At 43.6% G+C, this 255,995-nt stretch overlaps 2 protein-coding genes, 1 long non-coding RNA gene and 1 other non-coding gene across 12 annotated transcripts; 3 read left to right on the forward strand and 1 right to left on the reverse strand.

Moving 5' to 3' along the window:
• The first annotated feature begins 33,023 nt into the window (after positions 1–33,023).
• EIF5 (eukaryotic translation initiation factor 5) lies at positions 33,024–44,452 on the forward strand. 2 transcript variants are annotated; one of them, XM_074956295.1, is made up of 12 exons: positions 33,024–33,161; positions 33,285–33,468; positions 36,317–36,596; positions 36,950–37,031; positions 37,437–37,609; positions 38,040–38,151; positions 40,172–40,311; positions 40,936–41,091; positions 41,461–41,622; positions 42,036–42,200; positions 42,525–42,659; positions 43,485–44,452. In XM_074956295.1, exons 3-12 carry the CDS (start codon positions 36,525–36,527, stop codon positions 43,575–43,577), a joined length of 1,290 nt encoding a protein of 429 aa, XP_074812396.1. In that variant the 5' UTR covers positions 33,024–33,161; positions 33,285–33,468; positions 36,317–36,524; the 3' UTR covers positions 43,578–44,452. The 2 variants fall into 2 exon arrangements, with proteins under 2 accessions (XP_074812396.1, XP_074812397.1); XM_074956296.1 differs by lacking the exon at positions 33,024–33,161 and having other exon boundaries at positions 33,269–33,468.
• Positions 38,343–38,468, forward strand: LOC141990270 (small nucleolar RNA SNORA28). The gene has a single exon (XR_012640138.1). It is a non-coding gene; the product is annotated as a small nucleolar RNA SNORA28 (small nucleolar RNA).
• A 63,803-nt stretch (positions 44,453–108,255) lies between the features above and the next one.
• Positions 108,256–216,149, forward strand: MARK3 (microtubule affinity regulating kinase 3). Of its 8 annotated transcripts, none has more exons than XM_074956305.1 (19): positions 108,458–108,573; positions 123,169–123,207; positions 132,252–132,443; positions 143,737–143,790; positions 149,419–149,467; positions 152,903–152,968; positions 157,385–157,455; positions 168,065–168,121; positions 169,012–169,248; positions 169,344–169,463; positions 170,830–170,929; positions 171,187–171,299; positions 176,625–176,778; positions 185,984–186,201; positions 193,833–193,936; positions 200,222–200,386; positions 201,146–201,403; positions 211,944–211,988; positions 215,131–216,149. In XM_074956305.1, exons 1-19 carry the CDS (start codon positions 108,523–108,525, stop codon positions 215,474–215,476), a joined length of 2,439 nt encoding a protein of 812 aa, XP_074812406.1. In that variant the 5' UTR covers positions 108,458–108,522; the 3' UTR covers positions 215,477–216,149. The 8 variants fall into 8 exon arrangements, with proteins under 8 accessions (XP_074812400.1, XP_074812406.1, XP_074812398.1 ...); XM_074956297.1 differs by lacking the exon at positions 200,222–200,386 and adding an exon at positions 205,443–205,469 and having other exon boundaries at positions 108,459–108,573; positions 215,131–216,141; XM_074956299.1 differs by lacking the exons at positions 123,169–123,207; positions 200,222–200,386 and adding an exon at positions 205,443–205,469 and having other exon boundaries at positions 108,256–108,573; positions 215,131–216,140.
• Positions 216,150–228,082: 11,933 nt separating this feature from the next.
• Positions 228,083–239,722, reverse strand: LOC141990197 (uncharacterized). The gene is made up of 3 exons (XR_012640104.1): positions 238,254–239,722; positions 228,646–228,792; positions 228,083–228,535 (listed from the first exon to the last, which is right to left on the reverse strand). It is a non-coding gene; the product is annotated as an uncharacterized LOC141990197 (long non-coding RNA).
• Between the last annotated feature and the right edge of the window lie 16,273 nt (positions 239,723–255,995).

The following is a 255,995-nucleotide window of genomic DNA, read 5'->3' on the forward strand; positions in this document are numbered from 1 at the left end:
TTTGTTAGTCTCTAAGGTGCCACAAGTACTCCTGTTCTTCTTGTCTGAGAAAAAGTGCACCTACATTTTTTTAATATCCCTTTAGAATCCCTGGGTCACCAGGAACAGGTATTTCAGGAAGCTCAAACTGAAACTTAGCTGTATACAAATCATGTGGCCTAACAGATGTGCAGACATCTGCAGATCAAGCAACAGTATTTACTAGTCATGTATGTAGTAGACGTGCCTCCCCATGAACATTTATGTTCGCATTGTTTTACGAAAATAAACAAGGGCTTTTGGAACATACGGTGTACAGGTCCTGATTTTTAAAACCTGCCTCCATTTTGAGCCCCAAGTGCAATTAATTTCAGGTATTGATGGCAGCATGTAGAAGATGATTATATACCTAATTTACAAGCACAATTAGGTAGTTATCTGCCATAGGTACATGCAGTTATTTGTGGGTGAAAAACGAGAGGCTGAACTGAAGTCCCTTTACACATCACACCCCTACATATAGTCAAATGAATTAGACCTTGTGCAGCACATTACAGTATTTCCCTGCTTGAAATGAACATGCTGACTTTGCTATGCATGTATAAATCCACAGTTAACACTGCATTATATCACTGATTTTCTGTTGTGGTGCATTGAGTCTGTAATGCCTAAGTCCATCCTGTTCATAGAGAGCAATAGCTGCATGCCACAAATTAGTTGTCAAATTTATGTGCTCATAATGAGCAAAACAAAACAAAAATCCCATAGTGTGCTGAAGGCCTGTACATTTTGTTCAATGTTCTATTCTTATGAGCAGCTGACCTAGATTCTCTGCCTGAATGAGAATGTTTCCTAGCAATTGAGGCTGCTCAGAGAGTCAGGAATTCAAGTATTGCCTGAAAGCTTATCATAGAAAGAAAATGAGGCTATAGTTTTAAGAGAAAACAACACTATTCATTCGTCATGTAACAGGTTCTCAAATATCCACATAAAGTGCAACACTGACTGCACTAGCTTTCACTTCAGAGTCTGACAAAGACTGTATTTGCATTTTGTCTCCACTAGGCAAACAAGGCAGTTTCCAGCACTATGCCTCCTTGGAATAAACACAGTGTGAAAAACTTTGCCATATGGCAAATTGGATTTTCTGTAAATGGTCTGGCAGTTGACTAGGAGTCAGGACTCCTTGGTTCTCTTGCTGTTTCTGCCACTGAATCATTCTATGGTCCTGGGCAAATCAGTTCCTCTTTGTGCTTCGGTTCACCCATCTGTAAGATGAGTACTATAACCATTTATTATTAACCAGTAATACTTAACTCTCATGCATGTGGGTTGTGAGGCTTAATTCATATTTGTAAAGCACTTTGATTTCCTGAAATGAAAGGCACTACAGAATAGCAAAGTTCCTCTGTTCTTACTCTGTGGACCGTACACTTTTTTAATATTGTAACTTACCCATTTTAAAGTACAATAAACTATGATGGAATAAGATTTCTTTCTTTATCAGTAACTCTAGCCCCCACTACACCAGCAGTTTCCTCCCTAAGGGCTAGATCCTGGATCTATATGAGTAGGGTTACCATATTTGAACATTCAAAAAAGAGGACACTCCACGAGGGGGAGGGGGTATTTGCTCATGCCCCCCAACCCTGGCCCCACCCCAACTCCACCCCTTCCCTGCTCCTTCCCCACCTCCATTCCAACTTCTTCCCCAAAGTCCCTGCCCCAACTCTGCCTTCTCCCCGCCCCAGCCCCACCTCCTCCCTGAGTGCACTGCGTTCCCCCTCCCACCCATCCCTCCCAGCTGCGCAAAACAGCTGTTTTGTGGCGCAAGTGCTGGGAGCTAGGGGGGAAAAATGGGCACTCTCTCGAGTGATCAACATTCATGCTCTTTCTTGAATGATCAACTCTTCTTTGAGGAAAAATAATAATGGCTAAATCCCAGACATTTTTAGATATTTAAAAATTCCTCCTGGACAGCAATTTAAGAACCAAAAAGCCGGACATGTCCGGGAAAATACAGACATATGGTAACCCTATATATGAGAGGACTCTGGCCATTGCAGACCCCCACTGATTTCAGCACTCAAGCTGCACTTGCACATACGAATGTTCAGGATCAGGGCCAGTGATAAGACACGTACCCAGTGTGTTCATTTGGAAAGACATTATTCTTCACGGTCTTATCACTGAGCTTTAGCCACTTCTCTGCTTGCTAAAACTTCCAGCAAGGCACCGATGGTGTTAAAATCCAATTAGCTGCTTCGAAACTCAGATTTGGTTGACTGGATTCAAACACCACATCAGACAAATGGGTTTTCCCTCATAAGCTCCTTTATTGTGTGTGGGTAGCACACAAACTAGGTCTTTCATTTTTCTGTAAACACTTGCCACAGCTGTTATTTTTAGAAAGCTGTGTGATGGTCTGACTTTTGTTTATGAGCAAAAAAAAAGAATGCTGAATATTTTACTGTCTGTGTTGTTAGTGTTTTTTAGTTTCACATTTCATTACTGAGACCCCTTACTCTTCTGCCAGGAGACTGAATGAAGAAACCTTGCTGACAAGAAGCTTCGGCCCTCTGACAAAGCAGAGTAAAGGTGCAGGTGAGCAAATAAAACTAGTCAGGGACACTGAGAGGAAGTAAAAAGGCAGGAGTAAGGATGTAGGTGGTGAGGAACCAGGAAGCAGCATGTGATGGATCTATGACAAAAGTATGCCAGAGGACACTTTGAGACTGCAGAACCCACACTCAGATCTTGTAGACCTGCTGCGCAAGGCAGAAGCAGGGGTTCTGCAGCTGAATGAAACTCAGCAGGAGTTCCAAGTTTAGCAACAAAAACCCTGTTTATGGTTTCAGGTTTATTTTCAGAAGGCTTTGGTTTTTGTCCCCCACAACCCACCCACCCACTGCAACCAAAATAACACAAGGCAGTAAAATCTCTATATTCCCATCCTACGATACAACCGCATTTGCTCCAACCCCTCAGACAGAGACAAACACCTACAAGATCTCTATCAAGCATTCTTAAAACTACAATACCCACCTGCTGAAGTGAAAAAACAGATGGACAGAGCCAGAAGAGTACCCAGAAGTCACCTATTACAGGACCGGCCCAACAAAGAAAATAACAGAACGCCACTAGCCGTCACCTTCAGCCCCCAACTAAAACCTCTCCAGCACATCATCAAGGATCTACAGCCTATCCTGAAGGACGACCCATCACTCTCACAGATCTTGGGAGACAGACCAGTCCTTGCTTACAAACAGCCCCCCCACCTGAAGCAAATACTCTCCAGCAACCACACAACAAAAACATTAACCTAGGAACCTATCCTTGCAACAAAGCCCATTGCCAACTGTGCCCACATATCTATTCAGGGGACACCATCATAAGGCCTAATCACATCAGCCACACTATTAGAGGCTCGTTCACCTGCACATCTACCAATGTGATATATGCCATCATGTGCCAGCAGTGTCCCTCTGCCATGTACATTGGCCAAACCAGACAGTCTCTATGCAAAAGAATAAATGGACACAAATCTGACATCAGGAATCATAACATTCAAAAACCAGTAGGAGAACACTTCAACCACTCTGGCCACTCAGTAAAAGATTTAAGGGTGGCAATTTTGCAACAGAAAAACTTCAAAAACAGACTCCAATGAGAAACTGCTGAGCTTGAATTAATATGCACACTAGATACCATTAATTTGGGTTTGAATAGAGACTGGGAGTGGCTGGGTCATTACACATATTGAATCTATTTCCCTAAGTTAAGTATCCTCACACCTTCTTGTCAACTGTCTAAATGGGCCATCTTGATTATCACTACAAAAGGTTTTTTTTTCTCTCCTGCTGGCAATAGCTCACCTTAACTGATCACTCTCGTTATCATGTGTATGATAACACCCATTATCTCATGTTCTCTGTGTATATATATATATACTTCCTACTGTATTTTCCACTGCATGTATCCGATGAAATGGGTTTTAGCCCACGAAAACTTATGCCCAAATAAATTTGTTAGTCTCTAAGGTGCCACAAGGACTCCTTGTTGTTTTTGCTGATACAGACTAACACGGCTACCACTCTGAAACCTGTCACCATGCAAGATTTTACTAAATTACTCAAAATGGTTAAGTCCAAAGCTGGCTGCGAAGAGTTACAAAGGGATCTCACAAAACTTGGTGATTGGGCAACAAAAATGCAAATGAAATTCAATGTTGATAAGTGTGAAGTAATGCACATTGGAAAACATAATCTCAACCATACGTACAAAATGACGGGGTCTAAATTATCTGTTACCACTCAGGAAAGAGGTCTTGGAGTCATTGTGGATAGTTGTCTGAAAACATTTGCTCAATGTGCAGTGGCAATCAAAAAAGCTAAACAGAAGGTTAGGAAACATTATGAAAGGGATTGATAAGACAGAAAATATCATAATGCCACTATATTAAATCCAAGATACACCCACACCTTGAGTACTGCATGTATTTATGGTCACCCACTCCTCAAAAAATAGCCAAAAAGAAAAGGAGACTTGTGGCACCTTAGAGACTAACAAAAACTGCTTATTCATGTTTATTTGATCTACTCACACAGGAAAGGACCTTGGTAGGTATCTGGTATCTCAGAGTAAACATCTGCAATTATGCATAAGCACATAGCTTATGTACTGGATATTTGAAGGTATTGTACACAGAACACTATACTTGAGTGTTACTAACATTCTTTCTCACACCCAGAAGTCAAAGAAATAGGAAAAATATCATAGGGAAAAAATCTGAAAGAAAAAAACTTGCATCTCTTGAATGTAAAAGTAATAATTCACGGCTACCTAAGCCATAGATACATGAGGTGAGCTGAGCAACTGCAACTCCCATTCAACTTCTCATTTAATTCTTTATGTCTATTAACATTTTATGTGTCTAGTTTTAGTTTTTGCTTCATTTTGCGCATACCAGAACTCCATATGCAGCCTTTGGTGGACTGGGGACTTATTTACATGCATCCCAAGTCAGAGGCTTACCAGTATATCATGAGCACATGCAGCCACAGCCCCAGATCACACAACTCATTTTGCTGCCTTCTGAATGCTACGATAATGCACTCACTCCAGTTTTCAGGACATCAGACACAGCCTGTTAAATTGATAAGATATAAGTGAGCTGTGCTCATGTTTGGAGAGCAAGACCAGAGAAATAAATACAACTACCTAGTTTCCAAACAGCACTTGTACTTATCTTAGGGAGGAGGAGGAGAAGCAGGAATGAGAAAAAGGAAACAACAGCATGGTAGCAAGGGTAAAAAAGTAGACCCTGAAGAGAAGAGTCTCATTAGTTTATTTTCATGGGAAAACTATAGTGAAGAAAAGATAATTCCTAGTCACAGTAACTCTGGTAGATAGGGTTGCCTGGTGTCTGGGTTTTGACAGGAAAGTTCAGTCGAAAGGGGACCTGTACAGTGTCCGGTCAGAAGTACTGACTGGACACCAAAAGTCTGGTTACTGCCTGCAGGGGTGCCAGAACAGGGGGGGCCAAGGCAGCGCCCTCCGCAGCGTGTGTGACCACAGCGGGGCACTTGCAGACAGCTGGGGGCAGCATGGCTGTGAGCCAGGTTGGTGCCCATCCACTCAGTGGGATTGTGTTTGGATCACATCCCATTTTCCACCCTCCTCTCTGCTCCCCACCTGCTGCAGAAACACCCCTACCTGCGTGGGAAGCCACTCCAGGGTTCCGAGACACGTGTGACTGGCACAGGTATCCGCAACCTGAGCTGGGGATCCCGTGTGGGGAGGCCGCTTATCCCCAGGGCAGAGGTGACTTTGCAGCACCAGCTCCCACTTTGCCTCCCTCCCCATGCCACTTGAATGGGAGCTCAGCCAGGCCTGAGAGGGTGGGGGAGCAGCACCCTTAAAACTCAGGGCATGTGGCTCATTGTGGAGCCTGACCTCCAGCTTGCATACACAGCGTGGGGAGGGAAGGGCATTTCTCCCAGCCCGGTGCAACCCGCCCAAATATACAAACAGACAACACACACACACCCCATAATCGCTGCCTGCAAACACCACTGCCAGCCTAGTCCAAGGCGCGGGGACCAGGGGCATCAGGTCATCAACCTGCGCCAGCCCCTTCTCAGTCAGAGCTGACTCCTACCCAGCTCTGCAGGTGGCGGGTGAGACCTGGGGGGAGGGGAAGCGAGCGAGCGGCGCTGTAGTGTCCGGTTTTAAGAAATTGGAAAGTTGACAACCCTAGACAAAAGTTGTCAGCACTTTTGAAGCTCCACAATTAAGATCAATGGAAAATTGGGAAGGATTTGATTAAGACACAGGACTGCTGAAGCCAGGATAGGTAGTTTTTTTTTTTTTCCCTGTGTTCTGTCACCTTAGGCAACCCACTTAGGCCCAAATTTTCAAAAGTGACCACAGCTAGTGTAATGGCTGTACACTGCCCCTCATAGCCACTGGCATAGTGGGTGTGGCCAAGGGAAAAGGGGCACAGCCAGGCGACATCTGCATTCCAACTATTCTCCAGTACCAGAACAGCCTCTTGGAGCCATAAGCAGATGGGCATCACTTAGAACTGCTAAAGGGACTAACACACCAGGAACCAAACTAGTTCTGCTGAGCCCAGAAGCCATAAATGTGGTATAAAGCCACCACTCCCCCACTAAAGGTCCAACACCAAAAGCAGCTCAGACAGACCCAACACAGCCTCTAACTGCAGAAGTTACCATACCACATTACAAACAATTAGTAGAGATGGGCTAAAGCCACAAATCGAGATCTTGATTTCTAATGCTGTCACAGTTCGGGGTGTTCAGATCAGGCCCATCTTTAATGTTCAGTCTTAAACCTTCAAACCACACAATACAGAACAATCATTTTGACCAAAGAAGTAATTGCTAGGAATGGCTTAGGTATAAAACAAAACAATGCAATAGGAAGGCAGAGTCTATTTGATTAAGGCATCTGTAACCCACAGATACGTTATTTTTAATATAGTGGGGCAGGGTAGTTAGAACAAGAAAGGATTCTGCACTGCTATGCCAAGTTCGCAGACTTTTATAGTACATTTTACTGTAAAATAGAAAAGTAAATATAAGGAACGTCCTACCCCTTGAAGGCCCAAATTGGACACAATAGGGATTTTTTCGGCCAAGTCCAAGGAAAGGCTAGGCGGCATGGCCCACATCAGCCAAGTTCAAAAAAAGGTCTAATTATGTAGGTCACTTCAGCGAAGCTCTGAAGGAGAGGAGGGGAAACATAAAGCCTAGTTCTTCACCCCTCTTCCCAGCCAGCCTTCCTCCTTTTTTCTCTCAGACTCAACCCTCAGCTCCCCCTTACAACTGGAGGGGATTGACTAATGCCCCACAGCTGCAAGGCCCTGCACTCAGAGAAAGGCCCTTAGTCCTTCCTGGTCCCAGGGGAAGGGATTTAACTAGGGTGACCATACATCCCGTTTTGGCCGGAACAGTCCCTTTTTTAAGCCCTGTCCCGGCCTTGATCAGTTGGCAAGAACAAACGGGACAAATGCCCACTCTTGTCAAAAAACTGGGGTGTGGAGGAACGTGAGGGGGGCGAGCACTGATGCCAGCCCCGCGCAGGGTGGGTGAGATAGGGCTTGGGCGGGGAGCAGGCAGGGCTTGGGCGAGCAGTGACACCACCCCAGCCTCGTGAGGGGGGCAGGCAAGGCTCAAGCGAGGAGTGATGCCAGCCCCAGCCTCATGAGGGGGCCAAGCAGTAAGGCCAGCCCCACGCGGGGGAAGGAGGGGCAGGGCTAGGGCTAGCCCAGCCTGTCCCGTTTTCCCTTTGGGAAATATGGTCACCCTAGATTTAACCCTTCTCTTCCAGCTTCCAGATGGGTCTTCACAGCCTATCACACCAAGATGAAGTGAACTGTAATCTGTTATTGAAAACACGATAGGGAATGCCCCACAGCAGTGAAACTGTATTCAAGTACTCTGCCTTCTTCACCAGCCTGCATGTCATTGAGATAGTATCTGCAAAGCCAGCTATACAAATAGTTAGCTTGGCTGGGGGAGAAGTGTACATAATACAGAGCATTCAAGGCCACTTGAGTACAGCAGACCAATGCCAAGAAGTGGAGCAATATTCTCAAGGGCATGTAGGCGGCATCTGCATTTCATATCCTGGTCAAAGTACAGAGACTTTAGAGCACCGTCCCCTTTGCTCTGAATTGCAATATCTTCTAGCTTAGAAATGCCTTTCTCATCGCTCTGAATTATGCAAGTCAGAGTTCAACTTGCTCCCTGATTTACTGAAGCACGAATGACTGGGGTCTGAGAAATGTCACAGAGAAGAGGACAGAAATAAAAATAGGTCATTAATGAGAACGTTCAAACTGTTCTGTGTTTGTACAGTGCCTAGCACAATGGGATTCTGGGGCTCGTAGGGACTACCACAATATAAATAATAAGAAATGAGTGTTCCTCCCCAATTATCTATAGAGGGGTGGCAAACATGCCTGAGGGATTTAGGAGCACAACCCCACTTATTTATTAAAAGGCTGAGGACCTTAATCAGTCCTGAGTAAAGAGGTAAGGATTTGGCCCATTGTCAGTTATTTATTAAGAAGTAACAGCATACTCAGTGCAATACAGAACACAAATGAGTTTGCGGTAGGCGATATATAACTATAACATCTCTTCTTTCATTAACGTGAGCAGGCTGGTACCCTCTTGTGCTGTAAAGTCATAGTCCCATGTGTATCTAAATATGCACCGAGACTAAAGTTCGACCTTGATCAGATTTTCCACAGATCTCTCAACAGTAATGGAAGCGTTACTATGGTACACACAACTCTGTTTGCATATTGAGAGAACAATGAGGAGTAAACGGACAGAGATCAGGTAAACATTCCACAGCCTGCATTAAATTACAGAACAGCCTTTGGAAACATTTCCTAAGGAAGGGATCAAATTGTCAGTGTGCAGTCCAGCCCAAAGCAAGGGCAGTGTGGTTTTCCACTGACTCTGGAGGGTCCCAGAGCTCAGGCTGCAGCCCAGCCCAAGTGTGTACACCCCATTTAAACAGCCCCTTAGCCAAAGCTCCATGAGTCCGAGTCAGCTGGCATGGGCCAGCTGCAGGTGTCTACCTGCAGTGCAGATATACCCTCTGACAAGTCTATCCACATCACCGCACACACTCCCCAACACGCCAACATTAATGCGCCACTGGATGTGTTGAGAGGCCCTACCCAAGGCTTCCCCATCCCTTACCACCTGCCCAATGGGGGGAAAGTAGCAGTTCTGCAGAGCCTATTTCCCCCTGCATGCAGAAAGCAGTGGTATGGGTCACTGGGGCAAGGAAGAAGGTGGGCACCCCTCCCACTACTCCATTGCACCAACTCACCGGACGGGCCAAAATGTGTTATTCTGAGCAGAGAAGGGCTTTGAATCTCTTCATTCTGCATGGTTCAGATGTTTAGCAGACCTCTATGATAGCAGCAATAGCTGTAATACTCAAAGCTGGTTGTCTTCAAAAACACAGGAACATTTATCACATTTTTATTATTAAATATTATTCTGTAAGACCTGGGATGCAAACCCAAATGTTATCCTCAGGGCAGATGAACACCACCACGGAGCCTTCCCAATCACAGAGCTCACCCATGGTATTTACTGGTGACTTGAGACAGCCCACACTACAGTGAAATAAGCAGTCTTCACAATCACAAACATTCAAAAATCATGAGTCAGACCCCCAAAATTCATGAGATTGGCCCAGGAGTGAAAGTAATTTAAAGGACTTACCGGTATGCCGGAGTCCTGAAAAGGGGCATGGCCTTGACCGGAAGAGGGGGTGCCTTTAAATTTTCAGGCCCTTTAAATCAAGATTTAAAGGGCCCAGGGCTCCAGCTACGGTAGCGGGGCTCAGGCGGCGATTTAAAGGGCCTGGGGCTCTGACCGCTGGTACCGCCCCAGGCCCTTTAAATAACCGCCGGAGCCCCCGGCTGCCCCCCACTACCCCGGGACTCCGGCAGCGGGGCTCCAGTGGCAATTTAAAGGGTCCGGGGCTCCCAGACCAGAGCCTTACTGGCAGTGGCCGGAGCCCTGGGCCCTTTAAATCGCTGCCTGAGCCCCACTGTCGGAGCCTCTGGGGTAGCAGCGGCAGCTGGGGGCTCCAGCCGTGATTTAAAGGGCCATTTAACTCACCGCCCGAGCCGCCTCTGCTACCCAGGGGCTCTGGCAGCAGGACTCTGGTGGCAATTTAAAGGGCCCGGGGCTCCGGCCACTGCCAGGAAGGCACGGTGAACCGGCTCTTGCCGGTATGCCATACAGTACCTTACCAGCTTACTTTCACCTCTGGATTGGCCCCAAAAACATTAGATTTAAAAATATATATATTATATTGTGGTTTTTGATCTGCCTGTTGATTTTTGAACTCCCCCTGTTTACTCCCTGTGTGTGTATTTGCACATACTTATGTGTGTGCATGTGTGATGAATGTTGCCAATACAAAAACTCCTCTGGCTACTGGCTGCAGGGTTTGGGGTGGGGAGAGCCCTGCCAGTCTCCTGAAGCAGCCCCAATTAATGGCTCTTCCCGAGGAGGTGGGCAAGTGAGAAAGGCAGCCACTCAGAGAGGGTTTTTCTGAGCAGAAATTCGGGAGAGAGCTGGAGTTTCTGGAATCACAGCCAGACTGGCTCCGCCCTAATCATGTGACTAGCAAAGAGCTGACAACACGGCATAAGGAATCACATTCAACTAACCATATTCTTTCCCGGTGACCAGGAAAGGATTACTTTAAAATGGGATTGTACTTCCCCGCCCCTCTTCTTTATGGTATGTACTAAATCGCTGCTTCTCAAACCTTTCCATACTGGGACCCTCTTTCCCCCAGCAGGAGCCCCCAGAACCCATCTCCCATTTAGCAATATGTGAACAACAGAGTAGTAGGTTGAGAAGGCATGTATAAATGACACTAATGACCCTATTTCAGGATCTGTACTTTTTAAATGTTTGGGTTGGGGGGTGGAGTAGCCTGTGTTTGTACCTTAGAAATATCAGGAATATCCATGGGAGGCTGAGCCTCCCCAAAAGAGACTGGCCATGCGGGAGGGCAACTGCTGCAGCACGGGTCACCTCCCTTCGGAGGCACACTGGCCCCCTGCTTTTGGAGTGCCAGAAGCGAAGCTCCCTAGAAGTGGGAGGGCCTCCAGTGCCCAGATCGTGGCCCTTTCTGTTGCTCAACCTGAGGCCCACCCCCACACTCAGCCTCTATCCCTTAGACCTCCCCCTGACCCGCCATTCACTCCGCCACAGAGAAGTGCGAATGGCAGGTGAGCAGGCCTCAGGGGAAGAGGCAGAGAGGAGCAAGCAGCGGGTGGGTGGCCTTATCAAGTCTGGTCAAGTCATATTTTGCTAGTGGACCTGCTGAATGCATCAAAATATGTTCCATGAGAACTCTTACATTTGAACTGAAAGATCCGTTATCCAAGTAGTAATTAGTAACTGAAGTTATAGGTGTTAACAAAACCAGATAAAAACACAGTTTTAAACAGTCTGACTAAAAAAGTCCCTTCTTTCTACTAATGTCATTGTCTCACTAGTCGCACTGTCATCTAGAGCAAGCAAGATCTGAATTTCTAATGTAAAAAGAAAAATAAAACACATCCTTGCCCTACAAAATAAAAATGTGTAATTTTTTCAGAAGCACCTATGTGCAGGTGCTTTCAAAAATATTACGCAAGCCCTTGTAGGCATGAAGAAAAAAGGCACAAACCAATTTTACCCTCATTGCAGGTCACCTTTAAAGTCCTGATCCTGCAAATATTTATGCATAGGCTTGTATGTGAGTAATCACATTGACTTCATGCACTCAGGTGCTTAAAGTAAAGCATGTGTATAAGTGTTCATAGGATTGGGGCCTAACAACTCCGGGAAATGATGAAACAAATGTGGATATCAAGGGTATCTAGAAGATACTGATTCTAGTAACTTTGAAACAATATTCTGTTATTGAACATTTTTTTATCTGAAGGAGATGGCAAGTGTGAATCCCAATAGGGTCAGGCTTGCCTTTCATGCTTCTAAGGAGATACATTTATTGGCATGCAGTTTTGGCATTAGGGGTGCAATTTTTAAAAGCACTCACCATTGGCCTACCTCTGCCCCAGTGAAGCCTATACAGAGCAGAGTTAAGCTCACACAGCGCTTTGGAAAATCTCGCCTAAAGTTCTCATGGAGGTATTACCCCTCTGCCCTTCATCAAAATATCCCTTCCCCAAAGTATTGTGCATGCCCTGAGGTAGCTGCATTTGAATGGTGAATTAGTATGTATATCATTAGAAACATTTCAGGATGAAAGGTACTGTATATGTGAACATGCACAATATGATACGTAAAGTTAAATGAGGTAATTCATATAAAAATCAAACAGAAACAACACAAAATAATCCCTAATATAAATCCACTATTGTCACTGAAGATGAATTTGGCTAAGTGTCTTATTATATTTTACCACAGAACAAGGAAATTGATAGTACCCCTTTTATAGCAATGGCGCAGGGCAAGCCTTAAGAGTTCATCAAAACTAAAGAACTGGATATGTATAAATGAAGGGATGTCATAACAGTCTACAAATGTCAGGAGGGTGTGAACTCCAAGGAGCAGTGAGGAATTATTTAGGGTGGACGTGGAGTGATATAACCAGGAATAATGGGGTAAACTATCTTGAGTATTAGGAAAAACTTCCTGACAGTGAGATATCTGATTTAAACAGTCAAATTCTCTGCTGGTATAAATGGGTACAACTCCATTTATGTCAGTGGAGTTCTCAGCACTGACACCAGCAGAGAATTTGACCCAAGAGGTCTTTCTCAAGTCTGTTTTCTGTGTGTTTATGTTTTAGCAAATGTTTGTAATGGAAAATACGCTGTTACCTATTCATCAGGTTTAATACAAAACTCTTGGCTATAGCTATAGTACTGCAGGAATGTTTGGAAAAGACAAGAGTGAAAATGATTTTGTATTTATTACATGTCTTTTAATATACCACTCTGTAGCCAAATGTACCCCCTACACACTATTGTAATAATTCACACCCTACACACTATTGTAATAATCTGTGTACAAAATATGCCATGTGAGGTATCATTTGAATACTCACTGGTCAATAATATCATGGTGAAATGTGTGTAGCAACATTATATGTAAAATTATTAATGTAAGCTGAAATTATGACTGAAATGTGTTTATCAGACAAGGCGGGGAAGGGGATAAACCTGTTTCTCAAAGACAAAGGACAAGCCGACACCTCTAGCCAGGAGTCATCAACGTTGCAATCACCTGTCAGGTTGTCATTCTTTGTCAACAAAGGGGTGGAGGAACAGAAGAATCTACATTTTAGCAAGCAACACCTGGAACCTCTTTTACCATGAGACTCCATGTCACCATCCACAGCGGGAAGGAACTTTATCAAGGGGTAACCCTCAGGAAAATGGATTTCAAAGGGTGACTGGACTATAAAAATAAGAGGCAAAAATAGCCCAGGTTCTCTCTGTCTTTCACCTAAGAAGACAAAGGAAGCAGCCTTTGGACTATGGGAGGGGTTCTGACGTGAAAATTTGGTCAGTCCTGTTGCTGGGAAAATGTGGTAAGGATTTTACCTTGAACCAAGTCTAGTTTGTTAAGTTTTAGTTACTAGAAAGCATTTTATCTTTATTTCTCTTGTAGCCATTTCTGACTTTAAAGCCTTATTCTTGTACTCACTTAAAATCTCTCTCATTATAGTTAAATAAACTTGGTTTATTTTTAATCAAAACTAATCCAGTGTTGTGTTTAAACTGGGCTGTTCAGTCATTTAAAGTAGCAGGCTGTTGGATACTGACCCCTTACAGCGGCAACTGACTTATAATATCTAAACTGTCCAGGAGAGAGTGGACAGTGCAGAACACATATTTTGGGGAAAATTTGGGATTGGGAATATCTTGGGGTCATACTGCGGGTGGCAACAGGCTGCTGGAAGCCAGAATGTGACTGGTGTGTTGCTGATAGGCTGCTGGTGTCAGAATTGCTGGATCAGGACTGCAGCTATAAACAGACACTCAGGGTGTGACCTGCATGTTGTTTGGCTGTTTGTGAGCCACCCAGGTTGGGTGCTACAACAGCAAAGCATTGTGAGGCACCTACGTTTGCAGGGCACGTGGTTACACAACCACTCACTGATCTGGATTGCATCCTGGAATGTGATGTATTCCCAATATTCAAGGCGAAGTGGCACATTAAACTAGAAGAAACTCTTTGACAAAACCCTGTTGGGTATAACCATGAAGAGTAACAGAAGGCAAAGCAGATAACAATTATGTGACCACAGAAATGCTAAACACTTTAATAAGATACTAAAACTCAAGATGTAGGAGAGGTGCAATAAAATAAAACTGAAAACAATTCATGCATTCTTCTACAATATCCCTTCACTTACAAGGAAGAGTGATTGTATGATTGTAAAATGGGTGAAAAAATAGGAGTAGCTTGTGTTCATTTGTACAGGGAGGAAAACAATACCAGACTGTCTGCTGAAAGAAACAACCTAATGCAGATCAGAGAAGGGTTGCTAGTTTTAGGTACAAAAACTTGCGTAAACTGCAAAAATGCAGGATTCCTCACATCACCCCCACCCGGGGTTTGGACTCATGTGGCTAGATCAGTGTGACTACAACAGTGGCAAAAAATCCCAGTATAGACAAGGCTTAAGTGACATATAAAAGATTCAAGTGAAAAGAGGATAATCTACAAACATGCAGGGGGGCTGATGCTGATCTCACTTATACCAGTTTTTCTACATCACTGTAACTCTGTTGACTTCCATGGTTACTCCTGATTTACACCACTGCATATAAGATCAGGTCCAGAAAGAGTAATAGCACCAGGACTTTGCTAGTTATCATCTGGTTTAACACAGTTGTTAGCATAGTTTCTCTGAACCATAGTATAAAAATTTACTGTAGGTCCTGTCAGCACTACAAAAATGTCTGTTTCTGGAAATTTCCAGATTGTTTCTTCAGATCATTTCAGGTAGAAAGCATATGGCAGCCAATATGGACAGAAAAAATGTTTTAATGATTTTTAAAAAACATCCCTTGGGTTTCAACCATTGGTTTTAAAAAGTTTTACCCTAACCATGCAGACCAGCATCAGCTGGCAAAACTATGTTTCTTAAGATGCTTTTCAAGAAAATCACTTTAGGACACAGACATTTTTGCAGTGAAGATGGAGCCCTAGAATGTCTACAGGGCTATTCGCAGGAAAAAAAAACTTACGTGTCGTTCGTGAAATCATGCTAGAATTCTACTAGCAATACAGTGTTTGAACACATTTGCAGCAGGCAAGGTTCTGAACCCAGTGTGGAGTGATCTTTATGAACTCTGAGTGTTTATTATTCGTTTTTATTAATTTATATAATATTGTAAATGAACTTGGTACTTAACGTGCAAAACAAAGAAAAAAATCCTTGCCTCTATATTTTATTTCAAGTACCATTCGCTGTTTTACTTTGGCAAATTATTTACTATAGTAATATAAATATTTGAGCTACAAACCACTGAAGCATTCAAAGACTTTGGCACCCTGTTATAGCCACATGACACTTGCCTCATTACCAAAGGCAATCCTGCATTTCCATTATCTAGCCTCTAGGGGTGAGGCAAAACACAGAGTGGCAAAGACAGAAGAGAGGCACAGAATGACCACAGAAAATTAAACCTAAGGGTCCCACCAAAAAGTCTCAAAAGAGCCAAAAATTATGAGTTAAACAGGATTTAAAAAAATATAAATCAATAGAATAGAAAAAGAAAAAAAAGAAAGCTAACGTTTGACAGCTCCTGGAATGCTGGACTGAGCCTCTAGAGGACTTATCCTATCAACAACAATAATAATGACTACCAGAGTCCTCTGACACCATTTCCCAGCATGCTTAGAGTCTGGAGTGGGGAAAGAATAGACTGGAAACTCTGCAGAAGCCAACAGGGCTTCAGATTTCTAACACAGTGATTTATAGAGGCAGTTTTCTGGGCCAATGATGAGTCAGGACTGCTCAGCCCCTCAGTAGGAGGGGACAGCTTGACTCAGGCCTTGTCTACACTCGTGATGTAAGTCAATCTAAGTTACGCTAGTTAAGTCACGTAACTTATGTAACTTAAGTTGACATAACTTACATTGATTTAACACAGTGTCTACACCATGCTATGTCTACGAGAGACGGTCTCCCGTCAACTTACTGCATCTTCACCAGACCTGCTAAATCAATGCCCACTTCATCGATCACAGTGGCGCCAATTTAGCCCGTACTGAAGCTGTCATAAATATAAAGGGAAGGGTAACCACCTTTCTGTATACAGTGCGATAAAATCCCTCCTGGCCAGAGGCAAAACCCTTTCACCTGTAAAGGGTTAAGAAGCTAAGATAACCTCGCTGGCACATGACCCAAAATGACCAATGAGGGGACAAGATACTTTCAAATCTGGAGGGGGGAGGGAACATACGGTTTCCTGAGTGATGATGTTGCAGAACACTGTTGATTTTACTAATGTTACTAAAAATTGAACTGCAGCTGACCTTGACCAGCATTTGAAACTGTGTGCCAGAAGTTTAAATTTGGTGACAGGATGGTAGCTCAGACATATGATGATGCAGCAGTAATGGCAGGCAATGTATGTGGGCTTCCGAAGGTATTTGTGAAAAGTTCCCCTGTGCACTTTTTGTTCATTGCTACACTCACGTTTTAAATCTTGTCCTCAGTTTTGCAGCAAACAATATCAGAGAATGCTGGATTTTCTTCAGAAATTTAGAAGGAACAGCTACGTTTTTCTCTCAGTTTCTCTCCAGGGCTGAACTTCTTCAAAACACAGTTAAATGGAGACTGTCTTCTATTTGTATCACAAGGTTGAATTTTCATTCGAGGCTTGTACAAACCATAAAGCAGAGTGTAGAACCTCTGACTGAATTCTTCAAAAGTGTGGTACAAAATCCTCAACCAAGGGTTTTCTGACCATGCTTGACAATTTTCAGTTTGTGTTTCCAAGAGTTCTGAAGGAACTCAAATGTGAAATTGCAGAACTACTAACTGTCTGTAACTTATCATTTAAATCAGCTTCTGTACCAAATTACTGGAGGATAGCTAATGTGATGCCAATTTTTAAAAAGGGCTCCAGAGATGATCCTGGCAATTACAGGCCGTAAGCTTGATTTCAGTATCGGGCAAACTGGTTGAAACTATAGTAAAAAACAAAATTGTCAGACACATAGATGAACATAATTTGTTGGGGAAGAGTCAACATGGATTTTGTAAAGGGAAATCATGCCTCACCAAGCTACTAGAATTCTTTAAGGGGGTCAACAAGCATGTGGACAAGGCAGATCCAGTGGATATAGTATACTTAGATTTTCAGAAAGCCTTTGACAAGGTCCCTCACCAAAGGCTCTTAAACAAAGTAAGCTGTCATGGGATAAGAGGGAAGGTCATCTCGTGGATCAGTAACTGGTTAAAATTTAAGAAACAAAGGGTAGGAATAAATGGTCAGTTTTCAGAATGGAGAGAGGTAAATAGTGGTGTCCACCAGGGGTCTGTACTCGGACCTATTCAACATATTCATAAATGATCTGGGAAAAGGGGTAAACAGTGAGGTGGCAAAATTTGAAGATGATACAAAACTACTCAAGATAGTTAAGTCCCAGGTAGACTGTGAAGAGCTGCAAAAGGATCTCTCAAAACTGGGTGACTGGGCAATAAAATGGCAGATTAAATTCAATGTTGATAAATGCAAAGTAATGCACATTGGAAAACATAATCCCAACTATACATATAAAATAATGGGATCTAAATTAACTGTTACCACTTGTGACAGACCCAGACCAGTGGGGTACAGGAGTCTGGTAGAAGGCAAATATACTGGGCACTGGATGAATAGTTTTCTGTTCCCTGAGTGACCAGAGCAGGGGCTGCACTAGGGCAATCAGGAACCTGTTAGAACCAATTAAGACAGGCAAGCTAATTAAGACACCTGGAGCCAATTAAGAACATATTAGAATCAAGTATGGCAGGCAGACTAATCAGGACACCTAGTCTAAAAAAGACCTCCCATCAGTTGGGGGGGGCGTGCAAGGAGCAGGGAGTGAGAAGGAGTGCTGCTGGAGGACTGAGGAGTACAAGCGTGATCAGGATTCAGGAGGAAGATCCTGCAGTGAGGATAAAGAAGGTGCTGGGGGGAAGCCATGGGGAAGTAGCCCAGGGAGTTGTAGCTGTCACGCAGCTGATACAGGAGACGTAGACAGCTGCTATCCACAGGGCCCTGGGCTGGAACCCGGTGTAGAGGGCAGGCCCGGGTTCCCCCCATGCCCCCAACTCCTGATCGGACACAGGAGGAGTTGACCGGGTCTGTGAGCAACACCAGAAGGGAAGGCCTAATTTGGAAAGGGATCTGGCCTGTTCCCAACTCACTAGGTGAGACAACAGAAACTGCAGAGATTGTTCTCCATTTCCCCCATGCTGGCCAGTGATGAGATTAGCTCAGTGAATGGAAGGTTTGAGCCTCTAGCAGAAGCAGCCAAACTGTGGGCTGCCGTGAACCTCTGAGGCGAGCAAATCCGCCAAAAAGCACAGGACCCACCAAGGCAGAGGAGGAACTTTGTCACACATTCAAAAAAGAGATCTTGGAATCACTGTGGATAGTTCTCTGAAAACATCCACTCAATGTGCAACGACAGTCAAAAAGGGGAACAGAATATTGGGAATCATTAAGAAAGGGATAGATAATAAGACAAAAAATATCATATTGCCTCTATATAAATCCATGGCACGCCCACATCTTGAATACTGCATGCAGATGTGGTTTCTGCATCTCAAGAAAGACATATTGGAATTGGAAACAGTTCAGAAAATGGCAACCAAAATGATTAGGGGTATGGAACGGCTTCCGTATGATGAGAGATTAATAAGACTGGAACTTTTCACCTTGGAAAAGGGATGACTAAGGGGGGATATGATTGAGGTCTATAAAATCATGACTGGTGTGGAGAAAGTAAATAAGGAAGTGTTATTTACTCCTTCTCATAACACAAGAACTAGGTGGCACCAAATGAAATTAACAGGCAGCAGGTTTAAAACAAACAAAAGGAAGTATTTCTTCACACAACGCACAGTCAACCTGTGGAACTCTTTGCCAGAAGATGTTGTGAAGGCCAAGACTATAACAGGGTTCAAAAAAGAACTAGATAAATTCATGGAGGATAGGACAATCAATGGCTATTAGACAGAACTAGATAAATTCATGGAGGATAGGACAATGGGTAGGGATGGTGTCCCTAGCATCTGTTTGCCAGAAGCTGGGAATGGGCAACAGGGAATGGATCACTTGATTACCTGTTCCATTCATTCCCTCTGGGACACCTGGCATTGGCCACTGTTGGAAGGCAGGATACTAGGCTAGATGGACCTTTGATCTGACTCAGTATGGCCGTTCTTATGTTCTTTTCCTCTACAGCAACATGACTGAAGTGACAGCGGTGTTGTTTGACATTCTTCAAACCAAGATGTACAATAATGGAGTTTATATTCAGCAGATTCATGAGACAATAGCGCAGATCTGCCAAAAGCAACAAACTTTTGATAAGTTTTAGAAAGAGGGGTTGAAGGTAGATTCACATGAACCTTGGGAAAAAAGAGCAAGAGAAGGCCAAACAAGATATAAGCATCTCTTCTGTGATGTTAGTGACAATATCAACAAACAGCTATTGGTACACAGGTAATTTACTCTGAAGACCAGCCTATGCACAACCAGAATGTGTGCAAGGTCCTAGAAAGACTCCGCCAACACAGGCTCTATGCTAAGCCAGAGAATTGCATCCACCATGGAACTGTTAGGCTAAATTCTATTCACTGAGGGGTCTGCATGGACCCCCGGAGGGTGGAAGTGGTTTGTGATTCAGCAACACCAAAAAGCATTTAAGAAATTCAGCCCTTTATTGGGTTTGAGAATTTCTACAGATGTTTTATAGGGGACTGGTCCCAAATCCTGACCCCCACCCCCCATAACCTCTCTGCTGTGAAAACCCTTCAATCACCTGATGGCAGTGTTCACCTCTGCGCCCATCCTCGCACATCCCAACCCAGGTCAGCCATTCTTCCTGGAAACCAGTGCTTCCAACGTCACCCTCAGGGCAGTGCTGTCCCAGAAACAGGGCCTCGACCAAGAAGTTCATCCCTGTGTGCCAAGCACAGTTATAAAATTTCGGATAAGGAGCTACTTGCCATCAAAGCGGCTTTTAGAACTTGGAGGCATTAAGGAGCTAGACATCCAGTTCAGGTGTTTACTGACCACAAAAATCTAGAATACCTGTGCTCTGATAAAGCCCTAATGCAACCACAGCATTGCTGGGATCTCTTTTTTTCTAGGTTTAATTTTACTATCACCTGGCTTCCACAATGGTAAGGCAGATGCTTTGTCCTGCAAAGGAGAATATGCCAATGATCTTAAGGGACCTGAAGAGGAACCTCCCTACATCCTGAAATGCAATCACTTCCTTGGAGGATCATCACTATCCAATTTGTTCATGAGCATACATTCCACCCTATCAAATGACCCCTTCACCCAGACTCTCCAAATTTCCAACACTGAATCACAGGGTAAGTTCACACAAAAGTCAGCCTGTGGGATTGTGGGATACTTTGACAGACACCCAGAGCATGAGGCCAGTGGGGTCTCCATCTACACAGCAAAGCAATAGGGCTTGAACCCTGGGTCTGAGTTGTGGGTTAGTATGATTTGTGTGTAGACAGAAGGGGGATTAGGCTTGAGCCTTAGTTTGAACCCTGGGTTTACACTGCAGTGTAGACAAAGCCCTAGATATGAAGAAGGAAGATATGGAACCTCATTGACTGGGAAAGGTACAGGCTGGAAGAGTGGTCCTGGGAACTACCAGCCCATTATATGCGTGCTTCCAAAGTAGTCAGAGCCTTTAATAGACTCCATCTGGACAAGTCCAAAACTTCAGCCCCCTAAGGAAGTGGTGGGGAGATCTCAGGACCCCAGCATTGAACCCAGATCTGCAAGGTCTTTTGGTGGCACCCTTAACCATTGCACCACAGTGGTGCCCTCAGTCATGACACCTGACCTACAAACCCACAGCAGCCACACCCCAAGCGCCTGATTGGACAGGTAGGCAGCAGTCTTATTGGATACCTGGACTATATAAAGGCCCCAACAGGAAGCAGACGCTGTCTGAGTGACAGACCATTGCCCGCTGGTTGCTGCCTAGACTGCCTTGCCTGACCCTATCTTGCTAGCCTGCTGTTTTGCCTGACCCTGCCTTGTTGCCTTGCTGCCTCCCTCCCTAACCCACTGACTTGGCCCTGTGGATTGGATCTTCCCGCTACTGACCCCTGGGAGAACTCCAATCATTGCCCTAGACTCCCTCTGAAACTGATCGACCTCCAGGCTACCCGACCACCCACGCAAACTTGACAACTGCTCTGGACTGCTCCCAGGCCTGCCTTTGCCACCAGACAATCCAGCATCACAACAAAGAACCAGGACCGAACCCATGTGAGTGGGGATGGGGAGAGAAAAGCCACTCCAAGAGCTCAGGGTCCAGCCCGAGCCCAAACATCTACACAGTGATTTTTCATCCCCGGAGCTCAAGCCGAAGTCAGCTGACCTGGGCCAGCTGCGGGATTTTTATCCCTGTGTAGACATACCTTTAGATGCCTTTAATGTGTAGATTGGGTAGTATACCTTTAAAAAGTTTGAGAGCCCGCTAGTGGGCCTCCCTGTCTTCCTAGTGCAGTAACCACCAGAACCCTGCTAGAGCAACAGTATTTCTGTGTAGTTAGGCCCTGTATATTTGTATAGCGTTAATACGCATTGTTATTTGGAATCTGTGTCCCTGGGGCTTTCTCATATTGTTAACGTTGTGTACAGAGCAAAGACACAACAAGGCCATTGTAAATGGGTGTGCCTATTCTGGAGCGCTGCCTTCTGGTCTCAGGTGGCTTTGCAGCACCCTGCCTCAGTTTCCCTTCACCCAGGAGCTGATCAATTAGTCCACCGATGACTGAGTCATATAACAACACATCTTCTTGAGGATTATTATTAATCTTAATCTTATTAATATACAGTAGCTTCAAGGAGCACAGTCCCTTTTACACCAGTCTCATTCCCTCCTCTTTGAGGTCTATCTTTCTCCTCTGACCTCTGACTTCAAAAGTACGCAACTAAATACAGGATTTCTACCCTCCCTGGCTGCTCCTCACTCTTTCCCCCTTAGTCACAGTAATTACCCAAGTCCCTCTTCATGGGCCTGTGGTCTCTGGACTTTCAGGCCACTACCTTCTGAAGGCTTCCCCAAATACTTCTCTCAGGAGCTTGGCCCCAATTACTCAGCTGCTTCCTTCAGCCTCTCAGGAGCTCCTCCCATACCTTAAGCCACTCCCCTGCTGCTTCTCTGTCTCCAGCAGCACTTTCCTGCTGCTCCTGACTGTCTTTTCCCAGGAAACTCTCATTCTCCTGTCCTCTCTTCCTTGCCTTATAAAGCCCAGGTACCTTCCTTTTCAATCAATCAGTAACAGACAATCGGTCACAGCCATACTGAGAAATCTATCTTAAAATATTCACAATCTTCCTCTCCCCTGCCATGGACTACAGTATAGATCTAAAAGTCCTGCATCAAAAAAATCTGTCTCCTGTTTCTTCTCCTTGTCAGGTCTTGATCAGGTCTTGTCTGCTCTACAAGGCATAACTATTTTTGGACTGTAGTATAGCAACACTATGTTGTAAACAGGTCCTCCACCATGATTAATATTGTCGCATAGATGAGCCCTAAGTGTCTCTGAACTAGTGTCAACTCTACCATGAAGGTCGAACACAGCTTGGGGCAACAGCCAGTTCCTTAAAACCTTGCATTCCTTTCTGAAGAACTACGCACAAATCTTCTCTGGGCTGGTAATCGTTGCATATGAAAGTCACACATATGTTCTACAGATGGCTGTGGTCATTTGTTCATTAAGAGATACTTTGAGCTTTTTGGTCACATTTTATAATAAGGGTACTGTAATTATAGTACTTATTATTATTGCAATTAATTAATAATTGCAATTCTAGTGCAGTTACCTTGTGGGTTTGCTTTTCAAGATGTAATTACCACTGATTCGTATAACCTGAAGGTTAACTGATCATTGCCAAAGATTTAACATTCTTGCCCCTTCAGTTAAGATGTGAGAACATAAGAACATAAGAACGGCCATCCTGGGTCAGACCAGAGGTCTATCTATCCCAGGATCATGTCTTCTGACAGTGGCCAATGCCAGGTGCCCCAAAGGGAATGAACACAACAGGTAATCATCAAGTGATCCATTCCCTGTCGCTCATTCCCAGCTTCTGGCAACAGAGGCTAGGGACACCATCCCTGCCCATCCTGGCTAATAGCCGTTGATGGACCTACTATCCTCCATTAATTTATCTAGTTCTTTTTTGAACTCTGTTATAGTCTTGGCCTTCACAACATCCTCTGGTAAAGAGTTCCACAGGTGGACTGTACGTTGTGTGAAGAAATATTTCCTTTTGTTTGTTTTAAACCTGCTGCCTATTAATTGCATTTGGTGGCCCCTAGTTCTTGTGTTATGCGAAGGAGTAAATAACACTTTCTTATTTACTTTCTCCACACCAGTCATGATTTTATAGACCTCTACCATATCACCCCTTAGTCATCTCTTTTCCAAGCTGAGAAACTTCTCAGTATACAGAGGAGCCCTTCAAGAAGACATCCAGCTAAACAAAGAAAGTCCAGACTTGAGCCCCGGATATTTCTAAGGTGAAAAAATAAGCAGAAAAAAATGTAACAGAAAGTTCCGATCTTCTCTATGTATCATACAAGAAAGCAAAAACCTTTATGCAGAGGTGGATTAAGATTTATTGGGGCCATGGGCGCAAAGAACTTTTGGGCCCCCACACACCTCTCTCCACAGGACCCTGCTCCCTCTGCTGCATCCTGGCTTCTATGTATGCATGTCGCCTTCCAGACCTTCTCTCTATATTTTTGCTTGCAAAGAGATTCTTTGGTCCCCCAGTATTCTACCAAAGGATCCATTAAAAGTTAGCAGAGGATTATATTATCAGGCAGTTTTTGTGAAATTGTGTTGGTGAGTAGATGTACTTAATTATCAGGTGATGAAATATTGAAAGCGCTTTAGCTTTTCACAATTTTCCCATCAAATCAATGTCTGCTTAACCAGTTCCTCCTATATTAGCCTTTCTTCCCTGCAAGCAGACTACTCAGGTTGGTATAACTTGGAGAAAGAGAAGAAATAGGACATATACAGGTCTTGGTTTTTTCCATAGATGAGTTACTGTACAGTAAGCAGAGAACAGGCAGTCAGATCATTTAGCTAACAGTTCAAAATAAAAACTCAAAACATGAATGATGACGATGATGAGGGGCATTCGAACAGTGGCACAGTGGAAAAGAAAAAGTATTTTTGCTGTTTTAATGATGAATGGTGCAAAGAAAATGCATTCAAAAACTGGCTTCGCAAAATCAACACAGTTACAGCAGAATGCATTCTATGTCATCAAGGGGTTTTGGTGAAATACGAGGGAAGACAAGCGCTGACCAGCCATGCAGAGAACACAAAACACAAGGAATCAGAGAAACAACAGAAAAGAACACCACAAATCAATGGGTTTTTTTTTACCAAAAGAGGTTTATCCCAAGAAAATCTGCTGACCATGGCTGAAGTGGGGTAAGTTTACCACAGTATTTCGCACCATTTAAGTTATGCAAGCCAAGACTGTGCAAACAAAATGCTTCCAAGATTTTTACTTGATTCTGAAATTGTGAGAAAAATGTCTTCTGGACGGATGAAAGCAATCAGCATAACAGACCGTGTTTGGGCACCAAAATCACAAGAACTTTTGCTTAAGGACTTGGATGGTGCACATATTTTTTCAGTTGGATCCAACAAGGGAAATAAGACATTCTCACTGTATTTTCCACTGAATGCATCTGATGAAGTGAGCTGTAGCTCACGAAAGCTTATGCTCAAATAAATTGGTTAGTCTCTAAGGTGCCACTAGTACTCCTTTTCTTTCTGGTAACTGTGTGTTATTTCTTTGTGACAGAGGGAATTAAGCATGGCTTGCTTGATTTTTATAATGACAATGACGGGACAAGTGAGGCAATTGCGACAGGGGTCTCCAGTATTCTATAGGAGAATGGTCTCAGAATTAACAATGTGTCTTCTTATGTGGCTGACGATGCCTCTGTGAAGTTTGGGAAACACAGGTCAGTGTATCAGAAACTCAAACAACTTAATGACCAACTGATACAAAGTGGGGTGCAAATGTCATGTAATCCACAATTGCCTCAAAAATGGGATGTGAGGGCATTGAGTTTTGATGTAGAAACACTCATCCTCAAAGTATACAGCTCGTTTTCCTCCTCAGCCAAGAAGACAGAGTCTCTTATGTCATTTTTCGAGTTTGTTGAAATGGAATACAAAGATGTGCATAGGCACGTACCAACAAGGTGGCTGTCACTTCTGCCCGCTATTGAATGAGTACTACAAAGCTGACCAGCATTGAGGGAATACTTCTTGTCAGAGGGGGAAGAAGAATGTATCAAGATTGTGTGGGAAGCATTCAGTGAGGAAGAACATGAGTCTCTTCCTCTTTATGTTTACTTTCTGCACAACTAAAGAGAAGAAGAGAGGACAAATGCTATGGAAGATCAGCCCAAGGCATTTTGGGCATCATCTCTCCATCTGACAACATAAAATTCAGAGAGGAAGCAGATAAGACATTGACATAGTGCACTGAATACCTGGAGAAATGGCAGTGCTCTCACTCAACAATGAAATGAAATGGTCCGATTTTGAGACTCTTGCTACAGCACTCTGCATCGAGATTGACATTGACTTACTGTTTGATAACTACTGTGTTTTACAGCAGTCAAGAGAAGAGATTGTCTCAAAGGGACAGAAAACAGATCAGAGAGTGATTGAGGTTTTCAGACAAATGCCATAGAGCGGTGACAGCCAAATGTTAAAATTGCTCTCTTTTGCACTGTCCATTCCTGTATCCAATGCCTACTGCGAGAGAGTTTGATGGCACAACAAGGACAGAAACAGACTGAGTGATAGCAACATGAAAGCAGAGCTGCAGGTGCAACTGAACGTCAATATCCTGTGCAGACTTTCATGAGTTCTTAAAAAAGAACCTGGAGTTGCTTAGAGAAGCAAGAGGCCAGCTGAAATACAGATTTAAAAGAAAGGAAGCCAAGAGCAACAACATTCTGCAGGTGACCCAGCTTTACGGTAAAAACATAACATTTAATTATAATTAATTAAGTATTTAAGTATGAAGGTTTAAAGTTTAAAGCTATTCATTGTTGTTGCTCTGTAGCTAGCAAACTAATACTCAAAATAATGGGTAAACATGTAGAAATGTAAAATCGCTTTGAAATAAAATTATCATATTGAGAGTAACATTAGCTAACTAATACATTATTGAGATAACCTAACCCCCCAACCCAGAGCCTGCACCCCCTCCCGCATTCCAATCCCCTGCCCCAGCCTGGTGAAAGTGAGTGAGGGTGGGGGAGAACGAGCAACAGAGGATGGGGGGATGGAGTGAGCGAGGGTGGGGCCTTGGAGAAGGGGTGGGGCCTCAGGGAAGGGGTAGGGCAGGGCAAGGGTGTTTAGGTTTATGTGATTAGACAGTTGGCAACCCTAGTGGGGAGCCCTGGGCCCTCCACCTGGCCTGGGTGGCATGCCCGGGGGCAGGAACACGGGCCGGTGGCTGCTCTTGGGCCTCCCCACCCCCTGCCAAGGGCAAGTGGAGACTCCAGGGCTCCTCACAGCAACCCAGGCTCCCTGGGAGGCTCTTACCATGGGCCGGCTCTGGCTTCTGGCCTGGCTGGGGGGCCTAAGTGGGAAGAGGAGGAGCAGGGGGCAGGGCCACAGTTCTGGCATATGTGCCCCCCACACTTCTACCCAGGTTCCAGTGCTCCTGCGAGGTCCCCCAAATTGTCCGGGGCCCCATGGGCCCATGTATTAATCCACCACTGCCTTTATGACACAAACACATGGTTTTTTTACATCTTCCACCACCTTTATCTCAGCACTGCAGAAAATTGTGACTAGCTAGATAACAGCAATGGCCATGGAGTGAACTCTGTCCTTAATGAGAAGTTAACTTCAAAGCCTAGTTGGAACTATTCAAATGCTAACATTATTTTGGAATGACACGGAGAAGACCTCTGTATAAGCTCGAAAGCTTGTCTCTTTCACCAGCAGAAGTTGGTCCACTAAAAGATATTACCTCATCTACCTTGTCTCTGTGGCTGACACAGCTACAACAACACTATAAACATTATTTTGGAATGGCACTCTAGAAACAAACACTTGAGTGAAGCTGAGTGGCTTTAAAAATAGTCTTTATCCCTGCCCCCTTGGAAGTGAAATGCCTATTTTAGACATGGGTTTACCAAACTCATTAGACTCTTTTTAGTGTTTTGTCAGGCCACAGCCCAGAAGAGCATCACACCTCTATTTAAGAAATCACCAGGAGTTGTATTGATCTTTCTTGCTGTATACTGATCTGAGAGATTGGCATATAATATTTACACATTTTCCTCACTGTTTGCATTTGGCAGGGCTGGCTCCAGCGTTTTTGCCGCCTCAAGCAGCAAAAAAAACCAAAAAACAAAAAACCTTGCCGCCGAACACGGAGGCGGAGTGATGGTGTGGCCGCCGAATTGCCACCAGCGACCGAAGAAGAGTCCCCTCCCCACCGCCGAATTGCCACCGAGCACGAATCGTGCTCTGACGGAGCAGCCGCCGAATTCCCGCCACCGCCGACGGCGGATTGCCCGACATCCTGCCACCCCTGTATATTTGCCGCCCCAGGCACCTGCTTGGTTCGCTGGTGTCTGGAGCCAGCCCTGGCAGTTGGCAAAAAATGGGCATACTCTAACCTTCTGAAAAAGGAAGTCGCTTCTCCTTGTTCTGCCTTTGTTTTCTCTCTCAACCTCTTAATGTCTTGTCTATTTAGATTGTAATATAATAAGAGACAGTCCCTGTCCCAAATATGTGTCTGAACAGTTAGCACAATGTTTGATGTGGCGTGCCCTCTAAGCACTACCATAATAAGTAGTAATAACTAGAAAATTATGCATTTACTGACTATACACATACCTTCTACTACACTCTTGTTCTCCTGTTCCTTTTTAATTTTGTTTATTTTTTAATTAAATAACAAAACTAGCTTACATTTATAAAGCACAAATACCAAGGCATTTTACAAACCAAATCCACTCAACAAGATGAACAGCAAGCTGCACAATAGTGGGGGATGTGGAGATTCTGGTCAAGTATAGCAGAGTAGACCTCTGTTCTGAGTGCTGCAGGATCTTTAATGTCAATGCAGAACAGACATCCAAAAGACCCCTGCACAGTAAACTGCATGATTTTCAAGACTGTGTTAACCCAGCTGGAAGCTGGACTTGTGCTTCCCAAGAGTTTACATATTCAGACCTGACACCTACATAATTAAGCTATCCTATTGCCAAGGTGTGAAGGAGAATAGTGACCCTCTCAGCTGACCTGATTACTACAGACAAAGCTCAGCTGTGTCCACACAGTAATTTTTCTCACAACACAAGCATGAATCAGCCATATTTGCGCATCTACTGCCACACTCCCCAACATGTTTGCGTCAGTGCATTCTGGGAAAATCTGAACAGCTATCAGAGGAACAGAGTGCCCAGAGGATATGCAGGCAAAACCACACACAAGGCAATGCACTCTGGGATGCCCTACAGCACAGAGAGCTGGGAAGAAGGCAGACTGACCAAACCAGTTATACCAGCATAGTTAGGAATCCTGCCCACAGTGCAAAAAACAGTCACCAAACCAGTCACAGGAAGACAGTGTGAATAAATTTGTTAGTCTCTAAGGTGCCACAAGTACTCCTTTTCTTTTTGCGGATACAGACTAACATGGCTGCTACTCTGAAAAGTGTGAAGCTTAACACTCTGGCATGGTCAAAATGCTTTTCACAGCCATGATTGGTTATAACTGACTACTAATCATGTGGCATTGTTAGCGCCAACTATGTTACTAACTGATTACAAACTTGCTTAAAAGTTGCAGTATAGACATGGCCTAACAATGGATATCCCACTTTATAGCCATTTCAGATTATTAGAATTTCCATGCTTTTGTGGGTTTGGATCTTAATATAAATATCAATTAAATTCTTGTTTTTTAAAAATTAGCTGTGTCATATGTAGCAGGTATTCACTTTTTGGGAGGGGGAGGAGATGGATTCTTTGACAAAACCTGATCAGACAACAAAACAAATTTGAATTATTCAAAGCTGAACTGAACCATCATAAAGCAGTTCTGCTATAAGGGAACGCTTACTCTAGGGAAATGATTCATTGCTGACAATTTCCTACTGTCAGTAATTAAATCACCATTAAATAAAAAAGAAACCCAGGCAGCTGGGTTAATAATGTCTTAACAACAAACGTGGAGTATAGTTATAAATTGTTTAGTCTATAGCAGTGAAATGCAAAGCTCACAAGTGGCCTGTACTTTGAAGATTTCACCAGCAATTTGAACTATGAACTCTGTGACTCATTAAGACATGACTTTAGAGAAGGGGAAAGGTGATTTCTGTCTTTTCAGAGCCCGTAGTTTCTAAGTGTACAAAATTAAAATGACTTTCAGTCAGTAAAAGTACTTGAGATCTAAAATCAAATTTAAAAAGATTGTTTTGATCAGATGAAATGAAAAACTAGGCTCCACCAAATAGCAAAGAATCCACAATTTTTGTATATTTTGTATAAAGATTGCTAACAATAATGTCCTCTGACATCACCCATATTGGATTAATTCCTGCAATATGCATTAGGACTAACATTTTAAAACAGACCTATTAAATTAATTATGTCACTTTTTATACTATAAAATATAGATCTAATCTGCATCTCAAGACCATGAAATCAGACCTCACTAGCGTCATTCATTATGTCAAAATGCTGCAAATTCAAGGTCTCTGTTGCTCCTTTGCCATACCATGAAGTGGTGTTGGCAGCAGCACATTTTTAGTACTGTAATTTATTAACCTCAGATGTGTTGTACCATGAAAGGAAAGTCACAGAAAGGAGGCATTGAGAAAGTTATAGGTCCACGCATAGTGTCACAGCAGAGAAGTTTCCTGTTGTACTTTTCTTGCATCCCACATTCTGATTATTTTTTTCCTCCTGATAATTGCCAAGTCTGACATATTTTGGAGATACGTTTCCTTGTTTGGGGTTTACATTTTAAGGCAGTTTTTAAAACCTCTCCCTCTTGTGGGGAATGATTTTATTGTGCACATTTCAAAGAGACATTTAAAATTTCCCTCAGGATTTATTGTACCTCTCCCTAATTCAGTCAGAGCTCAACATAGGCCTGAATACACAGCTTATAGGCCAGTGTCCTGCCCTGAACACTTGCTATTCAGTAGACTGAGAACTTGTATAACTAGGGCAGCAGCCATGATGTAGGAGGATCTTGTTAGAACGCAGCACTAAGCACTGAGAAAAACACACACTCATTCTCTGGTAACTGTACTCCAGCTCTGCTGCTGCTGAAATAACCTGTTTTTCATTGTAATGTGTCACTGATCATGTCCTTAATAATGGCCTGACTTTTCCTTTGTGTCTTCTAGGAAAATCACATTTATAAGCCACCTTTGCGTTTGACTGTTGTTCTTTTTTCTGCCAGACCAAAAAGAGCATTCCAGAGTCACAAAAGGTCTAACAAGAGTCCTCTGTCTGTGACAACTTGGTACCAGTGATGGCCTAATTTAAAGATGGCTTGGAAACCTAATTTTGTAAGTATTTTATTAGCTATTGTTATTAATCATTTTATTTTTGAAGTGGTCCACTCCAGCCTATTTTCCTCTGCTCCTCTAGACAGCCCTCAAAATACTGTACAATATTATCATTAAAACATGCCAAATGACAAGGACTGAGGTTTCTTCTGCTGTTGTCTGAGTTGCATTTATAAGGAAGCAGAGAACAGTAAGACAGAAAAGTGATTTGTATATTTAATTGCCATGATAATATCTCAGAAATGCCCATTTAATGACTTTCTGCTTTAACATTATTTGTATTATACAATAACAAAAATATTAAATTCCTACTTTATTAGGAGCCTTCAAAAATCCTAATGCTGGCCCTGCTTGGTGCCATTTAGGAGGAGTGGAAGAGAACATGGCATTAGTAGTAGCAGATAGCAATTGAGATACTTGGTTAGAGGGAGTGGAGGATGGGAAAATGGGTAGAATTTCATGCCCTTTACAAGACTAATATTTTTTAAAATGAGCCCCCAACTCCTAAAGCTGGACCCATTCAATGCCTCTGTCCAGTCAGGAAGAGAGCTAGCAGTATTGGTGACAGGAATAGTAACTGTCTGCAAGAAACAGGGGTTGTATCTTTTCCTGGGCTTTGCTTTTATCAAAATCAAGACCCCGTACCCTGAAGACAGCTCTAATAGTTTGTCAAGTAAGGAGGAAAGTTAGTGGTAATGGAGACTGTATATGTGGCAGGGAGAATTGGAAATTCATGCCCTTTTGTGGGGTCGGGCCCTGCTCAGTGCCACATTCCTATCAGAATGAATTGGCAGCAAAAAGGAAAATAACTATGTGTGTGACAGGGAGAACTGGGTGTTCATGTCTCCTTCTTGGGGAGCGGCAAAGGTAGGAGGCTGTGTGCCTGTTTTGGGGGTTAGCATTTTAAACCCCACTCTAGATGGATTCCTTATTGGCTGAGCAAAATGAGGCCTGACATTGAACTTGATAACATTTCTCTGTCGGTATGGAATGCAATAACTTTTGGACACTGCATTCAAACAATTCCAAAATGTCAGGGAATGTTATAGGCATCAATGGCCAAAATCCTATTGATTTTGAGGAAAACTGGAAAGGGGGACATGCAGAGCTCCTTCTGTATGATTAGCAAACCCAGCAGTTTCATTCACATTTGTGACAGGTTTCAGAGTGGTTGCCATGTTAGTCTGTATCAGCAAAAACAATGAGGAGTCCTTGTGGCACCTTATGGACTAAGAAATTTATTTGGGCATAAGCTTTCATGGGCTAGAAGCCACTTCATCTTATGCATCTGATGAATTGGGTGCTAGCCCAAGGAAGCTTATGCCCAAATAAATTTGTTAGTCTCTAAGGTGCCACATGGACTCCTCGTTGTATTCACCTTTGTAACTTTCTAGAGATCAGAGAACTGGTTGACAGCAGCCATCAACACCTTCCAGCATAACAACAGCAACTGTGTTCATCATCGCAATAGTTTAAAATGTTAACAGTCTGATTTATCTCCCAGACAAAAAGGGGTAGGGGGAAAAGGAGGGCAGAGGAACAGGGGGCACATGGGAATCCCTGGCACAGGGAGAGAATGAGGTTGGTATGGGGAAGGAGAGGAGAGCCCTTGGCATTAGAGGGAAGGTGGGCCATAGTGCCCTGGCATTTGGCAAAGAGGCGGATGGGGGGGGGAGACACAGAGCCTCTGTCATCATAGGGAAAGGAGAATAGGAGGCATGGGAGAGGGGGCACAAGGAGCTCTTGCCGCGGGGGGCAGGCAAAGGAATGGGCGGGGCACAGAGCCCTTGGCATAAGGGCTGGGGCAGGGATTGCAGGGAGAGGTATTAGAGGCGAGCACACAGGACTTAGGGGGATGAAAGGAGCCCCTGGCGGGTGCAGTAGCGCAGCCTACAGAAGCAAGGAAGGGGACAGCCCTCTAGTACGTATATGGCGGTGACCAGCACCATTTCTGTGCCCTCGGCCACACCAGGGGCCAAAGAGGCCAGCCACCCTGCTCCTCCCCCACTCGACGCACAACCCGGCCCGGCTGTTTCAATGACTCATTCTTTTCTCTCCCGTCCTTACCCCCTTGCTCTACTTCTCGCGAGCTTTGGCCACTATAGACGCGATGTCCTTTAGGGTGCTGGGGGGAGGGGGGATTGATTGACTGGAGCGGCAGCCAATAACATAGGCGGATGGCGAGCGGCGAGCTAATGGTGGGGCGAGGGAGGCGCGGCCCGCCGCTGGCTGATTGATCCCAGCCGTGGCGTCGCTCAGTTGGAGCGAGAACATTCTAGAGGTGAGTACGCGGTGCCCATCGCAGGGGCAACCGGCAACCGCCCCCTTCGGCTTCAGTTGCGCCCGCCCCTTTCCCTTCCCAGGTGCCGCCGTTAACGGTGCCCTGATTGTATCTCCCCCACAGATTGACTGGCGCCGCCGCTGCTGCTGATTCCGCCCGCCCCAGGACGCTCGGACCCGGCGGCTGCGGCGCCCGCCTTCCCTCCGCCGGATATAAGCGCCCCTCGGCCCCGTTCTCCTTACACACTCGGCTTCGTCGCAGCCCGGGGCGAGCAGCGTTGGGTTTATGTCTTTATTGGACGAAAACGGTGAGTGGCTGCCAAGGGGGTGGCGAGGCGCGATGTGAGGAGAGCGCCTCTGGGGACGTGGGGGAGGGTCCACGGGCCGGGGTACCCGGGGTGGGGGCGGCTGACTGGGGTCCGTGCAGCCTCGACGGGAGTGGCTGAGGTACTCCCGTGCGGGGGGAACAGACGGCGCTGGCTATCCCAGTCGGGTGGTCCCCGTGCGACGAGGCAAAATGGCGACGGCTGGGGCTGCGCCTCGTGATGGGGGGTGGAGGGGAAGCTGTGTGGCGCAGTTAGAAATCCGCAGCGCGGGGGGGGGGCTGCATTCCAGGGGTTACATCGGGAGGGGCGAGTTGTGGGGGGGGGGCTGCCTGAGAAGCCGCGGAGGCCCCCGCATGCGCAATTGGAGGGGGTGCCCCCCTCCCCCCGTTCTGTGAAAGGCTGACTCAGTGCTTAATCGCTGCATTTATGAGTCATCCCAGAGCGGAGTGGGGCGGTTCGGCGGGAGGGAGGCTGGCTGCTCGCTCAGCGCGACGGACTCGGGGGCGGTGTCGGGAGGTGGGTGGGGGCTTCGGTCGCCAGCAGACAAAAGCAGCGATGTGGATGAGGCCACACTTCTGTCTTCCTTCCCCTGAGGTACCTGGTTCTTCCGTTCCTCTGCAGCCCCGTGTGTAGGCCACATGATGGCTGCTTTTAGACTTGCTGTGGAAAGCACTGCCACGTCTGATGTGTGTTTGTGTGGTGGCTTTTTATTTTTTTTCCCCTTGATAAAGGGCTCTTTCTAGCTGCTCTGGGGCAAAACTAAGCCTGAGTGCTATCGATCAGGTCCTGTAGATCAAGTAGTGTAAGCTGATCCTTGCAATTTACAATACAAAGGACTTGTAAAGATATTAGTTGGTTTTCACTCCAGGGATTTTACAGGCATCCCAGGGGAGAAGAGCTGCTTGTTATATTGGAAAGTGAACACCTAACTGCCCACATCTCCCTAACTCTCTGAGGAAAACAAAGGTAGAGAAACAAAGGGAGCATTATTTATGTCAAAACAAGCTAATACAGGGGTTCTCAAACTTTTGTCCTGGTGACCCCTTTCACACAGCAAGCCTCTGAATGTGACACCCCCCCCCCCCCCAATAAATTAAACACATTTAGAAGCATTATAAATACTGGAGGCAAAGCGGGGTTTGGGGTGGAGGCTGACAGCTCATGATCCCCCCCCCCCCATGTAACAATCTTGTGACCCTCTGAGGGGTTCTGACCCCCAGTTTGAGAACCCCTGAGCTAATACCTTTGATCTGTCCCCTGCTACACCTCAGGGTTCACACATAGCTGCTTTTTTTTGGTCAGCAACTGTAAATTGCTTCCAGTTACTGCTACTGACTAAATGTTGGGGAAACAGTGTGTTGTTCAGTATTGAAAAATACATTCTTGTGTTTTATTGCTGTTATAGATTGAAGTATTTTGTACATTTCTATCAAAATAAGTTACCTAAACACCTCCACTTGAAGTAGAGGTGTGGTAGCATGTACAGCCATTCTAAAGAACTGGCAAGAATAAACTTGTCTCAAATGTGGCATTTACCTAAATGGTCAGTCAATATTTAATCACAGTACAGCTTAGAAACTGAATTGTAAATGTGTAGCAGAAATGATGCAATAGTAAGGTGCTTCTGAGAAATCAGGGAAGCATTGTGTAAGTTAATGTACATCTATGTACCACAGAAGTAGGAAGCCTAGAAATGCAAAACATCTTAAATATTTGGGGGTGGGGAGGTGGATGTTTTGGTGGTACTATGCTGAATCAAAGGTGCAGAAGGAAGTTTCTATAGAAACAAGATGGGGCTGCTACACTTATGAGTGGAAGGAAGCACTGGTTAGTTTAGCCGCTTAAGTCCAGGAGAAAAGCAAGCTGTTGGCAAACCACAACACTTTAGCAAACTATACTGTCACTTCTGTATTACTATAAACACTGCTTATTCATGTTGAAGTTTGGTATTTCACAGCATTCTGGGTGACTAAATACAAATAAGCCCCACACTTCACTTTAAAATGAGTCTATTCAGTTACACCATAACCAAGGATTTGAGGGCTGTTTTTTCCTTGCCTCCTCCTTCCAGAGCAGTCAAACTTTCACCCCATGTGACTCTCAATAGCAAGGCTGTTCTGTGACCCGTGACAGGGTACTGTGCAAAGGATTGCAGATTCAGCCCTCTGTCATGCCCACTCATTAGGGGAACAAATTAGAGTGGGCTGGAGGTAACCTGGCCCTAATTGGGGAGACAGACAGCTGCTACCTAATTAGCCTGGGGCTCCATAAAAACCTCAGGGGAAAGCAGAAGGAAAGGAAAATGGCAGGGAATAGAAGCAGGGAGGTAGTTCTCCCCTCCCACCTGCCTGCAGAGGGTGAATGGTAATTTGTATGTGGTGGAAACAAGCCTGAGAATAAAGTGCACCTGTGGTTACAAAGCCCAGGGTCTCAGACTGACTTTGAGCCTAGCAAAAGCCAAAGGGGCTCTGCTGCTCATTCCCGTCCATCTCATAATATAACATTTCTCTGGTAACCTTTTACATGGAAAACTCATTCTTTAGCTGTGTCTGTGTGCTCTAGTAGGCGAAAATGGGGGAAACTTGTACTATAACACAAATCGGCATTCTACAGGACAGCAGATGTTGACAATCTACAGCTGAGGAACTGCTGCTGTAATGATACAAACTGAGACTACATCATGCATAGGAAATGCTTTTATGTCCAGCAGAAATAAGACTTAGAGAACATAACTAAAATTTCAGATCCAGTAACTATTAAACAGTGTCTTTCAGCATGAATATACTTCATGAAAAGTTTTAGGCTGAACTTTTTTTTTAAACACTTGCAGAGCTGTTGCGCAGCCATTGGTACCTGTATTGGGGGAACATAGCATACAAGCAAGAACCTTACAGCCTCAGTGGCGAAAACTTTTTCATGTCAGAGACCGAGAACTCTTGCAGTCGTTTATGTCATCCCGTCTTCTCCAGACAGAAGATACCAAAAAGCTGCAATCAAAGATCTCTTCATCTTATTGATAAAGCTACTAATAAGACAAAATGTCTGTCAATGTCAACCGCAGTGTTTCGGATCAGTTCTATCGCTACAAAATGCCCCGTCTGATTGCAAAGGTAACTCTTCGTAAACTCTGGTAATCAGAATATAAGCACTATTTATATAGAGCTTTTCATCAGTATGTCTCTTGTAAAGCATTTTGAGAGAGAGGAGACCAAGGCAAAATTAAGTGACTTGCCCAAGGTCACTCAGCAGGCCAGTGACAGAGTCAGGAATAGAATCCCGGTTTCCTGTGTTCTGGTCCACTGCTTTATCCACTATACCACACTACCCCTCTTCCATAAATGATACTGCTTTAAGCAGTGTTTGTTTAACTTTGTGAGCATTTCTTAAATGACTTAGACAGTGGTGTGGCATTGACCTTCACATGTATACCTAATGGTGTGAATTTGATTTTTTTTTCCTCTAGGTTGAGGGCAAAGGAAATGGAATAAAGACAGTTATAGTCAACATGGTTGACGTTGCAAAGGCGCTTAATCGGCCTCCAACGTGTAAGTAACTCTTAAAGTAACATGAAATTCCCTCATGGCTCTTTTGGTCCCTAAGGACTGCTTGGATAACATCATATGGTGAAAGCAGGGGGCGGCACTTCTTTAGAGGTAAAATATGCATATGAAACTAGTGCAGCACTGACACAGGCTCCATGGGCCTTAAAGTTTAATAAAGGGAAATATATTATTTCTAGGGCAAAACACTACTTGGGTTGAACTTGTCTCTTAGCTGTACTGGGTCATGTCTTTCTAAGAACCATAAGAGACATGACCTATTAGTTGAGAGTACTGCCAAGCATTGTTAGTGAATTATATTTGAGAGATGAGCACTAGTATACAGGCTAGGCCTGGCTGTCAGTATCTTATTGGCAGGCTTTTAATGTGCCAATTTCTGTCTTTTGAAAGATCCCACCAAATTTTTTGGTTGTGAGCTGGGGGCACAGACCCAGTTTGATGTTAAGAATGACCGTTACATTGTCAATGGATCTCATGAGGCGAATAAGCTGCAAGACATGTTGGATGGATTCATTAAAAAATTTGTTCTCTGTCCTGAGTGTGAGAATCCTGAAACTGATCTGGTGAGCGTGCTTAACTTTTTCCTATAACTAAACAGGCTTTTCTGGTATTAAAAACACACACGACTGTCTTATTCTTAGATATTAATGGGCACACAAGTGCTAATGCATGCAAGATTGACTACTTCAAGTCAATTTCATGCTGATGCTAGTGTGTAGGTGAAACTTCATTGTAATATAATTCAACTTCTGAAGTGTTGGTCTGGAAATGTTTCCAGTATCAAACCCTAAAACTTCAGGATTGAGAAATTTAAAGAATAATCTGTTATGTAAAAGTTAGCATAACTTCCTTATACAAGCTATGATAAACAGCTTGACATGAAAAGTTTATCTGAAATCTCAATATTGGCCTCTTTGGATGTTTAAGTTGTGGCATAAAGAAGTAATATCAGAGTTGGAAATAAGGTTTTAATTTTGACTTTCCCTTTGGCAGCATGTCAATCCCAAGAAACAAACTATAGGTAACTCTTGCAAAGCCTGTGGCTATCGAGGCATGCTTGACACAAACCACAAACTCTGCACATTCATTCTCAAAAACCCACCTGGTAAGTGTTGCATATTTTTGACTCTCATAAAGGAAGCAATCCACATGCTAAAACATCCTTGTAGCTGAAATAGGCTCCAACTTCTACCTCTATGTTGGAGGGGTTAGGCAGTGGGATATGAGGTTGGGTGGAGTTACAGGCAAGTTACTTTTTGTCCTTCACTGAGAAGGACTTAACTGGCTACTCTATGCAAGCAACACTCTGTGGCAGATATCCGGTTGCCTGTCTCAATTTAAGCTTGCTATAATAAAAAAAAGTCTAATCTATTCCAGTGGTCTCTACTAAATGAGGTCATGTGTTATATAGACTCTAACAACCTATTTGAACTTGCAGATCAGGAAAGTAATATTTGTGTTACCACACACTAGCCAACTTTGTGGGCCAGACTGCTTCTCAGTCCCTCCCAATGCTTATAAACAGCACACTGAGGTACATCTCCTGGAGAACAATTGTAGGTTAATCTTGCAGGCACCAGCTTGATAGATTGATGGGAGGCAAAGTCAAAATGAGTAATTTTTAGCTCTGCATGCTAACTGCTGCTTGTAAATGCCCTACACAGGGCTGTAGTGCTTAGTACCAGAACCCTTACATGATGGCAGAATGTCTCCATGTCACACCTTCCGAAATTAAGCTTTTTTTTCCCCCTCTCCTCTGGAAGTCTTACAGAGAGCACTAAAAACAAAGTATGGCTCAGTCTCCCCTTTAAGTGAGAACTGCAGCTTGGATTTCAGCATTCTGAGGATGCAAAGAACCAAGAAAACATCACTGTTTCTGCTAATAAGATTAGTAATGGGTATAGGGGTCTTGGGCTATTTCTAATCTGTGAAAGTGGCTTGACTCAAGTTTTATGACTTAATATGTACATTCATATCTCAATAAGTTTGAGCTAACTGCTTCTGCAACTTCGAAACTGGTGACTTACTATAGTAATTTTGAGGCCATAACTGGTTGGCCATGGCCAGCCAGTTACGGAGACATCTGATAGAGCTCTTGCTAAGCAGACAAAAGCATAACTAGACTAATGGCTGGAAACAAAGCTTGAAAAGCTGCCCTCAACAGAGGGTGACAAACTACTGAATTAGCTTACCAATGACCTCAAGTCCGCTATTTCAGGTATTTAAATCAAGCTTGGATTTAGTCAACTGTGAGGTAGTGACTCTAGTTCAGGATTTACTAGGTGAAATTCTGTGGCCCATACCAGTGGTTCTCAACCAGGCATATGAATCTCTGGGGGGTACCTTCCAGAAGGTACATCAGCTCATCTAGATAGTTTGCCTAATTTTATAACAGGCTCCATTGGAAGAAAGCACTTGCAAAAAGCCATTATATGGTGCTCTAAAATGTCATACATACAATGACTAGTATAGTTGCTATCAATGTTTCTCAACCTGGAAATTGTAATTTTCAGTAATGTGTTGTGACGCTTTCTTGTAAAGTACTTTAAGTGGGATGAAACCTGGGGTACATAAGACAAATCTGCCTCCTGAAAAGGGTACAGTAACCTGGAAAGGTTGAGAACTGTTGGCCTATGCTATGGAGGATGTTGGACAAGAGGAGCATTGTGATCCCTTCTGGCCTTAAACTCTCACCAGGCCCATCCACTAGAGACATTGTAGATGTGATATGCACACTTCACCAAATCATGGCTCTGATATTTAAAACAGGGAACGGGGGAGGAGGAATAGTACTTAATGTGTAAACCTTAAACTAGGTCTCCAATATCTGTCAAATTGTGGCTTTTGGCTTCCAGCCTTGTTGGACACAAGGGATGTTGCTTTATTTGTCTTAAGACTGACTTCATCCCATGTTATGTGGGGTCTGCAGTGGTGGCACAACCTTCACATTGAGGAGAGGTGGCACTATGAAAAGGAGCCTTGGAATACTGAATTAAACTAAAACTTCAAACTAGGTTCTGTAGGAATCTGATACGCTTGAAATAGTGCTGACAAATTGTCTCACTAAGTGGAGGTCTTGTTCCTACTTGGAAACAAATTAAAGTATCAAGTCTATTTATTTCCAGAGAACAGTGACGCTAGTACAGGGAAGAAAGAAAAGGAAAAGAAGAACAGAAAAGGCAAGGATAAAGAGAATGGCTCTGTGTCTAGCAATGAGACACCATTGCCACCGCCACCAGACGAACTTGATGCTCCACGTGCAGTGGTAAGTAGACTTTCCAGAGACTTGTAAAGAACAGTGAGGTTGGCTTATAAATTAGATTTCAAAATTAGTGTCAGGTAACACTTCCACTTATAACTGCTTTCTGAAATGGTGGTGGTTCCCTTTCAGAGCTGCACTGAAAATGAGCTGTATAGGTAGCCCAAGCCATTTATGCTGGCTTTAGTGATGGTAGGTCCTTACCATCCCATGATACTGAAGCACTTCTTCCTTCCTGTTTGCTTGGATCTCCTTAAACTGTTGGGGGTGGGAGGGAGCCTCATATCCCATCCCCAGCTCTGCAGTTTAATCCATGAAGTGGTTAATGGAATTAGTCCACCACTAGACCTACTTTCTGTGGGGTGGGGGCAAGCTGGAAATACGACTAAAATACTAAGCTCAGTATTAGCCTTTTCTGTAGCTAACTGCTATAGCGCCATAGGGTTGCCCCTCACTGTAAGTTATTCATAAGGCATCCCTATGAATTTGAGTACTCCCCATCCCCCACACACATCAAAAGTACAGATTCACAGTAGAATACCTTGGAATGGCATTAGTATTTAATATGCCCATAAGCAGAGCATCACTTGCCCTTAAGAGCTCATTAACTGTGTGAATGCTCTTCTTCAGGAGGATGATGACGATGACTGGGGTGAAGACACAACTGAAGAAGCCCAGAGGCGCAGAATGGATGAAATCAGTGATCATGCAAAGAACCTCACACTTAGTGATGACCTAGAAAGAACAGTAGAAGAGCGAGTCAACATATTATTTGACTTTGTTAAGGTAAAACTGCAGTTCCTCTTCTAAAGAAACAGTAGCTCAAAACAATACTTGATGTCATTATAGTAAACAGTCTAAGGTGCCCCAAGTACTCCTTTTTTCACCTTAGAACCAACAAATGTATTTGAGCATGCATCCAGTGAAGTGAGCTGTAGCTCACGAAAGCTTATCGGATGCATGCTCAAATAAATTTTAGTCTAAGGTGCCACAAGTACTCCTTTCTTTTTGCAGATACAGACTAACATGGCTGCTATTCTGAAACCTGTTCTAAGGTGGTGTAGCTTTCTAACTGTAACCTGGTGGGGGGAGGAGAGAGTGAGTAGAAGTACAGGCTTGTTAGTATCTGAGTTGTGACTAATTTTTCACCTGCAGAAAAAGAAGGAAGAAGGTGTCATTGAGACTTCTGACAAAGATATTGTAGCAGAAGCGGAGAGACTGGATGTAAAGGCTATGGGCCCTCTAGTTTTGACTGAAGTCCTCTTTGATGAGAAGATTCGAGAACAGATAAAGAGATATAGACGCCATTTCCTACGTGTAAGCTTTTTAATCTCCAACAGTTTTACTGGCCTCTGTATATAAAGTCTGACACTTTAGTGGCTTTTAGGAGCAGCAACTACTTAGATGAAGTTCTGAAAACTGTGGTAGAACAAAAGTGTACAACAGAGAACTCATTCTCTTGTCCCTAAACTCTGCAAACCAGTGGTTCTCAAACTGCGTTAAGACCCCAAAGGGGTTGTGACCCTGTTTTTAATGTGGTTGCCAAGGCTGATAGACTTAGTGGGGTTCGGGGATGATCTCCAAGCCCTGCCACCCTGGGCAGCAGGGCTCAGGTTACAGCACCCTGACCTTGGCTGAAGTATATTGTACAGAAGGCTTAAACTTAGAAGACCAGCGTCTTACCTGCCCACAAAGAAACTAATATTGACAATTGTATGGCTTTATTACAGTTCTGCCACAACAACAAGAAAGCTCAGAGATACCTTCTTCATGGCTTGGAGTGTGTGGTAGCCATGCATCAATCTCAGCTTATTTCTAAAATTCCACATATCCTGAAGGAAATGTATGATGCTGATCTTCTGGAAGAAGAGGTCATCCTTAGCTGGGCAGAAAAGGTACTTGATAGTTTCACTATTAGGTGGACACGGTACTATATCACAGTTTCTGAGGTTTGCCGGGGGGGGGGGAGGGGGGGGAAGCATGGTGCGATGTGGTCTTTTCATATAGTGTTGAACAGTGCATGTCTCCTGGAAAGTGTAGACTGATTAAGGTGGTGGTTTTTGTGGGGTGTTTTGTTCAAGGTGGTTGGGCTTGGCTTTGAGTTCCTGAGAAGTCCTTTATAGGACCCGTATCACTCCTCTGGCTAATATGTAACTTTTTTTAGTTCTCATAGCAGCTTCTGCACTAGAGGTTTTTAAAACACTCTTCCTTTCTTGTAGGCCTCTAAGAAGTATGTCTCAAAAGAGCTTGCTAAAGAAATCCGCATCAAAGCAGAACCCTTTATCAAATGGCTGAAGGAAGCTGAGGAAGAGTCCTCTGGTAACGAAGAAGAGGATGAAGATGAAAATATTGAGGTAAGAAGATTGGTTTGTGTGTCCATCCATTGTTCTTCTCTTCTCCCCCGCTCATTCTTCCTGGGCCTGCATGCCTAGGTGTGGCCTAAGACTAGCTTTTCCTCTGAGGCATATGGCTAAAACTCCACTATTTGTGGGGGAGTTCCCCAGTCCACATAATCATCCTTTCCCTCTGTACACCCTTGGATTCCTCCACAGGCTCCTGTCTTCCCCTAATAAAGACAGGATAAAAACTTCACCAGCTAGGACAATGAGTAGTCTTTTCCATTTTAAGCTTTCAAGGTCTAGATGGTTACCTTGTGGGCAACACAGGATGCTCATAGTGTCAGCCTTTTAAAATAAGGACTTCTAGTACAAGTAATGAAGGCTAAATTTAAAGAGCAAATTGTCTAGCCTCTGCTGAGGATGCAAACCGCTGTTAATATATGGTGCACCATTGCAGAAACAAGGTAAAATGTCTTGTGAGCTGGTAAAATAACAGGACAGTTCTTAAGTTCTTTGCAAGTCGCATTTAGCATTTCTCCCTACGTCAGTAAGACAAACTTAACTACCTTTTGAGTAATGGGGGTGTGGTGACTGGTAGAACCGAACAATTGGGAATAGCTTTTAGAAGAGGATTCCTGACAGTGTTCTGACTATGGCTTCAGATATGCTGTTACGCCACAAGGAGACTGCAGTCTCCCTAAAATGAATTGCCTCATACAGGCTGTGTACACATCTTATACCTTAGCTGAACTTACTTCATTAAGTAGATGGAGGGTGTCAACATCATTATGGAAGATTGTCAATGGATGTCCTTAAACACTAAATATCTTGTCTCACTAGGTGGTGTATTCCAAGACTGCCAGTGTACCTAAAGTTGAAACTGTGAAGCCTGTAAACAAGAAAGATGATGACATAGATATCGATGCCATTTAAGTGATGTGACCTAGCTTCCAGTGTAATACTGAAAACTGCTCTGCATTTTTCTTCCAGAAGTGCAACATGTACATGCACAAGCTGAAATGGCTTAATATTATGCTAATTAATACTCAAATGTCTTTTACTGTGACTGGTCTTGTGTAACTATAAGCCAAACACCAAGGAGTCTACACATGAGTGAACTGATCTAGTTTGTTAATGGCATGTTTCTTTTTAAAGTTGTGTTGGACACACATACTTGGAACACATTTATACAGCTGTGGGAATAAAGGATTTGGTTTTGGTCAGCCTAAAGAGTTATGTTCACCTTGGAGTGAGACCAGCTTAACAGGTGTCTGTTTGCTGGCAGTGGTATTCTGCTCCTGTCTAGGAGGGAACAGAAAGCTGCTATGAGGAAAATATAGATCCCTGGTAGAGAAACCAATATGCAATTTTTCTAAACTTGAGTCTCCAGCAAGCTCAAAGAGCAGCAAGAGACACTAGTGACTGGGTTTCAACTGGCAGACAAAGCTAGTCTAGCATTCATATGGTCATAGGGCTAAAATTTGTGTGATTAAAAAATATCTCTCCATCTAGCATCCATATTTGGCTGACAGGTGCTGACTGTTTCAGACTGCCTTTGATAAACAGCTCTAAAATTGCAAAAGGGAGATCAAGACTTGCTCCAAAAGTCATCTTTATTCCATTCTAGTGTCTAGAGTTGATTGTAAATGATCACACTTATTTTAAGTGAGGTGTCATTCTTACTACCACTGTGACAAAATAGCCAAATCAAAATCTGATTGAAGTAGAAGAAATATCTAAATTCCTACTCTAGCTATAATTCAAATGTATGTATTGCTCTTGGCACAAGACTTTTTTTTTTTTTCTTACAAGTTTAAAAATCAACTGAGGGAAAACTGGTTGAAGATTAACTTAAAATTGGGGTGAGGAAAGGAGTGGTCCAAGCAAAAACAACTTTGGAGACTAATTTTTGTTTCATGCAGTGTAAAGACTAAAGTAACTTAATTATTTCTCTAAACATACCCAGCCTTTGCTGTAGTAAACTTCAAGGTTGATCTCAGACAAAAGGCCAAAACTTCAACAAAAGCAGTTTTCTTAAGCTAGGAAAACAGTGGTTTTCAACATGTGGTCTGTAGAGTGACATAAGGGATCTGTGAAAAGTGACTTATGGAAATAAAGTTTCAGATGCTAGAGAAGGCTGTTTTTTCTGATGAGTCAAAAGTATGTGACTGTCCCCATCTACAGTTCACAATTCAGTGTTCATCTTTATAGAAGCCTACAAGTTTAATACCCTTCTCATGCTGTGTCAAATGCTGAGCTGAACATCTTAAACACTAATAGTTGAACTCTATACTCGGTTTTCAGTCTAACTTCTAGACTAGGTGACATACTGAATTCCCAAAGGAGTCCACACCTCCATTTGAAATTTTGTAGGGGTCTGGGAGTGAGAGGCTAAAACAAGAACCATCCCCCACCTCAAGTATATGGTTTTTTCCTATTATCAAAGGCTAAGTTAAGCTTTCATTTAATTACATCTATACGTAGGTGTTGCTCAGCTCTTTGTGTGTCTTTTAGGTTTGCATAGAACAAAGTTAAAGGAGTAAGTCTAAAGCTATTGATGAGAAATTGAAAAGCCCTGACCCCTTTGGAGGAATTCTATATCTGATTCTTCAGTAGAGGTGGCCTTGTCCAAGTTCCTGTTTTAGTCACTAGTGGTGTATGCAAAAGGTCAGATAAGTAGCATGGCTTCTGGGTTATGTCTCACCAATATTGGGGTTCTTAGCACCTGTTACATAGACAGGCTATTAAAAATTCTACTGGCTTTGGAATGGAGAAAAGTCTGGATTTTAAATCTCTCTAGTTTTGGTTTTAATATAATGTGTGGCTGAGATTTGTAGGGATGCCCTTGTGGAAGAAAAAGTCTTCACTCTTAGGTTGTTTGCAACAAGTCAGAGACCGTTTTATTCTCAAGCAGTTGCAAAGGGGAGAGTGCACAAACAGGGATTCCCCTTTCCTAGGCAGGTTGCTGCCAGATATAAATGCTTGCCCTAACTGTTTACCTTTTGTTGCATACAATAACCAACAGCCCTGTCTTTATTTTAATACATATTCCTTCCTGAGCTCTGTCTCTTCTAAGGAGTTCCTCCTAGTCTGCATTCCATTCTTATCTGACACAAGCTCAAAACAGCATCTCTTACAGTTTTCCCACTCGCCCAGGCTATGCTTCAAAGTCTGGCATTATTAGAGTTAGTTAGCCTGACTCTTGCTCTATTCCTAAGATGTCTGCATTCAAGTTCCCTTTTTCCACTTCCACACTCCCCCCTTCTGTGCTTCCAGCACAACTATCAGTCTTAAACCTCCATTTTCATCAAACCTTATATTGCTGATTCTAGATCAAATGGTTCAGCCTCATGGGTTTTGGTTGGATGCAACGACAATGCATGGTTAGTATGAACATAAAAGGTGGTGTTTTTACATCCTTTATAACATCAACTAACCTAATCCTAAACAGAACAACCATGAAAGCATTAACATTCCCTTTGTAATATGATGGGGTTGTTATAGCCTTAGTCACAAAACACAATACATAGACACTCTATAGGCTGTATGAAAGGCATACTTTTCAATTTGATATATATTTTGAAGCATATGAATTTGACCTTGTAATTCAGAGATTTCTCAGACCTCTGGTAGGAGTGAAAGCAAATTTTGGAACCAGTCAGGTACTAAGGGCAGTCCAATTAAAAGATATCTGAAACCTAAGGGCTGATTGTAGGATTCTATCCACAGGCCCATAAATAATGTTTGCCTGCAGCAGTGGTGAGATTAAAATGTATGTCTTGCAAAGTGGTGGGCTTAATATACAGCTGTCGTCAGCTTGGAAAAGCAACTGTCCTGTCAGGAAGTTCCTTGTCCCATACCCTCCCTACAAACATAATGAACAGTGACAACTTCCCCTGGTTTCAGTTTTCATACACACTGAAGCTGTGTGGGTTCTGAAGGCCAGAGTGTCTATTGACTCCCTATCCAAATGTCAGGTGTTATTCTAGGAGCACTGACTATAAATCAGGCATACCAGGTAGTTTAATTTCCCAAATGTCTCGGTGAATTATCCAATCCCACATCCATCCCCCCCATAGAAGTGGCAGGATTCGGTATGTGGGAGCCTACATCCCTCCAATTGGTCCATATGCTTGGAAGGAGCACTGTGAACATCTGCACTTCCACCCAGAAAATCTTCAAGTATGTCTCCATAGCCACAGATCAGATGATACTCCTGAAGTATCTGTAAGGGAAGTGGGCCAAGGCTGATGCACAAGATCACTCTGAATGGCCATGAGCTGGTCATTCAGGAAATCCTGAATTTCTGAACAAGCTGGATCCCACTGTAATGCCTTCGCCGCCTCAGTGATATTTAATACCATCGTCAGAAGTTTCTGGGCCACTGAACTAAGGGCAGAGATAACACGTAATTCATCAACTCCAGCCTGTACCTCGGTTAACTGTGCTCCAGTAATAAGACCTGTGGCTTTTTCCAACTGTCCTAATGTTTCTTCATGTTGTTGGCCTTATAAATATTCCAAATTGCAGCTGCACTATTAGCACCATCCCATAGGTGTCCAGCCAAGTCCCTCTTCTTTCTAGAGGAAACCCAGGCCTTTTGCTGTGCTACCTTAATGGCAGCCCCTTTCGAGCAATTAGGATATGTAAAGGTGACCTGAAAACTGGATACAGGCAGCAGGAACTTTATAGTCCCTAGTGTAGTATTAATCACAGTCCATCAATAGCCTAACACATCTCTCTTTGATGAAGTACCATACCACATCTGTTGGCTTAACACTTTCATTTATTTCCAAGAGGCATTAGCATTAATAGCATAGGAAGGGGTATACTGCAATATGGTGCAGGTTAAATTATTAGTTACTGGGATTATTTCAATGCAGGTAAAATTTCCAGTGGCAGAACAGACTCTTTGGGTGTACATTTGATTATTCACTAATTGGGTGACCAAATAACAGTAAGGGCCTCTTTCATCTAACATACTGCAGACTCCAGGAACGGCCGTCATATCTACCTCACTATAGAATCCATTAATCTCAATTTCCAATTCTTGGGGCTCATTTGTAGTGATATATATTTCTATCATCACCAACCCATTTGTTTTCCACTCAATTATTCGCTCATATGACTTATTCTGAACTTTAAAAAATACATTTTCTGAACAAAATTTCAGTAAATTACTAAGATATGAAAGTCTTGGCCATTGGGTTTCATTAGAATATACAGTATTGTCTGTATTTGGGTAAATTACAGGGGTGGTGGCAAAGGTGGAGGGGATGGTGGGGCTAATGTTCGTGGCAGCAAGGCATCTTTAGTATTTGTCATCAGGAAGCCATTTAGGGAGGGCAGTACGTTCTGATGGTACTTGTCCATAAGCACAAAGCCCAGACCCTGGGAAAAAAATCCAAACCACCACTCAACTCCAAATTCCCAAGAATGGTCCTCGCAGTTCCCTCCCTGCCAATACACAATACTCTGTTTCCTCCACCAGGGCCAATTGTTAATGTCCTTTGTCATCAGGAATTCCTGGACCTCGGTGGTTTCAGCAGAGCAAGTGTTCCTTCTCTCTTGGAACAGTTGTGGTTTAGCATTATGCAGGGGAGAGGTTACTAGCACATCACCCTGTAATGATTTGGTTCTAGTGAAATCCTAATGCATGGTAGTTCTGTCAGTGGACATGGGAGAGGTTACTAGCACTTCACCTTGTCCTTTTCTCCTGCTGTCCAGAAGGAACAGCAGCACCAGAAGGAGAGAGAGACCGATCATCAGTCGGAGAGTCATCTCGAGGTGGAGGGGCCTTTTTGCAGTGAGAAGCATGGGTCCAGGCAATCAGTCCTTGGCATTTCACAGCGGTGTTGGTAGTTAACAGGATTTGGCAAGGGCCTTTCAAGTGCAGGGTCAGGGCCGTCTTTAGCTGATGAACCTTTATGTAGACCCAGTCTCCTGCTTCCAATTAGTGGCAGGGTTACTCAAGATCCTTGGGTAGTGCTTCTTTCACCTGTGTATAAAGAGACCTAACGCATTTCATTAGAGCCTAACAATAATTAAGCAGTGTCATCCATTAAATGAATATCCATCTGGGCGAGGGTCAGTGAAGGTACACGAGCAAAGGGGGGATGATTGCTGTAGTTAAATGAGACTAGTTTGCACTGGATTTTTCCTCTGTGGCCCAGCACTACTGCCAACAATGTACGAGCTGCCAGCAGCACAATGTTGGTAAGGCTGTTAAAGTTAGGCAGTCAGTGCATCCCCCTCCCTGGGGACCTTTTGTAAATATTCAGATTGATTTTATTCAAATGTCTAAATGTTGTAATTATGAGTATGTGTTATTTTAGTTGATGTATTTTCAAACTAGGTTGAGGCCTTCCCTTACAGAAGGGCAGATGCCAAGACTGTTGTGAAAATTTTGCTTAAGGATTTTATACCAAGGTTTGACATACCTGTTGGTATCAACTCATTTTACTGGAGATATAAAAGAATTATGTGCAGCCTTGCAGATCCAACACAACCCCATTGTCCCCACCACACGCAGTCTGCTGGGATAGTGGAACATCAGAATGGGATCCTGAAAAATAAACTGGCTAAGATCTGTGCGGAGACAAACTTAAATTGGCCAGATACCTTTCCACAAGACAAAACACCACAAGGACATAGAACACAAAACACGTCTATTGTGCCAGTAAATGCATGGTATGTTGGATTGCTCTTTAGCTGGCATCAGCTTTCTCTGATTTTCTGAAAAACTGCCAGAAGTCACATTGGGTGCCCTGTCAGGATCTCAAGAGGGCTGAAAAACGAAAGAACATATTTCTACCCCTTCTGGGGCAATCAGTCATTGCTTAAAATATTACTTTCTTATACAAATACCCTTGCAGATTGCAGGCAAAACACAGGAATTACCCCCATATTTTCTGTGTTTGTTTCATAGGCAGGCCAGGTTTCAGTGGCTTTTATCTTTATCAGTTAAGTACTTTGCATTAACACAGATGTTTCTGGCTTGCTTTTGGATCCAGAGCCAGTCACAGATTAAAACTTTTACTTAAAAGGGACACAGTTAACTTTTACCAGAGTTCTGATTGCCTTTTACTTATAACTCCTGCTTTCAAAACACACAGCGATCTGAAAAGGAAACACCACCTATTGTAGCCCCTTGGAGCCTAATAGGATTTTAATTAAGTAGCATTGTGTATTTACATTCCTTTCACCCCTTCTACCATATACACTGCACATGTTCTTGTCCTTAACATCCCCTTTATACATTTTGGGCGGTTAAATTCCAACAGACACCCCTTATGTTCTTTTAGCTAATCTGACTAAAATTTTTCCTTCAGAATGGCTGCAAAGAAACCAAGAATTATTTTCTTTTTAGCGTTTTTACAAAATCCAACTGATAATTCCCTCCAACAACTACAGAGTTAACTTTTCACTCTCGTTCCTTAAATCACTTGCTTATTCTCCCAAAACGATACTCTATCAACTCAGATTTTTACCATTCAAATTATTGTTCTAGGGGTTTAAATTTCCCATGCCTATATTTACTGCTTTCCCTTAGTCCTTCCACCATGCCCCTCAGGGCTTCCAACCAGTTTTCCATTTTTTTTCCCTCTGCCTGCCTGTCTGCTTGTCTGGGCCCGATCCTTTTTTCCTTGCTGCACCATCCCTTTCCCTGGGCACAGGCTTTGTTCCACTACCAATTTAGCAAGGTGGGTAGGCTCCTCAACCAGCCCTCAACCCTCCTGGTCTCTCTCCTTAAACATTCTCACTCACAAGGGCTACCCGAATCCTCCCCCGTAAGGCTTGCCACCTGGACAGAACGCACAGCCAATTGGTGTTTTAACTGTTCAATTTTTTCTAGCTGTCAGGTACACATCTCTTCCCTTTTCCCCAACTCCTCTTATTGCCCAGTCCTGCTACGACGGGGCAATAAGAGGAGACCCACCCTGCACCCACCTGCACCCTTTCCCCGTAGACCAGGGTGGAGAGAGGAATGCTAAACCTCTCTGGTTCTCAAGCATACTACGACTGAGAGTGGGGCTCACCTTTAATTATGCAATCCTCAACATAAAATACCACCAGTGCTAGGCAAACTAACGTGAAATGTCAAGGGCAAAACAGAGAGCTGGTGTGCACTCTGCGGCGCTCCTGTCTCCCCCCCCCCCCCCACGCACAATTCTCCACCAAAACTGTGACAGATTTCCGTTACCAATCTACTTGTGCCTCAGCTGATCAGGCTAAGACCACAGGATCGTAGGGGTGGAGATGAAGAGAACACACCATATCACTAAATTTTAAAGCTTCATTATAAAATAATAAAAAACAGTGGTGAGTGCGGGAACTGCTTTCACGTCACTCAAAGGAAGGAAGAAGCATTAGTGCTCAAACCGTGACCCACTTTCATACTCACAAACATGCTACCTGGGCTGGCCAGGCCCGGGGGTAGGAGAAACAGAGAGAGAGGTGGACGGGAGGTTATCCTGTGCACAGGTTGTCCAGAGATACACTGCAAAAATCTCCAACTTGCTTCCGCTCTTGGGAGGGGTTTTTTACGCCCTGGGGTCTCTTGGGGCATCCCTTTCAGAGACCTTTGCTTGGTATTCCAGTCCAGGCTGGCTGCCAGTGCCTTCTTCAGCATCCCCAAACCACACCAGCTCCAGGGTCGCAAAGGCAGACTGTTGGGTCTCACTGGGTGGCCAACCTTTGCAAATGTAATCTCAGTCGTGCAACTTGTTTTGCCTTTCTTTTGCCTCTGTTTATATTTTTCACAGCCAGCTGAGGCTGAAAGCGGTTTGTGTGTGTGTGTGTGTGTGTGCTTGGCATGGTCTATGTTGATTCTTGACCTTGAACGCAGAGCAGCTTTCTCTTTATCTCTAGGTCAAGCTGACTTTTCAAATTATTGTTCCACGGGTTTAAATTAATATAATGCGTGGCTGAGATTTGTAGGGATGCCCTCAATTCTAGATCTTCCCCGATTTTGAGATAAGATCTAGTTCAGTATGAAAAACTATCTCCCCCTGCATTTGAGACTCCTTGGTCATCTGGAGTAATTCCAAATTTGAGACACCCTGTCTCCCCACCAAGGCTCATGCCCCAGAATACCACTCTCCCAATTTCAGATGTACATGCATACACACAAGCATCTTCCCTCTGAGGTATCAATCCCTACTATTGTCTGTTAAGCATTTAAGTGGTTTCATTCATCCTAGCACAGAAACTATGTAATGGTATGGCTATGGTAATTTGTTGGAGTTCCATGAAATATCCTTCATTCCAATGAGCACACAACTATGGATCATATTCAAAGATATGCAGTAGCAAATAGGATAAATGTTGGTATTTCAGAAAAATGTCAAATAGCTGCACAATCACAGAGCATTGCATGCAATGACTGGGGCAGCTCAGACCTGTCGGAACCATTGTTTCAGGTTGTTCATGGACTCAGATGAACAAGTTTACATTGGTTTGCAAGGTTATCTTTATAACAATAAGGCAGGGGTAGGGAACCTACGGCCCCCAGGCCAGATCCGGCCTGTTGCTTAATTTCATCTGGCCCACAGTAAGTATTTCTAAAAACACAGACCTATGACAGTAGCCTATGGTGTCTGGAGACAGCGGAGGAGATGAGGAGGGAGGTGAGCTGCAGGCAGTGGCTGTAACTGCAACACTGGGGCAAGGCAGAGCCTCCAGCCACTCTCGTGTGTTATGACCTCACAACGGCTGGCACTGGAGCCCAGCAGCGTGTTCCTCAGCCCGTGCGTGCTTCCGGCGCTCTAGTGCGGAGCAGCCAGTAGCATCCCCAAGCCGCGCACGTGCGCATGCCTATGGTGGTGGTTGAGTTGCAAGAGTTGTGTGAAAAACTGCTATCTGACTTAATTTGCAACCTCCACCATCACACTAAAAAAGCGGGCGAGTTGAACGTTTTATATTTCTCTCTCAAAAAACCTTAAATTAAGTTGCTTTTTACTTGTGTGTGGCCCGCGATTGATTTTTTCTGTGGGTCACTGACCCGTGATAGAAAAAAGGTTCCCCACCCCTGCCATAAGGGGTAAAAACTTCCTTGGTTAAAGAAAAAAAAAAAAGAGAGATTGAGTACAACTCCACAGTCAATTCTGTAGTTGCAACTACAAAGGTGCTGGCAGTCAACCTACTATGTTCAAGTTTATATGATGCAAGAGATCCTAAGGTTATGCGCTTAAAATGGTAGTGGATGGTAGTGGAAAACAGCTGAACTCATTGCCCTCTGTGCTTCAGAAGCAGGACACATCCCTCCCAACCTCTTGTGGCCCTATGCTTGCTGGAGAAGGTGCTTGACTAGAAGAGCTTGAAAATCCACCTCTTGTTTATTCTCTCTGCCCACTCAGCCTGTTACGTGGCCGCCCATCTCCCTGGAGCACAATCATCTCCTTCCCCTCCAATCTTCTGCCCTGCAAAGATACGAGGCAGTCATTCTATACTGGCAACCCTGGTAAATAGGGTTTAGGAGGGAAAGCAAAGAGAAAAGTAGATAGAAAGTAAAATTGAGATGATGAATACAGGAAGGAAAGAAGGTGGGATTATTTCATCTTTAATCACAGATCATTGTACTGGAATGACAGCAATACACAAGACAACTATATTGCTAAATTACAACATATCTGATTAGGTTCAGATTTATTATTCACCAAGCAAACCACTGTTCAGCCCTTCTGCTCATTTGTCTCAGTATTTCCTCATTTCTTATAGACCTTTTGTCTATTAAGGATTGAGTCTTTTAAGTAAGATATACAAATTTTGTGCAGGCAATCTCACTAAATAGCCTAGAAAATGTAGCTTAACTTCCATTGATCCTTTCAAAGAGTGCCACTTCTTCTATGCGTGAGCACGTGCTCTCTCTCTCTCAGAGCACTATCTGTTATCACATTAATGAGCATTTCACAATAGGGATTCTCTCTGGCTGGCTGGAATGCAGTTTGGAAAATCAAAGTTCACAGACAATACAGGCCTCTTGTTGCAGTGGCAGAGGAGCTGTTGTGGAGCTGATTACTTCTGCAGGTCTCTGTCTCTGCCACCATGTAGACTGCTGTAATCTATGCTGGCTGGCCATGATTCCCAAAGGGACCATATGCCAACTGGAGATAGCCAGAGCCAGCTGGGGACAGGAGCTGGCAATGTCCACTGGGGAGAGGAGGGCAGTCTCTGCCCATTTTGCACTGCCTGAGCACTAGAATAAGCCAGAGCGTCCCACCCAACATCCAGTATACCACTATACCATATACATTTCATGTCAGAGAGCAAGACTGGGACCAATCATAATACATAATAAAACAAAGAAATCAGTGATAATTAATCCCTAGCCACAAAAGTGTCACAGCCACAGGAGATCCCTCGTGCAGTCCGTAATTGTTTTACATAGGAGTTGTACACGTTGGGAGTGATGGGGTCACTTCTTCCTGTGACAGACTCCTTGGATGGGACATTGGTGGGGAAGATAAAAACCCTGCAGTTTCCCACCGATCGTCTCACCAGGATGGCGGGTTCAGCTTCATTGTCCTCCAAAACAGGCAATGTTCAGCGTCCAAACCCCTGTGGATCTCGGAGATCTGCTGGCGGTGCAGGAGCCATTGTGCCTTCTACACAGTTCTTCCAGCTCACTGGCAGCATGGCCTCAATGGAGCAATGAAACCAGGGCTTCCCTGCCACTGCACCTCTACCCCAACATTGCAGGAGGAGTTTATACAAAAGCTAGAGCACCCTCAGTCTGTATTACTTTCTTAGTGGATTTTCTGCTGTGGATAGAATGATGAACTGAGCCTCAGACTCACGCTGGGTCCTTCACCAGGGTGCGGGGCTGAAAACGTAGGCACTAAGTCTATCTGCACAATAAGGGCGAGAGCTGTATGCAGAGGATCCCCGCTGCTTGTGGGTCCCCGAGGAATCTGTTGCTCTTGGAGGGTCCAGATTCTCAATAGCCATAATTTGATGTGGTTTCACAGAAACCAGTGAAGCTATATTGAGGATCTGGCACTAGGAATTCATTAGGAGGTTTCTGTTTGAAGCAAGTTTACCTGTTGTTTGTCAGAGCCCTGTGATGTGATAAATATTCAGCTGTCGTATTTTTGTTTTCTTTGAATACTGAAGTCCTTGTCATCTTCCGAATCACTCTGTGACTGGATTAGACTCATTAAATCTTTACAAAAATGGGGTACAACTGATTTACAGTCAAGTTATCCTGTCCTCTTATTTCCTGGCCCCCAATAAGTGACACGTATGCATCTTTTCATGTAGGCACTGGTGTTTCCATCCCCGAGTCTATCTCATAGAATGATCTGGGGGTGCCAATGCCACCTCCCTATTGATTTGAGCTGCCACTTTGTTCTTGTATCTTCAGGGAAGGTGGAAATCTGAGATTTAAAAGATTCCTCAAGTCTTTGAAATTTATCACTACTGCATAATAAACTAATGAATAAATCTTCAAAAGACAACTCAGCATTTAGATGCTGTATGTGCCCAAAGCTTCAAAGAAACTTCTGACAACTGGAAAGGAAATACTGGCTGTGCAATGATTTCCTTCATTTCTGAGCCAGCATAGTCTCTCTGGTTTAATACCCAGGATGAATGCTTTCATTTTGCTGGTGGACAGGTCTTTCTGCAGCTCCCACATCCATTAATCTTGGCTTTATAAATCTTGAACATCTTCCTGCAGTCTGGAGCTTTAATTCACCTTGACAACTTCCATCAGTGGCCTCCTTGTCATCCAACAAGACAGGGAGCTTCTCAGGTGACAGGTTTGCCTGGTACTGTGTGACAGCAGCGTGAACAGCTGAAAAAGACTGACAAGTTTGTGCTGGGGCTTGAAATCCTTTCTGTTGTTTAATATTTAATAAGTAAGGACAACAAAGCAGTGTTGTTATTACTGAGTGCCCAGAGGCCCCCAAAAGGGATCAGGACTCCATTTTGCTAGGTATGGTACACATACATCACATGAAGAGACAGGCCTTGCCCCAAAGCTCTTAATCTACATCTAGGATGAGACAACAGGTGGACATATGTAAGCAGGGACAATGACAAGGTGACAGTGAAATTATTATATTAGGTATTTAAAGCATAAGTATCAAGTTCTTTGTAACTTAGTCTCTGTATTAGTGCTGATTTCATGTGCCAACATATAGCCAAAACCTGAGACTTCTCTAGAGGTCATCTCAGCCCATCCTCTTCTGAACAGACTGTCATGCAGTTTACTGCAGGGCGTCTTTCACAAGAGACCTGACAAATGTAGAGCCTGTCTTCTTCATTTGCACTGTATAATAGTAATAGTAATTAATAATACTCACCTCTACAGTTCCTTCCATCCAACGATCTCCATGTGCTTTCCAAACATAGCCCTTGGGAGGTAGGTAAGTATTGTTATCTCTGTTTTACAGATGGGGAACTGAAGCCCAAATTAGTTAGCCACCTTGCCCTGAGTCAGTGGTTCTCAAAGCCAGTCCGCTGCTTGTTCAAGGAAAGCCCCTGGCGCGCCGGACCTGTTTGTTTACTTGCCGTGTCTGCAGGTTCAGCCGATCGTGCCTCTCACTGGCCACGGTTCACCGCTCCAAGCCAATGGGGGCTGCAGGAAGCCTAACCTGAGGATGCAGCAGGTAAACAAACCAGTCCAGCCCACCAGGGGCTTTCCCTGAACAAGCGGCGGACCGGCTTTGAGAACCACTGCCCTAAGTCACACAAGAAGCATATGGCAGAACCAGGGATGGAATTCCTGTCTCCTAGCACTGTGCCTTAAGAGCAAGACTATCATTCCTCCCCTTTCAGATCCCAGGTCTTTTCATAAGAAAGTAATGTCCAAAGTGCAGATGCTCCCACCATTGGATGTAATGGGCCACAGTGTCCTGGGCCCTGCACATTGCAGAGTTGGCTGCCCTTTGTGAGGAAACTCTCTAGGGGAAGTTTGTGAAGTACTTTGTTATCATTTGGTTGACAGTACAATATTGTTATTATTCTCCTCTTACAGCTGAGTAGATAAAATACCCCTGGAATACTCCAGTACAAAGCAAGTTTTTACCCTTGATGTTGAGAAGGAGTCATGAATGAGAATCAATCAGTAAAGTGATTCCATACCAAAGCTGCACTCTCTCTTTATGCCTGTCACACAGTAATGGCAGCTATTCTGTGCCCCCAAAGTAACTTGATTTCAAAGGACAGATAGAATAAAAGTATTCCATTTGCCACTTAGACGCCAAAATTGCAGCAGGTGTTTTGTTCTCAAACTAATCTCTCAAAAAGAACTGTTTCAAAGTAACAGCCGTGTTAGTCTGTATTCGCAAAAAGAAAAGGAGTACTTGTGGCACCTGAGAGACTAACCAATTTATTTGAGCATAAGCTTTCGTGAGCTACCTGGTTAGTCTCTCAGGTGCCACAAGTACTCAAAAAGAACTGGGTACAGTTGTACCAAGTGACAAGGCTAGACTATGAAGATAATGAGCAGAAACTCCAGAAGGAAAAACAATCAAAGGAGAGGCTGTGTGAAAACAATGCTCCTTAAGGCCTTGATCCAGCAAACATTTGCTCACATGTTTGTCAGTCTGTGGATAGTCTTACTCAAGTCAATGGGATTACCTGCATGCTTAAAGTTCAAGTGTTCTGAAGGAGTATAGTCTGATTGTGCTGTCATTGTTTTCTCTAAAAAGAAAAAAGAAAAGGAGTACTTGTGGCACCTTAGAGACTAACCAGTTTATTTGAGCATGAGCTTTCGTGAGCTACAGCTCACTTCATCGGATGCATAGCATATCGTGGAAACTGCAGAAGACATTATATACACACAGAGACCATGAAACAAAACTTCCTCCCACCCCACTGTCCTGCTGGTAACAGCTTATCTAAAGTGATCATCAAGGAGGGCCATTTCCAGCACAAATCCAGGTTTTCTCACCCTTCCCCCCCCCCCCCCCACAGACACACATACAAACTCACTCTCCTGCTGGTAATAGCCCATCCCTCTTTGAAACCTCTCTTTATAATGCGCATGATAATCAAGGTGGGTCATTTCCAGCACTAATCCAGGTTTTCTCACCACCACCACCCCCCCACACACACACACCCCCCTCCAAAAACCACACACACAAACTCACTCTCCTGCTGGCAATAGCTCATCTTACAATGTGCACAGCAATAATCCAAGTTTAACCAGAACGTCTTGGGGGGGGGGGGTTTGTAGGAAAAAAACAAGGGGAGATAGGCTACCTTGCATAATGACTTAGCCACTCCCAGTCTCTATTCAAGCCCAAATTAATAGTATCCAATTTGCAAATGAATTCCAATTCAGCAGTTTCTCGCTGGAGTCTGGATTTGAAGTTTTTTTGCTTTAAGATAGCGACCCTCATGTCTGTGATTGCGTGACCAGAGAGATTGAAGTGTTCTCCGACTGGTTTATGAATGTTATAATTCTTAACATCTGATTTGTGTCCATTTATTCTTTTACGTAGAGACTGTCCAGTTTGACCAATGTACATGGCAGAGGGGCATTGCTGGCACATGATGGCATATATCACATTGGTGGATGTGCAGGTGAACGAGCCTCTGATAGTGTGGCTGATGTTGTTAGGCCCTGTGATGGTGTTCCCTGAATAGATATGTGGGCACAGTTGGCAACGGGCTTTGTTGCAAGGATAGGTTCCTGGGTTAGTGGTTCTGTTGTGTGGTATGTGGTTGTTGGTGAGTATTCGCTTCAGGTTGGGGGGCTGTCTGTAGGGAAGGACTGGCCTTTCTCCCAAGATTTGTGAGAGTGTTGGGTCATCCTTCAGGATAGGTTGTAGATCCTTAGTAATGCGTTGGAGGGGTTTTAGTTGGGGGCTGAAGGTGACGGCTAGTGGCGTTCTGTTATTTTCTTTGTTAGGCCTGTCCTGTAGTAGGTGACTTCTGGGAACTCTTCTGGCTCTATCAATCTGTTTCTTCACTTCCGCAGGTGGGTATTGTAGTTGTAAGAATGCTTGATAGAGATCTTGTAAGTGTTTGTCTCTGTCTGAGGGGTTGGAGCAAATGCGGTTGTATCGCAGAGCTTGGCTGTAGACGATGGATCGTGTGGTGTGGTCAGGGTGAAAGCTGGAGGCATGTAGGTAGGAATAGCGGTCAGTAGGTTTCCGGTAGAGGGTGGTGTTGATGTGACCATCGTTTATTAGCACTGTAGTGTCCAGGAAGTGGATCTCTTGTGTGGACTGGACCAGGCTGAGGTTGATGGTGGGATGGAAATTGTTGAAATCATGGTGGAATTCCTCAAGGGCTTCTTTTCCATGGGTCCAGATGATGAAGATGTCATCAATATAGCGCAAGTAAAGTAGGGGCGTTAGGGGACGAGAGCTGAGGAAGCGTTGTTCTAAATCAGCCATAAAAATGTTGGCATACTGTGGGGCCATGCGGGTACCCATAGCAGTGCCGCTGATCTGAAGGTATACATTCTCCCCAAATGTAAAATAGTTATGGGTAAGGACAAAGTCACAAAGTTCAGCCACCAGGTTAGCCGTGACATTATCGGGGATAGTGTTCTTGATGGCTTGTAGTCCATCTTTGTGTGGAATGTTGGTGTAGAGGGTTTCTACATCCATAGTGGCCAGGATGGTGTTATCAGGAAGATCACCAATGGATTGTAGTTTCCTCAGGAAGTCAGTGGTGTCTCGAAGGTAGCTGGGAGTGCTGGTAGCGTAGGGCCTGAGGAGTGAGTCTACATAGCCGGACAATCCTGCCGTCAGGGTGCCAATGCCTGAGATGATGGGGCGCCCAGGATTTCCAGGTTTATGGATCTTGGGTAGAATATCCCAGGTCGGGGTTCCAGGGATGTGTCTGTGCGGATTTGATCTTGTGCTTTTTCAGGAAGTTTCTTGAGCAAATGCTGTAGATGCTTTTGGTAACTCTCAGTGGGATCAGAGGGTAATGGCTTGTAGAAAGTGGTGTTGGAGAGCTGCCGAGCAGCCTCTTGTTCATATTCTGACCTATTCATGATGACAACAGCACCTCCTTTGTCAGCCTTTTTGATTATGATGTCAGAGTTGTTTCTGAGGCTGTGGATGGCATTGTATTCTGCATGGCTGAGGTTATGGGGCAAGTGATGCTGCTTTTCCACAATTTCAGCCCGTGCACGTCGGCGGAAGCACTCTATGTAGAAGTCCAGTCTGCTGTTTCGACCTTCAGGAGGAGTCCACCTAGAATCCTTCTTTTTGTAATGTTGGTAGGCAGGCCTCTGTGGATCATTATGTTGTTCAGAGGTATTTTGGAAATATTCCTTGAGTCGGAGACGTCGAAAATAGGATTCTAGGTCACCACAGAACTGTATCATGTTCGAGGGGGTGGAGGGGCAGAAGGAGAGACCCCAAGATAGGACAGCTGCTTCTGCTGGGCTGAGAGTATAGTTGGATAGGTTAACAATATTGCTGGGTGGGTTGAGGGAACCATTGCTGTGGCCCCTTGTAGCCTGTAGTAGTTTAGAAAGTTTAGTGTCCTTTTTCTTTTGTAGAGAAGTAAAGTGTGCGTTGTAAATGGCTTGTCTAGTTTTAGTAAAATCCAGCCACGAGGAAGTTTGTGTGGAAGGTTGGTTTTTTATGAGAGTATCCATTTTTGAGAGCTCATTCTTAATCTTTCCCTGTTTGCTGTAGAGGATGTTGATCAGGTGATTCCGCAGTTTCTTTGAGAGCGTGTGGCACAAGCTGTCAGCATAGTCTGTGTGGTATGTAGATTGAATACAGTGCCCCTTGCAGCCCATGCAAGTGGGAGCTGGGAGGCATCAGCTTCTCTACTCCCATCCAGAGCTAGATGAGAAATTGTTTTGGTGCTAAAGAGCTGGCCATGAATATGTTTGCACTCAGTGGGCCTGATTCTCCTCTAGTTCACACCAGCATAAAACAGGAATAGCCAGTCTGAGAGAGGAGAATCATGCTCACACAAGGGGCCGGTATCCCAGCTGGTGTAAATCAGTTGTAGCTCCAGGGCTTTTGTGGAGCTGCTCTGAGTTACAGCAGATGAGGATCAGCCCAAGAGATCAGCTGAAGCTCCCTTTGAAGTCAGGGTGAGTTGCAGATCCTTAAAGTCTCTGAAAATCAGGCCTTCAGTGTCCCAGGTTGGGAACCCAAAAACTGAGGCTCACAAAATCATTAGCCAATTTTGAAAATATCTCAGTTAACGTCTTTGTTCCTCAGCGTTCCTATCTGTAAAATAAGGATAACAACTCCTCCATCCTGGGGTGGTGCAAGAATTATTTTGTTGATGTTTGTGAGAGGCTGTGACTGGGGTCCCACTGGGGGCCAGCTGAGGTCACTCAATTAGGGTAAACTGCAAAGAATGGGGCAGATAATCTCCAAAGCTGGTGGATATTTTCCATACTTAGATTTACCAAGCCAGCATAAAACAGCTTCTTTATTACCTCACTGGTTGTCCGGAAACCAACAACACAATTCCCTTAAAGTAACCCAGCCTCCGGCCTCCATCCAGGTACCCAAGTCAAATATGATGAAGATTTTGAATATCTTTTCATCATATAAAATAAAAGGTTCTACCAATTCGAAAGGATCATATACATTGCCTCCCAGGTTATTAAATATTCCAGATCTTACCCAAATACACACATACAGCCAACTCTTACTAACTAAACTAAAGAGAGAGAGTACGGTTAAAAGATCAATATACATACAGACATGAGTTCAATTCTTGAGGTTCAGATTCATAGCAGATGGTGAACTTTGTAGTTGCAAAGAGTTCTTTTAGAATTTAGTTCATAGGTTATAGTCAAATGTCCAATATCAGATCCAGTTTAACTGGGATCTCATCTTGTGACCCAAACTGCGCCTGATGAAGCTTAAGCAGAACTGAGAGAAAAAGAATCAGGATCCAAGGATCTTTTATACAATTTCAGGTCTTCTTTGAGAAGTTGGAGTCCCTCGGGGAACAACAGGTAATTAGGGCGACTTTCAAGGGGATCCATCACCGGTATTTTAGCTGTATGAATTAACACAAGACAATCCCCTGTTCCTCCACCATTCACTGATCATTTGCTATAAATTTCAAAGAGAGATGAATACAGAGATATCCCGTGTTTACACTTCATTTAAATGCTAGGATGTTCTTTTGATCTTTGAATTAACAGAATACAGCATAGACAGGGACAGTTGATTACATTGTTGACCCTACTCATATATATGTAAATACACAAAAACACAAACATCTCCCCACATGTCTTTAAAGGTTGAATTTGAGTCATTTATTTTGCAAGATGTTTAACCCTTTCTGGCCATGCATCACAGAGGCACATTGATGTTTGTGACCCAGAAAAAAACAATAAATAAGCAACTCTTTTCTGTGAAGGTTAGCAAGGATTCCTCTGCCTACAAGTGCTTCAAAATTAGGGTCTGTTTGGTGTCTCATCTTCAGATATTGATGCTGTTAAATAACTTAACCATGGCAACAAGCTCTGTTGCGAGTTTCTGTGAAGCCTGGAGACCATTCTTATGAACCTTACTAGACAGCCCAGCATGTACTGCAAAAATGATTCTTTCATGTTTCTAACACCACCTCATGACCCCAGTGTTAGGTGTACTGTGGAAGTGGAGAAGGTAGAAACTAGATTGGTGTGAAGGGAGAGAATTTTCTGTTGTATTTTATACACAATATTTTTCCTGAAGGAGAGAGGAGTAGGTAATGCACAATGGGGTCCTGGGCTATGACTCAGGCTTCTTAGCACTACTGCAGTACGAATAATGAATAATTAAAATGTAAATCAAAGGGAACCCCCAATGTGAGATTTAAGATGGTGTTGCACATATTTGGCCATATTTTGATTTACTAGTGGAAATCCAGACTAACTCCCCTGAAACCAGTTGAGCTACTCTGGATTCTGAGATCAGAATCTGGCCTCCAAAAGAAACTCAGGAGAAAGCAGGTATTGTACTACACAGTAGTACTGCATACATTTTATTTCAAGAGGAATTATATGTTTATGATGTGTAAGAGACATACTTATGAACAAAGTTGCAGGTTTTAAATTGTTACTTGGATAGCTAATTTATTTTAAAAAAATTAAATAGAGACTTGGGCTTGTAGCTCAAATCTGTGATGGTGAGGAATATAATTTTACAAAGACTTTTGTCTCCAGCCTTAGCATGTGTAACATTCAAATTCTTGGTCACTACTGAAAATCAGTGCGGTGATCTCAGCCATTTGTGTACAATATAAAACCACCCCACAGTTTGGTACAATTATACACAATTGATAGTCTAAACCTCAAGAGAAACCTAGGAGTAGAATATCAGGCAGTGTTGTGGGTCGAAATGGAGGGGCAATACAGATCCGTGGGCGGAAGTTTGCAGCGTCTCCAATATCTATGTTGTGAAGCAGCCTCTGGTCTCTCTTACACCAGTATAAATCAGGAGTACCTAATTTGGAGTCAACAGTGTTATCAACCCCAAACATTCAAAAATCTTGAGTCAAAGTCATGGAAAATCAAGAGACTTGGTTAAAAATCATGAGATTTTAAAGACTAATACATTTTAGACTCTTATTTGCTTTTCCATCTTTGATCCTTTAGGGTTTGCATTTTCCAGCTTTTCTATGCAACCCAGAGGGCTAAGCACTTTTTTTTTAAATGAAAGCTGAGATTCTTGTGTAATCACTTGAACCCAGAAGATGAGGCTTTAAGAAAAACACCAAATATCACAAGACTTGTGATAAAATCATGAAAGTTGGCAATATTGAGTCAGTGGTGTAAAAGTGAGATCCTTGAGATAAGAATCAGGCCCTGACTGTGCCTGGCTCAGGACAGCACTGAAATTCCCTCTTAACTGGCAAGTAAATCTGGAGTAGTCCAAAGTAAAGAGGAAACCTTTGTTTAAAAAGAAGCAGACTGGACCCTAACAGGTGTCCACTATCAAGAGCTCCTTTATAGTCCATTTAGTTGTAAGTGCTGGAGGTTTCCAGCTGCTGTGTTGTTTTGGGGAGAATACACCTAACAGGGGTGACATTAACTGGAACCAAGCATCCAGAAAAGGGAAAGAATAACATTAAAACACTGACAGAAACAAGCAAAGCTAATTGATGTATATTCTCTACAGTAACTAAAATAAACATGGGGAGGGAGCTCACTGAATCACTGAGCTGGATGCTGATCTTGCTTATGCTAAGGTAAGTCCACTGACTGGCAGGATTACTCCTGCTTTACACCTGCGTAAGTGAGATCAGAATCTGACCGGTTGGTCATAGAAATAACTGACAACAGAGACCAAGCAATGTAATTAGCTAGAGAAAAGATAGACTAGAGGTGGGCAAACTATGGCCCGCTGGCCACATCCAGCCCGCGGGACCCTCCTGCCCAGCTCCTGAGCTCCTGGCCAGGGAGGCTAGTCCCTGGCCCCTCCCTCATTGTCCCCCCTCCCCCTCAGCCTCACCTCGCTGCTGGCGCAATGCTCTGGATGGCAGGGCTGTGAGCTCCTGGGACAGCGCAGCTGCAGCGCCCAGCCTGACCCCGTGCTCTGTGCTGCGTGGTGGTGGCGGCGGCGTGGCTGGTGCTGGTGCTCCAGGCAGCGTGGTAAGGGGGGTTGGATAGAGGGCAGGGGAGTTCGGGGTGGTGGTCAGAGGGTGGGGTGTGGATAGGGGTTGGAGTGAGAACAGGGGGTTGAATGGGGGTAGGAGTCCCAGGGGGGCAGTCGGGGAGAGAGAGAAGGGGTGGTTGGGTGGGGCAGGGGTCCTGGGGGGGCAGTCAGGAAGGAGAGGGAGGATTGGATGGGGGGGGTCGGGGTGGTCAGGGGATAGGGAGCAGGGGTGTGTGGATGGGGCAGGGGTCCTGGGGCGGGACAGTCAGGAAGGAGAGGGGGGTTGGATGGGGGGGGGTCAGGGTGGTCAGGGGCAAGGGTTCTGGGGGCAGTCAGGGGACAGGGAGCGGGGTGTGTGGATGGGGTAGGGGTCTCTGGTGGGCCATCAGGGAACTGGGGGGGTTGGATGGGGCAGGAGTCCCGGGGGGGGGCAGATAGGAGGTGGGGGCCAGGCCACGACCCCCTCCCCTAACCGGCCCTCCATACAATTTCCGAAACCCGCTGCGGCCCTCAGTACAAAAAGTTTGCCCGCCCCAAGATAGAAGATGCTCTTTAAAATTGCTTTTCTCTAGCTCTCTGTTCCTAGGAAACATCCTCACTTTCATTAATTACAGGGGGAATGTCACTGGCTGAGCTGGCCCTGGAAGGGAGTTTGGGCCCAATTCCACCTGCATCTGGTTTTCTCCTGACTTGGGGCTGAGGAGCCTTCAGGTGAAGCCCCTGATCTGAGGGATCATGTGGTCAGGAAAGCTCACTGGACCAGGGTCAGGTGACTACAGGCAGGAAGCAGTACCTACTACATAAGGAGCTGCCCTTGCCTTAGCCAGGAACAGCCCAGGGCTTGGAAAGGGCGTAGGACAGGGGCAGGCAAACTTTTTGGCTTGAGGCCTGCATTGGGTTTCGGAAATTGTATGGAGGGCCGGTTAGGGGAGGGGATTGTGGCCATGTCCCAGCAGGCAGTACTGTAACTTGAGCCCAGTGTTATAGCAGCTCAGCTCAAGACTGGAATATAGCATGCTGATACCTGTAATCTCTGCTACCCGCATCTTTGCATTAAAGATGAGAGCAATTAGGTACGGTGTTCAGGCTTTTGGCAAGCTGTCAGTGTTGCTCTGAGATGGGCAAACTTTGGGCATCCTGGGCTTAATGGTGGCAGTGGTATTAAAAAAAAAAAAAAAAAAAAAAAAACCACCACATTAGTAAGTAAATACTAAGAGTGCCAGAAGACCTGTTAGCACCTATGTGGACACCTATGTTTGGCTTGTTTTCTTAGTTCTTAAACACAAGCTGAGCTTTGTGTTCCTCAAAAGCAACATCTTCTGGCCAGGGCAGGGCATTAATAAGAGAGGAAGAACGGTCCACCCCTCCAAGCAAGAGGAAAGCTGAGCTACCATGCTCTTAATGGAAATCTCTGGTGGTAGTGCTCTCTGCTGCTACATGGAGCTGCTACAATGAAGAGGTAAGGAGACAGACCTTCATAAAGGTAGTGAGGCATGATTAAAGTGCCCTGTTACCTAAAACTTAGGTTCTCACAACTCCTCCCAGCTGGAAGGACCCTGAATCCCAAAGGCAAGTTAAGGCAATTTGGTGTCAATTTGTGGCTAGTCTGAAAAAGTTGTCAAAACAATGACTAAAGTTATGGATTAATATTTACAGTTATGCAGACACTTTTCAGTTGAAAATTGTTTGCCCGTGCAATTCCTTTTCTATGCACAACTTGTATACGTGTGTCATACTGTCATGTAGATAATCACTGGGGATTGACCCTCGGCCCTCCAGACTTGAAAGCATGAGTCTCTACAGCTTGAGCTGAGAAACTATTTCATGTAAGTGGAAGCTGTAGCAGACTCTCCTCCACAGTGGATGAGACACGGAGGGAGACATGCAACCCATGGAAGAGTGGGTTACATGTGTTATGTACTCTTAGTTTTACTCTTAGTAGTGGAGGGGAGAGTTCTTTGTGGAGGGGTGGGGGGGACTCAAAAGAGGAGGTATTCACTCATCATGAGGGAGGCTTTGGTGTCAAAGTGAGTGGGAGCTGCTGGTTTTGAGAAGTCTTGTTGACTTGTAATCGGGAGCTGTGGTGCCTCATTAGGAAAAACAATGGTGCTAATTCTCATGGTTGGTTTGGTTTTTGTTTTTAAAATCATGAGTCTTGTGATATCTGGTGGGTTTTTTCTTAGTCCCAGCTCCTGGAGTCAGGTGATTATGTGAGAATCTCAGCTTTCATTTTAAACAAAAAGCTAATCTCTAGTCCTCCTGAGTGCAGAGAAAAACTTGAGAGCGTGACACTACTGTAACGGTAAAGGCTCAGAAACCAGAATGCAAAGATGCATATGACTGAGGTTTAGGAGCTGTGACTTCTAGTTCTTGTTTTCCTAGTCTGTCTTTGTGCCTGTGGGAAGTCATTTCACTCATCTGCACCTTGGTTTTCCATCTATAAAATGGGGATAAATTCCATGCAAATATACCAGGGGTGGCCAAATTTACTGAGCCTCTGAGCCACATACGACAATCTTCAGAAGTTCAAGAGCCAAGGCAAACCTGCCAGGGCACAGGGCTTCTAAGCCCCAGCAGGTGCACCCCACTGGGCTGAAGCCCCTACCCCACTGCAAGGCAGAGGTCCTGAACTCTCCCCCCCCTCCCCCCAACCCACCCACTGAAATATACTATAGAGAGCAAACAACAGCATAGAAAAGAACAAATCCTGTCAGATTGAATTCATATAGTGCTCAACTGCTGAACAACCACAAGGGGGCATATCTGTAGACATAATGCTGACAATAATCTTCCTAAAAAAGAAAAGGAGTACTTGTGACACCTTAGAGACTAATACATTTATTAGAGCATAAGCTTTCGTGAGCTACAGCGTACTTGTGACACCTTAGAGACTAACAGTCCTTTGTCTGCAGGTCAAGATTCAACATACACATCAGAGGACTATGATGTGACTGTGTCCCATTAGTTAAGAGAATGGAACTGTAGAACTCAAGAAACTTGCATTCAGCATTTAAAATAGGGAATTGTATACCCCTCCCCTTCTAGCATATGAAAGAGGAATGGACCTGATTAGACACTCTGGGAAGTTCCTATATGCAAAAAGCAACCAGTTCCAGTAACTGAGGAATCGTTAAACATTCATAGTAGTCTATGATGAGAGGTTATGTTAAAAAAAAAAAAAACAAAAAAACAAAAAACCAACCCCACAACAGAAAACCAGATGCATTTTTTGTTAATTAGGAGCCATTCTGCATGAAAATTAAGACTCGGTATGAACATTTAGCTAAAATTTTGCTTAGACAGTTAACAGGAAGATTATTTTCAGAGTAGCAGCCGTGTTAGTCTGTATCTGTAAAAAGAAAAGGAGTACTTGTGACACCTTAGAGACTAACAAATTTATTGGAGCATAAGCTTTCGTGAGCTACAGCTCACTTCATCTTGACCTGCAGACAAAGGACTGAGGTTTTCTAGCCTCATTCAATTACCTCCCCAAAATTGCCAGGCCATAGGCAAAGAATGCAATATCAAAAAGACAAAAAATTAATTGAACCCTCAAGAGGGCACATGGCTCACAAAGTATCCTTGAGATCTTTCTGTCTCCTTTATCCTTCCTCCCTTTTTATGACCCTTCCTTGTTGTGTCATAGAAGGTTAAGGGGTGACTTGATAATGGTCTATCGGTACCTATGGGGGAGAATGTCTCTAAGGGTATGTCTACACTATGAAATTAGGTCGAATTTATAGAAGTCGGTTTTGTAGAAAGCGTTTTCTATACAGTTGATTGTGTGTGTCCCCACACAAATGCTCTAAGTGCATGTAGTCGGCGGAGTGCGTCAAGGCAACCGTCGACTTCCGGAGCGTTGCATTGTGGGTGGCTATCCCACAATTCCCACAGTCTCCACCACCCATTTGAATTCTGGGTGGAAATCCCAGTGCCTGATGGGGCTAAAACATTGTCACAGGTGGTTCTGGGTACATATCGTCAGGCCCCCCTTCCCTCCCTCCCTCCGTGAAAGCAAGGGCAGACAATCGTTTTGCGCCTTTTTTCTTGAGTTACCTGGGCAGACGCCATACCACGACAAGCAAGGAGCCTGCTCAGCTCACTGTCACTGTACGTCTCCTGGGTGCTGGCAGACATGGTACTGCATTGCTACACAGCAGCAGTTTATTGCCTTTTGGCAGCAGACAGTAGAGTATGACTGGTAGCTGTCATCGATGTAGTCCTGGGTGCTCTTTTAACTGGGTGCTGGGCAAACATGGGAGTGACTCAGCCAGGTCATTTCCCCTGTTTCGTCTCGTGGCAATTCAGTCCCGCACTGTCTTTTAATCTGCAGCTAGCAGAAGATGACGGCCAGGAGTCATACTGCACCGTCTTCTGCCGAGCACCCAGGTGTTGACGATGGCTAGCAGTCGTACTGCACAGTCTGCTGCCAGCAAGATGTATAAAGATGAAGTGGCTCAAAACAAGAAATAGACCAGATTTGTTTTGTATTCATTTTCTCCTCCCTCTGTGAAATCAACAGCCTGCTAAACCCTGTTTCAGAAGCTGCAGGAAGGGACTTTATTCCCAGACCAGAAAATAACCTTTGGGGATGTTGAAATGCCAGTAGTTATCCTTGGGGACCCAGACTACCCCTTAATGCCATGGCTCATGAAGCCATACACAGGCAGCCTGGACAGTAGTCAGGAGCTGTTCAACTACAGGCTGAGCAAGTGCAGAATGGTGGTAGAATGTGCATTTGGATGTTTAAAAGCGCACTGGCGCAGTTTACTGACTCGCTTAGACCTCAGCGAAACCAATATTCCCACTGTTATTACTGCTTGCTGTGCGCTCCACAATATCTGTGAGAGTAAGGGGGAGACGTTTATGGCAGGGTGGGAGGTTGAGGCAAATCGCCTGGCTGCTGGTTACGCACAGCCGGACACCAGGGCGGTTAGAAGAGCACAGGAGGGTGCGGTGTGCATCAGAGAAGCTTTGAAAACCAGTTTCATGACTGGACAGACTATGGTATGAAAGTTCTGTTTGTTTCTCCTTGATGAAACCCCCCGCCTCTTGGTTCACTCTACTTCCCTGTAAGCTAACCACCCTCCCCACCTCCCTTCGATCACCACTTGCAGAGGCAATAGAGTCATTGTTGCTTCACATTCATGCATTCTTTATTCATTCATCACACAAATAGGGGGATAACTACCAAGGAAGCCTGGGAGGGGTGGTGGAGGAGAGAAGCACCAGGAGGGGTGGTGGAGGAGGGAAGGACAAGGCCACACAGCACTTTAAAAGTTTAAAACTTATTGAATGCCAGCCTTCTGTTGCTTGGGCAATCCTCTGGGGTGGAGTGGCTGGGTGGCCGGAGGCCCCCCCACCGCGTTCTTGGGCGTCTGGGTGAGGAGGCTATGGAACTTGGGGAGGAGGGCGGTTGGTTACACAGGGGCTGTAGCGGCGGTCTGTACTCCAGCTGCCTTTCCTGCAGCTCAACCATACGCTGGAGCATATTGGTTTGATCCTCCAGCAGCCTCAGCATTGAATCCTGCCTCCTCTCATCACGCTGCCGCCACCTTTCAGCTTCAGCCCTCTCTTCAGCCTGCCACCTCTCCTCCCGGTCATTTTGTGCTTTCCTGCACTCTGACATTGTCTGCCTCCACGCATGCGTCTGTGCTCTGTCGGTGTGGGAGGACAGTATGAACTCAGAGAACATTTCATCACGAGTGGTCTTTTTTCGCCTTCTAATCTTCACTAGCCTCTGGGAAGGAGAAGATCCTGTGATCCTTGAAACACATGCAGCTGGTGGAGGAAAAAAAAAAAGGGACAGTGGTATTAAAAAGACACATTTTATAGAACAATGGGTACACTCTTTCACAGTAAACCTTGCTGTTAATATTACATACATAGCACATGTGCTTTCATTACAAGGTCGCATTTTGCCTCCCCCCAGCACGTGGCTAGCCCCTCCACCCACCCCACCCCCGGCTAACAGCGGGGAACATTTCTGTTCAGCCATAGGCAAACAGCCCAGCAGGAACAGGCACCTCTGAGTGTCCCCTTAAGAAAAGCACCCTATTTCAACCAGGTGACCATGAATGATATCACTCTCCTGAGGATAACACAGAGAGATAAAGAACGGATGTTGTTTGAACGCCAGCAAACATACACTGCAATGCTTTGTTCTATAATGATTCCCCAGTACGTGCTACTGGCCTGGAGTGGTAAAGTGTCCTACCATTGTGGACAGAATAAGGCTGCCCTCCCCAGAAACCTTTTGCAAAGGCTTTGGGAGTACATCCAGGAGAGCCGCAAATGCCAGGGCAAATTAATCATTAAACATGCTTGCTTTTAAACCATGTATAGTATTTTAAAAGGTACACTCACCAGAGGTCCCTCCTCCACCTGGCGGGTCTAGGAGGCAGCGTTGGGTGGGTTCGGGGGGGTATTGGCTCCAGGTCCAGGGTGAGAAACAGTTCCTGGCTGTCGGGGGGGGAAAAATGGTTTCTCCGCTTGCTTGCAGTGAGCTATCTACAACCTCATCATCATCACCAAAACCTGCTTCCTTGTTGCCTCCATCTCCATTGAAGGAGTCAAACAACACGGCTGGGGTAGTGGTGGCTGAACCCCCTAAAATGGCATGCAGCTCATCGTAGAAGTGGCATGTTTGGGGCTCGGACCCGGAGCGGCCGTTCGCCTCTCTAGTTTTCTTGTAGGCTTGCCTCAGCTCCTTAAGTTTCACGCGGCACTGCTTCGGGTCCCTGTTACGGCCTCTGTCCTTCATGCCCTGGGAGATTTTGACAAATGTTTTGGCATTTCGAAAACTGGAACAGAGTTCTGATAGCACTGATTCCTCTCCCCATACAGCGATCAGATCCCGTACCTCCCGTTCGGTCCATGCTGGAGCTCTTTTGCGATTCTGGGACTCCATCATGGTCACCTCTGCTGATGAGCTCTGCATGGTCACCTGCAGCTTGCCACGCTGGCCAAACAGGAAATTGAAATTCAAAAGTTTGCGGGCCTTTTCCTGTCTACCTGGCCAGTGCATCTGAGTTGAGAGTCCTGTCCAGAGCGGTCACAATGGAGCACTCTGGGATAGCTCCCGGAGGCCAATATGGTCTGATTGCGTCCACAGTACCCCAAATTCGACCTGGCAAGGCCAATTTCAGTGCTAATCCCCTTGTTGGGTGTGGAGTAAGGAAATCGATTTCAAGAGCCCTTTAAGTCGGAAAACAAGGGCTTCGTTGTGTGGATGGGTGCAGGGTTAAATCGATATAACGCTGCTAAATTCGACGTCAACTTCTAGTGTAAACCAGGGCTAAGAGTAGAGGGGTCTTCATTCTAGCTGGCAAAGCATAGCAATGGCTGGAAGTTGAACCTGGACAAATTCAGGCTGCAAATAAAGCCTGGTTGTTTCTTAACAGTGAGGGTAACTGACCACTGGAACAACTTACCAAGGGATGTGGTGAATTCTCCATCATGGGAAGTCTTTAAATCAAGATTGAACTAGAGCATGTGTTTTAGAATGACATCCAGTCACAGGCTGTTAGACTCAATGCAGAAGTTACTGAGTGAAATTCTATGGCCTGTGTTATGCAGGAGGTCAGAGTGTATGATCATAATGGTCCCTTCTGGCCTTAAAATCCTTGAGTATGTTCTTTGGGGCAGGAACTGTGTCTTTACTTTGTGGGACCCTTCTGGGCACTATATTAAAGTATATTAACTGTATGTGGGAGCCACACTCACAAGAGCAATTACAAAATCTGTGCACAAAATAAATTCACTGTCATTTTTAAGATCCCATCCTGCAAACATGTCTGAGTAAAGTTACTCATGTACAAATCATCCTGTTAATTTCAATTGTGTGACTCATATGAATAAAATTTCTTGCCTAAGCTGTAGTGTGTACATAACCTTAAGTCGGTATAAGTTATGGCGCTCAGGGGTGTAAGTCGACAGGCGAGCTCTCTCCCATTGCCTGAGAGCGTCCACACTAGTTGCGCTACAGCAGTGCAGCTGCGAGCTCTGTAGGCTAGCCATGGGCGGTAGGTCTGAGGGACTGGATCCTGTGGTTATATGCCTTGTCATGTACATTTCCTGAATGTAATTTCAGAATTCCACAACGCGCTGTGAGCACCGTGGAAATGAAACACACACTTTAGTTGATTTACCTCCCTTTCAACCAACTGGTGCTCTTAGGTGGATTTTGTTGTTTTCCAGAATTGGATCCATGGCTTTAAATGCCAGGCCTATTTAAGTGCACATCAAGCTTTCTTTGTTTTGTTTTTTTTTTTCTTTTTAAAGAGAGTAAAGCTAATGACTGACAAATAATACAATGAAATGGCGTGGGAGAGGGCGTGGGGGGGACCCCAAAGAATAGGAGAAGAATGAAAATTGAGCAATTAAAATCACAGGAACGGAATGTGCTGCTCAAACACCTTGCCTGTCTCTAGTACTGTGCAATGCAAAAATCTCTCTTTAGAAAAGAAGCCATCCTGTTTATCTACAGAACAGAGGTAACAGCAGATAATGCATGTTAAATTACTAAATGCCCCTTTACTGTTTGAGTGATCAAAAGAAATTGAATGCACAATCCTAAAGAGAAAACACAAAGTAGCAGCCCCTGCCAGAAAAGCTGCAGTGTAACAAAAAGAAAAATGCACAGCAGGGAAAATGGCACAGTGTTCAAAACACTCACACAAGGCTCCCTGGCCCACGCACAGGCAACTTGTTAAGAACAGCTCTGCAGCCTGATGGCAAAGGTTTAGACTTCACTTACATTCAGAATATTTCTGCTAGCTATAATTAAACTCCCAGAAGAACTACTGCACTACATATTAATTAATGTGAGGGATACATGAGGCTGGAGGGGGAGCCTAAGAGAAAGCAAATGTTTGCTTCCAAAATATAGTCAGGCTCTCAGCCTGCTTGTCTGTAGAAAAATAATTAACTGTCCTGCCCTTACGTTGATTTCTGAGTGTGGGGATCATTATTTCACTGTAAATGCATTCAGCTCTTAACTGAGCGAGCACGATGCTGAGTGCAGTATACCGGCGTAGACAGGCTGATGAGCTATGAATATTTAAGGTGACAGCCCGAGGAAAGAGAGCTCCCTACAAGCGTAGAAAGTCTCTTGGCTGACAATGGGCCAGATCCACCCCTGATGTATCTGCAGTGGAGTTCCAAGAAGGGTTGAATTTTGGCCCAGTGATTTCAGGGGGGAGTTATTTTTGTCCTTGAAGGGAAGCAACATACAAACCCTACAGAAACCACTGCTTTAGTCTGGACATATTGTACACTATGTTTATGCACAGTGGTCCTGTCCTGAGGGGTGCTGGGTGCTCTCCACTCCCTTTGAGGCTGATGGGAGTTAGAGGCGCTTGCACCCACTCAGGAGGCTCTTGAAGGATCAGGGCCCAGGAGTGAAATTAGCTGTTTCTGAGCCTGCCACTGGTGTTGGAGAATGAAACAGGGTGAAATCCTGCTTGTCTTATTCATGCTATTAGTCCCATTACTCCCAATTAAGCTAATCTTGTGAGTAAAGGGAGCAGTATTCAACCCATAAAGATATGAAAGTCTGGTGTCATAAGAACGGCCATACTGGGTCAGACCAATGGTCCATCTAGCCCAGTATCCTGTCTTCTGACAGTGTCCAGTGTCAGATACTTCAAAGGGAATGAACAGGACAGGGCAATTATCAAGTGATCCATCCCCTGTTGTCCAACCCCAGGTTCTGGCAGTTTAGACACACGCAGAGCATGAGGTGGCGTCCCTGACCATCTTGGCTAGTAACCTTTGATTACCCTAATTCTTTTTTGAACCCAGTGTCAGAACTTCTAAACCAGATTCCATTCTGCTGCTTTCATAGTGCTTTAATGGTTAGAGAAGTAACTGAGAAACTACACATTCTTCTTCGAGTGATTGCTCATGCGTATTCCACAATAGGTGTGCGTGCTCACCACGTGCACAGGTGCTGGAAGTTTTTCCCCTAGCAGTACCTGTAGGGGGAGCACCCCAGCGACCCCTGGAGTGGCGCCTCCTTGGCACGGTATAAAGGGAGCTCTGCGCTCTCCCCACCCTCAGTTCCTTCTTGCCGCCCATGAAGGTGCATTCAGAACTGGTCTGCTCCAGCTTTGCTGTAGCTCGTCCCCAGAATTTTTTGTTCGTTCAGTGCTACTACCTGTAGTTAGTCAGCTGTTACAATTAGTTCATTTAGTTAGAGTACCCAGGCCAGGGCATGCCCGCGCCCCAGGTTTTAAGGCGTGCAACACTTTTGTAGGTGTTCTATGCCAAGGAGCGATCCACACGCAGACTGTCTATGAAGGCCAAAGGGGGACTCAGGCCCATCCTGGACCTGCAGGATCTGAACCGGTTTATGGTCAAACTCAAATTCCGCATGGTCTCCCTGGCCTGCATCATCCCCTCCCTGGATCTAGAGGATTGGTACGCCGCCCTGGATCTGCAGGACACGTATTTCCACATCCACATATTCGAGGGGCACAGATGCTTCCTCCGTTTCCTGGTAGGACAGAATCGCTACCAATTTACGGTCCTCCTGTTTGGCCTATCCACTGCCCCAAGGGTGTTCACAAAATGTATGTCAGGGGTAGCAGCCTACCTCAGGCACTGGGGGGTCCAGATCTTTCCTTACTTGGACGATTGGCTGGTCAAAGGCAGCTCCCGATCACAGGTGCGGGATCACGTGATGCTTCTACTGTCCATGTGTGCTGGGTTGAGCCTGTTAGTAAACGACACCAAGTCCACGTTAGTCCCGGTCCAGCGCATAGAGTTTATCGGGGCGCTCCTGCATGCCTCATCGGTCACGGCTTTCCTCCCACCTGACAGATTCGAGATCCTAAAAGGGCTCAGCGACACGGTCACAAAGTTCCCTGTGACAACAGCCAGAGCGTGCCTCCAGCTCCTGGGTCACATGTCAGCGTGCACGTATGTGGTCCGCCACACCAGGCTCCGAATGAGCTTTGGCTGGCCTTGGAGTTCTCCCAGGCCCGGGACAGAATGGACAAGGTCCTCACTGTGCCTGACCTGGTGATTGCCTCCCTTCGGTGGTGGTCCACCCCGAGCAACATGCTCCGAGGGGTCCCTTTTCGAGACAGGGCCCCATCGTTGGAGCTGGTGTCCGATGCGTCGGACCTGGGTTGGGGGGCCCATGTGGGGCCCATTCAGACCCAAGGGCTGTGGTTGGCCCCAGAACTATTCCTACACGTAAGTGTCAAGGAACTCAGGGTGGTGCGTCTGGCGTGCGTGGCCTTCCACTTGCACTTACAGGGCAAGGTGGTCAGGGTCCTCACGGACAATACGGCCTTGATGTTCTATATCAACAGGGAAGGCGGAACCTGATCATCCGCCCTCTGCCACGAAGCCCTCAGACTGTGGGACTTCTGCATAGCCCACGACATCTCTCTGAGGGCCTTCCACCTGCTGGGTATCTGCAACACGTGGTCAGATCGCTTGAGCAGGGACTTCTCCTCCCAGCACGAGTGGTCGCTCCACCTGGAAGTGGTTCACCAGCTCTTCTAAGTGTGGGGAACTCCCCAGGTGGACCTGTTCGCGACGAGACAGAACCGGCGCTGCTTCCGGTTCTGCTCCAGGGCAGGTCTGGGAAAGGGCGCTATCTCCAATGCCTTCCTCCTGTCCTGGTCGGACCAGTGTCTCTATGCCTTCCCCCCCCGTTCCCTCTCATCAGCAGGATCCTGGAGAAAGTAAAAATGGACAAGGCACGGGTTCTCCTGATTGCCCCGGCAGCATTGGTACGGGACCCTCATGGGCCTGGCAGCGGCTCTTCCACAGCCGTTGCCGCTCTGCCCGGACCTGATCTCCCAGGACCAGGGCTGCCTGCTCCATCCCAACCTAGCGGGTCTCCACCTCACGGTGTGGCTGCTCAATGGCTAGGCGGGGAGGAACGGACGTGTTCAGAGGAGGTCCAGCATGTCCTTCTGGAAAGTGGGTGGCCCTCCACACGTCGTTCCTACTTGGCAAAGTGGTCCCGGTTCTCCAGATGGGCTGCCAAGCAGGGTGTTTCCCCGGTGGCCACCCCGATCCAGCTTATCCTGGACTACCTCCTTCACCTTAGAGCCCAGGGCCTGGCGCCCTTGTCGGTCAGGGTGCACCTGGCGGTCATATCGGCCTTCCATCCCCCAGTGTAGGGACACACGGTGTTCTCCCATGCTATGACTGGACCATTCCTTAAGGGAATGGACTGTCTTTTTCCATATGCTAGGCCCCCGTCCCGCCGTGGGACCTGAACTTGGTGTTATCCCGTCTCACAGGGCCCCCGTTTGAACCTCTGGCCATGTGCTCCTGGTCTCACCTCTCATGGAAGGTGGCCTTCCTGGTTGCTATCACGTCGGCCAGGCGGAGCTCGGAGGACATTTTCCTGCCTGTCCTCTGCCCCAAGCCACACGCGTCCAGTGAGGAACGCCACCTCCACACGCTCGACGTGCGTAAGGCACTGGCCTTCTACCTGGAATGGACTAAGCCGTTCAGGAAGTCCTCTCAACTGTTTGTTGCCTCAGCTGAACGCATGCGGCGTAGGTCGATTTCCACCCAGTGCTTCTCCCACTGGATCACCTCATGCATTCGCACCTGTTATAATCTGGTGGGTGTTCCCCCGCCACCAACTGTAAAGGCACACATTCAACTCAGGCCCAGGCCTCGTCGGCTGCCTTTGTGGCCCATGTCCCTATCCAGGATATTTGTAGGGCTGCCACTTGATCTTCGGTTCATACGTTTACCTCACACTATGCAATTGTCTCCCAAACCAGGGATGACGCCAGGTTTGGCAGAACCGTACTCCATCCCAGGGATCTGTGAACTCCTCCCACCTCCAACAGATATAGCTTGGAATCACCTATTGTGGAATACACGGGAGCAATCACTCGAAGAAGAAAAGACAGTTACCTTTTCCGTAACTGGTGTTCTTCGAGATGTGTTGCTCATGTCTATTCCACATCCCACCCTCCTTCCCCTCTGTTGGAGTAGTCTGGCAAGAAGGAACTGGGGGTGGGGGGAGCACGCAGCTCCCCTTATACCGCGCCATGGAGGCGCCACTCCAGGGATCGCTGGGGTGCTCCCCCTACTGGTACTGCTAGAGGAAAACATCCCGGCATCGGTGCACGTGGCAAGCACGTACACCTATTGTGGAATAGACATGAGCAACACATCTTGAAGAACACCAGTTCCGGAAAAGGTAACTGTCTTTTTTGAATATTCAATAGCAAGTCTCTGCTAAGCCAGCCTGAAATGAAGATAGAGAATTGATGACAAAGTTGGGCACACAAACAGCATTGTCAATATCACTCTTGGCAAAAGGCTGACCTCAGGTAAGAAGCTCAGATATGCTGATTTTTATCAAATATTTTAATCCCAAACACAATTGATGGTTTATTAATGGAATTGGCTGGAAGAGCATTTGATTTTAGTTGGTGTCTTTCATAAGGCACCTCAAAGTGTTTTACAAAGTACTATGTTAAATACTCCCTGCAATGGAATTCCAGAGACAGCTTCATGGCGGTCAATGCTGCACACCACGGCTATTGCTCAGAATTTAGAGGTGATGACAACAGCAGTAGAATGTAGAACATCCTGCTTCAAAACACCAGCTCCTACCCCGGCCGCTAAAGGAGAATCCCCATTAGCTGTTAGCAGTAAAAAGCCTGACACACAACTGACCAGTTCTGAATTCCAGTCAATAAAGGACAACGTATCTCGCTCATGCACATGCTACATCATTTGATACCCTTGGTTTAACAAATCTCATCCTGAAACTTCAGGGGTTCACAGGACTTTACATCTCACTGTAGCCAAGTGTGTAATAAATTAATGGCATGTAGGAACTTCCTGGTTATCAAAATGCTGCACAACATGGTAACTCAACGGCAAGATGAGGGACTAAACTGACATCCTCCAGTTCCAGAAACTTGATTGAATGTACTCCGAGCACTCTAGCTGTTGGCAACAGAAGGCTTATGATGCAAAGCTAAGCAGTTCTTATTCAGTTCAGGAGAAGGCAGCGGTTCCCATATACACCAGCTTCTTCATCATACTGTGTATATATTACTCCCACACTAGATATCCTTATGGTAATATAAAGAACAGCAATACAAAATGAACTACAAGCTGGGTAGTAATTAACCAGTGTTACTTTAACAGATTAAATGTGGCCCTCTACTTACATATTTTACCAAACATGGCAGAAATTGTTGTTTGTGTTTGAGCTGAGTGGCTGCTGTTCACCTTTATGTGGTGCCCCTGTGAGAACCAAGTGTGAATTATTGCTTTGGAACTTTCCATGAAGCTCACAGAAAGTCACGGCGTTGGTGCTTTAGTTAGTTTGATTCTTCACACTCCTAGCAAGGGGTGAGGTATTGATTGTTTTCTTGTTACAAAGAGGAGATGTTTTCATAAACCTCCTGTGTGTTCAAGAGTGACTTCTGGAGGGAGGAAAATGTGGGCCTTGTGCCCTCTCTCACTTCTTTACAATGGATAAAGGAGGCCTAAAAGGGTTGCTGGGTGTCCGTTTTTGTTTTTGTTTGTTACAGTTTTCCTCAATTTTCTGCCTGTCGTTTACATTACAACTTCAGATGTGGCCCTGATTTTCTGGGCAGACTCTATGGATGACTGGAGAACTAGTGGGCTTGTGATCTCACAGCCGCCAATGAAGTGTCACCTGCCTGACTGGATTTTATTCAGATTTTATTAACACCTGGGGGGAGGGGAGGGAAGGGGAGGGTCTGTTTAACATCTGGTTAACTCGAACGTGAGAAATGGAGTATCTACACTAAGCTTTTTTTGCCTCATATTTCCAATCTTTTACTACCCCCTGTAGCGGGGCAGTTACCCCGCTCCTAGAAAAAAGGCTAGGCTGATTGGGGAAGCAGCCACCGCTAGGGCCACGCCCCAATCAGGCCACAGCTGGCCCTATAAAAGGGCTCTGGAGTGCCAAGGACCTGGCTGCTTGGGAGCTCAGGGTACCTGAGGTAGAGCAGGGCTGGGGAAAGGCAAGAGGGGTTGAGGAGCTCCAGCCTGGCAAATCCCCAGGCCTTGCTCAGGGCCAAAGCAGGTACTGGGGTTGCAGCAGTGCAGCCTGGAGTTAGGCAGAGGCAGCTGGTCTGACCCCCCTTGCCAATGATGAGTGGCCTTTACAGACTGCAGTTTGCCCCAGTGAGGGGGGCTTGATGATGACTGGCAGTAGCCACTGAGGCAAGGTCGGGGTAGAGGGTTCCCCTGGGAAGGTAGACCGAGCATGTGGGGGTACTGTGGTGGGGCAGCACCCCAAGGTATGGGGCACTGGGGTCTGGGAGGAACACGGGGCCTAAGGCAGTTGAGACACTGGCCTGCAGGGGCACTTCAGGCTGGACAGCAGCTAATTCCCAAGATGACCAGCAGGAGGTGCCATGCCAATGAGTCATCACTTTGCTACACCCTCAATTCAGCTCCAGTGATGATATAAACAATGAGAGTACTAATGCCGATAGGCCTTCTGCCAGTCATTACATTTTATGCACCATTGCATCTCACCGTGCTCAGAGAGAGTCTACATGGCACAATGCTTTACAATGCCAGCAGATTGCTGGAGCCCTGTCTATATGAGCATGCCCATCCTTGCTACCACCAGCAGAGGTAAACAATGCTAGATCGAGTGAGAAATCTTGAGCCAAAAAGCCTAGGATAGAAAAGTTCAGACTAGAATATCCCTCTCTTAAACCTTTAACACTATGCCCCTCAAAGCAAGCCTTGAGAGCTCCCAATCCACTTCGCAGGGTATGTCTACACTGCAAAAAAAAAAAAAAAAAAAAAAAACCCCAAACCCTACAGCAGTGAATCTCAGAGCCCAGGTCAACTGACTCAGGATTGCAGGACTTATGCTATGGGGCTAAAAATAGCAGTGTAGCTGTTCCCATTCAGGCTGGAGCCTGGGATCTAAAATCCAGTGAGAGGAGTGGGTCTCAAAGCCTGGACTCGAGCCTGAGCAGGAACATTTTCCTTGCTACTTGTGGCCCCACAGCATAAGCCCAAGGCAGTTGACCCATGGTCTGAGAATCACTACAACAGGGGATTTTTGCAGGATAGACCTCCCCTCAATCCTCCGAGGGGACCTCCAGCAAAAACAGGGAACACAAGGCTTGATATTCTGCTTTGAACAAGGTAAAAAGCCATCTGAAAAACAATACTCCTCGTTCTGTACTAAAATCCAGTTGCTAACTGCAACCAATACAAACCAATGGAAAATTCAACTGGAATTCCCCATGAAGGCATCTCTGCTGGCTTTATCTGTGTCTCTGCCTGGGTGGTTGTTATCTGGGAGGGACATGCTAGCCTATGAGAGATAGGGATGGCTCAGCAGACAAATAGGCTGCAGCTTTTAACTACATTTAAATGTACTGGTCACAGAGGGCTTTGGGAAAAAGGCCAATATATGTTGCTTACAAAAACAGGGGCTGTCCCCCCTGAAAAAGGGATGGTTGGGCTGATTCTGTATCTAGGACAAGTCTCTGCATGGATATACTAATCTATCCCCGCAGAATCAGAGACGATAGCTCTCTTTGGATTGTCCAGCACTTGGCAAAGGTGCTGTCAGGCATTCTGGAGCAGCAAGCCAGCCTCCCCCAGTAAAAGTCTGTGGCTCAGCCACACATCCTTCTGGGGGCTCCCAGGAAACCCACACCACTATGCTCACTATAGTGCTATTGAAAGAGGGTGCAGCTTTGCTGGTCAGTGTATGGGAGAAGGGGAACATTACACTCACCCTGCTCTTCCCTGCCCTAGGCACCATGGATCTCAGCAGGGATGCCAGGAGGGAGCCAGGGCTCTGCTTCCCACCAGGATTCTCTCCTGCCCTGTGCAGCAGGTGTGCGAAGCTCCCCGTGCAATGGTTGGCCTGAGTCTGTCCATTATCGGCCATCTTTTCACCACATTTTGTGGCGTTTTTCCTTGGAGGAGCTAGAAGGAGGAGTCAGGTGAGCTCTCAGCCCTTCACTGAAGAAGTGGAGGCGTGAATCTTTGCCAGAAGAGTTTTTCATCCAATGGTGTGTCCGACATTTGAGTTAAATAGGTGCTAACAAAAGCAGATGAGCCAACTCCTCAGCTGGTGTAAATCAAAATAACTCCAGTGGGATCAGCTGAAGTCAACGGAGTTTCCCTGATTTACTACACTTGCTAAGGCTCCAGCCCAATGAGTTAAGGCTCCCTGAATAAAGGTTACTTCCCCACTCAGTTGATCAGATTTCACTCCCATTAGTATTATTTTTATTTATGTGGTGGTTATGCCCAGAGGCCTGAGCAGCAATTGTCCTTGGTGCCATACTAACACACAACCAGGCCTTGGAAATGGCCAGTATGTGTCCATTTGTCATACTAGCACTTCTGTGAACTTGTCACCATCTTGTCCCACCACCATCAGCTCCCTTGGCCAAATCAGAACTGCTCTGTCTGCTGATGGACAGCATATTTCTCAGAACGTGGAGCAGCTAGTGCTCCGTCTCCCGCCCTCTCAAAGCACAAGGCAGGAGCTTGCAACCTCGGAGCAGGATGAAAAGCAGCAGCTCCTATCCCCTTCACTCCCCACCTAGTCTGGGAGTTAAAGGTCCACCAGTGGTGGTATCCCCCACAGGCCAGGGAGGGGAATGAAGATCTCCCAAGGCCTATAGGAGGAATATCAAGTGGGGGTGGAGGGCTAGTTGGGGAGGGATGGTGGAGGGAGTTTATACATTTTTGGGGTGTGGGGGGGTTCTGTATCAATTGGGGGACTCTGCCATGTTGACTGTCAATTGTGGGAGGCTGTGGTGGGGAAGGTTCTGTATCAATTTTGAGGGGCACTGTTCAGGGGTCTATAATGTGCGTTGAGTCTCAGATGTTGAAGGTTTCAGAGTAACAGCCATGTTAGTCTGTATTCGCAAAAAGAAAAGGAGTACTTGTGGCACCTTAGAGACTAACCAATTTATCTGAGCATAAGCTTTCGTGAGCTACAGCTCACTTCATCGGATGCATACTGTTGAAGGGTCTATGTCAATTGTGTGTGTGCTCCTGTGCATGCCAGGGTCTGTATCAACTGTGGTGAGGATTTGCACTGTGTGGAGATCTGTGTCGTTGGGAGGTACATGTATGGTGTGTGGGTGGGTGTTATGTATCGACTGCGGGAGGCAGAATTAAATTCTGTCTAGCTTATGTTTTGTAGTTGGAGGGCAGAATTCAATGGTCTGTGTTGTGGGGAGCAGCACAGTTAATTGGTGTTGGGTGAAAGAATCACATTGTCTGTTTTCTGCAAAGGGTGGCCCCTCGGTGGTGGACAGGACTTCATCAGTGGGTAGGGCTTTAGCGAGTATCACCACCTATTTTTCCTGATCTGACACGTGCAGCAATGACCTTAAAATCTAAGCAACGGAGACGTGAGGTGGATGCAACAGGCAGACCAGGGGAGCACATGGTAACAATAAGCTTGTGATCATCAAGAGAGGCTGTGACCACTGCTTATCAGCTGCCTAGCCATAGTAGAGTGTTTTATCTGCACCATGCAGAGGAAAGGTTTTAAGGAGAGAGTTGAAGGAGGACAATGATGTGGCTTTGTAGAATTTCACAGGATGCTCCTACTAGGTATAGAGGGCAGCATAGAAGAGAGTGTGGAGGTGCTTGCTGGAAAATTTGACAAATGGGTGATCAAGACAGATCCGACTGGTAAAGTGGAGGTGGGAGTCAAGATCTCAATAGCATACAAGAGATGACAGATAGGGTGGGGATAGGTTTTGAAAGGTGGTCTTAAATGTGAAGACAAATAGTATGATGCAGCGGAGGGATGCAAAGAAGAGGGTCATGTGGTCAAAGTGCTGAGCCAGGAAAATTGTCTTTGCAGCCATATTTTAAATGGGTATGAGGGGAGCAAAATGGGATGTGTCAAAGCCAGAGATGAGAAGGTTGCAGTAGACAGGATGGAAGATGATGAGGGTCTGGACAAGTGTTCTAGCTGTAATGGATGACATAATCCTGCTATTTCTCCAGCTGTCCATAGTGTCGCCCAGAAACACGAGGATAGACAAGTCCTGAATTTCTGAATATAAAAATCAAGCAGATAAAATAGTCTTTTGGACAAAACCTTTTCAGGCCTTCTTTATCCATCAAAAGCAAAGAAGGGTTACGTTTCACCTGGCAGCATTGCTTTACATTCACCCTAAAAAGAGGGTGCTGCCATGCTATTTCTAGCTCATTCTGCAAATGACTGCCTCTGGGTCAAAACACTGGTAAGATTATTTTCAGTGTGAATTTAAGATAACCCTTTTTGTTCCATGTGCAGCCCACACACTGACGTATCCTCCTCCCCACCCACCTCCTCTGCCCCCATTGTTCACGATGCTTAGAAGTGTCTCCGGAGCATTTGATGCTCACTGCTTGTCCTTTTGTAAGGTGACTGATGCAATTAGAAATGCTGCATTACAGTGACACAGGAGCTTGGAAAACTTGAACCAGCCTGTATGTGTGAAGGCAGTACAGCTATGAGTAGGCTTGACAGAACTGGATTTTTATTTTTTTTATAATTTTGATAGTATCAATATTTATTTTGAAGCATTTCTTATTTGTATTGATTTTAATTTTCACAGTGGCACAAAATCATGGGGGTTTAATTTTATTTTTTATTTTTATCAATTTAAATGTTCGTATTTGTGGAAAATTATGGAGAATCAGATAATTATTTAATGACCAAGGATGTTGAGATTCAAAGAGTGAAAGCTTTATAACCGTTAAAACTCCTGTTGTCAATATCACGTCAAAATACACAAAGTAAATAGCTTTAAATCAAACTCTAGCATGTTCTCAAGCAGCATTTTTCTTACTTTGCCTATCTGTAAATTTCTATCATCATCAATGGAAATATTTTTTTCATCGGTTTGTGTGTGTACAGTGAAATTGATGTTTATCGACATTTACTGACAAAAATCGAATCCTTCCAAGCGTAGCTGTGAGGCACATGGCTTTCCATAAGCTCTTTTCAATAAAGAATGCTGCAGATGCAAGACTTCAGTGAGAGCGGATAGGCCAATACTGACCATTTTTGCAAATCCCACCTTAGTCTCTCTGTGCCTTAGATCCTCATGTGTAGCGATCCTAGAAATCCTTTTGCCGTGGAAAAATGTGGAATTTGCATTTTTACAGAGACTTTTTAGTTTTTACATTTTGTGGAAAAAATAAAAATGCATATTAACTATTAACTAAATTTTGCTGAAATTACCAGTGTCACTTATTCAATGCATGCAACCTCCCCCTCTTGTGGTTGATTTTTTTGATGTGCTTTAAATTTACAGTGGAACCCCGTTTATCTGATCTAACTGGGACTGCGGCCAGATTGGATAATCAAACATTCGGTTAATCAGGAGAACTGGCAAATTTTTAGCTGGGGGTGAGGGGCTCAAGCTGTCAGCCCTGCGCGACGGGGGCTTGGGCAGTCAGCCCCACTCCAGTTGCTGTCAGCCCTGGGCAGCTGGTGGTTTGGTTAATACGGAGAGCTGGGTAATGGAGGCTCAGATAAACGGGGTTCTACTTGTGTACCAATAAAACATTGTGTTCAACTGACACCTATATATATTGTGGCTAGAGAAACTAAAGTTCAGTGTTTCATTTTAATCACGGAAAAACACAGGTTTGGGGGGATTTTATTGGAGAATTTGGGGGGGGTTATCATGGAAAACTAGGATCCCTGCTCATGTGTGACATGGGGATAATACTCCTTTTCTGTCCCCTTTTTCTGGTCTTGTCTATTTAGATTGTAAGCTTTTCTGGGACTGTCTCTTCCTATGAGTATGGGGAGCATCTAGTGCAATGAACCTGTGATCTCAGGGGGTCCCTCTAGGCTCTAGTGTTTATACAAATAACAAGTAATGACTCCAGAGCAGACCAGTGTGAGCTGTAGCTTGAACTTCTTGAAAACTGCTTTTGGAAAGAAAGGAACGCTGGGTTGCTGGCTCCAGGCCATGAGCTGGAACTCGGGGGACTGGGGTTCGCTTTCCAGCTCTGCCCCTGACTTCCTTTGTGACCTCGAGCAAGTCATCTCGGGCTTGTCTGCACATAAAAGTGCTTGTACCAGTGGAGTTTATTTCTATGTGGGAAAGGGAATACGGCGGAGATGCTACTATAACTGGGTCCACACTATGGATCGTACCAGGGTAACTATTTTGGTAAATAATCACACCCTAACCAAATAGTTATACTGGTAAGACTTTTAAGTGTAAACCAGGCCTGAATGTCTTTGCCTCAGTTCCCCATTTATCAAATTCTTTTCTCCCATGCTTTGCCTATCTTGTCTATTAGACTGTAAGCAGTTTGGGTCAAGGACTATCACTTACTACCTGTTTGTACAGCACCTGGCACGATGGGGGTGCTGATCTCAGTTGGAGTCTCTGGGCGCTACAGAAATCCAAAGACTAGTTTTGAAACAATGAATCACATATGATAGCCAATGACCTGTTTTATGCAAATAGTCTAGGAAATGATCTTCCGCGATGTAGCTTCCTCACCGAAAAGGAGCAAAGTGTGAAATACTAACAGGTCCTCTGGCCCAAGGCAATCAGAGAAGCTTTGAAAAATATAGAATTAGTCCTCAGAACAAGAGCCACCTTTCTTCACTCTCCTGTCAATAGGATGTTTGCTACAAGTAATGACTTCACTGCAACATCCTGGGATGATTAGAGGGGTTTACAGCTCCAGCTGCCACAAATCTCTCCCTCTCTTCCTTCCCAGAGACATTATTACAATTCTAACATTGTCCTGGTGTGGTCCTATTTAATAATGTCCTGTTAACAGCTGGTACTACTCAGCTAATGCAGGTCTGGGTCACTGTAGTAGCATCCTGGCAGCTAGACTGTGGCTTTAGAAGCCACGGCTGCATTAAAGAATGTCTTCTGCAATTTCCACAGTATGCATCCGATGAAGTGAGCTGTAGCTCACGAAAGCTCATGCTCAAATAAATTGGTTAGTCTCTAAGGTGCCACAAGTACTCCTTTTCTTTTTGCGAATACAGACTAACACGGCTGTTACTCTGAAACCTGTCATTAAAGAGTGTGTGTATGTATGGCGAAGTACCACTGATTTTGCAGTGGCTGGAAACCTCATGCCTGAATCCTTTAATGGAGAGCATGCATAGCAGTAACTGCTATGCCTTTAAATGGGTACAGCTTGCATTCACCTTAGGCCCTTTGCTGGAGCACTGGAGGGGTGGTGCCACCCCTCCTGAGTGTCTCATGCCAGTGGTGGTGCTATAACTCATCTGCTTCGGTCTCAGGGAATGCAAGGAATGGGATTCTGATGGCCCCTGTTACAGCAACACCAGGGTGGAAAGACTCCAGGCGCTGTTCCCTCCTTCCACTATTCACTCTTGCAAGACAGGCCAGAACATGCTAGAGACTCCCAGAAGGTAGAGAGACAGAAGTCCACTTAGGTCACCAAGTCCATCCCCTAGTTTGTGCAGATTGTGCCTTCATGTACTTTAGAAGCCCATAGCAAGGAAGCATTACACAGTTTGGGGCTGATTCTCCATTGCCTGGTATCTGTGTTGTCACTTCCACCAGTGCCACGGGTGTGAAATGGATCAGGAATTGTAGATTTTTACACCCACTTTGCACAGGTGTAAATGACAAAATGCAGGGCAATGGTGAATTGGGCCTGACATGTTTACTTTCAGATTTGGAGGCTTTGAGCCTTATTCTGCTTTCAGTGACTCTGGTGTAAAGCAGAAGTAGCTCCATTCTGGTCAGTGAAGTCACACCAGTGTAAATGAGCTGTGAATCAGACCTACTCTGTTGTGCTTGTGCGGATTGTCTCTAGGGTGAGATTTTTAAAGGCACAAAAAGCAGCTAGGCCCCTGGCTTTCTTGCTCATTTCCATTTCTGCCTTTGAAAATCTCCCCTGTAACTTTAGCGGCAAATGCCAGGGGTAGCCCCTCTCTTTAAAGGCTTCCTGTAGCTTTTTTGCATCTTGTTGGGCTGATTCCTGGCTGGAAGGCAGAACCCGAATCCTGGTGCTAAGGCCCAGATTTTCATTCACAGGATCTTCCTAACTACTAATGTGTATTTTGCTCAGGGCTCCTGAAGCTCAAGATGATCTCTGCAGCAAGACTACAAATGTTCAGACGTGAAGCTAGCTAGAGATTTATGCCCCCCAAAATTCATTATTTGCCATTTTCCAGGAGCCCACACCTTTCACAATCCTCTAGCCATTAAATAATTCATTGGCCAGGGCTGAGGCAGACTGGTATGTATGATTGCATGTGGGTGTCATTTTTAATGCATTTATTTTTAGCTTCTTTTATGGTCAGCAGAGAATTCCACAGGAAATCCTGCAGCCATGGAATCATGAAAAGCTAGGGTCCCTGATTGTGTTACACACACTCACAGAGATGGGATCTATACTGTTTTAAAAAAGCAACTATAAATACTTCCTCCAGCTGTACCAATATCCCCTCATCCCTCTTTCCTTGACGACACCGGTTGACACTTTGTGTACCAAATTAAGATTAGCTGCATAGTGGCAAAGGGAAGGCCCTGAGTCTGTAAGCATTTGTGGCCGCCAACACAAGCTATGTTGCAGCAGGCACCTGGCCAACCCATTTAAGAAGACTACTTGGACTGTCAAAATATATGTAATCTGAGAATACAGACTACAATGTTGTGACTCCCTAGAAGAACAATGGCAGCAGGAGAGAAACTGAGTAACCATAAAGGAATCAAGGCAGCACAGCCCAAAAGACAAATTATGCATATCCCTTAGAACTAAGGCAAATGAAAGGACAAAAACAATAGTGGTCAATAACATGGTGTTCAAAGCCTGCTAGAAAGTAAGGTCATAAGATGTTGCATATGTTAGCCAAAGCAAAGAGATTGCCTGCAATTGCTCAGGGCACAGAAGCACTGTACCATCATCTGACAAATGCATCAACCATTTCTCCGTTGCCATGAAGCTCCATTACTGTAAGCAAGCTACTGGTTCTCTGCTAAACTTTGTCAAAGGCTGGAAGGTTTCCACTTCAGCACTCCTTCCATTTCACAATCAGTAGGAAACAAAACAACCAATGGAATGGCGCCTCGGGGATGAGTGAGTGAAAGGCCCGGTTTGGTGATTTATTTGACAACTCTGGAGGTACAGCACTAACGGCAGTGTCCATTTGATAGGATGACTAGCTGGGCACCCAGAGAGGTGTCTGTATGTGAAGTGCTGATGTAGAACAGTATCCGCTGTGGAAGGAGGCTGAACGCTTTGTAGCACACCTGGGCATGCTCATGTGAGCAAGGGCTGCCGGGTCAGACCTGTGGTATAAAACACGGAGGCACTCCATCTGGTTGCTACTTTGGTCCAGTTCCTGGCATCCAAAATGGTGGGGGAAATAGCTTCTTGGTTCAAAAAAGTTTTCAATGGTCTAGTTTGCTCATTGTTCAAACTGACTTTGAACATGAGAGGTATAAAGAAAAGGAGGACTTGTGGCACCTTAGAGACTAACCAATTTATTTGAGCATAAGCTTTCGTGAGCTACAGCTCACTTCATCAGATGCAGAGGTATAGAGATTCTAAGGATAGGATAGTCTTGATTTATCATTTATTCTTTGTGTTGCCATAGGGCCTAGGAGCCCTAGTTGTCAACCAGGACCCCCTGCTAAGCTAAGAAGTAGTACCAGTTAAAAAATTTCATATTTTGGCAGCCAGTTAGGGCCCTGATCTTGCATTGACATCTGCTAGCTTGGACTCCAGGGCCCATGCAGAGTCAATAGCATAGGAGGTTGCACTAACAGATCCTGAGGTAGGATCAGGACCTAGTATCAGCACCTAAAACAGTGAGTGAGTATGTGTGTGTGTGGGCATGTGCAGATTAAAAATAACATGATACATTTGTAACAGGTGACAGAAACACTCTCACAGTAAACATCTTAAGGTGTATTGTGTTTTAGTAGGTTTTAAAGCAGGGCTTGCAGGCATTGTATTTAGTGCTTGTGACAGCAAAGGATTAATAATATTAGTCTGTCCCAGCGGATGCCCTCCAAAGCAGTCAGTTCTTTCCCCATCACAATGGGCCGAGTGGAATTTCGCATCGCAATGTGCTTGCTGAAATTGTGGGTCCAATTTGAAGATGTCGCCAATAGAGTGAAAGTTTTGTCTCCAGAAGATAGAACCTTCCTCTTCCTCAAATGGGACCCAGGCTACGGAACTCACTGACAGCTGAAATAAGAATGACCACTAGCAGTCCTGCATCCAGAACTGGGCCCACCTTTTGACCTGGCCTTCCTGCATTAGCCCCCTCAGGGTACATCTACATAGCAAGAAAAGCCTTGTGCAAGGAGTCTGAGTCTGGGCCAACTGACTCAGACCTGTGGACACTCATTGGTGGCTAAAAATAGCAGTATTGATGTTCCTGCAGGGGCTGGAGCCAGGGCTCTGAAACCCTCCCCTGTTGTGGAGTTTCAGAGCTCGGACTCCAGCATGAGTGATGTCTGTACTGCTATCACCCGTAGCATGAGCCCTCCGAGCCTGAGTCAGCTGACCCGGGCTCTGAGACCCTCTGCTGCCTTTTTTATTTTTACTTTTTTGCTATGTAGACATACCCCCAATCTCATACTTTTGTATTTATAAAAAAAAAACATTGCCTAGTTCCAGGGAAGAAAGAGAGGTTTCACTGTTGTGTTTGCTCTCAAGAAGCACTCAGATTCTACAGAACTCGGCTGGCCAATTGCACCACAGAGCTCTGTGTCCCCAGGCAACACTGGAGCATGAGCAGTAAACGTCACATTAGCACTGGTGATCCCCTGACTTGGGGATTCCTGTGTCTGCCGATCTAGCTACATTGCATGAGCCAGTCCTGAATGCCTGCCAGTCTACAGATAGTCAAGGCTATTCCTAAATTAGCCAGAGGGACACTAAATACAATGCTGAGCATTCCCTCTCTCTTAGGTGTTGAGCACAGTGCCTCTGCCATGCCCTCAGCTCATGGCAGTCAAAGAATGAAGCTCTGAAGTCCCCATCTCAAATCCACTGACAATAGCACACTGGGGTCTGATAGTCACCCCTGCAACTATCTAACTTGTAGCAGGGGCTGAAACTTCTCCCAAGTGGCCCCAGAATAGGAAAAGCATAAAAATGGTATCTTTGCCTCCCTTGCTCCTGAGCGGAGATTGGTCAGAAAAAAGATTCGGGCTGTAGTCACTTCTTCCAGGCAAGGACTATCTAAAACTGACATGACACAACTCGTGAGTCACAAACAGACAAAAGGGCAGAGGGAAGAAGTGGAGGTGAATGGCAACAGTCACAATGAGAACACCAAGCTCTCTGAAAAAATCAAGTATGCATCTGGATGGCTTTGTTATTTTTATTTGTGTGTGTGTGTGTATATACAGACTATAAGGCCTGAAGGGACCACTGTGCTCATCTAGTCTGACCTCTGCATAACACAGGCCATTGAATATCACCCAGCGATTCTGGCATCAAGGCCAATAACTTGTGATTGAACTAAAGCTTATCTTCTATGGACAAATTCAGTCTTGATTTAAAGATTTCAGGGGATAGAGAATCCACCGCAGTGCTTTGTAAACTGTTCTAAGCGTTACTTATCCTCACTGTTAAAACTATGCATCTTATTTCCTGCTTGAGTTAGTCAAGCTTCAGTGTTCACCCACTGGATCTTGTTATGCCTTTTGTCCACTAGAAGAAAGTGCCTCCTCCTTTTCCCCATGTAGGTAGTCACCGAAGTCATCTCATACATAGACTGACAGCCCTAAGTATAAGGAGTTGTAAGATGTGTATTCTCTGAATGCTCTCCATATTTTGACTATCCTGTCTGAGATCCCCATCCTACAGTGAGATGACAGAACTCATTAGGAAGGATTTGAATGAGGCCGGGGGAGTGGCTTGGCAAACAGGTTTGGTTCCAAGCATACGGAGCAGCATGGAAAGATGCACAGAGGTGTTTATGGGAAAAGAAACTGACAGTGGATCTAGACTGGTCCTGCTGATGGAGTGAGGATGGCAGAGAGGAACATGGAAAGAGACCATCAGAGGTGTAGGCCAGAGCTGTGTAATGTAGGGCTTTGAAGGAAATTCCATCTCCCAGTCTGCTGTGATGGTGTCAGACTCAATGTGTGAGCACCAAAAACTTGCATTAAAATCTATGTCCTGGGGGGAGATATCACCAGATGCCGCAGGATTTCCGGGGATGTTCTTTCATCCTATACGCTGACAAGATTTTACATGGATCGTATCTGCTTTATTTTGCCCTGCTTCTGCCAGGCCGTCTCTCTTGTCAAGATTCCTGTACTCTGACAGTCCTTTCAGCTGAACTGTACTATAAACAATTATATAAGAATTTTACCTTTTGTGACTCACACACCTTGTTATAACATGCTGTTCCCTGCAGTCATTGTGTAACCTAATGCAGAAGGTATGCAGAATAATTGCAGTTATAGGGATTTACACTAGATTCTCAACTAGTGGTTTGCACATGCACTCCTCCCCCAGGGAATGGGAACAGGTCAGGCACTCCCTTTCTTGATGGCTAAATGGGAAAGAGGAACCTGGGACTTTTTTCTATTAACCTTGGGTAAGGCTGTGGAAATTCCTGAGAATCACAGCACTAGAAGAATTATAAACATCTTCCCTTGCGCTTTTTCACTGTTTTTCAGTTATTGAAATTGAAGGCCCTGTTAAGTGGGGGAAAAAGTCTGTCACTTTATCAGGTGATGTTCTCCCGATGACATGTGAGTGTGGTTTTCCTTTCATTTACACCAATGTAAATCTGGAGTAACTCTAATGAGGTCAATGGAGTCACATCAGTGTATAACCAGTGTGAAAGGAGATTCCAGCCCTCTATATTCTGTAAGTACATGAATGTGTCAAGCTGTGAAATCTTTGTCTGAATTAAAACTTAACACTACAGAACCAGAAGGTGGGCTGAGTTACTGTAGGTGTTGATTTTTGGATGAGAATCAAGTATTGGCAAGTCTTCCGGAAATGTCTGCTCTTCACCAACTTCATTCATTCATACAGGGTAGCTAAGACCCCAGTCCTGCAAAGTACTGGTTGCTCTCGGTTCCCATGGAAGCTGAGGGCATACAGTACTTCTCAAGGAGGCACTCGGCACCTTTCAGAGTCAAGGTCTATGTGAGTGAACATCCAGACCCAGATCCTTAACTAGAGCACATCAGTGCGGCTGCACTGAAGTCAGTGAAGACGGGCAGATTATTTCCTGATGCCTTGTAAATGCTTGATTCCTATCCAAAACTCCACACCTATCTCAGCCTATCTTCTGGTACTGAAATACTCCGTTTTGACTTTCACAAAGAATTCCAGCCTGGCTCATTAATTTAACTAAAATATGAAGTCAATGGAGCTATCCCTATTTACATCAGCTAAGGATCTGGTTCCCAGTGTTTAGTTGCTTTCACAACAGAGCAATAACATGTTGGTCCTGATTCTCCACTCCACCAGTTTGAGACTGGCATAATTCCAGAGGTACGCTAGTGGAACACAATGAGGCCTAATATTTATAGGAAAAGAATTAGTCACAAAACATACTGTCTTGCTCCCTGAGTCCCAAGCCAGTGACCAATGCTTCTCACACGTACCATATCCAATATTTTAATTTAACAATAATTACAATTTTTCAAATGAGAAAAAGCAGAAAAAAGATGCTTAATACAATTTGTTACAAAGTCTCTAAACCACTTCAAACCTGAGCAGTATGTAAGTCTGATGTAATACATCGTTGTTTTTTTTTAAAATGGGGGTGGGATTTAATGGAATTTCAGAGCCAGAAGCTCAGCTGGTATAAATCAGCTGAAATTGATTTCAATGGCGCAATGGGCCAATTTACACCAGCGGCAGACCTGGCCCTCAGGGATTGTTTACATCAAAGACCAATGCTGGTGGCATGCAAATGAGGCAAAGAGGTTTATGGATTTTCCCAGAATAATAAAACAAAATAAAAGCAGCATTTTAGTAAGTACAAAATCACTGCCATAATGATTCATTTTGAATGAACACGCTCTAATTTTAGCAACCACTATCTCAGAGCATATGGATACAATGTCTTCCATAAAGAATGGATGAGTGTAGGCAGTGCAGATAGCACTGCCTATCATTAAGGTTGCCTGACCCTTCCCATTATAAGACCCTGTTTTCAGTTGTTTATAACTTTGCCAAATTTTAACCATTTGGGCTGAATGCCTCAGGCTGAAGGTTTTTGGAAAATTTTAGCCATGAGAGTTCTGCTGTTTTCAAGAAGAAAGTTAGGAAATAATACATTCTTTTGCCCATTAAAATGAAATTCTGGTGGCCTTTCTTTAAGAAGCTCTCAAACCCCCATGCATTGAAGCAGGGACTTGAAATCTGGCAAAGGGTGGCATTTCTGTCAGGGCTGGGCTTTTTGCCCTGTGAATATCCCCCCAAATATGGCCATGTCATAAGCTTTGAATAATTGCAGTTTGCACATGCTCAGTAGAGACTTGCTAAAGTCTAAGAGTTAAAATCTCTAAAGGTTCTCAGTGTGCTCCAGGGGCATCATTTGCTATGGGTCAAGGGGGAGAAGAGGGGCAGTTGTTCTCCCCCCAGGTCTTGATTTGTCCCCTCCAGACTTTGGATGAAGCAATGGGAAAGCAATAATTGCCTAGTTTTTCTTATTCGTGATGCTATTTGGGACAGAGAATGTTCTACGTGCTCTTATAAACCTCCTCCCCCAAATTTTTCTGAAATGACCCCTCTGGTGTATTCCAGCCTCTCAGCACCTAGTGCTGACCGGACTGAACACACGCCATCCCCACAGAGCAACTGAGCATGCTCCAGGCCAGGGTCACAGAAGCTTAAAAGGACTTTCCCTAAATGACTGCTCCCAGGTGGGGTGGGTCTAGGGCTCCAGAACTGAGAGCAGGGAGCCTGTCTCTCCTCCTCTCAATGACACTCATGCAGAATGGAGGGGAAAGCCATCTGATTCAAATGCAAAGGGGACACAAGGTGGACCAGGGGAGAGAAAGAAGTAGATTGGGACAAGGAGTTCAGTGAGACTGGTGTAGAGAAACTGAATGGGACTGGCTAGGCAAGTAGAAAGAACTGGGAGCCATGGGGGAGACAGAAACGTGAGGCTGGAACTGGTTGAGCAAGTGTAACATTGACAGCGCCTGGTTGTCAGTGGGGAGGATTGAACCGGGGATCTCTGGAGCTTAGTGCATGAGCCTCTACTGCATGAGCTAAAAACCAATTGGCTGTTAGCTAAGGTTGTAGCACAGACTCAGTCTCTCTCTCTAAGTGGTCTCGGTGCCACTAGCCGGGACAGAACACCACACCCAGGAGGTGTGTGGGTTACACAAGGAGACTGGGATTGAGAGCTGGGATGGGGGGACGACACATATTGTACGAGGAGCTGGGAAGGAGACCGAGTAGGAGCAAGTGGCTGGGGGAGAATAAGGGCAGGTTGGAGGGGAGACAGATCTGACAAGGAACTGGAGGGAGTGGGGAGAACTTGGACTGACTGGGCAAAGAGACTAGGACAAGGAGCCAGGGAGGGGATGCAAGGGAGACTGAGATTGGATGAGGGCCCAGCATGGGAGATCAGGCTAGACAAGAAGTTTGGAGGGGGAACTGAGACGGGTTGGGCAAGGAGACTGGTATTGGATGTGGAAAGGGAAGAGACTGGGAATGAGAAGACTGGGAACTCCATTAACTCAAGAGAAAAGGTCAGTTCAGTGGATTTAAAGGGTCCAATGCAGCTGATGACCAGTGGGGTGGGGTCAATCTGATGCGACATGATGGAATTTGCTTGTTCTGTAAAACTGAGCAAGTTACAAACACACAAACTTAAAACAACATGACTTAAGATTTTCAAGTCAAGCACTCAGAAGTTAGAAAATGCAAAAATTAAAGTTGTCTGTGCAACCATCCATTCGGGCTCCTTGTCCATCTGCTGTAATAGTCTTACATGATCCCATATGATTTTTTTCACCCCTGCACAGAACATATGGTGCTCACTTAGTGACAGCAATTCAATATTTTGTTTTGTCCTTATTGTTCAGTGTGTAGCCCCAGGCCTCATTTATTGCGTACTATTCAAACCCCGCTCTGAAGATAGAATTATGAATTTCCTCATGGGATTTTCTATGGCATTCATCTATATCCGATTGCTTCCCAACCACCAATGAATCTATTTACTCAACTCCCCTATGAGATGAGGGGGTATTATCCTCATTTGAAATATGGGGAACTGATGCACAGAGAGATTAAGGTCAAAAGTGTCCACTAATTTTGAATGCCCACCAGTGAAAAGTTTGGTTTAAGTGACTTGACTAGCAGCACATAGGAACTCTGTGAAAGAGGCAGAGATAGAATCAAATTCTGTGGGGCAGCATTCAACTGCCTTAACCACGAGACCATCCTTTCTCCTGCTGCAGTCGCCTGCCCCAGTACTACAAATAGTGCACACCTTCAGGTTCTGCAGTGATTGAGGCAGGGGTCCTACAGACAAGTTTCCTTCTCTACACAGCCCTGAGTTGTCAGGTCCATCCTGTACATGGAATAAGGCAAGGATCCAGTGGAAAAAATATGTGACCATATAATAAAAGACTATCATAATGCCTATACACAATGGGGCTGAATTAAGGTTGCACAGGCAATCTTAATTCTGACATTGCCTCACTTTTGAGTGCTTGAATTTGCAACCTTAATAATCTTCAAGTTCTGTTGTATTTAATATAAATTACTGTCTTATATGCATTTTGTTGTGCCTTGCAAACCCAGAGCTATTCTTCTATACGTCATTTTCCATTTTTCCTTGTATTGATAGATACATATCTTTTGCCAGTAAGCATAATTTTATTGCTGAACATTATTCACTTACATAAAACGTTAAAAAGAAATACACTAAACCACAGCAGACGAAGCACAATAAAATGCAATAGTTTAGAAAACATTAGTCTTTTTTCCAGATGTTAAAGACTGTGATGAATTCTGCTCTTGGTTTACACACGTACAACTCCTGTGGGTTTCATAGGAAGTGGAATGTATAATATTATCAGTTCCTGGGAGCTCGTTAGGAGAAAGGCACTTAGACTTGTTAAGGAGGCTATCTTATTTTCTATTTAGATTCTCAGATATGCCGTCACAGTAGCTGAGCACCCATGATCTCTATTGATTCCACATGTGCTGTACAAACAGGGCTGGATTAATGCAGGGGCTTTAGGGACTGCAGCCCGGGGCCTCAGGCTAAGGGGAGCCCCACAGGCCTGAGGGCTGTATGCAGGCCCCTGCTTCTTTTCATCTGGCCCGTGGCAAGTCTCCGCACCGTGGGCCAGACACTGGTCCCCAAGCCTCACCTCCCTGCCCCCACTGGGGCTGGAGCCACAAGCACCAGCTCGCCAATGTGTCCCTGTGGCTCCTAGGCAAGGAGCATTCAGGGAATCTCTGTGCGCTGCCCCCACCCCCAGCGCCAGCTCCACAGCTCCCATTGGCCGGGTACCATGGCCAATGGGAGCGGCAGGGGCAGCGTCTGCGGGCATGGGCAGCGTGCACTGCGCAGAGCGGCCTGGCCCCTCTGCCTAAGGGTTGGACATGCCGGCCACCTCAGGGAGCAGAGCAGCGTGGAGCCAGGGCAGGCAGGAATCTTGCCTTCGTCCTACTGCGCCGCTGACCAGGAGCCACTCGAAGTAAGCACCTCCCGGCCGGAGCCTGCACCCCGCATCTCCTCCTGTACCCTAATCCCCTAAGCCAGCCCGGAGCCCCCTCTGGCACCTAAACCCCCTGTCCCAGCCCTGAGCCCCCCTCCTGCACCCAAACTCCCACCCAGAGCCCGCACCTCCTGCTGCACCCCAACCCCCGTCCCATCCCTGGCCCCACCCCCCCAGCTGGAGCTGCACCCCCTCCCACACCCCTGCTCCAAACCCCCAGATGCCCCACAAAATCTAATAGCCCCGGGCCCACAGGAGAGTTAATCCGGCCCTGTGTACAAGTAGTCATACAGGAGAGACTAAAACTTCCAGAGACCTGTCCTAGCATGCATTGGGCTTTCAGTGTAAAACTCTTCAGTTATTCTGAAGTCCTGGTCAGGAAGAACTCAGTGCTATGAAAACAAAGTGTATCAAATATCAAAACCACCTGGATCTGAATTTTGTTCTTTCTGCTATCCTTAAAATTAGCATTTTAAAGTTTTAACTTAATATCACTATTTTCTTCTTAAAAAGCACTTTAAAGAAGTTCGTTTTGTAATATTTTAGGCTTAGAAATTGGGCATCTAACTCCCCTAGGCTTCTTTGGTCACTTCAGCCTTAAATTATTATATTGGAAAGTTTGGACTCTGGTGCCTGCCACTTCCCTTCATAGATTCATAGATATTAAGGTCAGAAGGGACCATTATGATCATCTAGTCCGACCTCCTGCACAATGCAGGCCACAGAATTTCACCCACCCACTCCTGCGAAAAACCTCTCACCTATGGCTGAGCTACTGAAGTCCTCAAATCGTGGTTTAAAGACTTCAAGGAGCAGAGAATCCTCCAGCAAGTGACCCGTGCCCCATGCTCCAGAGGAAGGCGAAAAACCTCCAGGGCCTCTTCCAATCTGCCCTGGAGGAAAATTCCTTCGCGACCCCAAATATGGCGATCAGCTAAACCCTGAGCATATGGGCAAGATTCACCAGCCAGATACTACAGAAAATTCTTTCCTGGGTAACTCAGATCCCACCCCATCTAATATCTAACATCTTCAGGCTTTCTTCATGCCCCAGGTAGCATCAGCCAGCCTATTAGCCTTTTGGGAATGAGTGCATTTCTGCCCCCTGCCAGAATACCTTGGAATATTTTCTGCCTTACACTGAGATCAGAGTTCATTTTCCTTCTGTTTGAAGATGGCCTATAGGGGGTATGTCTGCACTGCAGCTGGGAGCAAGTCTCCCAACTCGGGTAGACAGACAGGATAGCAGGGCTCAAGCTAGTGCACTAAAAATAGCCATATGGAAATTCCAGCTCAGGCAGAAGTTCGACCTCCTAGGCTTCAGAGCTTCACCTTCAGCCTGAGCTGGAAAGTCCACATTGCTATTTTTAGTGTGCTACTGCCATAGGCAGCAGGTATAATAAGCCAGAGGAGGCTATGGCTCCCCTGACGTAGCCGCTTCCAACCCGCCACCAGATGCCTGGGCCGTGGTGGCCCCACCTACGCTCTGCCTCTTCCCATCCCTGTTCTGCCCCTTCCCCAAGACCCCCACTGTCCGCCACTGCCTGGCTGAGTCACCTCCTCTCCTCCACTCCACCCCCCTCTCCATAGGTCCCTGCAACTCGCTGCATCCCTGTGGGCGGTGGAGGGGCTTCACGGGGAAGAGGGTGGAGGGAGAAGGGCTGCTGGGAGCAGCGGGCAGTGGGGGCCTCGAGGGGGAGGAGAAGGAGGAAAGTGGCGAGTGGTGGCAGCGGGGAAGGGAGGCCTGGGGCAGAGCAGGGGTGCTGTGGGCAGAAGAGGCGGGACAGGGAGCTAGCCTCCCCCAGGGGAAGCTTTATCTGCTGCCCATGGCCAGTGCTAGTCTGTCTACCCAGGCCGGGAGGCTCGCTCCCAGATTCAGTGTAGACATATCCTAGGTGTCAACCTAGTAAACTAAATTGCAAAATTATCTTAAGACAATTTTCATTAGAAAATTAAAACCTCCCAAAGTTTAGCAGTATAGAATCATATCTGGTTTAAGACCTAAGTAATGCTTCACTAGTTTGGGTAACATCTTGTAATTACTATGGTTTTAAGCAAGAGGAAAATTCTTACATTCTTAGTGTTTGTATGTATTTCCAGCATCCACTTCTTTCCCTGTGTTTTATTCCTGAGATTCATGTGTTTTTCCAGGCTGTCACATCTTCCTTTGTGTCTCGTGTCTTTTTCTTGCTCCCCTTTTCCACTCCAGTTAGAGTCTCGAAGTCTGTCTGACCCATGCTGTTTCACTGAAGTTGTCCTTTCTCCCTGTAACTTAGCATCACAAGGTCCATCTCTAATGGAAAAATGATCCATTGCTGATATTCCTATGCCTCTCCCTATGTGGTGTTGAAATCAGTCTAACTGCTAGTATTGATAGAATAAAACTGCTGTCACCTAGAGCTAGTCAAAAAACAGAAATAAGTGTTTGCAAAAAAGTCATTTTCATTCTGCTGGTTTCAAAAAGGAACAATTTTTTGTTCAAAATTTTTCATGAAAATGTTTTATAAAAAAACACAAGCTTGATCCTCCCCATCCCCTTTCCTTCTTTTCATCTCTTTTTGCCTTTCTTCCCCTTTCCCTCCCCTTATTCCTTTTTTTCATATTGGCACTAAAAAAGGTGGTGGGAGAGGAGGAAAAATGGGTGAGGGAAATGTATAAACATTTTCACAAAATGCAAAACTCAAAAATGAAAAAAACAGACTACATTTTCCACAAAATGTTATTTAAATAATGGAAAATTTTGAAAAACCTCAAAGCCCCAAAACTATTTAATAAAAAATAAAGTGGTCTTTTTTTTTTTTTTTTGACAAAAAAGATTTATGCTCAGAAAGTTTTCAGCCACTTCCATTTTCAACACCACAATGGAAAATGGAGAGAGACCTGGTAGAACATGAAGTCTATCCCATTTTTTGTAATGGTGCTGAAAGGTTGTTTTTTTGTTTTTTGTTTGTTTGTTTGTTTGATTTGCACTGATACCATATTCAATTCCAGCCAAAGGAAACCCCATTGGTGGTAATCATGGATCTAATAAATATTTCCATCTCTACCTATGTGATCCTATAGTCTTAAGGGCAAATCTTGCCAGAGAATCCTCATCCTTCACAGTAAGGCTATCAAAGAGCAAAGAGGTCTGGAAAAAGCTAGTACTTTTCCAATGATGAAGTGGGACACTGCTCAGAGAGGGCAAGGGAAAAATAACAGAAAATGGGGAAAGAGCAATAGCCAAGGGAAGAAAAGTAATTTGTGTTTGTTTATACTGATACATTTGCTATTATTTTTAAAACTTTACATAATTGTATGTAATATATAAAAAATAAATGAGAAACATACAAAGAGAAATTCCAAGATATATCAAAAATGAATAACTCCTGTGTGCACCAGATCTCAGGCCAAATTCTGCCCCAGGAGGATACATGTAATTCACATGGACTTCATCCTAGAAGGGAAGCTTTTTATTTATTTTATTTATTTATTTATTAAACTGCATAAAGCACTGGATGATCCTGGCAGGTTGCACAAAGCTGGTCTGTCTAATAATAAAAATAACGAGGAGTCTGGTGGCACCTTAAGGACTAACAGATATATTTGGTCATAAGCTTTCGTGGATAAAAAACCCACTTCTTCAGATGCATGGACAAGATGCACCTGAAGAAGTAGGTTTTTTACCCATGAAAGCTTATGCCCAAATATATGTTAGTCTTTAAGGTGCCACCGGACTCCTCATTGTTATTGTGAATACAGACTAAAATGGCTACCTTTCTGATGTCTAATAATGGCTCATGCTGGTCGCAGACCCAATCCTGTGAGTTTTGCCATCACGTTCCATGAAAGCAAACTTGGGCTTCATGTCAAGTGGCAGCTAGTATCCTTATTCATTCTTTTTCACTCTTCATTGACTTGATTATTCTGGGACTAAGTTATAACCTTCTCTCAAAAATGATTAGTTTTAGGCATGTCACTCATTTTAAGCACCAGATCCTGCCCTGGTTTACATCTTGGGGAACCCCTGTCAGTTTCATTAGGGGTTGCACAGGATGTAAGTTAGGGCAGGATCAGGTCCTATATCAGCAACTTCAGTTGACTATGCAGATAAATTCTATTATTAACCTATGGCAGGTTTCAGAGTAACAGCCGTGTTAGTCTGTATTCGGAAAAAGAAAAGGAGTACTTGTGGCACCTTAGAGACTAACCAATTTATTTGAGCATGAGCTTTAACCTAGTTTTGCATGTGTATAATTCATGTTTGCTTGAAATGATTGATGGTCCTTTCATTTGAAGATTTCTTTGATAATGTCAACAATTTCTTGTAATATAATTAACTTTTGTTTCTACATATCTTGAAAAGATTATTTTACTTGGATAATAAAACATGTCTTTCTATATAAAATGCGGTTTATGTGTGTATGTGTCATGGATTGAGAATTCTAAACAGGATTATTATGATGAATGTTAGAAACTATTCATATGATTTTGGTGGGATGAAACTGTTGTCCTTCCACCAAGTATTTTCATGTGAGTGTCTGATTTCTTTCCACCACCACCCCCATTTCCTATAATTAAAAAAAGTGTTACAACAACATACCTACAGTTTGAAATCTGTAGTGAAAACTGAAAAGAACCCAACTGTTTGTATATTCCCTGCTGCACCCAACATAGACTAAGTGGAATAGCAGACGGAAGGAGGCTTAGAACTGGAATAGCAGAGGTGTTGTAGGTCAAGATTTAAGTACTTTGGTAAAGCTATGTTGGGAAACTTGCACACCATCTGCCTGCACTCAAGTCAGTCCTGTAAGTCCCTTGCTTTTATCTGCACTATATTCATTCATATTTTTGACAAGGAGAAATGTATTTGACGCATCATATTACAGCAAAGGCACCCAGAATACACAAACAAATTAAATCCTTGTTCCGATGTTTTTGCAGAAGGTTGTTTATATGTAGGACGTACCTTAAGCACTACATATAATTATAAGGTTAATTCATTTACCTAAACAAATTTTACTTCACTAGAATTTGTAGTGTGCCTGTTTGTGTCAGTATGGAACTGAGGCCAGGCTGGGGACTTTGGAACAGAGTGTTTTTGGGAGCACATTGAACATCGTGGATGAGCCAGGGAGTAGGATGGGTATGGTCAGTCAGATTGCCAGCTGCATGGATCCCCTGGCCACTAATCCTTCAGGGGGGAATGGGATGGCATATAGCCTAACCCATAATACCTAATACCTAACCATAATACCTAAAAGCTGCAGTAGCAGCCATTGACCAGACAGTCCGGTGTTCTACTTCAAGCCTCTAGGCCAGGGGAAGAAGTCTATCTTCCAAACCTCTGTGTGGGTCCTTCACATAAAACCCATTTGCTGTTTACGAAGGTGTTGTGAATTTCCCCCTGCTGTGTGTCTAGCACCTGGAAGGACTATACATTTAAATGTTCTTATTTAACCCACATCAGTGCTACCAACTGTAGGTAATATGCACCACAAAAGCCCAGATTTTATCTCACTGTTATAAAACAATTTCTTCCCTACTATGTTCAGGCACATCAATTATTAACTTGCACTAGAAAACATTACATGTACTAGAGTCATCTATTCTCTTCCCATCATTGTGAATGGAGCCTTTGATTCAATATTAACCACACAGGAAACACAGTGTAGGTGGAACAGTTACATGCCTGACTCAGAAGGCAAAGCATCTGAAAGGATTTATGTTTAAGGTGTAACTCCATCGGGATCATATGATATGGATGGAATATGAAAGGAAGCTCGTTATAAAACAACTCTGTTTTAAACATATTTGACTAAATTCATTGCTAGTGTCCCTTCACTGACTTCAGTGTAGTTACACCAAGAAAAATTTTGGCCAGTTGTTCTTTTGTATTTGTATGACCCATGAGAGTTCACTGATTTATAGAAGCTAAAATTAAGGCATTCTAAAACTTTATTTTTAGCTTTCTAAACCCTGACCTTGTACCTAACATGTAATCACACTGTTTTAACCATAGTTTCCTCAATTCAGTGATTCTGGCCCAAATCTGGCCCACCTAGCTGCTCCATGCATGCTCATGGCCCAAATGGCAGAGTAACTAGTGTGATTCTGCCATGTGTAGGAGATGGCAGAATACAGAGATACCATGTAGGAAGTTCACTCCCATTTTGGTCATAAACATTGCTCCAAAGGCACTCGGTCTTCTGTTGCATAAGGAGTGGAGTTTGGAAGTTAGGCATAGACAGATCAGGAAAAGGTGCACAAGTGTTGTCGATGGATCTGCAGTTATGCACCTCATAGCCAGCTCTCTTCTGTCCTTTCTCATTTGCAGCGGGGAAAGCAGTGGAGATGGAGCAGCTTTGCTACCATTCTGAGGAGATTCTATCTATTCTATGTTTCAAAAAAGAACTAGATAAATTCATGGAGGATAGGTCCATCAATGACTATGAGCCAGGATGGGCAGGGATGATGTCCCTAGCCTCTGTTTGCCAGAGGTTAGGAATGAGCAACAGGGAATGGTTCACTTGATGATTACCTGTTCTGTTCGTTCCCTCTGGGGCACATGGCATTGGCCACTGTCAGCAGACAGGATCCTGGATTAGATGGACCTTTGGTCTGACCCAGTACGGCCGTTCTTATGTTCTTCCACCTCCAATGTCTCCCCTGTGGAAAGGCCATTTACATAGGCTTTGCACAGGGTCCAAGATTTGGGCAGTTCCTAATTATAAGTCGACATGATATATTGATTCAGCTTCTAGTTGTAGGCAGTGATCAGCTATTTGTCTATCAATAGCCTCATCGTGCACCATTTTTAAAAAAAATACATTTTCCCCTTTATATTATAGGACATCCCTAGGGTTTTGTATTCTTTGAAAGTTATTTGCTATTTTAAACACAAATACAAAGAGTGACAGAACAATCCAATAGATGTTCCATTGCACAACATTGCTAACAGGAAAAGTAGTATTAGGAAACTATTTCATATATTTTTTGTCTTTTAATGCTATTTAGTATCTGTGCACAGAACTGTCAATGACCTTGATGCTGCAAACACTTAGGCCTGTGAGTAACTACTTTCACCTGCTGATAGTTACTCACAGACCTAAGTGTTTTCAGGATCAGGGACACTGATGTTAGCGGGAGTCCCATGAGTGCAGTCTGAGACCATTAATCAGATTAATGAGCAAACCTGTCTATTTTGTTCCTTTTCTTGACTTCATCATAAGTCAATTACAGTTTTTAGAAACATCACGTAAGGAACATATTCTATTAGCAGCTGAGAAAGAAAAGGGTGAAGAATAGCTTTGGGGCTAACACACAGGACTGAGTGTCAGGAGACCTGTATACTTTCTCTAGCTCTGCTTTAGACTTCCTTTGTGACCTTGGTAAGCCAGACAGAGGCAAATCCCTCCTCCTTCTGCAGAGGATCCTGCCTGCTACAAGAGAAAATTGTATGTGTGTGTGTCAGCATGTGGGGAAGCAACACATTTAGACAGCCTAAACAAGGTATGTATAGCCCTGTGTGGCACAGGTCCATGAGGACTTTCTGTGCAACTATACAGATCCACTGACCATTGCCCCACAGATGTGGGCAGGAGGCAGGTGTTGTGGAGACTACTCTAGCTCTAAGGATAATAATGTGACACTCCTCTGCTTGGGCAGTGTTAGGACAGGATCTCTAAAAATAGGAACAATAATACCTATCCCCACAGGGGGTAGTGATTAAGTTCCCCAGATGCATTTTGGCATAGAATGGCAAGGTATTATTCTCATGGGATCAAATCCTCAGCAGTGCTGCGAAAGAAAAATGGATGGTACTGAGCACGTGTAGTAGTGACTTTTCTTTATGTTCTTTAATTCAAAATTAATTCTGCATCCAAGATAAGGAATATGAATATTCTTAAAACTGGTTATGCAAAATAAGTACTGACTATCTGCAGTGTGTTTTTGTAACCCACACACCTTCTGGGTGTGGTGTTCTGTCCCATCTAGTGGCATTGAGACCACTAAGAGAGAGAGAATGAAATACGTCTGCTCTACATCCTTAGCTAACAGCCAGTTGGCTTTTAGCTCATGGGGTGGAGGCTTATGCACTAAGCGTCAGATACCCCAGGTTCGATCCCGCCCGCCAATGACCAGGGTCTGTTGGCATTAGATTTTGATAACACAAATTCTCACCCCTTCCTACACACAGGAGCCAGGCATAATGTTAACACTAAAGCTCACCCATAATATTGTAGATCTCAATCTTACAAAAGGTCCACAAGTGCAGCCCCTTACTCCCATGTGAAGTCCCACTGGACCTGTCACAGAGTTCTCTACTCACCCCTGGGGTGCCTTCTTGTTGCTGCATCTAGGGAACAGCTCCACCGAGTCTGAAACCCCCTTTCACTCACTTTGCAGCCCCTCTTATGCTCCAGGAATTGCAGTGCTCCCTCTTTGTGGCTTGGGCCTCAGACCAAGTCACTATCATTTTCCCCTTTCGGGGAATCAAAGTCACTGAACTGGTTGACCAGGTATCATTCCTGCCAGTCCTCCAGTTTGAAGCTATGCCACTTCCCCAGTGACTAGTAGGGGAACTGAGGCCCACCCTGTACACTGGATTCCATCTTAGCAACCCTCAAATTAGTGTTCAAGGTCTGCACTATTTCAAACCTTACAGCTGTTTTCCTGATCCTTTTCCTACCACATCTCTATCAGGCTTTCACTCCACCACCCTTCTTGGTAAACCCTTCCTCGGGACCTGGTCCTGAAGCTTCTACCTTCCCCCTGGGTTTCTTCCTTTCTCTGTCTAAACCCAGAGAAAGACTACAGGCTTGCACAATGCCACCTTTTTCTTCTTCAGCTCTGTGGTGTAGCAGACTCACTTCCTGAGTCTATGACACCATGCACTGTACTGCATATCTTGTTCATGACTTACAGTCTCACACCTTTCCCAGTATTCTTAAAGAATTGCAAAAGAGTAGTTTTTTTAAAAATTGGGCCTAGGGTTGCCAACACTCCAGGATTGTCCGGGAGTCTCCAGGAATTAAAGATTAATCTTTAATTAAAGATTGTTATGTGATGAAACCTCCAGGAATATTGCCAACCAAAACTGGCAGCCCTAATTGGGCCCCATTTTCCACCTCTTGCTGCTGTAAACTTTCTGACTTTATACCAGCCCTGCCTACTCCTGTCCAGCTGGGCTCCATGTCAGTGCTTTCCTGTCAAACATAAACTCTCCCTCAGTGCGGCCTATCTGGTAACTTAGCCTCTCCTGAGCCACACTGACTCTTCCCAGGCTAGTGTGAGGTGAACTCCCCATCACAGGGCCATACTTACACAGCCCCTTTTTAGGGCTGGAGCCTTAAATATACCGTACCACAAAGGGAAATGAAAACTTCTGGATTGAGTATAAGGGCCCTATCTTGCAGTCTCTTGTGATTTTGCTTTCAGCAAATAAACTTCAGGATTGAAAACCCAGGGGCGTAACCCCTCACTTTGTTAATGCACAGCTGAATCAGCTCCAAAGTTTTCATTTCTAGACCAGAGATTTCCCAACATTTCATACTGTGGACCACATTTTTATAAAGAAATTGTCTCTGGCCTTCACCCCATCCATTCCCAATAGCATCATTCTGTTATTCTTGCTAACATAGACACCTCCCAATCGCAAGTGCATGGACCACCTCCTTGCTGCTTCACAATCACATGCACTACCTTCCCCTACATCCTTCATGATGCACCATCTCCCCTTCCATTCACAAGCATGCAGGCCCCCTTCCTTCCCAGTCACTCTCACATGAACTACTTCCCAGCATTTCTGCGATCCTGTAACATTCTAGTGGCAACTACAGCAATTGTTTACAAAAATTAATATTAGGAAAGTATTTAACGTGTTTTAGTTTCAAAGGTGTTAGCAGCAGGAAACAGGAAGGTGGAGCGAGCACTATGAGATCGGCAAGCTTGCAAAGGCCACACTGAGAACCCCTGCAACACCCAATTGTTTTCAAAGGGAGTCAGGGTTAGACTGACTCTTATAACAAAATGGTATTGTATTTACAGGTTTCAGAGTAGCAGCCGTGTTAGTCTGTATTCGCAAAAAGAAAAGGAGTACTTGTGGCACCTTAGAGACTAACCAAATATGCTCAAATAAATTGGTTAGTCTCTAAGGTGCCACAAGTACTCCTTTTCTTTTTATTGTATTTACAGTAACTGCCCTTACGTGGCAGCATTGCTACTGGGTCACAAAGTGACTTGGGCCATTACCACGGAATACGCAATGCCAGCTGAAGTGGAGCAGGGCAATGGCAATGGCGCTATTGCCAAGCAAGGCCAACCAGGGCAGTGCCATGTGTGTCAATGCTATGCAAGATGGAGCTGGGTAGTGCCACTTGGGCTGAGGCTGTGCGTGTCAGAGCAGAGTGTCACCGCATGAGGTGGAGCAGATCTGTGCCGCTGGCGCCAACACCACAGAGGTGGAGCAGGGTGGTGCCGTTGGCGCCAACGCCACATGAGCTGGAACAGGGCGGTGCCACCGGTACCAATGCCACACGAAGCAGAGCAGGGTGGCGTTAAGGCCACGTGAGGTGACTAGCGCGCTGCCACTAGCGCCAATGCCACAGAGCAGGGCAGGGCTGCCAATGCCACGGAGTGGCGCAGGGCGGTGCTGCTGGTGCCACTGCCACACGAGGTGGAGCAGGGTGGTGCGAATGCCCCGTGAGGCGAGGAGGGCGGTGCTGCTGGTGCATGCCAGGAGCCCAACACCTGGGCTGCGTGGCTGCTGGGGTGGGTGCGCCTGTGACTGAGGGGCTGGGTTTGGTGGGTGAGCTAAGCAGCCCCAAGCCTGGACTGGCACACACGGAACCTGAATGGGTGCCACCCTCCCCCCCGGGGCGCTCAGTCCCTGCGGAGGCCTCTCCCCGCCCCGCCCCGCTCCGCTCCGCTAGGGCCAGGCCGCCTAGCAACAAGCAGCCGGCGCCGGCCGCCCAGCCCAGCACCAGGGCAGGGGGCGGGCTCTTCCGGTTCAAGTCGGAGCGGAGGAAGCCGGGCGGCCATCTTGGATCCTCCATCCCGGAGCGGGCGGTGCTGAGCCGTGGAGTGGGGGCGGGGGCTGCAGGCTGCCGGAGCCGGCCCGCGGGGCTCCTGACACCCGGCTCGGAAGGCGCAGGGGAGCCCGGGCCAGCCGGGCGGCGGAGCGGGTGGGGGAGGCCCGGCATGCGAGCGGAGGCCTGGTGAAGCGGGGCTGGGGGGAGAAGGGAGGGGGAAGCGCTTCGGAGCGGGCCTGCCTGGCTGCCAAGTGCTCGGAGCTGGCTGCGGAGCGGCGGCTTGTTTTCCTGGCCGGGCTCTGCAGCGCCCCGCTGCCTTCTCCGGGCCGCTCCCTCGCCCCCCTCAGCCCGCTGCGCTCTGCAAGGATCCCCCCGCCCTCCCCCTCTCTGCGCGCTGGGCTCCTAAGCTGGCTGTAGGATGAGCCCGGAGGACTCCCCGGGGGAGACGCTGCTCCATCGCCAGGCTGGAATATAGCTCGGAAGTGGGGTGGCGGCGGTGGAAATAAGCAGCCCCCCCACCCCTTCCCTTTGATGGTGGCCCTTCGTAACCACTGTCTCGCAGCAGAGTGACAAGCGTTCTTGGGGGGGGTGTCGGCTTTTGTTGGGGGAGGGGGTGTTTTGTTTTGCTGTCGCAAGTAGCCAGTGGCTCCGGCACAAGCGAATTAAAATGTCCACTAGAACTCCCTTGCCTACGGTGAATGAACGCGACACCGAGAATGTAAGTAACCCGGGGGCGCCGGCTGGGCTTTCGGGGGCGGGGGCGAGTGGGCGCTGGGGTGGCCGGACCTGCCTGTCACCCAGGGAACGGGTGGGCTGACGTGCCTTGGGGGCTGTGTCGCTTGTGTGGCTGAATGTGGCTGCTCTACACAAAGGACGGCCTGCGTAGAGAGGGGTGGTTGTATTGTGTCCAGACACACAAATGTCTCAGAAGAAAAACTGCTAGAGAGAAATGTGCATTTGTTTCAGCAGTTGTTGACCCTCTCTGTGCCAATATAAACCCATAGGTGTAATTTGAATGAAAGACGCTGTACAGAATCAAACTGTGTAATTTAAAATCCCCAAAGGGGAGCCTGGCATTGTGGGTATATATTATGTTCCTACTGTTGTGACACTGGTTCAAGGCACTGTCCTGGCAGCTGGATGCTGTTAAACATCCGATGAAGTGAGCTGTAGCTCATGAAAGCTTATGCTCAAATGAATTTGTTAGTCTCCTTTTCTTTTTGCGGATACAGACTCACACGGCTGCTACTCTGAAACCTGTTAAACAGATGTTTCACAGGTGTGTGAAGAGTATTGTTATTGTGAGTGCTGTCATTGAGGTCCAATGCCTGCTTATTAAATTACTTAAATTACGGTTTAACTTAGTGTTTTTCAAGAGCTTGGTTTACTAGTGGTGGTTAAAAAAAAAAAAAAAAAGACAAACCCTGTAATGTTTTAATGATGTATCTTATATGGTGCAAATTCAGTACTGTCTCGTATATTAGTGATGCAGAATTTGAGAAAAATAATCCATCTGCTCTGATGTTTGTAAGCTGAAGTGTAAAATAATCACTAAAACAAGCCAATAAAGCACTAGTAAACAGGGTGCAGAGAACAGTCCTGTATTGGCAGGGGAGGACTCGGTGACCTAGATAATAAGTCTTTCCGTCTCTAATTTGTATGATTATTAATGACTAGAATAATAGCTTTATTGTCACTTGTTCAGATGATATTGGAAGGTCCCCCTTTCTGAATTAGCAGCAAAGTCAGAAAGTCCTTCCTCTGTTAAAAGGTAGCATTTGGCAGTGAACGCTAAACGTATTCTAAATAAAACTGCATGTTTTTAATGAGCTCAATCAAACAATAATATTGTTAGCATTTTATCTGAAATATTTTTAATATGTAAATAAATTGTATGTAGAAACTTAATATAATCAAAAATCAAACTCTGAGGCAAACCCTCTCTAAGTAGGAACCTTATTTGCTTAAAGTTGAGACAAAACTTATTTGACCTCAGAATAATCATTCTAAAAGGAAAAATTATTAGGAAAAAAACTGGTCTTTTTGTGTGAGGAGGTATGCAGATGAGTTGTAGTTTATACTGCTCTGAAGCACAAATTAGCAAAATCAGTGAGCATTATTTATATTTCTTTCTTTATGAATATAACCCAGTGTCCTTTAGAAACTATATGCTGGGTCTGAGTGAAAGTGATTGGGGAGAGAGATACCTGTTTTGGACTGAAATAAGGAAAAAGAAGATTTAGGCTGAATATTAAGAAAAACTGCTAGATTTGTTAGAGAGCAAGTAGTCTTCTAAGGGAATTGGTGGAAGCCCTATTGCTTGAGACATTTTAAAACGAAGACCAGACAAAGCATTAGAAAACATGCTGCATAAAAGAGTCACTGCATTGGCAGGATTTGGATTTTATTGACATAATACTCATTTCTCACTTCTGTGATCTTTATTTGTTTTAGCCTTTGGTACAACCTGCTGGCTAAGGGCTGTATTGAGCAAAAAGTCAACTAAGCATATTTTGTTGCAGAATCTCAATGGCCTTCAGCCCAAGGGCCAAAGCTGCCCTGTGGAAGAAAAGCATTAAAAATGAAAATTGTAGTGGCCTTTTGTGTTCAGCTGAACTTCCAAATGGCTAAAACAGATTCCCCTGTAATGTTTTGCCCAGTCATTGTACTCCTAGCTGCATTGGATCAAAGTTTTTAAACTCCATTTTGGCCTCATCCTGATCAACCAGTCAACAGTGCCCTTGTTGCCAAGAAGGCCAATGGCATTTTGGGCTGTATAAGTAGGGGCATTGCCAGCAGATCGAGGGACGTGATCGTTCCCCTCTATTCGACATTGGTGAGGCCTCATCTGGAGTACTGTGTCCAGTTTTGGGCCCCACAGTACAAGAAGGATGTGGAAAAATTGGAAAGAGTCCAGCGGAGGGCAACAAAAATGATTAGGGGACTGGAACACATGACTTATGAGGGGAGGCTGAGGGAACTGGGATTGTTTAGTCTGCGGAAGAGAAGAATGAAGGGGGGGGGGGGATTTGATAGCTGCTTTCAGCTACCTGAAAGGGGGTTACAAAGAGGATGGATCTTCTAGATTGTTGTCAGTGGTAGCAGATGACAGAACAAGGAGTAATGGTGTCAAATTGCAGTGGGGGAGGTTTAGGTTGGATATTAGGAAAAACTTTTTCACTAGGAGGGTGGTGAAATCTTCTTCCTTTTGAAGTTTTTAAGGTCAGGCTTGACAAAGCCCTGGCTGGGGTGATTTAGTTGGGGATTGGTCCTGCTTTGAGCAGGGGGTTGGACTAGATGACCTCCTGAGGGCCCTTCCAACCCTGATGTTCTATGATTCTATGAAACCACTTTAGAAATTGTTTAAACTGGTTCTATAATTTGGTTTAAATTCTAGTTTAATACTTTGGAAACATGTTATTTGAAATTGGGGCTAGAGTTGAAGTTTTTTTCCACGCAGGGTATTTCATTCTGGTTTCAAAATACAGAACAAACTCCTCAGTAATTTTCTTAATTAATGTACAGTGCTTGTCACCTTTGCTTACAGATATGTCACTTTATACTCTGATCAAAGCAGATTTGCAAGTTAAGCAAAACTGAGCTGGTTGACCACTCAGGAATACCTGTAATTAGTAGTATTGTGATTCAGTAGGCTAATTCTTCCTTTTTAGTCACACTGAACCAAAACCCAAGTATATAGTACTGTACTGCTTGAGGTGCTGCCTTTCAGATGTCATGACCATCAATGATAAAAACATTTGCTCTGTGATCTTTAATGTAAAGTGTTGTTCTGGCCAAATTTAAACTCTGATATTTACATTCTTTCTGCCTAAATTACCTCTAAATTCAGTTGGATACAAAATTAATTTTTTTCCTATTTTAATTCTAAAATACAGTATCATTCACTCCTAGTCTAACTGTTCTTCCACCTCCAAGATGGTTGTATTTTATTAGAAGGTAAAATGAAGCCTTAACTACCTAGATGAGGCTTAATTAGTTAATGTTCCTAAAGAACTTTGATCTTTAGATGAAAGGTGCTTAGAAATGCAAAGTATCCAGGGAGCCTTTTGGCCATGGTCATGGGATCCCTTAATGTCTTCTGTATACTAGGGAAATTACCTAGTGCTGATAAAGGGTGCAGTTTAACCAGTGTTAAGCCTGGTTTAACTGGACATGTAGGCAAGGCCTCCTCATCAGTGCTTAATTTTTTTTTATTTTTTAATAAAAGGCAATGTATAGCTCTCTTTGTTACCGAAAGATCCTTCAAAACATAAACCATTAGAGTGGAAAGTTTGTGTCAGTGGTTTTCCCTTAAGGCCATTGGTGGTTCATGTTTCCCAGCCAAGAAGGGCTGGCCATTGAGGTTCAAGAATCTGTGGCCAGGAGTCCCTTATATTTCTCAGGAAAAGGATCAGGGGTGACTCATATATAGGGGAGCTATCTGACTTCCACTGATAACACGAGGACTGCTGCAGGCTGGCTGACTGCCTGAAAATGAGCTCTGAGCTACCATTGTAGCTTCTGGCACCTTAGAGACTAACCAATTTATTTGAGCATGAGCTTTCGTGAGCTACAGCTCACTTCATCGGATGCATACTGTGGAAACTGCAGAAGACATTATATGCACAGAGACCATGAAACAATACCTCCTCCCACCCCACTCTCCTGCTGGTAATAGCTTATCTAAAGTGATCATCAACTTTAGATAAGCTATTACCAGCAGGAGAGTGGGGTGGGAGGAGGTATTGTTTCATGGTCTCTGTGCATATAATGTCTTCTGCAGTTTCCACAGTATGCATCCGATGAAGTGAGCTGTAGCTCACGAAAGCTCATGCTCAAATAAATTGGTTAGTCTCTAAGGTGCCACAAGTACTCCTTTTCTTTTTGCGAATACAGACTAACACGGCTGTTACTCTGAAACCTGTCATTGTAGCTTCTGGCCACAAGGGTGGAGCAGCTCATCTTAGGAACCTGCTAAGCTGAAGGCTGTTGGCCAAACCTACTAAGTCTCCTGGTATTTCAGGGAGACTCCCATTTACCACCAAAAATTCCCAACTCCTGATTTAATAATGTTGTCACCCACATAAAGATCCATTTATGTCAAATTAATAAATTCAGTTATATTACCCAGAATCGTATGCATCAGCTACATATGCGCATCAGCTTCTCTTTCTCCCTCAGTTAGTGAGAGACTGATGCACATGTGTGGCTGACTCACAAGATTCTGGGTAATGTAGTTCAGGGTCTGTAAAGTGCTATTTAAAGTAAGAGGGTGAAACAAGGCATCTCACGGCCCGCCAGGGGCTTACCCTGAGCAATCCGTGAACCAAGTTTGGGAACCCCTGCTCTAGAGAACAGAAATGGGGCAAATAAATGGACAGAATGAGAGGAAGGTTTCTTCTTGAAGAGAGAAGATGAGGAAACTGTAGCTAGAAATGAGAGGAAATATAAATGGTATGGAAATCCTTAGAATCAATGAGATTTTAAAAAACATGAAGAAATGGAAGGGGTGAGATAACAACTTTCAGGCTAATTAATTTTATTTATTTATACTTCTGTTTTATTGTATTTCCATTACATAAACTGTATATCTGTAAAGGGATGAGGTGACTATTTTGAGCATTTATTAATTTTGCTAACTACCCTGAATTCTAAAGTTTAAATAATTGGAGAAAAATAACTACAATTTGCCCTTTAGTAATCTTGATGGCCACAGCTAATGTGGTGGATTACCCATTTAAAAAATGTTGAGATGTTTGCAGCTATTACTCCTGAGGGCATTCTGCCTCAAAAAAATAAAAATTCTGCAAGTTTTATTTGTCAGTAAATAAATGCAGAGGCTCCACATGGCAGTGTGGCAAATAGGCCACTTGGTGCATGAAAGTGGGAGATCACCATGCAGTTCCCCCACTCCCACCCCGTGGACACGGACTCAGCGGTGAGGCTGCACCTGACTCTGACACAGTACAAGGCCTGGGTCTGCCCCAGAAACACCCTGGGGCTCTGCGCCAGGCACACCAGGATGCAGATGTGAAGGGGCTCAGTGTGGGGGGGTCCAGGTGTGGGGTGAGAGGGTTCTCTGTTGGACAATCTGGGTGCAGGCAGCTCAGTGTGGGATCTGGATACACAGAGGCTCGTTGGGGGGTTCCAGGTGCAGGGGCAATGGGACTCTGCAGGGGCTTCCAGGTGAAGGTGGTTGGGGCTCAGTATAGCGGTGTGGAGGTCTCAGCAGGGGAGTGTGGGTGCTGGGGGAGTGGGGTGGGGGTCTGGGTGCAGCTAGTTGGGGGTAAGTGATGTGGGGGCTCAGGGTGGTGTGGCTCATCAAGGTGGGGGTTTCAGTGCAGGGAGCTCAGTGGGGGGGTGGTCTGAGGTTCAGGGATGGGAGTCTGGAGGCAGGGGGTCTGGGTGAGGGGGGCTCCAATGCAGGAGTTGAGGTTCAGGGGGGTGGGGTTCGGGTATGGAGTGCTAGGGGGTTCTGGGTGTACGGGGTGAGGCTTGGCAGGAGTGTCTGGGTATGGAAGGTCTGGATGCATGGGGATTGGGAGGATGGGGGAGCAGCTCCCCATACAGTGACCCCTCCCCCCAGCCCCTGCAGCTGAGGAGTGATGGGGCAGGAAGCAGGGGAGGATGCTGAGCTTCCTGCAGTTGGGGGTGGTTTCTTGGGGTTGGCCTGACACAGCCCCAGCCACTCCTTGCAGGGGAAGAGGAAGTCCCGTCTGACGGGTTCGGCTACAGAGACCCCCTTGGGAATGTCACCTGATGTGCTGGAATTACCTTTGAGCCCATTTTCCACTGCCAGCTTCAGACTCCAGAACCCTGCCTTGTTGAGCCAGACACGCTAGTCTGCTGCAACCCAGACCCAGGTCTGGTCCACACGCCCAAAGCTGCAGACTTCAACCAAAAACTGCTCAGCAAGTTATCTATTTCCAGCACCCAGACACCCAGTTCCCAATGGGATTCAAACTCCAAATAATTTCGTTTTACTCTGTATAAAGCTTATAGAGGGTAAACACATAAACCATTCGCCCTTTATAACACTGATAAGAATGGCCCTTCTGGGTCAGACCAAAGGTCCATCTAGCCCAGTATCCTGTCTTCCGACAGTGTCCAGTGCCAGGTGCCCCAGAGGGAATGAATAGAATAGGTAATCATCAAGTGATCCATCCCCTGTTGCTCATTCCAGCTTCTGGCAAACAGAAGCTAGGGACACCATTCCTGCCCATCCTGGCTGATAGCCATTGATGGACCTATCCTCCATGAATTTATCTAGTTCTTTTTTTAACCCTGTTATGGTCTTGGCCTTCACAACATCCTCTGGCAAGGAGTTTCACAGGTTGACTGTGTGTTGTGTGAAGAAATACTTCCTTTTGTTTGTTTTAAACCTGCTGTCTATTAGTTTCATTTAGTGACCCCTAGTTCTTGTGTTATGAGAAGTAGTAAACAACACTTCCTTATCTACTTTCTCTACACCAGTCATGATTTTATAGACCTCAATCATATCTCCCCTAGCTGTCTCTTTTTCAAGCTTAATAAGACTGGGACTTTTCATCTCTCCTCATACGGAAGCCGGTCCATACCCCTAATAATTTTTGTTGCCCTTTTCTGAATCTTTTCCAATTCCAGTATATCTTTTTTGAGATGGGATGACCACATCTGCACACAGTATTCAAGATGTATTTCTTGAGTGGTAACAGCTACTTTAGATCCCATGATTTATATGTATAGTTGGGATTATGCTTTCCAATGTGCATTACTCTGCATTTGTCAACATTAAATTTCATCTACCATTTTGTTGCCCAGTCACCCAGTTTTGAGAGATGATCTATATATAGAGAGAGATGCACAGCTGTTTGCTCCTCCAGGTATTAATCACTTACTTTGGGTTAAATAACAAAAGTGATTTTATTAAGTATAAAAAGTAGGATTTAAGTGGTTTCAAGTAATAACAGACAGACTAAAGTAAGTTACCAAGCAAAATAAAACAGGCATGTCTAAGCCTCATACATTAAGAAACTGAACACAGGTAAATCTCACCCTCAGAGGTATTCCAATAAGCTTTTTTCACGAACTAGACTCCTTCCTAGTTTGGGCCCAATCCTTTCCCCGGTACAGTTCTTGTTAGTTCCAGCTCAGGTGGTAATGGTTTTTTCTCATGACTGCAGCCCCCTTTGTTCTGTTTCACCCCCTTTTATAGCTTTGGCGCAAGGTGGGAATCTTTTATCTCTCTGGGCCCCCACTCCTCCTTCTAAATGGAAAAGCACCAGATTTAAGATGGATTCCAGTACCAGGTGATATGGTCATATGTCCTGTGAGAGACCGCCCCCCCCCCCCCGCCTCCTTTCTTCCCGGCCTGACTCACAGGAACACTGGAAGGCTTACAAGTAAACAGAGCCATTTACAACCAATTGTCCTGGGCAATGGGAGCCATCAAGATTCTAAACCACCATTAATGGCCCACACTTTGCATAATTACAATAGCACTTAAGAGTAATACTTCATATTTCTAGCTTCAGATACAAGAATGATACATTCGTGCAAATAAGATGAGCACGTTCAGTAGATTATAAGCTTTGTAATGATACCTTACAAAAGACCTTTTGCATAAAGCATATTCCAGTTACATTATATTCACACTCATTAGCATATTTCCATAAAACATATGGAGTGCAACGTCACACCGTCCTCTCCTGCCGCCAGCCCAGCCGGGAGTAGCAGCTGATCCTGGCTTAGGGTAGGAGCCACTGGCTGGGGTGTCCCCAGCGGCATAGTGATTTACCTCTCTGCCGGCTGCTCCAGATGCCTGAAACGGTGTACCTGCACTGCTAGGGAGTGGTGTGTGATTGCTCTTGCAGCTTCCCTGTCAGAAAGTCATTTTTCTGGGGGGAAGCAAAGAAATCTGTGGGGGACATGAATTCTGTGCATGCACAGTGACACAGAATTTCTCCAAGAGTAAACTATGCTTGCACAAACCAAACCACAAGTAGGTGGACTCCACTTCTGCAAAAGGAGGTTCCTGGTAGCTCTGAAGTCCAATCACTCCCTTTTTATTTCAAATGAGTGAGTGAAGTTTGGTGTGGGCCCAAAAATTCATCTTACTAATCCTCCCAAAATCCTAAATCTGGCTCTGAAAGTATTATAATATTATTTAAAGTACATTAATTTGTGCAAATTAGAGTGTTTGCAGACAATCTGGAAGATTAGATTTGATTTATGCAATGTTTACCAGAAATGTCCTATTATAAATAGAAGTATGTAACCGGAAGGCTATCTCTGGCAACATGAAATTAGGTCAGAAAAATTCTGTGTACCTATTACCAAAAGAGGTTTTTTTAAGGCTCCCCCCCCCACCCACCCCCAGGGTTAGCTCTCCTTGAACGTTTTCATAAGATATTTTAAACATTGAGATAACTGAGAAGAGAAGGTTCAGAGGTGACTTGATTACTGTCTGTAAGAACCTATATATGGAACAAATATTTGATGATGGGTTCTTCAGTCTAATGGAGAAAGGTATGACACCATGCGATGGCTGGAAGTTGAAGCTAGACAAATTCAGATTGGAAATAAAGCATACATTTTTAATGGTGAGTTTAACCGTTGGAACAATTTACTGAGGATCATGTTAGCTATTCCATCACTAGCAATTTTTAAATGATGATTGGATGTTTTTCTAAAAGATATGCTCTGGGAACTATTTTTGTGGCAGTTCTATGGCCTGTGTTATATAGGAGGTCAGACTAAATTATCATAATGGTCTCTTCTGGTCTTGGAACCTGTGAATTGCTATAAATTAAATTGCCACCTTCACTTAGAAGGAATTAAATATTAATAATATTATATAGTTACATGGGAAACTAATAATATAGTTACATGGGAAACTCCACATGACATGTTTTGTGCTTATCACAAATTTAAATTAAGAGTGTGAAATATACTCCTTTTGGATTTTTTAGTAATTGGGATACCTTTAAATGCAGCATTGTAGTTCTGGACTACATCTAATATATTTGACTATTCTTGCAGTGTACTAAGAGTTAATAGTTTGACATGTTAAAGTTAGGCATGTGACATGCCAGTTTGAACTACCCTGAATCATCTAATACAATGGTTCTCAAACTTTTTTTTTGCGGACCACTTGAAAATTGCTGAGGGCCTTGGCGGACCACTTAATTATATTTCCAAATGGTGTTTGTACCGTTAGCTAACTATTGTAAAGCACTTTGGATAAAAGCGCTATATAAAAACACCCCTTTATATTTTTTTGTTCTGCAAATAAAAGCACACAACTCATATTTTAATATCAGTAGTCTTACCTTTCTAATGCAATGGATGTGCCCTCTCTCCCCTGCCGTGGCAGCCCCTGAGCTGGGGCTGGGAAGGAGGAGGGTCTCTCCCTCTCTCCCCTGCCGTGGCAGCCCCTGAGTTGGGGCTGGGAAGGAGTGGGGAGGGTCTCTCCCTGGCAGCCGCAGCCCTGGAGCTGGGGAAAGTCACCTCTTTCTCTGGATGCTGCAGCCCTACACGTCCCAAATTCCCCTCACCCCCTCTTTTCATCCCACTGCCCCCTCCCACCTACCCCCTATTCCCCCAAAGGACACCACCTCACCTTACATGTGTGTCTTCTCTAGGGTCCAGGCACCTAATTAGTGGGGCCATGCCTATGCGGCTCCACTAATTTGGTGGGTGGCCCTTCATTGTCTCTTGTGCGGCTGTCCAGGTGCGCACCTTAGAGGGAACTATCTGCGGACCACCTGAATGTAGCTTGTGGACCACTGGTGGTCCCTGGACCACAGTTTGAGAATCTCTGATGTAATCTGTATCTCCCAAGTTAATTGGGTGTTTTGGCACAGCTAAAATACCTTTTTTGGGATGAGTTTCACAAAATACATTTTTGCATTTTGATTAAGTGGTTTCCATTCTTTCTGTTTTACACCACATTCACAAACTACTAAAAGAAAACTGTACCCCTCTAGCTTGACCCAGAAATCTTGCAAAGAAACCAAACAACTTCTCATTGACTAAAAATTGAGAGTGGTGCAAGCATAGATAATTCTGGCTAAGATTGGAGATAAGTGTCCCTCTACATCCCCTGTTTCTCACAATAGCATATGTTTTCGCTACTTCCTCCCACGCTTGGTCAAATACCACATCATTCTGGGACTGTGCTGGCACAAAAATGGGAGGACTAAGGGCTTGTCTACACTTAAAGCACTGCAGCAGCTGTAGCTGCGCTGCTGTAGCACTTAGTGAAGATGCCACCTACGCCGACGGAAGGGTTTCTCCTGTGCGTATAGATATTCCATCGCTGAGAGTTGGTAGCTAAGTCGACAGAAGAAGCCCTCCTGTCAGTATAGCACTGTCTAGGCCAGGGGTTAGGTCAGTATAACTACATCGTTCAGGGGTGTGGATTTTCCACACCCCTGAGCAGCATACATGTACCAACATAAGTTGCTGGTGTAGACCAAGCCTAATCCAGCTTCTTTTGAGGATGGGAGAATGATACCTTGTTCTGTTTAGAGTGGAGAATGTCCGCCACTTAAATCTGTAGAAGTTGAACTGCAATGGAGATATACTTAATAGACTATATATGCATGTAGGGGTTGATTTTGAGGGGTGCTGAGCACCCTTAGTTTCATTTAAATCAATCTCTTGAGGTCCAATTTAATAAGTATATTTATGGGTCAAAGCATGTCTCTTCTAAAATGGCATCTTGTTGTGCCATTGTATATCTAAGCTTTTATATCAGATTTATTCCTGCAGGATTAAAAGTCTAAACAAGGTTTTTCTAACTGCAAGCTTGACCTGGTGTCTGGGTCCTTTTCGTTTCATACATAATTACTAACAATGATGATTCTGGAACCAACTTAGTTGGCAATTTTATTGATGATGCAGAGTAGAATGTGGCTTGCTCCTCTTCAGCTATTACTCTCCAGTGATGATGTTAGTAAATATTCATTTTGGTCAGTAAATAAAGCAAATATTACTTGGAAAATGATACATTTCAAATCCAGATATGTGAATATCAAGTGCCTTAAACTTTATTTTCTAAACGCTTCCACACTTGGGTGTATTTTGTATTAAACAGGTTTCCTATATTGGGTTTTGTAACCTGTGATTAGCACTAGACAACAAAATACACTTCTATTTTCATATAGTATATGGAGTATGGCTCTCACTGATCATTTGCTGTGTCTGTTGGAACTGAGAAAAACCAGCGATGTGACTACACCGGAAGGGGTCTCCGAGGCAGAGTAGCAGCAGCACTCTTAGTAGCCTATTGCCCTACAAGAGCAATTTGTCTTTTGTCTATGGTTATTGAGCCTTAACTAGCAAATTATTCCCAGTTCTGGATCTTTGGTGTTATGATCACCAGCTTTGTCACTGAGCTTTTGTCAACAGAACTCTTTTTGTCCAACACAGTTATTAGTATTTCTCATGCAGAGCTAACACAAAACATTTGAGGGATGGAAATTTCTTTGCCACATATGGCAGGGCATCACACATCCTGTTGTTGGCCAGTCAGTGTTGTTAGCCCTCGCATGTCTACTGAATGCAGTGTTTTGGGGCTCTGTCACATTTGCTGAGACTAAGTGGGTGTGTCCCCAATTCAATTATTTTCCTCCCAGGGGAATTAGGGGTATGTGTCATGATGTCTAGGCTATTTGTACTAAAGATTAATTTCTCGATCTTTTTTTTTTTTAAACTGATTGTTGTTTGGCAAGTGTGACCTTGTTTAACTGGCCAGTCAATTTCACTGAGTGTCATACTAGTTGGACAAATGGCAGAAGGTTATCTGTCTGAGGCCGTAACACTGTATTTTCACAATAAATTGTTTCTTTTTGAGAGCAAGACTCCGACTTGGAACCAAATGCTTATGGTTTAGTGATAGAAGGTTCCTTTATCTACTTCTTTAGTCAAATTCTGCCCTAACTTTTATATGCTCTATTTGATCACATTGACCATAATGGTGTGATGGCACATGTATAAACTATTACTCCTGGGGGAATTCTGCGCCACTGCGCATGTGGAGAATTTATGTCCCCCACATATTTCTTTGCTTCCATGCAGAAAAATGACTTTCTGATGAGGAAGCAAAGGGAAATGACAAGCGGTCATGTGACCTTCCCCAGAAGTATGTTTCTGGTGCTCAGGGCAGCCAGTCGAGAAGTTAATCACTGTAGGGCAGGAGGCTGGACTGGGGAAGACCCTGCTGGTGGCTCCTCCCTGCGCCAGGCTCAACTGCTAGTCGCGGCTGGGCTGGGGAGCACAGGACTTCCTCTTCCCCTGCATGGCATCTGGGATCAGGTCAGACACACCCCCACATTTCTCCTCCAGCTTCAGGAAGCTCTGCAAACTCCTCCCTCCTCCCCCCCCCCCTCTTCCTGCACCCATTGCTCCTCAGCTGCAGGAGGAGGGATCCCTGTACAGGGAGCTGCTCCCCCGTCTGCCCAGCCCCTGAGCATCCAGACCCCCTCATACCTAGACCTTCCCACTGAGCCTCATCCCCCCCCCTTCACTCAGAACCTTCCCCACAATGAGCCCCACTCCCCCTGCACCATCCCGACGAGCCACCCACACCTCATCCGCACCCCACCAAGCCCCAACCAGCTGCATCTGGATCCCAACTCCACTGAGCCCCATTCCCCCAGCAGCTGGACCCTACAGTGAGCTCCCACGCCCAGACCCCACCATGCTGAGCCACAACCACCTTCACCTAGACCTTCCTTCAGAGTCCCGTTACCGTTGCATCCAGAACCCCCCAACAAGACCCTATGCATCCAGATCCCCCCCGTACCCAGATCCTCCACTGAGCTGCCCGCACCTAGATTGCCCCACACAGAACCCTCTCAACCCACATCTCTGTCCCCCCACACTAAGCCCCTCCACACTTGGATCCAGCCTTGCTGAGCCTGCCTACCCACATGGAGGGGCGGGGCCCTGGGGTGTTTCTGGGGCAGGCCCAGTCCTTGCGCTGTGTCAGGATTGGGTGCAGCGTCACCACTGGCTCCATGTCCCAGGGAGGAACTGCACAGTGATATTCCACCTCTGTACGGTCAGTGGCAAGTGCTCCCCAGTGCCATGCTGGAGCCTCCACATTTGACAAATAAAATTTGCAGAATTTTAAAATGTGTGCAGAATTTTTATTTGGCACAGAATGCCCTCAGGAGTAAAACTATGTACTTCTGCTAATGCTCTAGGGGCCAGATTCTGTCCCAAGTCCTTACTCGTGTTGAATAGTACTATGCATAGTCCCATAAATGTCAATTGGATTATGTGTGAAGTAAGGTACTACTACTCAGTGTGAATGAGGGGAGTGAACCTGGTCTTAAATACCTTATGGTGCTCTAATATTTCCAGTAACTTGATAATGTGACTTATTAAATGGTAATGGGAAATTAAATTAAATTCTACTTCACCTGTATTAGAAATAACACTAGGTTACTATGAAACTGAATTTCAGACATCCAATATGTTATGTTTGCATTCTGTGTCCGGGCGTGGACAATGAAAAAACTTGTCAGTTTCTTGGTTTTACTTAATTTCTCAAATATTTGCATGATGTTTGAATTATAAACACTGCAGGGAATGGGATTTTTAACGTTTTTCCATTGAAATTTAAAAAAGCACACATGGTGCAGCTCGTTAAATTGACAGGATTCTTATTGGCTCCATTACTTTCCAGAGGGTTCTATATAGCAGCCATAAACATTGATAAGTCAGGTCACTTTACTTCGCTGTAGCACTAAGCTATGGGTGACTGCAGAGGCAATGGAGATGTCTACAGACGTTGTAAGACAGCACTATATATTGGCTTATGTTTGCTTGCTATGTGGAAGGCTGTCATCATAACCACATGAGCTAGAGACTTCAATTTTTTAAAAGACAGTTTTGGTTCTGCAGAAATTGATATAATTGACCTCCCTCTCAACAAAGCTTCATAGAAAGCCTGAGTGAGCACGTACATGTTTTTTTCAAACCCTGTGTGTAGTCTGTTTAATACTTTATGCCCAGTGGAAGAATTTATAATAAAATTCCATTTACCCCAGGTTTTCCCAGCTCTGTTAGCAACTTCCTAGAGTACTATATTTAACTCTGAAATCTTACTAATTAATGAATCTAATCATCCTCTCTGTCTTGAGTGTTCCTGATGCACCCATCGGGGTGTCTAAGCTCTGAATATTTAGATGTAATGTAGAGCTAACATTGTCCAAAGGAATGTCAACTGTGTGCTCCTCCATGCTTCATTTGCTTTTTCCTTTTTTCCTTCTTCTTTTATCTTTTTTCTCTTCATGCTTATCATTATCTGGCCTTGAGAAAGGATGTCGTCTCTTCACTGGGGGAAGGCTTTTGCGAAAAGGTGGGTTTTGCATTGTGTTCTGAAAGCTTAGGCTCAATCAGATCTCTTGCAGTAAGGTGTTTCACAACTGCGAGGTCCTGTGCACCTCCTCCTTAAATGTCTTCCTGAAGTCAGAATCCCCATGGAGTAAAACTGTCTTCCTGGGTTGGAAATGGAGAGGTGGCGTCTAAGATAACCACCTCTGTGCAAGAGCACCTTAAAGATTAAGACTTTGGATTAGGGTACTGCATGTATCAAGACATGGAAAAAGGGATAGTTTTGTGATAAGGGCACTGAACTGGAATTCAGGAGATACATTTTAATACTGGCTGTGCTACAGACTTCCTGTGTGTTCTCTGGTTAGTCAGTCTCTCTCTGCCTCAGTTTGCTATCTGTAGGACAATGCAGTTGTTCCTTAACTGACCATGATGCGAGGATAAAGTCATTTTGTGACAGTCTGCTGTGGTAAGTGTCGTAGAAGAGCCTTACATTTTTTAAAACTGTTTCCACATATTTAACCCACCAGTCATTTAAAAAAAGGTTAATTGCTAATAAAACTCTAGATGGGGTTAAAATATTAATGTTTTATTTGTGACTTTAAAAGTTATTAAATGGCCCCAGCCTGCCCTTTGCTTCCTGTTAGAAGGCTGGGGCTGTTACGGAAGCCCTTACTGGATGAAAACCAGTGGGCAGAACTGCATGTATTAGGTTGGGACTCTGCCTGTGAAAAAAACAAAAGCTTCTCTAAGGATAAGCTGTGTGGGAGGGAACTGAGAATCTGCTTGTGCTGATGGGTTAACAATGTGTTGAAGCAGTTGGTCAGGAAAGCAGCTTTGGAGCTATGCTGCTTGCCAGGGGAAGTGGGTAACTCCATTAGCAGGATAGGAGATATTGTACTACTTCTCTTGGTTCTCAGCTTCCCCAAGCTTTCCTGAACAAGCATGACTTTCTGGATCAATTACTCTCTGTACCACACCTCTGCTCCTTTGGGAATGCCTTGGATAGATGGTAGGAGATTTCTTGTCTTTTTTTCGACATGTGGAGGAGACCCAGTGTAGCAGAAGGAACTTTGCCTGTCACCTTGTGCTGCCCTGATGACTTCTGCTACATGCATTGACAGAAGAGTACATGAAAACCTCCTCTTCAACCAGGGTGTGGAGGCTTGGGCTATTAAAAAAAATAGTAATCATACACTCAAATTTAATACAAAAAGTGTATTTTCATAGGAACTCATACTGAGTAGCCATAAACATTGACTTTTTTTAAAAAGGTGATTTAATGATAGAAGTAGTAAGAATTATAACTTAAAGGGTGGCTTTTGTCACCATCACAATTAATGAGGCTTCATCTACTCTCAATATGCTGCTGCATCATCCCTCTTTAAAAAAATTTGCATCCTAATTTAGCAAGTTCATCGAAGTTGCTGTGTGGAAAATTGCCCTAGTTGAGAAAATGAAAGCTAGTGTAAATCCGATACTTCAGGAAGATGGAATAGAGGAATAATTACCCTTTCATGTGAGAGGGGGACTTATTTAATTGTTTAGCATTTTACAGCTCTGAAAGGATGCATAGGAACAGAATTCTTTGATAATTGATATCCCTGCCTTTTGCATTTTACCTGTACAGTGTCAGGCCCTCTGCTCTACCATCAGTTTCACAAGTAGAAGCGGATCTCATGCTGGAATTTATAGAAAAAGTTATAGATGTCATTTTTTACTTGTGGGGGAATTCTGCACCATTATGTCTGTGCAGAATTCATGTTCCCCACAGATTTCTTTTCTTCCCCACAGAAAAATGACTTTTTCACAGGGAAGTCGCAAGAGTGATCACCTGCCCCTCCCACCAGCATGGGCATGTCGTTTCAGGTGCCCAAAGCAGCCGGCAGAGAGGTCAATCACTGAGGGGTGAGGGAGCTGAGGACTCTCCAGCCAGTGGCTCCTACCCTGCACCGGCTCAGCTGCTAGTTCTGGGCTAGAGGCAGGAGACGAAAGAAATTGCTCTTCCCCTGCAAGGAGTGGCTGGGTCTGGGTTAGACCCACCTCCAGAAACCACCTCCAGTTGCAGGAAACTCCGTACCCTTCCCGCTTCTTGCCCCCATTGCTCTTCAGCCAAGGGGGGGCGAGGGGGGGGGGAGGAGGAGCAGGGAAGCAGTCACTGTATGGGGAGCTGCTCCTCCATCTTCCCAACCCCTGTGCACCCGGATCCCCCACACACAGACTCCCTACACCGAGCCTCACCCCTTGCACCCAGAATCCTTCCACCAAGTCACCCGCACCTGAACCTTTGCCCCACTGATCCTCACGCCCTGCACTCCGAGGGGCCCCCCCAGTACCACTCCCTCCCACTGAGCTCTAACCCCTCTGCATCCAGACCTTTGCACCCAGACCATCCCCCACTGAGGCCCTTGCACTTGAACCCCCATGGTGATGAGCCCTACCCTCCCTGCACCTGGACCCGCAACCCACTGAGCCCCAACCAGCTGCACCCAGACCCCCACTCCATCAAGCCCCACTCCCCAATACCACTGAGCCCCCACATCCAGATCCCCCTGCTGAGCCACATACCCCCCAGACACTTTTTCTGAGACACAACCACCTTAATCTGGACCCTTCTGCAGAGTCCCATTGTCCCTTCACCTGGAACCCCACAATGAACCCCTGTGCATCCTGATCCCCCCTGCATCTGGTACCCTCTGAGCCACCAGCACTCAGATTGCCCCACACAGAACCCACTCACCCCACCCTGGATCCCCCTCCACTCTTGGATCCTGCTGGGCTGAGCCTGCCTGCCTACACCTGGTGTGCCTGGCACGGGGGGCAGGGCCCTCGGGTGTTTATGGAGCAAGCCTGGCCCTTGCGCTGTATCAGGATCGGGTGCAGCCTAACTGCTGAGTCGGTGTCCTGGGAGCGGGGAGGCTACAGGGTGGTCTCCCACTTCTGTGCAGCCGGTGGCCTGTGCTCCCCGCTGCCATGCTGGAGCCTCCACATTTATTTACTGACCAATAAAAATTGTAGAATTTTAAAATATTGTGTGCAGAATTTTTATTTTTTTTGGTGCAGAATTCCCTCAGGAGTAAGTTTCCTAACTCAGGAATCCCTTGCATCCCACCCAGGGGAATTCCGTATTAGGACTGATCTTGGCGGTGAGAGAGAAGAATTAATCACTTGCACTTAAGCAACCACTAATTTTAGTTCTGTGATTGATTTGATTGCCTTTTTTATGTGCAAACAGAATAATTCCAAGCCACTAATGTGAATATACCTGGTGCTGCAAATGGGTCAGTTTCACAAAGCTGAAAACAGTTGAGCCAAATCAGTTGGGGGGAGAGAATGGTATATTGGGCACTGTATAAGTACATTTTACTACATGTCCAGAAAGTACCATTGAGAGAGGATACACAGGTTAAAAAAACACAGCTTGTCTTAGGAGGGGAAGTAAAAGCAGGTATAAAAAAGGGGAAATTGATACATCGAGAGATATATCTAAACAGGGAGAGTGAAAGCAGTGAATATAAGCTAGGAATTGTAGAAAATTGATAAGGGAAGCAAAAGGACACCTGTGACCTGCAGAATTAAGGACAATAAAGAGTTTCTTAAATATGTTAGGAGCAAAAGGAAGCCTAACAATCGTTTTGGTTCGTTACTGGATGGAAATGGTAGAATTCTCAGTAATAATGCAGAAAAGGTAGAAGTGTACTATAAGTATTTCTGTTCTGTATTTGAGAAAAAGCCAGATGATGTATTCATGTCATATGATGTTAAACACTTTTCTATGCCAACAATAACATCCTTCTTAATTATATAGCAGCCACTTTTAAAATCAGCCGCTCTAGACAACTTGCATCCAAGAGTTTTGAAAGTGTTGGCTGATGAGTTTAGTGGACCATTACTGTTGGTTTTCAGTAAGTCTTGGAACACTGGCTTTCATTCTGTCCTCTGGAACAACCCAGCTAATTATAGGCCTGAATTGGTCCCAGACAAAATGATGGACTGTCTCTGATAGGACTCAATTAATGAAGAATTGAAGGACAGTAACATGTAATGCCTGTCAGCAGAGGGTTATGAAAAATAGAACTTGTCAAACTAGATTTTTTAAAATGAGATTACAGGTTGGCTGATGTGATATAGTTAGATATCGTATAAGGCATTTGACTTGGAATTTCATGACATGATTAGAAAACTGGAAGGATTCAAAATCAGCATTGCATACATTAAATAGATTAAAAACTTCTCTAATGACAGGTCTCAAAATGTAAATTTAAAGAGGGAATCAGTATTGAGCACATGTTTATAATGGCGCCCTACATTATGTAATGTTTTTATCAATGAGCTGAAAGAAGATGTAAAATCATTACCAATAAAGTTTGTAGATATTGCAAAGATTGGGAGACTGGTAAATAACGAAGAGAAAAGGTCACTGATATGGAGCAATCTAGGATGCTTGGTAAACTAGGCTCAGGCTAACAATATACGTTTCAATACGGCCAAAAGTAAGATTAGTCACCGTGGCCTGCATTTTTTGTCCTTTACTTACAGGATGGGCAACGCCGTTCTCCAGAAACAGTGACTATAAAAGATGCGGGGCGTCTTTGTGGCTAATCAGCAGAACATAAACTGCTCCCAATGTGATGCGATGGCCGAAAGGGCTAATGCAATTCTTGCATGTGTATATATAGGGTTATCGAGTAGGAGTATTGAGGTTATATTACCTCTATATTTGGCACTGGTGGAATATTGTATCCAGTTCTGGTGTTCACAATGAAGAAGGATGTCGATAAATTGGAGAGGATTCAGAGAAGAGCCACAAGAATGATTAAAAGATTGAAAAGCATACCTTATGGTGAAAGACTCAAGGAATTCAATCTGTTTAGCCTATAAAAAGAGAAAAGTAAGGGATGACTTGATCAGTACTTACAAGGGGACCAGAAATCTGGTAATAGAGAGCTCTTAAATCTAACAGACAAAGGTATAACAAGATCTAAGAGCTGGAAGTTGAGGCTAGACAAATTGAGACTAGCAATAACACAGGTTTTTAATAGTGAACGCAATTAACCATTGGAACATCTTACCATGGGTTGTGATGGATTCTCCATCACTGGAGATTTTTAATCAAGATTGGATGTTTTTCTAAGATATGCTCTAGTTCAACCACTGGTTTTGGACTTGAAGTATGAGTTAATTCAGAGAAGGGTTATGGCATGTGTTATGTAGATCAGACTAGATGATCACAGTGATCCCTTCTGTCCTTAAAAATCTGTGAAGCATTTTTCGTTGCAACTGACATTTGAGCATTTGCAACCTTGTCACGCCTGCAGTCCATTTGTGATCTCGTGCACATAGCTGAACTTGGAGCGAAATAGAATTCTGCTGGCGTGATTCTTCCAGATCAGGGAGGATTGCTGGGGCACTGGTTTTAGGCTGTCCCCAGCTAGAAGAGTAGTAGAAGCTGCAAGCAGAGTGAGGAATTGAAGGAAGAGGTGACTGGGATCCACTTTGGAGGTTGAGATGGGCGGTACCAACAGTGAAATGAGAGCGGAACGGACACGAGCTAGGTGGCAAGAAATACTTGCGGTTGGGGACAGTGTTTAGATACCCAAGTGTGAAAGGTGTGTATGGTGAACGTCCTGGGGGTTGGGGTGGACAGTATGGAGGATACAGAAAAATATTGGGTAAGTGGAGAGTAGGAAAAACAGGGTGGATACAAATTGATTTTTTTAAAGGATTTTTTAATTTAAATACATTTTAATTTAAAAAATAAACTTATTAAATCTGAAATTATTGCAACCCGTGTTAAAGCCTAAATCGTCTACAATCAATCATTAAAATAAAATGTAAAAAAATATCCAAGCAGTATATATTTGCCAAAATTTTAAACACAGTCAGACCCCTGAAACTAGTGGAAGTTAGTGGTTAAGCATCTGGATCCAGAGTGTGTTCAAGTGCAAAACCAGCTTTTGATAGCAGTAGCCTATTTTGTAGGTGCAAAGAGAATATTTTCTTCTTCTCAGTTTATTCTACTAGTTCAGTTCAAGGACTAGTCTATCAAAGTTGAGAAACCAATTGGGAGTCAAAAAAGCAGAAAAACTTTGTTTTCTTCTTTGAATCCGTAAATCAAAACGAGGCATACGAAGATGAAATCTGTTAGTTCTAAAATCCTGAAGAACATTGTGACCCAGAAACAGTTCAATTGACTACAGATAATCAATCTTAAATGAGAAATGTGTTTTGATAAACTTTTTTCTTATGTATTCAACATATTAAAGGTAGTTTTATTTAACTGATAATTCTGAAATGCTGTTTTTGTGCATGTTTCTTTGAATTCCAATTTCCATTCAAATGCTGCTCAACACAAATAATGTGTAATATATATTACACATTTGTGTGTGTGTGTATATATATGCATATGCATCATTTATATTTTCTAACTATTCAAATATTAAGACTGAATGTATGTTAATTTATATCATTAAATTAAATAAATATATATAGATATAGTATACCCTTTTGGTTAGCCAAAAGTAGTACTGAATTTATTGTAAAGACTATGTTTAGTTACAAATCCACATGTTTTAATGGTAACCTGGCTTTAGGAAAATAACTAAAAAAAAGTACAAATGCAAAATAATATTAAAATTGATGATTTAAGTCAAGGTTTCCTGCATGCTGATTTAAATAATTATTAAACTCAGTGATTAAAATAAATCCATCCTCAGGAAAAGGAATGAAGGGAGAACAAAAACAAGGAAGCCATAATAAGGCTTTGTTTTATAGAGTTTCCTTTAAATCATATATGAAAAAGAGATGGGGGGAGAAGCATGGAAAGAGGTTTCACCTCCTCACAAAATACCTGTTATTGACTTGATATACCAAATTAATTCAGACAACACAAGTGAGACCATATGGTGGGAAGGAGGAGAGAATTGGGACCAAAACCCAGATTCTCTTCCACCCTACCCTGCTGTGGTAGATGCTCCCAGCAAAAGCTCACTGGTTTCAGTCTTGTCTGAGAAATGTAATTCAGGGGTTCGTCTAAAATTGGCAACTGTGCAAGAGGACGGAGGCAGTCAATTCCCATGGCACTAAATTGAACAGACTGATTACTCAAATGCATTGAATCCTCCTTTCCCATATAGACTTCTTGGATACATGCTAACACTAGTACTACTTCAGAATGAACAGTTGATCCAAAGGCCTTGAAACAAATACCACCATGATAGGATTTGACAGTTAAACTCTATTAGGGGTTATTTTCCAGGATACTTGAAGTTCTCTTTCTAAAGTTTGTGGCTATACAAAAATGTATTTCTGTTATAGCAAAGTTTTTGTTAGCAGAAAATAGCTTGAAGGTTTTACATTCAGCTAACAGTTAACAAGTGATATATACTGTTGGCTCCTTGCCATGAGAAAGTGCTACAATACAAGTGAGTTCAGGATACAAATAATCAGAAAGTTGACAAAAGGGTTAAAAAAAAAAAATTCAACAAATCGTTTTCCTTTTTTTTTCTTTTTTTTTTTTCCCTCCAACTAGATCTTGTTTGGGAGCATTTTAAAAAAACACTTTGAGGAGGCAGCAAACTCAGCCTGTGGAACAGTTTCTTTAGAGCAACCCCATCCTTCCTTATGTGACCCAGGGTGTCTAGGGTAGCCCCCACTGAAAATGCAAGGTCAGAGCAGGCTGCAAAAAGGAGAGCAGATTCTTGCAAATTGGAGATGAGCACTGTTAGATTCACCAACCGGTCACAAACTATTCTCCTGGTCCCCCACACTAGTTATCAAGAAGCTGAAAAAAGAAATCACACAACCCCCTTTACTGCATTCCAGTTCTCTAGTTCCCGATCAACACCTAGGTCCAGTAAAGTGAGAAGTTATTTACAACTCTGCTCACTATTACAAAAGGTTCTTCTAAACACCAAAGGGCCAGCCACATTACCAGGTCAATATTAGTTTGGATCTTACCCAAAATACCATACTGCCAGCCAATCCTTTAGTATCTAAAAGTAAAGGTTTATTAGAAAAGAAAAGAACAAGGAGAGAGTTGTTAAATTGTCAAAGCAGTTAGATACATACATGAAACTTCAGGGTCCATATATCAGATTCTTAACAGTATTGGTGAGTTTGCTCGCTCGAAAGTCCCTCTGGAACACATCCAAAGCTTGGATCATTCAGTCTTTGTTCAGAGCTTCAGTTTGTATGTAATGAAGTTACTCCAGAGGTGAGGCACAGGATTGAAGACAAAATTGAGAAGATGCAGCTGCCTTTTATATCCTTTGCCATGTGGCTTGTACTTCCTTTGTCCCAAACAAACTCACAGCACATGGGAACTTGCAGTTCCCTGTACAGACTTGTCCCTACTATCCGGCTGACTCATAGGTGTAATCCCTGCGTTCTCTCAATGAGTTCATTGTATGGCTGATTGCCTTTGATAGGCCATCAAGCAGGCTAGATAGTGCTGATGCCAATCTGTCTGGGGCATGTCACCCAGAAACACAGCACATATTTGAAGTACAAATATACAATACATATTTATAGCTTACAATACAAAGATGATACATACATATAAATGTGATTATTATATTTAGCGAATTAAACTTTTACACTGATATCTTACATGGCATATCTGGTAAGGTTCATTAGGATGGCAGGATATTATTGATACCAATATTATAAGTGTCTCATGTATTCCATACAGCATCAGACCATAGGCTGATTATGTCAAAATCCTAAAAAGTACTGAGCCTTTGTACCTAATACTTTATTCAGTGGATTTTGTGGGAGTTCAGCACCTCTTAGAGTTGAACCCTTAAACAGCAGTGTTGAATCAATACTGAAGTCGATCAGAGTCGCCTCTAACTGCTGCCATATAGGCCCATAGGGAAAGAGAGAGTGTGTGGATCAGATATACTAGTGACACCCAAAATGTGTAATTGTAGATTGCTGTAAAACAGAAATTTCTCCAGTTCAGGTTAATTACTCAGCGATATGTAATGCTTCAGAACTTCGTTTTTGTAATTGATGCACTTGTTTTATTTAACACTTTATCTTACACATGTATTATCTTTATCACAGCACACCTCTCATGGAGAAGGACGTCAAGAAGTTTCCTCACGAACTGGGCGCTCTGGAGCTCGCTGTAGAAATTCTATAGCTTCCTGTGCAGATGAGCAACCTCATATTGGAAATTACAGACTTCTTAAAACGATTGGAAAGGGGAATTTTGCAAAAGTAAAGTTGGCTAGGCACATCCTTACTGGCAGAGAGGTAAAATGCTTTTGTTAACTCTGTAAAGCATGCTCTATTGCACTGGTTCTGAAAGCGCTCTTTAAATAGCGTTATGTGGAATCCAAGAATAACATGGCATTTTTCGTTAGAGAGAAACCCCCAAAACTTCTATGCATTTGCTGGAAAGTGAAATGTTGAAAACAAAAATATAGAAAACTAAATTCTTGGCTTTTAGTGATGTATACAAAATGCTGTTTATTAAAAAGGGCCTGTTTTATACTGGATCTTTAAGAAATGTTTGTTAGCAAGTTGTCATCTTTGGCAATTCTTCAAGGTTGAGGGTGATTTCTTTCACAAGTTTTATTTTTTATGGTGACTGAGGAGTCTGATTGTTGCCACAGGCTCGTTGGCAGACGTTGCAGGTGGTGTTGGCCATGATTGCTGGGTGACAGTCGTCTGGCATTTTTCTGTGACCAGGGCAAGGCAATTCTCCTCAAGTGGACATTCCTTCTCTGACAGGTCTTCACCAGTTATCCCTATCCCGGGCTACTGCCTCGCAGCGTGTGGCGTCAAAGCCACATCTCTTGATGTTTATCTTGAGGGTGTCTTTAAAGTGTTTCTTTTGGCCTCCCCGTTTCCTTTCCCCTTTGGTGAGTTGGGTGTACAGCAATTGTTTTGGTAAGTGTATTTCAGTAATGCACACACAGTGCTCGCTCCACCTCAGCTGGTGCTGGATGATCCGGGCCTCAGCACTGAAGATGTTGGCCTCTGTGAGGACACTGGTGTTAGTGCGGCGATCCTCCCACTTTATGTTGAGGATCTTCTGAAGAAAGTGCTAGTGCTGGCATTTCAGGTTTTTCAGGTGTTTTCTATAGGACATGGGGTGGCTCTACCAATTTTGCTGCCCCAAGCAGTCGCCGCTGAATTGCCGCTGCTCCCAGAAGAGCGGCAAAGCTGCCGCCGAATTGCCGCCGCAGGACGTGGACTGCCACCTGATTCTGAATGCCGCCCCAAGCACCTGCTTGCGAAGCTGGTGCTTGGAGCCAGCCCTGTATAGGACATCCAAGTCTCACAGCAGTAGAGGAGAGTTGGGATTACCACTACTTTACAACCTAAAAGTCGAGGGTGTGTTCTGAAGTATCTGTTAAGTAAATGAATAATATTGAAATTTGCTAGGAGAATTCCTTTGCATATGCAAACAGAGGCAGAATATATAGCACTTATAAGCTCTTTGAAGCAGGGAGTCTTTGTGTGTTTGCACAGTGTCTTGCACAATTGAGCCCTGACCCATAACTAGTTTCCTAGGTGCTACTGCAATACAGTTAATAAGTTGTAATTTACATCTGACAGTTCCTTTCTGTGGAAATAAATTATATTCCTACTAGTAAACAGTTTATTTGCTATAGAAGATGTTTCTTCTTGCTGTACCTTCGTTATCAATAGCTAGTTTCAACCTACTGCAGGGTAAAGACTTTTCCTTTTCAGCACTTCTTGTTGACTTAAATTGATGGGTTTGGAATGAACTTGGGCATTATGAGGTTGAAGTGACCCTATTGGCCAAGATCTACCAGGAAAACTAAGTTGCTGAATGCAGTAGTATTGGGGATTTAATAGGTGGCGTTTCCATACCTGAGTCAATACAGAACCAATGGTACTGGAGGCAATGGAGGTGTGTCATCTCTAGAATGGGCCATGGTTGACCCATCCACCACCTATCTCCAGAATAATGCTGGTGTCCTGACTTCCAATTTGGGTAATTACATTCTGACTACTTAAATTCACTTTGCATTAATAATATTCATTATTTTGTGTGCTAAGCTGTTGTGTAGTATTGCAATTTTCTGTTAAATATGGTTTAGAGAATGTGAATGCCATGGACTCCAGAGGTGGGATGTAGCATGTGACAAAGACCCAAAAAAGAGGATACCTTTTTCCCTTTGGTGTAAATCTTTTGTTTAACCTCAGTTTCATGATGTTACATTTCTGAAGAAAATAACTTTCAACAGTAAAAGTGAGGGACCATCATATTTGTGTGGAATTTACGTAATTTGGAGACTAAAATAAATGGCATCTCTCAAAATGAGGGACACTTAAGAGGTATGCTCTTGTAAGAGTAGCGTATAAAGTACTTCAAACTATTTCTGGAGGAAAGACAACATATAAATATGGCAGGTTTCAGAGTAGCAGCCGTGTTAGTCTGTATTCGCAAAAAGAAAAGGAGTACTAGTGGCACTGTAGAGACTAACCAATTTATTTGAGCATAAGTTTTCGTGAGCTACAGCTCACTTCATCAGATGCATTCAGTGGAAAATACGGTAAGGAGATTTATATACACACAGAACATGAAAAAATGGGTGTTAGCATACACACTGTAAGGAGAGTGATCACTTAAGATGAGCTATTACCAGCAGGAGAGCGGCGGGGGGTGGAGAAAACCTTTTGTAGGGATAATCAAGGTGGGCCATTTCCAGCAGTTAACGGGAACGTCCGAGGAGCAGTGGGGGGTGGGGGAAATAAACATGGGGAAATAGTTTTACTTTGTGTAATGACCCATCCACTCCCAGTCTCTATTCAAGCCTAAGTTAATTGTATCCAGTTTGCAAATTAATTCCAATTCAGCAGTCTCTCGTTGGAGTCTGGTTTTGAAGTCTTTTTGTTCTAATATTGCGACCTTTAGGTCTGAAATCGAGTGACCAGAGAGATTGAAGTGTTCTCCGACTGGTTTATGAATGTTATCGTTCTTGACATCTGATTTGTGTCCATTTATTCTTTTACGTAGAGACTGTCCACTTTGACTAATGTACATGACAGAGGGGCATTGCTGGCACATGATGGCATATATCGCATTGGTAGATGTGCACGTGAACAAGCCTCTTATAGTGTGGCTGATGTGATTAGGCCCTATGATGGTGTCCCCTGAATAGATATGTGGACACAATTGGCAACAGGCTTTGTTGCAAGAATAGGTTCCTGGGTTAGTGGTTCTGTTATGTGGTGTGTGGTTGCTGGTGAGTATTTGCTTCAGGTTGGGGGGCTGTCTGTAGGGAAGGACTGGCCTGTCTCCCAAGATTTATGAGAGTGATGGGTCGTCCTTCAGGATAGATTGTAGATCCTTGATGATGCGTTGGAGGGGTTTTAGTTGGGGGCTGAAGGTGATGGCTAGTGGCGTTCTGTTATTATGTGTGTATATAAATCTCCTCATTATATTTTCCACTGAATGCATCCGATGAAGTGAGCTGTAGCTCATGAAAGCTTATGCTCAAATAAATTGGTTAGTCTCTCAGGTACCACTAGTACTCCTTTTCTTTTTGCATATAAATATGAGAATTCATCATCCTACTGCATGTATAATCATCAATCTGAATGTCCTCCCCAAAGGTATTGCTCAGAGGTTTTTTTGAGAGATATTACAGCTATTTTTATGGTCATGTACCACTGTTTTGGTCAGTGATGTTTCTGAACTTCAAGAATAATCAGCATTATGTGCTGTTGGTTGTGCTGTGCCCTCTTGCTGTCAGTGAGAGATGCACTGGGAGAAATCCTGATTCCTAGTATGAGGGGTAAAAATTTTACTTTAAAAGCTAATTTACTTTTGAGTCATCCTCTTCCATAGAGTTTTAACATTGTGTGTAAAGTTTTATTGCCACAGTGAAAATACCTCTGTATACTTGAGTTCTATATTTTAAAAAGCCCCCAACTACCTCATAATGACTCAAGAACTAAAAGGGAAAAAACTACATTCATGAAAAAAGTACATGCTGAAGTTAGTTACTAAAATGCTATAGAGACTTTTCAACTATTTCTATATTTTTTTCTAACTGTTCAAGTACAACAGACCATAATAAATCATATTCTAAAGAGCTCAAAATAAAACTGAGGGTAAACATATTTTCAAAAGCATCTAAGGGACTTGGATGATGTCAGCTTCCAAGTACCATTTTTAGAAGTGACTTAGGCACTTGTCATTTAAATGACATATGTGCTTTTGAAAATGTTAATACCAGCAGGTCCCAGAGTGTGAATTCATCCCATCTTGATCAGCATCCAATCAAGGAAAGAATCAGAATTATAATGGTATCTGTCATCTGGTGTGAAGTGGAACAATAGAGCCCAGGCCTGTACTTCATTCTCTCCTAATTGCAAAGAAAACTGCTAGGATCAGAAGTTTCAAATTGGAATACCTCAATAGTTTAGCAGAAAAGTCAAAATTAAAATATACTTCTACCTGCTTGGGCACCAAACATAGGCAGTATTCCTATTTAAAGCAAGCTCTCCTTACTCCCATCTGACAATTCAACAGGAGAAATTTGTTTTATTTTGGAATGACCATGTTCTCAGTGTAGGTTTTTGCCCTTTGCTTTGTTTTGGTTCTGTTCCCAGAGTATTTATGAAGATGCTCCTTGCTGTAGCAGCCATCAGGGAGGAAGGGATCCATTTCTATCTCCTCCTAGACAACCATTTGATCAGGGTACAATCCAAAGACATAGCAGAAGAAAACTCTCCATGAGCATTCCAGACTCTGGAGAAGCATGGCTTTGTCCTCAATCAGGAAAAGAGCCAATTGACTCCTCCATGGAAGATTCAACATTTGGGACTAAAATTGTGATGGTGCAGGTAAGTATTTGTGTCTCAGGAGAGAGAGGGAAAACTAAGAACACTAGTTTGAGTGGTTAGCAGTTTCAGAGGAGCGTCACTATCCATTTGTTATGTTGTTTCTGGAAATGATGGGGTCATGTATGTGTTCCCTTCAGTGGACCCAGGCTCACATGAGACGACTTCAGAACTTTTTTCTATACCAAGTTTTATCTTGTCCAGTATCAAATGTCCAACACCTAGGAGTAGTACTGAACTCACTCCACTAGTACCTGTGGGGCAGCAGATTTACAGAAAATAGTCGTCATGACTGAGGGCCAGCCTAGAAGGTTGCAATACCCATTCAGGAAACTAGAACAATCCTATGATGGTGGGTTTCAAAAGAGAGAGGAGGCCCATTGTAGATGTCTGGAGCTTAGGGTGATGCAGTATAGCGCTGCTTCCCACCATGAATAATGGTTGTTTGTTAGTATAATGGAGAAATGTCTGCCACAACTTGCTTACTTGTAAGGCCTCTGTCTTCAGAGGGAGGCACAACTGCAGCCTCTCCTGAGTAGAAAGAACCTGGGAAGTTTAAATGTCATTGAAGACTGGAGCAGCAGGAGGAAGATAGACCAAACAAGGTGGAGGGTTTTTCTGCAGATTTCCACAAACCTGACAAGAACATTTGGCTCCCAGTGGCAGTCCTGGTTTGCTTCCCTTCAGTTTCAAAGTTCTCAAATTTTTGCCCATCAGAAGGACCCAAGGGTCAAAGCAACAGATGTCCTGTCTTAGTCCCGGCACCAGAGTTCTCATATGCTTTTTCCATTGCTTCCTTCTTTTATTGAGGATTAGTCATTAGATCAAGAGGGAGAAAACAATAGTAATCTTAGTGGCACCCCTTGGCCAAAGAGGCAGTGTTGTCCCAACCGAGTCATTTCAGCAAAGAGGTCTCCCTTGTTTCGGGTACACTGGAGGGATCTTTTATCTCAAGGCTTAGTGTTTGCGTGGTGGTTCCTGAGAAAGAAAAAGAGGATATTTGGAAAAGTTCATCTCCACTCTGGTAACCTCACCGTGATTCCTTTCTGACATATGAGAGAGCATGGCTGATATTCAAAAGTAATGGTATAAGATCTACAACACTCCTTCAACATTGACCACGATGTTTGGAATTGTTGCAAGTCAGCTTTGTATCATGGGTATCAAGAGTCTCCATTCTGAAGGGCTGGCTGATGTTTTGTCAACCATACTTAGTATAACAGGTAAGACGAGGGTTTTATCTCTTCCCCAGGATGTCAGCTGTATCTAGAAGTGGCAGAATTTGGTTTTTATCGTTTTTTGTAATTTTGATCATTCATATTGATTTTTATCTTTGTGTTTATTTTTAACTTTTTTAATTTTTGCAGATGCGGGAAATTAAGGGGGTGTAGGATTAGGGTGGTGGTGGTGACAGTAGGGTTGCAAAGGGCTTTCAGCTCAGCCAAAGGACCTGAGATAACCCCTGGGTGCAAGGTCTGGGGGAGGTTGAAGTCCTGGCCCAGCAGAGCAGAGATCCCCAATCAGGGCCACAAGGAGGAGGAGGAGCCCCCAGCTGCAGGGACCGCCACCCCACTGCTGAATGGCTCCTGCCCAGGGATGGGCCCTCTACTCTTGGTTGTGAGTGAGTGAGAGGCTGTGACAATGGAGCTACAGAGGGCGCTCTACACAGCTACTGGGCTGGTTTCACTGGATCCCTGCATATACTAGGTGTATGGGAGGCTGCACTTGCTGACTTTTACTGTTGGATTTTTTTGTTGATTTGTGTGTCCAGTGAAATTGATGTTTACTGATGACTGGCAAGCCAAATCCTGCCAGTTTACTGGTATCAGAGAGCTTTCTTTGGTGGCAGTAGTGCCATGTGTATAGAGGTGAGAGGTGGACTTAGTTTACAGGACCCAAATCCGTTGAGTCTTTATAGGTAGAATCAAGTATCTTTAAATGCCACCCAGAAACTAATTGGAACCTAGTTCATGTTGGAGAACAAATTTGATCTGCTTCCTGCAGGAAGCACCACTTAATCAGACATCTGCATTCTATGCCATTTCCAGGTGGTCTTGAGGGGCCAGCACCATGTACAACATGTTAAAGTAATCCAATCTACAGGTGGATCACTGTGCCTCCAGTCTGTATCCAAAAGAGGTCTCAAGGTGTAAATAACCTTTTTATCTAGACAAGTGTAATTTGACTGATGTGATGTGAAGATAAAAATATGTCTTGATCCCATGCAAGGTAATGAATCAGAGGAGAGAGACTTATTACTCAGTGTGTTTGTAGGTTTTTTTTTCTAAAAGGGATGTTTCAAGATTTCATAATAGAATTTAACCCCAGAAAATGGTAGTGAAACTGAACTTTGGTTTTTCACAGCATACTCCGTAGTGGAATGTACTACCCAATCCCCCCCCAACGTTAAAATGCTTTTTTGTAGTCTACTGGTGACAGCTCACCACTGTCTTACATATAGAAAGAGGCTCAGAACAAACTTGAATCTGAACACTCTTGAACTGTGGGAATATTGAGATGCTGATCTGGTTCTGAACTTCAGAGTTCAGGCCTATGTCTGTATATAATGGCTTCTCTGATAGTGAAGGTGGTTCTTTAAGTGCTGGTCTCAATGTTTATTCCACTATGGATACTCCTGTGCTTCGTGTACCTGAGGCGTGAAGATTATTGCTAGCAGTGTCCTTTGGACCCTCGGCCTCATGCTCTGAACTTAGGATATAAGGGGCAGTGTGGACCGAGCACTTCTCCAGTTCCTTTGGACTTCCTGTGATCTAAGAGCGAACGCTTCAGTGTCCACAGAATTTGCTGCGTCCTTCAGCATTTTGTAAATAGTTTTATTTTACAATAGATAGCTAGAATAGATTTGGGCTTGGAATGTCTGTGACAGGATGCTCTACCCAGTGCAGATATAGCATCTCCTGCTGGCCGTTCTGGGAAATAGCCCACCAGGTTGACACCTCTCCCCACAGTTGCAAGCTGTCCCTCCTCCTCTGTCTTTGTCTGCAGCCCCTCTTTCGCTCCAGGAGCTGCTGTGGCTTCTTCGTGACTCACCCCTCCGGCTAGGTCACTGTCGTGGTTTCCCTTCCAATTGGGGGCTGGAAAGGAAAGGAAATCTCCCAGACCGGCTCAGGCAGTTTTCCTGTGTACTACCCCACTGGTGCTACTTCCACGGTGACTGGTTGGGGAACCTGGGTTCACCCTCTACTCTGGGTTCCTGCTCTGGGACCCTCTAGTCAGCAGTCAAGGTATTTTCCACCCATACCTTGCTGCATTCCTCTGAGCCCTGTCCTAACCTTCTGGCTCTTCCTCCCTTCTCTGGGTCTGCCAGTTTCACTGCTCTGTCCTCCCATGGAGCAACTGCAGCCTACATGTGTCTGCAGTCTCCAAACACTCCTCTCTCTTCCAAGGGAGTGACTACAGCTATACTCTTTATACATGAATTTAAGGAGTACTGTTATTGCCTCTCTTCCTTATTCAGCCTTCCTGTTAAACTTTAATGGTTGTGAACTTAGACCAGTTTGATCTAGCCTTACCCACATAAACCCATGTTGTACATCTACCCTCTCATATTCACACCATTTACTTTCAGTTGGTTAATTTATTCATGGTAACCTGCATTTGTGCATTTCTCTCTTTGATAACTCAGATATTTAAACATGTAAAAGCATAAAGGTGGGCACTTCTGCTGTTGGACAATAATCTCCCTTTGAGAACTGTAAAAGGTGTATAAATTGGCATGGTAGAAAAGGGTGTGGTGTTGGAATCCAGAATCTTTTTCACAATGTTGAAGTCTTAAGTGTATTTAAATAAACAGAGATTCTTTGTCAGAAGCAGGAAGCCTGTGAAGAAGTCAGTGGGTTAAGGGGAGCAATTAGGAAAATAAGGACATTGCTGGAAAGCTAAGTGACTCATTGATCTTTGCTGCAGAGGATATTGGCGAGATACCTGTCTTGGAACTGCTCTTTTCTGGCAGTAAAGATGAGGTACTATCCAAGACTAAGGTGTCAGAAGAAGAGATGTTGGAACAAATTGATGATTTAAAAATCAGTAAGTCTCCAGGCTCAGATGGTACACATTCAAGAGTTCTGAAAAAGCCTAAGTATGAAGTGGCTGAGCCGCTAACAGAAATATGCAGTGTTTTACTGAAACGGCTGCTTTTCCAGAGAGTTTGAGGGTAGCAAATGTTTTACCTATGATTAAAATAAGGTCTTGAGAAGTGATCTGGGGAATTAGACCAGTGAGCTGTACATCTGTTCTTGGCAAACTGGTTAAAATAGTAATTAAAAATAGAATAGTGAACACCTGGAAGATCATCGTATCTAAATCTAACCATTACTGCTTCTGCAAAGGAAAACAGTCACACTAATCTATTACAATTCTTCAAATGTGTCAGTAAAGTAGTGGATAAAGGAAATTAAGTTGACAATTTTAGACTGTCAAAAGGCCTTTGAGAGGGTCCCTTACAAGAGATTGTCAAAGAAACTAAGTAGTCATGCGGAGAGAGGCAAAGTATTGTTATGGATCAAAAATTGATGAGGTGACAGGAAACAGAATAGCATCCAGTGGCCAGTTTTCATGGCAAAAAGGTGGGGTACCTCATGGTTCTGTACTAGGATCAGTGTTGTATATATTAAATTATTTGGAAAGGTAGTGAGCCTTGAAGTAGCAAAATTTGCAGCTGACACAATCTTATTTGGTTAATAAAGACCAGAGAGGACTGGTGAAGAATGAGGAACATGATGGCAAATGAAGTTGTGTTGATAAATAGAAAATAATGAAGACTGTAGGAAAAATGTACGCTATTCATACATAGGGCCGTACCAAATTCATGGTCCATTTTGGTCTATTTCATGGCCACAGGATTTTAAAAATAATAAATTTAATTATTTCAGGTATTTAAATCTGAAATTTCAGTGTTGTAATTGTAGCGATCCTGACCTAAAAATGGAGTGGGGGGCGGTGTGTGTTGTGGTACTACTACCCTTACTTCTGTGCAGCTGCTGGCAGTGGCACTGCATTCAGTGCTGGGCAGCTGGAGAGCAGCAGCTGCTGGCTGGGAGCTCAGCTCTGAAGGCGGAGATGCTGCCAGCAGTAGGCGCAGTAAGGATGGCATGGTATGGTATTGCCACCCTTACTTCTGCGCTGCTCCCTGCAGAGCTGGGCCCTCGAGTCAGCAGCTGCCACTCTCTGGCTGCCTAGCTCTGAAGGCAGCAGCATAGAAGTAAGGGTGGCATGGCATGGTATTGTAACCCTTACTTCTGCACTGCTGCTGCTGGGGCGCTGCCTTCAGAGCTGGGTGCCCGGCGCACAGCCATCCAACTCTGAAGGCAGTGCAGAAGTAAGGGTGGCAATACTACGACCCCCTAAAATAACCTTGTGACTCCCCCGTAATTCCCTTTTGGGTCAGGATACCCAATTTGAGAAATGCTGGTCTTGCCTGTGAAATCTGTATAATATAGGGTAAAAGCACACAAAGGACCAGATTTCACGGGGGAAGACCAGATTTCATGGTCCGTGATGCATTTTTCATGGCACTGAATTTGGTAAGACCCTATTCATATACCTTACAAGGTCCTAAATTTAACTTGGAGAAGGGACCTGGTATCATTGTAGGCAGCTCAATGAAACATCTGCCTGTTGTGGGTTTCATACACTTTTCTCTGGAGCATCTAGTACTGGCCATCATTGGAGAACAGGATACAAAATTAGATGGACCTTGGGTCTGATCTGATAATTTCTATAAATGGGCTCTTTTTAGTCATAAGAAGTTGTCTAACCTATTTTGTAGCTCAGTTGAAACACAGTGTCTCCCCTTCCTTACTTCCCTGCACGCTCTTGATTTAGAGATCCTTTCATGTCTTCCGATGAAGTGAGCAGTAGCTCACGAAAGCTTATGCTCAGATAAATTTTAGTCTCTAAGGTGCCACAAGTACTCCTTTTCTTTTTGCGGATACAGACTAACACGGCTGCTACTCTGAAACCTGTCATGTCTTATAGTGTGTGGCAGCCTTGGCACTGAATTTTCGTTTGATCAGTTTCTTGAACTCTTACATTTCAGTTTTTAAGAATTAATTGGTTCAAAATTTTTGTGCAATATTTACAGAGAAGATGGAAACCTGATAAAAGAATGAATGTTGGTGCCGTGTAGTTCATTTCTTTGTTATATATAAGATGCCATTTCTCTTCTTACCAAGAAGGGAATAACATTAATAGAATACTAACGCTGAGCACATACTTCTTCAGTGAATGGCCAAAGGTCAGTTTAACTGCTGTGAAGTTTGTGTAGCAGTACCTGTAATTTGCTATGAAACTTTGCTTTTAAAACATTTTCACAGTTTGCCGGTATATAGGTATCATTTTATAAGATTATAATCTAGAGGAAAATTATTTCCCTGCAATACAGTATTTAGTATTTAAATTGCATTGCAATACATCTTACTTCCTACCATTTGAACTTCCCTCTGCTGTAATACCATTAAGTGCTGTTTTTTGTCTGATTTGTCCAATATGTCCAACAGAACTGAAGCCTACTTTTATTTTCTTTAGGAGTCATTTTGTTCCAAATACGTTTATTCAGAGTGTTTTATTAATAAAACTATATCTGTGAAATCTTCTTGATCTGATTTCATGCCTTGCATTTCTAAGACTAAACAACTGTAACCATGTTACAGACTAATCACATCTAAACTGGAAATACTGATCATAAACTTTTTTCTTCTAGGTTGCAATAAAAATAATTGACAAAACACAATTGAACCCAACTAGTCTTCAAAAGGTAGGCTTCTTTGTTTAACTGTTCTTATCTTTCAACTGTACTACAACTTGTTTCCCTTTACCTCTTCCTTCTCTGACTCCTGAATTCACATGTTGTGGTCCCTGAAGCAACACCTACCTCACATTTCATATAAATACACAACTGAGCTACTGCACCTTAATGCTAACTTTCCTTGTAAAAGGCCTGTTTTGGACAGTTTTGCAGTCTTGCAAGATGAGCACATCCTTCAAATAAAGAATGCATACAAAGCTACAAACAGAGAAAATTACATGTCTTTTGCCAGTCTTACTTTGTTACACAAATGACCTGAACTCTTAAGTAAATTGAAAAGAGTTCATCTGGCTTCCTTTTTTTTTTCCTTCCACGTGTGTCCAATTCAGTAAAAATGGCATCCACGAACATCTGTTTTGTCTCAGTCACTTCAATAGTCACTTTGTTAAATTTACAACTACAAAGTTTCAGTCTGTGGGCTAAAAGTCAAATGGTGTCTATGCCTCATACATAATCACCAGCAAAAAAGATTCTACAAATTGAAATGTAATTCTTTTGATGAGTGGGGGTGGAGGAGAGAAACCATCTCACTTTCTGCCATAGTCATATTGGCTCATCTATGCTAGCAAGAATAAGTGATAAATACTATTTTTGTCACTAAGTACACAGATACGACCTAGAGTTGTACACAGGGGGCACACCTGTTAGGCACTTTCCTGACTAAAACACTGATAGCCAAAGGCTTTTATGTATGTACTTTAATAAAAATATATGGATTTATCCTATTTTGGTAAGATATAATACCAGGAATTTGTTTTATGTGAAATCAAGCTAAATACACTAGATAACATAGATATTTATTCAGATTTATACAAATGGTAAAAAGACCATATGCATAGGTGCTTTTATCTAAATTAATGGCACAAAAGCAAATGGGGAAAACATAAGCTTTTGGGGACTGGATGGCTCAGTTAATTAAGAGATGGAGTTTTTCATTTGGCTCAGGTAAACTATGACTGTAAGTTATCATCTGATGGCTCTTTAGCTTCTCTGAAAATAGTTTCATTCCATTTTAAGTAAAAGGTACACCCATCACAAAAGCAACCACCACAGTCCACTTTTTTGGGGGCTTCAGAAGAAGTGCAGAAAAATGCAAAAATGTATAAATATACATTAAAACATTTGTGATGCAATTTGTAATTATATGTTTGTTGGCTTTATTCATATTTTGTATTTAATGATATGAGTTTTACACTGAAGTTTTAAAATATTGTCATGAAAGTGTATGTCACTTTAAATAAGAGAAGTTACTACATTGCTGGAAATCTACACATGAAAGTCAAATGATTTGTTAGTTACTCGGAGCACCTTGGAAGAAGAATTGGGGGAGATATGGAAAGACAAACAGAGAGATAGTGGCAGGTAATCAGGAATGTTCAGAGCAGCTTTTTTGTGAGTGGTGAAGGGGCGGCCAGAAAAAAGGGAGAGGCATGGAGCAGCTGAGGAGAAACAATATCCATATCTTAGTGTATTTCAAAGATCTCTACTATCTGGAACTTGTACCACTACGCGGAAAGCAAACACCTTGCAGGTCACAGGATTTAAGAAACCAGCAAAACCCAAGGTTAGAAATATGTACTCATTGATCCCTTTCCAGTTTTCAACCTGTTCCATCTCAATTTCAAACCATTGTTATGGCTTGATGGTTCTCATTTTCATTTTATTTTTTTATATTTACACTTCAGTTGTGTAGCTGGTTTTAGTAGTTTGGGTTAGGATTAGATTTTTGGAAATTATTGCCACCTATTTCCTTAGTATCCGAAGATCAAATGACTTGTTATTTCTTAAAAGAGAGTCTGGCAGAATAGTGTCAAAATATTGGGATGTAGATGAGATTAACATTAAAGAGATGAAGTTGCTAACCTGTTTTTTTTTTTTTGGTGAAGATCTCATGTTTTAAGAGTGATGTGATTGAATGGTTTACTCTTCCGTGGACAAGCAAAGACGATAATTTATTTCTTGCAATAACTTTTCAAAAACTTGGGGTACAAGTGTAATTGTGGAAAATACACATGCCCAACGTAAGTAGAATTTGTGCATACAGAGAACCAGTTAGACATGTACCTAATCATCCACACATGCATGCAGCTGCATGTTTAAAGGGTGATGTTTCAAAAGTTTGCTGCATGTTGTTTGAAGTTAATCTTTCAGCATCAGGGTTGTGTAGCAGAGTTTATAGCCTGCTCTGAATCAGCAACAAAGATGTGCAGTGCAGTTTGCAAAGGTGGAAGCTGTCTCAGGCTAGGAACCTTAGAAGCATAGATAAAATATTTGGTGGTGATAAGAATGGTACATAGTAGCTAAGCACTGACACTCCAGCTGTATATGAGTCATCTTTAGGTGGCAGAGCCAGTGATGGTGATGCTGGCGCCTTCCAGTCTACTAGTTTCCTCTCTCTATCCATCTCTCATCCCAAATGTTTGGGTTTTTTTGTAGGGACACTTGAGATTGATTTGTGTAAAGACAACTTATTTTCTAGAACCTAATTACTATGATAATGCCTCTGCATATTTTAAATTTATTTGAATACTGTGCTTCCCTGTTCTTGTAGCGTTTTCCCTGCTAGTATTGTTAGATTAATCAAATTTTTCTAAAAGCCCTCTCTTGCCCCCCAAAATATAACATGTAATTTTTTGAAAATGAGTTTCTATATTACAGAAATTCACTTTATTTTAGCTAAGATACTGTGTATCTTGTGTACATTATTAATGCAACGATTTATGATTTATAACTAGGTACTGTACTGAAAATTCCTTCCTAGTGAGGAACTTGACATAAATAAAATTGCTAAGTCATTCTGGAAAAACACATTAATCAGTTTTCATTTTGTGTGTTTCAGCTGTCTTAGTAGGAAAAATAATTACCATACTATGGTGCAAATCACTTGTTAATTTCTTTTTTTAAGTTAAGTATCCAAATATATGATGGCTAAAGAACAGTGTGTAGTTATTTGGCAGTTTACAGGCACTTTCCTTTAAGGACTTCAAAGCATTTTACAAACAGTTAATTTAAACATACGGTGTCCTTTCTGTGACACAGTTTTATCTAAGGTACCTACCTCAAGGATAAGTGTCCGGGTCTAGAAATGTCCTGCCTGTTTATTGTAACCACTTGTCTTATGCTTAGATTGTGAGTTCTTTGGGACAGTGATAGAATTTAAGTTTTTGTACAGTGCTTAGCACAGCATGGTTCTGGTCCCCGATTGGGGCTCCTAAGCACTGCCAGAATTCAAATAACAAGCATCTCTTGCAATGAATCAGTTCACGGTTACAGATAGAACCAGAACTCCAGCACCCTTTTCTGATCACTAGCCAACACTTCAGTTTGCATGCATCACTTCCTATATCTATCCGAATATAAGGTTTAAAACTTAAATTAACTTTAGGAAAGTGCACAAAAGCCCTCATCCTCCTGAACTATTTCTCTTTGTGTCAAGGCTGTAAGGGTGTGCTTTTAGGCTGGCTGAATTACTGATTGTAATCTTAATTTTCTTTGTTGCCGCTTTTGTTACCTCTTGGTTTCTCAGTAAGGGTCACGTGGGTTTTTAGTAATTTTTCACTGAAACTTAAAATACCTAATGCTAGCACCATTTTATTCTGCTATGTAAATAAGCTCTGAAAAATAGACAGGCTTAGTAGAAGTAGTGTGATTCTCAGTGTCTTGTTTTCCAGGTTATTGTGGGGGCCTAGGGACACTCTGGGGCATGGTAGAGAGTCTGTGTACACTTCTCTTGCCCGATGACTTCTTCTGCTCAGTCCCTCCAGTAACAATTTTGCTTAGTTCTTCCCCTATGTCCAAGCCTGCACACTCCTTAAATTAGCAAAGGTGAACACATGGATTTGTTTGTTAATCAAATGTGGTAACACACCTAGTTCTCTCATATTTTAGCATAGTTGCTGTTGTGCCTGCCGCTCTTATTTCTTTCTCCTCCTCTGTCTACTTCATCCGTGGTGAAACACCACTGTTATGGACCATTAGGATTATTCATGGTCAAAGATGTTTGTGCCATTCAACAGGAATGGTACAAAGGATTTTCTTTTCCTCCATTTTGTTGGCTCTTATTTTTGTTTCTCACACCCCAACCTTTTTTTAATGTAAATTATTTTAATGTCCATTGAGTCATAGCTGCAGCTGCTACTCCCTGCAGATTACAGGACACATTTAAATAGGGAAGATACTAATTTTTTAGAATGTGTGGATAGATCTTGTTGAAGGAAACTTACAGTAGCACTATGATGTTCTTATTTTCATCGATTCTTGTTATCTCTGACTTAGTCTGCAGGATCCTCTAGGCACGGAACGGTCACTCATTTTTGTCCATTTTGTAATGTAGTGTGTTTTCGACTTAGATCTTTCTTTATTAAGTATACCATAGCCTTTTAATTCACTAGTGAAGCTGTAAGGCTACTGTTGGATTTAAAAAAAAAAACCCACTTGATTGCTCCCTTTCTTGTCAAGCCAGAGCAGCTTTCACAAAATAATCAAGACTTGAGAATACCAACCATCTGGAGTCTTGGGATGATGTGAGGGGATGTGAACGGTTTGCAGTTGATTACAACTTACTGCGCTGCCTAAAAAGATGATTTCTTGTGTCCCCTTCTCGCAAGCCTCCTGAGAATGGACATTTGCAAAATAAAAGGGAATGTATATACAATAGCATTTGTATTTCAGTGTTCTCATGGTGATGTCTATCTTATATTTAGGTTGTCAGTTAGAAGAAATGAGTGTTTATGGCATTCATAATTCAAGTTTTTGAGGGCAGTACTGCATATTAAAATAACATGACCTACATGTCAGTTTTTCAGTGTAACAGAAAAGAAGTGCACAAAGTGCAGAAAGAGGAGAAGGGATAACTTTGCCTTTTTTAATTTAAGAAAACTATACATCAATAATCCAAGACTTTGCCTTAGTGTAATTTGTCATCTTGGCTAATATCAGAAAACTGGGGACTGATTATCTTATTTTGATATTAAAAAAAATAAAACCCTAGCCTAACACTTGTGTGTGTATATATATAGTGTGTCAAATTTGACTATGATATAACTTCTAAAAATATTATTTTATAAGAAGGGCTTCCCATTTCCTATATAGGCAACAAAGTTCCCACTTGTGGAATTTCCGTTTAATAGTCGCATCATGGGGAGCTATCTTAAAATAAAATCATTTAATACACCATGGTATTGCCAGTTTTTGGAATATGAAATGCTGCAGTAAGTATGACCTTCATAAGTAATAAATGTAACCTTTTAATGAAACTTATTAAAGTGAACTGGATCAGAACCAATAATCTTGAGATTAAAGCCTCAGTTTATCTCTTGAAGTATCCAGTGTCCCTTTAGAAGAACTTTTTTTAAAGCTGGCATTTTACTCTTCTCTGAAAAAAGATTATTCTGTCCATTTGAAAGTGAAATATGTAGTATTCCTGTGTTTCTCACATTTACTCTACCATTTATTAGGATTAGGTATGGAACTCTAAACATTAGATATAGAACAAAATAATCAGCTTCTTAGAAAGAAATGAATGGTAATGGTTTTGTCACTAGTTTATTTGATTTCCTATTATCTTTTTTATTTCAGCTTTTCAGAGAAGTAAGAATAATGAAGATCTTAAATCATCCAAATATAGGTATTTCATGTTTTCCTAACATGTTGGTTCTGTGTAACTAACTTTTTAGAAGACTGCTTGTTTTCAGAGTGATTGCACATGTCCATTTTGCTTTTGGTGTGTGAGAGCTCCAGTGCACAGTTGTCAGAGTTTTTTCCCTTAGTGGTACCTGGTGGGGCAGCATGAGCACCCTCTGTTGCCTCTCATACCGCAGGCAGGTATAAAGAGCTGTACCTCCCCAGGGTACAGAACAAGCTGGCGGACCACCTCAGCAGGTCGTTTCACAGCCAGGAGTTGTCTGTTCACCCGGACATCACAATTTCTATCTTCCAGAGGTGGGGCTTTCCCCAGATAGACCTATTCGCCACGCAACACAACAGGAAGTGCCAGCAGGTCTGCTCCTTCCAAAATCACAGCCCAGGCTCCAGCGCGGACGTGTTCCTCCTCCATTGGGGAGGTTCTCTCCTATACACCTTTCAGACCATACCATTCGTTCACAAGGTTCTGCTCAAGATCCGGAGAGAATAAGCTCAGGTCATATTGATAGCACCAGCCTGGCCCCGTCAGCACTGGTACACATCTCTCCTAGACATGTCTGTGGAATCCTCAATCACCCTGGCGCTCTTCCTGGACCTTCTGACACAAGATCACAGTCATCTTCAACATCCAAATCACAAGTCGCTTCACCTCGCGGTGTGGAAACTCCATGGTTGAACCTAATGGAGCTTCCCTGTTCAGACCAGGTTAGAGAGGTCCTCCTTGGCAGCAGAAAACCCTCTGAGAGCCACATACTTGCTTTCCTCCCGAAGGTTGTCTCACAGTTTCAAATCAACCAGGACATCTTTCTCCCGGTATTCTACCCTAAGCCTCATTCCAGCGGCAGGGAGCAGAGGCTCCACTCTCTGGATGTCTGCAGGGCACTAGCCTTTTACATCGAGAGAATGAAGCCATTCAGAAAATCAGTCTAGTTATTCATGTCAGTGGCGGACAGAATGAAAGGTCAGCCTGTGTTGTCACAATGTATCTCGTCATGGATTAGCGTCCTGTATTCGTAAGTGCTACAACCTGGCAGGTGTTCCTGCACCTCCAATCACTGAGCTCTTCACCAGGGCGCAGGCTTCATCAACAGCATTCCTGGCTCAGGTTCCCACTCAGGAAATCTGCAGGGCGGTGACATGCTCCTCCATCCGTACTTTCGCCATGCACTGTGCGATTACCCAGCAGGCCAGAGACGATGCGGCGTTCGGACGAGCAGTGCTCCAATAAGTGGAAGACTCCAACCCTGCCACCTAAACTTGGGCTTGTGAGTCACCTGATTGGAATGGACATGAACAAGCACTCGAAGAAGAAAAAACAGTTACTCACCTTCTCGTAACTGTTGTTCTTCGAGATGTGGTGTTCATGTCCATTCCAATACCCACCCTCATTCCACTCTGTCGGAGTAGCCAACAGGAAGGAACTGAGGGGGTGGCGGGTCGTCAGGGCTCTATATTGAGCACCATGAAGGCGTGACTCCAGGGGGTGTCCCAACCAGCCAGACGGAGGCTGCTTTGGGAAAAGTCTTCTGGCTACTGTGCATGTGTGCGCGTGCGCACACCTGATTGGAATGCACATGAACAACACATCTCGAAGAACAACAGTTACGAGAAGGTTTCAGAGTAATAGCCATGTTAGTCTGTATTCGCAAAGAGAAAAGGAGTACTTGTGGCACCTTAGAGACTAACCAATTTATTTGAGCATAAGCTTTCGTGAGCTACAGCTCACTTCATCGGTATGCATCCGATGAAGTGAGCTGTAGCTCATGAAAGCTTATGCTCAAATAAATTGGTTAGTCTCTAAGGTGCCACAAGTACTCCTTTTCTAGTTACAAGAAAGTGAGTAACTGTTTTTTTTTCTTATGAATCTTTTCCCTAAAGCCTCATGATAACAAACATAAGGAGAGATTGCACCCTCAGGATGCTAGAAGAGCTTTAGCATTTTATTCGGATCAGACGAAATCTTTCCGATCTTGGTCTCAGTTGTTTGTTGCATTTGTGGACAGAATGAAGGGCAGTCCTGTTTCCACACAAAGGACTTCATCATGGGATACCCATTTGTGTTTGCTAACGTGAAGCCGCCAGAGAGATTGTTGAGTCATTTGACTTAGTCCCAAGCAACCTCAGCAGTATTTCTTGCTAACATGCCCATATTAGACATTTGGAAAGAGGCAACATGGACATCATGTCACATGTTTGCCTCTCACTACACTATCGGCAATCTAAAGACAATGCTAAATTTGGATGACTGGTCCTTTGATTCCTGTTGAAATAGTTTCCAAACACACCTCCAGTTGGGACTGCTTGTGAGTCACCTACAGTGGAATGGACGGGTGCAAAATCACTCCAGGAAAAAAGTTACTAATCTTTCTGTAACTGTTTTTCTTCAAGATGTGTTGCATGTGTCCATTTCCATGACCCATCCTCCTTCCCCTCTCTATCAGAGTCTTTCTAGAGTAAGGAACTGAAGAGGGGGGGTCAGGGCAGCTTGGCCTTTTATGTCTGCAGGAAGGTACTTGAGGGCACTCATGCCACCTTGATGGGAACTGTTAAGGGAAAAACTCCCCAACTGTGCACTGGAGCATGCACATGGCTACAGTGGAATGGATGTGCAACATATCTAAAGGAACAACAGTTATGGAAAGATTAGTAACAGGTTTTTTTGTTTGTTTGTTTTAAGTGAAAGCAGTGGTATACAAGTCTAATGAAGGTTCTGCATCATGGAGCCCACTTAAAGTGGTGATAGGGAGATAAGTGTTTTAACGTAAGAGCATTTCATTGGCTGCATAGACTTGCCTTGCCATGCTGATGCACCACTATATCTGAGAAGTGGTTTTTAAAGAGGAGGAAAAAGAATACTTATTGCCTGGGACCCCATGTATAATGTGATTATGCAGTCACACAAATGACTGAAAATTGCTGCGTAATTGTGCTCCAGAAGCCAAGCTTTCACTTAAATAAAATTTAAAAAAACCTACTCCCATGGGAGAGGAGAAAGCACTCAGAATGTAAATTAATTTAAAGTGATACAGTATTGTCTTCAGATTCTGTAGACAATAGTTGAGGCAACAACCTACCCTGTATATAATGTATACAAATTACTGTTACCCAGTACTTTGTTTTTTGGGAGCTATGCTTAAATTAATTGATTTTTTTTCACTTGACCCTAAACTGAGGGTGTTTCAAGCCAGAATTGTACATTCATAAAAGTTTGACCCAGACTACAAACTACTAATAAAGCATTTCAGTTTTTCCATTTAGAAGCATGAAATGGAAATAATTGCTTTTAAGAAAAGTTGTTTTGATATTGTCAAGCAGCAGTAGTCTACTTTGAGAGAATCTTCCACAAAGACTAACAGAAAACTAGACTCCTATAATTGGTTGTAATCTTTTAGTAAATAACTGCTCTTTTTTCCTCTAGTGAAATTATTTGAAGTAATTGAAACTGAAAAAACTCTCTACTTAATCATGGAGTATGCAAGTGGGGGTAAGTATTTTCCTTTTATGTGATACAAATGTAAAGAAATTGCCAAATGGTATTAAAGTTTTCTTTTGTAATACTCCTTAAAACAAGAAACATTGATTTCATGATAGTGCAACATTTCAGGTGAAATGTTAATTTTTTGGGAGGCATTTTCTTAAAGCTGTACAATTTTTTAAGTAAGTCAAGTTTTATTGAAATCCAGAGGGAATTTTTTTCATAATTTTCATTGATCAGTCAGTCCATCATAGTGGTAATAGCAAAATAAGGATATTCACAATAGGCAGGAATTGGTACGACAGTTGGTTTCATTGATGTGGTATTTGGTAAAGTTAAGTATATATTCAGATGTAGTATTGTATGAAGTAATAGATTTGCTACACTTTTCCACCTGAAGTTATATCCTATTTGCCCTTGCATTTTAAATAACCAGTACTTCAACATTGCACTTCTTGTTTTTGAACGTTGGTGACATATGGACTATCCTGATTAAAGTGACCCTTTTAAATTAAAGTAAGATCTGCAGTTACCAAAATCTTCTGGACTCTTCATTCTGACAGCCACATGGGCCTCTTCACCTTGAATGGTCCCTTGAAAAATTTAACTACTTGTGCTAAACAATCTGTTCCACCTTGTATTTAGCTGTGACGCTGAATACGTTTCCCAAACCTGAAGAGCTGCGAAAGCTCAAAAAATTGTCTCTCACCAACAGAAGTTGGTCCAATAAGATATTATCTCACCCACCTTGTCTCTGTTACCCCCTCTTTAAGTTCCTCCACTGACTCCCCCTTTTGAATAATTAATTCCCAATTTTTGAGCAAATGTGAACATTTTCTCAGTGTTTTCCGCTGTTTGTAACTATAGCTAGAATCAAGGCATTTACTCTTCTGGATAGCTAAAAATGGTTAAACTTCAAAATCAGCTAGTGGGAATCGCACAAATATTTGAGGCATATCTTCAGTTTTGCTGGGGGGACATAGAGGTTTGTCCTCCGAAACAGAAGAGCAGAGTTTCACCATTGGGTCCCACTGCATATGTGCAGCATATCTGGGATATCGTGATGTGGTTGCTAATATAAACTGTGTTCTAGCTGTTATATTTGAATTCCTAGGAGCCATAGATGCATAGACTAATTTTCTAGTTGTGTAAATGGGACTAATGGTAGGGAAGGGCATAATAACATAAGAACAGCCAAACTGGGTCAGACCAATGGTCCATCTAACCCAGTATCCTGTCTTCTGATAGTAGACAGTGCCAGATACTTCATAGGGAGTGAACAGAATAGGACAATTTATCAAGTGACCTATTCTCAAGTCCCAGCTTCTAGCAGTCAGAAGTTTAGAGATTCCCAGAGCATGGAGTTGCATCCCTGACTATCTTGGTTAATGGCCATTGATGGACCTATCCTCCATGAACTTATCTACTTTTTTTTTTAACCCAGTTACATTTTTGGGTTTCGCAACATCCCTGGCCCTGAGTTCCACAGGTTGACTGCGCGTTGTGTGAGGAAGTACTTCCTTGTTTGTTAAACCTGCTGTCTGTTCATTTTATTGGATGATCCCTAGTTCATGTGTTATGTGAAGGGGGTAAATAACCCCTTCCTTATTCACTTTCTCCACCTCATTCATGATTTTATGGACTTCTGTCATATCTCCCCTCAGTCTAAGCTGAACAGTTCATCTTTTTAATCTTTCCTCATATGGAAGCTGTTCCATACCACTAATCATTTTTGTTGCCCTATTTTGTACTTTTTCCAATACCAAAATATATATATTTTTTTTGAGACGGGACACACTGTATGCAGTATCTATCCCTTTCGTCATGGTTCCTAACGTTGTTAGCTTTTTTGACCTCTGCACGTTGAGCATGCTAGTGTGTGTGCACCTCTCCCTTCTACTTGATAGTTTTTGACTTAAAATTGAGGTCATACTGCCATCTAGTGACTGGCTTACAGAGGATAGAAGGCCTAAAACTACTACAGATAACTGAGGGCATGTCTACGCTACAAACTTAAGTCGATCTATGTTAGCTCAACTTATACCTACCGTTGTAATTACTGCTGTGGTTCGTGTCCGCACTAACTTCCTTCTGTCGGTGGTGCGCATCCTCAAAAGGAGTACTTCCACTGACTTAAGAGGCGCAGTGTGGAGGACTGAGAGGATGGGCTCTCAGCTCCGCGTGCAGCTTTCCCCTCTGTCCCCCCTAGGCTCTTGGCTACCTGCTCCCTGCCAGGAGCCCAGCTGCACCCTCAGGCTCTTGGCTACCTGCTCCCTGCCAGGGCCCCAGCTGCACCCTCAGGCTCTTGGCTACCCGACTACTGGGCTCCCAGTGGGGAGCCAGGAGCCCGGGCAGTAGTGCTACTGAGAGCAGAGAGCCGGGGGCAGCTGGGCTCTAGCTGGAGCCCTCCATCTGCCCTGGGGTGACAGCCCAAGCTGTAAGCCCGGCTTTCTTGTCAATTTCACAGTTCCAACAGGGAGCTGTGAAATTGACAAGAATGACAGCTAACTGCGGATGTAGGTAACCTGCAGTGTCTACGCGGGCACTGCGTTGCCCTAACTACACCAGTATAAGTCCTACACCTCTCTCAGAGGTGGAATTATTATGTCGGTGTATTAGGACACTTACGTCCATAGGAGCAAGGCTGTAGCATAGACACACTGACATAATTAGGTCAACGTAAGCTGCCTTACATCAGCCTAATTCTGTAGTGTAGACCAGGCCTGAGTCTCTCCTTTTAGCTGAAATGAGAGACCTGTGTGTTTGGCACAGAAGCCATTAGTACTATTATATACTTATGGAATATGCTACATGAAAATATAATAGCAGATGACTGTGCCCCAATATGGATTCCATTCCAAAAATTCCCCTTTATCTACATTTTAGTCATCTGTCTCAACTTAAGTTAAATATTCAGTAACTCCCTTGGTTATTTGAACTACTGTTTTTCTCTGCTTTTGATATTCCTGAAACGTTTCCGATAAACAGGGTTGGATTTTTTCTTTGTCTGATCCCCCGCATTTCTATGAATTTTTATTTACTAATACTTTAAAAAGAAATAGCTGTAAGATATATTTCAGGGAGTTATCATCACTGACTGTTGTATTTTAACTGCTACTCTGGAAATAAAAAAAAAATCTGTTCAGAAGATGCAAACTTATCAAACCATTCACGCAAACTCCTTTTGTCAGATGTTGTGTTCTTTATTGTAGTGTCTGTTGTGCATTCTGTACTTAAATCAGTTTGAGTTGATTCCAGGTTGTGACTTTTTCAAAATTAAAAGTACTTTTAATTACATATTTTTCCTTTTTTGAAGTCGTAATGTGAAAAGTGTTCTCTAACTTATCTGAGTATATAAATATTAAAATAGTGATTTGATCTTTGAACTCCTAAAATCTTAGATTATTTAAATGAAATGATTTATTTGTACTTAAAGACCTATTTATGTATGTGGAAGCATTACCTCTTCCATATCTAATGCTTACAGTTTTTCAGTAGAAAAACATTTAAGTCACACTGTGACAAACAAGTCGATGTTTCACTGGATAGATAGCAACATTTAAAAACTAGTCAAGGAGGCTAGTTATAAAATGCCAGACATTAATTGACTGTTTAAAAATGCAGCCCTTTTCAATTTTTCTTCAGTACTATGTCCTTCAAATGTCCCTTGACATGTTGCATTGTGTTTCTTTTACATTTTGGAAGTCTTCCAAGGACCTGTTATGCCAGGATGCTTTTCTTCAATGTCTTATATATGATGTTTAAATTCTGGCTTCCTTCATCACATCAGTCTGGATGGTTTTTATAATGAAGACCCCATTTTATTTCAACCACAGGTTGAAACAGGGATTTCCATCATTGTAATATAATTTTTGTACACTTAGATTAACTATATTATAACACTCTGAGGCTACAACCATATTTACAAGATCCTTTAAACATTTTTGTACTGTAGATGAGGCTTATGACAGTCTATCTCTGTGATACAGCAGATATTTTTCTAATGGAAATCTGAAAGGAATTCAGGACTTTTTTTTTTTTTGTAAAGGAAGGCATGCTGCTCATTTTCTACCATAAATGATTGAAAACAAATATTTTGCCTGCATTCAGTCACCCAGCTAGTTCTTTTTAAAGTCTTTCTTTTCTCGGTGAAATTATGACATCATAGTAAATCACTCTTCTGGGCTCTTGCCATGAGCCTTTTGCAAAAATGAAAAGTTAGTCCCTTTTATGATTGTTTATTCATGTGAAAAATCATTCTAACTGAAATCTCAAATTTAGCTCCAATTTCTGACATTTATGTAGCTCATACAATATATGTTACTCTTACATTTACGAAACTAACACTATATTTTGAAATTAACTAGCTAGTATTTTAAAATATTCAACAGTTCTCATTTAATCTTTGATATGTTTCAATTGCAGGTGAAGTATTTGACTATCTGGTTGCACATGGAAGAATGAAGGAAAAGGAAGCAAGAGCTAAATTTAGACAGGTATGTATGATAGACTAACAGCTCTTATATCCTCAACTTTAGCATTAAAACACATGAAAAAACAGTTGACAGTGAGCTTTCCCATGGGTGTTTTCAAGCACGCTCTGTTGCTGACTTTTTGTTGCATTAAATAACAGCAAAACCAGTAGATTCCTGTAAAAAGTGAATGTAGAGTGCTAAATTATATGACAATTAAGGACAGGGATGTCAGCAGTACAACATGTGATGTTTAGTCCAGATCATGTGCCAGAAAACATGACATAAATGACATCATAAACAATAATGAATATGGATAATAAACTGAAAACTTATTTGCAAATGTACTGTTATTCCCCAGTCTTTATTTTCCTTACCAGCTTTTGTTGATGATCTATTCCATGGCACACCATCTGTGGACAGTGATCTAAGAAGAAAGATCAGGAGTTAACTTCATTTTAAAAATCTGATAGCACAGAGGGAACAAGCACAGCTGTTGAAGGAAATCATATAATTTTACATACAATCTAATGTTTCAATTATGTTAAGGACATTTTGCATGAAGTAAATCTCGTAACATAAATGGACACCTTTATGCTTGTCTGTTCTGTCTTGAATAGAATAGTGTGTCCACCATTAGTTATTTGGGAAATAGTGAAAATGTAGGAATGACTCGTTTATTCCCTGTATCTAATATTTTAATGTGTGTAATACGTTTCTGTGGAAATGTACTGTGCAGAGAAATTTAACTGATACAAACAGTAACCTCACTAAAGTAAATGTGACAGTCGCAATAAACACTAATAGGAAAAAAGGGCAGTATTATTTAGGACAGCTTCCATTATAAGGAGGCAAAAATAAAATCAATAAAAGAAAGCACTATTTCTCTTTTCATTTGAATCCTCCCTAAGTCTTGCAGTATCCTCCTTAATCTTTTGCAAGATCCAGCTGGCAGACATCACATCCCAGAAGATATTCTTTGAGTAGTGTGCAGATTGACAGGCAGTAAGAACCATTTCTGCCACTCATTCACAAAACCCTGGCGTGTGTTGTTTTTGTTTAACAGGCTGTATTCCAGGTTCCTGTGCTTAAATTCAGGAAGACAGAAAAATCTCCCCTTCAAATTCAGAGTTTTTGTGTGTGTTGCTTTTACCCTCTGTCCCTTACAGTCTCAGTGATATTAGCTTCTAATTTTCAGCGGTCAAATCTGCTTCACCAGTATGTTCACTCTTCCCCATGGCTATTGTTCTTAATCAGGAGATTTTTTTTTCAAATGTTCTGTCACAGTACTTACATGTTTTGTTACTTCATCTACAATGTTGTGTACAGTTGATCCTTCAATCCCAGTTATTTTATTCAAGTCCACTGACTTCTCTGAAAGGGAATTTGAACCAAGCCACTCTTTCCCCAAAGAGTTTATAAAACAGAGGTCACTGAACTCCAGTTCTAGAAACCTGTCTCATAATATTTAAAAAAAACCCTGAAGGTATACAGCAACTTTTAGAATGTTCTACTAATCATATAGTCCTTTTGAGTGAGCATTTTCCATCATGGCACTGTCATTTGGGGGCACAGGATAATAAGAGCAATATTTTGGTACATGCTCAACTTCCTTGCTGTCATCCAAGTTTTTCTTCTACTTTGAAAAAGTGTGGCCATGGCTGATTATGCTGCAGTAAATAGCTTATGTATTATGCATAGAATGCATGTTTAACAGGTGAAGTATGAAAGTGTGCAAATGCCAAAAATATAACCATGCTCTGCTGCTCTCCATTTTAAGCTGCTTTTGTGCCTCGGAGAGCAAATATTTGCACTTTAAAGATGTTTTGGATTCTTCATACAATTTACTTCTCCTTGCCCTACCCTCAGGCCTCTGGGTTGATAGTCTGCTCTGATCATCCTTCCTCAGCAGAAAAATTCTCCAATGTGTGAGATGTATGAATAAAAATTAATGAAAAAACAAGGAACCCAAGTTTGTGCCTTTTGGGAAACGAGCAAATTAGGTAATTGATGCCCCCGGACTACTCCTCACCTGCATTAGTTTGTTAGAAAGTAGCTTTTGTTAATCTTTCTGCCTCTTCTCTGAGAAACTCTAGAAGCAGGGCTGTTTGTTAATATTCTTCTTTGAGTGCTTGTTCATATCAATTCCATTTAGGAGTGTGCGTGCCACGTACACAGTCGTCGGAAACTTTTCCCTTAGCAGCTCCCATCGGGTCGGCTGTGAAGCCCCCTGGAGTAGCGCCTTCATGGTGGTGGATATAGGACTCTGCCGACCCTGCACCTCCTCAGTTCCTTCTTACCACCAGTGACGTTCATTGGATCTGCGATCTCTTGCCTAGCAAGCGCTTCCCTTAGCATTCTTTACATAGCGAGGTTAGTTTAGTTTAGTTGTAGTTATTGTTAGTACATAGTGTGTATATATAGTAAGGTTTGGGAGCAGGGTTTCCCCAATCCCAACACCCCCAACTCTTGGGCTCCGGGGCGTGCCGCAAGCCCAAAGCTTTAAACCCTGCGGAACCTGCAGTAAGCCTATGCCAATGTGTGGCGCCCATGACTCGTTTCTGAAGAGTCTGGGAGAGGCACACAAGGCAGAAAGGTGCAAGATTTGCAGGGCTTTGCGCCCCAGGACAAAAAAGGAGCGAGATTTCCAACTTAGGCAATTGCTCATGGAATCCGCTCTTCATCCTCAGTCTGCTGTGGACCACCAGGACCCAGCACCGAGCGCGTCCGTACGGAGTGCCACAGCATCAGTACGTGACAGAATGCCAAAGAAGGACTCTAGTCTGAGACCCTCGTAACTGGCACTCTCTGGCACCACACGCTGAGGAGACAACCCAGCATCGCTCGCATTCACCAGTACCGTACAAGCGGCATAGAAAAGCCGACAGGGGGCGGTCCCCAGTGCTGAAAGCAGCTGGACCCGCAGGTGCTGCACCGGTGTGTCCCTTGAAGGAGCATCCAGCGCCCAAGCAGCAAGAGTTGGCACCGTTGACTTCAGTTCGCCTGAGGTGAATGTCTAGTCCGGAGCCCAGCAACTCCTCAGATGGGCATTCCAGGTGGAGGATTTGGAGCTACCCTCCACCCCGGACATTTTTGCAGCTGCCAGAGATTTAATTGCCATGACGGCTCCTCAGCCCCCGGTGGTCAGAGATGCGCTCCGGTGCTGTCTAGAGACAAGCAGACCATGATGCAGCACTCACCCTCTCCTGTCAGGCACCATTTGCCTTGGCCCCCACTCCAGATCGTCATCTCCAAGGCACCGCTCTTCGGCTCTGGATTCTGTGCGGGGTTCCCCAGCATCAGCAGGATGTTGCTCCCCTTCCCTGGCACAGAGGACGGCGCGGCACCTATCCCCGGCTCCGAGAGAGGACCGGCTCCAGATTCCTGGCACGAGCGCCTTGACACCGTTCCCCCGCATCATCAGCTTGGCACTAGTCCCTAGCACAGGACACTTTGGCTCCACTGTGGTCATCACAGTGGAGATCCATCTCATCAGACTCGGACAGTGATTCCTTCTATTCCTGTCAAAGCCAACACAGATCTGACAAGCAACGGAGGTAGGCACCAATGGCATGGCACTCCCCCAGTGACAGCCTCCAGCACAATGGCCCTTTTGGACGCCCTGGCCTTACCCTCAGGCCCAGGTCTCTTTTTCTAGGGGCTCCCGCTCGGTGGCCTCTGAGCACCAACCAACCACCCAGCCAGCCAAGGACCGGCCTATGCCCTGGGGATCTGAGGCCACTTTGGCACAAGCCTCCCAGGTTGCCGCAGAGGCAAGACCCATTGCAAAGTCAGGCTACCGCCACCATGGCTACGGTAGCCACAGAGGCCCCAGATACTGACCAAAAGGAGGTCAGGAAGCCGGAGGGCCAGGAGGACCCCGTTCCGCCTCTGGCCTCTTCATCTTTGTTCCTGGACGAGGCAATGGCAGGAGCTTCAACCTCAGGCCCTCCTCCAGTTGACCACAGGGCCCACAAGGACCTTCTCCAGAGGATTGCCTGCAACATGGGATTACAGGCAGAGGAAGTGGTCGAACCCAAGGACCCCATGGTCGACATCCTCCCTCCATCCCAGGTAGCTCTGCCACTAATAAAAGCGATCCAGAGCAATATTAAGACTCTGTGGCAGACCCCGCCTTCAATCCCGCCTACTGCCAGAGGTGTGGAGCGCAAATACTTCATCCCCTGTAAGGGGTACAAGTATCTGTTCTCTCACCCACAACCATGCTCTCTGGTAGTGTCAGTGGTTAATCAGAAAGAGAGACAGGCAGCAGGGGCTGGCCCCTAAATCCAAAGAGTCGAAAAGGATGGACCTTTTTCTGCAGGAAGGTTTACGCAACTGCAGCTGAGGATAACCAACCAGCAAACTGTCCTCCACAGTAGATATAACTTCAACTCATGGGACTCCGTGTTGAAGTTCAAGGAGCTGATTCCACCAGACTCCAGAGCCGAGTTCTCTGCTATTATTGAAGGGAAGGCAGTGGCACGGACCTCTTTGCAGGCTTCGTTGGACTCTGCGGACTCGGCTGCCCGCACTCTTTCCTCAGGAATAGCCATGAGGAAGAGCTCATGGCTACATGCATCCGGGTTGCCCCTGGAGGTGCAGCAAACCGTGCAGGACCTACTGTTTGAAAGCGCAGGGTTATTTTCAGAGCAGACAGACTCCTGCACAGCTTAAAGGACTCCCGGGCGACTATGAAATTGTTGGGCATGCACTCCAGAAACCCAATGAAAACATTTCAAGCCCCAACGGCAATAGCAGCGCCCATATCCTCCTCAGCCGCGGCAGGATTTTTATAGTTATAGGGGCAGGAACGGCAGGCACAAACCTTCCAATCCCCCTTCTGGGCAGGGCCAAAACCCAACCTTCGTCAGGCTGTAAGCAGGCCTTTTGAAGGCGAGCCCGAGGACAGCACACCTACCACGACACCAGATCCTTCCCATTGTTTCATGAATTGTCTATCCCACTTCTGCCGTGCTTGGTCCCAAATAACATCGGACCGCTGGGTTCTTCACACAGTAGAAGTGGAATATTCTGTCCAATTCTGCTCTTCCTCTTACCCCCTTTCCCTGTCCCTCTTCAGAGACCCTGCTCACAAGCAACTCCTTATCTAGGAGGTGCAGGCGCTCCTTGCCATAGGAACAGTGGAGGAGGTTTCTCAGGAGCTATTGGGCAAGGGATTCTATTCCCACTATTTCCTAATCCTCAGGGTAAAAGGGGAAGGGGGCTTCAGACCCATTCTAGACCTGCGAGGACTCTACAAATTCATGGTGAAGCTGAAGTTCTGCATGGTCTCCCTGAGCACAATTATCCCTTCACAGGATTCGGGAGACTGGTACTTCGCCCTCCACATGAAAGATGCGTACTTTCACATAGCCATTCGGCCTGCACGCAAATGATTCCTACGATTTGTGGTCAACCACAAACATTATCAGTTCACGGTTCTCCCATTCGGTCGAGCGTTCACCAAGTGCATGTTGGTCGTAGCAGCCTTCCTCTGGAGGAGGTGGGTGCACATATACCCATACCTCGACGACTGGTGCTCAGGGGGTGCACCAGGGAGTAGGTGGAATCTCAGGTCCATTTAGTCAGATCCACTTTCAGAGGACTGGGCCGCCTCCTCAATGTGAACAAGTCAACCTTGTCTCTGACCCAGAGAATAGTGTTCATCGGAGCAGTGCTGGACTCGGTACAGGCAAGGGCATTTTTACCAGAGACTCGATTCCAAGCCATGTCAAATATTATTTAAGGCCTCCACCAGTACCCGACCACTACTGCACTTATGTGGTCTGGCATGCCAGACTGAGTCTCCGACCCTTGCAAGCGTGGCTCATGTCTGCCTTCGCCCAGGATGCAACAGCCTGGACTCAGTGGTGAAGGTGCCAGAGACGTATTCGAGTCCCTCCAATGGTGGCTCAACCCTCGGACGGTGTGTGAAGGAGTCCCCTTCAACAGCCCCCAGCCCTCCTTGTCCCTGGTAATGGACGCGTCAGTTCTGAGTTGGGGTGCGCATTTGGGAGATCTCCAAACACAGGGCCTTTGGTCACAGGACGAGCTCTCCCTTAATATCAATATCAAGGCGCTCAGGGTAGTACGACTAGCATGCCAAACTTTTCAGGCCCGACTGCAAGGACAGTGCTTGGCAGTGATGACTGACAACCCCACTGCCATGTTTTACATCAGTAAGCAAAGTGGAGCCCATTCCTTCCCCCTGTGTCAAGAAGCTCTCCTTCTATGGGAGTTCTGCATCACCCATTCCATTCACCTGGAGGTGTCCTATCTCCCAGGAGTTCAGCACGAACTAGCAGACCACCTCAGCAGATCATTCCTTAATCACAAGTGGTCCATCTGTCCGGATGTCATACACTCCACCTTCCAAAGGTGGGGTTTCCTGAAGTCAATCTGTTTGTCACCCAGAGCAACAGAAAGTGCCCAATGTTCTGCTCCTTCCAGAGTCACAGCCCTGGCTCAATCACAGAAGCGTTTTTGCTACCCTTAGGAGGCAGACTGCTATATGCCTTTTCACTGATCCCTCTCGTGCATAAGGTACTTCTCAAGGTCTGCAGGGACAGAGCGGAGGTAACTCTGGTGGCCGCAGCGTGGCCTCGACAACACTGGTACACCATGTTTCTGGAGCTGTCAGTGAACGCCCTGATTGCATTACCACTCCACCCCGATCTGATCACTCAAGACCACGGTCACCTTCACCACCCAGACCTCCAGTCCCTCCATCGCACGGCATGGAAGCTTCATGGTTAAACCCCATGGAACTTCTGTGCTTGGAACCTGTAAGAAAGGTCCTACTTGGCAACAGGAAACCATCCACCAGAGGCACTTAACTAGCTAAGTGGAAAAGGTTCACTTGCTAGTGTGCCCAACAGCACACACCTCCACTCCAGGCACCTGTATCACTTATTCTAGAGTACCTTCTGCACCTGAAACACCAAGGCCTGGCAGCGTCATCCATCAGGGTACATCTCGCTGCTATCTTGGCCTTCCACCCTGCAATGTCCAGATGCTCCATATTCGCCAACCCCACCGGTAGGACGTTTTCTCAAGTATCTGGAACGGCTACATCCTCAAATTAGACAGCCTGTTCCTGTGTGGGACCTTAACCTGGTCCTCGCCAGGCTCATGGGGGGGGCCCCTTTTGAACCTCTGGCGACTTGCTCACTCGTTTACCTGTCATGGAAGGTAGCCTTCCTGGTCACCATTACATCAGCTAGGAGGGTGTCAGAGTTAAAGATCCTTACCTCCAATCCACCCTGCAGAGTCTTCCACAAGGATAAGGTGCAACTCAGGTCTCGCCCAGCCTTTTTTCCCAAGGTAGTGTCATGCTTCTATACTAGCCAAGACATTTTTCTACCTGTCGTCTATCCTCAGCCTCATCCCAGTAGTCAAGAGCAGAGGCTGCACTCATTAGATGTTTGGCGGGCGCTAGCGTTCTACATCGAATGCACAAAGCCGTTTAAGGCAGTCGAACCAGCTGTTCATGGCGGTAGCAGACCGGATGAAAGGGCTCCCAGTCTCATCTCGAAGAATATCTTCCTGGATCGCTGAATGCATCTGCACACATTACAAACTGGCCAAGGTCCCACCCCAGCACTTACAGCACATTCTAAGAGGGCACAGGCCTCGTCAGCGGCGTTCCTGGCTCAGGTCCTGATACAAGAAATTTTCAGGGCAGCAACTTGGTCCTCAGTGCATACGTTCACCTCTCGCTATGCTATCACCCAGCACAGCAGAGATGTTGCAGCATTTGGCAGAGTGGTGCTCCAGTCAGTGATTCCTTAACTCCAATCCCACCTCCAGGGTGGAGCTTGGGAGTCACCTGATTGGAATTGACAAGAACAAGTATTCGAAGAAAAAACTGTTACTCACTTTCTCGTAACTGTTGTTCCGAGATGTGGTGTTCATGTCCATACCAATACCCACTTGCCTACCCCTTTGTCAGAGTAGCTGGCAAGAAGGAACTGAGGAGGCGCGGGGTCCTATATCTGGTGCCACTTCAGGGGGCTCCACAGCCCACCCAATGGGAGTTGCTAAGGGAAAACTTTCCGATGACTCTGTGTGCACCATGTGCACAACCTGATTGGAATGAATGTGAACAACACATCTCAAAAAACAACAGTTACGAGAAGGTGAGTAACTGTTTGTTATCCATAATGATATTTGGAATTGGGCAGATGTCAGGGCAGATTTGTAACTGTTTAGGCCTATAAAAAACCTCCACAAATTAAATCAGCAGTGCAGTATGTATCAGACAAGTAAGAAATCGACTGCTAGTGACAGCTCCACAATTTAGGTAGATTTCTCAGACTGAGACACCAACTTCATAATGCGAACAGAAGGGAGAAGGAAACCAATGAGATAAAGAAAGGGACCCAGCCCAGAGAAAATTTATAAATAAAAACATTTTTGGTACAGTTCTTCATTGAATTTGGGTTCTTTTCCTTCATACTGTTGGTCTTTCCTTTCCTTTCCTTTCCTTTCCCATGCCTGCCCTTTTCCCCTTTCCTTTCCATTCTTAGCTGTTGCTTCACTGTTTCAGCCCCTAAATTTGTCTACAGGTGCATCAGCTAGTACAAAAATGTCAGCAATGAAAATCTCTTGATCAACATGTTGTTTCTGTGGCCATTTGGGATCAGAAGTGATGTTTGCTTCCAGTTGAGGATGGCGTAACAATCAGACCATATTCTGTCTCTGCACGCTATTCAAGTGAGAGGCGCATGAGATACTAGTCATGTTGATGGCCCTGAAGACCCAGGGTTTCTGGGGATGGTTTGGGGAGGTGAAAAATATAGTAGAGCTCTGACTGGGGCTTGTGGTGCTAGAGTAATAGAGGAAGAGAAGAAGGTAGACAGGTGGATGGGGTGTGAGCAGAAAGCTGATGATAAATTAATAAGCATTATAAAAAAGTCTATACTTATAGAAAAAGGAACACAGAATGAGGGAGCCAGATACAGAAGGAAATAAAGAAGTAAATGAAAAATAAACAAGTGACTGTGTAGTTAACCTTTTTATAGAACATCTGCTTCCAAGCTGTTGTCTGATATGCATAAATATGAAGGCTAGGACTATAACAGGGTTTAAAAGAGAACTGGTTAAGTCCATTAATGGCTATTAGCCAGGATGGGTAAGGAATGGTGTTCCCTAGCCTCTGTTTGTCAGAGAGTGGAGATGGATGGCAGGAGAGAGATCACTTGATCATTACCTGTTAGGTTCAGTCCCTCTGGGGCCCGTGGCATTGGCCACTGTCGGTAGACAGGATACTGGGCTGAATAGACCTTTGGTCTGACCCAGTATGGCTCATTCTTATGTTCTTGTAATCTATAATACAGACACGACACATTTTCATTTGAATACCAGAATGAAACACCTATCATTTAAGTGTAAAATGCAAACAGATCTAGTCTAGACATGAAGAATTTTTACTCTAACATGCTTGCAAATAATCTTGAGTTACCATTCTAAACATTGAAAAAATAAGAGAAAATTCTTTCTTGACTCTGTTTGCATGGTCATACACAGAGCATTGGACTATTACCCAGCTATAGCAGAATTCTCCTGTTCTGATGTGAAAACTGGCAATGAATTACAAAGTATAACATTACTTCACCTTTTTAAAATTGGTGATCTTCTCAAATGAAACCTGCTAATAAACTTTCTCATAAAAAAATTAAAAGAATATAAAGATTGATGTTTCATGACCTTTCAGTGTTGCTATGTTGATTGCATGTCCAACCTTAATTCTGACCCGATGTTCATGTGCATTACGATAGTGTTTCATTACATGATCCTATACTGTGTGTCAAATAAGACAGTGTAATGTACGATTTTTTCCTACAGCTTTACATACATACGTCACAGCTTATATTGGAGAGTACTACTCTGTGAATGCCACTGTCCCCGAATGCCTTATTTAAGTCATTCACTGTGACCTTATATGATCCACCATGCAAAGTTGCAGAAAAAAATATTCTGTATTTGAGAAATGTGGTCATGAAATTATTGTATGAAATACACCTAAAAGTACGCTGAACAAGACCAGAGTTCTTTCACATTCCCTTTAGTTTGCTACTCATTGCATAAAGTGCAAAGTAAATGAGGTAAGGTGTGCTCAGATCCTTGCCTGGCTCATGATGCACAAACCTTCAGTAACTTATGACTCCCTACTAACTTATCACACAAGTTGTTTCTCTCACTCCAATCGCTGAACCGTTTCCCCCCAAAGTATCTTTAAAAAAAAAAAAAAAAAATCTTCAGGCAGAGACTGAAAAATTTCAGTCCAATAGTGAACATTTCAGAAAGTTGTGAATGAGTAAAGACATGAAATGAAAACCTTTCCGTGACCTTAATAAAAGGTGAGCCTGCCCTCCTTCGATAATCAGCCATGCAGACACAATGAAGTCCTTTCCAAAGTGTAACAGAAGTCAGTATGTTGAATAATAAGTTTATTTTTAATTATACTTTTATTAACTTTACTCTGAATATGGTGACCATTGTGGTGGTTGGTTGTATGGCTTTGAATGCATAAAAACTTGTCAATTTTAAGAACTAATATTGAAATTTCTGATTACACATCTGTTTCTTTGAGGTGTCACTTATATAATTGGGCCTGTTTTCTATCCAGATAGTATCTGCAGTGCAGTACTGCCATCAAAAACATATTGTTCATAGAGATCTCAAGGTGAGTAGAAAAAACCCCGACCAAAGTTTGTGTGCAATAGTTTCGTTCTTTGTGCCTATAAGATTTAGAGTTTTAAATCTTTTCTATGGCTTACAGGATGTTTTAAATGCTATTAAAATATATTAAATATGGAGCTATTTCTTTTTTTAAAAAAATTGGGGGTGGAGGAGATGAGAGACATCTTAATGTAAGGATTTGGATGGCATATGAGAAGTGGAGCCTCTGACCTCTTGGTCACTAATTGAAATCTTGCTCAGTTTGGTGGTAATAAAAAACATTACAGTTGGATAGCAGATGTGAAAATCCTTGGTGATTCTTGTTGCCGATATTAGTAGACAACACAAAAAAACCCACCATCATGGATGGGGTGGCTTCTCTTAGGTTTGGCACGAGTTGGTGTGGCATTATGAGAGAGCTTGCTCCATTCCTTATACTATAACTATAGGTTGCTATTACTTGCAACCAAAATGTGGCACATTTCATAAATTTTATCTTCACTTTATAGTAGAGATTTTATGTACTACAAACTTTTGTAAGCATTTACCAGATAAAAGTGTAGGTTTTAAGAGAGATGCAGTTTCATTTTCATCTTTTTACATGGAAACATTAAAGTTACAGAAATACCAAATAGTTTTCCATGAAGTAACCAAAGGGATGATACATGTGACTGGCTTTATTTAGTGTAACAGGTGCCATAAATCTGGTGAGATTTTAAAATAAATATGAAAATTACTAATTTTGTTAAGATGTTTTATTATTTTCAATAAAAAAGCAATTTTAGTACATTTTTTTGGCTTTTTCCTTTAAGAATGAATAAAAAATTGAACAATAGCTTTTGTAGAAAAATCTGAAATTTACACAACACAGTATTTTTCTTTTCTTCCTCCCAGGCTGAAAATCTATTGCTAGATGCAGATATGAACATTAAAATAGCAGACTTTGGTTTTAGCAATGAGTTTACAGTTGGAAATAAACTGGATACATTTTGTGGCAGCCCACCATATGCTGCTCCAGAGCTCTTCCAAGGCAAGAAATATGATGGACCTGAAGTAGATGTTTGGAGTTTAGGTGTTATTCTTTACACTCTTGTTAGTGGATCTCTTCCTTTTGATGGACAGAACTTAAAGGTATATTACTTACTCTACTAGCTGTTGTAATAATTCAACAACAGTATTTTAAACTATGCCTCTGACTTTTTATAATTCTCTTCCTTTCTCCCAAGGAACTGAGAGAAAGAGTACTAAGGGGAAAATACAGGATCCCTTTCTACATGTCAACAGACTGTGAAAACCTCCTCAAACGTTTTCTGGTGCTAAACCCAACTAAAAGAGGCACTCTAGAGGTAATAGCATGAGTAAAATACTTTCAGACAAAATAGTAATTAAAGGTGATTTACCAAGCTTCATTTGTACCACTAATACTTGGTATTCCCCTCCCCCATTAGCAGGTATTTAACTTCAAATGATATTTGCTGCCTTAAGAGTTCTAGTGTGAGTTTTGGGCACAAATATGGCAAAGTTGCACCTGTTCCCTCAAGTCAGTTTCTCAGTGCAGTGAAGAAAGTTTTTTTTTCTGTGCGTATGCAATCCAACGCAAACTCTTAGATGGTTGCCTGCTTACATGTGTACTCTGAGCATGCACCTGGGATTAAGTGGGCAAATCCATAATGCGTGAAGAAATTGGGGTTTCGTGCATGCAACCCTAATTTGAATACACATCAGTTGTTTTCATGCCTACATTGGGAAGTCACTTAAGAGCGCACATCTTTGAAAACTTGATTTTTTTCTTTGTTTCCTTAAAAGCTGATAACCCAAAGCACAATAGTATCACTATTGTAAACTGTAGTTTTGGACTTTCAAAATGTACCGTAGTATTCTACAGTAAGGTATCTTGAAGATGTATAGAGTAATCACATGAGGAGGAGTTACTGATTACTGCCTTCAAAAGTAGGGCACTATGGCTAGGCATGGCTTGCATTTTAGTACATTCCTATGAAAGACTGTTGGAGTACAGTAATATCTGTGACTTCCTAAATAGTGCAACATTAGAGAAGGTTAAAATCTCAGTTTGGATTTTCTTAACCATAATACTTTTAAACAAGTGCTTTCTTTTGTCTGCTCCTCTTTTTCTTTTGTATTCTTGATCAATACTTTATGCTTTAATTTAACTCCTTGAGAACTGTCTAGTTCCCAAGTGAGTAATATTTAAAATGGTGAAGTCTGCAAGAGGTTTTGTGGCTGAAAGAGGGCATTAGTGTACAAAATCCAGTGAAGATTTCCTGGATTAGGATGGTTTCCTGCATACAGATTCTTGTCTGGAAGAAGTCTTTAACTACTCTCCTCCCTGTGCTCTCACTGCAACCAATCTCTCCACTACTAGTACTTAACTTTGACCTTTATGCTGGAATACAGCTGATGGGAAGTAGTCTGTCTAGGAGCACAACTCCAGGGAGGAGAGGGAAGGGGACTGGCAATAAGGCTGGCTAGTTTCAAATATGAGTTAGGAATTATTTGGAGCTTTCTGGAAAAGAATGGTGGGTAGAATTAGAAGAGGAAACAAGGGACATACCTCTTTAAACCCAAGTCTGGATTTGCTTGTTTTCAGTTCTTCAGTGCTATACATTTTTGATAGATGGGACTTTGACCTTTCAGTGTCTTGTTTCGTTTACAAGTAAATATCTTACACTACTAAGCAACCTATCTTTGTAGCAAATCATGAAGGACCGGTGGATCAATGCAGGGCATGAAGATGATGAGCTAAAACCTTTTGTTGAACCAGAGCTAGACATCTCAGACCAGAAGAGAATAGGTAATTCAGTGTTTTCCAGTATGTCTGCATTTAACTTGCAGTGTTATGAGTTCATGTACTGTATAGTCAGATCTGATCTGTGCTTAATATGTATATTTAGGTATTTGAAAAACAACTTTATTAGTAGTATCTAATAGACATTGTTCCCACATTTAGATGTTTTGTTCCATTGTTAGAAATAGGTTTTTTTGAATATGGAAACAATCAGTGTATCTATTAAAGCATATTGTGACTTACAAACTCCTTCCTTCTTTCAGATATTATGGTTGGAATGGGATACTCTCAAGAAGAAATTCAAGAATCCCTTAGTAAAATGAAGTATGATGAAATTACAGCTACATACTTATTGTTAGGGAGAAAATCATCAGAGGTGAGTATAGAACAGGAAAAAAGTTAAAAATATTCTGATGTTAAATGCAGAAAAACTATGCAGAGCAATTCAAGTGAAAGTTATGTTTCCTCTTTGAGAAATTGTTTACATGAATTCCACTATTGGGTGCATGGTCCACCATGTGGACAGGATCAAATTTTTTTGGCCAGTAATGTCTGTTGTGGCTTCACCTATGTCCTAAATATCCTTGCATGTCCCCCTACCAAAGGGCATAAAGGACAGAGCAGGCCCCATTGTCCCTCAATTCTTCAAGTGCTTGTCTGTATATATTTCACTGTTGATGTGCACGCACTCAGTACAATCCTGTTTGCATTCTTTTACCCTGCAGTGTCCGTTCAGGCCCTGTGTGCAGAGTGAGTTTCCTCGTACCTCTAGCCAAAGGCATAAAATGTGCGGTGATCCCAACTTCCCCTCAGTTCACCACCCCGTGTCTTGCAGTGTGAGAGCCTCTTCCCTCACTGTGTGTCATTTACCCATTGTTTTGTAAATAGATACTTAATAGCTGGTGATCAGTGTATAATTTTTTGATGGCATTTCCTTTCTTCTTCATCAAGAAGGAATTTTATTTTGCCTGAGCATCTGTCCTGGTTATATGATTGGTCATAATGACAGAACACAAGTCTTCAGGCTTTAGGAATTGCCCTTCATGTGAGATAGTAATACCTCTAAATGATGGGTATACCAGATGCTTACTGTGTCTGGGTGAGAGGCAGATAACAGAGAAATGTCATCTGTAAATTATTTTTTAAGAGAAACCAAAGATCTGGGGAGGCTTGCCTGAAAGTGGTCCTGCTGGAGAGGTTAAAACATTCCTCTCGAAACCCTGAGATAGCTGGGGCAGCAGAAATTTCTGAGCACTCATCTAAAAGGGCTCTTGTTGGGTCCTCTACTTATAGAGTTGAAATAGCTGCCTCTAAGGATCTGATGAAAATCTCAAGGGATAGGGAAGGAAAGAACAGAGTTCACACAGGGAAGAGATATAGGTCTCCATCACCAGGTCCTTTTTCAGGAGCCACAAATCCTCTTGAGCCTCAGTTGAAAAGGGTAGCAGCATGCCCGAAAAGGTATGCTCTGGAACGCAGTCAGGCATCGAACCCAGTGCTTCTATGCAGTCTTCCCTTGTATTGATGCCATCCTCTCATAAAACTTTAGTAAGAACATGCCAATACGAAAGTCAGACAAGTGGTCAAAAGACTAACTGGTCTTTTCAGGACTGGACTCCTGACAGCATCTCTTTAACTCCTTTGTCCCTGGTTGTGGGGTTACCCCCCCCACACACACACACACCCCTCTGCTGGGGCTTCTGCTAGGACTCAGAAGACACACATACTGCACTCAGGGATGTGGGCTAACAGCAGGATTGGACTAGACAGACACTACTGGGAGCTGTCAATCAGAGGGGGACCAAGAGCTGCCAATTGGAAAAGAAGGAAATTGGGCAGTATGTTCACTGGAGTCAGGTTGAGAACAAGTGATTAGGGAGTATTCCAAGGGGGAAGGAAGCAGGGCAGAATGTGCATGGGGCAACAGAACCAAATCTGCAGGGAATCCATGTGGTAGAAGAGTAATAAAATGGAAGAAATTAAGAGAAAAAGAAGATAGCTAAACCCAACTTAGCATATCAAATTCATTTCCCTTGATTTAGCAAATAGATTTTGTGAACACTTGTGACTGGAATCCAACAAAAGAGCATTACTACACTGCTTAGCTGTGTTAAGTCATTGTTAACTTTAATGTAGATGCATTTTTCTCAAAACATTATTTAATGTGGTGCCTCATGGCATCAGCAGTCCTGATTAAAATTATACCAAAAATAGATTCCCAGAGTGAAGGAATAGTTGCTGACCTAGGAATATACACACAATCCCAATTCTGCTGTTCCTTATGTTCCAGTTGCGTTCCGATTTGCAGAGTCATTTGTTTGTCACTAGTAGCCAAAAGCCCATTGCTGTTGCACGGGTGTGGCAGTTGGGCCAAATAATCCTTCATATGTGCCATCTCCTTCATGCATCCAGTGTAGAGTAAGGGTAGTGATTGGTTGAATTACCTCTTATCGCAGTGGTCTAGGACTCTTGGCATGGCATAGATAAATGCCTTGGTTTTGCACAGGTATAATTAGTAGGGCTGTCAAGCAATTAAAAATATTAATCTTTTTAATTGCGTGATTAATCACGCTGTTAAACAATAATAAAATAACATTTAAATATTTTTTGATGTTTTCTACACTTTCAAATATATTGATTTAAATTACAACACTGAATACAAAGTGTACGGTGCTCACTTTATATTTTTTATTACAAATATTTGCACTGTAAAAAACAAAAGATATTTTTCGATTCACCTAATACAAGTACTGTAGTGCGATCTCTTTATTATGGAAGTTGAACTTACAAATGTAGAATTATGTACCAAAAAAACTGCATTCAAAAATAAAAATATGTATAACTTTAGAGCCTACAAGTCCACTCGGTCCTACTTCAGCCAATCGCTTAGACAAACAAGTTTGGTTACAATTTGCAGGAGACAATGCTGCCCGCTTCTTGTTTATAATTTCACCTGAAAGTGAGAACCGGTGTTCACATGGCACGGTTGTAGCTGGCATTGCAAGACATAGATGTGCTAACGATTCATATGTCTCTTCATGCTTCAACCACCAGTCCAGAGGACATGTGTCCATGTTGATGGGTTCTGCTCGATAACTATCCAAAGCAGAACGGACCAACGCATGTTCATTTTCATCATCTGAGTCAGATGCCACCAGCAGAAGGTTGATTTTTTTTTTTGGTGGTTCAGTAGTTTCCACATCTGAGTGTTGCTCTTTTAAGACTTCTGAAAGCGTGCTCCACACCTCGTACCTCTCAGATTTTGGATGGCACTTCAGATTCTTAAACCTTGGGTCGAGTGCTGTAGCTGTTCTTAAAAATCTCACATTGGTACCTTCCTTGCGTTTTGTCAAATCTGCTGTGAAAGTGTTCTTAAAACAAAAGTGCTGGGTCATCATCTGAGACTGCTGTAACATGAAATATCTGGCAGAATGTGGGTAAAACAGAACAGGAGACACAGTTCTCCCCCAAGGAGTTCAGTCACAAATTTAATTAATGCATTATTTTTTTAACGAGCATCATCAGTATGGAAGCATGTCCTCTGGAATGGTGGCTGAAGCATGAAGGGGCATATGAATGTTTAGCATATCTGGCACGTAAATACCTTGCAAAACTGGCTACAAAAGTGCCATGCGAACACCTGTTCTCACTTTCATGTGATGACGTAAATAAGAAGCGGGGAGCAGTACCTCCTGTAAATGTAAACAAACTTGTTTGTCTTAGCGATTGGCTGAACAAGAAGCAGGGCTGGGTGGACTTGTAGGCTCTAAAGTTTTACATTGTTTTGTTTTTGAGTGCAGTTATGTAACAAAAAAATCTACATTTTTAAGTTATACTTTCATGATAAAGAGATTGCACTACAGTACTTGTATGAGGTGACTTGAAAAATACTATTTCTTTTATTTTTACAATGCAGATATTTGTAATGAAAAATAATATAAAATGATCACTGTACACTTTGTATTCTATGCTGTAATAGAAATCAATATACTTGAAAATGTAGAAAAACATCAAAAATATTTAATAAATTTCAATTAGTATTCTATTGTATAAGTGTATTAATAGTGATTAATTTTTTTAATCATGATTAATTTTTTTGAGTTAATCACATGAGTTAACTGCGATTAATCAACAGCCCTAATAATTAGTAAAGTCCAAATGGGTGAGAACTTAAAAATTGGACTATAATAAAGCTCAGATCTCAGTGATGATTGAACCTGTTGATATTCTGAACAGAAAGAGCTCTCAGCTATCCTTGTAGCTGTTTTCATTGCTTCACGCTTACTCAACGCACATTCCAGTTGTCAGTGAAAATCCTGAAATCTTATTATATAGATTAACAGAACTCCTGAGGATACAAATCTGCCTACACAGGCTATTGTCTTTAGAATGCCTACCAAAACATGGCAGACTCTACATCTGATCTTCTTCCCACCCTGTCTCACCCCACCTAGCCCCAGAAATTTAAAACAACGTAATTAGTCTCTTAATATAACGCTGTAATGGGAGGAGAGTGTGGGGTCTCCTTTTTCCAAAAAGGGTAAGGAGATACGAAGACTGGTTGGGGTAATGTGAGAATCATATATGAAGAGATGTCAGGGCAGTTGGCAGCTAGAGCGAGGGTGAGTGCATGGCAGTATAATAACTTGAGAGCTTCCTGGCTGAAAGATAATAACTAAGACTCTACCTAATTTGTGATAGTGTGGAACTTGCAGATCTCAGCAATATTAGGCTTCCACTGCAATTTTGTCAGCCGTCTGGGGCTGCCAGCAGAAGCCCCAGCCGCCAGTTGGCTGAGTCTGACAGCAGGAGCCCTAGCCATCAGCCACTGATGGCCAAGGCTCCCACTGTCAGCCCCACACGTAGTTGCACAAAATGTCTGGTTATCAAAAAAAATATAGCAGGCATAACATAATACTGGAATGTTTATATTCTAGCAAATTTTTCTTAAACATATAGGTCTTCTCTGGCTTTTCCAAATTACCACAATTAATAAAGGTCCATTATTACGTTTCTGCAATTTTCCATGTCTAATCTGCAACTCTCAGCTGCAATTACTTGACAATCATCCCATGATTCAAGTAGGACCTTAACAATAACTTTATTGTGGGCTAAAACATCATATTTTGACTTCAGCACTGTAGCCTATCATATTCTGGTTACCTTTTAAACAAAAAACACCTTCAAATATTGCTTAAGCATTTTAACGTATTTTTAAAATTATCTATTTTTGTATTGTAACACCAAAAGTGTAGTAGGCACTCTGTACTCACTTTGGGGCAGGGACTACATTCTAATGTCCGTATAAACGGAAGCAAACTGTTCAGAAGCAAACACCCTCATCTCTCCCTAACCTTATCCCATAAGGAAGGGGTTAGATCTGTTTCTTAGCAAAATAACTTTTTCATAAATGCTCCTAACATTTCAGAAGTAACTCAAAGTATGCAATGTTTTGTATAGCTAATGTAGCTTTGTACAGATTTGGTTACTTATTTACCACCAGTTGAGTGAAAAATGAATAGAGCACTATTCATATTTTTACTGGTCCTTTAGGCACAGAACTGGATCTGACTAGTGCACTTTTAAGGAACATTTTAGAGTGAGAAACTTTTGAAATTTTGCTTACTTAAGAATACAGTCAGAATCTCTGAACATTGTTAAATTCATTTTGATTAAACCTCATTTTTAAATTTTCTCTTAGTTGGATGCTAGTGATTCAAGCTCCAGCAGCAATCTTTCCCTTGCTAAAGTTAGGCCAAGTAGTGATCTCAACAACAGCACTGGACAATCGCCTCATCACAAAGTGCAGAGAAGCATATCTTCCAGCCAAAAACAGCGACGGTACAGTGATCATGGTGAGTGACCCTGTTTGTGTGATGACACACATCTACTATAAAATATTCAGTATTTCCTTACAGCCTCCACCTTTTAAAAGGGACCAACTTGCTTATGGTCTGGTCAGTTACAACATAGTGACTAATTCATTGTTTTACAATGATCAGGTATTCTTATGTATACTTTAGAAGATCTCTCTGAAGAGGTCTTAAGGTGTACTGAGTGAACCAGCTTATTCTATTATCATGGCAATATTTTCTCTTGCTTGTGGGACCATCCTAGGAAAGTCTTGCTACACAAGTTAAACAGCATCACCATCCCCCACTTCCATTATGGCCATACAGCTTTTGTTTCTTTTTGGCACTAATAGGTCAGCCTTTATCTAAAAGAACTTGGAAAACTGTCTGTCCCCCACTATTTCTTCCTGTTTCCTGTGGGGGCTGTCACTTGAATGCCCTGCAAAGGTCCAGTTTTTAAAGAGTACCAGTGACTACAGCCAAATTTAGAATTTTTCTGCCTCATGGGTATGCAGAACAGTCACACAGAGTTTACTAAATATCTTCTAAATCTTCCTGCCTATACACTGCCTTACAAAGGGAATCTCCTTTTGACCAGAATATACTACAGTGGTTATTTGCAGGCAGGAGAGGTTGCTTTCCTGTCCCTGTGTCTTCTCGGATTACGTTGTCTTTTTTGTTAAATTTTCTAATCTGTAGAATCAGTTTGGTTATTTTTGTTTGAAGAGAGAAACCAAAACACTTGAATGGTTTTGACTTGATTTTTATCCCCATTAAAGTGTGTCAGGAGAGAAAGGGAAGTCTGACTTTCAAAATATAACATCCACATCTCAACTTCTTACATTTTAATAGCTGGGAAAGGATTTGTACAAATAGTTGGGCTGTTGGACATTTTGCCTGATCTTCACGTGTACCAGAACAGCTTTCTGCCATTCTTCCCCAATTCCGCAGGCATGTGGGGGGCCTACAGCACAAATTAGGGTGGGTTGTGTGCCAGCAATAATTGCCCCCAGGTGCCATTCCACCATCTCAGAGTTGCTGGAATTTAGCTTGGTCTGGCTGGGTTCTGGAATGCCCATTGAACCTGCCATGACAACTTTATGCAATCGGAGATCCCTTGCTCAAAGGAAATCCCTAACTGGGTTTAGACTAGCTTTCCAACCTATTGTGCCAGTGGCGAGAAAGGGAATAAAGCACAGCCAAATATATGGCTCAACACTTAAAGTAAAAGAGAAATTACTAGAAAAGTACAATAGGCAGTGTTCAAATGTTGAACTTCTGGAGCCAAGCAAAACAAGGTAAGAGCCTTAAGGGGACCTTTCAGAGTGTCTAATGCCAGATGTTTCTTACATTAAAATCTGAGGAACATAGAATCATAGAATATCAGGGTTGGAAGGGACCTCAGGAGGTCATCTAATCCAACCCCCTGCTCAAAGCAGGACCGATCCCCAATTAAATCATCCCAGCCAGGGCTTTGTCAAGCCTGACCTTAAAAACTTCTAAGGAAGGAGATTCCACCACCTCCCTAGGTAACGCATTCCAGTGTTTCACCACCCTCCTAGTGAAAAATTTTTTCCTAATATCCAACCTAAATCTCCCCCACTGCAACTTGAGACCATTACTCCTTGTTCTGTCATCTGCTACCACTGAGAACAGTCTAGAGCCATCCTCTTTGGAACCCCCTTTCAGGTAGTTGAAAGCAGCTATCAAATCCCCCCTCATTCTTCTCTTCCGTAGACTAAACATCCCCAGTTCCCTCAGCCTCTCCTCATAAGTCATGTGTTCCAGTCCCCTAATCATTTTTGTTGCCCTCCGCTGGACGCTTTCCAATTTTTCCACATCCTTCTTGTAGTGTGGGGCCCAAAACTGGACACAGTACTCCAGATGAGGCCTCACCAATGTCGAATAGAGGGGAAGGATCACGTCCCTCGATCTGCTGGCAATGCCCCTACTTATACATCCCAAAATGCCATTGGCCTTCTTGGCAACAAGGGCACACTGTTGACTCATATCCAGCTTCTCGTCCACTGTAACCCCTAGGTCCTTTTCTGCAGAACTGCTGCCAAGCCATTCCATCCCTAGTCTGTAGCGGTGCATGGGGTTCTTCCGTCCTAAGTGCAGGACTCTGCACTTGTCCTTGTTGAACCTCATCAGATTTCTTTTGGCCCAATCCTCCAGTTTGTCTAGGGCCCTCTGTATCCTATCCCTACCCTCCAGCGTATCTACCTCTCCTCCCAGTTTAGTGTCATCTGCAAATTTGCTGAGGGTGCAATCCACACCATCCTCCAGATCATTTATGAAGATATTGAACAAAACCGGCCCGAGGACCAACCTTTGGGGCACTCCACTTGATACCGGCTGCCAACTAGACATGGAGCCATTGATCACTTACCCGTTGAGCCCAACAATATAGCCAGCCTTCTATCCAACATCTATCTTCTACCTAACATCTCCAAGTAAAGAATTTAAATAGTTTTATATTCACCACCCATCTGTCCTTACCAGAGAAAATGTATACAAATTCTGTATCTTTGGTGGAAAATTGTGCTAAAGGGAGCTTTAAGAGTTAGCTTAAATCTCCAACTTATTAACATTTTAAAAATTGACTTTGTTTTTGAGCAACTCAAGTTTTTTACACATTTTTTAAAAGGCAGAGGTTGTTAATATTCAGAAGTTTGGAAAAGTTCTTGCTCATGTCCATTCCATTGTCTGTGTGTGTGCTCACCACATGTACTGGAGCCGGAAGTTTTTCCTTCAGTGTTATCCGTAGGGGACTGGCTTTGGCACCCTCCGAAGTGGCACGCATATGCGCTGGTATAAGGGGCACCGCCCGCTCCCCCCCTCTCGGTTCCTTTTTACCGTCAATGACAGTGCTAGAACATCTCCTTGCTTCGGCACACTTTCCTATCTCTACTGTGTCTAATAGTGAATTTGTTGTATATAGTTGTTTAAAGTTGTACAGTTAATAGTTCCCTTAGTGTTAAGTTAGAAATAGTTAGTCCCATATGGGACTTAGCCTAGGGACGAGGCATGCTCCGGGCTTCAAACCTTGTGACTGTTGCACAAACCTATGCCAGTCAGTGATCCCCATAGAAGCTGTCTGAAGTGTTTAGGGGAAACCCACATGAGCAACAAGTCTTGCATTTGCAAGAGCTTCAGGCCATGAACCAGGAAGGAGCAGGACATTTGTCTCTGAGCGATCCTTATGGAGTCGGCCCCCACACTAGCCTCAGAGTCGACGAGATCGGACTCTGCTCCAAGCACAGTGGCCTCAGTGCAGAGTGCGCTGCCAGCACTGAATTCTGACTGGCGCTGATCCCCATCCCCGGTACCGGCTAAAAAGCAAAGAAAAGCCGGGAGGGGATGTTTTCCTACGGTCCTATAAAGGGAAGGAGAGAGCCGGAGAGCGAAGACCCATGCGGGGTAGCTCTTCCCCTCTGGATGGTGGCCGGGCTCTGACTCCTGTTGAGCTGTCAAGGCCGCTTCAAAACCCACCCACCACCCCGGGAAGCAGCAGAGGCACTCGACACCTGGCGGTGCCATCCATGCTGGAGGCCTTTCAGGCTGCTATGGACATACTGTCCCTTCCTGTGCCGCCCACCTGGCCACTGAGGTGCATTGTTCGAGGGGTAAACCTGCCCTGGGATCCTTCCAGTGGTCTCCATCAGTATGGCACTGCTCCCCACCTCAGGGAGTGCCCTGCCAGCGGTCACCTGAACAGCGCCACCAGCCCTTGGACACAGGTTGGCTTGCCTGCCAGAGTTCCCAGTGTCGGTCCCCAGACTCTAGGCAGTGTTCCTCAGGCTCTAGGTGTCAATTGCCAGCAGTCTGGCACAGACCTACAGAAGCGTGGCACCTGTCCCTGGTTCCGGGAGCATCCAACCCACTCTCCCAGCCCATGGCGCCAGTCCCTGGAGCCATGTCACCGGATTGCTGGCCTGGTATGGATCACCATGGGCACACTGGCGGTCTCCGAGACATCAGTCTTCTCACTTCCGTTCCAGCTCACGGTATATGGAGCGGCACTGCTCTCTAAGCACGAGGCATCTATTGCTGCGATACCATCACCAAATGCAGACGCTGGTCACTGGGGTCACAGCACCGAGACCCATCACCCCCGTACAGGTCCCCAGTGGAGGTCCATGGGCAGAGCCAACGAGATTGGGGTACACAGGCAGCCTCAGTACCGTTCTGATCCCTCAGATAAGTCTCTCCCTCCTCAGGTTTGGACACTTAGGAGGAGAACCTGCCTGCAGCCCAAGGCCACTCACTGGGGCCATCAGCATTCCCCTCTTGGCTGCCAGTGGCCAGCCCCCTGGGAACTATGGAACCCTTGGGGGTTTCCCCACTCATCGCAAGGGCATAGGTTAGTCTCGGGCATCTGATAGACAGTCAGTGACAGTCTCCCACCCACCCCCTGACTTGGACGCAGAGTCAGAGCAGCTCCCCATGGTCAGCCAGCCTCAGACGAGGCTCCCCTAGCAGAAGTGGTGGAGTTGGCAGATCCACCTGTGCCTGCCTCATCATCATCTTTGCCCAATGAGGCGATAGTGGGGTCCTCTCACACGATCCCCCAGGATGATGCCAGGGCCCACCAGGAGCTTTTGAAGAGGGTCGCATCAAACCTGGGGCTGGAAACCGAGGAACTGGCGGAGGCCTTGGGCTCCCTTTTCGATGTGCTAAGTTCAGCAGCCCCCTCCAAGGTGGCATTGCTGGTGCATGAGGGAGTGGTTAAAATTACTAAGGCCTTGTGGCAGACACCCTCCTCCCTGCCCTCCATCTCCAAGTGGGCAGAAAGAAAATACTACATCCCCGCTAAGGGATATGAGTATCTTTATACGCACCCTGCCCCCAAGCTCACTGGTTGTGTTGGCAGCCAATGGGCGTGATAGACAGAGCCAACTCAGATCAACTTCTAAGAAAAAGGAGGCAAAGAGGTTTGATCTCTTGGGGAGAAAGATTTATTCTGTGTCCATCCTCTAGCTGAGAGTGGCCAACTATCAGGCCTTACTTGGCTGTTATGATTTTAATATTTGGCAGCCGATGGCAGAGTTTGTGGATTTGCTGCCAGAGGAGCCCAAGAAGGAATTCCTGGCTATCATTGATGCAGCGCTTTGACCAGGGCAACCCTCCAAGCGGCCTCATATGCGGCAGATTCTGCGGCCTGGACCATGGCTTCGGCCATTTCTCTGCAGTGTGCATCCTGGTTGCAGTCGTCGGGCCTGTCGATGGAGGTTCAGCAATCCATCGAGGACTTCCCATTCAATGGCCTTGCACTCTTTTTGGAAGAGACAGACAGTAAATTAAATGGCCTGAAAGATTCTTGGGCTATCTTGTGCTCCCTGGGCCTTTACATGCCGGCGCTGTGAAGGAAGCAGTTTAAGCTGCAACAGCCCCACAAGTTCAGGAGCCAACCTCAATCAGAGCCCTTCTTGGGGCTATAAACGCTGGCAAGGTCATAGGCTGGCCACCTTAGCTCACTCGAGCTCTACCCATAACCAACTGGGTAACAAGCAGGCATTTTGAGGGTGCGCTCGAGCCTGTGTCGTGCGCCTTCCAGCCTGTGTCCTGGATCCAGCACCCCAGTCATTTCCCAACCATTTGTCCCCCTTCGTCCCAACCTGGACCTCTCTAACATCGGACCAGTGGGTCCTCAGCACGGTAGCAGGGAGATATACCCTCCAGTTTATTTCTATCCCCCCTTTCCCACCCTCCCTCCTCGTCCCTCTTCAGGAGTCCTTCTTCTCATGAATATCTGCTCACTCAGGAGGTGCAAGGCTTTCTGTGGTTGGGAGCCGTGGAGGAACTCCCTCTGCATTTGCGGGGGAAAGGGTTTTACTCCCACTATTTCTTTACACCAAAAGCCGAGGGGGGGGTGTGTCTATGCCCCATCCTCGACCTGTGGAGCCTCAGCAAGCATCTCAAGAATTTGAAGTTCCTCATGGTCTCCTTGGCCTCCATCATTCCTTCCCTGGATCCGGGAGACTGGTACGCCACCCTTGACCTGAGAGATGCTTACTTTCCCATATCGATATTTCACGGACACAGATGGATCCTACGTTTCATAGTTGAGACTGTCCACTAGCAATTCGCAGTGCTCCCTTTTGGCCTAGCAATGGCACCAAGGGTGTTTATGAAGTGCATGTCGGTGGTGGAGGCCTATCTCGGAGGTCAGGGTATCCAGATCTGCCCTTACCTCGATGACTGGCTCATCAAGGGCCAGTTCAGGTCCAGCACAGCATTGAGACATTGCGAGCCACTTGTCAAGCTCTGGGCCTGTTGATAAACTATCTGTTGGACCGGGATCAGCATTGATTTTTGTTCGTTTATCAGAGAGGTACTCTACTCTGCCCGAGCGAGAGCATTCCTGCCAGAGGCCAGGTTCAGGACAATGTCAGATCTGATTGTCAGCGTCACTGCCCATCTGCTCGCCACTGCCTGGGTCTGGCTCAGACTATTGGGGCACATGGCAGCATGCACGTACGTTGTCCGAAATGTGAGACTCAAGCTGCGTCCCCTCCAGATGTGGCTGGCGTCCGTCTACTCCCTGATCAGGCATCACCTGGACATGGTCATGACGATCCTGCCATGGGTACTTACCTCCCTGCAGTGGTGGTCCAACCCAATTCTGGTGTTGGAAGGGGTGCCGTTCGCGAGCCTGCAACCGACCCACAGTCTTCCTGATTTCAGATGTGTCCAACCTAGATTAGGGTGCACATCTCAGTACACTACAGACTCAGGGGTTATGGTCTCGAGAGGAGCTCGTATTACATATAAATGTCAAGGAGCTCGGACCCATCCATCTGGTTTGTGGTGTCTCTCACCAGCTCACAACTTGGATACTGGGTGACTGAATCCAGAGGAACAGGCAAGTTTTCCTGGAGAGCAGAAAGCCCTCCACCAGAGCAGCTTACCTGGCAAAGTGGAAGCGTTTCTCCTGCTGTGCGTCAGAGCAAAATATCTCCCCGACCCAGTCATCTCTGCAGTCCATCCTGAATTATCTGCTTCACTTAAAGCACCAAGGCCTCGCCTTCTCTTTGATCAAGGTGCACCTGGCAGCCATATTTGCCTTCCACCTCGCATCCCGGGTAGTTTGGTGTTCTTGCATGAGACGTTGATCAGGTTCCTGAAAGGACTTGAAAGACTCTTTCCACCAATCCGGGACCCGGTATCCCAATGGGACCTCAACCTGGTCCTCTCCAGGCACACGGGTCTGCCCTTTGAGCCTATGACTTCTTGTTCCCTTTCCCACTTGTCTTGGAAGGTTGCACTCCTTGTAGCTATTACCTTGTCGAGATGTGTCTCCAAGATTAAAGCCCTCACTTTGGAGCGCCCGTACATGTTATTCTATAAGGACAAGATCCAGCTGGGGCCCCATCCTGCATTCCTGCCAAAGGTGATGTCACACTTTTTTGTCAACCAGGATATCTTCCTCACGGTGTTCTGTCCAAAGCCTCACACAACCAATGAGGAGAGGCAGCTGCACACTCTAGCTGTCAGGCACGCCCTGGCTTTCTACCTGGAACGCCGCAAGCCCTTCCTCAGATCGACCCAGCTCTTCATCGTGAGAGCTGACAGGATGAAGGGTCTTCCGGTGTCCTCTAAGAGGATTTCCAATTGGATCACCTCCTGCATTCGTACTTGTTACAAGTTGGCGCAGGCTGTGCCTCCACCGATAGTGATGGCCCACTCAACTGGGGCTCAGGTGTCTTCGGCTGCCTCCCTGGCACATGTCCCTACCCAGGACGTCTGCAGGGCCGCGACATGGTCTTCAGTACACACGTTCACGATGCATTACGCCATCACCCAGCAAGCCAGAGATGATTCATGCTGGATTTGGCAGTGCTGTGTTGCAGTCAACACATCCATAAACTTCTACCTGCCTCCAGTGGTACTGCTTGGGAATCATCTACAATGGAATGGACATGAGCAAGCACTTGAAGATAAGACGGTTACCTTTCATAACTGTTGTTCTTTGAGATATGTTGCTTATGTCCATTCCATGACGCACCCTCTTTCCCCTCTGCCGGATTTCTGTCAAGAAGGAACTAAGGGAGTGGGGGAAGCCAGCGGTACCCCTTATACCAGTGCATATGTGCACCTGCTCCAGAGGGCTTCAGAGCTGGTCCCCTATGGATACCACTGAGGGAAAGACTTCCTGCACCGGTGCATGTGGCGAGCGCGCACACCTACAATGGAATGGACGTGAGTAAGGCTAAGATTGTCGCAGAAGTCACTGAATCCATGACTTTCGGTGACCTCTGTGACATTGGGGGGCCCTGCAACTGACTGGCCAGTGGTGGCAGGGCAATCCCAAACTGCCCAGCCACTGCTGCTGGCAGCCAGGGGCCCCCTGCTGCTGGCAGGGGAACATTGGGAATCATTAAGAAAGGGACAGATAATAAGACAGAAAATATCATATTGCCTTTATATAAATCCATGGTATTCCCCCATCTTGAATACTGTGTGCAGATGTGGTCACCCCATCTCAAAAAAGATATATTGGAATTGGAAAAGATTCAGAAAAGGGCAACAAAAAATAATTAGGTATGGAATGGCTTCCGTATGAGGGGAGATTAATAAGAGTGGGACTTTTCAGCTTGGAAAAGAGGAGACTAAGGGGGGATATGATCGAGTTGTGTAAAATCCTGACTGGTGTGGAGAAAGTAAATAAATGTTGTTTACTCCTTCTCATAACACAAGAACTAGAGGTCACCAAATAAAATTAACAGGCAGCAGGTTTAAAACCGACAAAAGGAAGTATTTCTTCACACAACACACAGTCAACCTGTGGAACTCTTTGCCAGAGGATGTTGTGGAGGCCAAGACTATAACAGCGTTCAAAAAGAACTAGATAAATTCATGGAGGATAGGTCCATCAGTGGCTATTAGCCAGGATGGGGAGGGATGGTGTCCCTATCTTCTGTTTGCTGAAGGCTGAGAATGGGCAAGAGGGAATGGATCACTTGATGATTACCTGTTCTGTTCATTCCCTCTGGGCACCAGGCATTGACCACTGTCAGAAGACATGATACCAGGCTAGATGGACCTTTAGTCTGACCCAGTATGGCCCTTCTTATGTTCCTCTGACCTTTGTTTCATTTATTTTGACTTCTAAGATATGTGCATATAAATGTATTTGCATAATGAATAACAAACTTGATAACCTCCACATTTGGGGAAAAAAAAGTTTTGTTTTGTTTTTTAGCTGGACCATCTATCCCTCCAGTAGTGGCGTATCCAAAAAGAAGCCAGACTAGCACTACAGACAGTGACCTGAAAGAAGATGGAATTCAGACACGGAAATCTAGCAGTAGTGCTGCTGGGGGAAGAGGAATTGCTCCAGCTAGCCCTATGCTTGGAAATGCTAACAATCCAAATAAGGCTGATATTCCTGAACGTAAGAAAAGTTCTGCTGTCCCCAGTGTAAGTGGAAGCATTTATTCTTTAAAGCATATGAACATGAAACACTTTAAAAGTAGGAGGATGTCACTCAACCCAATGGCCTGTCGTTGGTTTCTGCTTTATTTGATTTTTTTAATGCTTTTATCTTCATCTCACTTCATTCCCCAGGAGCAAATGTAAGTATCACATGTACTTATTTGTATACTGTTTGCTTCAGTCACCTGCCCAGGAACTTAGTTCTTTTGCCTATTGCCATTTTTGAAATAGTTCATTAGGGTAGGAACCAGAGGTACATTTTAAATAAATCCAAGGCAAGAAAAGGAACTAAGAGGCTATCCTATGGAGCAGATAGTATGGGTCATGGATGATCTCTGAAATCCCACCCACTCTTTTGGATTTCCTCCTCCCAAAAAAGAGATCCCGGCCACAACTTTTATATCCCATATCCTTTTGGATACATTGATAAAAAGGGTCACCTGTACTTTGCACTAGGCATTCCTTAACACATTTTAAAAATGCAATAATACAGATTACTCCATGGACTCCTGCCCTCTGCCCAGTAATTAACATATTACCAAACAGCTGTAGCTTTAAAAATTTCCCCTGCCCCCAATAAATAAATAAATATACTTATTTGAACTTAGTTTTTGCTTAAATATAGTGCTCAGCTTTGGGACTTGAGTTCTCTTAAAATGATCCTCTGATCTTTCTGCTGCAGTGCTATGAGCGGATTAGTTTCAGTGAAACTCTCCCACAGTAACTTCCAGATCCTTCAGCTGGTAAATTACTAGGGAGCTGAGGTTATTCCTCCCTTCAGCACCTATTATCTACCTTAGCTCAGTTCCCAGTCCAGCTTGTCTCCATTCAACTGAACATTTTGCTTGATTGCCAACTTTATAACTAAGGTTGGAAAACAGTTTTCATAATAAGTCTGTTTCCACAAACTCAGAATTTCTGGAACATTCAGCTTCTGCACAGAAATCTTCCTTGCATTGTGAATTTTTTAAAGTATCAACAAAATCTCTTCAGCCATTATCCAGCTTGGGATGGTATATGTTTCTTTAAAGATGCCATCCTGGGCATTGCAGGATCATTGCATGGCAATCCTATTGCACTTGGATTCCATGGTCGCAATATAAAAAGTGGCAGAATTTCCCTAGTGCAAACCTTTTTAGTCCTCTGAGGCCAAAAAGAAGCTCTGCAAAAGGCCTTCAGCCTCTCTTATTAGTTGTGTACCAGCAGCAGCACTTCTTTCGGTTCCTGGAAACTTCCAGCCAAGTCATTCTCAGCTACAGTCTGGCAATGAACTCCCCCTGAAAGAAGGATCCCCTCCCCTTGCCTTCTGTTCAGCTGTGGTTCATACATCTGCTCTGACAGTGCTATGTGTATTCTTTTCTGACCTTCTCTCCACCCCCAACCCTCCTTCTTCTGATCAGTGTTAAACTTCCTGTTAATTGTTTGTCTTCTTGGTGTTCTGGGTTACCTGGTCCCAGAGTGCTAGAGCCTTTAAATTGGTTTTGTCCTACCACTGGCCTTCACTCCAGTAATCTTTTTTTGTTTGGCAGCAGTATGTTTTTGCTCCACACTCAGTATTATTGGTCTTTTTTTCAGCCCTGTTGCTTATAGCCTCAGTGTTTCATTCTTTAGTATTTTGGCTTGCTCTGTTACACCAGCTAGATCCTGACATCAGTGGCTTTATTCCAGTGGTTTCTGGTTTTACGTTGTTGTAACTGAAATCAAAATTTGGGCTATAGTGACAGATCCATGGAATACTTGCTTTGTTCATGGTAAAAGGGTCTGACTTGCGCACTGAATCAAACAATGGCACTAATATGATCAGAAACCGGATTATAACACGCAAAAGAACGGAGTCATAATTTCTGATTCTTTTAATATTTAACCATATAAACATAACAGGTTTTCCAGGGTGAGTTCTTGTCATTTTTAGAGTTCACTGTTATAACTGGTGTGTATGGGAAGCTGTTACTTCCCACACAGTTCAGGAATTGGCTAGAGAATTTAAGGGCTGTGGTAGTTGGCATGCAGCCAGAAGAAAGTGGGTTGTCTTGTGCTGACCTACCATTCTGAGTGCAAAAAATCCTTCAGGTACAGAAGTTCCATCCTGCCTCACTGATTGCATAAAGCCTAAAATTGATAATCCCTTGAGATAACTTCCAAGAAGCAGAATTACTAGTAACTTCTCCTTTCCTTTTTTAAAAAATTTAAAAAGTAACCACTCTTTTTAAAACAAAGCTACTGCAAAATGGCAGAACTTTGAAACTTGGTATGGGAATAGTCCTTGTTGAAGACTAATGTATGATTTTGAAAAAGTCAAACTCTTTAACTGTTAGAACCATTAAACAATTGCATATTAAGCTTGTACAGCAGAATATTTTCTAAGTCTGCAAGTATATACTTCAAGGCAAGTGTTGTGCATGTGTGTGCAGCTGATTAGTGTGTGTGGGTTTAGGAAATGTAAAACTTTTGCTTCAAAGCTGATTGAGCATGCAGGCTCTTGCAAGTCAGATAGCTCTGCAAACCGAACAACAGTACAGTAAGAATCAGATTAGGTCCATTAGCAAAATACTTCTCAAATTTATTTTGCTTTATAAAGTTGCTGGAAACTAATATGTAGTCTGCTCAATTAAAATCTCAAAAAAAAAAGGCTTTAGCAGCAACATAATTCTGCCATATTACTCATGCATACTATTCATGGATTGTTTGATATTTCCAAATGTATACCTTATTGCTGTCTCCCAACCTAAAGGGCCTTCAGAATAGTTCAGGATGGCAGTTCAGAGGAAGGCAATTATCGTGGGTGAAAGAGGCTTCGGAACCCTAGCAACAAGAAGAAAGTCAAGGAAAGTGTGAGCCCCTTACTGAATGATGGAGGCAACCTAGTGACAGAGGATATGGAAAAAGCTAATGTACTCAATGCTTTTTTTGCCTCTGTCTTCACGAACAAGGTCAGCTCCCAGACTACTGCACTGGGTAGCACAGCATGGGGAGGAGGTGACCAGCCCTCTGTGGAGAAAGAAGTGGTTCGGGACTATTTAGAAAAGTTGGACGAGCACAAGTCCATGGGGCCGGATGCGCTGCATCCGAGAGTGCTAAAGGAGTCGGCGGATGTGATTGCAGAGCCATTGGCCATTATCTTTGAAAACTCATGGCGATCTGTGGAAGTCCTGGACGACTGGAAAAAGGCTAATGAAGTGCCCATCTCTAAAAAAGGGAAGAAGGAGGATCCTGAGAACTACAGGCCAGTCAGCCTCACCTCAGTCCCTGGAAAAATCATGGAGCAGGTCCTCGAGGAATCAATTCTGAAGCACTTAGAGGAGAGGAAAATGATCAGGAACAGTCAGCATGGATTCACCAAGGGCAAGTCATGTCTGACTAATCTGATTGCCTTCTGTGACGAGATAACTGGCTCTGTGGATGAGGGGAAAGCGGTGGACATGTTGTTCCTTGACTTTAGCAAAGCTTTTGACACGGTCTCCCACAGTATTCTTGCCAGCAAGTTATAGTAGTATGGGCTGGATGAATGGACTGTAAGGTGGATAGAAAGCTGGCTAGATTGTCGGGCTCAACAGGTAGTGATCAATGGCTCCATGTCTAGTTGGCAGCCGGTATCAAGTGGAGTGCCCCAAGGGTCGGTCCTGGGACTGGTTTTGTTCAATATCTTCATAAATGATCTGGAGGATGGTGTGGATTGCACCCTTAGCAGGTTTGCAGATGACACTAAACTGGGAGGAGAGGTAGATACGCTGGAGGGTAGGGATAGGATACAGAGGGACCTAGACAAATTGGAGGATTGGGCCAAAAGAAATCTGATGAGATTCAACAAGGACAAGTGCAGAGTCCTGCACTTAGGACGGAAGAACCCAATGCGCCGCTACAGACTAGGGATGGAATGGCTCGGCAGCAGTTCTGCAGAAAAGGACCTAGGGGTTACAGTGGACGAGAAGCTGGATATGAGTCAACAGTGTGCCCTTGTTGCCAAGAAGGCCAATGGCATTTTGGGCTGTATAAGTAGGGGCATTGCCAGCAGATCGAGGGACGTGATCGTTCCCCTCTATTCGACATTGGTGAGGCCTCATCTGTGTCCAGTTTTGTGCCCCACACTACAAGAAGTATGTGGAAAAATTGGAAAGCGTCCAGCGGAGGGCAACAAAAATGATTAGGGGACTGGAACACATGACTTATGAGGAGAGGCTGAGGGAACTGGGGATGTTTAGTCTACGGAAGAGAAGAATGAGGGGGGATTTGATAGCTGCTTTCAACTACCTGAAAGGGGGTTCCAAAGAGGATGGCTCTAGACTGTTCTCAATGATAGCTGATGACAGAACAAGGAGTAATGGTCTCAAGTTGCAGTGGGGGAGGTTTAGGTTGGATATTAGGAAAAACTTTTTCACTAGGAGGGTGGTGAAACACTGGAATGTGTTATCTAGGGAGGTGGTGGAATCTCCTTCCTTAGATATTTTTAAGGTCAGGCTTGACAAAGCCCTGACTGGGATGATTTAATTGGGGATCGGTCCTGCTTTGAGCAGGGGGTTGGACTAGATGACCTCCTGAGGTCCCTTCCAACCCTGATATTCTGTGATTCTCTTGCAGACTTTCTGCAAATGTGCTATGACATCTTTAGAAGAACCAGCAAGTGACTCCTTGAAAGCCACTCACCTTCTCTCCTTCCTCTGGTTGTGTCTCCTAATGTAGCTGATTGTACATGCAGCTAACTCCTCCAATGCAGCTGCAGCAGCTGCCAGCCCAAGCTTCTTTTCAGTATGCTCATGGTGCTCAGCTCAGCCTTTGATGGCATCAGAGGATGCTCCTTATTCCCAGAAATATGTAACCACCACCTTCAAGTGTACTCTGCAAAGTCCCACTCATGGGATTCATTCTTGTAGCAGTGCCTGTTAGAGAGCTCACTCACCCCTCCTGCTCCCCCCTGCATTCCTCTGTGTTCTCTGGGTATGCCTATAAAAGGGAATGTGCCCTTTGCCACCGCAACTCCATCCAGCTGCGACAGCAGACAGATGTGAACTTCTGTGGATCCACTGAACCTGAATTTTCTCTCTTGAAGAATAGTGTCTTAGCTTAGTGTGTGTGTGTTTAGTTTTAAGTTCAGCTTAGGATATGTCTGACTTAACATGCTGCAGCGGCACCACTGTTGTGCTTCAGTATAGACACTATGTGCTCCAACAGAGAGAAGCTAGAAAAAGGGGGTGGAGAGGCTCAGCTATCAATCTATCATATAGTGGCTCAAAAAAAAAATATTTGGGAACAAACAAGTTAATGAATTATTGTGCCAAAAGATGTACATCATACAGCACGCAGGGCAGTGTTGCCAAGTTAACAGTGCTGTTACAACCTTTTGTATTGACTGGCGAGTTTAATGCATCGTTAAGGTTACAAAGTTAAGTTTTCATTTTCATATGCATGTATGTGTAAAATGCATTGGCAGATTCCTGTGGTCTTTATACGGACAAACTCCCACTAAAGTCATTAAATGTTATAAGTGAAAGCTCTGTGGAAAGCTTGACCCAAATTCTGTAGCAAGGCCTCTGGTTTCTTAGCAATCCAGGGCAGCAGACTAGAGGTTTTCCGGCAGCTTCAAGTAAATTAAAAATTGTTTCATACTGAATTTAATATGAAAGTGAATAATACAATTAGTTCACAATTTGCTGTTGCTTAATTTGGTGTTAAATTCAACTTTTTACACTTCCCCTCAATTTTTATCTTTCACCACCATGTCATGGATTTTTCTATCTTCAGCTGGCTGTTTTGCCTACAATGTTCAGTAAGTTAATGCAGTGTTAACTTTTAAGCCTAATAATAATAAACATTAACACCCCATTCAAATGAATGGTGACTGTTCATATTTAGAGCTGTTATTTCAGCTATTGGCAGGCTTGAGCACATGACTCTGCATCAGCTTATAACCAGTTCAACTTTTTAAAGTCTGCAGCAAGTGCTAGAAATTTCTTTTAAATGAGACCTTGGATTCAAGTGTACAGTTCTGAAGAAAGATGGATTTTTCGTATATTCTGCAGCTGTGGAATTGTGGGGAATTTGGAACCTGATTATAAACAGATATGTATGAGAACTTTGCCTGAGAGAGGACTGCAGGGAGCTGTCTCATATATATTGAACAACAGGTTTTTTTTACTGACCCCCTCTTGGAACCTTTTTCAACTTGAAAAGTTTGTCAGTGGCTACTCTGCCTTTTTTTTCTTAGGCCCATTTTTCCTCAATATCGTTTTACCTTTTATTCCATGAGAAACTACTGTAGTCATTCGTTTTTATGCGGAACCTTATCTCAAATTCTTTTTTAAAATGCACTGAGTTTCCCTTGTCTATCACAGCAGTAATTCTCTAAAGAACTAGAGCGGATTAGTTAAGCACTATGTCCTCTTCCTAAATTCTTACTGGCAATCTGTAATTGACACCGGCTTGTCCATGTGTTCACTGATAACACCCCTTAAACTGGTTTCCAAGATTTTTCCCAGCAATGGATGCTTAAACTCGGTAACCTCTCTTGTGTCATGCTTTGTCCCTCAGTCCTTTTTAAAAACAAAGCACAGTAATGGATTTATTTTCCAATCCTATGGAATGTATCCAAAATCCAGTGAACTGGAATGAGAAGGGGGGAGTCAGAGATTCACCAGTTTTCTCGCTTGCTTCCTCTAAAACCCATGGATGCATGTTTATCTGGATCTCATGCTTTTTCTACATTAAGTGCATCTAACTCTTTTTTATATATATATAATTCTGTTATCTGTGCACTACCTAGCTCCTCAGTCGTTCCTGGAAAATTGACCGCCAAGTTGGGCATATCTCCACCCTCTTCCTCTGCAAAGACAGAGGCAAAGTAATTAACTCTATTTCTTTATCCCCCTCTAAGGTCTCCATTTTCATTTTAAGTGGCCCCATGGTTCTCTTGTCTTCTGTCTAATGTTTTTGTGTATTTTTATATTTGAAAAATGTCTTAACTGAGATTTTCTGTAATTTGCTTTTTTTATTTTAATTGTTCGTTATTGGTTTCAGAACTTTGGACTCCTTTTTGGCATTAGTATTTTTAAGAGCCGTTATTTATTTACTTCCCCACTGTACGTAGCCACATCTGTTTTGTTTCTGATAGATCTTCACTTTTCCTGTCAGTTAACTTGTTTGGGGGTTGATTCAGTTTCAGAAAAGTGTTTTAAGAAAAGAAAATAATTTCCACATTCTAAAAGTCATAAAATATCTTTCAAGAATATCTGGTAAAGGAACTACAGATCTAGATTAACTTCCATAAAATTCTCATTTTTATTTACATCAATAGTTGAGGGCATTTGTGATTAAAGTTACGCTTACTCTATTAACTCATGGTGAATAGTCAAAATAAAATGAAATTGTGTTTCAAACAGTTCATTCATCTTAGCACTTTCTTATAAAGACCAGCAGAGTCACCGTAACTAAAGGGTATTTCTGTTTATCTTACCTAATTGGGAAACAAATCAATGTGTAATGCTTTTACTATAAGCTGTAGAACAAATTATAGCATAAATTTAAGGAAAATAAGCTCTTCAACCACATATTGTTGATATTGATTTTCCGTGAGTCTTGCACAAACTTTTTGGGTGGATTAACACACATTGTATCTTTAATTGTAGAATAATACTGCACCTGGGGCAATGACACGCCGCAATACGTACGTTTGTAGCGAGAGAACCACTGCAGATAGACATTCAGTAATCCAAAATGGCAAGGAGAACAGGTATGAAATTTCTCAAAGAAAAATCTGCTGTACTTGTTTTCTCATGCTTCGAAAAAGTTGTTGTATATGATTCAAAGTGAAGCAATACCACTAAGTGTTACATTTTTCTCTTAAAGGTAAGTACGAATCCACAGCTCATGGATACTTGCAAGTATTTTAAGTTTTTGCGGTATGTAGACCTGCAGTATTCTACTAAGGTTCCCAAAATTTGTAGATACTAACTTATGGACCGTGATCATATGTTCTATGGTTGGATAGCCTATGTGCACAGGTTATAACTTGAATCATTCGGTCATTCTTCTGGATATTTGGACAAGGAATGCTCTGTTTCAGTAAAAGATTTTTGGTTTTAGAAAATTAAAGAAAGGCATCTATTTGTATTAGAGGCCAAATAAAAACCCGCCTGAAAATGGTAGTGTGTGTGTGTCTGTACATATTCCACTCTATGCTGTGCTCATTATCTTGCCAATGGAGTGTCATATTTTAGAAAATCGCTGATTTACTCTAGAAAAACTGCCTTCAGACCAGATAACAATGTGGGGCCTGTTACTTATATTGTAGAATTTGCAGGCTCAATTTGCCTCCGTCATATCATGAAACATTAAAATTTAACATAATCCTACCCTGTCAGGGGTAGGAGGCGGCAAAGGAAGAGGAACATATCAGTGTGAGCATCCCCTTCACCCACAGAGGTAGCTTGTCAAGTAGGGTATTTGGAGCACGTGTGATTTCTTTATTGGCTGGAGTGCAAGTCAAGAACCCAGCCCAGTCCCCCATTACTGTGCTGCCTGGAGCTTTACTGGCTCTAGAAACTGCCAAGCGGGGGGTTAATTTTGTTTTTCTGTCAGGAATTGGGGTGAATTTTAACTACAACCAGTTGAATTTGAAGCCTGCACCAGTTAGTTACAGTTGTATGATTCTGCCCTCCAGGTGGCTACAATCTGTGGCAAGTTATTGAACAAATGGGACTGTAAAGAAGCAACGCTCCTCTCTGAGGACATGTCTACACTACAAACTTAAGTCGACCTTTGTTAGTATCCACAGTAATTACTGCAGTTTTTCATGCCCACACTACCCTTCTATCGATGGCGCGCATCTTCACCACGCGTGCTTCGTTACATTGACTTAAGAGCAGCAATGTGGGGGCTGAGAGCCTGGGCTTTCAGCTCGGCACACAGCTCCCCATTGGGAGCTCGGCTGCCCCTCTGGGCACCGCCAGGCTCCCAGCTGCCTAGAGCCCGGGAGGCAGCAGGGCTCCTAGCCGAAAGCAAGGAATCTACCAGCCTTTCTTGTCAATTTTACAGCTCCAGCATGGATCTGTGAAATGGACAAGAATGACAGCCAATGTAAGTAATGCAGTGTCTGCATGGATGCTGTGTCTCCCTAACTACACAGACCTACACTTCTCGTGGAGGTGGTGTTATGTCAGTATAGTAAGGCACTTTCATCGGCGGGAGCAAGGCTGTAGCGTAGACACTGACATAATTAGGTCAATATAAGCTGCCTTATGTTAACCTAACTCTGGCTTGTAGACCAGGCCTGAGTGAGGGTATAGAATTTCATACGCAAATACGGGCTGTCTCCCTAAACTAGGTTTCAGAGTAGCAGCTGTGTTAGTCTGTATCCGTAAAAGGAAAGGAGTACTTGTGGAAATTTGTTAGTCTCTAAGGTGTCACAAGTACTCCTTTCCCTAAACTAGGTGACTGTTAAGTTTGAGGGGAGTTACATTATGCAGGAGATTTGAGGTTACCAGTCAAATCAATGGTGGTAATTTTTTTGCTGGATATCTGGGAAAAAAACAAATAGCTCCCTTCTCATCAGTTTCTTTCCATTGATCCCTATTTTGGGATCTTTCTGGCAGAGGAAGGGAACAGGCACTTGCTGCGGTCACTGTGTGGAATTGCCTTCATTTCTCAAAGGGTATGGCTTTGCCTCCTGCTTTCTTCTCCAGCAGCATGTAAAAGAAGAGGGACTGAGTTGGACATGCTGAATGAAGGTTCGGCATCACCTCCACTGGTGTCTGGGATAAGGGACATGACTCTGACCTTTTGTCTCTTCCCACTGGCCTTCAGCAAGCCTGGCAGGAATTAGGGAGAGTTAAAACCTAAGTCTAAATTGATTCTGCACACCTCTCTTTTCCCCCTGCCAACCTGGCCAACTGGGCCTGTAATTGACTAGTATGCAAATTACAGCCCTATTAAATAGTGGTGTCTGTCTATCTCTTCCTCCATTGACTAGTCCTTGTTAATATTACTAAGTCTTTGCTTGGGTTAAGGAAAGGGATGGAAAACCTTTTTAATTTAAGATATATTAATGTGTTTTTCTGGACAAGTTCTTTTTAAACATGATGCTGCATGCAACCAAAATGATGTCCAAAATGTACAGTTCTGAACAGTTGCTCTACCACTTTAGAGATACGCCACCTGGTATCAATCCAAACACATCTTTTCACTCACCTTGCACGCAAACTGCTTGATTATATTCTGCATTTATTAATCTTGATCTTAAAACTGCTTTCCTAATATTTCAGTAACTTCAGCATTTTAATAGCTCTGAGGTAAACAATAGTCATTAGAAATATTCATACAATGCATGTGAAAATGTGTCCCTTCGTACCATTGTTTGTTAGAGCTCATTACTTGCTTAGTTAGGTAGTCTGCTCGGTTTCTTTTATAATCCGTCTTTAAATTAGCACTCTGATTTGCAGCATCTTCTGGTCTATGAGGTCTTAACTTGAAATAAACTTTCAGGCTTAAGAGATTCCAGTGTTATCCTCTTGGTCTTCTGCTAGAAGCAGCTTCATTCTGTATTGCTGAGAAATTGCTCCTTTGTCTTTTCTGGCTTTGACTTTCTCAGTATTAAAACCATGATTCAGTAGACTTCATTTTGTCCAAAGTCAGTGCTATGTGGTACATAGCAATAAATAAACCTGTGTGTTGGCCCCACGGACCTTCATAGACACGTACTTTATATTCTGTAACTTATCTTCACTTTCAAAAATGCTTAACAGTCCTGCCTTCTGCAGCTGTCAGCAGGGAGGGAAGTTTCTATTCTTGATCAGAGTGTAATGCAAGTAGAAAAACTATTCCAAACTTCAAATTTGTTAGGACATACTTTGTGTCCTCGTTAAGGCATTTATACTGTTGATGTCAGAAATTTCACATTAGCTTTTACCACTTTTTACTTTTGGTTAAAACATGTTGGACTTGCTGTTATGGAGTCTATCCTTTGATATAACAACTTCTTTATTGGGTTCCATAAATAGAGGTACCACGGTAACTAGCAAGATCAATAAGTGTTCATTAAAAATACTAAAGTTTGACAGAATAAAACACAACATTGTTAAGTTTGTCTTTATAACTGGAAATTCCTGGTTGTGATTCAGTGGATTTCACTATTTGTGCATGTAATAGTACATCTTAGATTGGCACAGTCTGAGAATTGCTGTAGAGGGTAATAGAATCAAATCTCAATATATGTGGTAGCTGTAGTTGGACATAAGCTTGACTGATTTAGCATCTTTTAACACAGATTGCAGTAAATGCAGTATTGATTGGATCTAGAATAAATGCTGCTTTTTCAGTTCTTTTAATCTCTCCAATACTCTTATCTCTGAACTCTGTGAAAGATAAAACTCTAGAAAGATCTGTGATGTTTTTCTTAGATGGGATTCTGAGGTAGAAACTTTGTTTGAATTCAGGGTTTCTTTAGAAATGGGTTTTGTGGCTTTCAAATTGCACTTCTCTGTGATAGGAATTATTGTAAGGGAGAACTGCTTTAAAGAACATTTCAGCTAAGATTTTAGGTTTACTATAATTGAGGATATTGAGAATAGTGACCCGCTGAAGACCTGACGAGCTCTTCTAATGTCAGGAGAGAACGTGTGTATATATAAAAGCTTAAATGTGTTTCATGCCTTTCTTTACGAAACATGTTATCCCACCATATGCTGCATACTCGTGTTTTTTTACACATTGAGTTTTGACACAGGCAACATTTTAAGAAAAAATAATCAATTAGTGTAGGGACCAAATATAATGCCTTCCAAAGAGCTACTCTCTTTTTACCACTCAAAACATCCCAGCTTGCACCACAGTTTGTCACAACTGTGGAAAACTGTTGGAGGTGGCTTATGGGGTTTGTGTGAGTACATTGTTTGCAACACCTCGCCTTTTTTTTATAAAGATTTTTATTGTAACAAAGTAGTAGTATATCACAAAAGAAACAGTTGCAAAACCATGTTAGGCGCAAAGTACTTAATCATTGCCATCACCGGTGTGCAGCAAGCTTACAAACCAAAAAAGCAGTCCTAGCAGCAGGATATGACAGCACCAGGAAAATGACTTCCGGCAAAGGTGGGATACAGAAGATTCTGAGGGAGAAAGCTCAAATGTTAAGCATCTGTTTGGAGGTAGGGGACCCAGTTTCTATAAATCTAATAATGCCCTTAAAGATAAATAAAATTTAGAACAAATAATCCCCGAAAGGGGAAACAGTCAGTGTATCTTTATAATAAATTATACAAATTAAGTTTTGAACCTCTAGTGATCAGCTGTTTCAGGATTATTTATCTGTTAAAAAGTGTTTATCTACTTGAGATGCTTGCTATTGAGATTAAGACCTCTCATGCAGCTTTGTGTTCATCCTCCCACAATTTCCTAACTCCCTGGTGTTGAAAATTTTAAAGAAAGGCAAAATGGGTTGGGCTTCTTATTAAAATAAAACCATTAATAAAAAAGAAGTGATTATAGACAGGTATGCTGATGTATTCATCTGGGAAAAAACAGGAATGATAAAATAACATATCAGATCCATTCAGTGAAAGGCTTTTTAAAAAAAATTACCCGATTTACGTAAGAAAAAGCTCTATTAAAAATGACTGGCATGTTGACTCTGAAACTTTTTTCAAAGCATGCTAAATAATCTCTAAATCTATAGTAGGCAGCTGATAGTCTAACTCAGGGGTTCTCAAACTGGGGGGTCAGGACCCCTCAGGGGGACACGAGGTTATTGCATGGGGGGGGGATCACAAGCTGTCATCTTCCACCCTAAACCCCGCTTTGCCTCCAGCATTTAAAATGGTGTTAAATATTTTAAAAAGTGTTTTTAATTTTTAAGGGAGGTTGCACTCAGAGTCTTGCTATGTGAGAGGGATCACCAGTACAAAAGTTTGAGAACCACTGATGTAACTGAACCAGCATCCTTACAGATCTTCTGGAGTTCTGACTTAACTGAATGACACAGACTCCAGAGCTTGTGCCCCCAATATCTGTAGCCACAAGGGAGTTTCTTAAATATGAACGTATGTAACTTTTTCTTTTGATCACATGGAACAGCAGGTTTGGAACTCCTGTTGCCAGATACTGAGTTTCTTCCCTGAGGCTGAACAATGCTTATATTTTACCACCTAGTTTAAACTATGAGGCACCACATGGCAGCCATCCATCCTTTTTGCTGAAGAAGATTCAATAGACCTTCCTTCAAAGCATGAATGTTAATCAATGTACTGCTTAATAATCCCCAAGTACAAAGTATTCTCGAACAACCATCACAGAGATAATTGAACTGCCATTCCAGCACTCCAACACCCCTAGTCCTTGTAGCAGAGTAGACTTATGAGTAGGATAAACTCATTTTTTATTTTAATTAGTTAATTTTTTATTTTTTTGCTACTCAGCATAGATATCCTAAGCCTTCAAGTCTGGGTTATGTCCATTAAGTCCTCAAACCATTACAGTGGTTGAGGTTTATTAAAATGAGTGTCCCACCGGAAGAGCAAATTTTAAAAAAACCTGGACACTTTCAAGCAGCAGCAGAGTACTTGACTGGAATTACTGTTCACCCAGGAGATCATTCCCAATCATTAGACCTGGGGTGTTAAGAATGTTTTTAAAAAAGCATTTTTCGTAGGAAAAATAACTGATACAACCTGCACCTTTATTTCAAATAATACTTTGGTGCAGATCACAAAGAATTTCAAGGCCCAAGCTTCTATACATCTAACTAGTCAAGACAGGTGTCCACAAGCTAATGCTGTCAATGCATTTGAATTATCACATTGCAGAAAAGGACAGTTTAAAAAAACAAATAAGTTTTAGTCAGTGTAGAATAGTTAGTTGCTCTAGCTCCTATGCAAGTGATGGTAATGCTTATATTCTCTTTGACACAAGACAGATGTTTGTGAGAAGAAGTGTTTTCTTTTCACTATACACAGTAGTTTGCACTTTGTCATTGGTCCATCATGCTGTTCTTTCTGCCTCTGCCTGAACCCAAACCCCCTCGCAGCCTGACAGAAATGTTCGCTTATGCAGCTAGCCCTGCTTCAGTTTGTACCACCTCCTCCTCCAGCATTCGGCTGCGACATCAGAAGTCAATGTCCGTGTCAGCCTCTGTGCACACGAAGATGATGTTACCTCCAATAAACAATGACGCAGATAACTTCAAGCTTATGTAAGAAAAACTGAAATAATTGTGAAACTAAGTTTTACCTGCTTTTTAACTTTGTGCTGTGGAATTTTAGTCTTAGATTTGTTCTAGACTGTATTTTCTTCAAGATGTTTCCTAATTTTTAGTTTTGTTTACATTTATTGTTTTGCGGTGTTTGTGATATCCTACCATAGTGAACATTTAATACTTTTTTCTTACTACTAAAATAATAAAAAATCCCTCTGTTCTTGAACACTTTGTGGGGGGATTATATTCTAATTTTTTTGTACTGTTAAGAATTTTAATATTTTCAAGTAGATTGCTGGTATATAGAGTTCTGTTACAAGATGTTCACAAATTAGCAAGGTTCTCCACAGGCATAGAAAGGAGAAAGCAAGGTTATACATTATCCATTTCCCTCACACACACCTGGAAGGAAGATTGTCCTTCCTTCTTTCATCAGTCTTGTCAGTGAAAATCTGTATGCACAGTTTCCTCTAATTCCCAACTGGCTTGCTCAGTATTACATTTTTCTAAATGCACAGATTTGTGTTTAGACTTTCTTTATTCCTAACTTTTTGTAAAATATTACTTGATTCTGTAATGTGCTGTAGTAACTTTTTGGTTTTTCTGCCATGGCCTATATAAGGATGTCTTTAAGTGTACTGTGTTGTAGAATTTACAGTTGCACATTTGTAGGTATGCATTTGTTCCTGCAAAACTTTGGTGTTTCTGTAAAAGATAATATGAAACTGTATAATATGTTTTTGTTTCCTTCTCTAGCACTGTTTCTGATCAAAGAACTCCTGTTGCTTCAACTCATAGCATTAGCAGTGCAACTACACCTGATCGCATTCGTTTCCCAAGAGGAACTGCCAGTCGTAGCACTTTCCATGGTCAACTCAGAGAGCGACGTACTGCCACATACAATGGACCACCTGCCTCACCCAGTCTATCCCATGAAGCAACACCACTTTCACAGACTCGGAGCAGGGGCTCCACTAATCTTTTTAGTAAATTAACTTCAAAACTAACAAGAAGGTAAGGCTTGTTTTAAAATAACAGCTATAACAGTGAGAATTTTTCTTCGCTTAAGTACTTCCCATTCTCCAAATACTTTTTTGCTGCAGTTCAGTTCTATTCATATTCATTGAACAATGTGTTTGAGCTATTTCTGCGATTTGAAATGCTAGATGTATTAGTTTTTGAATTTTTTTGAGTTCTTTAGATCTTTGAAAGCCATTGTTCTTATAGTTTATAATTATAGTCAAATTGATTTCTATAGGGTTACATGGGTTATAAGTTAGCAGAGTTTGGCCTATCATACTTCCTGCTAGGAAACATAATCAACATGTCTCACCTTGATCTGTAACATATTTGGGCTTTTATCCTGCAGAGATTTACTCACATGGGTTAACTTGACTGTTCATTGCAATGGTGTGGTCTGTCACTAGGACTGATTTCTGTCTGGAGTTTAATGACAGATGGGGCTAAGGAGCTATAAAGCTAGACTTGTCAACTTTCTAATCACACAAAACCAAACACCCTAGACCTGCACCTTCCCCGAGGTCCCGGCCCTGCCCACTACATTCCCCCTCCCTCAGTGGCTTGCTCTCCCCCATCTCACTCACTTTCACTGGGATGGGGCAGGGGGTTGGGGTGCGGGAGGGTGGGAGGACTCTGGGAAGGGGACAGAAATGAGAGGTTCAGGGTGTAGGAGGGGGCTTCAGGCTTGGCAGGGAGTTGGGGTGTGGGAGGGGGTGAGGGCTCCGGCTGGGGGTGTGGGCTCTGGGGTCGGGCCTGGGATGAGGGGCTCAGGGTGGGGGAGGGGGCTCTGGGTTGGGGCAGGGGGTTGGAGTGCAGGGGGGTGAGCGTTCTGGGCTGGGGGTGCAAGCTCTGGGGTGGGGCCGGGAATGAGTAGTTTGGGGCTCGGGTTGGGGCGTGACTTTACCTCAAGCAGCTCCCGGTCAGTGGTGCAGCGGGGGGGCTAAGGCAGGCTCCAGAAGCAGCCAGCAGGCCTGGCTCCTAGGCAGGGCGCCAGGAGGCTCCATGCGCCAGTCTCACCTGCAGGCACCGTCCCGCCCTCCCCCCAAGCTCCCATTGGCTGGTTGCAACCAGCCAATGGGACTGCGTAGCCGGTGCTCAGGGCGGGGGCAGCATGCGGAGTCCCGTGGCTCCCTCCCCTAGGAGCTGGACCTGCTGGCTGCTTCCGGGGCGCAGCGCAGTGCCAGCCAGGACAGGTAGGAACTAGCCTGTCTTAGCGCCGCAGCACCGCCGACCGGACTTTTAACGGCCCGGTCGGTGGGGCTGACCGAAGTCGTCAGGGTCCCTTTTTGACCGGGTGTGCCAGTCGAAAACCGGAAACCTGGTCACTCTATATAAAGCTGCCCTAATTTTTGAAAGAGTCAGCCTAGCCTAAAAGCTCAGTTTAAACAGAAGCCTGCTCAACTCTTGAAAGATTTATTTGTGTGGCGCTTAGTTTAGGCATAGACCTGACTTAGTCTTAAACGTTATAGCCTACCCAAGGAGCTTAGCCTAAGCAGAGGCTTGCTCCTGTTTTGAGGGTTTTTACTTCAGCAGGAAGTTACAACGTTCTGAATTTGCCATTGGTAACTTAAGTTTCTTCAGCTCCCACAGGAACTAAAATTTAAAAATCGTATTTTTCATATACGTCTTAAACATTCCAGAATTCTTTATTTTCCTCTTTTTGGTATCTGAGCTGATGACCTATAGTTCATGCATGTTAGAGCACTGCATGACATTTGTGTGTTCATCTTCGAGCTTATGTGTACTTTTTTTTGCAGGAGTGAGGCTTTGGGTACTATCCACACACCACCTGATTCTCTCCTACCTCTGTTGTGCCTTTAGTAGCCTAATCTTGCTAAATGATTTATAGACTATTCCACTTGAATCTTTGACTACTTGTTTTGTACTAGGCGTATACCCCACAAACATTGACCCATTCACTTACTTTCCTTTTTTTAACCTTGTATACACTATTTCTCACAGTCTTCTATCCTTTCTTCAGAACTATGTGGGCTAAGTCAACCTAATGTTTCCTTATATCTAACTAGCGATTCCAGTATGGGGAATTTTTGCTTTAAAATGTAGAAGTTTTCTTTGACAAATCCAAGGCGCCTCAGTCTTGTATTTGGTAAGCTTTTGCCCTGCTCCAAGTTCTCCCCTCTCTGCTGTACATTATTTTGAAAAATTACCAGGTTAAAGAGGGGAGATGTGTGGAGATTTTTTTTATCATTAAGATGTCTATTTTAATCTCAGTAACTTTTACCTATAAATGTTGGCTTAGAAAAAAGCTTTATTTATTCAACCATTAGATCCTTTTGGAGCATCTTCTTCTGTCTGTACTATTGCTAGTTTTATAATGCCCTTTCTTAATGTTTCCATCTACCATTAAAAATGTGGATGTATTCATGTACTATGAATTTGTAAGCTTTGAGCCCTGCTCCTGGAACCTATTAGCGAGCATTCTCAATTATTTAGAATATAATTAAGCTTGTAAAAGCTTGAACTCTGGTTTTTAATTCACAGCAAAATAGCTTTTGGCCAGACCCCTTTTGACAGGAAATAATTCCACTATCTGGGGATTATTTAATAAACTGCACAAATGAAATACAAAATCTCAATTTCTTGTTACATACTATGTATTAAGTATGCATTCAGAAGCCCTGTTCAGAATCAGGCCCCCATCTTGCTTGGTGCTGTACAAACTCATAGAAAGGCACCCCATCCCTAAGGACTCAGCGCTTTGTTTCTTCTTTTTCACCTTTGCAGAAAAACATCCTTTTAATCTTAATCTTTTTTCATATCCTGCTTCATTTTTCCTATGGGTAAACTCTTGTGACAATAAATTACTTATATTTTGGAGTGGGCAATTTCACACTTTTGCCGCTAAATATAAATGCATCATTGAGGCAGTTTGTGACAGGTTGGGTCAAAGAGACCCCCTTGGGACTGCCACCTGATGTGCTGACACTACCTCTGAGCCCATTTTCCCTGGCAGCTTGGGACTTCAGAACCCTGCCTTGTTGAGCCAGACACGCTAGTTTGCTCCAACACAGACCCAGGGTCTGAACTACGTCCCCCAAAAGCTGAAGACTGCTTAGAAAGTGCTCCTGTCTCTAGCACCCAGATACCCAGTTCCCAATGGGATCCAAACCCCAAATAAATCCGTTTTACTCTGTATAAAGCATATACAGGGTAAACTCATAAATTGTCTTCCCTCTAGAAGTGGTTCCAAGTAATGACAGACCGAACAAAATAAATTACCAAGCAAAATAAAAAAAAAAAACACGCAAGTTTAAGCCTAATACAGTGAAATACAGTCTGCTCTGTGAAAGAAGCTTATTGGAACATCTCTGAGGATGAGATTTACCTGCATTTAGTTTCCTACTGCATTAGGCTTAGACTTGCATGTTTTTGTTTTATTTTGCTTGGTAATTTATTTTGTTCTGTCTGTCATTACTTGGAACCACTTAAATCCTACTTTTTATACTTAATAAGCAAAAAGTGATTTTATTAATTGACCCAGAGTAAGTAAGTAATTCTTGGGGGAGCAAACAGCTGTGCATATCTCTCTATCAGTGTTCTAGAGGGAAGACAATTTATGAGTTTACCCTGTATACGATTTGAGTTAATGAGAAATGAGTTAATTTTGGAGCTATTCAACTACAAAAGTTGAGATTTTTTTTCCTGTCTGAAATACATAGGGCAATAGACAAAAAATCAATCCCTTTGTAAGTGCATACAGTGCTACAGTTTACGAATATTTTTAAACTGGTATACATTTGAATTCATAATATTTAGTGATGACTCTCTTCAAAAGAAATGTTGGAATGCTCTCAGAAGGAAAACAAAGTTGAAAACAATAAAATTAAGAGGAAGTTTCCTCAGCTCTGAAATCAGTCTTCTAATCTCAGAATAAATTTGAAACTTCTTATTTCCAGGTGCATTTAAATATGAAATCTCATTGTTATTGCATATTTCACTTTTTGAATGAATTTTCAATTTAATTGGTACAAACTTTTTTTGTTAATTATTGTTTTGGCTTAATTTCTTTTAGAAACATGTCATTCAGGTTTATCAAAAGGTAGGATTTATTTATATTTAAAGAAGTGGCTCCTGCAATTAACATAAAATTTGGCTTTCTAGCCTTGGTTTTCTAAAAACTAAACTTTCTGCTGAGAACTAAATACTTTCTTGAAAGGAAAATATAGAAGGAAATCCATTGACTAATGATGATACTTAAGCATCTATGGCACCTGTATAACAAGATGCAAAGCATGCCTTGTGCACTCTTCTTTCTTTGATAGAGTTGATAGTACCAAAAATAATTCTGTTCTTTATACTAATACACTTAGCATGCTTATGTTTGAAGAATGACGTGTTTGGTAACACTGAAAAATGTAGACAAAACATAAGGGCACAAATGTGTAAAGGTAAGTGATGCTCTACATACTTTAATCCTCTAATTTTCTTTGTTAGGAAAATTCTTATCAAAATAGTGTATTAGTAATTTGCTTCTGGTCATAACAAATTTAGACATTCACCAAATTTGACTTAAAATTACAAATCACTTGAGAGATTGGAAGTTTGCATGAGGGATGAAGGATGTACATTGAAAATCTTCAAATAAGTAGTATTTTGTAGAGTACCCAAAGCCAAATTACTTCCTCTTATACTGTCCAGCAATGACATAAATTGAAGCACTTAATTACAATTTATAGATAAACAAAAACACAAAAGTTATGCAAGTGCATTGACAAAAGGAACCAATCTTGGAAAAACTATCCTACATAGAAAGGTTTTAAGAAAACAGGCAGAACTGATTCTTCTTGCTTTAATACTGGCATAAATTACAAGTAATTCTGTTGAAGTAGGTAAAAAAAGAGCCAGGCACCCTATTCTCAAAGCTGTATTGCTTCACACTCTTCTCCTAGTTCTTTGGAAAGCCCAAGCATCCATAAGCTAAAACATGGAAGAAAAAGACCAACAGGAAAAAAGCTACCAAAATATTCTAAAAATGCAGCATGATGGAAATAAAAATTTTGACTTAGAAATTGCTTACATCCGTATTTTCTTCAGAGAATAGAATAAAAAATAAGGAAGCTTGAAAAAGACTCTGTTCCAATAACTTCATTTCTTTCAGTATAAAACTCTAAATTCAATTTCATAATGAGAAACTAAAAGTTGTAGGAAGTCCCTCTGAAAGAAATATTGCTAGAGCTACTCGCAACTCTTTGGTCAGTGAAGACTTCTAAAACTTTGAAACCGCTTTTTGATTTAGCTAAATTTTCTAGTAATATCCTACAGTAGCCTTTTAAGTGTTGCAGAGCTTCTCTGGAACGATACCATGCTCAACTGTTGAGAGAAGTTGTTTTGATTCAGAAGTGCCCGCCCCCCCAGAATTCATTTCGGCCCAACATACTTTACTTTAAAAATGGGCATCCATTTGTACTTTCATTCTAAAGGTAAAATCATCACTGATATTTGCAATTTGAAGTTTGTCGTACTTTCTTTAGGCAAGCTGTGATATTGTTAGGATATAAATTTAGTTAATTCCATTAGGAACTGTATGTAATTCAACTCCAAACTAGCTGCTGAAGTTCACATTCATTCAAGAAAGTCAGGCTGTGAAAAATACCCTGCTTACTAGACTTGGAATGGTTTCTTTGTTTCAAAACAAATCCTAGTATTACGTTACACTCCCTCTTAGTGCTATGTCTGGGGCATTCCCAAATGTGAACATATTTTAGAATTCTTTTATTGGATTAGTTGCCATCGGCATTAATTGTCGGTTTACAGGAGTGTAAATTGGGAGGAGGAATATACATGGACTCTTGTAGTTTTATTTGTCGCTCGGGTAGATCAGAGAAGAAATTGAGTGCCAGCAATCTTGTACACTTGACAATAAATAAAGGCAAATTTCTTAACTCAGCATGTAGCCTGAGCCACCGAATTCTGAACAGTTGCAGAGGTCAGTGTGAGTTCTGTGAATTGCACAGGGATCTGAGATTGAAAGAGAGGCTTTGCCTCTTCCAAAGCTACGGCTATGGCTACTGTAAAACATTAGAATGTTAGCTGAGCAAATAAGCTGCTATTTCCACAACTGGACACTCATTATAATTTAATTGTAAGCCTTTACTGCATTTTGAGGCAAAAAGTGAGATGCATCGGTTAGTCGGGAAGTTCAATTACATTTTATAACTCGCGTTCTAGTGAGTTACCTTTGAATAGAAATATGGTACTGTAATATAAATTGCAGCAGTGGTTCATGTTCTGATAGTAACTTTTTCAGGGTATTCTTGTTTAAAAAGAGACTTGCGCAACAATGCACCTCTGAATTTTTCTTTCTATTAGTAGATGTGTATGTGCATGTGACTTCCACCAGTGTGCCTGTCTCTCTCCTTCTTGTAAGTAGGCAGTGAATGAAGTGAAATACATTGTTGCCTATAGCAATGCTACTGATATTTATTTATTTATTTTGCCAAATTCTTTACCTGCTGTGAATCTAGTCTACTGAAATTTATTTTATTTTAACATTGGAATTTATTATAGTTGCCACAAGGACAATATTACAACTTCACTTGAGAGAGCTCGGCAAATTCTGAGTGCTACACATTTCATTTGTTTTTTAAAAATTAAATGTTAATAATAGTGCACTGCATTCTGATAGGTTTTATATCTCTCATCTCTCATGTAACATTAACAAGATACTATACAGTGTCCTTGCATATCTGTAGGGATGCCTGTATGTTGTGGAAGGCTAATTTGATACTTGGATAGCAAAGGTGTGTTGATATTTTGATAGCTTTTTTGTTGTAGAATCTTTTCTTTAAATAAAGGTAATTTTCCTTGAAAAAGCAGGTTGTTTTCTTTTATGTATAAATTAATTAAATCTTATTTTAGTAGACTCCTTCCATTTCCACTCCCCCATAATCATTTATGGCTTTTAATCAAGCTGTGAAATATTCTTTAGACAGTTTTTATTTTTTAATGTTTCACTGGGTTTTTAACTGAATATACATAGAGAACACTTGCAATGCACAAAACATAATTTATGATAGATATACAGAAGAACAGTACTACGTCAACATATCACTTATGCTGTTGACTGTTTTTCACATACCATTTAATAAAAGTAAATGAAGTGCTGTAGGCATTGTAATACAGCTGTGGGCTTAAAACAGAAAAATAAAATATAAAATTACTCTATCACAAAACTAATTAGCTTATTAGTCAGCTCCTTTCTTTAACACATTATCTGCTCAATAGTCTTCGGTTATAAACCAGGAGTTTGTGTTCCTTTCAGTACTGCAGACCACATTGGCAACTTGGAAGCCTAAAAGCTGTACCTGACTTGGAAGCATATACAGTATTATAAATGACATATACAGTACGATTTTAATCAGAAGTGCACTGGTATATGTTTTACTTACAGAATTCTGTAAGTTTGCATGGTGCTTTATAGAGCATAACCATGCTTCGAGGGCCAAGGGGGAAGGAATATGAATGGGAAGACTGACACTGCTTCTCTGAAACTTCATGCCAGTTTTTATGTTGGAGGTCACACATCATGGAATGTAGTTTTGAGTGTTAAATGACCTGGTATATTTATTGGTTCAGATTTTAATTTTTAAGCCCATTCACAATTATAAGTACTTCCAAAAGAGGCTTACAAATAAGAGTACTTAACTCAAGTTGTATCTTGGTGCAGGTGTTTAGTGAATACCTTTGATTTCTCTAAATGTAGATTGAGTATTTAGAAGTTGGTAATTTTAACTGAACTTCAGCCTCATCTGCTAGGATCAGCTGAAAATAGGTCTGAAACCAGAACAAACTATTTTTGTCCCTTTGACAGTATGAACTTTTGAGTAAGCTAATCTTGAGGTTTCTTGTATCATTCACTACAAGGATGACAGGTCATACTCGTATTTCTTGAGCCTTTGTTGTCAACTGAGAAAGCGAGTCTGATGTGATCTATAAATGCTTGCAACTATAAGCAAAAATGTTCTCCCCTACTTCCAAGGAACAGATGCCTCTAGTGCCCTTCAGAGAGTATTTTTGAGTACAGCACTTGACATTTTGTCATCTGAGTCAGGAAGTGACTTCAGACTTACAGAGAGAGGAGTTTGCTGTGCCTGCCAGAATGAGCCTTCCACAAGATCCTTTGCAGGTCTACTTTTGAAACCTCTGGATCTGTTCAGCTTTTATAGCTTTCTCCCTTCCCATAATTCCCCATGCTTTCACTGGTGTTCCATCCCCCGGAGAGAGTGATGTAAAGAGCAGCCCAGAGGTCTTGACTTGTACACCACAGACCTAGTAGGCTTTTTCCATTTCTGAGTTCTCTAATATCCATTCATGCTAGAGAAGCACATCAGCTTGACATATCTACTAAAGTGATTATAAATATTATTGGCGTTTTAATCTGTCTTTGACAGGCTTCACAATTCAGTAACTAAGAGAACTAAATTATTTTACTGACCAATATGGACAAATATGTTGCATAGCTTAAAATGATTGTCTCCGTCCTATATTGCTACAGGTGGTGATAGAACCGTCTCTTCTTATAGGGCCTGAACCTGCTTCCACTGATAACAATGGAGAAATACACATTGTTTTTAATAGAAGAAGCATCAGGCCCTTAGTTAAGAAACCCCTTAGAATAGTCGTTGAGAGAGGCCTACTCCGGACGGCCATTGTGGTACTATACACTCTGTGCTGACATAGTATTCTGGCAATAATCTGAACAGGACTCTTGCTTCAGTGTGAGCTTCATTTAGCCCAGATTTTTTCCCTTCAAGATTTTAAAATAAGACTGCAGTGTTGAGACACTTTGAAATGTGATTCTGACCCCAAAAAAGTAGCCGAGAGCAGTGTTCCTGTATGCCTGCAACAGCATTCTGTTTGTATTAGTTCAGGAAAAAGTTTGATTTATTGTTTCTTTGGATTCTCTTCTATATACTTGTGTGTAATTGTTTTATGTAAAATCTTGCTATAAAGAAAAAACAATACGTAAAACACACCTTGAAACTCTCCTTCTAGTTTAAGGATCTTCTTCTTTTAATCATGTTCCCTACCCCCTTCCTACTATTGTTTGTTACATCCTGTCTTTAATCAGATGGTAAACTCTTCAGGGCAGGGACCATATATCTATGTCATACAGTGCCTAGCACAGTAGGCTTCTGATTGGGGCTTTTGGGCACTGTGGCAATATAGAATACTGGTTTACCTGTAATTCCTTATCTTCACTTTAACTTTTATGTTCCTTAAACCTGTCTCACTGCTTTCTTGCTCGTTTCAGAGTATTACAGTAGCACCTAGGGACCCTGGTCCTTGTTCACAGTCCCTGTTCTATTCAGGTTCTTATACCATTCCCTGCAGAATAGCATAGGCGCACCGTATCCATTTTGACAGGGATGTACACGTAGTAAATATAGAATTCCTGCCACATAATTTATAAAACTATGTTAATAGATTAAACGTCACTGTTAAATAGTTAGGATTGGTATACAACATACGTGACTTGAACCCACAAAAGCAAAGAAACTAAAAGCTACATGACAGTACCTATGTTCCCAAACCGGCATACACTTCATCACCATAGCTACTATACACCACAGATGATGCACCACAATTTTAACTCTCTCTTCTCATCCTCACAACATTTACCAAGCTGCCCTAATCTACTATGGTTAGTTTGGTGTGTTAATGTTGTGTATACGCCTGGGGTGAGATAGGCATGGGAGAAAGTAGCCCAGGTGCTTGGGGGAGATTTTTCCACCTTGATTCTGTTTTGCCTTGAGGTTTGCTTAAATGTAACATTAATATATAACAGTGTTAAGTAACTTTTCTGCCTGTAATCTTTATATTGCTTAATTTCTTTTACTCTTCTGCATATGTCTTCTGGAAGATGAGTCTGTGGTACAGGAATTCTGAAGAATTCATATTCAGAGGAATTTTACATATTGAGAAATCTTGAATTTACATTGAAATTTTTCTTATGCTAACTTTAATTTATAGCCTGGTTTAAGGGAGGGTGGGAGAAATTAATAAGATGATCATTTTGATCTACAAGTTTCACTGTATTTGATCTACAGGTATGGGTGTGCATATTAAAGCTGTTTTTAATACCATTGTTCTCTCTCTTATAGCTTAGCACTTTAATTTTAACAATAATTAGTATATCTTTGTTTACGCTGAATTAATAAATTTTACATATTTCTAATTCAACATTCTTCCCCACTGGAATCTTAACTTTTAACTTCATGTGTACGTGTGTCAATATAGTATTAAAATTAATACTAAAAGTATCTACTTTTTAGAAACTGAGGCTTATAAATACATATTGTTTTGGTGGGCAAGACATTTGTGGTATTCTAAGTTTGCTGTGATCTTGAAAATCCATTGAATCGTTGTTGCCTAAAGTGTCATAACACAATATATTATAATTACGGTATCATTAAAATATTGCATTTAGCAGCTATTCAGCTATTATGTATGCTAGTGTAAGATTTGTCTTCTCTTTCCCACTTCCTTTTGTTTCTGCATTCTTTTCAATGAGGCTCCCGACTGAATATGAGAGGAACGGGAGATATGAGGGCTCAAGGTGAGGGTAATGATTTTTGTTTAAAATGTTACTTAGGTGAGCTTGAACCCTTTTCCCCCTGTTTATGTGGCTCAGGGGTTCTAAGCAGCAGGTTTTGTTTCCTTTAACTCCACGAAACTAAACCAAAAAGTCCTCCTGTCTGCAAAACAGTGATTAAAGTATTGAGTGACTTGGTTCTAAACTCTTCCATTTTTCATGTTGCCTTTTCCCTATATGTATTTCTGCATCTTAGCAGCTAGGCAGGCAGGCAGCCCCCAGTGAGACTGCAGAATGGCTCTATAATCCAATATTGGAGGGTGCTAAAGTGTTTGTTTGTTTATTTTTACCCTTTTCAAGGTTATGAGCATAATCTCTGACTCTACCAATCAGCTTGAGGCTGCTCCTGTGAAAGAAAGTCTCCGCTATGATAACTCACAGAATTATCAAATAGGTCATCTTCATGCTGAATTTGTTTAACTTTCTAATCAAGTTTTTAATTTTATTCAATACTTTTTTCACAATGTTCTGCCAATACGATGGTACAGAAGTCTGTTTCATGTAACTAGAAACTGTTCAAAAAATATCCATAAAAGGGACTTAATTTAGTACTTGTTAAAATACTTGTCTTTGCAACTGAGGATGTGAGGGAGGTTCGCAAACCTAAGCCACTCTTTTTAGGTGACCAATCTAAGGAACTGTCCTTATGTGGTGTCATTAGAGGAGGTTTTGGAACAAATTGATAAATTAAACAGTAATAAGTCACCAGGACGAGATGATATTCACCCAAGAGTTCTGAAGGAACTTAAATGTGAAAATTGCAGAACTATTAACTGCAGTTTGTAAGCTATCATTTAAATCAACTTCTGTACCAAATGATTGGAGGATAGCTAATGTGACACCAATTTTTAAAAAGGGCTCCAGAGGTGATCCCAGCAATTACAGCCCTCACTTCAGTACCAGGCAAACTGGCTGAAACTATAGTGAAGAACAGAAGTGTCAGACACATAGATGAACATAATTTGTTGGGGGAAGATTCAACATGGTTTCTGTAAAGGGAAATTATGCCTCACCAATCTACTAGAATTCTTTGAGGGAGTCCATAAGCATGTGGACAAGGGGATCCAAAGGATGTAGAGTACTTAAATTTTCAGAGAGCCTTTCACAAGGTCCCTCACCAAAGACTCTTAAGCAAAGTAAGCTGTCATGGGATAAGACAGAAGGTCCTCTCATGGATCGATAACTGGTCAAAAGAAAAGAAAAGATAGGAATAAATGGTCAATTTTCAGAATGGAGAGAGGTAAATAGTGGTGTCCCTCAGGGGTTTGTATTGGAACCAGTACTATTCAACTTATTCATAAATGATCTGGAAAAAGGGGTAAACAGATGATACAAAACTGCTCAAGATAGTTAAGACCCTGGCAAACTGCAAAGAGCTACAAAGGGATCTCACAAAACTGGGTGACTGGGCAATAAAATGGCAGGTGAAATTCATTGTTGATAAATGCAAAGTAATGCACATTGGAAAACATAATCCCAACTATACATATAAAATGATGAGGTCTAAATTAGCTGTTATCACTCAAGAAAGAGATCTTTTCCTATTCCAATATATCTTTTTTGAGATGGGGTGACCACATTTGCATGCAAAAAAGATATTTTGGAATTGGATAAAGTTGAGAAAAGGGCAACAGAAATGATTAGGGGTATGGAGTGGCTTCCATATGAGGGTTGATTAATAAGATTGGGACTTTTCATCTTGGAAAAGAGACAACTAAGAGGGGATATGATAGAGGTCTATAAAATCATGACTGGTATGGAGAAAGTAAATAAGGAAGTGTTATTTACTCCTTCGCATAACACAAGAACTAGGGGTCACCAAATGAAATTAATAGGCAGCAGGTTTAAAACAAAAGGAGTTATTTCTTCACACAATGCACAGTCAACCTGTGGAATTCTTTGCCAGAGGATGTTGTGAAGGCCAAGACTACAACAGGGTTCAAAAAAGAACTAGATAAATTCATGGAGGATAGGTCCATCAATGGTTATTAGCCAGGATGGGCAGGGATGGTGTCCCTAGTCTGTTTGCCAGAAGCTAGGAATGGGTGATGGGATGGATCACTTGATGATTACCTGTTCTGTTCATTCCCTCTGGGGCACCTGGCATTGGCCGCTGTTGGAAGACAGGATACTAGGCTAGGTGGACCTGTGGTCTGACCCAGTATGGCTGTTAAGTTCTAAACTGAATTATGAATGTTAACATACCGCTGATTTTAAACTGTATGGTATACCATGAGAGCAAAAATAATCTTTAAAGAGGTTTCTGATGCAGAAAACACTTTTATGCACCTATCTGCATGTTACCAAATTCTTTTCTGTGAAGGTTTCAGTACACAGATTTCAGCTCTCTTTTTAGCCATGTGACCACTAATTCATAGCTGAAATACAAGAGTGAGCTGATATTCTACAAATTTCTGGAACTCGTCTTCTGATCCATCTGTTTCCACCACCACCAAAACAAGAGAAGAACGTTGTTATTACTATGTGCTTTAATTCTTACATTTGATAGTCATCAGATTTTCCCAATGTACCTTCTGTTGTAGTGACAAGGAGATTATTTTTGTTAACATTAGTTTGGTATGTTAACTTTCTGTATTTTATTCTGAAAAAGGCTCTCCAGTAACTTCAAAAGTTAGACTGTTCATCATTGCAAGTTATATATCAGCTGTGGCCTAAGTCTTTAAGTTGTGACTTAAAGCTGCTATCTTAATGAGGGTTCCAGATTTCTAGAGTTTTCTGGTGCTATATGGCCCAGAATATTGGTCCATGTAGGCTGTAACCTTAATTGAATTACAGGTGAGTGAAAACTTACCTTCACACTGGTAGTAATCAAGTTTTTCATCGTCATGTCCCCATTTGTTCCAATTGTTGTTCACACTAGTTGTGTCTTGGCTTAATTAGATTGTATGCTTTTGGGGTGGGAACAGTCTTACTGTGTGTATATAATATGCAATGCCTAGTACAACAGGGTCCTGTTCCAAGTTGGGGCCCCTCTAGGCACTTCTGTAATACAAAAAATGCATACTGAACATGGCAGTTGCTTCACCAACACAAGATTTAAGAGGCTATTGGTTGTTCTATTAAATACTAAAATGTTTTCTTTCAGTCGCAATGTAGCTGTGGATCAGAAGGATGAAAACAAGGAAGCCAAGCCCCGCTCACTGAGATTTACTTGGAGCATGAAAACTACCAGTTCCATGGATCCTAACGATATGATGAGGGAAATTCGTAAAGTCTTGGATGCCAATAATTGTGACTATGAACAAAGAGAGCGTTTCTTGCTTTTCTGTGTCCATGGCGAGGGACATGCGGAAAATCTTGTACAGTGGGAGATGGAGGTGTGTAAACTGCCAAGACTGTCACTGAATGGAGTCCGCTTTAAGCGGATATCGGGAACATCCATAGCTTTTAAAAACATTGCTTCCAAAATTGCCAATGAATTAAAGCTGTAAGAAAAAGTAATTAAGTTGTAAATTAAGTAGCAATTTCAAGTGTTTTTGAGAACACCGATGGAAATGTATAGAATAATATTTAGGCAATAATTTCTGCATCTTTTGAATCATGATATTAAAAAAAAAAAATTGAAACAAGCTGCTGAGCTGGGAGGGAGAGTTGGACTTTTTTTTATAAGTGCACTACAGCATTAAAGTTGCCTACTATGTAAAATACTACCCCTTCTGCTTTATTTCCATTGCTCTAAGTCTTTGACAACAAACTGAAACACACAATATATACATTTAAATATGCCTCCTGTTTGTGTGGATGTGAGAATGTACAGTATGTGTGTATAATATATTAAGTATTATATGTAAACTATTCATTGAAAACATCAGAGCTGTACCCATACCTCTTTTGGAGCTAATTTTGGTGCTAAAAATTGAAATGGCCAAGGAGGAAACACTTGGGTTAATATTTAAAATAATTGAATGGTTACCCAGTAAATGCAGTTTTACAGTTCACTGCTGTGTTAAGAAAAAAGTGTGAAGGGTTTGGATTTATGGTTGTGAACATTACTCCTGTTTTTAAGTAGATCTCATGAGATAATTAAACATTCACTTTTACTCAGTAAGTCTTGCATTATACTTCTCCCACTATTTATTGTTTAAGTCTGAATCAGATTAAAAATTAGAGTTGATTTATGCATTAAAATTTGGGTAAATGCTTCAATTTCTCTGTTCATGTTAAACACAAGTGTAAAAATATATCCTTTTTATCTCTTTTGTCTTTCATGACTTAGTAGAATGGGTTACCGTTCAGTAAGCTCTACCATTTACTGCTACAGAATGTAAACAGTGTAGTTCAACGAGAACATCACATTTAGTGTCTTATCTTGAGGTAGAAATGTGTTTTAAAAATCTGACTTGTTGGAGCTTGACTTAGTGACAATTTCAGACAAAGTTCCTACCGTAAAGGCTTGGCCAGTTTCTTCAGAAGAACAAAAGGACTCTCAGTGAATGAGAAAAGTTCTGGTGAGAATTACCACATGCCTGAGATGCTGTCTTTTACGTTACTGCTGGACATACGTTATCCCTTCCCCTTGAGCTGTGAGTATGCCCTCTTGTTAAAATCCAGAAGTGGAAAGTCAATGTCTGCTGATCACTTTTCATACTTTAAATGAATTTAATAGTGATGCAAGATACCAGATTGACAGACCGCCTTAGAGACGGAGCTCCTATCATTTGACAAACACAACAGCGCAGGTGGCAGTGGTTCCGCCCTCCCTGTACCCCCTGCTAACGCCCTTGCAGTGCCCTCAGCCCTGTTCTGTGAGGGACTACTTATATAGGTGGAAAGAGTTCGATCTCCGTGTCAATTCTATCTTTTGGTCTCTGCTGAGACTGCTAGGGAGTCACTTGCGGTGTGCTTTTTTTAGTGTGGAGAGGAAATCTGCCCTCTCTGAATTCTGTCTTGACCAACTCATTTCCTACAGACCACCAAGCAGCCATCAGATGGTACCAACTCTTAGTCGCTACTGACCCGGGATGGATTTGAATCAGAAACCTGGATTCCCCGATCCATTCAATCTACCTACTGATTTTCCCTTTCCTGTATTCAGTTTGCTATTTCACTAAGGATTTGTGTAGATAATACCCCGTATTATCTACTTGACTTTATTTTATATAAATTTAATGCTTATGGTCCTGTTCCCATGCAGCAGTTAGGCATGTACCTAACGTGCTTTAATTCAGACCTTTAGCTTGCTTTTTAAAATTACAGTGAGCTAATATAGTTCTTCATTGTGTGCGCAACTTAGGTTTGACCCAAGGTGCAAATGCAGAATCCCGAATATTTTGCACGTTAAGTTTTGTGATCCATGCTCTGAAAACAAGAATTTCTTCCTTTATACCTCTTCCTCAGTCTCTAGTGACCTTGCCCTAAGCATTGATAATTATGCTAACTAAAAGATAATTATAGTTGTTAAATGCATTAAATATTCCTGAATTTACATTTTTTAATCTATATATATTTTGTATCATGAACTGGCTTTAGAACTCTTGGTGCAGATGGAGTTTGATGGGCTGTCAGTACTCGTGCTTACTTTGCTCAGGATGGTCTTGCCATGAAAACTCCATTCTGTAATAGCAATAAGAGATTACAGGACAGATGTACTTCTCAGGTGAGGATTCACATAGCCTTTAGCTTTCTACGTTAAACACTGCTCAAGGTGTATTCTTTTCATCCAGTAGTGTACTTCCTGTTGTCTTATAATTTAAACTCCATGTTCTGATTAAGCATAGCACTTACTGATTGTAAATCTGTATTCAGTGGAAATTCCAAAAGTTTCATATTAAATGTCTCCTGCAATACTCTGGGTTTTTTTATCCGTTCAGTATATAATTGTTTCTGCAAAGTGCAACAGTATCATAAGTTTAAATATTTTTAAAAGTTTGTACTTAAGTATTTTTGTCTTAAAATATATTCAAAAGGTACTTTTAGAAATAATCTGTATTTAAGATATTAAAATATACCACATGACGTATTTATTAGCACTAGAAACAGGTTCTTAACAGCTTCCTTCTCAAATATAATACAAAACTGTCAATTGCAAAAATGTTACGAATGTTCTTGATCATAACACACACAATGTCCTTCATTCTAAAGTGCAGAAGCTTGTAATTATTTGTCTGGTTCACTGGTAGGACAATCACTGAAGCAACTATATTTTGCTTTATTAAGAAGATGCTTAATATAAAGATATAGGCCTCAATCCTGCATGGTCACTGGAGATCTTTTAGCTCAGGGGACTGCCTGCTGGTATGAGCTGGCAGGGTTGGGTCTATAGTTACTTTATATATCAAACCTCCTTGTAATCCGAGTCCAAGATGTGTGTTGTGGTGATAATAGCAGACCTGGGCACCTCATGAGATGTTGATCCAGGGCTGAGAAATGCTTTTGTAACAGCATTAATTCTGCCCTAGAGATCGGTGTCTCATTTTCTAAAAATGTTTGTTTGGCTCTTGACTAACACACTGTGCGCTCTCCCACCCAAGTCACTGCCAGGTCTGATTTTGAAATCAAGCTTTTCTTCCCTTGGCTAGCAGGTAAAAAAATGTTCTGAGTTTTTCATGGTATATTTTAATTACTATATTTTGCAAAGCTTTCTTTAAGTAATTCAATTCAAAATATTTCTTGTCATACATGGAAACTCAAGAGTAAGTGAGAATTAATAAGCTCAACCAAGCTTTTCTCTCTAAGGTTACAATTCATTGAAGCAATCTAGAAACCAAAAAGGCATAGCTCTGAGAGAAATAGCTGCATTTGCCTGACCAGATATGTTTTAAGACCTTGGACCATGTTGTGAAGGAGATGGTATATAATTCAGCCTAAAGGGCAGTACTAGCTGTTCCTCCAAACTTTAGTTTCCAAGTATGTTACCACAAACCTTCGTCATTGATATCCCTGAAGGAAGTGACCCCTATAGAAACTGGCCTGGTCGGTGTGGGTTCAAGGAACCTCAGCCTTAGTACAAGTAGCACAAACTCTGGGGTACTAATTCTCTTATTAATCATTTGCATTATGGTAAAAGCCATAACCAAGATAGGGGTCCTATTATGCTGGGTGCTATTGAAAACAAAAACAGTCAGATGCAGTCCCAAAGATCTTATCTAAAATAGGCCACGGTCTGAAAAAAGAGGTATTGCTTTCCATATTTTACAGATGGGAATAGAAGCACAGAGATTAAGTACCTTGCCCATGGTCACATAGGAAATCTACGTTCAATTCCCAGGTCTGCTACAGACCTGAGTTCTAGTCCAGTCTCTTAACCATAAAACCATGTCTAAGGCCCTGATCCAGCAAGGTACAGAGGTACATTGCTTAATTTGAATCATGTGAGTAGTCCCATTAGTGTGAATGCTAGGCACATCCTAAAGCACCTTGCTGGATCAGGGCCAAAGCCACTCCCTTTGAATCAGTGTAACAACATTTGTGTATTTCAGCGGCTCTAGACTGATGGTTTATATTGTGGTCTTTGTGCTTCCCATGCCCTAGAGCCTTTTGGTGGCAGTCTGTGTACAATGAAATATTTTGGGAACCATATAGTGGAGAAGGAGGAGGAGATGTGTGATGTACTCCACTAGAGCGTGTTTCTTTACCCAAATGTTTTGTTTCAAATTTATATCTTTAAGGGCATAAGACGCTGCTGTGTTAGTACATTGGTCTAAACATGGTTGGAAGAACAACCTCTTTAGAAATGTGAATACACATTTCAAATTTATATTAATGTATAATTTTTCAAATAAATTTGTGCAGATGGTGACTGTTTTGATCTGCATTTTACTCTCCTGGCTATGTGTATAGTTCTCATTTCCTTCACTCTTGCTAGAGAAGTCTTGGAGCTTTGCAGTGGAGAATGGCTTCATTTTATTAAAAATCACTAGTACTGCCAATTTCATCACCATTTCAGACATTGTGGTAAGTCAGGGACTGTTCTGGCATTCAGTTTGAGTAGCAGTAAGTTATCTCTTAACAGTTTCAATATTACGTTTCTTGAAAGGCTCCCTACTTCAATAATCGCATTATTGAATTCTTATCCAATTAGAAAACTCTTAGGATCAACACTTTGCTTCAATATGTAGTGAATTTTCAGGTAGAAACTAATGGAAGAAATAAAGTCCATCCAATTTGTTGATCAGCTTTACAAGGTTCCTATCCTGTTGGTGTTTTCTTTCCAGGCATTGACACTATACTGTGTTCTCTGGATGCGTTCTTGATGGATGTACACCTTTCCAGCAGAGGCACTAAGAAAAGCAATGGCACTAAAACTGCTGCTCAGAATTTGAATTATTCTTAAATTGTCTTTCTCAGACTTTCAGATTTGTCCTAGCACTAAGAATAAAGTTTAAACTCGGCTGAATATGGTAGGCTTTTTGCCCCGGCAATGGTTGAGAGCAGAAGAGCTGTAGATGTTAATACAAATCCCCATTGCAATCTGTGTGGAGACAACTTAGTGTCAGCAACTGCTACCTCTGGTTTACATTTACTTATCTAGAACTGTTAAATGCAAATAGTAGTAGTGGCAATTCATCAGGTAAGTTGTTTAATTCAAAAAATGTTAAACATTCCTGATGGAAATTTAAAATGATCATTGTTATTTCTTCAGCAATTGCTGCTCTGCATCTGTGGAGTGTTTATCAAAATCTGTTAAAATGCAAATATAATACATGCATACAAAGTGGTAGAGTTATGGTTGCTGTGGGAAACCATAGCACTGAATTCCCTGGCTTTGGGGTTTTTCAGTTCTCAATCACAATAGTCTATTCTTCTTACACGTTAAATTTAATAAAATAAACATTGAAATCATACATTTCGTGTTTCAGTGTAGTTCTTAATCACACTGAATGCATTAGGTGCATTTAATTAGATATTCTCACAAGTAATCAGATTTAAATGATCTAATTAAAATAATCTTACCTGTGCTTTTCAATCTGTGGCAATGCAAATTGAATATAGTCATGAAGGAAAATGCTATTGTGTGTATGTACAAAATGTTGTTTTCAATCATTCGACTGTTTCTCAACCAATATTTTTCTAAGTTAGAGGCATTTCTCATTAAGAACTGGTTACCTTGAGCACTGGAAAAAAATCCTTTTTAATTGAGTGCAAAAAAATCTGAAATTTTTTTGTAAGTGTAACAAGATTTGGGTTTTTTCTGATTCAAAATAGGCGAATGACATTTAACTAATCTCTGCACAAATATTTCCCTGTGATGCAGAGAATAAGCATGAAAACTGCCAGCCAAATAGGTAATTCATTTGGAAAGTAGTAGATCTTGAAGGTAGGGATGTAGAATGAAAGTGCCTTGAATATAATTACTCTGCTCCTGTGGCACAATAATGAAGAAGATTAATAACAACTTGATACTTATAGAGAAAACAGTAAATGAAAGGCATGACAGTTCCATTTTGTGCTTCAGAGGATGAGGACTGTTTGCTGGAATGATCTTTCTTACGGTATCTATCTGTTCAATCTTGTATTTAGCTGAGACGCTAAATACAAGGTTTTCCAAGACCTGAGGAGGAGCCCTGTGTAGCTCGAAACCTTGTTTCTCTCACCAGCAGAAGTTGGTCCAATTAAAGTTATTACCTCACTCACCTTGTGTCTCATATCTTGGGACCAACACAGCTACAGCAACACGACTTTCTTACAGTAAATCCTCATGAAACAGAGGTGGAGTTGTAGTGATCACAATGGTTACAGGATGTCTCTCGAATTCAGAAACAAAAAGGAGCCACCATGGCTTGGTATTACTCATGATGTTGAGCAGTGACTCCAGGAAATACTCCATATGTTATAACTTTCATATGAACAGTAGTAGAATTGTAATAATTAACTTTGGCTTATTGCAAATCTATTCTAGAAAAATCTAGTGGAAGATATTTACTTGTATATATTTGATTGACAAATACCCCGGTGTTACATAATGCTATCTTTATCTCTTCATTACATCTCAGGGTTGTTCATAGGATTAATTTTTTTGTAAATTATGATTTTATCTTTTACATGGGAAAACAGCAGAGGTGCAGAAACACTTTGAACTCCTCTCACCCTGTTTCTTCTCCCACTTCCCTATGAATTCATCATGATGCCCAATATAAGGGCTTGTCTACATTTAACAGGGGATCAATGTGCAGCGATCGATGCATCGGCAGTTGCTTTAGTGGGTCTAGTGAAGACCCGCTAAATTGACCACAGATTGCTCTCCCGTCGACTCCTGTACACCACCTGAATGAGAAGCGCAAGGGGAGTTGATGGGAGAGCATCTCTCGTCGACATAGTGTAGTGCGGACCCTGCGGTAAGTAGACCTAAGTACGTCAACTTCAGCTATGTTATTCCGTAGCTGAAGTTGCATAACTTAGCCTTGTCTACACTATGGGAGATCAGTCTAAGATTTGTCTGCTGGGAAGGGCAACAGCAATGTTTTTAAGATGAAATTCCTTTCCTGTTTTCTAAAGAGTAATAATCTCCAATTTCCTTTTTCTGAGATTTAATTAAATGGAATTATTTGCTTTGGTGTTTGTTTAAATATTATAATGGACACTTATCTGTGACTGTTCTAGTTAAGATTGTGAGCCAAGGTATTCCATGGTAAAAAGGCAACATCAATGCCGAGTTATGGTTGCTTGGTTGGTATGTCATCCCCCTCAGGAGGGTGCAGAATAGGGTTAATGGTTCATATTTAGATCCAAATTTCTATCTCCCTTCTGTGGATGTACCAAATTTCAAAGGAATCTGACTAAGCATGTTAATTTTAGAGGACTTAAAAATTTCAATCTTTTAAACATGTCACAAGCTCCCATGCCGCTGTAATAATATGATCTCTGATCAGTTTCCATTTCTGTTCCACCTACGTAACTTTCTGAAGCTTTGTGCCTATAGTTACCCATGTTTGCTCTTACAGAATGTTTTTATTTTTTAAATCTTCAGCTAAATCTTGCTAGCTGTATTTGGAGTTATGAGAGGGTTATGGGGAAAAAACACTTCCCATTCTTCTGTTTTTAAAAAAAATCCTCACTTTACTGTAGCCTTAATTATTTTAATAATTAAAGCTTGAAACTTTAGAGGGAGCTAATTCTCAAAGGGCTATTTGTTTACATGATGATAGATGTGTCTGGATTCAGCAGGCATGGAAATGAGCAAACTCCATAACGCAGCCATTGTCAAGCATTTTCATTGGATGGCCATCTTATAGGAGAGGTTTGTGCTCATCTTCCCACCCAATTGTAATTGCATAATTGTGCCAACTGTAGCAATTGTTTACATGGAAGAATAATAGGGAAGTATTATATATTTTTAGCTTTAGATGCTTTTTGAGTCAGAAACATGGATGAGTCAGCAGAATGTGACTGACTGTGGCCCCCAGTTTGGGCCCTTTGAGTGTATTGAATGTGTGCACTAAACTGAGTGTTCTAACTGCTGTTCTACTCTTTACCGTACATTCTATAAATGTTGCATTACAAACGGTCCAAAGCAAAATTGTTCAGTCAGAACTTTAAAAACTGTCTTTATCTAACTGTTCTCTCTACAGACTTCCTCTGGGATCTGAAACCTATGGGCAGGTGCTTTCCTTCTCTCATCATCTCCACTATCTATTCTGTTGACCAAACCCTCCCCTAGTTACACTTGTGCTACCCTACATCTCTTTGAACTGCTCCAGTGGTGCAAAAGCTCTATAAAGTTGCTTTAACTAGCCACATAGAGATTCCCCTAACCAAGGGGAAAACATGTGTTTAAGAGCCTGCTTTATACCACTGTGCCATGCCTCCTCACAGCCCTTAGGGTCAAGTGGAATGGTGGTTCTTTGAGTACTTGTGCATGTCCATTCCACGTTAGGTGTGTGCGCACCTCATGCACAGTCACTGGAAATTTTTCCTTCTGTGGAACCCGCTGGGTTGACTCGAGCGCCCTTTGGTGCCTTGTGCTTATCGCACTGTAAAAGGGGTCGCCTGACCTTGCACCCTCTCAGTTCCTTCTTGCCATCTGTGACAGTTGCTGGAACTGCTCCTCTTGCTTCGTTAGTGGTTCTCGTTTGTCACTCCATCCCTTCCTTTTTTTTTCTTCCCAATAGTTTTCTCAGTTTGAACTTTAGTTAGTAGTTGTCAATAGTTGGACTCTCACCACTTTAGCTGAGATTCCTCTGCTTCCTGAGTCGTGTATGCCTCGTTCTCCATGCTTCAAGCCCTGCGCCTCCTGCAGCAAGGCCATGCTTTTGAGGAATCTGCATTTCAGTTGTCTAAAGTGCTTGGGTGAGACGCGTATCAGAGATTGCCGCCAGTTCAAGCTGAGTACAAAGAAAGAACAGGAGGCCATGTTAAAGTCCTCCTGATGGAAGTGGCGCTTAGACCCTCCTTGGAAGTGAGCTGGTCGGACTTGGCACCAAGTATCTCAGTGTCAGTACTCAGTGCTCCACCCACTGTAAGTGACTCTTGGCACTGTTCCCTATCTCTGATGCCGAGAAAAAACATAAGCAGCTGGCCAGGATGTTCCCCAACGCTAAAAAGGCCATTCATGGGGCGAATAGCAGAGTGCTCCCTGCGTCTGGTCACTCGTCTGCCCCCCGCACAGCAGGCTGTACTGTCGACTCCATCCTGTTCACAGGCTCCATTGAGTCCAGTCCCAGGTCAGCCGTCGTCACCGGAGGGACAGTGTGGCACTAGTGAGATAACGGTGCCATCCACTCCAGAGGCATTAGTTGAGGCCAGAGACTTCTTTTCACTGTTCGTACTGCCATCACTGGCAGTCCAAGAATCGGCATCATCAGTGCTGGAGAGCAGACGGAAGCATGTTGCCCTGAGTTCCCATTCGGTACTGGGGCCATCGGTACCATCTAGAGGGTAACTGTCCCTGCTAGCATCGATGTGGGCTTCTCCATGTCTGCACCAATCCCCTGATCCTTTGCACCAACCCCTGGAATCAGTGGGTACCACATCTCCATGATCCCTGGAGGAAGGCTCATTGTTGGAGCGGAGGTGGAGTCATTCACCCAGACAAGGACTCCCTACCAGTACACCACCTGTCAGTCCTATTCGATGGGGGATCCCAGTGTGGGGGTACCTCTGAGTGATTGGCCCAGTGGGCACTGACCTATGCAAATGCACTGGCCAATCTAGAACCCATAAGGCTTCACCCTGGTGCCAGTCCCCGCTCTGCGCGCGCACACACTCTCTTACTCAGTGGTGTCAGAGAGAGGCTCCTCTGTCTCACCAAGCAGCACCGGACCCGGACTCCAGTACCGAGCCCAGTACTGACATTCAAGACCTGGACCTATGGGATTTGCGCCATGCAGAGGAAGAAGAGAAGGAACCCCTGACAGTGCAGGCCACTGCGCCTCTTCCCCAGAGGAGGCAGTGTCAGGGCCAGCCACATCACACTCTACCCCCAGGATGACTTAAAAGCACATCAGGGGCTATTGAAGAGGGTGATCTTAAAGCTAGGTCTGGAAGTGGAGGTCGTAAGAATCCCCCCCCACAGCCTAGTAGACATCTTGGCCATGGTGGCCCCATCAAAGGTGACTCTCTTGCTCCTTCAGGAGTCCAGGCAGGAGCTGTCCACTCTGGTGGAAGAGGGGAAGGCAATAGCCAGGGCTTCCTTGCAAGCCACCCTAGATGCAGCAGATGCGGTGGCCCTGCAAAGGTGCTCTTGGCTCCAGTCCTCTGGCCAACTGGCAGAGGCGCAGCAGTCCCTTCAGGACCTCAGGTTTGAAGGGTGCTCACTCTCCTCAGAGCAAGCAGATGCAAAGCTCTACAGCCTGGAGAACTCCAGATCCACCCTCACATCCCTGGGTCTCTGTGTCCCGGCACCTTCAAGGAAACATTTCAGGCCCCAACAGCCCACGCATTTCTCTGCTCTGCTGCCCTGTCAGGACCTGCAGAAAGCAAAGTAGAGGCTTTAGGTGCAGGTAACTGCCCCCATCCACATCAGCGTTGCTACCTGGCCCTCCCAGATACTCGGGGGGCTTCAAACAGAACTTTTGATGGGGCGCCTGAGGACATTATACCAGTTCCCACATCAGATCCAGTCCCCTATTATTTCCAAACCATTTGTCCCACTTCAGCTCAGCATTGTCATGCATCACCACAAACTATTGGGTGCTGAGCATGGTGGAAGAGGGATATACCCTCCAATTTTTTTTCCACCTTGTCCCCCCCACCCCAGTCCCTCTTCAGGGACCCTTCTCACAAGCAGTTGTTAGTCCAGGAGATGCAAGCCCTCATCCGGGTAGGAGCTGTGGAGGCGGTTCCTCAGGACTTAAGAGGGAAGAGGTTTTATTCACATTATTTCCTAATCCCAAAGTGGTCTCCGACCCATTTTATGCCTGCACTGCTCAACAGCTATCTCAAAAAGCTGAGGTTCCACAGGGTCTCCTTAGTCTCCATCATTCCCTCCCTGGATTCCAGAGGCTGGAGGAATGCCTCCCTCAATTTGAGAGATGTCTATTTCCATATCCCAATTTTCCGAGGCCACAGAACGTTTCTCAGGTTTGTTGTGAATCAGACCCTGTTTTCCCATTTGGCCTGTCAGCATGGGTCTTTATGAAATGCATGGCAGTATTGGCGGCCTTCCTGAGAAGGTGAGGAGTATAAGTTCACCCATACCTTGATGACTGACTGATCGAAGGCTAGCACCAAAGCATCCGAGACTAGGGATATTGAGTGCTGGTGCCTGATGAAGAGAACGCCTGAGCCCACCAGTCGAGGGTCCCTCCTCCAGTCAAGGACCGGAGTGGGCACTGTTAGCACTGTGTCCGAATGATGGTGATTTGGCAAGTACACAGAGGCCATATAATATTGAAGGGATGTGAGGTGCAGTCTCACATGCTGCGCTATGTATGCGCCATCATCTGAAAGAGGTCTTCTGGGAAGAAGGCCCTGGCCTATAAAACTCTATCCCCTCTACTGGGATGAAGGTTGACTTCTGATTGTTTATCAGCAAGCCCGGTGCTTGAAAGGTTGCCTGAATGAGGAGGATACTGGCCTTCACCTTGAAAATATCCATTGAAAAGCATTGTGGAAGAGAACTATAATGAGGTGTATCCTTGGGCTGGGATTTGGCAGCTGTAACACAACCTCAGCATAGGTTTCGTGGAATTAGTTATGTTTCATCCTGTTTGTATCAGCCTTTTTTTCCTCCACTGACACTCAAGTTTCTGGCCTTCTGTCTTCATCCAGCACAGAGTGTTCAAAAGCCAAGATCTGTGGGGGCAGTGGGGAGAGAGGGCCACTTGTTGGTGTAATGGGATGTATAAACCCCCCATGGGCAGTGACAAGGTTAAAGGGAGCTGGAGAGCCCAATTAGCCCATTCTATGGCACCTGGAGGGAAACAAGTAATTGAGGATTAGATCCTGCTGGGGAGAACGAGACTGGGCAGTTCCTATAACAAGACTGCAGGACGAGTACAGAAAGACGGAGAGAGGAGATCTGTAGTAGGGAGCTTATACCCTGGGATTGAGCATGAAGGGAGAGGGTAGCAAGGCTCAAGAGATTCCAGGCCGCTGCTCAAGAGGCTAGGAGCCACCCTGAGAAAGCAACTCAGTGACAAACTGGGGAAAGTTGCACACAGAGACAACTCCAGGGAGAGAGGGCTGGAGAGTGCTGCTCCATGACAGATGCCTGCAAACATGCAAAGGCAAGGAGTAGTGAGGGATCATAAGGAACAGACCCTAGCTGCTTTTCACAAAGGCCCTGGGTAGGAACCCAGAGAAGAGGGTGGGCCTGGGTTCCCTACTATCACCCCTCTCTCGCCCCGGCAGGAGGGAGATGTATGCCTTAGGAGTAAAGGGGCAAGGACTACTAAGCCCAGCCAGGGCCAAAGGCCTGGTACATGGTCACTAAGACTTTGGGTTTTCGTTTGGCCTCTTTGTTACCCCACAAGGGGTGAGGCTGTCAGTGTCCTGGTCGGAGGCCTGTATCACAAGAAGGAATGGTCTATGAGGGGCACACATAGCTGCTGACGGGGCGTCAGAGACACTTGAACTTGCCTTACCTGAGGCACCTCTCTTGGATTCCATGTTTGCAGAGATGATTAATGCAGTGCTGCCTGCCATCTTTGTTCATGTCTGGGGTGTACCAAGTATCCCAGGGAGGTGAGGGGGCTAGCACAGGGCTTGCAACGTCATCCATCCAAGTCTCAATGATGCAGCCTATATCAAGTGCTTCATCATTGCTAAGGTCGCTCATTATTTGGTGGCAGAGCTTGTTTTGATCAGCATCAACTTTAGTTCATGTTCCTTTGTGCTGTCTGCTTCTGGCCCATGCCTCGGTAGTGCTCCTGTGCAGTGTACAGACATTAGGCATCTGGAATCTGGCTTCTTATGTCTGCTTTTCTGTTTCCATGGACAGTTCCTCCCTGTGGCAGATGACGCAGTGGATTGTGCCCTGGGAAGGTCTGAGTGGAGGAGTCTGGGTCGCCAGATGCCATGGGAAGGTGGGTATCTTTTGGAACTGTAACCTGGCTGAGCCCAGGGAATGGGTGCAGCTGGAGCAGGGTGTTCCTGGAGTAGTGGTGGGTGGCCTGGTAGCATGGAACAGCAGTGAAAATAGTAGTAAGAGGAAGAGCAAATGGCATCACACCCATTTCCTCAAAATACACTGGCTGTGTTATGGCGCCCCTGGGGCTCTTACCTGCCTTGGGCGAGAGGAAGGGAGATAGCTGAGTCCCAGCTGTCAAGTGGGCTCCTGAGCAGCCTGTAGGGGCCAAGGCTGGGGCTCCAGGCTCCTCCCCCATAAGACAGCAGCATTCTGTGGCAGCCTCCTTCCAGGTGATGGTTTCTGGGTTGGGGAAAGAGTCACAGCATCGTTTTCACCTTTTTAGAAAATTTCTCTCATTTCCATTTCCAAACTTTCAAAAGTGAATGGCGGTCCCTGCTCAGCAATGTCTGGTGGTTTGGCAGCCAGCTGCAGCTGGTCCCTATTGATAATGAATATTCAATAGTTTGCCAATAATCAATAACCAATTAATTGTTAGTTAAAGCTTGCATCAATTATTGGTTGTGATTATATGCTTAGTGAGAGGGGTACTTTAGAGTCCGGATTAATTTAATAAAAAACCTCAGCTACATTAGCTTTGATTAGATTCATTGATTTAACACATGGCACATACACAGAGGAATACGGTTAAAACAGCTGCAGAAGACCTTTCTCTGTAGCCTACTGAGAGCCAGCGTCCAGTCTGCAAATTATAGATAGATTATAGGGACAATTATACCCCTATCATTTATTTTTTTATCATTCCAGTCCTTATGTAGGTTGTTTTCTAAATTCCCATTCCCTTATAAGTTATAACTTTCTAGCTGCCTGAACACCTTACAGTTAGTGTGACGAAGTGGGAATTTTTTGTAATTTTTTTATGACCGCTATGTGTGCCTCCATTTCCCCTATACTGTGTGCTGCTACCGGGTGTGGGGGGAAGGATTATGTTTGCTCTCAGGGCTGGCTAAGAGATATAGGTGGCTGTATGGGTGTATGTCACTTAGCTGCCTGAACAGACAGGATAGGTCATTAAGCTGAAGCTGACACACATCAGTGGAAAGACCACGCACCAGAACACTGACATGCTCAGCCAAAGACCCAGAGGAAGGAGGATTTCCCTGCCCCTCAGCAGGGAAGGTGAGCAGAGGCCTCAGCTCCAGAACAAAGGACGGTGAGCTGGGGAAATAAAGAGCTGGCTTCTGAACTGACTTAAGGAAGCAAGTCGGAGAGAACCTGAAAATGGAGTTCACCACAGTTTGGCTGGTGAATTGCTCTGGGCTGACCAGAATGGACTATGCTTTAACCTTTATTTTTTCTATACTAACCTAAGGGGCTTCCACTGGCTACGTTCCGGTTGACTAATAAACCCCTACTGTTTTCAAATCACTGCTTGAGTGTCACTGCAAATACTGGGTGAGCTGCAATCGTTCCTAAAGCGCGTACCAGTCTGTAACTGGAGTCTCTCAGTTGGACTCACTGAGCAGAACACACATCATGAAGCAGGAGTGCTGACACCCCAGAGGGTCAGTTTCAGTGCCAGTGAGGCTGGGTGGCCTACCCTGAAGTAAGAGTGAGACCCCCTTGGGGGCCTGCCATATCGAAGGGACTCCTCTAAGAGACTGTTCTGAAGCTGGGAGCATAGCATCGATCTCGTGGATCTGAGACAATTAGTCTTTCTTTGAGGGGTAACGTTATTCATTGTACCTCTTGGACACATTTTGCAGTTATTAAAATACCTGTAGCAACAATTTCAAAACAAGTTAAAATTTAGCTGCTTGATAGACTCCCACTCCTTAAAATTAGCTTAACTGCAAGGCGTTATGGGAGTCTTGCTCCCAGGCAAACTTTCTTGGTCTATCTTAAGTTGGCTGGAGCAGGTCTCCACTGCTGCTGTCCAACTCCATGATTTCCACAACTTGAGCGTTGCTAGGAATTGGGCTTGAGCTCATCTCTGTTAGCAGCACAAAATGAAACTGTGACACCCAAAGGGAACTAAACTGGACGTGCAATAGCAAGTCTGTACTGCTCCAGCACAGCACCTTTCATGTGAGCATCTCAAAACAGGTCCCAACCTCCAGCTTCACCACACCGCTGAGAGCCAGGTAGAAAGTCACAGGAAAGCGCTAAATCAGTTGTTTCATTTGTATGAATAAGAACATAGCTGGGAGATTTAGCTACATCCCTCAATAGTCACAAATCTGCAACCGGAGACAGTAGGGGGAGAAAAGCACATTCCCCATTCAAAGCCTAAAGCCTGCATTCAGCAAATGCAGCGAGGAGCTAAGAGCTCTGATATGAAAGTCATCCTCTCCAGCCTGCTGGTGGAAATGCAGCATTTTTGAATGGCAGTGCCATTCAGGGGAAAGTGATTACAGTTTTGACTGCAGAACGGAAAGTTGAAAGCCGCCTGTTTACTATTCTGGCTTCAGCAAACGTGACTTTGAACTAGAGCAGACGGGAGTTACAACTGACTTGTCAGAGCCTGTTTTACACGCTGGGCCAGGGCTTGACTTTGCTTCCATTTAAGGAACTCAAGTCGGCTCCCCGATTAGATAGCTTTGGCAGATCTACAATATGCTGTTCTCCATTTTGTGGCTTTGACTATCCTGTTGTGCCTTGAAATCTAGTTCCAGATCCTACAGCAGGGAAGGTATTGGTACCCTGGACACGTCAGAAGAGCCTTGATTAAACACATCAGCAATGGGTCATTACTTGTAGGTGAATCTAAGCATGAGTTATATTTAAAAATCAGCAGCAAAACCAGCAAAGCTAGAGGACATTGCTTCTGTTTCCATGGGAATGAGGAAAATAAACCTGGCAGGGGCGTGCCCTTCTGTGCTGCACATTTCCTACAGCAACCTCTCTCCATGCTGAGATTTCTCTCTGACTATTCTCTACCACTGTACACCAATTTTTAGCTCCTCACTACTCCTATGGTGGAGGTGCCGGGGAACAATTCATTTTACATTGTGGTTCCTTCTATCAATAATCATTTCAGCGATACAGCACTGCTCCGTCATGCATTATTCTTGTCTATTAGTTATATTGCAACTAGCAAACAGCGATCCCGGTCAGGATCAGTGCCCGTTGTGCTGGATGTTGAACAGACAAGGCCCTGATCCTGCAAAGATTTAAACACATGCTTAACTTTATGCGCTGTGAGGTTCCATCAGCCTCCCTTTGCAGGATTGGGCTCACAGAAGTAGATACAGGCCCTGCACCAAAAACCTGACTATCTAAGATCTACAGGCAGTGAGAGAGTGAGATAATAAAGTAGGTACAGTTCTAAAATACAATTTGTTTTAAAATGTTGTAGTTAATAAATTATAATCACCCAAATATCAGCTTTCCTCAACACCCCCTCAGCCCAGCCACTAAACGCTGGCTCCTTTCTTGTAGGCGTCAAAGCAGGAGTGGGTATTGAGAAGGGATTGAAGGAGGACAGGGTCATGGCCACTCTTAACTCTGTAAGGAGTAGCATGGGAGGAAGCAAAAAGCCATCTGAGAGAGGCAGAGCAGAGGGAACCAAAGGACATGGGATAAAAACGAGTGTGGATATAAAGGTTGGAAAGATGGGTGGTCCAGTGGTTAGCCTTAGGATGTGGGAGACTGGGATGTGCCATAGACTCCCTGTATGACTATGGCCAAGTCATTTCATTGCTATATGCCTCTATTTCCCATCTGTAAAATGGGGATAATGCCTACCTCACAAGGCTGTTGTGTGGTTAAGTACATAAGAGTATGAAGTGCTCAGATACTAAGGTGATAGGAGTGAGATAAGTATGATAGATAACGAGGCAGAGTCATGAAGGATCTGTATCGGTTAAGCTCTCTAAGTTCTTCATGAACATTTAGTTAAGCACCCTCAAACTCAGTGAAATAGGCATTTGTCACCCCAGTTTACGTATGGGGAAACTGAGTCACACTGACGGGACTTACCAAAGTCACATGAGTAAATGGCTGAGTAAAGTAGAGAGCCTAGTAGTCCTGACTCCTTGTTCTAACCACTAGACCACATTGCCACCTTTCACAATTTTCTTTTCTTTTTTATACCAAATCTTATAAATGGTTTCAGAAACATCAGAACTTCTCCTAGAACACAACAATGAGCTTGCCTGCCACACTGTTATAAACAATATGGCATTTGCCTTTTTTCCCCTCTGACACAAAGTGGAGGACAATTTGTTGCCTGATGCTGTAGGACAATTTTTTTTCCCCCTTGATGTTGCAACTTGCCACTCCTACAGTAAGATGCCACAGGCTGTTATGACATAAGATGTGATAACATTGCATCAGACCTGGAGTAAATCTACAGAGCTCTGTATTTGAACGTCCTGGGCATGGACCAGCCACACAGACACGTGGAATGTCACAATCATTGACAACACTCTGAGGTTGGTGCTGAAGGGATGGAAAGTTACTTCCCAATATGCAGAGCTGTTCTCCACTTATTGGATTGGAGGCCTCCTGAGGTATTTTTTGTCCCTGGAGAGAGAGATTCCTGAAATACTTCCTGTTTCTGAAGGGAAGTGGGGAACCGGAGCTCTCTTGAGGCTTGTATTTTTATTTTAATCATGAGAGAAGGAAACTAAAGCAGGGCGGGCGGGGACTCCAAATCATCTGTGACAAAAATACTTAATGACTGGCCCAGTGCAGACTGTGTGAGACAGGCTAGGGTGAAGGATTTTGCATGTCTGACAACAGAATTAGAAATGTTAGAGCATCACAGCAATTTCTTATGTAGTGTTTCTCTGGGGCTGAGGTTGTAGAGTGGAAAATAAGTGACCCCCATCACTCCACACCAAGTTCTGGGAGTATATCACCACCAGCGAGGGTGGGCTGGAGGAATGAGTGCAGGCTTAGAACTCAGCAGGCACTTAGCTCTAATCCTGGCTTGGGCCTGACTTGTTATATGGCTTTGGACAAGTCACTTTGTATTGGTCTCTGCTTCCCTATCTGTAGAATAGGGGTAGTGATACTTGCTTTGTGAGGATTAATTTAGTTAATGTCCATATGGCACAGCTAAATGCTGTTATTACTAAACTCAGCCAGAGTTTAAGGAAAGACTATTCTTTCCAGGATCTGCTGGAGTTTGAGGATTAGAGTGACTATCTTCTCCATGCTCTGCAAATTTACATAAGAAGAGCCAGACTGGGTCATACCAACAGTCAATCTAGCCCAGTATCTTGTCTTCCGACAGTGGCCAATGCCAAATGCTTCAGAAGGAATGAACAGACCAGAGCAATTATTGAATGGTCCAGCCCCAGCTTCTGGCAGTCAGAGGTTTAGCGACACCCAGAGTGTGGGGTTACATCCCTGACCGTTTTGTCTATCTAATGGATAGACATATCCTCTGTAAACTTAGCTAATTCTTTTTATCATTATTTTATTTTTAACTCAGTTATACTTTTGGCCTTCACAACATCCCCTGGAAATGAATTACACAGGTTGACTGTGTGTTTTGTGAAGAATTACTTCCTTATATTTGTTTTAAACATGCTTCCTATTAATTTAGACTCATAGACTTTAAGATCAGAAGGGACCATCATGATGATCTAGTCTGCTCACCTGCAGATTGCAGGCCACAGAACTTCATCTACCGACTCCTGTAATAGACACACAACCTCTGGCTGAGTTACTGAAGTCCTCAAATCATGATTTAAAAACTTCAAGTTACAAAGAATCCACCATTTACAATAGTTTAAACCTGCAAGTGACCTGTGCTCCACACTACAGAGAAAGGTGAAAAACCCCAGTGTCTCAGCCAATCTGACCCAGGGCAAAATTCCTTCCTGACCTCAAATGTGGCAATCAGTTAGGCCCTGACCATGTGGGCAAGACCCACCAGCTACATACCTGGGAAAGAATTTGCTATAATAACGCAGAGCCCTCCCATCTCTGGCCATTGGATATATTGTTGCAGATCAGCTACATGCCATTATATGCAGTCTTGTCTTACCCACCCCTCCATAAACTTATCAAGCTCAGTCTTGAAGCCAGTTAGGTTTTTTGCTCTCATCACTCCCCTTGGAAGACTGTTCCAGAACTTCACTCCTCTGAAGGTTATAAACCATCATCTAATTTCAAGCCTAAACTTGTTGATGGCCAGTTTATATCCATTTGTTCTTGTGTCTACATTGGCGCTAACTTAAATAACTCCTCCCTGGTATTTATCTCTGAGGTATTTATAGAAAGCAATCCTATCCCCCCTCACCCTTCTTTAGCTTAGGCTAAACAAGCCAAGCTCTTTGAGTCTCCTCTCATAAAGTAGGTTTTTCCATTCCTTGGATCATCCTAGTAACCCTTCTCTGCACCTGTTCCAGTTTGAATTCAGCTTTCTTAAATATGGGAGATCAGAACAGCACACAGTATTTCAGATGAGGTCTAACCAGTGCCTTGAATAATGGCACTAACACTTCCCTATCTCTACTGGAAATACCTCACCTGATGTATCGTTGGTCTGCATTAACCTTTTTCGTGGCTGTATCACATTGGCGGCTCATAGTCATCATGTGATTAACCAGTACAACCAGTTCTCTCTCTTCCACTGTCACTTCCAACTGATAAGTTTATAGCAAAAATGCTTTTTGTTAGTCCCTAAGCCCTGGTCTACACTGCGGGGGGAGTCGATGTAAGGTACACAACTTCAGCTACGAGAATAGAGTAGCTGAAGTTGACGTACTTAGATCGACTTACCGCAGCATCTTCACGCCGGTGAGTCGACTGCTGCCGCTCCCCCGTCAACTCTGCTTGCACCTCTCGCGGCGCTGGAGTTCCAGAGTTGATGGGAGAGTGCTTCGGGGATCGATTTATCACGTCTAGACTAAACCCGATAAATCAATCCCCGATATATCGATCGCTACCCGCCAACCCGGTGAGTAGTGTAGACCTACCCTTAGTGCATGACCTGCCACTTTGAACTATTAAATTTCATCCCATTTCTCTTACTCCAGTTTTCAAGGTGACCCCTAGTTCTTGTGTTATTGTGAAGGGGTAAGTAACACTTCCTTATTCACTTTCTCCACAACAGTCATGGTTTTATAGACCTCTCTCTATCTCCCCTCAGTCGTCTCTTTTCCAATCTGAACAGTCCCAGTCTCTTTTCTCTCTCCTCATGGGAGCTGTTCAATATCTTTAGGGTGACCAGATGTCCCGATTTTATAGGGACAGTCCTGATATTTGGGGCTTTTTCTTATATAGACGCCTATTACCTCCCACCCCCTGTCCTGATTTTTCACACTTGCTATCTGGTCATCCTAGATACCTCTAATCATTTTTGTTGCCCTTCTCTGTACTTTTTTCTGATTTTATATATAATATATATAAAATCGGGGGCAACCAGACCTGCACACGGTATTCAAGGTATGGATATACCATGGCTTTATATAGTGGCATTATATTTTCTGTGTTATTATCTATCCCTTCCCTAATGATTCCTAACTTTCTGTTCAATTTTTTGACCTTGAGTGCATACTGAGCAGATGTTTTCAGAGAACTATCCATGATGACGCCAAGGTCTCTTCCTTGAGTGCTAACAGCTAATTTAGACCCCATCATTTTGTATGTATTTTCAATCTGTCTGGCAGACTGACTCAACCTCGGACCCCTTTTTCTGCCTTGACAGGGAAGAAGGAATTCAGTCAAGTTTTGGTCATGTTTAAAGTACAATTTAATTAAATGTTTTACCTGAAGTGTGAATGCCCTAGTAGAAAAGGAATCTGGGGAAAACACATCATTTCACTGAAGTACCCTGGTGTGTCTGCCTGGCTTTATTACAGCATTTCACCTAAGGTTACCATTATTAAAGCAACCCATTTTGGAATATATACTAAAAGGCTGATTTGAAAGTGCTGTGACTCCAATAAAGACAACATCCCCTATTCCCTTGACAGAAATTGAAACTTTGCATTTAGCAGTGATGCTCTGAGTTAGTTTCCCAGACCTGAAGAGCTCTGTGTAAGCTCAAAAGCTTGTCTCTCTTACCAACAGAAGTTGGGCAAATAAAAGATATTACCTCACCCACCTTGTCTTTCTAAAGTCTGGTCAGCTAGGGACATCTGAGTTCAATTAAGGGCTGCCTATGACCTTTATGATCATCTAGTCTGAACAACCCCTCTTCTTGTGAGAGAGAGGGAGGAGAGATGAGCTACAGCAGGGTGAAAAGGCTGCTCCTAAGTAGAAGGCTGCTCTCCTCCCTGTAAAGGAAGCAACTGAGCTAAGGGACTGTTTGGTGAAGGACTGGCACGCAGAGGCCAACATAACAAGGCAACAGCCCAGAGAGGGAGCAGGAGAGGAAGTTGGAATTTGCGTTAGGAACTTGGTCCTTAGTGTTTGGCTGAAGAGTGCTCCATGGGCCTACTCTGAGGCCCACCTTGTAAATATTGAAAAATAAAACCCAAGTGAGGCATAAAAGCTCTGCGGAGTGGGACTGATTTACTCCAGGCACCCCACCCCCCTCCTGAGGGGGGGACCGTGAGCCCAGAGAGGTGAGGAAGGTGTCTTGCATAACCACATACCTCCATGGCAAGCTGGCTGCTGCCACCCATGACTACCTCTACAGATGGAGTAAAGGGTCTTTTATCTCAGCGGGGTAGAAAGACAAGAAAGAACATGTTATGAATTAGCACACTGAGAAGTCTATGCTAAGATCAAAGATTAGTGGTTTACTTATTACTGCCCCCTCCCCCAAGCTTAGCATTAACTCGTGCTAAATGACCCACATGGGGAAATCAGAAGCAACAATTAATAAAGGTTTAATGGTGGAGGTTTTGTGTTTGAAAGTGGCAGACTCTAACAGAGCTAGGAAACTATAAAGCCCTCCCTCCCCCTCCCCCCCCCCGCCCCCACTGGTAACCACTGGGAGCTGTGTGTGTGCGTGCACATTTTACCACATGGAATGAGCTGCTGTATCTTGCCTAGTAGAATTACATTCCTTTCTAGGCTATAATTATCTCCACACTAATCCAGTCTTGAGTACTTTTTCTAACGTATTCCATTGTTTGCATCTTCTTGACACCTGTCTTATAAAACCACTTAAAGATCATTTTCCTAGTCAGGGTTGGCTTTTAACTAAAGGGTGAATATAATTGTGCTGAAAAGGTTGGATTTTAAACAAGCCACATAATACACTGTGAGTCTGTACTGGAGGTTGTTTTTGGTGTAAGTTTCGCTCTAGTACTAGGTTGTCTAGTAACTAAACACAACCACAACAACAAAAAGTGAAATTGAAATGATCACGGTACAGCAGGAAAACACACACACAAGTATGCACTGAGAATAACAACTGAAAAAAGAGAGAACCAATAGCTTGAAATAAGTTTTTGTTCTTTTAATGTTGACTTATAAAAAAAATCTTTGATAAGTTTCTATATAAAATCCATTAAAACTTTTCCTGGGAAGGAATAGAAACCACCTCTTGTGTTACCTGTTTGTGGGGAAATAACATCCTGATGTCAATCAATCCAAGCCATTCCAGAGGGACATGACTACAGCACAACCAACTTATCTTCCAAACTCCTGTAGCACGGATGGCTTAAAAGGGCTCTAGAGTCTTTCCTCCCCATGTCACTGGTCCAAATTCAGCCCTGACTTGTAGTGACTGAGAGCTATTGCTGGCTGAAGGCTGTTCAGGGGCTTCTGTGAAATGAGTTGGTGAATGCAGTGCAGTTCCTAGAGGTAGGAGTCTATGTCACTAACCTGCACCAGAATGGCCTCCATAACTGGCACCCTGAGAGAGACTAAGACCCAGGACCCCAACTTACCTTCTTGGCCTCTAGAGGTTTGTGGTGATCATTGCAATGCTGATGTGACATACAGTTCGTCCAGATGAGTCATGGCAGATTGATGGGGCAAGGTGCAAAAACCGGTGCTACTGCTCCAAGCTGCTGTGCCTGCTCTGTGGCTAAACAAGGACTTCTGCCTCAACAAATGTAAATCCAGCACTAAACCTATTCAGGACCACAAGGCCTGGCTCAGTTGGGAGCTGTATGCGAGAAGGTGCAGAGAGCAGCACATGTTCTAGGAGGGCTGCTCCATTTGAGCGTTCTCTCTTCCATGCCCTTGAGTTGAGTAGCCTTTTCCCCTAGTAACCAGTATGTCCAGACAACAGTATCTTTCTGTCCCATCCCCCATCACACTATTCCTCTGGCATGTGTTAAGTATGTATGTTTTAAGGAGGCACCACAGAGATCCCCTCTCTAATTGTTAACGTCTCAAGGAGGCACAGAGAGGTTTGGACTGGATAGATCTTGGAGGTACTTGTAGTCTTCTGTAGGAATTGTTGTTTCTTTTTATAAAGCAGTGGCGTGATCCTCTTCTGCGGAGCGGAAGCAGTTTGAAAAGGCCATGTCTCATCCTGAGGGCAGGTGCAGAGAATAAAGATTTCTGATACAGGAAAGAACGCTTTGTTTTCGAATGGTTGATATGGTGGGTGGTTGATGAGAAATGCACTTGACCAAAGAGAAGGTCACAAGCAGAAGCCATTTATCCCTTACATTTTTTATTCTGAATAACATAAGTGGGTGGTGGTTGATTTAACACACACAAAGTACACAGCATTGCTTACAAACCAGAGGTGATGGAACCATGTATACAAGAAGAGAGGAGTGGCATACTGTACTCTGTTACACCTGGATGTAATTCTTCATAGGATCACGATGCTGGGACTGGGCAACAGTGGATGGATCACTTGATCATTGCCCTGTTCTGTTTGTTCCCTTTGACGCAGCTGGTACTGGCCACAGTAGGCTAGATGGACCATTGGTCTGACCAAGTATGGCCATTCTTGTGTTCTTATCATCCACTCCAGGCATTTGTACCTACAACTCATGGATGATATTGGGTGGTAGCTTTACCACAGCCAGCTGAAGACCACTTTTTAGCAGCCAGCTATCACCTTAGCTTTCCACCATATCTTGGGTATCATGTTCTTCTGTATGACATGGGACCTGAAGATAGACAGCCCGTATTGCTTTTCTTCCCAAATCAAATCAGTATCTTAGATGTCTGTATACTAATGTGAGAAGTATGGGGAATAAGCAAGAAGAATTTGAAATGCTAGTTAATAAGCACAACTACGGTATAGTTGGCATCACAGCCTGGGATAATACGCATGACTGGAATATTCGTATAGAAGGATACAGCACATTGGAAAGTTGGTGCCTGTAGCTCCAGCCCCAGAGTTGGTGCCTATCCAAGAAGCCGCATGTTAACTTCTGAAGAGCCATATGTGGCTCTGGAGCCACAGGTTGGCCACTCCTGATTTAGATAATGGCATAGAGAGTTTGCTTATAAAGTTTTCAGATGAGTCCAAGATGGGAGGGGTTGCAAGTGCTTTCGAGGATAGGATTAAAATTCAGAATGATCTGGACTGGAGAAATGGTCTGAAGTACATTGGATGAAATTCAATAAGGACAAATGCAAAGTACTCCACATAGGAAGGAACAATCAGTTGCACACGTACAAAATAGGAAATGACTGCCTAGGAAGGAGTACTGCGGAAAGGGATCTGGGAGTCATAGTAAATCACAAGCTAAATATGAGTCAACAGTGTAACCCTGTTGCAAAAAAAGCAAACAACATTCTGGGATGTAATAGCAGGAGTGTTGTAAGCAAGACATGAGAAGTAATTCTTCTGCTGTACTCTGCGCTGATACAGCCTCAGGTGAAATATTATGTTCAGTTCTGGACGCTATATTTCAAGAAAGATGTGGACAAATTGGAGAAAGTCCAGAGAAGAGCAACAAAAATGATTAAAAGTCTAGAAAGCATGACCTATGAGGGAAGATTATAAAAAGTGGGTTTGTTTAGTCTGGACAAGAGAAGACTGAAAGGGGACATAACAGTTCTCAAGTACATAGAAGGTTGTTACAAAGGAGGAGGGATGTAAATTGTTGTTGTTAACCTCTGAAGATAGGACAAGAAGCAATGGGCTTAAATTGCAGCAAGGGCGGTTTAGGTTAGACATGAGGAAAAACTTCCTGTCAGGGTGGTTAAGCACTGGAATAAATTGCTTTGGGGGTTGCATGACACCTCTGTCACTGGAGATTTTTAAGAGCAGGTTAGACAAGCACCTGTCAGGGATGGTCTATATCAGGGTTGGGCAAACTACAGCCAGATTCAGCCCTTCAGATGTTTTAATTTGGTCCTCAAACTCCCGCCAGGGAGTGGGGTCTGGGACTTGCCCCGCTCCGGTGCTCCAGCTGGGGACTTGCCCTGCTCCATGCGTGTCATGGCTCCACACAGCTCCCAGAAGCAGCGGCGTGTCTCCCCACCAGCTCCTATGCATTGGGGCAGCCAGGGGGCTCCGCACTCTGCCCCGACCCCAAGCGTCGCCCCCGCATCTTCCATTGAACCTATGGCCAATGGGAGGTGCAGGGGCAGCGCCTGCAGACAGGGCAGCACGCCGAGCCACCTCGCTGCGCCTCTGCATAGGATTTGAAGGGGGGACATGCCGCTACTTCTGGGAGCTGCTTAAGGTAAATGCCGCCTGGAGTCTGCACCCCTGACTCCTCCTGTGCCCCAACCCCCTGCCCCAGCCCTGATCCCACTCCCACCTTCCGAGCCCCTTGGTCTCAGCCTGGAGCACCCTCCTGCACCCCCAACTCTTCATCTCTAGCCCTACCCCAGAGTCTGCACCGCCAGCTGGAGCCCTCACCCCCCCCCGACACCCCGACACCCCATTTTGTGAGCATTCATGGCCCGCCATACAATTTCCATACCCAGATGTGGCCCTTAGGCCAAAAAGTTTGCACACCCCTGGTCTAGACAATACTTAGGCCTGCCATGAGCGCAGGGGACTAGACTAGAAAACCTCTCAAGGTTCCTTCCTGTCCCATGATTCTATGATGTTGTAGTAATTCTGGTGATACGTTGCCGAAGCCACAAGTTTTCCCTGTTTTAATTTATTTCGGTGCCTCTTCTATTTCTTCACTAAAGTGTGGTTGGAAGTTTTCATCTTGGTCAAAAGTGGAGATTTCTTTTATTGACTCCAGTCTTTTTTGATTGACACCTCAAAAATTGTATCTTTTTCTGCTTTAGCAATGTTGATCAGGTATGTGGTGACACTGTTTGGAGAGACCTTCTGTTGACGTGTATCTGGTGGGTTCTGTGGTGCCCCAAACTTCCTGACTATCCATGCTTTCCTGATAGAACTTGATATGTCCGTTTCTGAGATTGCTTTTTCCCAGCATGCTCTGTGGGCTAAATTCAGGCTCTCTAGAAGATGACTGGCTATTTCTGGGTTAATGAATATTTTGAACAGCTAAAGGAAGTTTTCACATTCTTTGCCCAGACATGGTATACAGATTTTTGGCAGCCACATTGGATGAACTTGGAGATGATCTTAAAGATTGCTTTGGTAAACCTTGAACATGCTTAAACTATTGAGATTTTATGCAGGATGCAGAATGTATACTAGTCAATGAGCTTGGTGTAATTGTCCCAGTCTTCTTTCTGTAGTTCCAACTTAGTATCTAGGAGTAAAGTGGTTTAGTCTGTATCCTGATTCCTGACTAAAGCCTTCAATTATTTCTTGTAACACTAGCCACATTTTATTTATATCTTGTATAAAAAGCATAAGGCCATCAGCATATAATGAAAGTTTTTCTATTCCCAGTATTCTTATTCCCTGAACTTCTTCACCCCAATGTTTTGTTCTAATAGTTCCATAATTACATCAAATAATAAGGGTGATAAGGGACACCATTGGCTTGTTCCTCTGCATAATGGTATTGGCTCAGTCTTTGTGACATCATTTCCCCAAATACCTAATGTGACCCTGGCAGGACAGGTGCCAGCTCATGCCAAGGCCCCTTGGCCACAACTGAACACTGACAAATGCACCGCTGGAAAGCAGCCTGGCTCCCTTGTGTGTTAGTACTGTTAAAATAGGTGTTAGATTTATGAAAAGGTGTTTCGACTTTATGAAATGCTTGTAAACTGCTGCATGCATTAATCTCACATATCAGATCTATATCCCATGTTATAAGGTAGCACTTTAGTGTTTGCTCTATAACTGTACAACCACTTGTCAGGAAAGAAGCATTGCCAAGTGTGAAATTCTAGTTTATCACAAGAGGTGTTATCTCCTGCCCAACAAAAGAAGGCCCTGAGGCACCAGACAAGCCATTGTGGAACATCAGAAGACAGAAGACTTTGTTGACTGCTCCTCCCACATCCATGAAGAGGAGATGTGCATGGGGCCTCATCCCGACAGCTTGAACTCTGGTGGAAGGGAATAAAAATCCCAGACAGGAAGAAATTGTATGTTTATGCTGCTTGGCCTCTGAGGGGCAAGGATTACTAAGCATAAGCAAAAGATCCCAAGTGCTTGGCCTGGATTACCCCTGAAAGACAAATAGATTGTGATTATTATAGAAGTTGCTATTACCTTTTGAAACCTAAGACTGTAACTCATTTGTGTGTATTTTTATCTGCTTTAACCTTGTAAATAACTCTAATTTCTTTTTCTAGTTTATATATCTTTAGTTCATTTATTATAGGATTCACTTCAAGCATTATCTTTGGTGTGGGATCTAAGGTGCAATTGACCTGGGATAAGTGACTGGTCCTTTGGGAATGGGAGTAACCTGAATATTATAGTGATTTGGGGGGGAAGGGACCATCTATCACAAAGGCAGGCTAACCTGTTTGGCAAGATAGACTGGAGTGCCCAAAGGGACTGTCTGTGACTCCATGTCAAGGCTGTTAGAGTGCTTGAGGAGTTCACATTTGATCCTTGGTTGGTGAAATCAAAGTATAGAACTCATAATCAATTTGGGGTGTGTGCCCTGCTACTTAACAGTCTGCCCTGAGGTTGGTACTCTTGCTCCTGAACCACTCCAGACAGTTTGTCACCCTAGGATTTCTATAGGTTATTTTAATCCACTTCTGAAAGTGTTCCCAAAAACTGTATTTCTCCACCTTTCTAAACAAAAATGGTCATTCTACCAAACCTCTTCTGCACCCATAGTTAGAATGCAGATGTCTTCATTAGTGCTCTTAGAACGCTTTACCACATGCAGGAGTTTTCTTGTGTTATTTAAGTGGTTTCTTCCTTTTTATAAAACCAATCTGTTTTTGGTGCACTACTTTAGGCATTCTTGTGTCTAATCTGGATGTTAGTATTTTTGTTAAAATCTTACTATCTGTATTTCTTAAACAAATGGGCCTATAATGCTGGATCTGATAAATCCTTATTTGGTTTAGTTATCAAAACTACATCTGCCTGATGGAAGGTATTTAGTAAGCACTTTGTTGTCAAAGAAGACTGAAATATTTTAGCTCACAATGGAGTTACCTATATTTTAAACATGGAAGCTGCGGAGCCAGTGCTCGGGGCTCGGCATGGGCAGCGCGCAGAGCCACCTAGCCGCGCTTCTGACTAGGATTAGCCAGGGACGGGTCACCACTTATGGGGAGCCGCCCGAGGTGAGTGCCCTCCGGATTGGGCACCCTGAAACCCCTTCTGCACCCCAACCCCCTGCCCCGAGCCCTCTCCTGCACCCAAACTCCCTACCAGAGCCCACGCCCCACACCTCCTCCCGCACACCCTCCCACACTCAAACTTCCTCCCTCTTAGTTAACTGGAATTTTTCACCCCCCCATTCCTGCAACATGCTGGATAAAAAGCTTTTTACCATTCATTCTGTGTCAGTCTGGGCATTTCAAGAACTTGCAGAATACTAGCTCCTAATTCTTCCATGTTAACACATTTTCTAGTATATATCTCTTGGAAATATTCTTCTAGTATTTTGTTAATCCCTTTGTTTTTGGAGTATTCCATTTTTTGTCCTTAAGGTATGGTATGGCTGTTCTGGGTCTTCTGTTGGAAATCAGTCTGGTTAGTAATCTATGTTCCATTTGATGCCATAAAATAGTTTCTGCGTGACTGACCAATGAGGCAATCATAAGTTCCTTTCCTTGTCATGGTACCTTTTTAGGTATCATTTTTGCTTTAGCTTCTTAGCAGTCCTCAGTAATTTTTCTTGACCTGCCTGGGCTTTTCAAACTGTGAGCTACAGTTTCTTCTCACTTGTTTTAACACTTTCCCTGATTTGACACCTTGTTCTGCTGTTATCACTCTACAAAGAGACTTTGAAATTCTATATTATCAGTTGAAGAGACTCATTATACAGGAAGTGCTCTCTAATTCCCTTCCTCTTATCCCAAATCATTTGCATATAGGCAGCCTTTTAATTCCTGCTCTCATATTTTGGAAACCTTCTTTTAGTAAAGTGAGAACTGGTTGGCTTCACTGTTCGCAAAGGGATTTTAAATTCTCAGCTGGAAGGCCCAATGTACAGCAAGTGCACTATAACTGTGTTTCGCACACAGTGAGTGTGGAGCACGGGCTGGTGATCTGCAGAGAGCTGACTGGTCACCTGGTGCTAGCACTCCTCCTTGTTTCCAAATGTTAAATTGCATTAAAAGAAGCTGAAAATAGAACACTTTCCTACGTAAGCTAAGGCTGTATCTGCCAAGGTGATGTTATGTGACCACAAATGCAATGAAAGATGGGCTGCACATTCGAAAATGGGCCAAGAGGCAATCCCTCTGTTAAGCTATGACCCATTCTAGGGAAATGTTTGAGATCCCCTCCCCTGCCATATGTAATTTTTCACGATTAGTCAGAGTGGAGCATTAAGCATTTTGTGTGAGGCCTAGTACAAAATGGGGCCACAGCCTGGAACTCCATGAAATCTTGGAGTGACCCCACTGCAACAACAGTGACAAAGTCTTCAGAGAAGAGTAGCACTCTGGGAAAACAGGACCTTGCGCAGAGAGTCAGTAACATGAGGTAGGCCCTGAAGCCAAGCCCCGCAGCATTCCACACACAGTATTAATCTACACACACAAGCCTGACTTTCACTTCTCTCTCTTGCTTCATACCAGACCTTCAGAACAGCCGTAGGAAATATTCAGGTCTCCCCAGAAGGATTTCTTAGGCCTTCTGCAGATCAGTCACAGTATTTCTGTAAAACTGCAAAGCGATTGATTTGTGATTTCAGGTCCCCCACTTCCTGAGTCAGCAGAGCAGTGCAGCAGGGGCACTACCCTGCTGCCATATACAACAGCAACATCCTCGGCCAGTTAGGAAGCGGTATTGACAGGTTCTGTGAGGATCTCCATCCTGTGCCACTGGCTGGCTCCTAGGGGTAGGCTGCAGAGTGGAGGCAGGCAAACACCAGGCTCCTCACAGCTCCACCAGAAAAGCCTCTCATGGCATTGAGAGGCGATTTCCCTTCTTAAAACCTCTTTAGAGAGATCTCTAACAAAGAAGAATGTAAAATTGTTTTCTTCCATTGGAAGAAGCCTGTTCTAAGCCCAGAGGTAACAAAGAGACTGAGTCCATATGGAATATCTTGTTCCTGCTTATTCCAGTTTGTGCATTTCTACTCAACTACTTCTGTACCAGCTTCAATATGGATGTTGCCCAGAGATTGCTATACTTCTGCACCTGGATATTATCATCTGCTGGTGCTCTTACCCTCTGCCAAAAATTCTGATCCTGCAGTAATGCAGGCACATTGAAACCTAAGCTCTTTGGAAAATACTGGAAAGCCTTTCCTCAGAATTAGCCTCATCGTGATACATGTGAACCGGAGTGTTGTGGAAATGTTCAATTACCCATTTTTAAAATGTATCTCAGGAGTTCAGTCTCCTGTGCAAGAAATTCCTGCAAATTCTCTGTCAGTCTCCACATGGTGCTGGGAAACAGACTGAAAAAATGCAGTCAGCTCAGACAGAGATTATTAGGGATTCGTGTGACTTCATAATGGCTGTTAAGCATGACTTGATAATGCCCATTGCAGTCCGTGGACCCCCCAGGGCACAGTCTGGCCCATTTGTCTGAAAGGCCAATTTTCTTGCTCTAGATTATTAAATTACAAAGAGCTTTGGGAAACAATCTCATTTACTTTTCACAGTAAAGGATGCTGCCTTTACTTTTGCATTTCACACAGTTGGGACAATGAAAATAGTGATGCTATGGCCCTGCTGAAGTTGATGGCAAAACTCCCATTGACTTCAGAGCAGTCAGGATTTTTTTACCCACAACTCAGCTTTGCTTTCTGTTCTCATGCACTTGGCACACATCTGTAATGTTTGCGTTGCAGAGGGCAGCTTAAAACCAAACAAAACTTCCATCTCTCCCCTTCATTTTCCATGAGAACATTTCTTGCAGTGTTAGATTTTTGCATAATCTTTTCCCCCCTTGCAAAATCTTAAATTTCAGGCCCTGACAACATCCCCTTCCATCAATGAAAAGGAGGACTTGTGGCACCTTAGAGACTAACAAATTTATCTGAGCATAAGCTTTCGTGAGCTACAGCTCACTTCATTGGATGCATTCGATGAAGTGAGCTGTAGCTCACGAAAGCTTATGCTCAGATAAATTTGTTAGTCTCTAAGGTGCCACTCTTACTCCTTTTCTTTTTGCGAATACAGACTAACATGGCTGCTACTCTGAAACCTTCCATCAATGAAGTGACATATAGATTCAAGTGCTTTTGAGGGCAAGGATCAGCCTTCTGGTATCATCATGATATTTGTAAATGATGGAAAACACCATGCATATGCTCAGTAAATTGTGAGGAATTAAAAATGAGATTCCTTGTATAAAGCAGCCTTATGTGAGTGAGACACTCTTGCAGTAGAGAATCTCAGTCATTGAGTAACGCAGGAAACTGTTGCAGTATATAGAGGAGGCTTTGGAACAAATTGATCAATTGAACAGTAATGCGTCCCTAGGGCCAGATAGTATTCACTCAAGAGTTCTGAAGGAACTCAGGTATGAAATTGCAGAACTACTAACTATGGTATGTAACTTATCATTTAAATCAGCTTCTGTATCAGATGATGGATAGCTAATGTGATGACAATTTTTGAGAGAGGCTCCAAAGGTGATCCTGGCAACTACAGGCCAGTAATTGTAACTTCAGTACCAGGCAAATTGTTTGAAACTGCAGTAAAGAACAGAATTTATTAGACACATAGATGAACACAATTTGCTGGGGAAGAGTCACCTTGGCTTTTGTAAAGAGAAATCATACCTTACCACTCTATTAGAATTCTCTGAGGCCAGAGGCGGATTACAGTTTTATAGGGCCCTGAGCCAGAGTAAGTGGGGGCCCCTCCCCACTGCTTCTATCTGCAGTCTTCGTCCAGCTTCCCCCTGGTGCTCCTGCTGGGGAGCGGGCTCAGGGCGCTTTCCCCGCCTACCCAGCGCTCCTGCCAGAGGGGAGAGGGATTGGGTGCAGGGGCCTGGCTCTCCACTCGGCGGGGGGGCCCCGGGGCATGGGCCCTATTGGCCCAGTGGCTAATCCGCCACTGTCTGAGGTGGTCAACAAACATGCACAAGGGTGATCCAGGGGATATAGTGTACTTGGACTTTCAGAAAGCCTTTAACAAGGTGTGACGCTGGTAGACCAGGTCAGATCAAGGCCACAGGCCAATTCACTTGTGTATTAGTATAGATGAAAATGAGTGTAAATGTAAGAGTGTATTCAGGTCTTTAAACTCAGTGGTAGCGGATGACAGGACAAGGAGTAATGGTCTCAAGTTGCAGTGGGGGAGGTTTAGGTTGGATATTAGGAAAAACTTTTTCACTAGGAGGGTGGTGAAACACTGGAATGTGTTACCTACGGAGGTGGTGGAATCTCCTTCCTTAGAAGTTTTTAAGGTCAGGCTTGACAAAACCCTGGCTGGGATGATTTAATTGGGGATCGGTCCTGCTTTGAGCAGGGGGTTGGACTAGATGACCTCCTGAGGTCCCTTCCAACCCTGATATTCTATGATTCTATGAAACTTCATGAAAACAAGTGGAATGTTACTTGTATTGTTTTCACTTATCCTGTGGGGGGAGGGGAGCTGTGCTCCTACCAGCACTGCCCCAGGCCTGGTAGGGGCCTGAGTGCACAGGGAGGAGGTGGGGACCACGCCACCGGGGAGCCCAGCAGTGCGGCAACCAGAAACCCCTGGGCCTGCCGCTAAGCCTCTCCCCTACTTGCACCACCAAGTAGTACGAGCCTCTGTGGGGAGGAGGTGGGGTGGGGCTGGAGCGGAGCCGCAGCGGCTGAGGGCTCCTCTCCACCCCCACCACTGGCAGGAGCCCTCAGCTGGTGGCCAGCTGGCCAAGGGGAGCAAGTGGGCAATGGGGAGGGAGAAGACAGCCCTGGGCCCACCGGCTGAGAGCACCCAGGGGGAGGGGCTGGGCCAGAGAGGAACTAGTGCCCCAACCAACATTGGGCCAGGCCAGTGCATGGCACCCTCTTTGGTGGGTGCCCACCCCAGAAAGGCCATCCCTGGTCCCAGTGGTGCCCCAAATTTGCTGGTGCCCTACGCAGCCACGTATGCTGTTTACGCCGAAGGACGGCCCTGCCCCCCTCACCACATGACCGCAGTGTCACCTCCTCTAACACCGCTCTCAGCTATGACCCCTCCAGCCCCCTCCTCTGGAGCAGGGGGCAGCCAGTCAGATCCTTGGCAAAGGGGGGGGACGCTTGTGATAGGGCTCCAGGGGGGAGGATGTGCCTTGCTCCAGAGCAGATGATGCCTCTTGCATACTCCTGACTGAATCCCCCCACCCTCACACCCCTTTGGGCCCCCACATAGCTCCTCCTGCCTGTAATACTCCAGTCTCAGTCTGCCCCCAAACTTTGTGCTTTCCCACTGCAGCCTCGGGCTCCACAGTGCCCAGGAGACCAAGGCACGTGAACATGGCGGTGTCCACGCTGCACTGCCAAGGAGTCCAACTTTTTCTCCTGTGCTGATGCTGGAGCAACTCACTGGGATGCCAGAATAGTGTGTGTGTGTGTGGGGGCGGTCATGGCCCCATCACTTTTAGGAATGGGAGGTCTATGCCTTCCCACTTTTTTCCTGCCTTAAGGGTGAGCAATGGGGGGAGGGGGTGGAGAGGAGCGAGCAGTGGGCAGGGTCTTGGGGGAAAAGGTGGAGCAAGGGCCGGGTCTTGAGGGAAGAGGCAGAGTGGGGGTGGGGCCTTGGGGAGGAGCATGGGCAGCTGTGCCCCCCCCACCCCCATTTCTAGAGAGCTTCCGGTGCTCCTGCTGGGTCAATGCACCTCCAAAAACAGGTGACCCACCCTTGAATACTGTGTGAGTTGTAGTCACCCCATCTCAAAAAAAAAAAAAAAAAAAGATATTAGAAATGGAAAAGGTACAGAGAAGGGCAACAAAAATGCTTAGGGGTATGGAACAGCTTCCATATGAGGAGAGATTAAAAAGACTCGGAGTTGTCATCTTGGAAAAGAGAGGATGAAGAGGGGATATGACAGAGGTCTATATATTCATGAATGGTGCAGAGAAAGCGACTAAGGAAGTGTTATTTACCCCTTCACATAACACAAGAACCAGGGGTCACCTAATGAAAGTAATAGGCAAGTTTAAAACAAACAAAAGAAAGTACTACTTCTCCCATTGCATCATCAACCTGTGGAACTCATTGCCAGTGTATGTTGTAAAGGCCAAAAGTATAATTGGGCTCAAAAAAGAATTATATAAGTTCATGGAGGATAGATCCATCAATGGCTGTTAGTCTAGATAGTCAGGAATGCAACCTTATGCACTGGGTGTCCCTAAGCCTTTGAGTGATAGATGCTGGGACTGGATGACAGGGGATGGATCACTTCATAATTACCCTGTTTGTTTCATTCCCTTTGAAACATCTGACACTGGCCACAGCCAGAAGACAGGATAGTGTGCTAGATGAACCATTAGTCTGAGCCAGCAGTTCTCAAACTATGAGGCAGGCCTCCCCTGGGACAGAGGGGCAAGAATGTGTCAAGGGAGGTGTCATAAATATAAAGGGAAGGATAACCACCTTTCTGTATACAGTGCAATAAAATCCCTCCTGGCCATAGGCAACATCCTGTTACCTGTAAAGGGGTAAGAAGCTCAGCTAACCTGGCTGGCACCTGACCCAAAGGACCAATAAGGGAACAAGATACTTTCAGAACCCTCGGATCTTAAAAACAATGAAAAATCAATCAGGTTCTTAAAAGAAGAATTTTAATTAAAGAAAAGGTAAAAGAATCACCTCTGTAAAATCAGGATGGAAAATACTTTACAGGGTATTCAGATTCAAAACACAGAGAATCCCCCTCTGAGCAAAACCTTAAAGTTACAGAAAACAGGAATAAACCTCCCTCAACACAGGGAAAATTCACATAAAACAAAAGATAAACTAATCTGCCTCACCTGGTTTACCTATACTGGTTGTAATATTGGAGACTTGGATTAGGATGGGTTGGAGCAGATGGGTTGCTGTCTGGCCTCTCTCAGTCCCAAGAGAGAACAACCACGCAAACAAAGAGCACAAACAAAAGCCTTTCCGCCCTCCCCCCCCCCCCCCCAAGATTTGAAAGTATCTTGTTCCCTTATTGGTCCTTTGGGTCAGGTGCCAGCCAGGTTAGCTGAGCTTTTTAACCCTTTACAGGTAACAGGATGCTGCCTCTGGCCAGGAGGGATTTTATCGCACTGTATACAGAAAGGTGGTTACCCTTCCCTTTATATTTATGACAGGAGGCCTGAGCTGTGTTTTTGTTTTTTTTTTTTTTAAAAAGAGGTCTGGCTGTCAGCCCCAGGCGGCTGGGGCTCATGCAGAAGGGCCATGCACAGCCGGGAGGTGGGGATACAGAGGGCAGCCAGAGACCCACCTCCCGGGCTCGGGTTCTCCTCCCCACACCTCTCAATCCCTCACCAGGGGGCAGCCTGGGCTCGGCCTCTCCTTCCCTCACCAGTCCCTCACCAGGAGGCAGTGGAATGCCAGCTGCCAGCCCCGGGCCAGCAGGAGCAGCGCAGAAGTAAGGGTGGCAATGAAGTGCTAAGTCTGCTGTAAAAAGTGATCTCGCTTTTCACATTGGCACCCTTACTTCTGTGCTGCTGCTGGCCCGGCGCTGCCTTCAGAGCGGAGAGGCGGTATAGGTACTTGTGGGGAGGGACAACTACAAGACAAAGTAGTGGGGTCCAATCAAATAAGTCTGAGAACCACTCGTCTGACCTAATAAAGCCATTCTTATGTTATTTGGATACCATTATTAAACACCCAACGCAATGGGGGCTAGAGCCCCAATGTGCACTTCAGTGTTACAGTGCTGAGTCTAACTTTAGACACCCTGCTGCCTGGTGGAATCCACACCCCAAGTTAGGTGCCCAAGCTCTCTAGAAAATGAAGGGGGAGAGTTAGATGCCTACACGAGCCAGCAAAGTAAGTGGAGAGCTGCCTAACGCAGGGTATGTCTACACTACAAACCCAAGTCAACCTATATTAGGTTGACTTACAGCCACCACTGCGATGCTGCATGTCTACACTACCCTCCGTGGGTCAGTGGTGTGCGCCCTCATCGGGAGCACTTCCACCGACCTAAGAGGGGCAGTGTGGGGAGCTGAGAGCCCCATCTCTCAGCTCTACTAGCAGCTCCCTGCCAGGAGCCAGACTGCCCCACGGGCTGCCCCACAGGCCCCCTCTGCTCCCCATTGCCTGCAAGGAAAAGGGGAAGCTGTCCGGGGCTTCTCCCCCCCATGCACTATTCCCCACCAGGAGCGTGGGGGAAGCCTCTTGGGGCTTCTCTGTCCCCCTACCCGCTTCCCACTGGGAGCCTGGCAGCCTTGTCAATTTCACAGCTCACCAATGACAAGGCTGCCAGGCTCCTGACAGGGAGTGGGCGGGGGGCCCCTTGGGCTTTTTACTCCAATTCCCAGCTGGTATTGGCTCTGAATCAGCCCCAGTTTCTAGCTCCAGTTCCCAGCTGGGATCGGGGTCCAAAGCCACCCGAGCTTCTCACCCCGGCTCCCAGCTAGGATCAGGGTCCACAGTCACCCTAGCGTCTCGCCAGGGATCCCAAATGGGATAGGGGTCTGAAGCCACCCCAGGCTTTTCGCCCCAACACCCATCCAGGAGGTTTGTCCAGCCACCCAGCTCTCAGAGGAGATCGGGGGTTTCTTGTCAATTTCACGGCTCCAGCCGTGAAATTGACAAGACAGCCAATGTAAAGGATGCAGTGTCTACACAGACACCTAACTCCACATTGAGACTCTCAGCCATAAACCCTCTCCTGGAACTAGGTACCTAAACCAGTGCAGAGGTTTTTAAAGGCCTGGCTTGACAAAGCCCTGGCTGGGATGATTTAGTTGGGGTTGGTCCTGCTTTGAGCAGGGGGTTGGACTTGATGACCTCCTGAGGTCTCTTTCAACCCTATAGGGTATTCTGGCATCAGGCACTCTTGCTGAATCTGTTCCAATTTGAATAAAATACTTAAATATTCATTGGCACAGGAGTGCTTTAACCACTGTGCTATAGACTTGCACACTCTCTCTCATACCTTTGGTTAGCTGATCACAGGTGGCCTGATAGGAAAAAAATGTACTTGATAGTTTTTGCTGGTTTTCTCTGTTTATTTTTAACTTGCAGTTAACTGCAGCCACTCCATGTAAAGTATTAATATAGGTCTGTGGGCACTCAACCAATTTAACCATTGACATTAAACTGTAGAATGAAAATACCACTTCTTACCTGTCTCTCACATCTTGGGCCAGTGCATCATAGCAGGGGAACCTTATTTAATTCATGCAGGAAATGCATTGCTTACCTGGAAAGAAGACTCGCACCATCTGAAAGTTTTGTTGTCTACTGTGAAGGGAACCATTTCTCCAAATGTACTATTGTAACCCAAGAAGTTAGACACCACAATAGCAGCATGCCATGCTTCTAAGTGGCCTGCAATTGCTGAAAAATGAAAGATTAGCGATCAGTGTAAGGTCAAATAGCTGTGGGGGAGGTCTTCAATTGAAGACTTAAAAGGTAATTGGGATCTGGAAAAAAACAGGAAAAGCAGAAGTATGTCTTGTTAATTCTGTTGTAGCACCTAGAGGCACCAGCCCCATTATGCTAGGCACTGTACAAACAACTGTAAGACAAATACCTGTTGTTGTTGTTATTATTTTTGCATTACAGTAGTAAGTGGAGTCCCCAACAAAGATCAAGGCCCCATTCGGCACTGAACAAAGACATAGTAAGAAACAGTCCCCAACTCAGAGTTTCTGATCTAAATAGGCAAGACAAACAACAAGTGGGAGAGTGAAGAACAGCACCTGCATCTCCTGAATCCCAGACCAGGGCTCTGCCTGCTGGACCAGGACCACACTACCTCTCTATTAAATAGGTGAAGGTGAGGGAGGTGGTAATAATGGTAGAGACAACTAAAAATAACAGTATCAGAAAAATCATCCTGGAATTGAAATGGAATCCAAAGGAAAATGGTGGAAGCCCCATCTCTTGAGACATTTAAAAGTAGACTGGACAAAGTACTAGAAAATGTACTGTAAAGAGCAATCCTATACTGGCAGGGGAATAGCTTAGATGATTACATAGGTCTTTTCCAATTCTAATAGCACTGCTTGCAAGCTGTAGAGGATGAGTAGAAGACAAAGGTAATCATGGGTGGTGGGTACCATAGGCTGGGGGAGGCTGTGCCACCCCAAACAGCCAGGCGTGTCCCCATCCACACTCTGCCCCAGCCCCCACTACTGCTTCTACTCCATGCGGCCGCTCCAGTCTCCCTGTGGGGTGGCCCTGGCTTGGAGCTGTGTGTGTGTAGGGGGGGTTTTGGCCACACCGCCCACTCCAAGGCTGGGGAGGGAGGCTGGGGGTGCTCTGGGGCTGGGAGGGGAGCTAGCTGCGGCGGTGGCTAGCAGCTGCAGTCGGGGGGGGCCTCTGGGATTGCGCAGGGGGGTGCCAAAGGGGTGGGGCTGGGGGCTAGCCTCCCCCAGCCCACGGTTCACACGCCGCCCATGAAGGTAACACATAAGAAGCAAGAGCTTGCCACAGGAGCCTGCAGACCTATTTAACAGGGCAAGAGCAAACACGATGCCGAACAACCGATGCCAATTAATCTTTGTGAGTCAAGATGGGTGAGATAATACCTTTCATTGGACCAACTTCTGTTGGTGAGAAAAAAACAAGCTTTCCAAGCTACACAAGAACTTTTCTTCAGGGCTGGGAAAGGTATGAAGCATGTTCCAGCTAAATACAAGCTCAAACATATAGTTTAGCGTAAGTAGTTAGCACATATTTCAAGGGACCATTAAAGGTGAAGCAGCACACCCCTGTAGTCATAGGACAAAAAGTACTAGCAAACCTTTGACAATTGTTTCTGATGTTTGAGGGGGTAGGACAGATGAAATGCCAGAGAAGTGGGAAAAGGCAAACAAGCAAAACGCTTATGAGTGGAAAGAGGATCCAGAGCATTACAGACCAGGGCATTTAGCTGTGATACTAGGTAAAGGAGTATAACAATTAATAAAGCCATAAATCATGGCAACCCAATTTAATATAATTATTTCTTAAACCAGGTATACTCTTCATGGATAATGGCAATGCAGACAACATACATCATCAGTTTAGTAGGTCATTTTATACATATTGCCTCGTGACAGGCTCACAGGGCTACAAGAGAAATGTGGACTAGCTGGCACTGCTATAAAATGGATACACAAATGGTTAAAAATCATGAGCAATCTTCAGTCACATGGCAGGAAGACAAATTGCGTGGGGAGCTCACTGTGTGCGCATTTGGGATCCAATAAATACAAAGTGAGGGCTAAATCCCTTGTCAGATAAGGATCCTGGGATTATAGCGAATGCTGCATTGAATGTGAATGAACAATGCAACTTGCACAAAGGGCAACTATCATATTGGAGTGGGCTGTATTTAACAGAAGTGGTATGTAATTGTTCCACTTTACTATGCATGTGTTGGCCCTGAAGAGGAGTCCTACACTGACCGGTGCTGCAGCATCCAAAAGAGAAAAACCAGAGAAAGTTCAGAAGAGAAGAATATATATATATATATATATATATATAAAAACCTGACAGGGAAGCTTTTGAGAAGTGTGCACATTCAGTCTGGAGAACAGATGCCTGAGAGACAACAGGATAACAGTCTATAGGTACAGAAGGGACTGCCATAACCAGAGCAGGGAATCAATTATTCTTCCTAGCAGAGAGAACGCAACAAGCATCACTGTTATCTGTAGAAAAGAATAATTAGTTTAAATATTAGGGGAAACGACAGGCAATGCATCCAGCAATCAAGGAAGCTTGTGATCTCACCAATTGGAGCGACTTCGGGCTAGAAATAGCACCTAGCCATTAGAAATGGCTAAGAATAATTAACGTTCGCAGTATTGTTGTGGCGGTGTTGGTCCCAGGACAGTACCGCGACAAGGGGGGTGCGGTAATATCTTTTACTGGACCAACTTCTACGCAGAACTGAAGAAGTAACTCAAAAGCTTTTTGCTTTCATCAACAGAAGCTGGTCCAATAAAAGACATTACTGACCTGGTCTCTAAGAATAATTGTCACTTTGGTCATGATGCAGAGAATTAAATGAACAACCTATTGGAGGTCCTCTCCAACTACACTGAGACTTTGATTACCATTAATCTAAAGAAACTGAGTGATACTAATGAATCCATTAGAAACACTTT

Source organism: Natator depressus, chromosome 6, assembly GCF_965152275.1.
Source record: "Natator depressus isolate rNatDep1 chromosome 6, rNatDep2.hap1, whole genome shotgun sequence".
Taxonomy (NCBI): Eukaryota; Metazoa; Chordata; order Testudines; family Cheloniidae; genus Natator; species Natator depressus.

Coding starts and splice junctions, on each gene's coding strand:
- EIF5 (XM_074956295.1), top strand. CDS start 36,525: ATGTCTGTCAATGTCAACCGCAGTGTTTCGGATCAGTTCTATCGCTAC. Junction 36,597..36,949: donor TGCCCCGTCTGATTGCAAAG/GTAACTCTTCGT, acceptor TTTTTCCTCTAG/GTTGAGGGCAAAGGAAATGG. Junction 42,660..43,484: donor ATGAAGATGAAAATATTGAG/GTAAGAAGATTG, acceptor TTGTCTCACTAG/GTGGTGTATTCCAAGACTGC.
- MARK3 (XM_074956305.1), top strand. CDS start 108,523: ATGTCCACTAGAACTCCCTTGCCTACGGTGAATGAACGCGACACCGAG. Junction 176,779..185,983: donor GCGACGGTACAGTGATCATG/GTGAGTGACCCT, acceptor TTTGTTTTTTAG/CTGGACCATCTATCCCTCCA. Junction 201,404..211,943: donor ACTTCAAAACTAACAAGAAG/GTAAGGCTTGTT, acceptor CTTTTCAATGAG/GCTCCCGACTGAATATGAGA.